Genomic DNA, 288,358 nt, shown 5'->3' on the forward strand with positions numbered 1-288,358 from the left:
TATTTTTCTGTCTTTGTGGGGGTAAGGGAGCACAAAAATGGAGGGACTAAAGGTGAACAAATGCAGCAGTGGTACTCAGTAGAAACTATGTTGAAAATGAACCATACAACTCGTGGGTGAGGATGGGAGGGAAAAACTGGGAAAGAATGAAGGAAGGGGTGACATTGTCCAAAAAGAAATGTACTCATTACCTGAATTATGAAATGGTAACCCCTTTGTACATAATCTTTATAATAACAATGTGATAGATGCATAATCCAAAATATACACAAAGTCATGGAATTCTATACTTTTATAATCCTAGGGTTTAAACTCAAGACCTTGTACTTGTTAGACAGATGGTCTACCACTAAAGCCACACTTCCAGCCCTTTTTGCTTTAATTATTTTACAAATAGGGTCTTGTATTGATGCCTGGGTCAGTTCAGACCACAATATTCCTATTTAAAATTCCCTAGGATGACAGATGTGTACCAACAAGGACAGCTATTAATATATATAATCTCTTGTACAGGCTTCAAAATGTGATGCCCTTGATCTCTACTTTCCCAAGTAGCTAGAATTACAGGCATGAGCTACCACATCTGGCTTTAAACTTTATACTTTTAAAGTTTAACTGCAATGAAAATGATTGCAGTAGTTATTGTGGGAATTATTGTGTGTTGTTGAATTCTTTTCTTTTTTTGTCTGTCATGAGACCTGTACTCTGGGCCTGGGCGCTGTCCCTCAGCTCTTCAGCTCAAGGCTAGCGCTCTACCATTTGAGCTACAGCACCACTTTTGGCTTTTTTCTGCTTATGTGGTGCTGAGGAATTGAACCCAGGGCCTCATGCATGCAAGGCAAGCACTCTACTACTGAGCCACCTTCCCAGCCCTGTTGTTGAATTCTTGTGTTTATTTTATAGGTTAGTATTAATTTTGTTTAGAATTATATATGGATGTGTAGGGTTTGCACTATTCTCCCTTTGGTGTTTCTGGTTTCTAAATATATTAACCTGGACCTGCTGAACTCAAGCTGTGTATCATAAAGCACATTGAATCTTTCCCTTTCTGCCTTCTCCTTCAAAAGCACTTGCCCCCTGTCTCCTATCTAGTGATTAGAATGAAAGTGACAACATAATGAGTATAATAGATAATGATTAAAGGTGATACTTATATTTCATCATTTGCCTTAACCTGAAGGATGTGACTAATGTGGAATTGCAGGCACTATGGTAGGGTCAGAGGGGAGGGAATTTGATTAGTGATGGCATTCCAGTCTTCCTAAAATCATACCAAGTAGATGCCTCCTGTCATTACTCACTCCTGTAAGACTGCATTTAAGGGTGAATCTTGGGAGGGGCCTATGTGGCAGCTCTGACTTTGATTGGTTACTGGCCAGGTAGCACTGTATTCAAAATCCTTTCATTACTGACATGTTCTCATGTTGAAATTGTCATTTGCCTCCCTCCAGCAGATACCTTTAAAATATCTAACATTAAGTCAACACTAGATTGTATTTTATTTTATTTTGTCAGTCATGGGGCCTGAACTCTGGGCTTGGACACTGTCCCTCAGCTCTTCAGCTCAGGGCTAACACCCTAACACTTGAGCCACAATTCCACTTCCTGCTTTTTCTGCTTATATGGTGCTCAGGAATCGAACCCAAGGCCTCATGCGTGCAAGGCAAGCACTCTACTACTAGCCACCTTCCCAGCCCCCAATACTAGATTTAAAAAAAACAAGATAGATCTTGGCCCAGTGCCAGCGGCTCACACCTGTAATGCTACTTACTTGGGAGCTTAAAATTGGCAGGATTGTAGTTTGAGGATATCCTGGGGAAAAGCTTTATGGGATATCATTTCACCTAATAGTTGGGTATGGTGGTACATGCCTTGTCATCCAGCTACATAGGAGGCTGAGATCTACAGGATGATGATTCCAAGCCAGCCTAGGGAAAAATAAAATATTGACAAAACCTATCACAGGAAGAAATAAGCTGAGCATGAGGGTGTATGCCTGTCATCTCAGTTATCACAAGCAATGTAAATAGGACAATTATCATTCCAGATTGTCCCTGGCAAAAAGCAAAAACTTATCTCAAAAATAACGAGAGCTGCCAGGGCACAAGTGACTCACGTCTATATTCCTAGCTACTCCAGAGGCTGAGATCTGAGGATTGTGGTTCAAAGCCAGTCTAGGCAGAAAAGTCTGTGAGACTCCTATCTAATAAACTACCCCCTAAAAGCTGGAAGTGTTGCTCTGGCTCAAATGGTAGAGTAAAAGAAGCTCAGGGAAATCCAAAGCCAAGAGTTAAAGCCCCAGGACTGGCACACAAAAACATAATGAGAGCAAAAATGATAGAACATACTTCAACTGGTAAAGTGCTTGCTTAACAACCACAGAGCCCTGAATTCAAACCCCAGTACTAAAGAGAGAGGGAGTGGGAAGGAAGGAAGGAGGAAGGAAGGATTGATAGGTATTGTCCTATAGGCCTAGGCTGGCTTAAGATTCCCAGTCAATCTCAGGATTTCAAGATGTCTTGAAAGAGGTCTATACTAGTTGATAGCCAAGGTTCATGCCAGGTGTTATGCTAATATGTTCCAAGACTATGAAGTGGTAAAGCATAGGATATATTCTATTTTTAATCTTAATGGTTAGCCTGGAAGTGGGTGAGAAAAGAAGAGCTTCAGCTTTGGAATCAGATGGATTTGGAAGTGAATGCAAGTTTCTATTTCTATTAGCTTTATGAACTTCAGCAAGTTGCTTAACATCTCTGAGCTGAAGTTTCCTTGTCTGTGGAGTTGGGAATAAAAATCTAGTGTGTATGCATCCATAAGGACCTGGGGCTTGAACTCAGGGCTTTGTGTCCTTGCTTGACTTTTTTGCTCAAAGCTAGTGTACTAACACTTGAGCCATACTTCCACTTCTGGCTTTTTGCTCGTTTATTGGATATAAGAATCTCTGATTTGTCTGCTTGGGCCAGTGTCCAACCTTGATCCTGAGCCTCTGGAGTAGTCAGTGGTATGACTCTCCAGTCCCTGACTGGCTTGATAATCATAATCTATCTCACTAAATCATTGTGAGCATTCCAGGAGGTCATGGATGTCAAAAACCTCACACTGTGTTTGGTAAGGATACAATCCCCTAAAAAGTTAATGTCCTCCGCTACTTCCCCCACTTTTTTTGTGCTGGTACTAGGACTGGGGCTTGAACTTGAGAGACTTTACCCAAAGTACAGCCATTCTGGACTTAGACTCCATTTGGAAGGCCTTTACTGAAAGTATCCATTTTGAAGGCCTTTACCAAAAGTATCCACTGTGAAGGCCTTTTCTGAAAGTACCCATTGTAAAGACTTACCAAAAGTAAGAACTCAGGTTCCTGGAAAAACTGCAAAATATCCCAATAACGTTCTGCCCATAACTCCCCTAGCAACAGCCATCAGCTGATGACATGAAAGTACCTAACCTCCAGATGTTCATAAAATAGCATAGTTAACATTCTTGCGGTTTGGCCTGCATACCCTAGCCAATGAGAATGTGATAAGACTTGCTTGCTATGTTAACCAATCATATAACTGCCAAGTTAGGAACCCCCTTACCTTAACCCTATACCCTATAAAAACTCTGCTAAAAGAAATGTCAGGGTTTTCAACTCTGACCCACTGCTTCAGTGACGGTTGTGAGTCCAGGCTCGAGCTTGCAATAAACGACTTACGTGTGCTTGCATCGGAATCGGCTCCTTGGTGGTCTTTGGGGATCCTTATCTGGGCATAATAAATTCAGGGCCTTGTGTTTTTGCTTGGCTTTTTCACTCAAGGCTGGCACTCTACCACTTGAACCACACCTCCAGTTCAGGATTTTTGTTGGTTAATTGGAGAGAGACTTTCATGCTTGGGTTTTTGAACTAGTTTTGAACTAGGACTCTCAGATTGCAGCCTCTTCAGTAGATAGGATTCCAGCTGGGAGCTATGAGCACCCAGCTCTACTCCCTCTCCTTAACTTTAAAAGGATTCTTCATGACCCTCCCAGGAGATCACGCAGAAGCAGGGAGGCACAGGAGAAACATTATTGTAAGGATATTAGAGGGGTCACACCTTCCCGGGAGAGGGAGTACATGGTATCTGCTCCCATCCAAGTCGCGGATCTGTGTCGGGGGAAGTGAGGGCGCAAGTGAGGTAAGGTGCATGCGCGGGTGGGTCTGGCAGAGAGAGAGTGGCCAGCTGTAGGGCAGAAACTCCAGGTCAGGGAGGAGCTCAGGTCTGAGTGGAACTGAGGACCAAAGGTGGGGATAACGCTAACAAACGAGGTTAAGTGCTCACCTTGCCTCAGCAACTGAAACAGTAGAAAAGTGAATCAGAAGTTCTGTTTAGCCCAGAAATTCAGTACCTCTTATTGAGTTGTATGTCTTATCCCAACAGCTCCTATATGGCAGGTTGTTGCGCAGCATGCATATGTCTAGCAGTCTGGGCTGGAAGGAGGGGAATGGGATGTGTGGTCTGACATGTCATTGCAGGTGCTGTGTAGCAGAAGAATGATAGTTGATCCAGCCTGGAAGCAGCAAGCTAATTACATTCCTGGCACAGTTTCCCAAACTGCTATAATCTACTCTAGGTCTTTATGTTCTCTGCAGAAAGGGAAACCACCACGACCTTCCAGCAATGGAAATAATAATCTGTTAAATTTGAAGAGCACTTTATAATTTCAATACATTCAATATACTCATGCCCATTATCCCACTTGATTCTCAATCTAATTAAGTGAGGTAAACAGAGCAGATACTCTCCCCTTTCTGGTAAAGAGAAAATGCAAAGCTTGAAAAGTTTAACAATGCTTTTATCATCAAATTGGGATACACACCTTTGTCTTCTGACCCCCAATTCAGTGTTCTCACCACTGCCTCACATGTGCTGTAGCCTGGATAGGTTGGGACTAAATGGAATACATTTGGGGGGAAAAAAAACTAAATAGAACATTATATTTTGTTATATAACTCCCCAGCTGCTGGGTCTGTTTTAGCAGAAGCTCGAAGAACTGCAGAACAGGGTAGGAGGAATCCAAGTGTGTGGTTGAATTCTCCATTTTGAGATTTGCACATAAGCAACCAAGAATGTGCAGGTCATTGTCCAGGACAGTGTGAGTTTTCAACTCTAAGTATATTGTAGCTTTGCATTATTCCTTATTCACTCCTATGTTTTCAACCGACTCCTCCAACTTACCTCCCAACTTCCTGCTTCCTTCATCTATGACAGGCACACTTGGTGAGACTTCCCTCCCCAACCCTCCCCCGTCTGACTCATCCTTCTACCCCAATGCCTATTTGGTATTTTCCTTGTTTGTGCCTCTCTCTGTTTCATGTTATCCCCATTCACTGGAAGCAATCTGTGCTTCAGAAACAAAATAATATTGTAGAATGTTTGGAAAACAATAACAAAATTTATTATCATTATTACCCTGTACATTTTTATTTCACTTTTTACTTCCCAAACATACCTGAAGTCTGGGAATTCTTTGCTTGCTTCAAACACTCTCCAGCTTATCAGTGAGAATGCCTTTCCTTTTTCCTTCCTAGTGATACTGTGAATTGAACTCAGGGCCTTGTGTTTCCCAGGCAAGAATTCTATATTTGAGCCACATGCCCAGTCCTCTAAATTTTAGTGTTTGTTTTTTAGGTAAGTGTTAGAATGTTTGCTTGTTTTGTTTGTAGTGCTAGGGTTTGAACTCAGGGCCTTGTGTTTGCCAGGCAGGTATTCTACTGCTGGGCCAGACTTCCAGCACTGATTTTAGTTTGTTTTTGAGCTAGGGTCTCATGTTTTTGCCTGAGCTAACCTCTGATTACAATTCTCCTACCTTTACATCCAGGTAGCTGGGATTGCAGGTTTGAGTCACTAGGCCTGGTCAGTGACACAGCCTTGACAAGGGTGTGTATGAGGTGAAAGAGTGTTGGTATTGGAGTCTTTCTCCAGTAGTGAAACATAGTTGCCATTGTACAATCACAGAACTCAGTTTTCAAGCAACAAGGAAAATACCAGAGGCAACAGAAAATTGAACATAGAATAACAAAAGAGATAAGGGAGAGATGGCTGTTGGGTCAAGGTGCCAACCTTAGGATGCTTAAAAAGAATGATTTTACCTGGAAGTGATGGGAATGGAAGACTGTAAGAAATTCTGAGGTGGCTGCAACCAGTGGCTCATGTCTAATCCTAGCTACTCAGGAGATTGAGATCTGAGTATTGTGGTGGGGTTGGGATATAACTCAGTAACAAAGCACTTGCCTAGCAAGTGCAATGTCCTGGATTTGATCCCTAGTACCAAAAAAGAAAAGACAAAATTTGCAGTTTGACCAAAGTCCAAATAAGCCAGGCACTGGTGGTGCACGCCTGTAATCCTAGCTGCTCAGGAGGCTGAGATCTGAGGATCGTGGTTGAAAGCCAGCTCGGGCAGGAAAGTCCATGAGACTCATTTCCAATAAACCACAAGAAAGCTGGAAGTGGCGCTGTGGCTCAAGTGGTAGAGTGCTTGCCTTGAGCTGAAAGGCTGAGGGACAGCACCCGGGCCCAGACTTCAAGCCCCATGATTGACCAAAAAAAGAAAAAAAAAACAAAAGAAAAGAAAGGAAAAAATAATAAAAACCCAAATGAAGGCAGCCTGGGCAGGAAAGTCCATGTAACTTTTATCTCCAACTAACGACCAGATAAAAAAAGCCAGTAGTAGAGCTGTGGCTCAAGTGATATAGTGCTAGCCTTGATTTAAAAAAGAAAAAGAAAAGGCTCAGGGACAATGCCCAAGTCCTGAGTTTAAGCCTCAGGACTGGTACAAAAAATTACATATAAAAATTCTGAGGTAGAGAAGTTTTCAGGAATAATATCCACCTTTTCAGTAAAGCAAGGATGGAGGTTATTTGCTGAGATACTGAGCTGTGTTTTGGTGTTAAGGAAGAGTAGAGATTGCTTGAAGTAACACTTTTGGAAAATGTGGTCAGGGAGACAAGGAATAAGGCTGTAGACTTGTCATAAGGAGTCAAGGCCTATTCTTCCAAACAGAACTGAGTGTCTATTTCCCAGCCTCACTAACAACTACCCTCTTCAGATGGGTATGCATCTTCCTCTTAACACACATCCACACCCAGCCTTTCTCTCTTGCCATCTACTCTTCACTGCACTTACCACTATTTTATTTATGTTGAACTGTTGAACCTGCTAGGATGAGAGCAACATCTAAGGAGTTTCGGAGCCTCTGTATGGGCCTGGGCTTTGTCTCTGACCTTTTTGCTCTAGGCTAGCACTCTACCACTTGAGCTACAGCTCCACATCTGGCTTTTTTGGTATTTTAGTGGAGATAAGTATCTCACAGACTTCCTGCCTGGACTGGCTTTGAACTATGATCCTCAGATCTCAGCTTCAGTTGTGAGTCACCAATGCAGGGTATCATCTTCCTTTTTTATTTCATTCCTATAACCCTGTCTTAATTTAGCCATGCTTAGCTGGTGCTTGAAGTTCCTTAACCACGTTTTCTGACTTTTGTGCTTTTATACATTCTATCTGAAATGTCTTACCTATCCTGTCTACCCAGCAAAATCTCACTCTGAGCCCATATATTGGGTCTTAAACCTCCTCTTTCCAGTTGTCAAGGTAAGTTCACGTCAAAGTATGTGGTCTGATCTATTTTTATTTTTCCTTGCTCTGCTCAGAGAAATAGTTGAGGCAAGCCTATTCATTTATTTTGTTTTGCTGTTTCTTGGGTGAAAATGAGTTGCCCTGGGTTTTAAATGTGATGGTGGACTTTTCTGTCCAGTTTTGATGGTAAAGCAAAAGACAGTCATCACTCTTAAAATACAGATGGATATTCTATTCATTCCAACACCCCCCAAAGCCAAAAACAAACAAATCTCATCCAAAAAAAACCTCATCCTAAAATAACAAAATAGTAAGGATTGTTCCTTCACTGGGCTGTAAGATCACACAGTGTCCCTAGCTCCTGGGAGCTAAGCAAGTAGAATGAGGGAGCGAATGATGGCAGTGGGCTGTGTGGGGACCATCGCAACCTGGAGGGCTCTACCCCATCTGATGAACTGAGCTACTTAACATGTGCCAGGTGATTCAAATGAAACTAGCTTGTAGTAAATGCTCAATAATACTGGAATTATTATTTTAATCATAATATAATTAAATCTTGTCTTGACAGCTGGTAATGATTTAATGTTTTTCTGGCTCAAAGGTAATACTCTCATTTTCACCAAAGCCCTTAGAAACCTTAATGGAAGAAACAAAGGGAAAATAGCTCTTCTACTCTGATGGTTTATAAGGAAAATATTTTGAGGTTTTTTAAAAAATTGTACTCCTCAAGATAAACTCAGTATGGTTATTTTCATGGAAATTAATGTACTATTTTTGTATCTGCAGTCTGAATGCTTTCTCTAAAGATAAAAAAGGAAATGGAAAAAGATTATTTCAAGTGCTTTTTAGTTTTTCATTTTTGGCAGTACTGGGATTTGAACTCTGGGCTTTGGGCTTGCTATCTACTCTATGAGCCACACCTCCAGGCCTCTGTTTCTTATGATCTGGACAAGTCTTACTGCCAGTGAAGTGAGGAACATGTACCTCATCAGGCTCTCTCTCCTTCCTCCCTGTAGATCTTCACAATGTTTTTGTGGGATGTGCTAGTTACTGGTGTCAAGGATGGGCAATGAATCAGGCTCCCCTGTGTTTGGGGTGTATCTGTCATAGTCATTCTATGTCTGTGCCAGCCTGAACAATTTCTCAGAATGTTCCCTCTGGTCTTTCTTCTTAGCCAACTTCCCCCTCAAGTCATTCCAAGTCAATTGTAAAAGACTCCTGGGGCCCTGGGTCTGGATAGTGCCAGGGCTCTTAACTGTAGCCAAATACAGGGTCAGCTCGGTGCTAGGCTAGTTGCTAATAAATGCTCTGTTGATGGAATAGAGATTGAGAAGCTGAATGTGCTTCAAAAAGATCCCATCAGAAACCAAACACCCTTTCTATACATGGGAGCCTTGTTGCTGCTTGGGCCAGATAGGAAGTGCCATTCATGTAGCTCTGAAAACTTGAGAGAAGGGAAGTTGGTTCCAATTTTGCCTTTCTTTTTAAAGACAGTCTGATTTCTCTTCTATTTCTTAAGTGTTGGAATTACAGGAGTATACCACCATGCCCAGTTCCATTTTGCTTGTTTTGAAGAGGAGATCAAGATTTATTTCTACCCATTATTGAAACCAGCAGCTTAAGGTTTTAAGATTTCATATCAAAGAAAACACACTCACATACGTACTAGTTATTTCCTGTGGAAGTTTCACAATAATAGTTATAACGAAAACTTCAGTCATGATAATATTGAACCATGTGACCCCAGCTAACAATAATGTATTATATATTTCAAAAACACAAAAAGAATAGATTTTGAATATTCTGACCATGTAAAAATAACAAATTGGTGAGATAATGATATGTTAATTATCTGGACTGACACTTTCTAAAATATATGCAGATATCAAAATGGCATGTTGTACTCTATAAATATATTATGTGCAATTGTATTTTCCAATTAAAAATAAACATTTCATTTAGAGCTGCCTGAATTCCACTATGAATGTAAAATCATTTTCTATGTATGTAAGATATGAAATGTAAGATCATTTGTTACTGTTTTATGTTAATGTTATTTTCTAATTTTTAACAAAGAGAATGACATTGTACAGTAGCAATAGAGTCTCCTTTTCAATATCATTTAAAAAATTAAGAATACCTTTTTCATTAAAAGATCATAAAAGAAAAAAACTTGAACCCAAAATAAGCCTTAGTCATTTTGGAACTTTATAAACACTAGTCCTAGATTCTCAGGACCAGGAAGCTTTTTCTGTCCTAAGCTGCAGTACTGGCAGAGCATAGAGTTTTCGGTGGATCATCAGATATTTTCTCTCATACATACTCTGTTCTCTGAAATGGAGGGAGTAGAGAAGAATGCTTACCCTGGTTTCAAGTCTTAGTTGATCTGTATATCAACATATATCAACACATATGGATCAAGTAATCTGCTGTATATTGGGCACTCAATAAAGGAATATAAGATTCTCATCCTGATCATGGCTTCTCCCAGGTCTCTCAGGGTGTTTGGAGGTCAAAGCTCTTTTTAAAATCCTTTATTAGCACAAATTAATTTTAAAAAAGAGGTTTCATCAGGATATTTACATACATACAGATAATATATTTGATCAAGTTCACCTCATCTATATTATTATTTTGTTACCCTCTTCCTCCCAATTTTTAACAGTTTTAGAAGGTTTTAGTATACTATTTTTAATGCCTTACCCTCTTCTTTTCTTCTCCTCTCAAAAGAGTTTCTCTTTTACAATCATATCCTGTTATTATTGTTTTTGTTAGCTGAAAAGTCTTTACATAGATGAAAATGATATTTGTCTTTCTGAGCTTGGCTTATCTCATGGGGTTCAAATGTGTATGTAAAGGTGACAATAAGGATAGTAAGGACTGGTCTGGATAAAAGCAGGGTAAATCAGTGAGGGACACACACACACACACACACACACACACACACACACACACACATACACACACACACACACCCTCAAGTCATTCAAGGCCCTTTTCTTTCCTTTATTTATTATGGATTGTTTCCCTCTGTGTAAAGATTAAAAAGAGTTACAGGACTCAGAGGTCACTGGCAGCCTGCTCTAGGTCCATGATTGTACCTTGAGTACCCTTGACAATGGCAGCTGTAGAGCACAATGTTTCATTTTTCAGCACATAAACTGAATCCTGGACTGTACTGAATCCTGGACTGTCTACTGAGGGACCCCTGACAGCTCTGGCTTTCAAGTTGCCTTGAACTCTGTGCTAAATTTGTGGAAGTTGGGGCTCAGGCTCCACACTCAGCTCAGCAACTTATATTGATCCTTGGGGCTCTTTTGTCTTCCTCTCCAGTAACAAATTCTCTCTCCCTCTCCCTCTCTCGGTCTCTCTGTCTCTCTCTGTCTCTCTGTCTCTGTCTCTGTCTCTGTCTGTCTGTCTGTCTCTCTCTCTCTCCCTCCTTCCCAGGCTTCAGATTCCTTTCTATGCTTCTAATGAATTGAAATCTCTGAGAGCAGCTTCGGCTCTGGTAGTTTTATAAAACTGTCTTTGCTCTTTCTGCATTTGCCCAGTCAAGGGTATCTTTGCCCGAGGTCGGAATGATGCTGTTAGTCCCGGTGATGATTGCATAGCAACACAGAGCAGCTTCAGGAGGGGAGGAGGAAGAGGAGGAGGAGGAGGAGAAGGAGGAGAAGGAGGGCAGGGAGGTGGGAGAGACGGAGGGAGAGTGTGCACACAGCAGCTGTCGGCATCCCTGTCTCAGTGACTTCTTTGCTGATTCACAGAAGCAGCCCCTGCCTCCCAGCTTCCAGCTACCGCCTGCTTCTCAGACCTGCCGGAATCAGAAGGTAGGCCACAGAGAAATTATTTTCCAGCCTCGCCCTTGTTCAGCTGGCAGAAGGCAGATGACTGAAGGAGGAGAAGCTCCTGAGGTACCGTGTGAGGGTGCATGTCCGCATGCCTGTCTGCCTGTCTGCTTGCATGTGTGCCTTTGGGGGAAAACTTGCATTAAAAAAATGCTCATAATGAAGTACTCACTGCTTGGATTCATGAAGAAAAAAGGGGGAAAAAGATGCCCAGGAATAAGAATTCAAGCGAATTTGAGTAATGGATTGAAAAATAAATAAGACCATGATTTGTTGCTTCAAGATAAGAGGAATATTATTGATTTTAGGTGCTTAATGCCAGGCTTTTTTATCCAAGGGCAAATAGATTTCCTGGTTAGTGGGAAGGGAAGGTGTGTGAAAAGCATTGGCTAGGAAGGAAGGAGAGAAACACAGGACCTCCCAACAGATATGCTAGATAAATACCTATCCAGCTACCAGACAGGACACATTCTCTCCTGGAGTATACCGGGCTCTGCCTTAAGATCCTGGGGCTGAAAGGCTCATCTCATCTCTACTTCATTTGCTGGCTCCCTTCATGATCCCTGATGCATTTTCCCACTTGTATTCTCCCCTACACCCTGTAACCAGGAGTCATCTTTTCACTCTTGACGATCTAGCTTGGAGTGGTTTGAAAGAGGGCTCACTTCCCTTGGAGTCCAACACCTCATTACCCTCTGCTCTCTCTACCTTTCCCATCCTCAAGTTGTATGCCCCAGTCTGGTGAGTGGGCCTGGGACAGTGGGAGTAGTTGAGGTTCTTCCTTCAGCGTGTGGATAGAAAGGCCTGGTGGATCTAAGCAGGTGGGAGGGCTAAGGTGGGTTTAGGAGGGGCAGAGGAGGAGAGATATTAACAGCTGCTGAGGGTATGGTGCACTCTATCATGTAGAGAACATATTTCTCTACCATTTTCTTTTTGATGGTTTAAAAGAACAAAGACATTTACAAAGTCTACTTCACCTTAGTAACCGATTCTTTCAAAAGAATTCTTGTTTCCAGATTAAAGGCCTTCAAGTAAATTGTCTTTACAAAAGGCCCTGTGGAAACTACAGACTTTAGGAGATTAGGAGATTTTTTACCCTGTAAAGGTGGGGGAGGGGGAGAGGTGTTCCAAAGACTCTTAGAGCCTTCTAAGAAAACTATCCAGCCCCAGTCCTGCAAAAGGAAATGCTTGAAGTTGAAGTAAATGTCCTGTCCCTGAAAGAAGATGGAGCTCTTCCTCCCCTGAGTAGACAGGCCTCTGTGTTAGAGTCCTGCTTCCTGCTTAACTACTGCTGTGGGAAGAAGGGACATGGGACGACTTGTTTCTCCAGACACCTGCCCTAATGATGTAGCTCTGAGTTCCTGCCTGGAAAGCCCTTCACTTTGCTATGGTCTATAGAAAGAGAGTGTGGTTTGAAGCAGCAAACTTAGCAAAAGCTCAATAGCCAGCTGCAGAGAGCACATATGGGAAGCAGCCCTCATAACACAGATGCTCAGTGGTTTCTGGTATTGGATCTGCTACAAGGCCAGCTAGAATAGATTTTTTAATGAAGCCTAAGGACATAGCCTTATAAACTTACTGGGAATACTCAGAGAAACCTCAGCCAGTGGAAATTATGCCATGAAACTATATTCCTCCCTTGGAAAGGATTTGAAACACACTGGCATCTAAAATAGCAAGTAAATCCTTCTAGAACAGCATTTACCAAAGCACTGTTCTACAGAACACTATTCTGGGAGAATGTTAATAGGTTCTGTTTTAAGTGTTGCTATGGGGGGGGGAGGAAGAAGGGAGGGGGAGAGGAAGGGGAAGGAAGAAGTCTGTGGTCCAATAATTTTGTGGAAATAATGTTCCTCTTGGACAGTGACAATGTAAACAAACCATATAAAAGGCCCCATAAAAAACTAATGTGAATTAATCCAAGTAATTTTGTTCAACTTAGTATATAGAAAACTCATTTGACCAGAGAACATTTTACTGTATGGAAAACATTTTAGCATCTTGTAGACATAGTTTGGGGAATTTCTACTAAAGAATCAGTCAGATAACAATAAATCTGGGGAAAATAGTCACACGAAAAAAAATTTAAATAAATCTACCCTGATGATGCTTTTCTTGTGTGTGTGTGCAAGTTCTGGGGCTTGAACTCAGGGCCTGATACAATTTCTTGCTCAAGGCTAGTGCTCACTAAATTAAGCCTCAGCTCCACTTCCAGCTTTTTTGGTATGTAGTTTTAGGTAAGAGTCTCATTGTCTCTCCTGCCCTGGCTGGTTTTGAATCATAATTCTCAGATCTCAGCCTCCTGAGTAGCTAGGATTATAGGCATGAGCCAGCCACATAGCTATCAATGATACATTTTTCAACATGAAAACCCAATTGGTAAATTAGATTGTTCTTCCCATCATGGGCAAGTTTCGGAAATTGTCTCTGAATTCCCAGCTGAGTTTATCCAAGCCCTGGTTCTCCAGCAGGTTACCTCCTATGAAACTAGACCAAGGACAATGAGGCAGATTGAATGAATAATCCTTTAATCTTCAGTACAATATTTGTATTCAAGGCCTTTCTTTTAGAACCTTGTTATATTTTAAAATGATGAGCTTTCATTTTATCATGGGATTTGTTACATTTTGAGAACATCATGAAATATTTTTTACATTTAAAAGGGCATAAAGAATAACAGAGAAAAATCAGAGTTCCTGATGTCCAGGTGAAGAAAGAAAGATCAGTAATAGAGTTGCCAGCCTCTGTCTACCCTCGATAATCAACACTCCCTCCCTATGAAGTAACCACCCTCCTGATTGTGGTATTCATTATTGCCATGCATTTATTCATACTTTACAACATATCCTTATGCCTTTCCACAACATATGCTGCTGCTTCATATGCTTTAAAAGTTTACATCAGTGGTGTATTATATATTTTTCTACAACTAGTTTTTTTCTATATAACATTATATTTATAAAATTGTAACCATATGGTAACATGGGACTCTAATTCACTCAGTTTTCACTGATTTACTTATGAACCTACCACAATCCATTTACCCACTCTGGTACTGATGGACATTTAGAAGTAAAATAGAGAATACCAAACTGGGCACTGGTGACTCACATCTGTAATCCTAGTTATTTAGGAGGTTGAGATCTGAGGACCGTGATTTGAAGACAACCCAGGCAGAAAAGCCCATGAGACTCTTATCTCCAATTAACTACTAGGAAGCCAAAAGTGGTGCTGTGGCTCAAGTGGCAAAACACTAGCCCTGTGTAAAAAATTTCATGGATAACATCCAGACCCTGAGTTCAAGCCCCAGGTCCAACACCAAAACTTAAAAATTAAATTGAGAGAAAGAGAGAGAGAGAGAGAGAGAGAGAGAGAGAGAGAGAGAGAGAGAGAGAGAGAGAGAGAGAGAGAGAGAATATCCCCTCAGTCTGTAAAATTAATGTTTGCTTGGTATCTGTCCAGGCTTTCTTTTTCTGCATGTATACACACAGATTTTTTAAAATATTCTTTCAATATAGGATTTCTACTAGAAATTGTATTCTAACATTTGTTCTGGGTTACCTAATATGTATGTATGTATGTATATACATGTATTTTTGACATTTGCTAAATCAGTGCATATAGGCCGGCCACTTTCTTTTTAGCAGCTATATAACGTTCCACTGTATGAGTGCCTACAGTCCTAGATGATATTTGAATACTCACTAAATGCTAGAAGCTAGGAATGCTTGCCACAAGACCATGGAGCATATCTTTTGATGTTGTTGTTGTTGTTGTTGTTGTTTTGGTTGGTTGTGGGGCTTGAACTCTTGGCCTGGCACTGTCACTGAACTGTTCAGCTTGAGGTGAGCACTGTACCACTTGAGCCACAGCATCACTTCTGGTTTTCTGGTGGTTAATTGGAGATAAGAGTATCATAGACTTTCTTTACCGGAGTTGGCTTTGAACTGTGATCTTCAGATCTCAGCCTCCTGAGTAGCTAGGATGACAGGTGTGAGCCACCAGTGCCCTGCTAAGCATGTCTTTTTGTTATCCTGTTTTATAGACATCAGAGCTGGTGCACAGCAAAGCTAAAGAGCTTTCCAGATCTATGCTATAAGTGGAAGAAGCAGATGCAAGCATGAGCATCCTGGCTCTGCATCTGTGCCCTTAATGACCATGCGACACTGCTTCTCAGATATGGTCCATTGACCAGTCCCCTCTTGGTGGACACTGGAGCTGCTCAAAGATTTGTGCTTTTGTAAACAATACTGCAGTGAGTATTCTTGTCACTTCTGGAAGTCTTTTTCTGTAGTGAAGGTTTCTAATATCCAGTTTTTAGGAGGAAAATGTTCATTCAAAATTAGTTATTGCATGGGCTGGGAATGTGACAGTGGTAGAACGCTTGCCATGCATGCATGAAGCCCTAGGTACCTCAGTACCACATATACAGAAAAACCTGGAATTGGTGCTGTGACTCAGGTGGAAGAGTGCTAGCCTTGAGTAAAAGAAGCTCAGGGACAGTGCCCAGGCTGAGTTCAAGCCCCAGGACTGGCACCAGAATTTTGTTTTTTGTTATTTCTGGGTGTTGGGTGGCTTATGCCTCTAGTCCTAGCAAATCAGGAGGCTGAGATTTGATAATCACGGTTCAAAGTCTAGGCAGAAAATCCATGAGTCTCTTATTCCTAATTAAGCACCAACAAGCTGAAAGTGGAGCTATGGCTCAAATAGTAGAATGACAACCTTGAGTGAATAAAGCTAAGCAAGAACATGAGGCCCTGAGTTAAAGCCTCAGTACTAGCACACAAAGTAAAAATATTTATTGATCTCTAGGCACTGGTCAAGATCAGGGCTCGAATTAAGTAAGTTGGCCAGAATTTTACTTCTCTGATGCACTGGAAAGGTCATCTAAGTGCTTTGCAGGGTTTGCTGGCCTGGTGCTACTGGAGGCCTCAGCCTTCCTGAACCCTGCCTGCTCCTAACTACTGTGTGTTTGCCTGGTAGTGCCATGACTGAGTTTGTGTGCACAGCCAAAGTTCTCCATTTGCTAGAAGGTCAGTGGCTGCAGTGCCTCGGAGGCTGGGTTAGAGTTAACAGGGGCAAAACACGGGCTCTTCAGCATATTCACAGTATAATTGTACAAAGAAGTTAGCCATGGTTTCTGTGCCTCCCATTTTCATTGAACCTTGTAGCTAGCAAAGGACTTTTTAGGCCTCTTGGGATAATGAAACAAGTTAATGCATGTAGACTGCCTAATATACATAGAGCTGAAACATGGTAGGTCTGAACTACCATACTGAAGACCTCCTTTGCATTTTAAAGGAAATGGGGAAGAAGGGAGGAAGTAGCTGTTTTTAAATAGCTTTTTCACAGGGTTTAAACTTTTAGCTGTAGGGGCTGGGAAGGTGGCTCAGTGGTAGAGTGCTTGCCTTGCATGCATGAGGCCCTGGGTTTGATTCCTCAGCACCATATAAGCAGAAAAAAAGCCAGAAGTGGTGCTATGGCTCAAGTAGTAGAGCACTAGCCTTGAGCTGAAGAGCTGAGGGACAGCACCCAGGCCCAGAGTTCAGGCCCCACAACCTACAAAAAAATAGCAGTATAAAAAGATATTCACTTTAAAAAAAAACAAAAACAAACCTCATATTCTGCCATTTATTGGTGTCTCAAGCCTGTAATCCTAGCTATTTAGAAGGCTAAGATATGAAGATATCAGTTCAAAGCTAGACCTGGAAGGAAGGTCTAAAAGACTCTTATTTCCAATTAACCATCAAAAAAGCCAGAGGTGGAGCTGTGGCTCAAGTGGTAGAGCACAAGCCTCTAGTAAAAAACTAAGGAATAGTGCTCAAGCCCTGAGTTCAAACCCTAGTACTTTCCTCCCAAAAGTGCTTTGTTTTTCCTATTGGAGACACAGGGCTTTTATGAGGTGGATAATTCTATTTGTCAACCTTGTCTGTGAGTGTATAAAGACTTGCTTTATTTTAATCCAATATACTTCACATATATGCTTTATGCAGTTTTGGGTTTGTTTGTTTGTTTTGGCCAGTCAGGGAGCCTGAACTCTGGGCCTGGGCACTGTCCCTCAGCTCTTTAGCTCAAGGCTAGTGCTCTACCACTTGAACACAGCACTACTTCTGTCTTTTTCTGCTTATGTGGTGCTGAGGAATCGAACCCAGGGCCTCATGCATGCAAGGCAAGCACTCTACCACTGAGCCACCTTCCCCACCCTATAAATGCATTGCTTATCTTTTGGGGGGAGACTCCAAATGGAAAAGAGACCTTACATTTTTTTTAAAAAAAACTTATTCTTATTTTCATGTAGTTATATAAAAAAGTTGCCTCCCAACAAAGTAGTAAAGTCAATGAATTTTGATCAATGTCACCCCTTTCATCATTCTCCCCCCAATCCTCCCAACCCCATTCCTATCCTCAATTTTCTTAATTTTGTAGAAAATACATTGAATTTTATGACTGCATTCCCTCTTTCCTCTCTTCATTAATGTACTATTCAGTTCCCTTTTTACAGTTGTAACAGGTTATTTTATATATTTCTAAAAGGTATTTTATTGCAAATACAAGCATGCATCTTCATTTGTATACAAATATTAAAAAAAATATAGACTATATTTTTTTCATGTTGCCTTTTAATTTAAAACTATATTTTAGCTAGGCATAGTGTCATGCAGATCTCAAATTCAAGGCCAACCTAGGGAACTTAGCAAGACACTATTCCAAAATAAAAAAGACTGAGGATGTAGCTCAGTGGCACAGCTTAGCACACATGAAGCCCTGGATTCAATAACCAATACAATGTATGTGTGCCCAAACATATTTATCGATAAATATAACAAATGTATGTGTGTGTATATATATATATATATGATGTGCCACACAGACACATAAAAATTTAGTTCTATTTTTCAATTTTTGGAGGTACTGGGCTTTGAAATCAGGACTTTCTGATTGCTAAGTAATTACACTACCACTTGAGCCTGCCCCAAGCCCTTTAGTAATTTTCTGTATAGGGTCTCACGCATGCAAGGCAAGCGCTCTACCACTAAGCCACCTTCCCAGCTCTTCTAGTACTTTGTATTTCTAAAAGCCACAGATGGATATCTAGCAGCATTCCTAAGGGTTATTTCCCTTATTTCTAAAAAGCATTTTCCCTGTAACAAGTGTCAAATCTCTCTCATGTTAGCTCAAACATATCTCTACCATAAATCCAACCTAGTTCCTCCAACTAGGAGTAAACATTTACTCCTCTTTGACTTCTTATAGCATGAATTCTGGGTCCCACATAGAGTATGAATCATTTCTCCCTTAAATTAAATTTCTATGTCTTATTTTCTATATGTTACCATTTGAAAGTCAAGTCTGAATCATCTCTTTTTCCTTAGGGTCTCTGCAAATATAAAGGAAGCCTAGAGAGTTCAGTATGTGCAAGTAAGGAACAGGGAGGGAGCAGAGGAAGCAGGAAGCCCAGTTTCACTTACAGCTCTGCATCTTTATCTAAAATTGGGATGATAATTGTGGCTTTAAGAACCTTGTCACAATGTTCTAAGGATCATGAACAATAGCCCAGCAGATTACAAACACAAGAGAGGGAGTAATAGTGTTTTGACATCTGGCACCCACACACCTTAATCATTAATATTTGACAGATTAGCAACTGAAGGCCTACAGAGGTGAAATTGCTTGAGGTAATGATAGGAGCAAAGTGTGAAAACTGACAATAGTGACCCTGGAACCAAAAGTGTTTATCCTTTTCTGCCTGCCTGTGTTAGGATCTGAAGTTAGGATTTCTCTGACTCCTGTTTTTATCTCATTTTTAACCTGGCATCTTGGTAGTTGAGAAATAAAAAGGAAGGAGGATTACCTATAGAGAAATTGTCTTTCAGAATAGGACAAAAAGTGGTAGTTCATAAAAGAGGAAATCCAACTGGTTAGTAAAATGTGGTGGGGTGAGTTAAATCTTTCTAGTAATTAAAGAAATTCAAAATAATCCTCAAGATGTCATTTTCAGTCACAAAGTTGGCAAATAAAATAGGAATACATACCATTGGCAAGTGTACTGAGATATTGGCACTCATACACTGCTGGTGGTAGTAGAAAGTGATACAATACATTTTTTTTCTGGTCCATTTAGAAGTAGATATCATGATACTGAAATTGGTTCTGTAACTTTAATTCAGGAATTCCCTTTTCTAGGAAATCATTCTAAGCAGAGAATCACAAATATGCAGCAGATTACACTTTGACTTATAAGTCACAAGAACTATTAAAATATCTAATTCTTAAAATATAGTATATCCATTAAGTGGAATACTATACAACAGTGATTATAACTAGCATTTAAAGTTGTAGCAGGTACCCTAACATATACTACTGACTGACACTGTGCTATTGTTTAACTACATGATTAATTTTAATCAGTAGAACAATTCTGTAAACATATTATCATTATTACCTCTATTTTGCAGATGAGGACAATGAGTCTCAGAGAGGTTAAATCATTTCAAACCTTATGCTTAATACATTGAATAATGTAGATTTAACTTTAGGCCTGTTTAATGCCAGAGCCCATTGCTCCATCTACAGTGCCATATGCAGCTGTGATTATGTTTTAGAGGAGTACTCAATGACACTCTAAAATGGCCATCATATCATGGCAAATGAAAGTAGCAAGTTACAAAATAATGGCCTCTGATGGCAATTCTATTTAAAGATTACATTTTTTTCACTGTTCTTCCCTATTATATTTTTTTTACATAAAACGGCTATACCTTCACAGCAGTTAGTAATGGTTTTCTGAGTGGTGACATCATGGGTTAATTTTCTCTTTCTCTCTCTCTGTGTCTCTCTCTCTCTGTGTCTCTCTCTGTCTCTGTCTCTGTCTTTCTCTGTCTTGTTTTGGTGATACTGAGGATTGAAATCATGGCCTTGCATTGGCTAGGAAGGCACTCTACCACTTCAGTCATGCCTTCAGGGGTTTTTTTTGCTTTAGTCATTTTTCAGATACTGTCTTGTGCTTTTGCCCAGGTTCACATCAGACACTGTTCTTGCTATGGCTACCTCTCAAGTATCTAGGGCCACAGATGTGCATCACCATTTCTAGCTTGTTTTTAAAAGGGTCTTATTAACTTTTGCCCAGGGGTGCTACAAACTGCAGTCCTTCTATCACTACCTCCCAAGTAGCTGGGACTACAGGCATGTACCACCACATCCTGTCCTATGAAAAACATACTTTAAGGACTTGAAATATAACTAGGTGGTACAGCACTACAAATAAAAATTTTTGTGCTAATCCTGCAGTTCGAATTCAGGGCTTGAGTGCTGTCCTTGAGTTTTCTTTTTTGCCTCTCTCAAGGCTAGCACTCTACCACTTGATCCATAGTTTCATTTCTGGCTTTTTGGTGGTTAAATGGAGATAAAAGTCTCACAGACTTTTCTGCCCAGGATGGCTTCAAACTGAAATCCTCAGATCTTAGCCTCCTGAGTAGCTAAAATTATAGGCGTGAGCCACCAGTGCCTCGCTAATTTTTGTAAAAAGATATGTCTTATTTGAGATCTAGCATGCATGAGGCCCTGGGTTCCCATCTCCAGCAACACAAAATTTTTCTTAAAAAAATAAGAACACGCATTACATGTACAATCAACAAAAATGAAAATATTTGTGCCAAACAAAATCTGATAGGAATCTACCCAGAATAATGTAAATCCAGATACAGTAAAAACAAACAAACAAACAAAAACCCACTTGCACATCCATGTTCTTTGCCATAGTAGTTGTGATAGCTAAGTTATGGAAACAGCCCAGATATTCTACTACAGATGAGTGGCTCAATATTCAGTGAAATTTTACTCATCTATTACAATGAAGAATATTATTACATTTTCAGGGAAAGGTATGGGCCTAGAAAACAACTATGTTAAGTGAAATAAGCCAGGCTCAAAGGGACAAATGGTGCATATTTTCTCTCATATGTGGAAGCTAGATCTAAACTACAAGCATATACATGATAATGTAGACAGGGTTTTATGCATATACACACAACCTGACTAAAGGTTGGTATGTATACTTAGGGAGGAGTCCAAAGGTGTAGTTCCTCTAAACAACTAAGGGACTGCTTAAAAAATGAGTAACAGTGACAACATGTTTGGAGGAGAAGACAATGGAGGGACACACAAAAGGAGGGAGGATGGGTGAGCAAATGCAGTCATTATGTCATTCAATATACATAAAAATAGAACAACATAACGAGGGTAGGGATAGGAGAGGAGAAATGGGGTAGAACAATGGAAAGAGTAACACTGATCAAGATGCATTGTACTCATGGACTTGTAACCCTTTTGCACAACTACTTAAAAATAAATGAATAAAAAATAAAATCTGAAAGCAAGCCCTGTGTATACTTTGTGTCCATAACACATTCATAAGAAAACTTAAAAAACTGAGTGTTCAGCAAGGTGCTGGTGGCTCAGGCCTATAATCCTAGTTACTCAAGAAGCTGAGATATGAGGATCAAAGTTTGAGCATGCTCAAGCAGGAAAGTCCGTGAGATCATCATCTCCAATTAAGTACCAAAAAAGCCAGAAGTAGAGCTGTGGCTCAAGTGGTAGAGCACTAGCCTTGAGGAAACAAAAGACCCCAGGAACAGTAGCCCTGAGGATGGGCACACATACACACACACACACACACACACACACACACACACACACACACACACACACAATCTGTGTTACCAACATTTTTTACACGTGTGTCTAATTACAGAGCTGCTACCATTTCAGCCATTCTTTGGAGAACTCTGGGCATGTGGAGCTATGTAACTCTGTAATCTCTAGGGATTTTGACTTTATCGAAGTATCTTTCAGAACTCAAATCCTTGAACCCTCATAACCTGTAATAGTCCCCAATTTTTAGCTTGTAGACCCTTGAGGCAAAGGGAAAAGTAGTCGACAAGAGGAGACCTCAGTTCTAAATGTGTGAGTGATGTTCTCACTCTAGCTGTACTCTAAAAGTACAGCTTTCTATTGTAGGAGTGAGTGGGTGAAGTGAGATTTTCTTTTTAATTTTAAGAAAAGGCCTTTATAGCCCAGTACCAATGGCTCACATCTGTAATTTTAGCTACTCAGGAGGCGGAAATCTGAGGATCAAGGTTCAAAGCCAGCCTGAGCAGGTAAGTCCATGAGACTTATCACCAATTAATCACCAAAAAGCATGAACTGAAGGTGTGGCTCAAGTGATAATAGGCCAGCTGTGAGAAGAAAAATATAAAGGGCAGTGCCCAGACCCTGGGCTCAAGACACACACACACACACACACACACACACACACACACACACACACACACAGAGAGAGAGAGAGAGAGAGAGAGAGAAAGGAGAGGGGGGGGGACACTTATACCTGAAATGTTTGGAACTACTGGAACAGAGTCTAAACATGGCTATTAGATCATTAGCATCAAGTGTCAAAGAGTACTAGTTTCTGTCCTTAGGATAAGGCTATATTTTTGCTAGGCTTATTAAAAGAGATTGCTTTATCATTTGTAAGCATCATCTTCATGATGTTTGTATATATTCATTAAACCATCAATTTATTTTATTTTATTTTTAAAAAATTATTTTTACTGGATGCTGGTGGCTCCCGCATGTAATCCTAGCTACTGAGGAGGCTGAGATCTGAGGATCATGGTTCAAAGCCAGCCCAGGCAGAAAAGTCCGTGAGACTCTTATCTCCAAAAAACCACTAGAAAACAGGAAGTGGCACTGTGGCTCAAGTGGTAGAGCGCTCGCCTTGAGCTGAAGAGTGCAGGGATAGCTCCCAAGCCCAGAGTTCAAGCCCCACGACTCACAAAATATATATATATATATTTTGCAAGTCCTAGGGCTTGAACTCGGGGCTTGGCCAGTATCCCTGAGCCTTTCTGTGCTCAAGGCTAGTGATCTACAACTTGAGCCACAGTGCCACTTCCAGCTTTTTCTGAATAATTTATTAGAGATAAGAGTGTCACAGACTCTCCTGCCTAGGCTGGCTTCAAACCATGATCCTCAGATCTCAGCTTCCTAAGTTGCTAAAACTATAGGTATGAGCCACTGGTACTCCTGGCTCATCAATTGTTTTTATACCTCTACGACTTTTGTTGGTAACTTTCTTTCTATTTTTTAAGAACTCCTGATATCTAAAACAGACTATGTCTCCAGCATAGCTTATTATGTAACCCTATTCTGCACCCATTACCATACCAAATTTGTTCCTTCTCCTATTCCTGGTCTTGCTCTTGGCAACATTCTCCAAACAGTTCCCAAATTAGAAACTTGAACTCTTTCATGTCCCTCACCTTCACATCCAATTGATCACTGAGCCTCCTTGATTTTTACCTGTCCAGCATGTTTCAGCACTGAGCTTCCTGCTCCATCCTTGCAACTGCCTATTTCATCAGCTTCTTCGTGGCAGGCAGAGGTCTCTTGCTTTAAATTATTTTTAAATTTTTTAAATTTTATTCTCCTTAAGTATTTGTGCAAAGGGGATTCAATTCAATGTGTCATTTTTTTAGTGCGATGCATCTTTCTAAAACATAAAGGCTAGAATTCTTGGGTTGTCAGTCAAGGAATGGACCAATCTGACCACAGCCTATTTTGCCAGCCTTATCTTCTGTTATGCCTCAAAAGACACCCACTTTGTTCTCTGATCACACTGAGCACACCATGCATTTTCTGTTTGTGCTGTTTGGAATGCTTTGGTTCTGCTTTATGTCTTCTATCTCATGGCAACCCCACTTCCCTTTTGCGACTTATCTCAAGTACATTTCCTCTAGGGAAACTTCTTTTTTTAATATATTTTTTATTGTAAAAATAGTGTACAGAGGGGTTACAGTTACATGAGTAAGGTAATGAGCACATTTCCTATCGAGCATTATTACTTCCTCCTTTGTTTTTCCCCTACCATCCCCTCCCACCCTACCACCCCAACTCTGCCCTCCCTACCCCCCACAAGTTGTAAAGTTTGTTTTCAACATAGTGTCTTGTACATCTCATTGTTACAATGGCTCAACCTGTATCCCTATTTAAGCATTTTGGTTTTTAGGGAAACTTCTTTTTTTGGAGGGGGGGGGTCCGGTCGTGGGGCCTGAACTCTGGGCCTGGACGCTGTCCCTCAGCTCTTCAGCTCAAGGCTAGCACTCTACCATTAGAGCCACAGCACCACTTCCAGCTTTTTTCTTTTTGCTTATGTGGTGCTGAGGAATCGAACCCAGGGCCTCATGCATGCAAGGCAAGCGCTCTACCACTGAGCCACCTTCCAAGCCCTTAGGGAAACTTCTTAATAGAACTAAATAGAATTTACCTTTACCTCATCTGTCTCTTTAATCCATCTCTTCTATTTTTTTATTTTGTGTGAGTACAGGGGCTTGAACTCAGGGCCTGGCTTCTGTCCTTTAACTTTTTATCTCGGCACTGGAAATCTACCATTTGAGCCACAGGTCCACTTCTGGTTTTTTTCTTGTTAATTGGAGTCTCAGAGACTTTCATTCTCAGGTTGACTTCAAACCACAATCCTCGGGGCTGGGAAGTTGGCTCAGTGGTAGAGCGCTTGCCTTGCATGCCTGAGGCCCTGGGTTCGATTCCTCAGTACCACATAAGCAAAAAGAAAAAAACCGGAAGTGATGTTGTGGCTCAAGTGGTAGAGCGCTAGCCTTGAGCTGAAGAGCTGAGGGACAGCACCCAGGCCCAGAGTTCAGGCCCCACGACCGGACCCAAAAAAAAAAAAAAAAAAAAACAAACCACAATCCTCAGATCTCAGCTTCTGAATAACTAGGATTACAGGTATGAGTTATTACCCAGCTAATACTTCTATTTTAATGAAATAACTCTTTATGCTCATTATTTTCTGTTTTCTCATATATGAACTCCTAAGGGGCAGGCCCTATGTTTCCTTTCCTCTATGTGCCACCTAAACTCTGGCCATATAAATATGACTTTTCATGACATGAGCCTTTGCTCAGGTGGGTCAGTCTCTCCCTTTCTCTACATGGTGAGAAAATCTACTCATCTGTCAAGACTCATGTCATATGCAATGTCTCTAAATCTGTGTGCAGTCTCAGAGTTAGCTGTTTCTCATCCCCTCCCCTTGTGGTCCAACCTCAGTGATGGCATTTGCCACATGAGCATTCAATTATAATTATTAGCTTAACTGACACAAATCTCAGATAGTTGATTCATCTTTGTAGATTTAACACAAAACGTAACAAACAATAAATACATCCTTGACCAATAATGAAAGTCTAATTTATGTATGGTGACCTGGAAAGAGCTATTGGGTAGATTAGTAAGCTTTGAGTACTTATTTACATTACTAGTCCATGCACCTGTAGGATGCTGCTGGATTCACTTTTTTTTTTCTTTTTTTAGTACTGAAGGCTTGAACTCAAGGCTTCATGCTTGTTAGTCTGGTATAATACTGCTGAGGTACGTCTCTTTGTTCATGGGTTATCTTTGTGATATACTCTCCCTTCCTGCCTGGGCATGTGACTGAGCCATGAGCTTTGCCTACTTTGGGCTTTGCATCATTGCTAGAATCACAGGCAGCATGCCACTATGTTTAGTTTTCCACCATGCAGACAGATCATCAAAGATTTTTCTGCCTAGGCTAGCCTGACACCATGATCCTTTCAAGGTCAATCTCCTACATAACTTGGGATAATATGTACACACCACTGCATCCAGCTATAGTTTGAGAAAGTGTCTTAAAATTTTCTCCCCAGACTAGCCTCAAACTTTGAATCTCCCAGTTTCAGCCTCCTAATAATTATCTAGAATTAAAGGCATATACCATTGGCACATAGGTTTTTCACAGTCTTGACTCTAAAACTGTCCTTGTTACTTTTCTAGGTGCTTAATGCTCAATAGTCAATCCACTGCCTATCCTCACCGCCCCCCCCATGAGTCTTGGTTCTGATGCAACCTATGGTCATGCAGGGATGCCCTTATACCTTCCCACGATGTCATGAGTGGCGGGCTGCTGACCGCTTCCATCACAGCAGCAGCCTCCGAAGCACCGTCCTCCAGCCTCAGGTAAGAGTAAAAGAAAGACTGGTAGAGAAAGAGAGAACATAGGATGTGTGTGTGCACTTGGAATAGGAAAGTTTCCTAAATTAGCTTGGGAACACTCTGTATTGACATAATTCTTCCCAGATAGCATGGAGCCTAATTCAAATCCATCTCTATTACTCATTGTGTGTATGTGGGGTGGGTCATAGATCAAGGAAAGGCATTGATCCGGGGAATCCAAAGTGCTCACTGGTATGGGGAGGGGGGAGTTCTGGCTATCCTAGCAAACATGATTAGGAAAAAGCATGACCTTCAGTTGCCTTGGATTCCTGTGGCATATCTCATAATCTCTAGGTAGCTCTCTCATGCCATTGGCTCTTCTTCTCAAGTACATAGCCCTCTCTGCTGGTACTTTCCCCAAGACACAGCCAGGACAGCTTGGTCATGGCTAGGTCACAAGGAAGCCTTTTCTAACTCTGAGACATTTCTAGTCCAGAAAACTGTGAGCCTGGCATGAGCCCAGTTACCTCAACACAAGGGATGCTGAAGCCTGGAGCTAGTACCACTTCCCACTCCTGGCCAGTCATACCCTGCCACCCTAGCTGGCTCCACTCAGACCCCTAGAAAGGGTTAGGCAGCTGCTCAAACTATTCCTGTAGGTGGGCCTCAGCATGGAAACAATGTGGAACTGTGGAAAGCCCAGAAGACTCTGTGGGAGATAAATAAGGATGGGAACAGAACTCTTCTTTGGTAAAAACAAAGTGTTTTCCCAAAGTACTGAGGGGTGAGGTTCCAGCTCTGGAATGTTAACCTTTCCCCAGGCAAGGGAGGGAGAAGAGTGGCCATTTCCAGGAGGGGCAATGCCTCTAGTCTTCTGACTTAGGGAAAAGGGCTTCCCTTAGTCCAGCCTAGTGTAGCACAGGCCAGCACCTCTGGCACTGGATCCCTGCATAAGACTACTAGGTTTTATTGTCCCATCTTCCTCCCCTGCAGAAGCCCATAGGGGGATAGGGACATGGCTCAAGGGGTAGAGAGTTTGCCTAATAAATGTGAGACCCTGAGCTCAAATCTTAGTACCACCACCAAAAAAAGAAATGGAAAGAAGAAAGGAAGGAAGGAAGGAAGGAAGGAAGGAAGGAAGGAAGGAAGGAAGGAAGGAAGGAAGGAAAGAAGGAAGGAAGGAAGGAAGGGAAGGAGGGAGGGAGGGAGGGAGGGAGGGAGAGAAGGAGGGAGGTCAAAAAGGGATCCTAGAGATCACCCATTTACCTCTGTGCTTGGTGTCTGAGTGTTATATTTCTCTCAAAGGCAGGGTATAGCACTCCTTTGTTTTTGCAATGGTCATTGATGAACCTTTGGGACCCTGGACTCATGGAGAGTCATCCAATTCAGAAGGATTCTGCTGTACCAGCTTCCTGATGTTGCCATACTATGGCACTGTCCCAGGTGTCCCAGGAGACCTATTGAGTGATTTACTTGAGGATCCTGCTTGTTCCCAAGCTCATCCTCTTGTCAGGCCTTTGGAGAATTTGCTTATCAAAGATTTGTCAAAGTGTCCAAATCCTTTCACTCATCTCAGAGGAGCAGTGGGCCTGGAGGCAGAATGAGTTTTGGGGGGTCTTTCATGGAAAGGAAAAATTAATCATCAGAAGCTACCTTCTGCAGGCTCTACTCAGAATCGTGGAATGTCCAGTCTCACTCCTGTCACCCTTGGCAGCCTGGGAGGGCCATTTTGGCCCTGGTGTGGCAGGCCCAGTTGAGAGAGAGCCGGAATTCCCCAGGAACAAAGCTTTGATTCACCGGCCAGGCCCTGACATAGCCGCCCCCTCCAGATTCCTGGGGGGTCAATAAACAAACAGGGTGACAGCCCCCGCCTCCTGGCCTGGCTCCACTCTGCCTGCCTCCCTTAGTTGCTCAGAGCAGCTCAGGACTGAGCCTGACTGCAGCTCACAAGACCCTGGGTCCGAATTCCTGCTGAGGGTTAATCATGGAGCTGCCGGATCCTGCCATGGACTCCCCAGGCAGCACAGGTAGGGTCAGCTCACAGGGCACAGGGCCTGAATTCTGAGTTTGGTGCCTGGAGCTTGGAGGCTGCCTCCCTTTCCTTTCATGACGTGCCTGTGAGCAGTGGTTTCAATGGGTTGATTGGTTTCCTAAATAGCCTTGGAGAGTCTTTGTGGGGAGGAAGTTACAGTTTAGAAGGAGGAAAGACTGGAGAAATCTCAGTTGCTATAGCCCCACCAGCTTATTTTCATAGGAAGGCCAGTGGGTAAACAGTCAGGCTGGCATGTAGGTCTCCCTAGGCTGATTTAGAGTAGCCAGACTGAGATTTCCAGAATTAATTCCCCTTCCCTCCATCCACTCCTGCCCTGTATGCTAGGCACTATGTCATTGTGCTATCATGTTCCTAGTCCTAGAAATATTCTGACAGGGTCTATCAAGTTCCCAAGTTACACACTATGAAACTGAAAGCCCAAGACAACACATTGTCAGGTTTCATGGCTTGTCCTCTTGGCTATCAGGATCTGGGATGCTCCTTTAGTTCTTTCTCAGACCATGTTTCCCTTCAAAACCAATGCCCCTTTACTAAGATGGGAGGTATAGGGAATTGGAGGGAGGTGGTGTTAAGACCCAGGTCCATTTGGGACATAGGATACCTACCATTAAGGTACTCTGAGCTGGTTTGTTATCTGTCTGAGGTGTTTTTGTTTGTTTGTTTGTTTTTGGAAAGCATGGGGTTTGAACTCAGGGTCTGGGCACTGTTCTTGAGCTTCTTTTGCTCAGGGCTAGCACTCTACGACTTGAGCCACAGTACCACTTCTGGCTTTTTCTGTTTATGTGATACTGAGGAATCGAACCCAGGGCCTCATGCATGCTAGGCAAGCACTCTACCACTAAGCCACATTCTCAGCCCCTCTTTGTGAGTTTTTATGGGGCACCTCCTCAGTGTTAGTTTATAGAAGGTTCAGTTAACTCTGAGAGCCTGAAGTATAACTCTATACCACTATAACTCAGTTTGAAGGCTATAGTTGTTCATGTTTGGGCAGTTCTGATCACCTCCTCTTCCTCCTCCTCCTCTTCCTTTCTTCTCCTCCTCACCTTCTGCTGTTTCTGCTGCTGCTTCTGATTCTCCACCTTTTCTTTCTTTCTTCCTCTTCTTCTTCCTCCTCTTCTTCTCCTTCTTTATGAGATAGGGTCTTACTTTGTAGTTCTGAGTAGCCTAGAGCTCCCAATCCTTCTGCCTCAACATCCTGAGCATCAGGATTGCAGGCATGTGCTATCACCCGTGATCTAACCAGCTTCTTACCTAATGTAATAGCTTCCAGGATTCCCTCTAGGTAGTGGTACTGGTAGAATTAACAGTTGGAGTAATCATTACAGTAGGCAGTATGTCTATGTGACTGACTTTGGCTTGGCAGAGAATAGTGCCATGGAGACTTTCTATATTGCTCCCCATGAACACACACACACACACACACACACACACACACACACACACACACACACACACACACACACACACACACCACATACACACACACCAAGGAGGATTTCTGAACCCTGGTGCCCATCCTCCTTCATTCACTCTTGTCCCACCCATGGCTTGGCACACAACAGGTCATGGCATACAGTGGAAATCACAGAATGTCTGTATTTCTGTCTAGGTTAGAGCTGCTCTTGCTGCCCCTGCACCTCCTTGGGATGGTGCTGGGGATCCCTGCATAAGTCCAAAGCTGCTGAACGGGTCTATTGGTGCCATTGCCCCCCTGGAACCATCAGCCATGAATCTGTGTTGGAATGAAATAAAAAAGAAGTCTCACAATCTCCGGTAAGGCCTGGCCCATAGAAACTGATACCTTAGGGAATGAGACAGTATCAGGCTGTTTTACCTGTTGTGGCTTGTTATACTCCACTCAGTCTATGGATCCTCCTTTCCTTGGCCTCATCACCTACTTCTCCCCATCCTTTTCCTGGCACTAGGGAAAGAACTCTGAGTTAGAAATCATGAAATTTGCTGGACACTGGTGGCTCATGCCTGTAATCCTAGCTACTCAGGAGGCTGAGATCTGAGGATCATGGTTCAAAGCTAGCCCAGGCAGGAATGTCCATGAGACTCTTGTCTCCAATTAACCTCCAGAAAACCAGAAGTGATGCTCAAGTGGTAGAGCCCTCATCTTGAACTGAAGAGCTCAGGGACCACGACCAGGCTCAGAATTCAAGACTCACAATCAACAACAACAACAAAAAAAAATCATGAAATTTATATTTGAGCCTCCATTTTAAATCTTGGGCAAGTTGTTTGACTTCTTAGAATTTTAGCTTCTACTTATTCTATATTTTATGGGAAAAATGAGTGGAGGAATGATGCCTGCCCTCACTGACTCATAGAGTAGCCACAAGGTTTGAAGCAATATTTAGAAACATTTTCTAAATATAAATATGTTGATGAGGAAGTGAGGGTGATGGTGACTCCCCCTCTTTGTCTCCCTGTCTTTTACCTTGATGGGTCTTAGTGTTTGCTTTTCCATGTCTTTATGTCTTCTACTCCCACTCATGGGCTATTAGCTCAGGTAAGTGCAACTCCATAAGATCCTGAAGTCAATCTCTATATGTTATTCGCTTTCCCCTATCCCTATGTGTATGCCTGTCATCTTCTTCTCCACCCTGTACCATCAAAGCCCCTGGCCTATTGTAGGCTTTGGTGGGATGAGGAGTCAGATAAACCTGGGTTCAGATCATAATTCTGCCAGTGACTTAGCTATATGATTGTAGACAAACCATTTAACCTCTCTGGGTGATAGTAATGCCCACTCCAGATCATTGTGAGACAAAGGAGTGGCCCAGGCAGAAGAAAGCAAAGGTAGAGAGTTGTTATTGCCAGATAAGATCTACACACAGCCTTGATCACATTCCAACTACCTACTACTTGTATTTCATATCAAGTTTCATTTAGGGGTCAGGGAAGGAGGACAAAGATGAGTACATGGCATACATTTTCCTTATTGCATAACGCTAGCCAATGCTTTAGTCATCCTTTGGATCCCTCAAGCTGCTTACAGTTGTACACATCCTTGCCCATGTGGAGTACCCAGGATCAACCATCAACCCTGCCCATCCCAAGTACTGCAATCTCTCCTGCTCACACAAGGCTGGGAGCAGCCCCTCCAGAAAAGCAATTTGATGTAACTTAGATTTTTTCCAGGACAAGTGGGGAACCAGACAGCTGTCACCCCTAACGCCTTTCCTCACTTTCCTACCCTTCCTGTCTTACTGCTGAGTGTGCAATGAAAGTAACTGACAACCAGCATATCATTTTAAACCATTTGACTGTGGGATAACTACTTACCTACAGGCCAAAAAGTTGACTTTAATATGGTACTTCACCCAGAGAGACCTCAGGAGCTTCTGTGGGTGGGTAAGAGATGAGTTCAGGCCTCCTTCCATTTCAGCTAGGGCAGCAACTGTTGAAATCATTTTATATGTTAAGGTTCCACATATGTGTTTATTTGGAAAAATATATTTTGCCACTTAAAAAGAAGATTGAACATCATTAGTCTTACGTGTTGTATGCAGCGCTCGCCTAGAGGCCTTCTCAGACCACAGTGGAAAACTCCAGCTCCCGCTCCAAGAGATTATTGACTGGCTCAGCCAAAAGGATGAGGAGTTGTCGGCTCAGCTTCCCCTACAAGGAGATGTATCCTTGGTGCAGCAGGAGAAGGAAACACACGCGGTAGGTTAGAATCATGGAAGCATGTCATGTAACCTCTCAGTGACAAAGGGATCCTTTCCACCATACCCTGACAGTCAGGCCTTCAGTTCTGCTTTGACACCTAAAGCAGAACAAGGTGGCCCACAGCCTTGCTAGTTTGTAGGGAGCACTCTACAGGTCTTTCCATCCTATTTAAAATCTTCCCTTAGCTAGGTGCTGTGGCTTACACCTGTAATCCTAGCTATGCAGGAGGCTGAGATCTGAGGATTGGGGTTTGAAGCTAGCCTAGGAAAATTTTTGTCTGTGAGACTCTTATCTCCAATTAACCAGCAAAAAGCCAGAAGTGGAGGTGGGATGAAGTGGTAGAGCACCAGCCCCAAGCAAAAAAGCCAAGAGAAAATACTCAGCCCCAGTACTGGCACACATGTGCACACACGCATACTCTCTCTCTTTCTCTCTCTCTCTCTTTCTCTCTCTCTCTCTTTCTCTCTTTCTCTTTCTCTCTCTTTCTCTCTTTCTCTCTCTCTCTCTCACACACACACACACACACACACACTTGATTTTTAGTGGAAGAATATGGAAATGACAGTGTAATGTTAAGTAAAATCATGCATATGAATCTCAGTTGGATAAAATGTGTATAGATGTGTGCAGAAGAGAGGCAGCTAGAGCAAAATGGAATGGTAAACATGGTTAATTAACTTCGATGACAAAATTGGAATTATTTTTAATTTAATTTTTCATACTTTTGTTCATTTTTAATGTTTCTATGGTATATATTGCCTCTATAAAACAAATGCAGGATGCAACACCAAATAATATAAAAGAACACATATAATTGCATGGTATGGCATCATTTGCAGTGGTGGGGAACTTTTATACTGCCAAAAGCCTCTTGTATATTTGTTTGCTTGTTCATTTTATTTCATTTTTTTGCCTGTCCTGGGGCTTGAACTTAGGGCCTGGGCGTTGTTCACTTGCCTCTTTGTACTCAAGGGTAGCTCTCTACCACTTGAGCTACAGTGCCACTTGCAGCTTTTTCTGCATAGTTTATTGGAGATAAGAGTCTCACAGACCTTCCTACCTGGACTGGCTTTGAACTGAGAAACTCAGATCTCAGCCTCCCGAGTAACTAGGATTACAGGCATGAGCAACTGGGTGCCTGACTCATTTGCATATTTATAATATCATTAATGGGCTTAGATTTATTGAATTTTGCTTTGGAGAAAAAAACTCTGAAATTTACTGACTGTTTCATACCACTTATAGTTTCTTTGATTTCCTGTACAGGGCCAGGCCAAATGATTTCACAAGCCTTATATGGTCCTCACAACAAACATTCCCTACCCAACCTTGGTGGGAGCAGGCAGTGTATTGAGTGGGTAAAAGGCAGATGTGAATGGGTACACTGTGTGATGATATAAGGTTCAAAAGTAGGCAAAACGAATGGGTGATTTTACAAGTTACTGTTGAAGATATTGAAGCAGGATAGGAAGAGATCTAGGTGGTTGTCTCAGTAGTGCTCCAGAGGTGAAATTTGCTCTATGGAATTCAACAAACTAAACACTTTTTATTTGTATGTTCTATTTATATTTTCAAAAACTACAATCAAAATCTTACTAGAAATTCTCTTATCTGGCTTTTAATTTCTCTAAACACCTTACAGGGAACTGTATGCCTTTTCTAGAAAACAAAGATCACCTCTACATTTCTCTCTCTGTCATGGCCAGACTCATTCCCAGTATTATCTATTCTTGGGCCTGTAGGGAGGGCTATATCACTTCTTTTCCAGGTAACCCCACACTATCTAGTAATTTATTGAGAAGTAAGATTAATTGCAGGATGGAATTAAAAGCAATTGAGACACTTTTTTTTTCTTGTTAACCATCCTGCTAAACTTCACAGGCCTTTATGGAAGAAGTTAAGTCACGGGGCCCTTACATCTACTCTGTGCTGGAGTCAGCTCAGGCCTTTCTGTCCCAGCACCCATTTGAGGAACTAGAGGAGCCTAATTCTGAGAGCAAAGGTAAGTGGTATTCCACTCTTCACCCCTTCCTTTTTAAACTGCTTTTCCCCATACTCATTTTCTCACCTAATGTCTGGTAAGATAGTTTCATTTTATGAATCCAGTTAGGAGGAGCAAGATTCATAATCATAAGAAAAGGCAAAAAGAGCAGAATCTGAAGCAGGGATCATGAGCATGTCACCCAATGCTATATGTGGCTCTTTGGAGGATCACATGTGAGATATTGGTTTTTGTTCGTTTGGATTTTGTTACTTTTTTGATAGTACTGGTATTTGAACTTGGGGCCTCACATTTGTTCAGCTTCGTTGCTTGACTAACACTCTATCACCTGAGACACATCTCTACCTGGATTTTTGCTGGTAAATTGGAGATGGAGTATCATAGCCTTTTTTTTTTTTTTTGCCCTGGCTGGCCTTGAACTGCAATCTTCTAGATCTCAGTTTTTTGAATAGATAGGGTTACAGGCATTACCCGGGATCACCCAGCCATTTTTAAATAAAGTATGAGAATTTTTTTAAAATCAAATGAAATGAACAGATTTATCAAGTAAAAATAGCGGTATGGTTCTTAAAAAAAATATTTTGCTATATTCAAAATAAAGAGATGTGATGATGCAGTTATCAACCAGCAACAAAAAGAATAGCCTTAAAATCTAAAAAGTTAGGTAATTGTGGTCCTTTGATACAGCTCTGGCTTTCTCTTTCACTTAATAAAGGTACCCTGACTAGAATCAAATAAGGTGATAAGGTAGAATCCCTGAAGATTAGTTCTGAGTGGTGGTCTAGCAAGTCCCCTTTTCCAGAGAGAATTCTGAACCCTCTAAAATAGGTGTGAACAAGATGGAAAAGATCCTTCATTGAGCCCTTTGTCAATTCTGTTTACTTTCTCAATTTATTTCTAGGCTCTCAATAGGAGAGCTAGTACTTAATTTGCTGCCCAATAGGCCTCAGGACAAGTTCAAGACAGAACAAGATAATTCCAATTAGCTTAGAGCTTTGGGGCTCTGAATCTTCTTGGAAGTGGAAGTCTAAGGGACAAAGAAGAAACCTAAACCGAGTAGAGTAGAAGAGCTGGGGGTATTAATACCAATCTCTCCTAGACTAAGACTTAATAAAATGTCTCCCTGCTTTGAATATTAAATCAACAGTAGACACTAATGGGCAAATCACATTCCAGGATCATATGAATAGGACTTAGATGATTTGTCTCTCGACTCCTCTTCTAATATGTTGTCATTTTAAAAAAAAATGTAATTGACAGGCTGGGAATGTGGCTTAGTGGTAAGGTGCTTGTCTTGCAAGCATGAAGCCCTGGGTTCAATTCCTCAGTACCACATACACAAAAAAAGCCAGAAGTGGTACTGTGGCTCAAGTCATAGAGTGCTAGCCTTGAGCAAAAAGAAGCTCAGGGACAGTGCCTAGACCCGAAGTCCTAGCCCCAGGACTGGCAAAAAAAAAAATCATTATTGAAAAGTTGATGAGCAGGTTGTTACAGTTACATAACTAAGGTAATGAGTACGTTTGTTTGTTTGTTTTTTTCAGGTAAGGGGTAGGTTTATTCATAATTCTGGCTGGCACCAGGCCATCTTGGCCCTCCACGTGGCTGGGAAAGGCCTGGGAAAGACCTGGGAAAGAGCTGGGAAAAGAGGGCGTCTGGGCCTGGGCTAGGCCTTATCTAGGGTATGAGTGGAAAAAGGTGTGGCCACATCAAATTCAGATGTGACCTCAGTGGATGCAGATGTGACCTCTTCCAGGTGTGCCAGTTGCCTAGGTAATGCAGGTACTGGGTGGAGACTTTGCTGTGAGGAGGGTGGAGCTGCCCATCATCCAGGAGCGGACCTTACATTCCAGCCTTTTAGTAATCATGAAATTGGGCACAGATTCTCTCTGGCTACTTCCTGCTGACAAGGGGTATTGACATTAGGGATAAAAGGCTGGAATTTGGTCCCAGAGAAGGCAGTGAGCAGCAGCTGTCCCTTGCTGGCATGAGTCCTTAGATGAAGTCTGGAGAAATCTCATGAGGCATTGAGGGGCTGGAAAAAATACTAGAGAGCAAATAAATGGCAAGAGGAAGGACTTGGGTCTGAAAATGTTGGTAGAAATGTCCCTAGCTACTTCTGACATCTGGTGACTAGGTAGAGGAGAAGTCAGGTAGCAAAGGCAAGAATATAAATTTCTGTCCGGTTAATAGGTAGACAGGTATAGACATTGGATGGGCAGGCTTCTTGCTTCTATTGACCTCCCAGCTCTGGTTAATTTTGAAAGGGCAGACACAAAGTAGCTGATATGACATCATCTCCTCTTACTCCTCTCCATGATCCCTTGTTCCCCAGACTGGCTGAGTCTAGGTGCTCGTTGCTGGGATGGCTTGTCCCAGTTGGTATTCAAGGAGGTTTGAACTCAAGGCCTGGGCACTATTCCTGAGCACTTCTGCTTAAGGCTAGTGCTCTACCACGTTGAGTTACAGTACCACTTCCAGTGTTTGCCTGGTTAGAGATAAGAGTCTTGAGCCATGCTTCCAGCCTGGCTCTTTGCAGGTTAGTTGGCAGATGGAGTCTGCAAAAGCCCTTTATTATTTCCAATTAAAGCAACAAGGAGATCAAATATAATAGAGCTTACCTGGTCCTTATCAAGAATTGACCAACAAATATTCTGCAATGACAAAACTTGTTAGATGTGATGAGAATTTTACCACAGATAGGCCCAGAATTTTAGAACCATGTAGTCAGTAGTAGAATACACAACACAAACAAAAAAGGCAAAACTCAAAATCTAAAATTTTTGCCAACAATGTGTAGACATCTTTGCTAACAAAACACATCAGATGGTTGGGCCTCACTTATCAAGGCCTGTGAAAAGAGCAACTTGTTAGCAAGGTACCTTAGAATAGATGGATGGAGTGGTAAGCTTGGTGGAAGGTTAAGGGTCAGATGGCGCCAAACCCTTAACCCACCATGTGGCCAAGATGGCAAATTCAAGACAGCAAATTGCTGAAAAAAATGCAAAGAAACCCTGAACAAATAGATCAAGCCTACATTGGCTAGCCTTTGAGAGGGAACCTAGAGGGGGGGTCCCCGGGGCCCAGCCTGCATCTCACTCTTCAGGGCACAAGCCAAAATGTAGAAAAGAGAAAGAGAGAGATAGGGAAAGTTGGACATGACTGGCAGAGAGAGAGCAAAGAGAGCCTGAAAATAAACAGACTTCTGACCATTCACCATTGCAGTGGCAAAAACTGTCTACATCTGAGTATGGCATAAAAATTAGGCGCTCTGGCTTTCCAGGGAGCGCAGGAGGCATTTCAAAGGGGTTTCACAGCTTGGGTGTGGCTTGCAGCACCCCATTAATTGTGTAGGAGAGTCAGTCTGGTGAGTGAAGGAAAGCTGACCAGGCAGAGGCAGCATCCCGACTTCCCCCAGAGCAGTCTAGAGAGAAATGGCCAAGCCCCCAAAACCAAGCATCCTTGGCTTCAGAGGTGACCGGCCTTTCAGCTAAAGGCCATAGGAGCTCTCTGGCATGACATCACGTCTGGACAGAGACTGAGCAACAGAGAGCCGTAGAGTATAGTTTCACTCACCAGAGTAGAGAAGTGATGTGGACGTGGATGTGAAGGCCAGCAATGGCATCGATGCACTGTGTCTGCAACAGACAGAATGGTTCACAAAAGGCCATCAGAACTGTGGGTATTCCTCAGAGCAAAAAGGGAAGAACAAACAAAAAAAGAAAAAAGAGGGGGAAAAAACAGAGAGGAATCCCACCTATCCTGACTTTAAGCCCTTTATCCGAGTCACAGCACCATTTATGTTAGGTTTTTAAAAAGAGGTAGCCGAGTAAGAACAGTACCACGCACGTGGTATTCAGGTAAGGGGTAGGTTTATTCAGTAGACCTGGCACCAGGCCATCTTGGCCCTCCATGTGGCTGGGAAAGGCCTAGGAAAGACCTGGGAAAGAGCTGGGAAAAGAGCAGTACATTTGTTTTTAAACTTGCCATGTTGTTTTTTTTTAATGTAAGGAAATCCACCATAATATAGGATGGAGCAAAACTGTCTCTTGAATGTGGTGGTGGATACATGAACCAACATGTGATAGTACTGCACAGAACTACATATGCATATGAATATACATAAACACCCCCAGAATGAATACAAATAAAACTAGGGGACACTTAATAAAACTAATGGGTTATGTCAATGTCAAACCCTGGGTGGGACATTGTACTACCATTTTACCAATTGTGGGTAAAGGACATATGAGATTTCTGTGCTATCCTTTACAATTGCACATGAACCTAAAACCATGTCAAAATAAATAGTTTGTTTTTGAAAAACTAAATGAGCAATAGGCATTTGCCCATGGAAAATATGTATTTGTATAAGTATGAATATATACACAAGCAAGCACACACATACACACATTTTACAAAGGGGGGGTTCTTTGTCTCTGCCTTTTCCTGGGTCTCCCCTCCCTAGTTAGCCTGACCTGGCTTCCTGACTGCACTTGCAGATACCTCCCCCAGACAGCGGATCCAGAATCTTAGCCGCTTTGTATGGAAGCAGGCAACTGTAGCCAGTGAACTATGGGAGAAGCTGACAGCCCGTTGTGTGGACCAGCACCGCCATATTGAGCACACTCTAGAACAGTTGTTGGAGATCCAAGCAGCAATGGAAGAGTTGAGCACTACTTTGACCCAAGCTGAGGGAGTCAGAGCCACATGGGAGCCCATTGGGGATCTGTTCATTGATTCACTCCCAGAACACATCCAAGCTATTAAGGTATGCAGACCCTCTCCTGGCTACAATCCCCAGTGAGACTTGACAATATTACCCCTGCTGAGACTCCTTTGTTGGCCTGGACTACAATTCAGACTCTCTTGATTTATTTTCTAGATTTGGGACTGGTTTGTATATAGTCCTCGTTGTTCTATTGTCTTCTCTTTTCCTGGTTTTTGGCGATGAGGAGAAGAAGCCATAAACTGTGGCCACCAACATCTTAGTCTAGTTGCCTAGCCAAACACTGCTATTGTGTTGTTGAAGCAAAACTTCTGGATGGAAAGGGAGGAGTTGAGGTGAATGACTAACAGGTCCTCTTTCCCACTCTCTGTCTGTTGTGACACTTGTGTCCTGGTTCTCCAGCTGTTCAAAGAAGAATTCTCCCCTGTGAAGGATGGAGTGAAGTTGGTGAATGATCTGGCCCACCAACTTGCCATTTCTGATGTACACTTGTCAATGGAGAATTCTCGGGCTCTGGAGCAGATTAACATCCGGTGGAAACAACTCCAGGTAGAAGAGTGATTTGGAGTGAGCCATGAGAAAGCTTGGGGGAAACTGCTGAAATGAAACCTACATGGAAAAGCATTAGTACCAAATGTGCAGGCCAGAAACAACTTCTTAATTCCTAGGCCTCAAGGAGTGATGGAACCGAAGAAGTAGAAGGGCTTATCTAGATGTGGACACTCAGGGAAGACAGAAACCAGGGAAGAGTGACTGAAATTAGGGAGGCATTTCCTGGAACTGCTCAAGGAGGGCTAGGAGTAGGATGATGGTGGGAGGAGCTAGAACAGGGAAAAAAAAAACAGCTTATGAGAGCACAGAAAGATCCCAGGGGTACCCACACAGCCCATGTTAAATAGCTGACATGAATCCACAACTTTCCTATCTGTTCTTTTATAGGCATCGGTTGGTGAGAGGCTTAAACAGCTCCAGGATGCTCACCGAGACTTTGGGCCTGGGTCCCAGCACTTCCTATCCTGTATGTGAGCCAAACTGAATTTCACTTAGCAGAACCTTAGCTGCTATTGTTCCCTTGGGGGCAGTAAGGATACAGCAATGTAGTATAGTGATGAAAAGAACAAACTCCTCAGAAATATCCAGGTCTTAGTCACTGTATCTTAATAGCTGTGAAAACTTGAAAAAATAGCATAACTCTATCTCAATTTTCTCATCTGCAAACGGGAATGTTACCTAGCTCAGTAGGCTATAAAAATTAAGTGACATTTTTGTTCAACAATATTTATTGTGGGCCAAGTACTTTTATGAGCTTTGGAGCCATATTAGTAAACAAAACAGACAGAACTGCTTAGACATGGACAGCTTACATTCTAATAGAGGACACCAGATCAGAAACAAATGAATAAAAGATGTATAAGGTCAATTATGGGAGTACTGTGGGGAAAATAAAGACATGAAGGCATGTATAGAGAGTTCTGGATTTAAAAGGAAGAGGTGTTGTAGCGGTCTTCATAGGAGGACAGTTGGGCAGAGAAATATAGGAGGTGAGTATGAACTATGTGGGTCTCCAAGGGAAGAACATTCTAGGCAATGATTCTAGTTCCTTAAAGCAGGAACATGCTGAGGGACAAAGGAAGGCCGTGAGAAAGAGAACAAAGAGACAAGAGCAGGAAGGCCATAACACAGATAATTTTGAGGGTGAAAATAAGAACATTAAGGTTTGTTCCAAGTGGAATAAAGAACATTTGAGAAGATTTGAGGTGAAGGATGACATCATCTATTGTATGCTTCAAGAATAAATTGTTAAATATAAATTGCTGAGGGGAAAGAATGAGAGCAGAGAGACCAGTTAGGAGGCAAATTGCAATAATCTAGATGAGGGATGATGGTGGCCCAGATCAAGGGATTAGCAGTGGAAATGATGAGAATTCACAGAAAAGAAAAATTAGATATGCTTCCCCAAAGCATGAGCATGGTATCTAGCACATTGCTGGAGCTCAATAAATGTTAACAATGGGTAGAATTATTACAATTTAAATAGTAATATGTGGCCATACACATATACTATACTCAGAGCCTCTTCTGAAAGATCATGAAAGATAAAGACATGGGGCTGAAGGGGTATGGGTGTCTAGAGTTCCTCATGAGAGAGAAAAGGGCACTACCATTTCCCTCTGTCCCACAGGGCTGAGAACATTGGTCTAAGGGGAAGGGTTTGGAGTCCCATGAAGAAAGTAAACTTTATATCCACAGAAGCAGCCTGCAGTTTGAATGGATAAAATGGCAGTCTGCTTAGGGAGAAGAATGTTAGGGTGGTCATGGTGATCAAGTATTTTTGCCCATGCCGTAGCCATGTCACTCATATGTCAGGGCATCAGTGGCAACTTCTTCCTTCTCTTCTCTCTAACATCAGGGAGACAAGTATGTTTATTAGAAGTGATAACCCTATCCTCCAGGGCTATTAACAATTGGCAGCAAGGGGCAGATATATCTTTGGGGGACTTATCACCTTTTGGGAAGATAGAATAGGGCAATGGCCAGGAGGCTTGAAGAATATCATTGGCCAACTTTCTTTCTCTTCTTTACTAGCCTCTGTCCAGGTTCCCTGGGAAAGAGCAATTTCACCTAATAAAGTTCCTTACTACATCAAGTAAGTGATTATCAGAATCAGACATGGGTCAATCACCTCCTCACTTGTTTGTCTTTTTGCCAATCATCTCTGTTAGTTCTTGTCCTGGGAATTTCTCCATCCAGTCTCATTTTCCTCCTACTCAGAGCACAAGATTTTACTTGGGTAAGGTGTACTCTTATGCTCTGGAATCTTGAGAGTTCACCTACAGCCTGTTGCATCCAATCTGATTGGTGATTGATGTGTGCATATAGGTGTTGGGTATGAGGATGTTGGTGCTATTGATGATTTTGTTTGTAGTCACCAGGCTCAGACCACATGTTGGGACCATCCCAAGATGACTGAGTTATACCAAACCCTAGGTAAGAATGTGGGGTTTCTGTGTAGGGTGGGGATGTGTACAGCTGTCCTATAATGTCCATCAGTAAAGAGGTGTGGAAAAAGAAAATACATTATAGATACAAAATGGAATACTTCTTAACCTTAAAACACCATTTGTGACAATTGGAATGGGCCTGAACTTAAGAGAAATAAGCTAGACTCAGAAAGAAAAATACCACATAAACCCACTTATATAAGAAACCTAAAATAGTCGACTTCACTGGGTGCTGGTGGCTCATAGCTTTAATCCTAGCCACTCAGAAGGCTGAGATCTGAAGACTGTGGTTCAAAGCCAATCTGGGCAGGACAGTCCATGAGACTCTTATCTCCATTTAACTACCAGAAAACTGGAAGTGTATCAAGTGTTAGAGCACGGGTTTTTAGTTAAAAAAAAAAAAATGCTCAGGGATAGTGCCCACGACCTGAGTTTAAGTCTCAGAACTGGCACAAAAATAAATGAATAAATAAATGCATAAATACATTTGGTCAAATTCATGGACTCTCAGAGTAGAATTGTGGTTGTCAGGCTAAAGAGGAAGAAATGGAGAAATATTCATCAAAGTCTTCAAAGATGGATAAGTCCTACAGTCCTATTGAATAGCATATTGCCTATAGTTAACAATATTATTTTTATATTTACAAATTTAAGAGGGTAGATCTTACACTAAGTGCTCTAATGACCTATACACAAATTATAGAAGATAGGAGGAAACTTGCAGATGATGATAGTTTCATGGTGTTTCAAGACTCACTAAGCTGTATGCATTACATTTGTACAGCTTTTTCTGTGGCAGTCATACTGAAATAAAGTGATTTAAAGAAAAGGACATTTCAGTCAATAAACAAGTGGGGTGGAAGTGAATGCTTAGTCCTTTCTTCCACAATCTTCATTCCTTTCCCCTCTGCATTTTCCTCATGTGCAGGCTGTACATTTTCCCCAGGAACACTTTTTCATCACACTAGGATGCTTGTAAGCGTGAGGACTAATCTCCTTTGAAAGATGCTGTCTAGGGCTGGGAAGGTGGCTCAGTGGTAGAGCGCTTGCCTTGCATGCATCAGGCCCTGGGTTCGATTCCTCAGCACCACAAAAGCAAAAAGAAAAAAGCCGTAAGTGGTGCTGTGGCTCAAGTGGTAAAGCGCTAGCCTTGAGCTGAAGAGCTGAGGGACAGCGCCCAGGCCGAGTTCAGGCCCCACGACCAGAACCCCCCCCCCCCAAAAAAAAGAAAGATGCTGTCTAGATGGCAATGAGTATGAATTTTGGGAGCTTCATCTTTGCCTCCCAAGAGAAACTCATGGCCTGATATAGTGGCTCAAGCCTGTAATCTGAGCTACTTAACAGATGGAAATAGAAAGGATCAGAGTTCAGGGAAAAAGTTAGCAAGACTCCCATCTCAACCAAAAGTCAAGTACAGAGGTATGTACCTGTCTTCATAGATAACCAGAGAGCATAAATAGGAGAATCAGTCTGAGGCTGGCCATAACAAAAACATGAGACCCTACAAAAATACAGCTTCAAGCCAGGCATTGGTGGTTAATGCCTAAAATTCTAGCTACTCAGAAGACGGAGATCTGAGAATCATGGTTCAAAGTCAGTCCAGGCAGAAAAATCTGCAATATTTTTATCTCCTATTAACCAGCAAAAAGCCAGAAGTAGAGGTGTGGCTTAAGTGGTCTAATGTCAGCCTTGAGCAAAAAAAGCTAACTGTGAGTATGAGACCCCAAGTTTAAGCCCCAGTATTACAAAAAAAAAAAAAAACATTACAAGGCAAATTTTGTCCTGGATGCATGTGATTAGTTCACTTTTTGAGGTCATAGATTGTACCATCAGATACAGCAGTGTCTTCATCCATCTTCTGTTGGTAAACACACAGCTTTCTGGTTTGTAGCTCAAAGAATAATATTGTGGAGGAGTTCTTGTACATGTCTTCTGCTTAATGTATTCAAGGGATTCTCTAAGACATGCTTTTGGTCTATAGGTCATAATAACATTTCAGTGGGTTGTAACAAGCTTTTGAAAAACTGAAATATATTGGGAAATATCAATGGGTAACAGATCTTTAGCAAGAGTCAGATTTTGTATTCATTTTACACGTTTATCTTATTAAATCAAGTAATAAACTGCTTTCTGAAATATGTATGTATATATTGGATTATGATAGAAAATGAACTTCCTACAATGAGTCTTCATCAAAAAAATGTAAATTATTGCTGTGGGGTATGTATAGTTTGCTAGGTGGTAGGATATGTGAGAGTTCCATTTTACTAGATAATACCAGGTTGTTTTCCAAGGTGATTATATTAGTTCACACTTCTACTGGCAGCTGTCATTCATGCATATCCTGTTCACACTTGCTATTGTCAGACTTCTATTTTATGCCAAGCTGGTGGGTGAAATATGGTATCTTGTTGTAGTTCTAATTTGCATTTCCATCATCTGAGTGGAACTCTTTCCATTTTTTTGCAGCTGATCTGAACAACATTAAGTTCTCAGCTTACCGCACTGCCATGAAGCTCCGCAGAGTCCAGAAGGCCCTGCGCTGTAGGTGTCCCTTGCAATTTCTGGTGGCTTTTTCTTTTCCTTTAAATTTTATTGTAAAGGTGATGCACAAGAGTGTTACAGTTACATAAGTAAGGTAATAAGTACATTTCTTTTTGAACAATGTATCACCTCCTTCATTTTCTCCCAACTTTTCCACTCCTGTGACTTTTACTCCCATCCTCCTGATCTTTATCTGGATGCTTCTTTTCCCCATTTTCATCCATCTTAGTCAGGAGTGTTGATTGTCTTCATGGGAACTCTCCAAAAATTGAGAATATGCTGGCTGTAGACATATGCTCTTTCCAGGATTCTTCCATTTCCCTCAAGCCACACATTAACCCCATAGGTATCTAACTACTTGTCTCCTTTCCCTTGATCAACATGGAAAATCAATCAACAACTAGGTGCCAGTGGCTCACGTCTATAATCCTAGCTACTCAGGAAGCTGAGATCTGAGGATTGCAGTTTTAAGCCGGTCAGACAGGAGAGTCCAGAAGAGGCTTATCTTCAATTAATCACCAAGACTCGGGAAATGGAGCTGTGGATCAGGTATTAGAGCACCAGCCTTGAGCAACAGAGCCAAACAAGAGTGCAAGGCCTTGAGTTCCAGTCCCAGTACTGATGCACAAAAGGAAAAAAAATGAAAAAGAAAATCAAGGAACTGCTTTGTGACAGGAAATATTCTAGCTTATGGTGTGCCTTAATGAGGTTATTGGATGTTTTTTTTTTTTTGGTCGGTTGTGGGGCTTGAACTCTGGACCTGGGCGCTGTCCCTCAGCTCTTCAGCTCAAGGCGAGCGCTCTACCACTTGAGCTACAGCGCCACTTCTGGTTTTCTGGTGGTTTATTGGAGATAGGAGTCTCACGGTCTCTCTTGCCCGGGCTGGCTTTGAACCGCGATCCTCAGATCTCAGCCTCCTGAGTAGCTAGGATTACAAGCGTGAGCCACCAGCGCCCGGCTGAGGTTATTGGATTTAACAGCAAATATCAGTGTTTTGGGGATCAATGTGGCCATTTCTCAGAGGTACTTTTCATTCAAGCTTCCTGGCCCAAGAATATCTGGCTAGGCTGTTAGCATTGGGGATAATGAAAATGGCCTCTTATACATAACATTTACCCAGCCATATCTGATTCTTCACAAACAATATCTACAAAACCTATTTACAGTTGAAATCTATGTAAACACAGAGTAACTTAAAATGAAGTATGATTCCTTAGGAATCTATGCAATGTGAGAAAATGAGTATTCACTTATCATCATCATCTTGAAACTTGTATCAAAGAACATATGGTTATAGAAATATGTTGGGTCAATTTAGAGGACTTTTTTACTGCCTTCCAATTCCTTGGTAAAGGAAAAACTTTTATTTATTATTATCCTTATGTAGTTGTTCAAAGGGATTTCAAGTAAACATGTCAGTTTGTGAGTACAATGCATCTCAAACAAGGTGACTAGTTTCATCATTCTCCCCCATCTTTCTAGCCCCCATGCATTTCCTCAATTTACCTAGTTCAATTTTCACATATTAACAATTATGCATTTGGCCATATTTTCTCTCTATTCATATGCCTATCCCCCTTTGACCTTACCCCCACCCTGACAATACGTGTTCAAGCTTCCTAGTTTTCATTTTGTTAGACTGTGAGTTAGATGTTCAAAGGAGTTACACCATGAGTTAGTTGTTCAAAGGAGTTACACCATTGGAATACTCCCCTATATATACATTGTACTTTAGTTAACATGTTTGTATATATATGCATCTGACCTTGTATATATGTGCACATATATTTATAATTTAGATCTAACTTCCATATTTGAGAGAAAATATGTCCTGTCCCTCACAGCCTTAGTTCACATAATTTTTTGAGGTTTATCCATTTCTCTGCAAAAGACATAATCTCATTTTTCCATATTTGTAAATGGCCTGAAGATTGATTCAAATTTGGGACTGCTGGTATCTTTATCTCTTGGTCTATTCTCCCAAGAATCTACTTTTGGCTCCATTCTTCCCCTCTCTCATCTCCTTTCCAGTGGATCTAGTAACATTAACTACGGCCCTGGAGATCTTCAATGAACATGATCTGCAAGCCAGTGAACACGTGATGGATGTGGTGGAGGTCATTCACTGCCTGACTGCCTTATACGAGCGGCTGGAGGAGGAGAGAGGCATCCTAGTCAATGTGCCACTATGTGTAGACATGAGTCTCAACTGGCTCCTCAATGTGTTTGATAGGTAGTGACTTTTGGGCCTGGTGATCTCTAAGATAAATTCAATGAGATATTTCCAGTGGTCCTGGTGGGAAGGGGTTGCTGTCATGGTGGACTTAGACCCAACTCAGCATGGGCCACAGATGGCCTGAGTCCTACTGGGGTCAACCTAGTCAAGAAAATTACTGTCAACATGTTAACCCTTTACATATCCTCATGTTCTCATTCTCTTCTTTTTAACCTAGTGGTCGCAGTGGAAAGATGCGGGCATTGTCCTTTAAGACTGGCATTGCATGCCTGTGTGGCACAGAAGTGAAGGAAAAACTTCAGTGTGAGTACAACCAGAGTCTTATGTAGTGTTGTTGGGAGAGGTACTGCAAGGAGGAGAAAGGGTATAAGATAAGCAGAAGGAAGGTCATATGAATTTACAGAGGGGGTACTTGTATACCTTAGACTGCTTCCTGACGCTGGCTATTACAAAAACAAAATACATGATAGACAAAGGCCAAGATGGGCCTAAGGCTGGTTTTTATTGCTGGTGTCACTCTGGGGGTTTTGGTTTCTTCTGATCCAGTTCATCTGTTTAGACTCTGCACTGACTTCCTGGAGATCCTGACTTTCTTCTTCTAGTCCTCATGGCCTATCAGGCATAGCTGTCTTGTATCTGGAGCTCTAGCCATGTCTCACATTCTCTTAGAGATTTCTCCTGTCATTACACAGACACAGTTCAATACTGACCATTTTCCCAGGAGGTAGAAAATGTAGGGGTTTTTGGGGGGCGGGAGAGGGTGGTCACAGGGCTTGAACTCAGAGCCTGGTCACTATCCTTGAGCCCTTTTGCTCAAGGCTAATACTCTACCTATTTGGGCTACAGCACCACTTCTGACTTGGGGATGGTTAATTGGAGATGAGTCTCAAGGATTTTCCTGCTTGGGCTGGCTTTGAACCATGATCCTCAAATCTCAGCCCCTGAGTAGCTAGGATAACAGGCATGAGCCACCAGTACCTAGCCACTTGTGTAGTTTTTAACCTCTGTGGTTTATGATCTGTTTGTTTTCTACTCCTTCCTCCATTGTGCTCAGCACTTTGGACTTTTCTGAAGCAGTATCATTAAGTGTTGAATCCTAAGAGGTATTGACTTCTCTAGTAAATGGAATGAATGCTAGGTTAAATTAGATGAGGTCAAGCTGGGATTGGTGGCTCATTCCTACAATCCTAGCTACTCAGCAGGCTGAGATCTGAGAATCATTGTTCAAAGCTAGCCCAGGCAGGTAAGTCTGTGAGACTCTTATCTCCAATTAACAACCAGAAAACCAGAAGTGGCGCTGTGGCTTAGAGTAGTAGAGCACTAGCCTTGAGAGAAAGAGCTCACACACAGTGCTCAGGCCCAGGGTTCAAGCCTTATGACTGAAAAAATAAAATTAATCCAGACACCAGTGGCTCATGCCTATAATCCTAGCTACTCAGGAAGCTAAGATCTGAAGATTGAGTTCAAAGCCAGCCTGGGCAGGAAAGTCTGTGAGACTCTTATCTCCAATTGACCACCAGAAAACCAGAAGTGGTGCTGTGGCTCAAGTGGTAGAGCATAGCCTTGAGCTGAAGCTCAGGGGCAGTGCTTAGGCCCAGAGTTCAAGCCCCATGACCGACCCCCACAAAAAAAATTAGATATGATCACTTCTGCAAGTACTTCACAGCTTAGAGGAAGAGACAGAAATAAACTAAAATCATTTTTAAGCACTAATGAAACTAATCTAAGTGGCAGATGATAAGTACTACAGTGGTTCACAGAAGAGAGATGACATTGGTCTGGTCTGGTGAAACTTTACACGGAGAGGAACATATTAAGCATGTTTGTAGCAAGGATGTTATTTACTTTGCCTAACATTCCTTTAAGATGGAGTAGGCAGTGATTATTTATATACAGTTTCAGGGAAACTCCCCTTAGATAGCTTGATGGCCAACTCAAGATTCTACATGTAGTTAGCAATGGATTCAGAGCTTGAATGTAGGTTTTTGCCTTTTGCTTCTGTGTATTTTCTAGTCTTTAGGTAAGGTATGAAACAATACCCTCTGAAAGAAATTCGCTAGGGTTGGCCTGGGATTGAGGATGCCTTGAAGAACCAATAGTCTCTATTCAAATACCAACACCATAGTATATTCTGAACACACATGGAGGTCATTTTTAAGATGATCAGATGCTTTGAATTAGCTCCTCTTCTTCAGTTATCCTTGTCAGTTCATCCTTATGTATGGACAACTTAGAGATTACATCAGGATCATTCTATATGAGCCACATGAAGATACCTTCTCCTGAATAGACAGAAGTCTGATGATAGTGCATGTTCAGGGACCCTGGAGCCCGTGGCTCTCATGTTTTTTTAGGAATCTGTTTTCCCAAAGGTGTCGTATTTGTGTCTGGAATTGCTGTTATAGCCAGTGCTCTCTCTCTCTCTCTCTCTCTCTCTCTCTCTCTCTCTCTCTCTCTCTCTCTCTCTTTCTCTCTCTGTCTTTCTCTCCATCACATTCTCTCTTTCATGCTCCTTTTTTTTGTCGGTCATTGGGCTTGAACTCAGGGTCTGAGTGCTTTCCCTGAATTTCTTTGTGCTCAAGGATAGCACTTTACCACTTGAGCCACAGTGCCACTTACAGCTTTTTCTGAATAGTTTATTGGAAGTAAGAGTCTTATGGACTTTTCCACCTGGGCTGGCTTCTAACCGTAATCCTCAGATCTCAGTCTCGTGAGTAGCTAGGATTACAGGTGTGAGCCACTGGCACCTGGCTCATGCTCCTTCTTTATGTTTGCTTTTTTCTCCTGAAACTCAGAGAGTGTCCTTTTTAAAGCTTCTTGGCATCTAGGATGAACCTCTAGATATTTTATGCTTGAAAGCACATAATTGTAATTCCAGATAATCCTCAGCCTGAAGCAGAAAGATTTTAAGTTCAAAGCCAGGCTGGGAAACTTAGTAAACCTATTTCAAACTAAAAATTTAAAAAGTGAATATGTCTATGTAAATCATTTAGTAGTCTTGAGTTAAGTCCCCAGTTGCTTTCATCCTCACAAAAAAAGTCTTTACTTCAGTGGTTGTTTTCTTTCCTGTCTTCCTTTTTTATTCATCCCTCATCTCATTCTCCTGGCATTCTTACATTGGACTGGCCATTTCTTAATTGTGGGCTAGCAGACCTCTTCAGCCAAGTGGCCAACTCTGGCAGCCAGTGTGACCAACGCCACCTTGGTGTCCTGCTTCATGAGGCCATTCAGGTGCCCCGTCAGCTGGGTGAAGTAGCAGCCTTTGGGGGAAGCAATGTGGAGCCCAGTGTCCGAAGTTGCTTTCGTTTTGTGAGTATGAAACTGAACAGGGATGGAGGAAGGGAAGAGAAGGGGAGGAAGGGTGGGAAGAAGGGAAGGAAGAGCCAAATCTATGTTTTGAAGTGCTCAGGGCTAGGAGAATGTGTGGGGATGAAAAGATGGGACTGAGGGCTCTTTGATCTCTAGGGTTGGAGTCCTGCCCTAATAGATACCAGTTTATCTAAGACAGAGCCAAAAGTGGACATCTCTGGAGAACATGCTGACCTAGGCTCTTCTGGTTTCCCTGATTCTTTAAGAAACAAGATAATTCAAGCATCAGTGATTTTCATGGGATTTCTTGTTTCCCTAGAGCACTGGGAAGCCAGTCATTGAAGCTTCCCAGTTCCTGGAGTGGGTCAACTTGGAGCCCCAGTCCATGGTGTGGCTGGCTGTTCTGCATCGCGTCACCATTGCTGAGCAAGTGAAGCATCAAACCAAGTGCTCTATCTGTAGGCAGTGTCCAATTAAAGGGTTCAGGTAGGGAGAACAATACTAGCTGCTATGATAATAATCATAAATAATTCAAGAGACCTATAATTCAGTATAACACATCACTTAATCATTATAATTGAAAAGATACATCTAGCCTGGCGCTGGTGGCTCACGCCTGTAATCCTAGCTACTCAGGAGGCTGAGATCTGAGGATTGCGGTTCAAAGCCAGCCCGGGCAAAAAAGACTGTGAGACTCCTATCTCCAATAAACCACCAGAAAACCGGAAGTGGCGCTGTAGCTCAAGTGGTAGAGCGCTCGCCTTGAGCTGAAGAGCTGAGGGACAGTGCCCAGGCCCAGAGTTCAAGCCCCACGGCCCACCAAAAAAAAAAAAAGAAAAGATACATCTTTTATGTATTAGTATATATTGTAGTACAGAATGTTTAACATTTTACAAAATTGGAAATGCTGTCCATTATGTTTTGGTTATAATCTGAAATACTATAGATTTACAAAAGTACATAGTGGACATCATAAAAATACCAATGTACCAAATGGTGTGTCAGCAAGTGTTCTACAATCGACTCCCTAGAAGGAAAAAAAAAGAAAAGCAAGTTGTAACATTTCTGTAATGGAAACCCTCCCACAAACACACCTGCCCATGTCACATTATCTAGAAATGTTCCTAAGCAGAGATCAGGAAAAGATGCACAGATTTGTAATATTTATAGTGTCTGCACCATAGAGATGCTAGTTGAATATCCCAAAGCCAATAATCAGAAATTTGGGATGTTTAATCAGTAGTCTGTACAAGTTAAAAAATGAAAACTCTAAAATCTGAAGCTCTTCTGTTCTCAAGCATTTCAAATAAAAGGATCCTCAACCTGTAATAAATAGCTTCAAGAAGATAGATAATGATAAAGTAATTAAGAAGAAATGAGTATGGAATATGAACTACCTCTTTCAGATCATTTATTAATTGTGAACATTAATAATTTCAAGTTTTAATAATGACTGTGTTTTATAGCAAATTTAGAAAACTTTTGAAATTTTAACAGCTAGCTCTTGTAAAGTTGCAAGAACTGAGTCCAGCACCCTGAAATGTAAACCCACAACCAAAGTTAAGGGCTATAACAATATTACAGTATATTTGAAGTATCCCTGATTTCATTGCCCAAAAGCAACCATATCCTGAATTTGACTTTCATCCTAAAAAACTCAAAATTTTAGCTTTTTAAAGCACCAGCACACAACTACATACACTCTGCTTTTGTGTGTTTGTGGCGGGGGGGGGGGGGGGGGGGAGATCTTGGGACTTGAACTCAGGACCTGGGCATTGTCCCTGAGCAGTTTTACTCAATGGTAGAGGTCTACCATTTTAGCTACAGCTCTACTTCGGGCTTTTTGGTAGTTCATTGGAAAAGACTCTCATGGATTTTCCTACCTGCGCTTGCTTCAAACCATGATCCTTAGATCTCTGCCTCCTGAATAGCTTGGATTATAGTATGAGCCACCACCAACACTAGCCAATATTCTGCTTTAAATAAGATGAGCAAACAAGGCACTGAGGTGGGATGTGACTTGCCCAAGTTCACACAGCTACTAGTGGTAGCTCCAGGACTAGATATTGGATCATCCAACTCCTCTAAGGCAAGGCATTTTACTCTTCTGTGCTGCTAAGTCTGGGCAATTAGGTAGGCTTTGGAAGTAAATATAAAGGACTCTTCTATACTCTGAAATAATAGAGTTATTATTATTAAAAAAGCCTATGGAAATAACTTTCATCCAACTTAATCACAGGTAATAGAATAAACTGTCTTTGTATTATGTTCTCTGAAGTAGGTGGTGGTACCTTGGGTCATGGAGCCTTGGAGTCATGCTTGTTTAAAAATATATCACAAAGGGATCTTTGCCTTTGCTCCTCTTTCCACCCTTTAAATGATAGGTTGTTCAACACTACTTCCTCACATTTCCCGGGAAAATGAGCTTGTGATTTCATGGAGACCATGGTCTCTAGAATAAGGCTCAGTCACTGCTGTATGTGGGAGGTTGAGAATGTTATGACTCCATGTTCCACCTCCTTCTTACACGTGTATGTATTTGGATATAGAGGGGATGGGTAAGGTTACTATGGCACACTGGGTTATCTTTCCTTCTATGTCTTCTCTCCCCAAGGTACCGGAGTCTGAAGCAATTTAATGTGGATATCTGCCAGACCTGCTTCTTGACAGGCCGGGCCAGCAAAGGCAACAAGCTGCATTACCCCATCATGGAATATTATACACCGGTATGGAGTCTCTGGGCTAGGAGGGAGAAGCAAGCAGATGTCAGGCACTAGGGCTTCACCCAATTTGCTCAGCCTTGATTCTCTGTGTTCTGCTCTCATATAAGAAACATTCTCAAACAGTTCTGGTGATTCACAAGCCTAAGGAATCAAGGTCTCTCTATTCTTCTACCAGAATTCCAAATTAAGGCCACAGTTGGCCCAAAGAACTCTTAAGGTTAATGGAGAATTGAAGGGTTCCCTCATATTCCCAGTTTCTACACAAAATTATAGGTCCTTGAGACCCTCCTGTGAAAAGCACTTCAGGGTATCTTACAAAAAGGAGAAGCTTGCAAGGTGAAAGTTTTATCACAAAAATAAGATTAAGGTAGAGAGAAAGAGAAGGAAATATTTCCTGTTCCTCCTGCAAGAAATATGAGTTAAAGATTCAAAATGGCAGCTGTTAGCTGCTGCCTTTGTCCTTTCTGAGCTGGAGGAATAGATGGTGGTTATACCTTCTAGAAATCCTCAGCCCTTAAGCAATCATTAGGGTGCTACTTATTATTCTAAAATATGGAGATGCCTCTAGGCCTGATAATGAATGAGCTTTAGGGCTTTATTTTCTCAGATGAGCTTACTGTCTTTACCCATTTACAGAGAGGGCAGTTTTAGCTAGCTAGGCCCCTTTTAGGTCTCTTAGACCTTGTAACTTAACATTTAAATAGAGGGAAGCTTAACTGCTTTGTTAGTTGCTTCCTGGTTCCAACTTCTGAGTCGGCCTTTTTCATGCTTATTAAAAATAATGTAATTTCCGGGGCTGGGAAGGTGGCTCAGTGGTAGAGTGCTTGCCTTGCATGCATGAAGCCCTGAGTTCAATTCCTCAGCACTACATAAGCAGAAAAGGCCAGAAGTGGTGCTGTAGCTCAAGTGGTCGAGTGCTAGCCTTGAGCTGAAGAGCTGAGGGATAGCGCCCAGGCTCAGAGTTCAGGCCCATGACTGACAAAAAATAAAGTAATTTCCCTATCTTGGTGGCTCATGCCTATAATGCTAGCTACTCAGGAAACTCTGATCTGAGGATTGAGGTTCAAAGCTAACCCTAGCAGAAAAGTCCACAAGTCACTAGTGCACCAGCCTTGAATGAAAAGCTAAGGAACAGCATTCAAGCCCTAAGTTCAAACACTACTACTGGCACAGAATTTTTTATTTGTTTGTTTGTTTATTGTTGGTAGTGGGGCTAAACTCTGGGCCTGGGCGCTGTCCCTCAGCTCTTCAGCTCAAGGCTAGCGCTCTACCACTTGAGCCACAGAGCCACCTCCAGAAAAATTTAAAAGTACAAATAAAAGTTCTGGGGGTGTGAACTCAAGTGGTGGAGCATATGAGGCTCTGGGTTCAATCTCCAGCACAGAAAGAACAAATGGAAGGAAGGAAGGAAGGAAGGAAGGAAGGAAGGAAGGAAGGAAGGAAGGAAGGAAGGAAGGAAGGAAGGAAGGAAGGGAGGGAGGGAGGGAGGGAGGGAAGGAGGGAGGGACGGAGGGAGGGAGGGAGGGAGGAGGGAGAGAGGGAGGAAGGGAGGTGGGAGGGAGGGAGGGAGAGAAAGAGAAAAAGACAGAAAGGAAGGAAGGAAGGAAGGAAGGAAGGAAGGAAGGAAGGAAGGAAGGAAGGAAGAAAGGAAGGAAGGAAGGAAAAGAAAGAAAAAGAAAGAGAGAAAGGAGGAAGGGAAGGAGGAAGGAAGGAAAGAGAAAGAAAGAAAAATAGAAAGAGGAGGGGAAGGAGGGGAAAAGAAAAAATAGAAAAGAATTAGGCATTAGTGCTCTGATGGATCTGACACAACTTCTCAGAACATCTGGAAGGCAACAAGATGAGTCTCTCTATCCTATCTCACCCCCTAGACCACCTCCAGTGAGAACATGAGGGACTTTGCTATAACCTTAAAGAACAAATTTCGCTCAAAGCATTATTTCAGCAAACATCCTCAGCGAGGTTATCTGCCTGTGCAATCGGTGCTGGAGGCTGACTGCAGTGAGACGTGAGTACCAGGTGGCTGAGTAGGGGCTACAAGCAGGCTCGATGATATGGTGTATGTACTGTGAAGGGGCTGTGTCCTAGGTGAGCTAACAGAGTGTTCCAGGGTAAATCCTATCAGTATCAGGGCAATTCAACTTGGGTGTAGCCTAGACTAGGGCCTGAGAACTAGACCAGAATCTAGTCATGATCTTGTTCCATTAAAACTTGTCCGTCTCCACTATGTGGAAAACAGAAGTGGTGGGGATCATGAGGAAACAGGCTGTGTAGCTGCCCAATTGTTTGATCATCTGTCTTTGCTGCTTTCTTCCAGGCCAGCTTCATCCCCGATGTTGCCACATGCTGACACACACTCTCGCATTGAGCATTTTGCTAGCAGGTACCAGCAGGTTTGGATGTATGATGGGGTGGGGGTGGGATTGTAGGAAGACCACAGGGAGGGTTTTTTTTTTTTTTTTAAATCTGGACAAGGAGATTTGAATAAGGACCAAGGGATGTACACAGTAAGATGAGAATTAGACAGCAAGGCCCAACACTTAGGAGTGATTTCGGTAGCTCCCAAATCTAGTGATTCTATTGTGGGGTTAAGATGCTTGAGATGAAAGCAGTCCTCACATCTAGTTTTCCTTCCTGTTTCTGGTCTTTCCTTCCAGGCTTGCTGAGATGGAAAGTCAAAATTGTTCCTTCTTTAATGACAGCCTGTCCCCAGATGACAGCATGTGAGTTTCCACAGCTGCTATGTTTCCAGAAATAGCTCTTCTTGAGAACCTTCTGCCACTGGTTGAGAAGGGTATATCCCTAGGGGAATGGGAGCCAGGGTGGTGGTTAGGGTCATTGTCTCCTCCCAGGAGGGCGGGCTTCTTCTTAGGCAAAGCATTTAGTAAGATAAGCAGTCTTTCCCTCTATCAACAACCTCCCTGCAATCAGCCCAGGCGTTCTCTGCCAACTTCAAGAAAAGATTGTACCTTCATCTAACTTTCAAAAAGCAGTTATGTTTTTTCTGCTCAAGATACCAAAACCACATCTAGTACCATACCAATTTGACTCAAGTATGGCCAAAAGAAGGCCCGAGGAGGAGCTCTGCATCTCTAGCTTGCACAGATGATCTACAAGCAGGTGCTTGCAGGGAACAATCTGATCCTGACTGGGATCAGATCCTTCTCAGAGGTGGGTAAGGAAAGGAGGGCAGACTAGGAACTGATTTGCTCAGTATATCTCAGGGAGCTGTAGAACTCAGAAGCTGCAGCATTCTGGAAATACTCTCTCATTGCCCAAATTACAGCTGTTGCCACCTTTGAACATTTCCACCCTTCCCCAGTGTGATCCTGTGGCATTTTCCTCTTTATGAGACTTAAAATCCAATTATCTGGCATGAGTCTTCAGTTGAGAGCTGAACCCCTGAGTGGTTTCTCTATTCGATACTTGCCTACTTCCTTTCTTCTCCCCACACCCATGCAGAGATGAGGACCAGTACCTGTTACGACACTCCAGCCCTATCACAGATCGGGAGCCAGCCTTTGGACAGCAGGTTCCATGCAGCATGGCCACAGAAAGCAAGGGGGAACTAGAGAAAATCCTGGCCCACTTAGAAGATGAGAACCGGTAGGTATAGTCTTATTAGTATAACTAGTTACTTATACTCCATGATCCTCCATTTCCTGATCTGTAAAATGGGGATAATGATAATTATTGTGAATTCAAAGTCAACTGTGAAGACCAAACAAGATCAGCCTATAATGTGTTAGCTCAGTGCTTGGCTTATAGTAAAGACTCAATAAATAGTAATGACTCTTATTATAAGAGCCCTTGTAACTCTAGTTTTTCCAAGTACCTACTACATACAAGAATAGAGAATACAGGGCTGGAAAGGTGGCTCAGTGGTAGAGCGCTTGCCTTGCATGCCTGAGGCCCTGGATTCGATTCCTCAGCACCACATAAGCAAAAAGCCGGAAGTGGCGCTGTGGCTCAAGTGGTAGAGAGCTCGCCTTGAGCTGAAGAGCTGAGGGACAGCGCCCAGGCCCAGAGTTCAGGCCCCACGACCAGACCCCCCCCAAAAAAAAAAGCTCAGGGAAAATGTCTATGCCCTAAATTCAAGCTCCATGACCGCAAAAAAAAAAAAAAAAAAAATAGAGAATACAAAAAAATACAAGCAAGGTGCCAGTGGCTGATTGTAGTAATCCTAGCTACTCAGGAGCTGAGGTCTGAGGATCACAGTTCAAAGTCATCCTGGGCAGGAAAGTCTGTGAGACTCTTATCTCCAATTAACCAACAAAAAGCCAGACGTGAAAGTATGGCTCAAGTGGTAGAGCTCTAGTCTTGAGTGAAAAAGCTAAGGAACAGCACCCTGGCCCTGAATCCTAGCCTCTGTACTAGCATAAAAATAGTCTTCTCCTCCTGGTTTCTAAGAACTTTCTGTGCTGGAAGTAGAGAGATACTTATCACACAAAGTATCCCAGAGCACTGTGACATTACATACAACATTTGAGGACTGGAAGAGGGAAAGCGAAGATTACAAGGATGGCATTTATCTCCATATAATAGGGGTGGCAGCAGTCATCTGAGGAAGATTTGAGCCACTTTGAAGGAGGAAGTAGAATCTGCAGCACCTATTAGAACAGCACTCCACAAACATTAGCTGTACACTCAGGGCAATCGGAAAATACAGATTCTGATTGACAGGTAGGGGGCTGAGTTTCTTCATGTCTCACAGGCGGCCAGGAGATGTCCATATCACCAGTACACAGCCCACACATTTTAAGTCTTTCAAACTGTGTTCTTCAGGGGAGGCATGCCCAGGAGGAAGTCTGCAAAGATAAATACAGAAATAGAAAAGTTACCTTTTCAGAACTTCTATAACAATCTGACTTTTCTATGAACATCCAAACCCATAATTACAGGACCTATCATAGTGAATAGGCTACAGGTGATGTTTGCTAGTGGACCTAGTCATACATATTAGAACCACACATATCATTCCACAACTGAGTGGGGGGAAATTTTTGGTTTCTTGCTAAGAACAGTTTGAGAAACTTTGCATTAAAGAGTAGCAGGGAGCTGGGTGCTGGTGGCTCATGGCTGTAATCCTAGCTACTCAGGAGGCTGAGATGTGAGGATCATAGTTCAAAGCCAGCCTGGGCAGAAAAATCCGTGAGATTCTTATCTCCAATTAACCACTAGAAAACCGGAAGTGGTTCAAGTGGTAGAGCCCTCGCCTTGAGCGGAAGAGTGCAGGGACAGTGCCCAAGCTAGAGTTTAAGCCCCACAACTGACAAAAAAAAAAAAGAGTAGCAGGGAGAAGACCCTTAGAAATGTTGGGCAGGCAGTGATTCTATTACAGTGACCCCCACAAAAGAGTCATGTTCCCCAAAGCAGTCTATTCCTTTGGAATCTGTTTCCTTGATGATCCAATGTGTGCCTGCAATGTGGGTCACACAGGAGGTAAATTATAGAGAGAAGAGGCAAAATGAATGGTCTCTTATTTATGTTATGATATCCCTGGAATTTAAATGTCTAGAAAGTGAGTAGGTGAGTCATTGGGCCTAGTGCTTCTTTTATTTGCAGACCATGTTTCTGCCTGATTTGAAGGTCAGAATTAATCCCTGAAGCAGCACATCAAAGCCCCGAGCCATTTCTTATGTGAAATGTCAGCTCTATTTGCACAGAGGTCTCAGAAGAGCAGAGTACATGATACACATGCTGGAGAAGAAGCGGATGTGGCCGTTTAACAACAGCAGGGCTCTGGGTGGGGAATGGGCTGAGGAAGCACAGGGATTGCTTACCCTTGGGAATCATATGTCTTGACTTCTTTGTCCTTCCTTGGCAGGATTCTCCAGGGAGAGCTGAGGCGTCTGAAATGGCAGCATGAGGAGGCGGCTGAGGCCCCTACCCTGGCTGAGGGTTCCACTGAGGCAGCACAGGACCACAACAATGAGGAGCTTCTGGCTGAAGCCAGGATCCTCCGGCAGCACAAGAGCCGCCTGGAGACTCGCATGCAGATCCTGGAGGACCACAACAAGCAGCTAGAATCTCAGCTGCAGCGTTTGAGGGAACTGCTCCTGCAGGTGAGGCTGGAGACTGAAGGATCTGAGCAGTTCTGAACATTGGTATGGAAAGTAGGGTTTGGGAGTGCAGCAAAAAGGAAGAAAAATCAGCTTCTTAGCTATGGCTGTCAAGTGACTTTCTGAAGAGAATGGGGCTGGCAGTTAGGGAGGGAAGTGGAAGAAAGGGCTAATAGGGACATATCCTCAGTTGTTTGTTACCTAATTTCTACACCACTTATGTGTCACTCTCAAGCTACTAAAGGGTTTGGGTCAGAGGGAGGACATCTTTGTTGTGTGTTTGCTGGTGCTGGGGCTTGAACTCAGGACCTGGGCATTGCCCCTTGGCTTTTTTTGCTCAAGGCTGGTACTCAACCACTTGAGCCACAGCTCCACTTAATCTTTTTGCTGGTTAATTGTAGATAAGAGTGTCATAAACTTTTCTGTATAGTCTGGCCTAGAACCACAATCCTTAGTTCTTAGCATCCTGAGTATGTAGAATTATAGGCATGAACCACCAGTGTCTGGCTAGGATGAAAGGAAGGACTCTGAAAGACTCATTTCTTCACAACCCCATTGGAAATTGGTATTGATAGAACAAACTTCAAATGTCATCAAGAACATTAATTTTGCTAGTATAGCAAATATACTAGAAAGAAGCAAGTTGGACATGTTTGGCAAGAGAAAGATTATTACAATAAAGGGATCTCTTGTTACTTTCTGCCTCTTTTTTCTCTGAGAACTAGTGTAGCTCTAGAATCAGACCACCATGGATTTGAATATGGCTCTTCCAGTTAGTTACTATAGGGTGTTAGGAAAATTAACCTCACTCAGATCCAGTTTCTCATCTGTAAAGCTGGAATAATTAAAATACCAACTTCACAGAATTGTGGTCAATATAGTTAACCTCAATTGTTCATTATGAGATAATGAATTCATTATGCCAGAAATACAGTATACTCTTCATAAATGTTACCCTTTATTGTCATTATGTGTAGCAAGCAATAGTACTTCTTGCCCTTTACCTTCTCCCCAGATCTTCCAAAAGATATTTTCTAAATGAATTCCTGGAGAGAGTTCTAGCACATGCTGTTATGTCATGAACCGAAGACCAGGTGTGCAATTCTTTATTTCCAGAGAAAATTGGCTTCTAAATAGTTTATATATAGCTGAAAAGACAGCAAGAGACCTTTAGGTACCCTGCCATCTCTCAAGAACTAGGAACCTTTGACATGTGTTGCTAAAGGAAGAAGTTAATGGTAATTGAATATTTTAAGAAGTTTCCTAAAGGGGGAAGCCACTACTGGGTGCCAAAGCTTCTTAAAGTCTAAAGGTAGAGATGAGCATGAGGTCTCTAAGTTCCCTTCTAAGCTGAAGAGTCTGTCCAAGTAGGGTCAGGAAGGCAAACCCACTTAATCATACCTTACTTCTTGCTAGCCACCCACCGAGTCAGATGGCAATGGCTCTGCAGGCTCGTCCCTAGCTTCCTCTCCACAGCAGTCAGAAAGCAGTCACCGCCGGGAGAAGGGACAGACTACTCCAGACACTGAGGCTGCAGGTATGTTCCCCAGATCCTCCTAGTCCTTTCCTGTCATGGGGTTTTCCTGCCTAGATTTCCTGCCCAAGGTTCTGCTAGGACTGGGACTAGTTGCCCCTCTTGATTTTAAGCTTAGGTTCAGAGATGATTGGTTGATTGACTTATTTGCTCCTATAAACATAGGAGATATTGTGAGTGCCTCCTACATATGCATCATTGCAATGGGAAAATGCACCTGCTTTAGGTTGGCACTTCAGCTGGTAATATCCTACTATGGTGTACTGATTTTACTCAAAGGAGTATCATGTTATTATTTTCCTCAATCTCTCTTTCCTAACTCAGATGATGTGGGATCAAAGAGCCAGGATGTCAGCCTGTGCCTGGAAGACATCATGGAGAAGCTCCGCCATGCCTTCCCCAGTGTACGAAGCTCTGATGTGACTGCCAACACCTTGATGGCCTCTTGATGGAGCAAAATCCCCATCCTTATAGTCCATAGTCCTTCCCTGGTTCTGGTCAAATCCTTCCCTCAGCTTTCACCCAACCTTTCCAGTCCCCACTGGTCCTGCAATAACCAGAGTTATTTGGGCTCCAGACAGCAACAAGGATCTGGTTGTATGTGAGGTGGGTGTGGTGGAGGAGGGGTGGAAGAGAAGGGACAGAGACACATGATTCCTCCAACTCTACAAACGTGTCCTTTCTCAAGTTTGAGACCTGTCCCTTACATTACCTTGCTGTTGCAGCCCAGGTAAATTGCACTTTTCTCATTCAGATGGGGAACAGAGAAATTGCCTTGCAGAACTAAGCAGTGTACAGTGGCTACTACCTTTTTTCTCCATGGGATTATGGACAGAGAGAGTCCTAATGGCTCCAGGGCACCAGTAGTATAAATCCGTAGAGATTGGCCCTAGTAATTCAGAAAAGTGAAAAGGTATCTCTGAGACTCCCCTCCATAGTGCCCTGAAGAAGTCTGGGAAGTGTGTGCTTTGTTACTTCAGCTCCAAGGCATAACCCTAACCCTTAGAATTCTGCCTCCATGTTGTTTCCTCCTCCAGTATTTTCAGTTCCTTCTGCCTTAGTCCCTGGCAGACCTTCTATGAGGCGGAAACAGTTCATTCTGGTTTCTATTTCCACCTTACATTTGGAAGCATTAAAGAAATATTTGTGGGATGAGAATTTTTCCCTGATCTTCCTCTTTCCTCAAGGCTTCAGCATTTCAAGAGACCCGTCCTGAGATTCTCTAGAAACTCAGTCTAACCTATTTAAGTATGTCTTCTAGACTTGGGGGATGGATCAGTGGCAGCTTGCTCAGCAAGGGGATCTTCACCCTGGGGTGCCTGACCCTCTAGGCTGTGACCTTTTTCTGTCTTAGTCTAAATCAGGTGAGGTGGCTGGCGTTACCCCCCAGCTAATCATAAGGCAGTTGCAAATGGCCCTTCTGTCTAGAGATTTCTTCCTAGGAGCCACTGGTCATGAATCAGAAAGCTGGGTGCTTTCTACTCAGATGACAAGGCCTTCTTGTGAATAACTTTGGAAAGTGAACCAATCCTCAAACCGAACTAACTCTTCCTAAGCCACATATATCGTGACTCCTTTATCCAGCAACTGTTCAAAGTAGATAGTAGGGGTGAAAGGATTAGGCTTGGAAACTTGGAACTGAGTCAGAACCCACTTAGGCTGCTTTCTACCAAGAATTATTTCCCCAGAGCCCTGCAGTAGACTTATTTGCCTGAGTTTATATACATACATATCTATTCTACATATCTACTGTACATCAGTGCTCTCTCAGCCTCACTCGCATATTAAATTCTAATACTGCTTGAAGTATTAATGTTCTGCCTTGCTCTTTGTTAGACTCAGCCTCTAGTTGGAAAGAGAGATTAATCATATTGGCTGTTCCCCTAAAAGGCCTCTGCATTGTTATTTGGGCTAAGCTGCCCTCAAGACCAAAGTAACAAGAGCCTTTGGCCACAGGGGAGTTGTAACAGAACAGTCATTCTGTTTTCTTCACTTATTCCAAACTTGTCCCCTTTGACACCCAGACTTGGATGAATTTTTCTGGATACCCGTTAACAATGATTCAGGTGCCAAAATAGAGAAGATCTATGTTCATCCATCCTATTCAAAGCAAAAAAATCTTTGCCATGCTAAGACAAGAATACATCTTCTGGCTCCTTTCAGCTCCTAAAATCTAGCTCAGGGACTTAAGGAAAGCAGTGATTGCCAACATTATCAAAGAGTGACACATTTGGAGTATTGTACTATAATCAGGTAGTAGCCAGTAGGGAAAACTTCTAGGAACCTAGATCAATCTGATCTGGGGAAAGTTGGATAGCCACTTGGGTTCTGAAGCCAAGGAGTCCCTTCACTAAGCCACAGGTTCATAGTGTCAGATCTCATGTCCCAATATCTGCCCCTGTTTGTGAGGTCTCTAGCCATGCATGGTGAGCAGGAGATAGGTAGGCTTATAATACAGAGCCTGAACATCAGTCAGAGTGGGACATCTTTGTAAGAGTGTAGATTCTGGGCAGGAGTAAGCCATTAGAAACTTGTAAATGACAGATATTATGGAACAATCTTTTATCAAGAAAGTTATTTCTTTAACCCCTACCCCACCCAAAAGCTTTGGGGCTACTGAGAGCCTGAGGTAACTTTAATGGGCCAGGCATGGTAGAAAAGACATAGATCTTGTTATGTAGGATTTGGGCTGTAGGTGGATTGAAGCAGCAGGTGAAGAGATGAATTCTCACTAAGGGAGTCAGTGACATTTTGCTATCTTGTGTTTACATGTAATGCCTGAGGTGAGTATACTGTTCAAGGGTCCAGTGACAGATGCTGCTTCATGTTTGGGCAGTCTGCCCGCAGTGAGGCAAATGGATCTGTGGGCATTGTGTATCTACATTGGCGGTGGATTTACCAAAATGCATTGTATGTTGTTAGATATCTATTACGTATCATGTCTCTTAAAGGTGTACTATGTAATGTATGATCCTGTACTGGAAGGTGGTGAATGGAGTTGTTGGGTTGGTAGCCTACTGACTTGTGAAATTAGCCTCAGTGATCAGGAATGTGAATGTTTGCTGGAGTTGTTGTCAAATAGTAGAGAACAGTTCAGACTGACAATTTATTCTAGACAGAATTTGAATCGGCCAAAAAGCCATTGTAAGCCTACCTGTGATTCACATTAAGTGGCAATTGTTTGGGAATGTGGACTGGCTGGAGGATATTAGGCTGTGATAGGATTTCCTAGAAAGTATCCTACTCCAGAACACATATGTCCTTCCTCCAAAATGGAAAAGTTGGATTCAAGATTCTCAAGTGCTCATTTCCTTCTAAACCCTTCTCTATTGAGTTTCTGGTATCCCAGGAACTAGGCTAGTTGACTGTGGAAATAAGGAACCAACAGGTTAAGCAAAATCCAGTTCTGAGATATGATTTCTCACTAGATTTATTTTAAAGAATACCCCTACTGCCTGAGGTGTATGTTTAAAAAGGATTTGAGCTACATGTCTAGCCAGCTTCAGGCTAGATCATTCTTTGAGCTTATATTCTCAATGGAAGCATTGTAGTCTCTGGGAGCCTTTCTGGATAAGCATTCCATCCAATTCCCCTTGACATATTTGACAGATAACAAAGAATATATCTGCCTTAACACAAACAGGGAGATAAACTGAGGGCACTGCTCTAGGGCTGTGGAGACATGGCTCCTCAGCTGGGCAGTTCTATCTTTGGGCCTTCCTGCCAGAACATAGCCCTTGAAAGCAAAGAAATACTTCAGCGACTTCTTACTGTTTTAATACCAGTGGCTGTGTGAGAGCAAAAGGCTCAAAGCTCCACTTCCAGTGTCTATCTTCTGCCACAGCTGCTGTCCTTGGGAGGGGATTTGATAGAACTCCTTGTTGTCCCCAGGGCAGGACTGAGGGCAGACTGAAGCTGCAAAAACTGGTCATAAGGATGAGAATTGGGTAAGGAACTTGGCAAGGATGGGCCAGTGTAGAAAAGATTGGGATGAAGAGGCAGGGCTGGAGCATATTGGTTAACTTTGATTGCCACTCACAGTGGTGCTTTTTTCCTTTATCCTTGAATTCTGCTTTGAAGAATAAATTTGTATTTAGTTACTTTGGTTCTTTTGGTTATTCTGATCTGATATTTTATACAATTTTCTTCTTTGGGGGTGGGAAGAAAGGTTGAATCAAGAAGCGACAGGAACACTGAAAAAACATAAGGCACCAGATTAAGAGCAACACCTATGATATTAAAAAGACATCCTCTTTGGTCCCATGTGCCACTGTTGCTTGGATAGGTAGATCTTCCCCCAAATTAGCTAGTTTTCACCTCATAGAATGAATTCTAGAGAGTAATGGTTCCTACATTGCATCCTTACCAATCTGAATTTTCCCATCAGCTGAATCAATATAAGAAAAATCAGGACATTCCAGTGAGTTTTCATAAAGTTGTATTTATTGAATAAAGAGCTATTCTTTTTAAATTTTATTTTATTGTAAAGATACTGTACAGAGAGGTTACAGTTACATGAGTAAGGTAATGAGACATTTCTTGTTGAGTATTGTTTACCCTCTCCTTTGTTGTTCTCCCACTAAAGATCTATTCTTTATTCTGAGATTTTGGCTATATATGTATTTGTTGTTAAAATGGCCCTATGAATTGATGATATGTGATATCTCTTTAATTTTTTTTTCTAATCCTGAGCTTGAGCTCAGTGCCTGGGCAGTCTACCGATAGAGCCATACATAGCTCTACTTCTGACTTTTTGGTGGTTAATGGGAAATAAGAGGTCTCACAGACTTTCCTGCCTGGGATGGCTTCAAACTGTGATCCTCAGGTCTCAGCCTCTTGAATAACTAGGATTACCAGCACAGCCACTGGTTCTGGTGCCCAGCTTTAAAAAAAATTATTAGACTATACTAATTATACAAGAGATTCACTGTGATCATTCCATAGTACATGATGTCCATAGTATATGATAGTCGATAATACATGATGTACCTTGATAAATTCACACTCTTCTTCCTTATTTTCATCCATAACAATCTTTTATTATAGTTTTTAGTGGATTCATTATGCTATTTCCATATTCATATAACTTCAATTCCCCCATCGCCCTCTACTTTTCCAAGTCCCCATCCCACTAGTTCTTCCCAACAGTCCTCCTATTATATTTAATTATTATTATTAAGGTCTATAGTCTAGATGAAAAACATGATCCCAACACTTTATATGCATTTATGAAAATTGATTTGCATTTTCTTTATGGCTGAGAAAGTTGAATATTTCTTTATATCTGTTTTGGCCATTTGCTCTTCTCTTAAGAACCAGCTGTTTAATTCATTTGCCTACTTAATTAATTGGATTATTTATTATTTTGTCTTTAATTTTTTTAGCTCTTTCTATATTCTGGATATTAATACTTTATGAGATGAATGATTTGTAAAGATTTTCATTCCATTCTGTAGGTTGTCTCGATTCTGGTAAGTATTTTTTTGCTGTACAGAAGCTTCTTTTTTGTCAGTTGTGGAGCTTGAACAGGGCACTGTCCTTGACCTCTTTTGCTCAAGGCTAGTGTTCTATCACTGTAAGCCACAGATCCACTTCCAGTGTTCTGGTGGTTAATTGGAGATAAGAGTCTCATGGACTTTCCTGCCTGGGTGGCTTAGAACCATGATCTCATCCTCCTGAGTAGCTAGGATTACAGGCATGTGCTACGAGCGCCAGGCTCAGAAGCTTAAAAAAAAAAAACAGATTTTTGGGAGGGGCTGGGAAGGTGGCTCAGTGGTAGAGTGCTTGCCTTGCATGTTCGAGGCCCTGGGTTCAATTCCTCAGCACCACATAAGCAAAAAGAAAAAAGCCAGAAATGGCACTGTGGCTCAAGTGGTAGAGAGCTAGTCTTGAGCTGAAGAGCTGAGGGACAGCGCCGAGACCCAGAGTTCAGGCCCCACGACCAGACCTCCCCCCCAAAAAAACAAATGGATTTTTTATTAGCATACATTAGTTGTATGGAGGAGGGTTTCATTGTGAACTTCCATACATGAATACAATGTATCCCATCATATTCTACCACTATCGCCCATTCTATCACTCTTCCTTTCTCTCCCCCATTCTGAAACAAAGTTAACAGATTTTATTGTTACATTTTCATATATACAGATAGAGTTTGCCATTTCATGGCAAAATAAAACCTTTTCTGTCCCTCTTCCCTATCACCAATCTCTCATTTCTCACCAATCCATAGTGGTACTGTCCAGCAGAAATGGCATATCATGTACATGATTTAAAATTTTCTAAATAGTTTAAAAGTAAAAACAGGCAAAAATTTAATAACCAAATGTATCCTTTCAACATGTAATCCATTAATACTAATTAAAACAATTGCTGAGATATTTTAAAGTCTTTTAAAACTACATCTTCAGAATTGTCAGGAAATCTTCTGGTGATAAAACCAGACACCCAAGCCAGATGCCAGTGGCTAATGTCTATAATTTAGCTTCTCAAAAGGTTGAAATCTGAGGATCATTGTTTAAATCCAGCACAGGAAAAAAAAAAAGTCCCTGAAACTCTTATCTCCAATAAAAACTACCAAAAAGCCAAAGTGGAGGTAGAGCACTAGAGCACTAGACTTAAGCACAAGAAGCCCAGAGGTAGAACCCAGGCCTTAGGTTCAAGCCCCAGCACTAACACACACACACGTACACACACAGTGAATGCAAAATTAGTGATCATTTCAGCTCCCTAGGTCCATTGTCTCATTTGCAGCATAACTGATGGAATGACCTGGAGTTGAGTAATTGAGACAACACCAGTGCAGCAGTTTTATGGCTTATACCTAACCCACCTAGCAGAAAGGCCTATACCCTTTGGAAATGTGAGAAACAGATGAGAAATTATTTCATGGTAGCCAGCCTTGATAGGAAGGCAAATGAAGAACCATGTTGTAGTCACCTCTCACAAGATTGCCTTTCTTCTGATTCTGACAAAAGTCAGAATCATTGAGCTATTATAAAAGAAAACTTCATGAAGTATGTGTGCATATCTGTATGCACACCCATGTGTTCAAGTATGGTGGAGAGGAAGCAGCAAAGCTGATGACAAGGGCAGTAGTGAATGTATCCCATGGGATACATTGAGAAGTGGCAACAGAGGGGGCAGAAGGGCACTGAAGACACTCTAACTCCCCCCTCAAGTTGTCAAACTCATCACCCTGCATCTCAGCAGAGCTCTGGCTGCTTTCAGGCTACAATATTGGACAGAGCTCTATGAGAGCTCTTCTACCTTGCTTATTCCTGAATGCCACCTTAGTAAGTTTGGGTTGAATTACCATGTAATAGAATGAGTATGTGGTTGCAATTCCAGTTCTGATATTTGTCTTGGGCTCGTCTAGCATGTGTGAAGCCCTGGAGTTAATCTTCATTATTAACATATTTTTTTCAGAAACTCAGAATGCTAAAAACTTGAGAATAAAGGGAGAGAATTAGAAAGGGAATTTAATATCAGAAGCAGAAGGTGGAAGAAGAGGCAGAGTCGGAAACAAAGCTAAGCCATTTTAGATAAAGCAGAGGGATGGGACAGAAGCATATGTAAAACATGCCCTTATATACAGATTGGGGCAGTGAGGGAAGCATACTAAGAATAAGAATACATTTCTTAGAGCAGTACTTTTTTGTCAGTTAGGACCACATCTGCTTCATGATATGTATTACCACCCTTACTGTGGAAATAGGAGTGTCTAAGAGGTATAGGGTTTGCCCAGGGGAAGTGGCAGAACTGTTCATTCCATCATAAATCAATCCAAATACCAGAGCTGCCATTTGTATCACTCCTCTATATCCTTTGGTTTTCCCCATTCTTTTGAACTTATGCTTCTTCTTTGGAAGGAGATGCACCTTGTCATTTCCTAATCATAAAATGCTGTGGTTTAAATGTGACCCTTAAATTCACATAAAATATCACCTGCAATGTGCTGATCCTAATGGGTGAAACTTAGGAGGGTGTCTAGGGTCACTCAATGAACTTAGTACCCTTATAAGACGCTGGAGGGAGCCTTGTTTGCCTCTCTTCATGGTAAGGTCGCCCAAGATAGCAGTGTCTTTGAAGCAGACATATGCAAATAAGCTGTCTGGCATTCTAGGCTACATTGCATTGGCTGATGCCTTAATTTTGGACTTCCCAAACTCTAGAACTATGAACAATGAACATATTGCTTATAAATTACCCTGCTGTATTTTTGTTACATCAGCCTGAAAGAACCAAGACAGAGCTTTCTCTTGTCTACTTGTGGTATGAGTATGTTTCTTGTTTAAATATGTTTAAGAAGATAACAGCAGCCGGGCACTGGTGGCTCATGTCTATAATCCTAGCTACTCAGGAGGCTGAGATCTGAGGATTGTGGTTTGAAGTCAGCAAAGGTAGAAAAGTCTCTGTGAGACTCATATCTCCAATAAACTACTCAAAAAAGCTGGCACTGGTGCTGTGGTAGAATACTAGCCTTGAGCGCAAAGAGGCTCAGGGACAGCACCCAAGCCCTGGGTTCAAGTCCCAGGATCAGTAAAAGGGAAAAGAAAAGAAAAGAGCAGATCAGAGCAGGATAGCAATTAGGGCCTGGGGATTTAGCTAGTGGCAGAGAACTTCCCTAGCAGGTGCAAAACTTTCCAACATCCCTCCCAAAAGTTGACAGAATTTAAAAGGATTTTTAATTTTTTTATTTTGCTTAAAAACACATCATACAATCATAATAGTGTAACTTTAGAAACACCCCAAAACATCCCAGGGCTTTATAACAAGTTTTCATAGGCATGACAGGCATTTGGATTTTCTTTATATTTTTTTTATTTTTTATATTCTTTATCTTATGCAGGTTAGCTCAAAATAAGAACAGTTCAGAATTTCTTCACTTTGCCCTATTTCTTTAGCTAATGAATAACAACCAGTCACAGTTGGAATTACACAACCGAATACAGATAAACAGCAAGAAGTTATCCCGAATTGGAGAGCAGCTTTTATCTGAACAGAGGCGGGGCACAACCTAGTATAAACTGCAGAGAGACAGGCACTCAAATTGTGGCAGGTCCTAGCCCTTGATAGGAATGGACTGACTTTTTTCCTTTGTTCAGAAACAAAGTGTAGGAAATACTTAAAACAAATAAAAAGATCTTTAAAAATGTTTTAAAAGATACAAACCAGCTGTATGACTTTCTAGGATATACTGTCTGCCACTGATAAACACAGGCAAGAATGATCTGAAAAGCAGTATAGCACAGAGGCAATATATATAAAGTCTCATGGTGGAATGGGATCTTTAAAGCTATTACATTTGTGTACTGTCCTCATCTCCATTACTACGATCTTTGAACATATTATAACTAGCAAAAAATATAAAAGAAACAAATGGAACTGATTGATCATAAGGCAACTGAAGAAACATGCACTGTTTCACCTTGTCTTCAGATTAGATGATGAACTCTTCTCACTTCTTCTGAAAGTACCTCAATTGTTCCTGAAGGAAAAAAAGCTGCAAGCAAGGAAAGCCAGATAAACATGAACAATTCATCTAAAAAGTTGTTTAATTACTTCATTACCTCACAAGAACTAAAAAGAATGATTGTCACTTGACATTCATAAGGTTACCTTTGTTTTACAATGTTCCAAAGAACAGCACCACATCATCCATTTTTTGCACTTAAAAAATAGGGTCTTGTTTTTTTGCCAGAACATATTGGACCTATACCCATAAGACCACAATCCTCTCATTTTATTATACCTATTATAGCGAGAATGAGAAATGGACCTTACCACACACAAATATTGGTTAAGACTGGGCTTTATAAACTTGCTCTTTGGCTGGCCTCAAAGCATAATGCTTCTAACCTTACCCTCCTAAGATCACAGGCAGGAGCCACCATGCCCAGCAAACTGTTTTTTGTTTTTCATGGTATTTGAACTCCGGGCCATGCACAGGCATTGTCCCAGGTAAGCTACACCCCCAGCCCTAAGGTAATTTTTTTTAAGTTTAAATAGATGTGATTCTCCTACTCAAGAACTCTTCAAGGCCAACTTTAGCCCATTTAAGACTAAAAGCCAACTTCCTTATATCCTGCTAAGAACTACTATGCTATGACTTGTGCCTACTTTTTCCAACCTTTTAAGATCATCTCTTCTGTGCTTTAAATATTTGAGTTCTTCAGTGAGACCAAGTTTATTCCCAGTGTGTTACACTAAATATGCTCCACCCACAAGGCTGTTCATCCCACTCTCTGCCTGGCTGTATACTTGAGGTGTAGACTTTAAATATCACTCTCTCTCTCAAGAGGTTTATCATGATCTATTGGTTTAATTCATGAGTCTATTCTAAAAACAATGATGACTTCCTTTTTCTTCACAGTACTTTCTTACAGTTTGTATATTCATATTTGTATGATAACTTGTTTGCTGTCAATCTTTTTTTTTTTTTTTGGGTCCAGTCGTGGGCCTGAACTCTGGGCCTGGGTGCTGTCCCTCAGCTCTTCAGCTCAAGGCTAGCTCTCTACCACTTGAGCCCCAGCGCCACTTCCGGCTTTTTTCTTTCTGCTTATGTGGTGCTGAGGAATCGAACCCAGGGCCTCTGGCATGCAAGGCAAGCACTCTACCACTGAGCCACCTTCCCAGCCCCTTGCTGTCAATCTTTGCAGATAGACTGTTAGCTCTTTACTGAGGACAAGTATTGTATATCACTCCTCACTGTACATTCAGTGCTTTTCTGCTATTCTATTCAGAAGATTTGTCTACCCTTATTCTTGTGAGATGAAAAGCTACAAATGAGACTGGAAGAAGGTTCTTTGCAGCAAATACATTCTTATTTGAAAACATACTTCTCACCTGATTCTGCCTTTCCTTTTCCTGTAACCTAAGCTGCTCCAGCACAGAATGCAAATGAGCCTGGAAAATAAATTGTATAAACAATGAATGCTCTGTGTCAAAGGAAAGGGAACAACTGGATATAGAATTTGTTGAATAATTTGATAAGAAAATTGTCAATCATCTGGGAGCCTGTGCCTCATACCTATAATCTTAGCTACTCAGGAGGCTTAGATCTGAGGATCGTGGTTTGAAGCTAACCCAAGCAGAAAAGTCCCTGTGAGACTCTTATCTCCAAGTGGTAGAGCGTTAGCCTTGAGCATAAAGAGGCTCAATGACAGCGTCCAGGCCCTGAGTGAAAGTACTACCACCAACAAAAATGAATAAAAGTGTCAATCATATGAGTGACTTTTTTAGAAGATTTAGGTCATAAAACCTACCCTATTTTATTTTATATACTCTGCACTAATTCTTTTTTGGTGGTGGTGGTGGTCATGGGGCTTGAACTCTGGGTCTGGAAGCTGATGCTGAGCAATTCAGCTCAAGGTGAGTGCTCTTCCACTTGAGCCACAGCACCACTTCTGGTTTCCTGAGGGTTAATTAGAGATAAGAGTCTCAAAGATTTTTGTGCGGGGCTGGCTTTGAACTGCGATCCTCAGATCTCAGCCTCCTGAGTAGCTATGATTACAAGCATGAGACACCTGAGCCTGGGGCTCTACAATAATTCTTTATTGGAGCCTTCTAAGAGGTTGTTTAGTTTCTTGAATGTACAAGAGCACTCCATTAGGATGACAAGAGTGGAAACACAAAAATGAGATATGAGGATGCTGTCAATACTAGTCAATAAGAGGACTTACCTTTAGGGGTAGGTTATCCACTTTCCTGATGATCGTCTTCTGTCTTTCTGCTTTGTTCTGAATCCTTTGCAGTTTTTTCTCCTTAAAATAAATCTGCTTCTGAAGTTCCAAAACTAACAAAGATAGAGACTTTTATGTAACTTCATATAGCCTAAACTACTGAACAAAGATCCAAATCAGGTTCTGATTAAGAGCTCTTCAAACTTAGTCTTGTACCTTGCATATCAGGAGTTAGTGTTTAGCTCTGCTACCTATCTCATGAAATACCTTTGTCTTTTTCCGCTGACTTACCTAGCTCACAGGTATCTTCTATTCTTTCACACTTCCTGACTTCGAGAATTCTGGCTCGTAGTATCCTTTCTTGATCCTCTTCAAAACCATCATCCTCCTCTTCTTCCACCTCTATGAGTTCATCATCATCATCTCCTTCATCTTTGTTACATTTATCATCATCTTCACTGCTACTGCTAGAATCACTGAACATCTTCCGCAGTCTCTCATATTCTATTGATTTTGAGCAAGAAGTTGAAATTACCTGAAGCTTTGCAAATGATTCCCACCCCAGATAAAATTACTCCTTACCCTCAAATTCACTAGGCAACCAGTAAATTTTATGAATCAATTTTCTAACAGGAAAGTTATTCCCTTCGTGAAACAATGTCAGGAAATACAGAGCAAATATCTCAAGGTATTTAGAGAATCTAAGGGTCCATAGGAAATTTAATACCTAGGATGGAAGGGAAATTAGAATTCCAACTGGAGGACCAATAACAGGCGAGAAAGGTAAAATCATCCTTTTTCTTGATTTATCCTGTGAATCTACAGAGAATCACCTCATACATTGGTTAGCATTTGGCCTACCTGAAGTACCAGTTCTGCTTTTACTAAAATACCTGATAAGCTATAATCCTCCTTATAGTCACCAGTTCCTGGAGATACTGGAGAGTCTGAAAGGCATCTTTGAAATTCTGTTTCCTTGTTTTCCTCATCAGCAACAACTTCCCATCCTAAAAAGAGGAGCAGTCAAGGAACAAGCAGAAGGAAAAGAGAGGGCACAGCTGAAAGGTAAAGGTTCTTCCACTAAAAATGGTATATAATGTAGTTCAAATTTAGGCCACTTTTTTTTGTTAGTGGTAGGGCTCTGGGCCTGGGCACTGTTTCTGAGCTCTTCAGCTCAAGGCTAGCACCCTACCACTTGAGCCACAGCACCTCTCTAGGCCACTTTTATCCATATTCCTACAGTGGCAAAATGCCTTATAATGAATTAAACAAGTAAATGCATTTCCATAACAGGTATTTATATGTTTAGCCTCTTGGGAAGCTGAAATCTGGAGGATCAAGTTTTGAAGCCAGCCCAGGCAGAAAAGTCTGCCAGACTCCATCCCCAATTAATGAGTAAAGTCTAGACTGGAAGCTATGTTAGCTATGAACAAGCAAGTGGAAAAAGCATGAGACCATGATTTCAAGCCCTGGTACTGGTATAAAAAAGTAATATTTCTAAAACTCCTAAGTTCTCTACACATCAAAACTGGCACAAAATAACATAAGTGAAGGCTGAGAATGTCACTCAGTGGTAGAAAGCTTGCTTTAGCAAGGTCCTGAGTTTGATCTTCAGCCTGCAAAAAAAAAAATCCATAAATTTATCATCATATTCATATTGGGTGGAACAGACCATAGGGAAAATATTTGATATAAAGGATACGTATGTTGATGGCTTCAGCATCTGAAAAGAGCAGTCTCTTCACTTCCTTTTCCACTTCTGGAGAGTCAATGAACTGAAGCAGGGTTTGGGAGGAACTACTACTACTGTCATTTAACCCCTTGTTTTTTGGAGAAGTACCCAGTTCCTATAAACCAATGAATTCAATTTAAAATTTAGCCTTTTTAGATACCTATCCAACCACCAGTTTTACTCTGTGTGTGTGTGTGTGTGTGTGTGTGTGTGTGTGTGTGTGTGTGTGTGTGTGTGTGTGTGTGTGTGTGTGTGTGTGTGTGCTCTTGCTCACCAGTACTGGGGCTTGAACTCAGAACTGTACCTTCCTGCTTTACTTTTTGTTTGCTGGTCCTGGGACTTGAACTCGGGGCCTGGACATGGTCCCTGAGCCTCCTTTGTGCCAGCATTCTACTGCTTGAGCCACAGTGCCACTTGTCTTTTTCTGAGTAGTTCATTGGAAATAAGAGTCTCCTGGAGCCAGGCGCTGGTGGCTCACACTTGTAATCCTAGCTACTCAGGAGGCTGAGATCTGAGGATAGCGGTTCAAAGACAGCCCAGGCAAGAAAGTCCGTGAGACTCTTATCTCCAATAAACCACTAGAAAACCAGAAGTGGCACTGTGGCTCAAGCGGTAGAGCACTAGCCCTGAGCTGAAGAGCCCAGGGACAGCACCCAAGCCCAGAGTTCAAGCCCCATGACCGACCAAAAAAAAAGTCTCGTGGATTTTCTGCCCAGGCTGGCTTTGACCCAATGATCCTCAGATCTCAGCCTCCCTAGTAGCTAGGATTACAGGCGTGAGCCTCTAGCACCTAGCCTTAAAATTTCTACTTAACAGGTGCTACTTATGAAAGAATCCTTAAACATGGCTTATTATTTTTGTTCAATAAGCTTATTTTCTCCAATTAAATCATGAGACATTTGATCTTTTTAGTCTGAATCTCAGAGCTACTTCCCTAAATCTTTAATTGGAGAGATATTCCTACAAAAACTGGATCTTAGGTAAGTGTTTTCTCTTGAATCTACTTTTTTTTGGTCAGTTGTGGGGCTTGAACTCTGGGTCTGGGCTCTGTCCCTCAGCTCCTCAGCTCAAAGCTAGCGCTCTACCACTTGAGCCATAGCACCACTTTTGGCTTTTTCTGCTTATGTGGTGCTGAGGAACTGAACCCAGGGCCACCTTCCCAGCCCCTTGAATTTATTTTTAAACAATTGTCTCTACAGCAATCAGTTCATCATTCTACAGATAAAAATTGAGATTATGTAGCTATAAGCCATTGCAAACAACTACTAGTAAAAGTGGACCTTAGCCTCCAAAGAAAGGCTTTGAAAATAAATTAGAGAAAAAAATCAAGACCATTGGCTAAATGATATCTTTTTCTCTGGGAGATTTTGGACACTAAATAACAAATGCACTTCTCAGTGAAAATCCAGGCTATGTATTTTTGACATACACACACCCTGAGCAAGGGCTAGAGGTAAGAAAGAAGGTTTGTAATTCATTTGATTTGTTTAAAACTAGTGAGCTAATAAATAAAACACTAAATTTAAGCAATGCAGTTACATTGTGATTGCTTTACCTCAAAAAAGCTCATTTCTTCTGCTGACTTGGCATCAGGGACCTATGAAATAAACACAGCAAATACTGAAGTTATATTACAATTGGTATAGTTTAGTAATGTTTAAAGATCTCTACAACTATACTAATTTTTATATTTAGTAGGCACCTAATAACAGTATGAAACCAAAGCAACATATTGGCCAGGAAAAAAAACATAATAAAGATGTCAATTTGGTCTATAACTTGAATTACATTAAAATATTCTTATTTTAAATTCCAGCATGTATTTATAGCCATAGACAAGTTAATTCTAAAATTTGTATGGAAAGTAGAAGCTCTAAAATTGCTACAACAATCTTGAAAAAGAAAAATGAAGTAGAAGCAAACAGTTTTCTGCTTTTAAGACCTATCACATCAGTGGAGAGAGTCATACATTGATCAGTGGGACAGAATAAAAAGACCAGAAGCAGACATTCACAGATATACCAAACTGATTTTGGCAGCATTATAAAACAATATATCAGAAGAAGGATAACAAATGATACTAGAGCACTTGGACATGCTCAAGCAGAAAATGAACCTTTAAAACTAATACCTTTTATTTTTGGTGTTGGTACTGGGGCTTGAACTCAGGGCCTGGGCACTACCACTTAGCTTTTTTTTTATTTTTTATTTTTTACTTTTTTGTCGGTCATCGGGCCTGAACTCTGGACCTAGGTGCTGTCCCTCAGCTCTTCAGCTCAAGGCTAGCACTCTACCAGTTGAGCCACAGTACCACTCTGGCTTTTTCTGCTTATGTGGTGCTGAAGAATTGAACCCAGGGCCTCATGCATGCAAGGCAAGCACTCTACCACTGAGCCACTTTCCAGCCCTCACTTAGCTTTTTTGTTCAAGGCTGGCACTCTGCCACTTGAGCCATAGAAACACTCTGACTTTTTAGTGGTTAATTGAAAATAAGAATCTCATGGACTTTCCTGACCAGGCTGGCTTCAAACTGTGATTCTCAAATATCAGCCTCTTGAGTAGCTAGAATTACAGGTGTGAGCCACTGGTTCCCAGAAAAACTCATACTTCATAAAATTTAAGAAGCCAGCTGCAGTCTTAAATATGAAATTAAAACAAAAAATACGTCAAAGAAAATCTTCAGGATCTCCCCAAAGTAAAGTGCTGTTAAACATAACACAAAAGAGAAAGACCCTTAAAAGAAAAAAGTAACAAATTGGACCTCATCAAAACTAAAAACAATGTTCCTTCTAAAAATATCCTATGAAGAGGATAAAAAGGCACTCTACAAACTAGGAAAAAGCATTTGAAAACTATACATTTGACAAAAGACTGATACAGAAAATGAAAAGAATTCTTAAAACCCAACAGTAAAATATCAATTTAGAAAATGGTCAAAAGGCATGAACAGATACTTCACTGAAGTGTATATAAAGATGGACAATAAGCACATTTGATCTTCAATGTCATTTTCAGAGAAATGCACATTAATACAACAATGAGATCACCATAGCCATCAGAATGGCTAAGATTAAAAAATAGTGATAACACCTAATGCTGGTGGAGAACACGGGCCACTCACATACAACTGTCAGGAATATAAAATAGTAGATAAAGAATTCCTACAAAAACAGCATGGCAGGGGCTGGGAAGGTGGCTCAGTGGTAGAGTGCTTGTCTCGCAAGCATGAGGCCCTGAGTTCGATTCCTCAGCACCACATAAGCAGAAAAAGCTGGAAGTGGCGCTGTGGCTCAAGTGGTACAGTGCTAGCCTTGAGCTGAAGAGCTTAGAGACAGCACTCAGGCCCAGAGTTCAGGCCCCATGATCAACCCCCCCAAAAAAAAAAAAAAAAACCAGCATGGCAGTTTTAAAACTAAACATGCAACTATCATATAATTCAGTAATACCTGGGCATTTATCCCAGAGAAATGAAGGCTTTTGTTCGTACAAATACCTGTTTGTATTTTTATTTATACTAGTCAAAAACTGAAAACAGCTCAGATGTCCTTTAATGAGTAGACAGCCAAACAAACTAATAATTTCATACCATGGAATGCTACTTATTAATAAAAAAGCAATATTGACAAATAGAAAAAAGTACTGATAAATACAAAAACTTGCATGGATATAGAGAGAATTTTTCTGAGTGGAGAAAAAGCTACTATCAGATGTTATATACTATATTATTTAATTTATGTGACATTCTAAAAATGGAAAAACTACAGAGATGAAGAATGATTAGGGCTGGGAAGGTGGCTCAGTGGTAGAGTGCTTGCCTTTGAAGCATGAGGCCCTGGGTTCGATTCCTCAGCACCACATAAGCAGAAAAAGCCAGAAGTGGCGCTGTGGCTCAAGTGGTAGAGCGCTAGCCTTGAACTGAAGAGCTGAGAAACAGCTCCCAGGCCCAGAGTTCAGGCCCCACAGCCACTCCCAAAAAAAAAACCATAAAAAAAAAAGATTAGTATGCCAGGTACGAAGAACCAGAGGTGTAAGGTAGGAAGGAAGGAAATATAATTATTTAAGGACAAGACAAGAGATACTGTGGTAATGGAATTGTTTATTGCCTTAACTGAGTATGCGCATATGAATCTACACATGGGATAAAGCTGCCCAGAACTGCCATGTGCCAGTGGCTCACACCTTTATTCTAGTTATTCAGAAGTCCGAGATCAGAGGAGGATGATTTGAAGCCAGCCTAGGCAGAAAGTCCCTAAGACTCTTATCTCCAATTAACCACTGAAAAGCTGAAATGGAGCTGTGGCTCAAGTGGTAGAGTGCCAGCCTTGAGTAGAAAAGCTAGGAGACAGCACCCAGAGCCTGAGTTTAAATCTTAGTACTGGCACATGCATGCGTGTGCCCAAACACACACACACACACACACACAATCTGCACAGAACTATACACATACTTGTGTACACATAAATGAGAAATTTGAATAAGATTGATGACTTTCAACAATGTCAAATACCTGTTTATAATATTGTATTATAGTCTTACAAAATGTTACAATGGGAAACCAAAGAAAAAAGTACATGACATCTCTCTGTCATTTCTTATAATTGCTACAAAATAAAAAATTCAGTAAAGAAAGAAGACTCATAATACTCCCATAGCCTGCCCAAGTTCTTACCAGCCTGAAGTAAGGTTCGGAATATAAACACAGGTCCCAGTTCTCACATTCTAGACATGTTAATTTTAAAGCTAAATCTTATAACCAAAAACTAAAAGCATGAGCTCCAGATCCCTAATTATCCTATAATATCAGACATCAGATATTCACAACTGCTAACATACAGTGTTGGAGTTGTTTACTGAATATATAAACAAATGAACAAATTAACTCCCAACTGACTTCCTGCCTTTACTCCTTAATCAGAATCATCTTCTAATTTACCCGCAGATATACAAATAGCATAAGACTAACCTTTCTTTTGACTTTTCGGAACCTTCTCTTTCTGACATTCTTAAGTGGTGCTGCAACTAAAAGAAACACAACAGTGTGAAAGATATACATGAACAATAGTGGTCAAATATCTCTGAATTTGATAAACAGGTTATGACATAACTCCTTTCATAGCAAGTGTCTGAGAGCCTAATGAAGCAGGCAAAAGGTATTTGATTCACAGGGAATTAGGACTCACTAAATACATGTAGTCACCTAGAATGAACAAGATGAACAAGATTTAGTAACTTACTACCATGTTTCCAGGCATATTTTTTCTTTTTTTCCTCATTATTAGTCCCAGACATGCTATGGTTGGTGGAAGTAACTGCTTCCTCTGGAGACGGCTGGACACCACCATCATTACACACAAGCATCTACATTTCACAAAGAGAAAGAAGTTAACTGTGGTCCTAAATCTTGGATTAATAATAATTACTACCAAAAATCCTGAACCACAAAAAAGAGTGATGCTTGATATTTCCAGGAAGACCAAGTATTATGTGATATGTATTCCTTCTTCTCACCTCTCTCCCTGTTTATCTCTCTTCATTTTCTTCTCTCATCCTCTCCCCTTTCTCTTCTCTTCTAGCAGCATTGTGATAAAAAGCTGATTTTTTTTTTGGGGGGGGGGGGGTCTGGTCGTGGGGCCTGAACTCTGGGCCTGGGCGCTGTCCCTCAGCTCTTCAGCTCAAGACTAGCACTCTACCACTTGAGCCACAGCGCCACTTCTGGCTTTTTTCTTTTTGCTTATGTGGTGGTGAGGAATCAAACCCAGGGCCTCGTGCATGCAAGGCAAGCGCTCTACCACTGAGCCACCTTCCCAGCCCCAAAAAGCTGATTTTTTTTATTTACAGTATTTATTAGTGCAGAAGGAATATGTTGAAAACATATATATTTTAGCATTTTGATTTAGGGAGGAAATCGGAAAGACTAGCAGAGATGATGAATATGGGCCAACTTAAACCTTCAAAGTTAACATACTATATTAGCAGAAAGTTCAGAATAACTAGATGTTGCTCATTTTTTAATTAATTGAATTCACTATAGACGGCAAAAGAGGGTTCTGCAAGTTATTTGGATTAAATAAGGTAGTGAAAACTTAAGCATCAAACATTGAACCAGAATTATGATATTGTATTCCTGCACAAACTATCTAGAAATTAGAAATGGCAGCAGCCATTCATCAAGTAAAAAGGAATACTGAAAGGAAGGAAAATAAAAGGAATTGCTTGAAGGATGTGAGAGCAAGAATGTGGGAACACTAGAGTCCAATGGAAACTATGCCTCATTGCAGTATATTTGACAGTGTGCTTGAAGTATGAAAAATACCAGTGGAAAATCACTGTCCCTGGCTGAATGTATTTTTATGAATGTTTGACCTTTTGCATTAATTACTGTCAAAAGACAGCAGTTCTTGTATGTACTTATCTTAGTGAGGAAATTCCTGTATCCTTTTCCAAAACTGCTTAAGTGCTTCCTGATTTTCTGTCATCTACCCTTGGAATGTAACTGTAACCTCCTTAAGTTTTCCCTGGGAGAATTTGAACCTACAGTAGCAGAGCTTGATGGTAATAACACCAGCTTAGTCATCTCTATCAGTTAAAATCATTCATCTCTCTATGGTGGTAATTGGAATATTATTTAATAAGCAATATTCTGAGATATCACTGCATAGGCATCTCATCATCTGTCGCCGTGGAATCTGTTGTGGAAAGAAGATTTTTAAAAAACCAAAACTTTCCATACCTGGGAAATATCCCCTGTTTGATAAAAGCTTTTCTTATCAAGAGTTTTCAAGCTTCCAATAACACAAGGCAAATCAACCATCTTAGCAGATAGTCGGGCATTTTCTATCTGAACAATCCCATGACGTCCATCAGCTAAAACAAAGTAGAAAAGAAAAAACAACATTTTCTCAATGACTTATTAAGCTCCATAATAATGAAGAGTTAGGATGAGCAGAATAGTTTTTTGGTGAAACCTGCTATTTCTTATGATGACAGAAGTTAGTAACTTCCAGACAAAAGAAGGAAAAGCATTTGGAGCTCTCCCCACCCCACCCCACCCCCAGTTTATGTCACTTGCTCAAAAGTAGTTACAATTTTGTTTTTTAGTTAAATGCGGACAAAACAAGAACTGTTTCATTTTTATGCTGAAAAGAAAACTCCCAACTGGGAGCCAGTAGCCCATGCTTATAATCCTACCTACTTAAGAAGCTGAGATGTGAAGAACACAGAAAACAGCCTGGGCAAAAAATTCTACAAGGCTTTTGTCTCCAATTAAGCACTGAAAAGCTGGAAGTGGATCTGTGTGATTCAAATGGTAGACCACTAGATTTGAGCAAAAAGTCTCAGAGATTGCGCCCTGGCCCTGGATTCAAGCCCCAGGCTCATCATAAAACAAAAACAAAAAAAAAAGAAAAAATAGGGGCTGGGAAGGTGGCTCAGGGGTAGAGCGCTTGCCTTGCATGCACGAGGCCCTGGGTTCGATTCCTCAGCACCACATAAGAAAAAAGAAAAAAGCCGGAAGTGGCGCTGAGGCTCAAGTAGTAGAGCGCTAGCCTTGAGCTGAAGAGCTGAGGGACAGTGCCCAGGCCCAAAGTTCAGGCCCCACGACCGGACCTGCCCCCTCCCCGAAAAAAAAAAAGAAAAAAAGATTTTAAAAAAAAGATTTAAAAAAAGAAAATTCCATTCACTTAAATATGTTCATTTTAACAAACATTCAGTTTTGTCATTGTAGATGTACGTTTTCAAAAGGTTGGATGAGAGAAGGAATGGTCCGGAAATGGTGCTAAATAAGTTTCAAGTTAAAAAAAAAACCCTAGTTAGCTATATAATGATTAAACTCTATCCAACAGCCAGACACACAATGAACTCTGAAGCCTGTCCACATATCACAAACAGGTATATTTTTCAGCACAAGATTATTCAAGAGAATATTATACAAGATAGAATGTTTTGGCAGACATTGTATTTTCCACTTATACTACAGTGCTTATAAGTACAATGTTATTTCTTTTCCCTGTGTATACATTTCATATGCAAGTATTAAGAATGCCCAGGGCTGGGAAGGTGGCTTAGTGGTAGAGCGCTTGCCTAGCATGCATGATACCCTGGGTTCGACTCCTCAGTACCCCATACACATAAAAGGCTGGAACTGGTACTGTGGCTCAAGTGGTAGAGTGCTAGCCTTGAGCAAAAACAGACAGTGCCCAGGCCTTGTGTTCAAGCCCCAGGATTGGCACAAAAAGAATGCTCAGTATTTAACTACAGCAACTCAATTTTAAAATTGAGACTCCTAAGAAGGCAGAAATTGGGAGGATTTCAAGAGCAGCTTAAAGGAAAAAAAAATTAGTGAGACCTCCATTTCAAGAAGGAAGACCGGTATGTGGTTAACATTATATTCATGGTTATGTAGGGAATATAGGTAGAAGGATTATGCTCCAAGGCTAGTCCTAGGCAAAATGCATGAGCTTCTATAACAAGAAACAACTCTTTCCTTGAGAAATATGTTCAGGTCCTCTGTCTATTTTCACTGTTATTTGTTTTCTTGCTATTGAGCTGTTACTTATATATTTTGGGTATTAGCTATTTATCATATATATGATTTGCAAATATAAAAATATTTTAAAAGAAAGTTCTATTCTTTTACAAAGACCAGCATATTTGTCATTCACTTCGACATTCAGAAATCATAAAGAACATAGCTTGAATATAGATTACCAGCTGTATGAGATAACCACAAATGATCCCCAAGATCATCCTTATAAACAGTATGATTACAAGTAGCATAGGTTTTTCTTTCTCCTTTAAAAAAGTGAGTCATTGAGTGAATAAAGTTTCTTTAAACAGTGAATCCTTCAAAACAGAGATCATGTTCTTTTTCATATTTTTAGTATCTAGTACAGTGTCTGACATGTAACAATCTTTTAATAAATTGTTTTTTAATATATTATCTACTTACAATGTAAGTCAATTTTCAGTTTATTCCTCATAGGGACACTTCTGGAATGTATTAGGTTCCTAACAGTACAAGCATGTTCCTAAAAGTAAGGTAAATTGAAAAATCATAATCAATTGCCTAGTTGGGAGCTAGAACAAACATATTAAAGAAACACATTCGTGTCTTAAATAAAACCTTACGCCTCCCAAATGTTAACAACAGTGCTATATACAAGAAATCATACACCATACAAGTAAGGATAAGACCAACTCTAATTTCATGGTTGTCCCAACTACTTCTCACAGCTATGTTACTGAATACATTAACTTTAAATGGAGAAATAGCTTTCTGAAACCATCCTTAACATATGTCCCTCAACTAAATAATGCTTGAATATTGGTCTTAGTAGGGGAAGAGATTTAAACACAATGTTTAGATGAGCTCTGACAGCCTTGCATGGTAATGAATTTGCAGAAGACAGTGCTGGTCTAACTGTGCCTTCTGAGGTGGAAGGTAAAAATTGACAATAATTTTATCTTGGCTGCTCAGGGAATAGGTTGTGTCTGTGATAAGTGAATGGTTTCATCATTATCACAGATGTGCTGCCAGGAAATCAACCTATGGTATAGGTGGTACATACAGAAAGGAAGAAATGCTCCTAGAAGTGTACACACTAGAATTATGGCTATCAACAGAAAATGTTCCCTGTGAAACAAGGTATTTTGTTTTGGATTTTTGTATTTGTCAGTTGTGGGGATTGAACTCGGGGCCCTGAGCACTGTCCCTGAGCTCTTTTGCTCAAGGCTAGCACTGTACCACTTTGAGCCAAATTTCCACTTCCATTTTTCTAATGGTTAACTGGAGATGAGTCTCAAAGACTTTCCTGCCTGTGGCTTTGAGCCACAATTCTCAGATCTCAGCCTCCTGAGTAGCTAGGATATCAGATGTGAGCCATCAGTGTCCAGGTTTATTCTGAATTTCTATGGCTTGAAATACATGTTACTGAATCCAAGCAGAACTACACTTTTGTAAAGGGGATATTGGCTTTGAGATGGAAAGGTTTCTTACCATAGGCAGACGCATTATAAAATGGTTCTCAAGTTCATAGGGAGGTTCGGTCACGCTTTTACCGGTCTCTTGTTTTTGAGATCATGGAAAATAAATTGACAGAAAGTCACTTAAAACTGCTTTTGCTCATTCTGCTGATCACTTCTAGTAGTCACTGGTTAAATTATACAAGACCTTGGCCAAGGTCCAATATCTTATTTGGTTTTAATTGTTCCTAAAGTCATTTATGTTTGCAAAGCAAGTACTTTACCACTTGAAGCACACCTCCAAACCTCTAAAGTCACTTATCTACCTTCTAATAGGCAGTTTTTTTCCAAAGTCAATGCAAAATGTTATGATGTAATAATCTGAAGAATAAAGTAAGCTGTTAGAAACATGAGTTAGCCATCTTAAAAATATTCTTTGACTCTTAAAAAGTAAAAATCAACCATACAGTGATAGCTACTTAAGCAAATTAAATGAACTCTAAGAAAAAGGAAAGATTGAAAACCAAAGGCTGAAAACAACCCTCAAACCACTTGCCAGAACATTATGTATGTTTTGACATAAACAGAGGCTTGTTTTTCTGTACTCCAGTGACCTTTTAGGACAATAGGAACTAATCAGTCCAAGTGATAGCAGACAGTTTTTCATCATACTAGAGCTAGCTTCAAAGGCTCAGAGCTACCTTGGAAAAACAGTCCAGTTCTCTTTCTTTGGTACAGATGGAGGCTTGGACCCAGGCCCTCAAACTCTCCCTTAGCTCTTTCATTCAAGGCTGGTTCTCTACTGCTTGATCCACAGCTCCACTTCCAGCTTTTTGGTGATTAACTGGAGATGAGTCTCATAGACCTTCCTGGTTGGGCTGGCTTTGAACCAAAATATTCAAATCTTAGCTTCCTGAGTAGCTAGGACTACAGGGATGAGCCGGTAGCACCTGGCTATTTATAATCTTTTTTTTCCATCTATTTAATATTTATCTGTAGTAACTTGTATTTTGAGTAGTATAGCCCACACTTGCAAGGAAAATTTTTTACCAAAGTAGAAGAAAACAATGTACATGTATGGAACCTAAGAAAGTTTGTTATGCTCTAAGAACACTATGTACAAAGTTATAAAGTCTAATATCTTAATTTAAAGGCTAAGTTCCAGTTAATTCACAGCTCTAATATTCTATATTAGAAATATACCTTAATTCATATTAACTGGGATGTGAGTTCTGAATCTTAATCTTAATCTTAAAAGCACAGAAATCTTCTCTTAACACATACAAGTGAGTCTGGATCCCGATTGGTATAAAAACATTGGTTATTGTTTAAATCCTTTAGTGGAATTTTAGAAACCTCAGAAACACATAGGAAGAACAGAAGTGTTGCGGGGCACCAATGGCTCATGCCTGGATTCCTAGCTATTCAGGAGGCTGATATCTGAGGAGTGCAGTTCAAAGCCAGCCTGGGAAGCAAAGTCCATGGGATTCTTATCTCCAATAAACCACCAGAAAACCAGAAATGGCACTGTGGCTCCAGTGGTAGAGCACTTGCCTTGAGCTGAAGAGCTGGGACAGTGCCCAGGCCTAGAGTTCAAGCCCCACAACCAACAACAACAACAAAAAAAAAAAGAACAAAAGTGTCAGCAGTGTAAAAGTAGACAACCTTGATGGGGAAAGGTGATGCATTATTTGTGGTAGTACTATTTTGGGCTTATAAAATATATGTTCACACACTAGTATAGTTATAACAATGAAAAGTATATGTAAGAAAGAGGTTCATTAAAATAACGTAAACAAAATACAGAATCTTAGGGCTGTGCACATTGCCTGAAGAGGAGAGAGTAGGGACTACTTAAGATTAGTAGAGACTCAAATTTAAAGAAGGAGTACATCAGTAGTAACTTTTAGATTTCTCAGCAGAGCTAAAACTAGGCATTTCATTCATTTCACTAATTTGGGGGGAAAGTCTTCTTTGTGGAAGAAATAATTTAAGAACTGAAAGGATTTCAAACTAGTCCTTCATAAATCACTTTTATAAGGTCCAGTGGGAGAAAGATTGGAAAGTGAAGTTGAAATGAGTTTTATTTTTAAAATTAGTAACCTACATTTACCTAAGGACTGCATGGTATTTAACAAAATGAGTGCATCCACTTTTCCCCAGAAAGCACTCTGATACCTAATTAACAGGACTTCTCATACACCTTCACTGTTCTCTCAGTAGCTGCATTTCATGTGAGCAGAATCACAAGTGACATAAAGTGGCTGCAGTATGCACAGCCACACGTTCCTTTGCAAGTGCAAGTATCTTGGCTTGTCTCCCTGGCCTCAGCTTGGAAGAGAAGTTTAGTTGTTAGGTTTATTCCATTTCCTTGCAAACCTTCCACAGAACCAATTGCCCTCAATTTTGGCCCCTCTCCCTTCCAGTCATCCATTCCGGCTGCAGCCAGCGGGGTATAGTGTGCATGATATTGAGCTCCCTCCTCCTGAAAAAAAACACCCAGCCAGGTGCCACCAGTGGTTCACACCTGTAATCCTTGCTACCCAGAAGGCTGAGATCTGAGGATCGCCATTCAAAGCTATTCAAGCAGGAAAGTCCACCAGACTACTATCTGCAATTGACCACTAAAAAGCTGGAGTTGGGCTGTGGCTCAAGTCGTAGAGCATAAGCCTTGAGCAAAAAATGCTTAGGGACGGTGTCCAGGCACTGAATTCAAGCCGAAGGACTGGCAAAAGAAAAAACAACCGAAAAAACAACCAACAACAACAACAAACGCTCCGCTGACTAAACAGTCACTGGCATGTGTGCCATTATCTTAAGGGCTGTGGGGCCTCAGGTCCTTCTCAGCAGGGAGGGTTGTGGCCTATGAGCTATGCTTGCACAGGACAGCAACGGATTAGAGCAGCAATATTCCTCGGTCCCTCCGCACACTCCCTACTCAGAGCCAACTGAAAGAAGCCTTCCATGACTCCTGGCCAATCAAAGATGGCGGCAAATCGTTTGCCTCAGAGGAGGCGGGAAAGCTCAAAACAGGCCAAAGGTGTGTAGCATGCGGCGGTCTGAGGGGAGAGGGATGCTTGGAGAGCAAAGCCACCATTTTCTATCCCATCACTTTCTACAACGTGCCAACCATTGGGTCTCCAGAGGGTTTTTCCCACCCAAGAACGGCCTATTTCCTTATTCCTCCAAATCAGTTAGATCAGATGATTCATTTCTTTGCTACAATGCCACTATCACACAAACCCACTATGTAAAATCCTACAATGCAAAAACCTACTACAAAAATATGGCGCCCAGAGTCTTAGTAATCCACTTGAGTCCTCCCAGCCAAGTGGCTGAGGAATGAGTATCCCTCACAGGACATCGATCGAAAATCACTTTAAGCCTTGCATTTTGCCCAGAGGCCACCTCCGCCTGGTAGAATAAAAAAAATAACCACTGACTTTTCCCTGCGGGTCGGCTTGTTGGTTGGCTGGGTGGTTTGTTTAGTGTTTCGCTTGGAGTAGTGTTTTTCTCAGCCTCCACGCTGCTGCTAACCGCATCAGTTGGATCTCCATGTTCCACAGCAACTTCGGGCACTCTGTCCCCTGTTACGTCGGTGCTGCTATCACAAACAGCCTCAGTAGGATGGTTGTCAGGAACTTGGGTTTCTCTGTCCTCAATTCCCATCGAGGTGGAAGGTGTTAAATCACTTTCAGCTACACTGGTTGACTCTCCCTCCCCACTCGCCATGGTCCACGCAAGAATGAAGACTCGTGGTAACGTAAAGTGTTTTCCGGTATATACGTATGAGAGCCTTCTAGAACTTTCAGAAAGAGTTCTAAAAAGTCATTTCATTAAAGGTACAGACATAATAGTACATTCTGTTACCCGGGTGCTTCTAGGCACCTGTAGACAGTGGATTTAAACATAATTATAAGTAATATTTATCTTTTTTTCGGCCATGAGGCTTGAACTACTGGGCCTGAGCGCTGTCCCTCAGCTCTTCACCTCAAGGCAAGTGCTCTACCACTGGAGCCACAGTGCAACTTCCGGTTTTCTGGTGGTTTATTGGAGATAAGAATCCCATGGACTTTGCTTCCCAGGCTGGCTTTGAACTGCACTCCTCAGATCTCAGCCTCCTGAATAGCTAGGGTTACAGATGTGAGCAACCGGGCGCCGATCATAAGGAATATTTCTGAAAGACTAGTGATTATGCAATCATTTCTTCTAGACATATGAATTTTTTCCATTTAATTAAGCTAGATAAGGATCGTTATTTTCTCATTCTGCCATGGATCCACAAATAAAAAATACAGAGCTGGGAAGGTGACTCATTGGTAGAGCGCTTGCTTGCCTTGCATGCCTGACGCCCTGGGTTCGATTCCTCAGCACCACATAAGCAAAAAGAAGCCGGAAGTGCCGCTATGGCTCAAGTGGTAGAGCGCTAGCCTTGAGCTGAAGAGCTGAGGGACAGTGCCCAGGCCCAGAGTTCAGGCCCCACGACCGGACCCCACCCCCCAAAAAACAAAGAAAAAATACACCAAAACATCAGTATTACATATATTGAATATTACAATATTCTTTTTAAGACAGTTTAAAGGTAATAATTGGAAGAACTTTATAAAACATTTCTATTTTAAGGGCATGAGTAATTGTTTTCAACCATATGGACAAATTGAAATATGTAATCAGCCTTCCTTACTGTGACTGTTAGGGACTTTAAAACTAAAGTAGAAAGCCATTTCTAAAACCTAGGCATTTCATGAGCATGTGTCAACCTTTGTCTTAACTTTCTTAATTATCTACATTTATCTTATATGTATTTCTTCTATATGATATATCATAAAGTATATAATTATGTACAATATGCAAAATATTTTGTCATACAATAGTTTATCATGTATATTATTTGTATCTTATAGAAACAGCACTAAATTATCATGGCGTGCCTGTACCATGTCATAAATCTCCTTTCTCTGCCCTTCAAAAAAGTTAAATAAGCAAGTACTGATGACTCATGCCTGTAATCCTACCTACTCAGGAAGCTGAGATCTGAGGATCACAGTTTGAAGTTCTTATTTCCAATGAAGCATCAAAAAGCCAGAAATGGAGCTGTGGTTCCAGTAGTAGCCAACCTTGAGCTTAAAAACTGAGTAACAGTGCCTAAACCATGATTTGAAAAATCCATTATGACATGACATTTTGTTTCTTTTCTTTTTTGGGGGGGGAGGAGCGTCCAGTCGTGGGGCCTGAACTGTGGGCCTGGGCACTGTCCCTCAGCTCTTCAGCTCAAGGCTAGCACTGTACCACTTGAGCCACAATGCCACTTCAAGCTTTTTTTTTTTTCTGCTTATGTGATGCTGAGGAATCGAACCCAGGGCCTCATGGATACAAGGCAAGCACTCAACCACTGAGCCACCTTCCCAGACATTTTAAAAGGTAAAATAAGACAACACTAGAAACTACTCAAAATTTTAAACATCAGTTATAAGTGTTGGATAATTTTATTAAATAATAAAAATGGCTTCAGGAAGCATCCCTTTAAGAATATTGGAGTACAGTAACTTTTCCCTTACAAATCCAATCATCTTGCTGGGAATGTGGTTTAGTAGTAGAGTACTTGCCTAGCATGCATGAGGTCCTGGGTTCAATTCCTCAGTACCACATACACAGAAAAAGCTGGAAGTGTGCTGTGGCTCAATGTGCTAGCCTTGAGCAAAAAGAAGCTCAGGGACAGTGCCTACATCCTTAGTTCAAACCCCAGAACTGGCAAAAAAAATTCAATCATCAAACACAGAAATTATTTATATTGTTTAGTGTATTAGTATTCGTGCATATTTAATTGTGTTTTTCTGTATTAATTGTAAAAGAAAGAGGCTACACAATGCCATTTCTATTATGTACGTTAGATGTTTTGATCCTATTCACTCCTTCTATTGCCCTTCCTTGTTTATTATTGGCTGAGATGGAGTTTCAATAATTTTTTTCTACCTGGCTGCTGCCTTTGAACTGCAATCCTCCCACTCTCAGCCACCAAGGTAGCTGGGATTATAGGTGTGAACCACCATATAGAGCCTTATCGGTTCTTTTGGTGTTTAGTATTATGAGATTTTTCTTAATGTACTCTGGATAGTAATATCCTGTCAAAGGATATTAGTCCTTGCCAGGATTTTCTTTTATTTTGTGGGCTTTCTTCATTCTGTTCACTGTTTCTTTTTGCTGTGCAGAAGCCTTTTAGTTTAATACCATTCTATTAGATTTTTTTTGCTATTATTTCATAAGCTATTGCAGTCCTATATAGAGTCATTGTCTATGCCTATGTCTTTGAAGGTTTTCCCCTAGAAGTTTCAAATTTTCACATCTTAGGTTAGTGTCTATTTTGTGTAAAAGTTTGTACAAAATTGGAGATAGGAATTTATTGAGGCTGAAGTCCTATTTATGCTTCCCATGGAGTTGGGATGATGAGTGCACATTATCATGCCCAGTTATTGGTTGAGATAGGGTCTTGCTAATTTTTGCCAAGGTTTCGAACTTTTAATTTTTGGATCCCCACCTCTTTAGTAGATGAGATTATACATATGTGCAGCCACATCTGGCTTTCTATCCCTTTTACTTCTTTCCTCTTATTGATCTGGACAATTAAGACTATATTCAGTAAGGGGGGTTAAGACATATTGGCTTCCGCTTTCCTCAAATTTTAGAGGAAGTGCTTTCAATTTTCCCACATTTAGTGTAATGATGTCTATAGGTTTATCATTGATAGCCTTTAGTATGTTGATGTAAGATCTAGCAATTCCTAATTTCTTTGGGGCTATTATTATGGAGCGATATTGAATTTTGTCAAAAGCTTTTTTTCTGTATCTATTGAGGTGATCATATGATTCTTGTCCTTTGATTCTATTTTTGACATCTATTGATTTGCACAGGTTGAGCAAGCCATGCATCGCTAGAATTCACTACTAGCTTAGTATAGATATGTGAAAAAATGGGACATGGAGAGATCGTTTTTAATCATTTCTATTTGGGGCTCTAAATGCCTCCTATACTTGGATGTACATATCTTTCCCTAGCTTTGGAAGATTTTTGGCTATAATTTCAATGAGTAAGTTTCCTAATTGAGGTATTTGTTTTCACTATTCAGGGCTCTTTGCTCCATATGAACATTAGGGTGTACTTTTCCTATTTCTGAAAAATGATATTTTGATTTTTTAAAAAATAAAGATTGCTGGGCTGGGAAGGTGGCTCAGTGGTAGAGCACTTGCCTTGCATGCCTGAGGCCCTGGGTTCGATTCCTCAGCACCACATAAGCAAAAGAAAAAAAAAGCTGGAAGTGGTGCTGTGGCTCAAGTGGTAGAGCGCTAGCCTTGAGCTGAAGAGCTGAGGGACAGTGTCCAGGCCCAGAGTTCAGGCCCCACAACCGGACCCAAAAATAAATAAATAAATAAATAAATAAGGATGGGAAGGGGAAAGAAAGGAGGAGGCAATAATACTTGATAAGAAATGTACTCATTATCTTTCCCATGTAATTGTAACCCCTCTGTACAGTATTTTCACAATAATAAAAAAATAAATAAAATAAATAAATAAAAATAAAGATTGCTCTGAATGCCAGTCACTATGAGTAACATATCTATCTAACAACATTTAGTCTTCCAGGTCAGAAACAAATGTCTTTTCATTATTTCTTCTCTCTAATTTCTTTCATAAATGTTTTATTATTTTATATATATATTATTTTATATATTATTATTGGGGGGGGGGGTCCAGTTGTGAGGCCTGAACTCTGGGCCTAGGTGCTGTCCCTCAGCTCTTCAGCTCAAGGCTAGCGCTCTACCACTTGAGCCTCAGCGCCACTTCCAGCTTTTTTCTTTTTGCTTATGTGGTGCTGAGGAATCGAACCCAGGGCCTCATGCATACAAGGCAAGTGCTCTACCACTGAGCTACCTTCCCAGCCCCTGTATATTATTTTATTGAGTTGTAGTCTTAATTTTATTTTTTGTTCATTGTGATTATACAGAAATGCAATTGATTCTTTTTTCTAAGTAGTACCTATTTTACTTTAACTTAATGTTCTCAAATTCAGGAGATACAGTTAGCAAAAAGACACAAGCAGCAAGTATCTATCTCATCATCAGTACTGACTGCTGATAAATGATAAATGAAGTTGAAAAGTCCAGTAAGGGGCTGGGATGTAGCTCAGTGGCAAAGCGCTTGCCTAGCAAGTGCAACATCCTGGGATCGATCCCCAGTACCAAAAAAGAAAAGACAATTGTTTCTAACATATTTATAGGATGATTTCTATGTTGCTTTGTATGTCCCTCGTCCATGGTATAACCGATGTTTTCACTGTATAATTTGTGGAGGTGAAGGGAAAAAACCAAAGCGTTTAACTAGGGATACAGGTGGACTCATTGCAACAATGAGATGTACAAGTCGTTATGTCGAAAAATGAACTTTACAACTTTGATGGGGGGTGGGGGAGGATCGGGTGGGGGAGGAGGGAGTATGGGAAGGGATGGGAAGGGGAAACAAAGAGGAGGAAACAATGCTTGATAAGAAATGTATTCGTTACCTTGCCCTTGTAATTGAAACCCCTCTGTATGGTATTTTCACAATAATAAATAAATAAATAACATTTAAATCTTGAAAGTTAGTTTTTCTTAGAACTAATATTTTGGACTGGAGACATGGTTCAATGATAGAGCACTTGCCTATCAAGCATGAGGCCCTGAGTTTAGATCTAGTATTGCCAAAAATGAATTGATGTTTAGATAATTTTTTAGCAAAAGTATTTTCTCAGTTACGAAGTTATATCTTCTTCTTTAAAAACTGAAAGCAAGGGGCTGAGAAGGTGGCTCAGTGGTAGAGCGCTTGCATTGCATGTATGAGGCCCTGGGTTCGATTCCTCAGCACCACATAAGCAAAAAGAAAAAAGCTGGAAGTGGCGCTGTGACTCAAGTGGTAGAATGCTAGCCTTGAGCTGAAGAGCTGAGGGACAGCGCCCAGGCCCAGAGTTCAGGCCCCACGACCAGACCCCACCCCCCAAAAAAAAACACCTGAAAGCAAAACTAACTTCATTACAGTGTACAATGATAAACTCTAATAACAGAAAATATTTTAAAATAAGTATTCCTGTTCAAACATAAAGTTCATATAATACAGAGACAGTGTGATTTAATTTATAGTGAAGAAGTAGCAGCCATGCATATGACAGGTACTCAATAGTTGTTCAACTGGTCCTAAAACTTACAACATGTTTATTAACACATAAAGCAGAGCTCATCATCTTTATAAAACAGGTTTGCAAAATACTCTGTATTCTGTAACTGATTGTTATCACCTAAGAACACAAAAACAAACCCACACGTCCATCCCCTTCCTTCTTCAAGAACTCATTGAATATTTTTATTTTATACATCAGAAGTCATGCATGTCCAAGTCAAACAAGTTCACCTACTTAATTATATGTGGCCACAAGCAAAGATTGTTGAGGTAAGTTTTCACAAAACTTAATTTACCAATATCTCTATTTTATTAACAATGTGTAATATCTACAATCCATATATTTTTGTGTTTTGGAAGCATTGGTGATTAAATCCAGGTTTCACAAGTAATTGCAAGAATTCTACCACTGAGCTATATAACCCAGCACTTATCTATAATTTTATAAAGAATTCTATTTAAAGCCGGGCGCTGGTGGCTCACACCTGTAATCCTAGCTACTCAGGAGGCTGAGATCTGAGGATCGCGGTTCAAAGCCAGCCCGGGCAGGAGAGACCGTGAGACTTCTATCTCCAATAAACCACCAGAAAACCGGAAGTGGCGCTGTAGCTCAAGTGGTAGAGCGCTCGCCTTGAGCTGAAGAGCCGAGGGACAGCGCCCAGGCCCAGAGTTCAAGCCCCACGACTGACAAAAAAAAAAAAAAAGAATTCCATTTAGATTTTAAATTTATGCACAAATTGTAAATGAGTAAATTTGTAATTTTATTTTTAACAATTTAAACTGTTACTCAAGTCTACTTTAAAATTAAATCAGTACTGTGGATAACAAAATTTTAAATGACCTGTATTAATATTTTAAAATTTAATGATATAAATGTCCTAAAAAGATGTTTTCATATTTCATTATGCAATAAATAGGCCATATTTTTGAGGATTATAATTTTTTTCTGAAATCAACTGTTCCCCCAAATAAAGCACATTTAAAGTAAATATATCAATTTACTTGAGTCATATTTCCAGTTATTTTCTTTTTGACATACTATGCACAAATCCAAGTGAATATGGGACATATACACAGCATACACACACCTCACAAATGACCAGGTAATTCATACAAGGTTTCCAGTTACCACTTACAGACAATAACACAGAGTATTCAAGGAGATGACATTGAGCCAGATGGTGGTGACTCACACCTGTCATCCTACCTACTCAGAAGACTTGAGATTTTACGATAGAGGTTTTTTTTTTTTTTTTTTTTTTGGGTCCAGTCGTGAGGCCTGAACTCTGGGCCAGGACGCCGTCCCTCAGCTCTTCAGCTCAAGGCTAGCGCTCTACCACTTGAGCCACAGCACCACTTCCGGCTTTTTTCTTTTTGCTTATGTGGTGCTGAGGAATCAAACCCAGGGCCTCATGCATGCAAGGCAAGCACTCTACCACTGAGCCACCTTCCCAGCCCCTTACAATAGAGTTTTGAAGCCAGTCAGTAGAAACAAAATCCATGAGACATTTACGTCCAATTAACCAGCAAAATCTTGAACTGGAGATGTGGCTCAAGTAGTAGAGTTCTAGCCTTGAGCAAAAATAAAAGCACATTGAAAGTGAGGAAGCCTCAAGTTCAAGCTCTAACAGTGGCACACATCAAATCAAATAAACCCATGTAGCCTATTGTTTTAAGAGTTTCCCTTATAGGTAAGCAGATTTTTCTGTATAATATTGAACTTAAACTAGAGACATTCTGATCATCTCCAGTTCAAATGCTTTTCAAAAAATTTTTATAGTTATTATACAGGTGTTACAACAAATGCTTTGAAAGAGAATCTAGTTTTAAACTTTCTAATAACATAGGACAAATCTTATATAATGAATTTTGTTTTCAAAATAATGGAAGATCCTTTTGCAAGTTAGTATCTTGAATGCTGATTTTTTTATGAATGGATTTTCCATCATGATTTTGCTAAATTTATTAGCTCTATGTGTGTGTGTTCTAGAATTTTCTGTATATAATACCATGTCATCTGTGAACAGAGGTAATTTTACTTCTTCCTGTCCAATCTGGATATCTCTCCTTTCTTTTTCTTTCCTCATTACTCTAGCCATAGCATCACATGTTGAGTAGAAGCAGCATATTTATTGGTCGTTTCTGATCTTAGTCTACTATTAAGTATGGCCATTGTCATGTTGAAGTTTCCTTCTATTTCTTAATATGTTGAATGATTTTTAAAATCATGATAGTGTTAAATTTTGTCCAGTTTTTTTCAGTATCACTTAATATGCTCCTGTGTTTCCCCTTTCATTCTGTTAACTGCTGTATTATGTTGATTTCCTTATATTAAAACATTCTTGTACTTCCAGAAAAGGTCCCACTTGCCAATGATGTACATTTCAATAACTTTGCTGAATTACATTTGCTAGTATTTTGTTAAAGGCATTTGTGCAAAAACTCATGTGGAATAATGGTCTGTAGTTTCCTTATAATGTCTTTGGTGTTGGGGCATTGCTAGCCTCATAGAATAAGTAAAGAAGTGCTCTCTCAAGGAAAGAGGTGATATTGTCCAAAAAGAAATGTACTCTATCTTACTTATGTAACTATAACTCCTCTATACATCACCTTTATTATAACAATACATTTTAAGTGCTCAATCCTTACATATTTAGGAAGAGTTGGAGGATTGGTATTATTTCCTTAAGTGTTTGGAAGAATTAATCAGTGAGCCCTCTAGTTCATTATTTTGGGGAGGTTTTATTTGGGGAGGTTTTGTGTATGGTATTGGGGTTTGAACTCAGGGCCTCACACTTGTTAGGCAGAAGCTCTACCACTTGAGTTATTGTGCCTCAGCCCTTTTTGCTTTTGTCATTTTCAAATAGGGTTTCAACTTTTGCCTGGGCCAGTCTGGACTGATTCTATTCATGCCTCCCCTGTAGCTGTGATGACAGCCCAACGTTTTCTGGTCTTATAATCTTTTTTCCTGGGCTGGTCACCAACCTCAATTCTCTAAACTAGCTGGGTTACAGGCATGAGACATTAGGCCTGACTAAATTTCCCTCTCAGTTTTCATGCATCCCATGTTTTGTTATGCTGTTTTCACTTTCATTTGTCTTGGGGTATGTTCTGATTTCTTGTATTATTTCTGACCCAATGGTTGAATATGTTGTTTAATTTCCACATATTTGTGAATTTCCTAGTTTCCCTTCTACTTCATGTCTATTTCATGTGGTCAGAAAAGGTAGTCTATATGATTCAGTGTTTAACGTATCTTTATAGCACTAGAGATTGGACTTCAAGCATTGCACATTCTAGATAAGCACTCTACCACTAATCTACATCCCAAACCCAATCTTCTTCATTTATTAAGACTTATTTTGTGATGTAACACGACTTATCCTGGAGAATGCATGCTGAGGGCAGGGCAGGAAGGGTCAGTTACCAGCATCAGCTTTAGACGTTTTCCTCGCTTATTTATGTGTTTGAAGCTGCTGCTGCTCTCAAATAACTTTGGAACCTACAGATTGGGCAGATCCCCAGTTGCTCCAGAAGCCTCCGAATTTGTGCTCCCAAGAGTAGCAAACGACCAAGCTAAAGAAGGGTGATCCTTAAGCTCATTGGAGATTAGAGAAAACAAATAGAGCACTCAGTCCTGGTCTGGAAAGGGAGATCAGAAACAGGCAATCTGCCTGCCTGTCATTGCCTCCAGATCCTGTCCAGGAGTAAACTACCCTGTGAGAGAGGAGATTGGGGAAATAGAGTAATCTGCTGTACCTGAGCTCAAAGTAAGCTCTCAGTCCATTCAACAGCAAGCCACTCAGTCTTCAGTAATCCACAGGCTATTGGACTTGCTCTTCACCACAAAAGCTGGAGCCAACATCTGTACCTCCTGGAGCCCAAGTTCCTTCCTACTTACATTTCTCAGATGGTCCACATCTGTACATTCTCCCTCTGTTACTATTTCTTGTGGCTCTCTCACCCAGTGTGGGAGTGTCCCTGACTTCCTGACTTGTGAGTGTTCCCTGCTTTCAAGCCTCCCGAGCAGCTCAATCTCAAACATTAGATTCCCTCTCATGATTGCACTTGGTGATAGCACTCCAAGTTATAAGGAACAATGTAGTTGATTTCTTCTACAATGCAGCTTCCAAAGGTCTCTGTTAGATAAGATCCTGACTCCTGAATCTAGGACGGAAGTGTGTAAGCTGCCTGGCTTACTCTGTGGTTGTGACTTTGGCTCCCTACAACCACCTAGAGGTGTGGCTCAAGTGATAAAGTATCAACAGTGAGTGAAGAATATGGGTAAGAGCATGAATCCCTGAGTTCAAACCTCAGTACCAACACAGACACACAAAAAGTTTGAGCATTAGGGGCTGGAATGTGACTCAAGTGTTAGAATGTTTGCCCAGCAAATGTAAGCCAAGTTCAAATGCCAGCACAACTAAAAAAAGGAAAAAAGCCTGAGGCTGAATACTCTTTGATTTGTGTAAACATTCAAATGAACTGTTTGAAGATAGCTTTGGATATTTTCAGTACTGCTTTACTCATCCCCATGTTGTACCTTTCCCTTCAGCTGGTATGGCCTGCTTGTTATTCTATTCAAGAAATACTAACATGATCTCAGCAACTTCAGTGATACTATCTGTGGATACTATCTGTGGTTACCTTATATAGCTCTTGGTCTTTATTTCTGTGTCTTTTAAGATATCCATACCTGGAGTCACTTCAGGAAAAGGGTTTGCTAACCTAGCCCAGTCTTTTTGTCCTAACATCTTTAATTCAAATTTTTTTTTGTTGGTCGTGGGGCTTGATCTCTGGGCCTGGGTGCTGTCCCTCAGCTCTTCAGCTCAAGGCAAGCGCTCTACCACTTGAGCCACAGCGCCACTTCCTCTAACATTTTCGAGTCAAATTTTCTACCTCTGAGTATCAGGGCTGAGAGTGCCCGTTTTCTTTTCTTTCTTTTTTTGTCGGTCTTGGGGCTTGAACTCTGGGCTTGGGTTCTGTCCCTCAGCTCTTTAGCTCAAGGCTAGTGCTCTACCACTTGAGCTACGGCGCCACTTCCGGTTTTCTGGTGGTTTATTGGAGACAAGAGTGTCATGGTCTTTCTGCCTGGGCTGGCTTTGAACCATGATCCTCAGATCTCAGCCTCCTGAGTAGCTAGGATTACAGGTGTGAGCCACCAGCACCTGGCTAAGGGAGTGCCAGTTTTTAAATTAAGGTAAGACTGACAAAAACAAAAATCTAGGTCATTGTTTTCTCTCTCTCTCCTCCCCCCCCCATGCTTATCAGATAGGGACAAATGTTAGACCTTTCCTTCCTGATTGTCTTATGCCTAGTAGTGTAACACAGAGCTCAAGCACATTGGGTAGAACTGATAGACCTTCCTTCTCATTGGGTTAGCTGAATGAGTACTATTACTATAGAGCAGACATTTACTTTTATATGTACACGTAATGAGATATTGTTAAACTAGATGATGCTATATTTTTACTACTACTACTACTTCACCAATCATCAAAATTATACTTCTATAATTTAAATTCTATTACATCATGCATCTGCTAAAACCCTTCAAAAGGCACTCCATTTGAAACTCAAAAGTCGTTAAATGGCCTGAGGTACTATACCACTCTTGGACACTACCTCGCCAATACACATACTATTATCATACATTTTCCTCAACCTTATTTCTTTCTTTTCTTCTTAAGTCATTTTTTCAGGGGCACTTCTGATCTTGGGTTGTTCTTCTAATGACCTCATGGTATGCAATTCCCCTTTTGGAGCCTTTGGAGTTACTGTTACTGCTGCCTGAAATGCTCTTCTCCCAGATACTTATAAGAATTTGACATCTTATTCTGCTCTTTCCCAACAGTATTTATTATGACTACTTATGCATGTATTACTTGCCTCCCTTACCTACACTATCTGAAGATCAGGCACTAGTTTTATGCACTGCTTAATTCCTAAAACTGAAAATTGTGTCTATCACAAAGTAGGTACATTTGTTGAATTGCTTTTGTTATGATTTGCAAAATTTTCATTGTGGTACATAAATATATATATTTATTTATTTATATAAATATATATATTTATATATATCTGAGGAAATGTAAATAGGAACTTGAAGCTTCTAGAAACGTGTATTTGCCTACTTTTCATTCAACTGCTCTGACAAGCAGTTCCATGTTAGGTCTATACTTGAGGCTAGTAGTATTTGAAATAAGAGAATCCAGTGAATACAGCCTCTCTTGCAGTGAGGGAGCTGTCAAGACAAGATTCTTTCTCTCCTGTCTTACCACAATGATCTCTCTTGTCAAAAAATGTCAGGGTTCTCCAGAAAGCAGACTGACTACATTTAAGCTTTTGCAATGAGCTCACACTACATATGTAAGTTTCAGATTAAAAAAAACCACCGGGCGCTGGTGGCTCACACCTGTAATCATAGCTACTCAGGAGGCTGAGATCTAAGGATCGCAGTTCAAAGTCAGCCTTATCACCAATAAACCAACAGAAACTGGAAGTGGATCTGTGGCTCAAGTGGTAGGGTGCTAGAGGGACAGTGCCCAGGCCCAGAGTTCAAGCTCCATGACTAACAACAACAACAACAACAACAAAAAAAAAAAATACAAAGCCTCTCAATTACAAAGTTGAGTCTTGTAGAAGCTTTTATTTCACTGATCAAAGAATGAACTAAATTGAATCACTAATGATTAACATCAGGCATGCACCCCTACCTGAAATTGCTGTTAGTTTCTGACCAGCCTAAAGTTTCATAATTTCTTTAGGCACATTTAAAAGCTTTTCATATCCTGATATATGGGGTAAGATACTTTCTTCCTGTGGCAGTCTAGTAATGAGAATTAAGTTCACTGACTCTATTCCTTTATAACTAAAGGTCTCTAGATTCTCAAGCTGCCAATTCTTCTTTGAAACCATATTTCAATATAGGCATTTATTTCAATATAGATATTTAAGTAAATCATAGGGTAGGGAAGAAAGTTAACCTAGAAAGACGAAGTGTACTATATAAACACTCCATCATTTTTCTGGCACTGATGGTCAAACAGTAGATAAAGAGGCCCACAGTTAAGTGCCAAGTTATTATTCTCCCACGGCTGCCTTTTCTTGCACAAAGATCTCCCTCAAATCTGAAATTATTTCACACAAAAGAGATGTGGTCCTACTATCAAATTACAGAAAGCATTTCCACTATCAAAATTATAGAAAGCAGTTAAGGAGACCTTAAGAAAAGCACAGCCCTACATACGGTAATCTGCATCTAATAGTTTTCCATTTGTCAATTTCACATGATTAGCATTAAAAACACAACCAAATACACGTGACCCTCAAGGTCCACCCCCACAAAACATTGGTCTTTGTTCATTGTCAAATGACAAGATGTCCCAAGAGTGAGAAAAGGTGGGTGTCAATCCTCCATAGCCATTTCTTCAATCATTCCCTCAACAGCTCTTCATTTCTTGGACTATCTTCCTTTTCCAAAGAGGTAATGCTGATATCAGTCAGAAAGGCTTTCTGAGAAGACTGGCTTGGATTTCTGGGTCTGTTCCAGTCGATTCAAGATGAATTGGCTCGTATCAATGAAGCGCTCAACGCAGTTCACAAAACAGGCCTCAGCCCGACTGTCCAACTTTGGCCCAGGCTTGTCCATGCACTTCTCCTGCTCAGGACAAAATATAAAATCACAAAAGGAACTTGCAAAGAAAGAAAATACGTAAGAACAGTATCTGATAAGTTACTCTTGCACATTTGGAAGTATACTAGTTGCCAAACAATTTTTTACTGGCTTGTCTTAAATTCTTATAACAACCTTGTGGGAAAGACATTATTTTAAATCCTTGTTTTGGGGAAAATGAGGAAAACTGTGGCAGAGATATCCTTTGCCCAAGATTATAGGGCAAGGGAATTGTGTAGGTCAAGAAAAATGGTAAAAATACAAGATAATTCTCTTTTGTGCTGAATTTGGCCCTAACTGCACAACATTGCAGTACTTGCGTTAAATGCCTTTATATTAACTGAACGAATGAAAGAATTAGAGGATAACTCTTTATAGTAAGGCACCCTAAGTTTTATCAAGGAAATCATTATTTTTTTAAACTTTTTAAACTAGTAAATGGATGCATACAATAGATTTTGAACAAATTGACTCCCTCTACTATGTTCCTATGCCCTCTTCTCCCCTTCCATGTATGTGTATTTATGTATATATGTAACTTCATATATTTATATGTATGTGTATATATATACATACTATATCTAAGTACTTCTGTCATTTTTACCCCCCCCCCTTTTTTTTGCCAGTCCTGGGGACTGATTTCAGGGCCTGGGCACTGTCCCTGAGCTGCTTTTGCTGAAGGCTAGCACACTCTACCACTTGAGCCACAGCACCACTTCCAGCATTTTCTGTATATGCGGTACTGAGGAATTGAACCCAGGGCTTCATGCATGCTATGAAAACACTCTATCACTAGGCCAAATTCCCAGCCCTCTTTACCCCTTTTTTTATCATTTGTTTCACTATGTAGTCCAGGCTGACCTTAAAGTTGCAATGTTCCTTTCTCAGACTGGGATCACAAGCATGCTCCACCACAGCTCCATAAGCCAGAGGGTTTTTTTTTTTTTTTTCTGGGGGAGGGGGGGCTTATGGTCGTGGGGCCTGAACTCTGGGCCTGGGCACTGTCCCTCAGCTCTTCATCTCAAGGCTAGCACTCTACCACTTGATCCACAGCGCCACTTCTGGCTTTTTTCTTTTTTGCTTATGTGGTGCTGAGGAATCGAACCCAGAGTCTCATGCATGCAAGGCAAGCGCTCTACCACTCAGCCACCTTCCCAGCCCAAGCCAGAGGTTTTTGAGTCTTCAAGATGAGTGAAAATTTATGAGTTTTCCTAAAAAGTCCATAGTTCATAGATCCTTAAAGTGGCCCTTGCTGGGCACTGGTGGCTCAGCCTGTAATCCTAGCTACTCAGGAGGCTGAGGTCTGAGGGTGGCAGTTCAAAGCCAGCTGAGGCAGTAAAGTCCATGAGACTCTTATCGCCCATAAATAAAACACCAGAAAACCAGAAGTGGTGCTGAAGAGCTCAGGGACAACACCCAGGCCCAGAGTTCAAGCCCCACAACCAACCAAAAAAATGTAGTCCTTATCCCCACCCTCTCCAAATGTAACAAGTAAGAAATTAAAAAACAAAGAATGAAAACACCTTAGTCAAAGACAGACCTGAATTAATAAGTAAGCATTCTGAAGGATCATAGTCCAGTTTATGAGGAAAGTGACTGTAAAAACGGATGCCTGATTCTAGTTCAAAAGTGGTTTCAATGAATTTCATTCTTGATTCTTTGCTGTAATCGCAAGCCCCCTACTCCAAATACAACAAATTATCTGTCCTCGAAGTTCAATAACTTTGTATGTGAATCGAGTGCAATATGCCCGCCTTGACAACCAGAATACTTTGATCTCCTGCTACAAATGCCTTCTAACATTTTGCCAAAGTCTCCTAGTAGGGCAGACTCGATTCCTCAACCTTCAGATTCGAAATGGCTTGGGACTGCACAACTCAACAAGACAAGTAAATGTGTATGTTGGGAGAAATGCGCCCAACTTTTATTGTCAGTAGGCTCAAGCCACTCATTTTTTTCACTAGAGGGGTTAGATATGGGTAATCAAGGTAACTCCTGAGAGAAATCCAGGAACAGAAGATTCCCAGACTCTCGGGATCTGGGCTTCCTAAAATAAAATTCCAGTACTGGGGGTCGGATTGTTCTTGGTAACCAGCATTAAGCAGCTTCAATCTCAAGTGTCTGGAAGTGCTTGGTAGGATGGCGGCCTAAGGCTCTGAGCTCCAGTTTCTTGCACCAACAAAGCGAGGTCCGGAGTGGAGAGAGTCCTCAGAAAAGTGGAGTCACCCTTCTCCCTTCCTGCTCGGCCTAGGGAGCCTGAGCCATGCCTCCCAGAGAATACTGGTGACTCTACCCTCTTTTTAAATTCCCTGGGGCAAAGGCAGGGGGAACGTGAGGGCACTGCCTAGATCCCAGCCCCAGGATTCTTACCCAACAAAGTTCAGTCATCTGGTGCACCAGCTGCTGGAAGCGCTGCTTCTGCGTCTCCACCTCAATGAAATGCTGTAACTGTGGGTCCACTGCGCCCAGACCTCCCGCGGAAGACGAGGACGAATCCATCCCGGCGCGAACACGCGTGCCGAGAAGAACTCCGCACCAAGTCACCGACCTTCACGTGTCTCAAAGACGGAACCGGAACCACAACCCACGGCCTCAGGGACCGCCCCGTGAGCGCACTGCGTCGGCGCAAGGCTGCCGCCCTAGACCGCTCCGCCATTCCCCAGGCCTGGCGCCATCACCCTGCTCTTCAGACGCGCGGTATCCGTAACCCGCCGCACATTCGTGGCAGAGCCTGGCGTGCGCCTATTGCGCACGCGTGGTCGAGACGTTAACTCCAAAACAAAAGAATAAAGAGAAGGATATTACATTAGACCACGTGTCCCGTTGCGGGAGGGCGGGGCCTGGCTGCTCCGCCCCGGTGCACTTCCAATCCGCCCCCGCCTTTTTACCACTCGGCGGGGGCGTGGGGGGGGCGGATTGCCTAGGCCGGGACTGGCCAAAGGCATTGGTGGCCGTTGGCGGGGAAGGTGGAGGGTGGGAGTGGGATGAGGATGAAGGGGCGCTGGTTGTAGTTCTTTGATAAATTCTTCCACGCAGGGTAGTGAGGCTCTTGATAGTTTACCATTTTCTTTTAATGATACTGCATTTCTATTGTGTGTCAAGCTCACTGTACAGATACTCACTGTATCTGAGAATTCGAGGCAGAACTTAAAAAGAGCAAGACGGGTGAAATGTCGAGGATCCTTTGGTATATGGATACCCAAGGCTTTACAGTTTTCTGCAATACTGAGATAGGATGCTCCAAGGAGGCTACATGATTGAGATGAGACACCTTCACTCTTTACAGTAATTTTATTTTTTCAAAATATCTCTCCCATTTTATGACACTTTCATTTCTGCCAAATTCCAGCCCACCCCTAAGTTCTCATGCTTCCCCAAAGGGCAGTGGGACCCCATACAAGATTATTTACATCCCTCTCTCCCCCCCCCTCAAATGTTCCCATCCTAAATTCAGTCTCAAATGTGCTTCTCTTGGATCTGGGGCCAATACCAAGCACAGAAATCTTCTGATGTTTGTTCAGAAGGAATGAAACAAAACTATTCCTAGATGTACAGGGGCCTTTATGGATTCAGTTGAGAGAACAAAGACCCCTCCCTGATCCTGAAAACCTGTGATTTCCTCAAAGAAAGTGAAATTGGGGTTTAGAGAACAAAGGAGTAGAACGAAGAAGCTTATAGGCTAGTTCAGGATTCTTCATCCATGACATCTAGAATGTTGCTCAGGAGAATTTTGAAAGTGGGACGTTCATCTGCTTTCTAAAACCAAACAAAAAGTAGAGCGTTACAGTGATTAGACTCCAAAATCCAAGGAAAATGTAATTGAAAGTAGCAAATGTTTATTTAAAATATACTATATGCTTAGCAGACTGTTGATTTAAAAAAAAATAGCAGCTTTCCATAAAGTCTTTGTGCCCTTTTCATCTTTAGTAATTCAACTTATTAGTGATTAGAGCAAAACTCAGGTTATTAGTACAATAAGAATCTGAAAACTAAACTGATAAACATTGATTAAAACTAGAGTCAAATTCATTACATAATTGAATATGGTTCTTATTTTGTAGCATCAAGTGAAAATGGATACCAAACAAGTGGCTAGAAGAATAAATGACCTACTAGCTCTGATAAAGTTTAGTTCGGTTTCAAGCAGTTTCAACAATGCCAAAGAATATGAGTGAGGACTTAACATTTCCAAGCCACAAGCCATATAGCTGTCAGGGACCCTAAACACTTGGGACATTTTGTCTGCTTTTCAGACTTAGGCTCTTTCTTATATGTCTGTAATCCCTGAGGTATTTCATGATTGATGGAACATTCATGCCAGAGTGGGTTCAATCTGTTAGAACCAAAAGGACTTCAGTTCTTTAGTCCAGTGAATTGGTGGTTCTTAAACTAGCTGAGTTCACTGGGTGTTAGTGCTTTACACCTAGAATCCTAGCTACTCAGGAGGCTGAGATGTAAGGATCATGGTTCAAAGTTAACCTGTGCAGCAAAGTCCATGAGACTTTTTTTTGTTGGTTTGGGGGGCTTGAACTCTGGGCCTGGGCACTGTCCCTCAGCTCTTCAGCTCAAGGCTAGCACTCTACCACTTGAGCCACAGTGGCACTTCCAGCTTTTTCTGCTTATGTGGTGCTGAGGAATCGAACCCAGGGTCTCATGCATGCAAGGCAAGCACTGAGCCACCACTGAGCCACCTTCTCAGCCCCTCCATGAGACTTTTATCTCCAGTTTAACCACCTAAAAAAACTGGAAGTGGAGCTGTGGCTCAAAGTGGTAGAGTGCTACCCTTGAGCAAACTCAGGGATAGTGCCCAGGCCCTGAGTTCATGACCAAAAAAACAAAAAAAACTAGTTGAGTTTCAGAACTTCCTAGCAACTTTGAAAAGATTTCCAGGATCCATGTTAAATGTACCTAATTAGAAACTGTAGGAAAAATTCCCAGAAATCTATATTTTTAAGAATTCCTCAGGGATTCTCACAGGCACCCAGTTTGGTTACCCACTACTTTAGCTTGTCTAGCATGTACAAGGCCTTAGGTTACATCCCAAGCACTGCCAAAACTGAGAGAGAGACACACAGAGAGAGAGAGACAGAGACAGAGACAGAGAGAAAGACAGAAAGAGACTGAGAGAGACAGAGACAGAGAGACAAGGAGACAGGGAAACAAAGAGACAGAGGAAGAGAGAGAGGGATTGAGATTCAGAGAGATTGCCATTGGAAATCTGTTTTAGCCAGCCAAGTAAGGATGCCATGAACCAGATACTTTTCACCTCAGTAAGAGGGCTTCAGATTCACACAGATGCTGGTTGCTTATTGTTTCTTTTGTCCTATATCTATTGGGGCAGGACTGATAAATATTTACTTCCTGTTAGAGTTCTAGGTTGTCAATTCAAGGTTGCCAAGGCTCTACTGAAAAGTGGGGAAAGCACTTCAGGCAGACCCCAAGGTAAGAGCAGCAAAGCATTTGGCAACAAATGGGAGTCTTTTATTTCCAAAATACCACACCCGTCTCCAAACCCTACAATATACCATATTTAAAAAGACATGAAAGAAGTAAAGGTGTAGGTCAAGTGGTAGAGCATCAACTTTGAGCAAAAAAAGGTAAGCATGGTGTGAGTTCAGAAAGAGAGAGAGAGGAAGGGGAAAGAAGAGAAAGGAGAAAAGAGTGGATGGAGAGAGAGAGGAGGGGAGAGGAGAAGGGAAGATGGCTGGTTCCTGCATTTCTCATAGAGAATGTAAGACAGGAAAAGTTGGCAGCTGGTGAAATGGAAGAAAAAGCTAATAGCTCCCAAAGCAACTCCAAAGCACAACCTTAAGTGACTGGCTGCTTATAGTAGGCCACATGGCTGCACAAGACACCCTCTCCTTAAGGCTGAGTTGGTATAAGGTTCTCCCAATACCATAGTGAAAACTGAGGTAGGCTCAGCCTTAAAGCCCCTGCAATTCAAGAATTGGTGTGCAAGCTAAGTCACAGAATCTGTATTTTATCAGTCTGTAGCTAGCTTGCATGTAGCTATGAAAAGTGGACACTGACCAGCTAAATGAGAAACGCAGTGGAGATAATTTACTAATAAATTAAGGATAATAAATGGAAATAATTTAAGAGGATACAATAAAACACTTACTTCGTGCCAGCAGCTGTACATGATGGTATAGACACTCTCTGAAGCCAGATGAGGCCTGTAGAGACGTAGGCCTTTGGCAATGTGTTCAGCTGTCTCACTGTTAGTAAATCTCTCATACGGCATCTTCCCCAGGGAGTAAATTTCCCACATCAAAACCCCTAGAAGATGAAATAAAAATGGGTAAGTTTGCCATCTTTTGGAGTACTAGAGGTCCTAATCCTTCTAGATCAACTTCAAATATTAGAATCAGCTTTCTGCACATGTCCAGACTTCTTCAATAGTACTGATTACACTGGAGGGCTACACAGTTGCACTAGACAATTAGCTACTCTAGAAGAGAGGCAGCATTTGATTTGTCTTTGTAGTTCACAGAGTCTGGCCAACTGCCTAGTACATGATCAGTATTCAGAAGCCGTTGGATCCTGAATAAATTGTTTCTCTCAATATATTTTAAGTTCTAAGAAGGCAGGGTTAATATCCAGTTTACTGATTTTTGTCCTCAGAAACCCCCTCAAACACTCCCCAAGGAATAGATGGTCTCCCTGTACAGGTTGCATAGTTGGGATTCTCTCATAGCACAATCTTTTTTCTATATAATCTGTATAATCTCCTCCACTTACCAAAAGCCCAAATGTCAGATTTACTGCTGAACTTGCTGTACATAAGGACTTCTGGTGGAGCCCACCGGACTGGAAATTTGGAGCCCACTGAACTGGTGTATTCATCATCCAGGACATACCTGTAAAGGATCCAAGATTTGTTGCCATTAGGATTTGTAGAACTTGATATTTGCTTAAATCTTCTTGGCACACTCAAAAGAGTTCCACAGGCTTTCTCAAAAGTCTTAGCCGATTAGCCAGTGTTTTTTTGTTTTGTTTTGTTTTCCCAAATGTTACCTTTAACAAAATTCCTGTTTTCATTTCTGATTTAAGCTTTCCTGATTGACAATATGGTTACAGGAAGGATAAAGTGAAATGAGATCTAATCAATATTCTTTTCCTTTTTTCTAACACCCTTTGCTTCCTCTGTTTTCCTCTTCCTTCCAATTCTGCAGTTGCCAGTGGGAATTAGATGTAAAGGGAGAGAGGAGAGATTAGGTATATAATAATTAAACAAAAGGATGAAAGACGTGACCTAAGTAATTCAGAACAAGAAAAAGAACAAAAAGATGGTAAGAAATACTAGAATAAGAGCAGAAAAAGGAAATGAAGGGATTAAAACGGTCACACTTCCCCACGTTTATGCTGTTCCAGTTTTAAGGGAAAAAAACTTAAAAAGCACACTCACCTAGACAGGCCAAAGTCAGATACCTTCACAACTCCTCGATCGTTTACCAAACAGTTTCGAGCTGCCTGTAGTACAACAGAAACCAGTGAGACCTTATCCCTGGCACACAGGTTAAAGGAACAGAGCTTCTGCCTACCAGTGGAATGAAACCATCCCCTTCAATTAGAGACACGCTCATATGATAGGAGTCAGTGGATGCCATTGCCAAACACTGATGCATTGCTACCACACAGAAAGCAACCTGCTATGGAAGTCCTAAGTTAAGCACAGAGGAGGTACAGCACAAGTAAATTTACATGAGCAATGAAATACTGAGAGAATTAAGGGAAAAACAGAAAGGCAGTTTGTTTTGTTTTGTGCATGTCTGCCACTGAGAAAAGAGTACTTTGAGCTTTGGCCTGGCTGAAAGAAATGGAAGCACAAAGTCTGATGATTCTGAGAGGAAGGAAGGCAAGGAGTGAATTAGGGATGGTGGGGATTGCAGGAAATAGAAGCACTAAACTGTTCTACAGTAGGTGGCTGCTCCTTAGCACCAGGTGACACAGCATGGTGTATAAGAGTGTGCTCTCAGGGCTGGGAAGGTGGCTCAGTGGTAGAGCGCTTGCCTTGCATGCCTGAGGCCCTGGGTTCGATTCCTCAGCACCACATAAGCAAAAAGAAAAAAGCCAGAAGTGGCGCTGTGGCTCAAGTGGTAGAGTGCTAGCCTTGAGCTGAAGAGCTGAGGGACAGTGCCCAGGCCCAGAGTTCAGGCCCCACGACCGGACCCCCCCCCCCCCAAAAAAAAAGAGTGTGCTCTCAGTTGCTCTAGTTTCAGAGGAATAGAATTTACAGTCACTTTTCCACCACAAATATTTCTCTTTGTTAACTATCATAAAACTTTTTTTTTCAAAATTTAATGTATCTATAGGCCCTCGGTTTGAATCAGATATAACGAAATGGTGACTCCATGCCAAGAGTAGTCTCAATGGGGCATATAGGACTACCCTGATGTTCCTAGTCCAGAATTGCCACTGAAGAACCCAACTGCTTCCTTGTGAGTGGCAGAGTAGGGATGAGTAGCTGCTTTAGCTCTCACCATGTAAGACCTCAGGGAGTTGAGGACTGAGATATCTCATAGACTGGGACAGAGGTAAACTTTTAGTGTTTTTAAGAGAAATCTGGAATGTTGACACCAGCAACTCTCCCCAACAGTGTGAAATATCTCTTTCAACATGAATTCCACCCTGCTTCCCAGCCCTGGATTCCAGGCCAATTCTTCTGAGGTCCCACCAGGTCTCGATGAAGGAACTGCTTTGACTCCAGGTATTCCATGGCTTCACAGACATCCTTGCACATCTCCAGCAGCTGCTGGGTCTGGAATGGGTGGCGCATCTCCCTTAGGTAGTTCAGAAGGCAGCCATTGGCCATGTACTCAGTGATGATAAAGATGGGGCGCTGTTTGGTGCAGACACCGTATAACTGCACCAACTTCTCATGAGAAAGATTCCTACAAGAAAGACAAAAAACTAATCTTTTGGCTCTGCATACCTATTAGTCATAAAGGATAGGGGAGGAAAGGGATTGTCTAAGATACAGTGCTAACATCTTAGAAGCAAGTTTACTTTTCTCCTCACTACAAACTTCCAAAGTGCCTAACATGTAAGTGTGAGCAGGAATTTCCTTCAATGTATGTCACCTTATACCACAATGTTTTCCCAGTAATTCTTAGACTTCAGCAACTGAATCCAGAATTGAGTTTGGAGTGTAACTCACATCATGACCTTGGCCTCTTCAATGAATTCATCTTCAGACATGGAGCCTTCTCTGATCATCTTGATGGCCACATCATATTGGCCTCTCCACTTCCCATACTTTACTACCCCAAACTGTCCAGTCCCAAGCTCCTTTAAGAAGGTCAGGTCCTTTGGATCGATTTCCCATGATCCTAACAACAAAGTTTTGGTGTGATTCTTTGGAGGATATGCTTGTATAATTCATACAATAGATAAGAATCTCTACTAGGGTAGAAATATTAAAAGCAGTAAAGGGAAATTTTTCAAGAATACTGATCCCTGCTTACTCAGGTAAATCTTAGGGGCAGGGGTTACTTGGAGGATTCTGAAAATTTTAGATACAAGTTTGTCATAATGTAAGACGATAGTCTCTTCATGATTAAGTTAACTGTGGTTAATAAACTCAGGGATATCAAATTTTTTATGGAGAATTAAACACCCAACAAATTATGAATTTATGCTTTTGCAGTCCCAGTAGGTGCCACTAGAGGGAGAAAAACCATAAAATAACTTTTGTTTGGCTCTGCCTTGACCTTCCTTGAGGTATAGAACAGTATATCCCAAGGACGTTTCCTAAAGCAAAGTCTACGAAGATGGTCCTTGCAACTGGCCAGCCCACTCTGCCCAAAGAAATAAGCAGTTACCATAGCCAAGGCCTGCAGTGGAAGGAGCATTCTTGTTTTGTTGAGACACTGGATATTTAAGCCTTGATATGAGTCCTAAAACAGAGATGTTACAATGTGGGTACAGTACAGGGAGTGGGATTCTTCACATATTCTCACTTAAAGCCTTAAACTTCAAGTGTGCACCATTTTCATTTACTTTGAATCCCAGAAGATCCTCTATGAATCCACGTTTTTTTTCTGGGAGTTTCTCCCTTCACACGAGTTTTTGGAGACAAAGAGATAATATTAATTGAAATATACTCAATATTGTATATATTTCCACCTCCCAGCAAGAGGTCAGCTCAATTCCTATCTACTTAATGGAGCTTTTGCCCATATATTCATGCCTTCAACAATTTCCCAGTTTTTCAATTGTTCTTAGTCAGTGAATACTTAGAAACTGTCTCTGAACTGTCTGAACTGAGTTAAGAATGTGCTCTTCCACATATACACTAGAACACAAATCACTAATGAATATTTAATGGCTGATTAGTCCCTAGTTTCTTCCATACCTTTCCTTAACACTAAGCATCAATAACCAAATAAAAAGTCTGCTGACCTACAATCACAGCTGTTTACTTTCACAGCTAATTCACAGTGCTTTATGAGTTCACAAAACTTTCTTACATCTCTTTGTCCTGAATTGCTTCTCTTGATGTCTGTAACACTTTTCTCAGTTGCCTTCGGTACTCACCTGCAGAGTTATGTTGATGGTAGTTAATGAGCTCAGGGATAGTGCTGAAAAGGTGCTTCTCAGCCAGATAATACTGGCTCTGAGGTGTGGAACATACAACATAATGGCGTATTACTCCTTTAGGGTCCCTATAGACATGAATGCTTAGTAAATACCTTGGGAACAGGGTTAGCAGGATCCCAAAAGTGGAGCAACATGAGTTTAGAGTTTAAAACACAGAAGGAGTGGGAAGGACATGACATTAAGCAGGTTTTGGGAGGGTTCCTCTGAACTTTCTCCCCAAGGCCTTGGAATAGTGAACTCACCCTGTAGATCTAGCAAACACAGATACAGTGTATTTTCCAGCTTTGCTGGAATCTCTGACAATGAAACCTCCTTCTTTCCCCTGAAACAATAAATAAAGAAGCTGACTATAGAAAAACAGTGCTCATACCTGCATCCCACTTGCATGAATCTGAGAGAAAACAATCATGATTTTACTGCTAAATCTCATGCTCTAGCTGAGGACCTTTGCTTTTAATATTGAAAAGTGTAACTAAAACCCTAGACAAAGGTGGCCATCAGTGGAGAAGCATTACTTGTTGTGCATACAAAATGCTGTTGGTTTGTGGCTTTCCAACTCACCTCTTGCTTTAATAGTTGCTCAGCTTGACTCCGAGTCATGTGTTTGGAATACCACCTGTGGAGGGAGAGTGCTTGAGTGGTTCAAGTGTAAATGGTTCAGATAACCTCTGAGCATCCTGTAGGACTCATCCATGCTTGTGGCTTCATCAAATTCACTCAGACCCTACCAAAAGCCTATCATGCAAATAACATGCTCTATTATCTTCCTAAGCCTATAGTGGGAAAGGCAGGGAGCAAGGTTTTCAGGGAAGAGATTAGAGGCTGGATCCCTCAAGGACAATCCAATTTCATAATGGGGGAGAAAAAGACATCAGTATAAGTCTGGCATTTCTATCCTTCCAAATGTTTCCCATGGGGGTATCAACTCTCTCAAAGAAAGACCCCGAACAACAAATCCATTTATGGCATCAAAGAAAGAGTTGATATTCCCACGCTCTTTCTGGATATGAGACTGTAGAAACCTTTCCAGCACTCAGAAACAGGCTTTTACAATCACAATAATATATAGACTCTAACTTGGGATGGTGACATCATTTGACCCAGTTGACACTAATTTTAATGTGTATCTTGAAATAAAATATATTTATTGAAAATAAAAGCCATATACTATATTTTGTTCCTCTTGGAAGATGGTGCATCAGGAACATAAGCATACTCACTCATACATTTCTATGGAGTCTTCTGCTTCGGTGACATAATTACTAGGGATGTAGCCTTCCTGCCTGTAAAAGAGACAGTATTCTTATGTTGATCATGCAGTACTTCTGTCATCCTCAGAGAGATAGATTCATATACCTGAATTTGGAACCAATTCAAATTTTATATCTATATATGTAAAATAACATACAGGTGTATGCCTCTGACACATAGTTAGGCCAGTGAAGGTTGGAGCTTCTGAATATGTGGCATCAGATGAGGCACTTGAAGGTGACAGAGACCACATATAGATCTGTACCCTAGGAAGCACTTGACAGGAGAGTATATGCACTTCGGTGTGGGAAGAGCAATCAGGGCAGGGAGATTATGCTGCTGCAGGATTTTTTTTTTTTTGCATGTCTGGAGTGAGTAGGGACAGGTTCAGGAAGGACTACATGTGCTTACCCATTTTTATCTCGTGCTCGCCACCAGGGTAGGTTGCTCTCCTCCAGGATAAAATACTCATCACCCTTCCGAAGCTGTAGGTCATTTGCATTCATGGGCATGTAATCATAAAGGGCTACAACCTTTTTCAGCTCATTTGTGGAAATTGGTGCTGCTGTTGGCTCAGGAGGCAATGGCTTTTTCAAGATCTGTGTAGTGAAGAGGGAAAGTAGAGGGGTTGGCTAGTCATCAAGCATTCTCCTCTTTTCTCCCAGCTCTCTGGTTTACTAGAGATATTGTTCTAACTCAAAATCATGCATAGAAGGAGCTTCATTTTGTATTCATTCAACAACCATATTAAGGAATCTGGGACAGATATGAAAATCACCCAAGGAATGTTTTAACTATTTCAAAATTTCTGGAAATGGGACCCAGACATTAGTACTTTGAAAGCTTCCTAGATAAAAACCATGCATGGCCAAGGCCAAGAAACCTATCTGGGATTGAACTAGTATATGGATCTAACAAGTGATTGTGAACTTCAGCTCCTTTTTTGCAATGAGGACTAAGAGTTAGAAACCAGCCTTCATAGTGAGACCTTGCCTAAAAAAAACAAAAACAAAAACAAAAAACAGAAAATGTTAGTGGTTCCATGGATATTCTATGATAAATTCTTCATTTTACTGCATGTCTGGAAACTGTATTAATTTTTTGCTAAAAAGTTCAATATATGATTAGATTCAATGGGTTCCAAGAGGTATCTGATAGCCCTCTATCTTTTCACTGAAGAGGAAGTCATAAGCAGATGGAAAACTCCCCCCTCCTCTCTCTAACAAAGTTCCAGAGAATATTAAGACTGGTGTGTTTCAGGGTTTGTCTGTAAATTTCCATTGAAGCAGTAGCAATATGCAATTTTCCTCTGTACCTGGTCCTCTTCTGGTGTAGGGGGAAGAGGTTTTTTTGTTTTTCGATGAGAACTCCCAGGTTTTAAGCCTGCAAAAAAAGAGAAACGGGTAATGACATAGAATGCATTTTAGGAAAGAGTCCAGAGATAAGTTTGGTTAGGGCAATTGCTGCTGCACATAAAGTCTTTAGGTCTTGGTGCAGGTCACATTGCTCAAAGAGCAGATTACCATTTGTATTTCAGCCTTCACTAGTACTTCTCTTCCAGGCCCATTTCTGCAGCAGCCAGAATGTGTAAATGTTCTGTGTTCCTGAGTTGACAGACACTTGCGAGTGTAATAGAGTCAAATTAGGAATAAAGTGGAGCTGAGTGGTAGGGTGCTTGCCTAGCATGCACCTGATTTACATCCCTAGCATCCCACCAAAAAAAAAAAAAAAAAGAAGAAGAAGAAGAAAGAAATGATATTGAGCAGATTTCTTACTTCCATTCCTGTTCTCCAAAATTTGGCAGCCCATAGCATTTTTAGCTGTCTGAGAGCAGCAGAGATATTGCCCATCGATCCAGAAGCAAGGGTGGAATTTCTGTACCAGGTCACTATTGTACCGGATTACTGTAGCAGGAGAAAAAAAAAAAAGACAGATCACATCTGACATGCAGAAGAATTCATCGTTTGCATGTTTTCCTCTTTGAGGAAGCATGGTGGTAAGCCTCCCCAGCTACCCTGAAGGAATGCAAACCACATAGCAATTGGCTCACATGACTGGCCATTCTGTCTGTGTGTCCTGGCCCCTCACACTTCCTGTGCTGTTGTCATCAGTGGTTTGTCATGATGAGCACCTTCAACTAACATGATAATAATATCTGATGATTTAGAAGCCCAGCAACAGAAATATTATCTATGTTTTCTCAGAAGCCATTATAATCTTTCTGTAAGGGAAAGGCCGAGAGTGCTCGTTTGTTCCAAAGGGGGAAATACAATGTACTCCAAAATCTCATTCTTTTCCTTTTTGGCTGACTGGAGGTTGAACTCAGGGCCTTGTGCTTGCTTGGCTTGCTAGCATCCTGCCACCTGAGACATACCTCTAGACCAGCTTTTTACTGGTTATATTAGAGAGGGAGTTTTGTGGACTTTTCTGCCTAGATTGGCTTTGAACTACAACCCTTAAGACCTCAGCCTCCTGAGTAGCTAGGATTGAAGGCATAAACACTAACACCGTGCATCATTCTATTTGTGTGGTATGTATGTGTATGTGTATGTGTATGTGTATGTGTATGTGTGTGTGTGTGCGTGTGCATGCGCATGCATACACGCACGTGTGGGCCAGTCAAGGGACTTGAACTCAGTACCTGGGCTCTTTTTGCTCAAAGTTGGCACATTATCACCTGAGCCACAGCTCCACTTCTGGCTTTTTTTTCCTTTGGAATTAAATAGAATTAAGAGTCTCATGAACTTTCCTGTCCAGTCTGGCTTCAAACTACAATCTTCAGATCTCAGCCTCCTGAGTTGCTAGGACTAAAGGCGGAAACCACCAGCAGCTGGCTTTCATTTTATTTTTAATATGCCAACTTCCTAGTTCCCAAGAGATCTTTCAAGAATATTTGCCCTGCACTGTTCACAATAGCTAGGATATGGAAACAACCCAGATGTCCCACCACAGATGAATGGATCCAAAAATTGTGGTATCTATACACAATGGAATATTATGCAGCCATTAGAAAGGAAAAAAATAATGGCATTTGCAGGGAAATGGATGGAGCTGGAAGAAATCATGTTGAGTGAGGTAAGCCAAGAGCAAAGAGACAAACGGCACATGGTCTCCCTGATAAGTGGATGTTAAATCCAAAATGTAAGGTGATATGACAAAATTAACAAGGCTTAAGAAACAAAGGATTTCCATTCATTTGGTCAAATCACCACTAAATAAGCCCATGCTGCTGATCACATATATGGTATATATGTGCACACCAGAGGGAAACCAGGAAGAGAACACAGAACTGGAGGGAATCAGGGAAAAACATACATCAGTGGGACCCATCAGCTGCACTGAACATTGATCAAAATGAACTAAGCAACTCAATGGTAGTGATGGGAGGGAGGGAACGAGTGGGAAAGAGGGAACAGCTGATGCTATGCAAAACAAAAGAAATGTACATATCACCCAATGTAGAAGAAATAACTGTATCGCAAAGCTCATAGAACTCATAAATGTTATAGACCACAATAGACAATTTGCCCCATGAAAGTTAGAATGTGTTTGTGACTTTAAGCATCACTATCCCACAATACTGTGAAATTTGGGAAATTATGTAATCACTTAATCACAATAAAGAATTTGAAGAAAAAGAATATTTTCCCTAATGTAAACTTCCAGAAATAGGTTCCCCATGTTTACAGAATAGTTAAGAGAGTTGAGTTAAAGAGCATATGAAGATGAGCCTGCCTTTAAGATCAACATGGTTCCAATCTTCCTTGGACCACTGAGGTAGACTGAGCTCATTGCAAGAGGTAAACATAGCAGCTCCATTTCCCTCACAGTCCTGTGAAGCTCAAAAGATCTCTCAGAAGCCAAAATACTTTGCAAAGAGTGAGATGGAGAAAGGTGGGATCATTATTTATAACCCCAAAATATTACCACAAAGTCAATTAGTAAAGGCTATAATCCCAAAATATTACCACAAAGTCAATTAGTAAAGGTATCCAGGGGATCAAGGTGACAGATAACTAAGAGTTAGCAAAGGAAACTGAAATACATGACAGTGGCAGGCACCAGGGCAAAGATCCAGGCTGGCCTAAAAGCATATATACATATATATATATGTACGATATACATGTATATATGTCTCAAATGCATGTAGATAGATAGATAGATAGATAGATAGCTTGTGCTGGTGGCTCATACATATAATAATAACCTAATTATGAGGTGAAGATTGGTAAGATTCTACATCATAGTCACCACAGGGGAAAGCATGAAACTCCTCATCTCAACTAACATTTGGGTGCTGTGATACACATCTATAATTCCAGCCATGCAAAGGCCGAGATCAGAAGGATTGTCTGGTTTCAAGCCAGCCTGAGCAAAAAAAAAAAAAAAAAATCAAGTTCTTATTTCAACAGAAAAAAAAACTGGATGTGATGGGGTGTACGTGTCATTCCATCTATGATGGAAACCATAAGTAGGAGGATCATGGTCCAGGCTGGCCAGAGCAAAAAGTGAAACCATATCTCAAAAATAACCAGAGCAGGGGCTGGGAAGTTGGTTCAGTGGTAGAGTGCTTGCCTTGCATGCCTGAAGCCTTGGGTTCGATTCCTCAGCACCACATAAGCAAAAAAAAAAAAAAGCCAGAAGTGGTGCTGTGGCTCAAGTGGTAGAGCGCTAGCCTTGAGCTGAAGAGCTGAGGGACAACGCCCAGGCCCAGAGTTCAGGCCCCACAACCGGACCCCCCAAAAAAACTGTAGTTGCACATAACTACATCTTAAAAATAACCAGAGCAAAATGGGCTGTAGTCATGGCTTAAGAAGTAGAGTGTCTGCCTAGCAAGTACAAAGCCCAGAGTTCAAACCAAGTGCCAATTAAAAAAAGAATTAAACCAAAATAAAACATTCCACAATAGAAAACAACTTGAACCATTCGCCGGCTCTGAGGTCTTCACAAGACAGGGATACAAGTGCTTTTTTCTTTCTTGCTATTGTTTTTAATGTACTATGTGATTCTTTTGTTTCTTTTGTATGTTCTTCCCCCATGGTATAACCCGTTTTTACTGGATTTGATGCCGGTGATCTGGATCTTGTATATACATTTTTGTAATTTGGGGAGGGGAAGGGATATAGTGGAATGCTTAAATGAGGATGCAGGCTGACCCATTGTGACGACGAGATGTACATACAGGACACTATGTTGAAAACAAACTTTACAATGTCGGGGTGGGCCAGGCGCTGGTGGATCACGCCTGTAATCCTAGCTAATCAGGAGCCTGAGATCTGAGGATCACAGTTCAAAGCCAGCCCAGGCAGAAAAGTCCGTGCGACTCTTATCTCCAATAAAAAGCACTAGAGGGGCTGGGAAGGTGGCTCAGTGGTAGAGCGCTTGCCTTGCATGCATGAGGCCCTGGGTTCGATTCCTCAGCACCACATAAGCAAAAAGAAAAAAAGCCAGAAGTGGCTCTGTGGCTCAGGTGGTAGAGTGCTAGCCTTGAACTGAAGAGCTGAGGGACAGCACCCAGGCCCAGAGTTCAGGCCCCACAACCGGACCCAAAAAAATTAAAAATAAATAAATAAATAAATAAAAAAAACACTAGAAAACTGGAAGTGGCACTGTGGCTCAAGCGGTAGAGCACTTGACTTGAGCTGAAAAGCGTAGGGACAGTGCCCAGGCCCAGAGTTCAAGCCCCACGACTGACAAAAAATGTTGGGGAGCAGGAGGAGTTGGGGAGGTGGGGAGGGAAGTCATGGTAAAGGGAAAACAAAGGAGGGGGTAACAATGCTCCTACAAAATGTACTCATTACCCTACTCATGTAACTGTAACCCCTTCTATACAACATTTTATATATATATATGGAAACAACTTGAAGCCAGGCAGGGAAGTGCACATCTGTAATCTCAAATCTCAAGAGATGGAGGAGAGAAGTGAGGAGAGGAGGAGAGGGGAGAGGAGGTAAGGAGAAGCAGACAGAAAAGAAGAAAAGAGAACTCAAGTCCTTAAGAGCTGGCTAGCCACATTCTACTCACTCAAGCCCTTGGAGTAGGCTCAGAAGTTCTGATGGTCAGGTATATTTTATAGGTCAATGAACAAAAGTACTATCTTTTTTAAGTGCTATCTCAATATCTTTAAATTTTTTTTATTTTGGGCTGGGAAGGTGGTTCAGTGGTAGAGTGCTTGCCTTGCATGCCTGAGGCCCTGGGTTTGATTCCTCAGCACCACATAAGCAAAAAGAAAAAAGCTGGAAGTGGCGCTGTGGCTCAAGTGGTAGAGCGCTAGCCTTGAGCTGAAGAGCTGAGGGACAGCGCCCAGGCCCAGAGTTCAGGCCGCACGACCGGACCCCCCCAAAAATTTTTTTTAAATTTTAAGTAGTTGTACAAAGGAGTTGCCATTTAACAAGGTAGAATATGAATATAATGATTCTTCATCAATGTCACCCTTTTCATCATTCTCCCTCATTCCTTCCAATTCTACCACTTCCTTCGATTTTCTTAATTTTGTAGAATATGTATTGTTTTTTTGCCAGTCCTGGGGCTTGAACTCAGGGTCTGGGCACTGTCCCTGAGCCTCTTTTGCTCAAAGCTAGCACTCTACCACTTGAACCACAGGGCCACTTCCAGTTTTTTCTGTTTATGTGGAACTAAGCAATTAACCCCAGTGCTTATACATTGAATTTTATGTCTGCATTTCTTCCACTTCCTCTCTTCATTCCTCAACCTCCCCCCCTTCCATTTGATTCCACTCCCCAATTCCTTTCTAAGGAATTACATTGCGGTCTCTTTTTCATCATGGATTTGAAGACTTCTAACCACTCTCCCTTGCCTATCCTCAGCCCGCATATCTTGACCACTAAGAGCAGGGTGATGGGCTCTGTTCAGGCTAGAGGGGGCTCTATTGCCTATAGAAAAATTTATGACAATAATAAAACCAACAAAAGTCTGTCTGCCCTTTATCATTACCAGGCAATGAAAATTTTGAATAATGTTGGCGATAATCTTCCTTGTCAGGACTGATTGATCTCACCACCTTCATCTGCTGCCTACCCCATGTCAGTCTCCTCATCAATGGATCTGAGACCCTCACGTCCTCTGTGCCTATGCAGGCTGGCACCATCAAATGTGCCAACAATACTTCATCACAACTAGCCACTCATAAATTAAGTTATGTAAATACACTAATGAAGGGGGAAAAACTTCCTGTCCTCCCTACCTTCAGAACTCTCATTAAGAACCCTCCCAACATTCCAAAATAATATCTGCCACTTAAGAAATCCCTTGAAGATAACATCTCTTCTTTCATTGGCTAATCCAGAGCTTGTATTTCCAGCTGCTTATAAGTAAATTACAAGAATAGTTCACGTAAGAGAATTTAGGGGAGGCCGGATTACCAGTGCAACAGTGCATTGTCTGGGAAAAACTAATTGTTGACACATATTCTCCAAACACCCAATGGGCTGATCAGTGCTATCCATGTTTATCAGGATAACAGCTAAAATTCTGTTCTGGTATGCAGGAATATTCTTCCCTGGATTGCAATTTTGCTAATGCCATTTTTCCATTCATTTGGGTGAGGTCAGGCTATTAGCATATCTTTGACATTGCAATTAATATAGGCTCTATTAAGCTTCACCAGACAACAATTCAAGAATGAGTATAAGGCTGTGGTATAACTAAATGGTACAGTGTATGAGAGAGGTGCTAGTATCAATCCCCAGCCTAGGGAAAGATCAAATGTAGGTAATATTTGTGGTGATGTAATATAAAAATGCCTGCTACCATGTTCAAGAAAATGGAAGGAGAGTCTGTGGCTAAGTCCTCATCGATATAACCTTTGCATGACATGAGAAAAATATGGCAGCTGTATATGCAGTACCTGATGCCCACTTTGAAAACTAGGGCATAATTCACATATGATAAAATACACAATCTAAATTATATAGTGAGCCACATTTGTCACTCTAGTTTAATCCAGTAAAACAGGAGGCTACTCATGCTCCTCTGATCAAAGAAAGAAATCAGTATTCTAGAGCAGTGATCCATGTTCCAGTGAGGTCTCCTTACCACGATAGCGATTTGCACTTGGTATGTTTTACCCCAGAGGTATAGCATCACTGGAATGTGATTTGATGGTTCTTTGAGTAGCTCACTATTAGCACTGCTAATACCTGGGGCCATCCAAGGTTATTAAGATCTCATCTGTATTTTCCAACATCACGATATTTGTTGGAAGGTATCTGGCTCCTGTGGTCAATCTGGGCAAGTCTGACAAGGCATACATCCATGTGGGACAACTGGGAAAAATATCTTCAGTGAAACAGAATGGGAGAGATTGCTAAGCTGATGTGGGAGGATCAAGAGTCTGAGGCCAGCCAGGGCTACATAATGATACCCTGTGTCAGAGGAGGAGAGGAAAAAGGGGAGGGGAGGAGAAACTGGTAGAGTGTCTAACTAGCAAGGCACTCTAGCCTCTGAATTCAATCCGAGTGCCACCAAAACCAAAACAATAAAAATTCAATGAATGAACATTTTCTTCCTTTCTTCTTTCAGTTGGAAAGACTTTATAACTACAATTTCTTTTTTTGCTTTCAAGGCAGTGAATAGGAAGTATGGTATAACCAACCACCCAGGATGAGAATGTAAATGTTTAAGACAAAGGGCTGTCATGCAATAACCGAGCCATGCAGTTATCAGGCTGCCCTCCTTCCTGTTTCTCTAGGCAGCCTTTCCTGATGTCAACTCAACCAGTTCATTTCTCAGTCACTTGACATGTGGCTATATTTACACACAAATATAAGGCCTGCATCCTGTGCTGTAAGCATTCAGTCAAGTTTATCTTTAAGCACTGTATGATTTCTGCAGTGCAGAAACAATATTCAAGTTTAAGTTAGCACGAAGTGAGGGACACAAAATGGTTCCTTGGAAAATATTTATCCATAATAAAGAGATGTACAATGCTTCCTTATATAGTGATTTACAGTTTTGCACATATTTTCACAATTATTATTCTTCCCTTGATTATTAGAACAACTCTGGAAGTAGTTAGATCAGGCATTATCATTATTTCCATTCAGGAAAAAAAATGAGCCTCAAACAATCTCATTGGAATACTTGCCAGAAGCTACCTACCTTGGAAGTAATATACCAGGCAGCTTGAAATCAAGATATTTTTATTATAATTTGAAGCACTCTTATACATTACCTGTTTAATTTTTGGAACTAGGTATTCCATACATAGGACTCTAACCATTGCATAGTCGTTGAAAAAGGCACTATCTTAACTGGTATATAGGGAAATAGAGGCTCCCCCATAATTACAATATTGCACTGGGTGGTGGTTGCACCTTTTGGTCTAATTTGTATATTTTATTCATATGATGAAATACTAAACTTTATAACTAATATTAAAGCAAAATATGATCTTTCTTTGCTTTCTCATTCCCTCTATCCCCCTTTCCCCTTCCTTCTGTCCTTACTTTTCTTTCTTCTTTTTTTGCCAGTCCTAGGGCTTGAACTCTGGGCCTGGGCACTCTCCCTGAGCTTCTTTTGCTAATGACTAGCACTCTACCACTTGAACCACAGTGTCACTTCTGGCCTTTTCTGTTTATGTGGTACTGAGGAATCAAACCCAGGACTTCATGCATGATAAGCAAGCACTCTACCACTAAGTCACATTCCCAGACTCTTTCTCTTCTTTTACATTCCTTCCATTTATTCATTAGTTCATTCTTCCTCTTTACCTTTCTTCTCTCCCCTCACCCCTCTCTTCTTTCCTTTTTTTGCCTTCTTTACTTCTCTCTCTCTCTCTCTCTCTCTCTCCCTCTCTCTCTTTGTTTCTCTCCCTTATAAAACTATTTTACTTTCCAAATAATTCTCACCATTTTTGAGTTGATGAATCCAACGTTTTCTCAGTTCTTCAGTTGGGGAGAAGACATAGAGAGGCCCCTCATCATATACAACCTGGAGCAGTGGACACAGAATTCTTCAGTTAGGATTTTGGGTGAGTGGAGAGAAAGACATGGACACAATAAATTTAAATATAACTTTATATATGCATTGTAGAAAGCAAAGAAAGGCAGGGTCTTGGGCTGGGAAGGTGGCTCAGTGGTAGAGCACTTGCCTTGCATGGCTGAGGCCCTGGGTTTGATTCCTCAGCACCACATAAGCAGAGAAAAAAAGCCAGAAGTGGCGCTGTGGCTCAAGTGGTAGAGGTTAGCCTTGAGCTGAAGAGCTGAGGGACAGCACCCAGGCCCAGAGTTCAGGCCCACGACTGGACCTCCCACTCCTCCCAAAAAAAGAAAGGCAGAGTCTTCCACTAGCAGTTGTTCAGGAGTTCTGGAACAACCCTAAACTATTCAGGAAAGGAAGATGTTGAGTCTCTTAGCTTTTTTAATACTCTTAGTTCCTCTTTACTGGTGTATATGCTTTGTGTATATGCTTATTCTATAATGTTTCCCTTATCACTCAGCAGAGATGTTTATTTTTTCTCTAGCAAAGGACATTTTGCTATTTTATTATTAAACTTTGAGCTTATATAGAAGGGTATTGAAGTGATGATCTATGTATAACCTATGTCTTGGTTAGTATATATGTTATTCATTTGGATAATATAGAGGCCACTCTTTATAGCTGCCCCACACCAAAATTAGTTAGAACAAACCAAATTTGGAACCACAAATTTACTTTGAGAAATCAAAGTATATATTAGCACTATCACTAAATCAGTCCACTTTTATTTGGAAAATAAAATCAGTCTCACAGACTTTCCTGCCTGGGCTGGCTTCAAACCACAATCCTCAGATCTCAGCCTCCTGAGTAGCTAGGATTACAGGTGTGAGCCACTGGTGCCCACCTCAGTCCACATTTTTTTGAAAATCTGCCCTATACAAGACATGCTACATGTTGTGGAGATGCATGAAATACAAATACCTGGTTTTATCATTCACAAAGTTAAGACACACCGCACAACAAATTCCAAAGTCAAATATAAATTGATTTAAATTAGGTACTGGTCAGCATCATACACTAGCACAAGCAACATCATCTTGTTGAAAGATGGTGGTAGTAAAAATTAGGCTTAAAACATCCTTTACAGCCTTTATAATAGTCAGGAAAGTGAATAAATCCATTTTAGATTTTTCTTCTGTGCTTGTTAGTCTTACTGTGCTCATAAATTCATGGCAGAAAGCCCCCTCCCCTGAGATTTTCCACTTCCTTTTCTGGCTTTCACTGTTGCAGAGGCTGCAATATTCACAACATGTGACCTCCAGAGTTGTCAGTACATAAGCCACACTGAACACTGAATTTTCCTCTTTCCTTTTTATGGCTTTCATTGCATCCACTAAACAGATGCCTATGGGGCTGGTTCTTCAGCTATTTCACATTAGAAGAATTTAGGTTTATGCACGAGACTAAGAGGCTTTCTCCATATGGAACTTCCTAATATCATTCATTCTCCCCTACTCCATCTTTCAACCCACATGATCACCATAGATAAGAGAAGCAGAACCAGAAGGAAGTGAAATGTTCACTCAAAAAGCAAAGTATCTTTCCCAATGTTGTTATGATAAACCAAACATGCCATAATGGAATCAGAATTGTAAAGTTTTTCTCTTCCATGTACTGCAATAGTAAAAAACTATGTTAAATTGGGAGAATTGGAAAGCAAACAATCTTGGCTCTTGTCAGTCTTATTTTTTGGTCCAGCTAAAACCAAGCTCTTGCTCCACAGACCACAATCATCTGCTGGGCAATTACTAGAAGAAGGCTTAAAACTGTAAACCAGTGTGTTTTATTCTGCAGCTCAGAACCATCTCTCAAGGATCTCTCAGCCATTCTCAAGAATGTAACTACCAAAAAGAATATTTGTCTCCAAGAGGCTATGGGAGGAAAGACTCCTAACTTTGATAATCACCAGTCAATAAACACAACAGGCCTAGTCTCATTTACACTAACCGTCCCTTTGTATATTTCACTTCTATGACTCTACTGAGCCACTGTGCTGTCTTTTGTTTTTTAAAAAAAATTACTAATCCTAGATGCCATGGCATTGAACTATATATTAGTCTCCAACTAGCTTTGCTGTAGAAAATGTCTCTTAAATATTGGTTTTGATGTTCGTATTTGCCTGGGCAATTTTCAAGGCCTTCATTATCTCTTTTGCTGAAACCACTAATTTTTTTTGACAGTTGTGGGGCCTGAACTCTAGGCCTGGATGTTGTGCCTCAGCTCTTCAGCTCAAGGCTAGTGCTCTACCACTGAGCCACATTCTCAGTCCTTGAAACCACTAATTCTTGCTTGATATGGTGGTGTACACTTTTGATCAATGTACTTGGGAGTCTGAAGCTGTAGGATTTGAGGCTCAAGGTTAGCCTGGGCTACATAATGAAACCATCTCAGAAAAGCAACAAGAGAAAGCCAGGCATGACAGCCCCTGTCTATAAATCTAGCTACTCCAAGGGTAAGTAGAGATCAGGAAGACATTGGTTCAAGGAGCTCTAGGTAAAATGTTAATGAGACCTTATCTCAACAAATAAATCTAGGTATAGTGATGAATATCTGTAATGCCAGCTACCGGAAGGCATGGGAAGAAGGATCATAGTCTGTGTCCAGTTCCAGACAAAAATTAGAAATCTTATGATGTAAAAGTTAACCAAAAGGGATGTGGCTCAAGTGGTAGAGTACCTGTCTAGCAAGTGTTGGCCTAGAGTTCAATCTCTATCAACAACAAAAAAGGGAGGAAAGAAGGGGAAACTGGGAGAAAGGAGAGAGAGGGGGAGGGAGAGAAAGATTGAGAGAGATGGAGGGGGAGAGAGAGGCTCTTCACTTGGGCCTACAGGTGTCTACTAGGTGACCTTTTGATATCAGGAAGTTGAAATCTCCAACATGTTATCATGCTTGCACTGTCATTTCTTGGACATGTATATCAGCCATAAGGATTGACTATGAATGCACAGACTACCAATTACTTCACTTCAATTACCTTTACCCATGCCTTAAATACCGTGCTTCTTTATTCCATAAATATCCCCAAGCAATGTCAAGGAGGCAGATCTGAGACTTGGGTATCCCACCACTATATTTCAAATTCTGTGCATTGAGACCTAGTAGCCTTCCCTCTGCCTTGAACTCCAACCTGGATAACTTCATTGTAGGGTCCTTTTCAGAACTGATGAGAGAAAATAGCTCACCTGGAAGGGGTAAGGGAACCTTTCAATGATTGAAATTTGCTCCATTTCACTGGACTCTTCACCTCTTCTCTGTAATGAAAGAAGAAAGGGTTATCCTACTGATGCCTTGTTGTTTTCTGAACTTCTTTATTTATTGAAGGCTTTCTACAGCAGATTCAGAAGACTTTGCTGAACATACAGTGTTAATTCCTAGTGGTGACTAACTTCCCACAGCCTGGTAGGGACCATGTACATAGGATCCAGCACTTAAGAATGGCTGCAGACCTTTCAAATTACTAAGAAAAGCAAATTTTCTCAATAATTCATGTTGGGACAAACATTGAACTACTAATATTAGAAGGAGAAGAATGCAATAGATATTTTATACCATATATCAAAGTAAAATCCAATCAAAAACCTAATTTTTATAAAAATGAAAATATGAGCTGGGCACTGATGGCTCATGCCTGTAATCCTAGCTACTCAGGCGGCTGAGATCTGAGGATCATGGTTCAAACCCAGCCCAGGCAGGAAAGTCTGTGAGACTCTCATCTCCAATTAACCATCAGAAAACCAGAAGTGGCACTGTGGCTTAATGGTAGAGTGCTCAGCTTACCATGGGATGAAAAGCTGAGGGACAGCACCTAGGCCCAGAGTTCAAGCCCTATGACTGACCAAAAAAAAAATAATGTGGCTATGAATGATCAAGAGCAAATATAAATGCCCTTATGTGATGTTGTGGGAAGCAAGGGCTTTCTAGTATAATTTTAAAGATCAGAACTATTAAGAACAAGATGAACTAACTAAATTTTAAAACCCTATATGGCAAAGTAAAAAAAAACTATGTTTTATTTAATTTTTTACATTTTAGTTTTTATTTTTTCAAAGAAAAGCAATAAACTGGACAAATATTTTAATATATTACCTTAAGAGCTCTTTGAAACTACTAGACATATAATAAGTATCTTGATAGAAAATTGGGCCACAGATTGGGAATGTGGCTTAGTGGTAGAGTGCTTGCCTAGCATGCATGAAGCCCTGTGTTACATTCCTTATTACAGAAAATGGGCCAAAAAGATTAACTGAAAGTCCACAATTGAAAATACAAGGGCTTGCCTAACAAGCATGAGTTTCTGAGTTCAATCTCCAGTACTGCAAAGAAAGGAAAGGAGGAGAGGAAGTGGGAGAGGGAGAGGGAGAGGGAAAGGAAAAAGAAGAGAGGAGGGGTGGGGAGGGGAGGGGAGGGGAGAAAAGAAGAAAATACATGTGAGCAATGGACACATAATCATCCACCCTTGAGTTAAGGACACTAAAATAAATCAGAATGAAATAGTATTTTACTTCACTGTCAAATTAAGTAAAACCTAAACTATCCAGAATACTGGATAAAGAATATAGAGAAACAAATATTCTCCTACATAGTTTGCAGAAGTATATGAAAATCCAATCTCACTACTAAAAAGCTAAAATAGAATAAAAAATAAAATTCAAAGCACCGAAATTTCATAAATAGAAAAACAAAATTCTACTTCCAACTTCTAAGAAAAGAGTATAAAAAGTATACAAATAAGGTGTGATGGCATATGCATGTAATCTCAGCACTCTGGAGGCAAGGACAGGAGGATCTCATGTTTGCGCTAATACAAGGAAAAATCTTGTCTCAAAAAAAAGTAAAGGAAGGTTACAAAGTAAGATGAATAGTATGGTATGATTGTGGGTTCTAATTATGTACCACATATATGAGTGCAAGTGTATGGATTGCTGTAGATAAAAGCATCTGAAAATCTGTATATACCATCATGCCAATAGTTGTTTTGACTACATAATTACACTATGCATAATTTTTTTATTTTTTAGCTTTTATATATTCTCCAGAATTTCTATAGTGCATTAGTCTTTCGTTTCCCATAGGGTCATCTTGCATTACTATTATGATCAGGAAAAATGAAAAGTTCTGTATTTGAAAACACCAAATCAGCCAGGTACTGTTGGTTCATGCCTATAATCTTAGCTACTCAGGAAGCTGAGATCTGAGGATTGTGGCTCAAAGCCAGCCTAGGCAGGAAAGTCTGTAAGACTCTTATCTCCAATTAACTACTGGAAAACTAGAAGTGGGACTGTGGCTGAAGGTGGTAGAATGCTAGCCTTTAGCAAAAGAGTTCAGGGACAGTGCACAGGCCCTGAGGTCAAGCCCAATGACTGACAAAAAATAAATTAATAATAAAGTATAAAATCAAAAGCCAGTAGGTGTCACACTGGAAAAGCTCCAAGATGTGAAAGAACACACAATGAGATATTAAAGAACCTTATGTGCCATAGCCAGTAGCTCACGCCAGAAATCCTAGTTACTCGGGAAGCTGAGATCTAGAGGATCACAGTTCAAAGCCAGTCTAAGCAGAAAAGTCTGTAAGACTATTTCAATTAACAAGCAAAAAGCTGGAAGTCGAGGTGTAGCTCAAGTGGTAGAGCACTAGCTATGGGGAAGCCTAGGGAGAGTGTAAGGTCTAGTGTTCAAGCCCCAGTACCAACACAACAATAAAACAACAACAACAAAAAAAACAAAAACAAAAAAAAACATCTCATGTGACTCTAGGATCTTGACATAGAGACTTAACTCAAGTGTGAAATTCTGATCTTGGTAACTGAAGGATGAAAACCCACCCACTCTGCTCAGTTTGAAAACCTGATGTGGCAATGATTTGTGATTGGTTATTAAGCATTTCACGTTAAGTGAGTTGTCTGTTCTGCAGCTGGAGGAAAGAAACTGAGACTCAGTATAAATAAGCCATAGTATAATGAAGACATTTATATATTTATATGTGACTGTATTCCTCATTGCACAGCATTACCAGTTTACTTACAGAAAATTGAAAAGTTTCAAGTTTCTCAGAATCTGTAGCCCTCCCTCTCTGACATTAGTCTCTTCTTACCGGAATCTGTCTTTCTGGTGGAGGATTTTTTTCAGGAACCACTGTTTCAACACAAGTGATCTTCTCAACATCTATTGAACCCTTCTTACTGCCTCTTCTCTGAGAAAGAGAATGAGGGGAAAATGGAGACAGATTAAGAACAATTAAACTTTTTATCTAATCATTCATAATGATGAGGATGTCACCATAGTCTATATCTTATCTTTTTTTTTGGGGGGGGGGGGGTCCGGTCGTGGGGCCTGAACTCTGGGCCTGGGTGCTGTTCCTCAGCTCTTCAGCTCAAGGCTAGCGCTCTACCACTTGAGCCACAGCACCACTTCCGGCTTTTTTCTTTTTGCTTATGTGGTGCTGAGGAATCAAACCCAGGACCTCAGGCATGCAAGGCAAGCGCTCTACCACTGAGCCACCTTCCCAGCCCCACCAGTCTATATCAAGACCTATATTGAAAAGGAACAGTCTTCAAGATCCATTAATCTAATCATCTTTAACTACCAAATGGAGGGCAATCTCTGTGGGAAAGTAATGTCAAAATAAATTTTAAAAGGATTTTTTTCCTTGTCAGATGGCATAGATCTTCTCCTATTCTGTAGGCTGTCTTTTTAGCTTAGTGACTATGCCCTTTACTGGGCAGAAAGGTTTTAGCTTGTCCATTCTCTCTCCAATTTGCTGAGCCCCTAGAACTCTTCTCAGAAAGTTCTGCCTACCCACATACTGTAATGTTTCTCCTATCTCCTTCCTCTGGTACTTGCAAGGTTTCAGTTTGAAGTCATTGGTCAATTTTAGATTGATATTAGTACAAGGTGACAGACAGGGATTGGGGTGGGAAAGATGGGGAAGAACAATGGAAGGGGTGACAGGGATCAAAATACATTGTGCTGTGGCTCATGCCTGTAATCTCTACTCTGGAGGCTGAAATCTGAGGATTGTGATGTGAAGCCAGCCTTGTTAGGGAAATCTGTGAGATTCTTATCTCCAATTAACCACTAAAAAGCCAAAAGTGAAGTGTGGCTCAAGAAGTTATTCTACTACTGCAACCTTGAGTGAAAAAGCAAGGGACGGTACCCAGGCCTTGAGTTCAAGCCCAAGTATTGGCAGGCACACACACACACACACACACACACACACACACACACACACACACACACACACACACACACACACACCACAAAGATGCATTGTAGCACTGTAACTCATAAACTGATACAGGTACAACTACTTAAAGGTAATAATCAAAATAATAATAAACCTCATAGGTTAGTGGAGAAGACAGACAGGTTTAAACAAATAAACATACATTTACAATTCTGCAATAAAAATGGTGCTTTCCAACTCTTGGATTTCATTTGCAACAAACATTTAATAAGTACTCACCAATTGCAAGATTCCATGACAAGAATTCCCCCATGGCTTCTTAGCACCTTTGAATTTTTGCCCCAGCACAGCTGTAACAAGTTCTAAACTAGGAAGTATTTTGTTGACTGTAATGTACGTGGGTCTATTCTACTTCTGTCCCTTCCCCTATGATGGACACCTATCTCTTTCTGAAAGGCCTAAAGGCCAAGTCCTTGAAATATTCAGATTCAATCTTCATAGCTGAAAAACTTACCCCACGTTCAAAGTCATACTCATAGTAGGAAAGTTTGTGCACAGTCAGGAGAAAGAGGCGTTTCTTGAAGTTCAAAGGTGATGTTTTCTTTTTTTGCTGGGAGCGTTTCAGAAAGATGCTCTCCAGTATTACTGTGGCCATTGTTTCTTTGTTCTGGAGTTCACACGTGTGCTGTAGATAAGGAAAGTTCTTAAGGTTCCAACACATTGATCCCCATCCTTCCTGGCTCCCCATCAGCCTTGGTATCTATTTCAGTTGAAATAAAAATGTGCAATGCTAGCAATGTTCGAGGTTCAAAGCCAGCCTGAGTAAGAAAGTCCACAAAATTCTTATTGCCAATTAAACCTCAAAAAGCCAGAAGTACAGCTGTGGTTCAGGCTATAAAGTGTCAGATTTGAGTGAAAAAGCTAAGAGGCAACTCTCAGGCTCTGAGTTCAAGCCGTAGAACTTCCACACAAAAAAGAAAGGAAAATGTAAAGTGTTATAATAATGGGACACTTCTGTTCCCATCACTAAAAAAAACTCCAAAAACAAAAAACAAAAACAAAAAAACACAGTTCATTTAGCATTTCAAGCTGGACTCTGGAACACCTATTAGCCTGTAATCCTAGCTACTCAGGAGGCGGAGATCTAAGGATCTCAGATTTTCTCCCCAGGCAGAAAAGTCCAAGAGACTTTTATCACCAATAAACTACTCAGAAAACGCCAGAAGTGGTGCTGTGGCTCAAGAGGTAGAGTGCTAATCTTGAACATAAACAGGCTCAAAGACAGCACCCAGGCCCTGAGCACCCAGGCCCTGAGCACCAGGACCAACAAAAAATAAAAATAGAGTTTTAGTATTATAACATTGTATCTCTTTGTTACACTACAAATGCAAGGGTTTTTACATAGCTAACCTTTTGAGCCTCTTAGCTCTGTATGGGGAGAATTCAGAAAGAGGAAGCTTATTAAGAAGAGTTTAGCATACAAACTGCACTATACCAACCAATTAATATTAATAGCACTTGTGGCTTTTATCGCTGGCTCTTATCTTTGCTATGATCAGGTAAAACACTGTTAAGGACACTACCAGAGTAAAACTCAGTAAGAGATATGGGGGGAGGGTGTGTGTGTGTGTGTGTGTGTGTGTGTGCGCGTGTGTGTGTGTGTGTGCGCGTGCGCGCGCACACACACGCGCGCGCGCACACACACATGCCTGCCAGAACTGGGGTTTGAACTCAGCACCTTGAGTTTGTTTAGCTTTTTCACTCAAGGCTGACATTCTACCAAATAAGCCACACATCCATATACTCATTAATTTGAGATAAGAATCTCGAATTTTTATGCCCAGATTTGACTTCGAACCAGATATCCTCACCTTGTGAGTAGCTAGGATTACAGGTGTGAGCCACTGGTGCCTGGCTTTGGGAAGAGTCTATGAGATCTTAAAACTAATCAACTACTTAGTCAGAATGTCCAAGAAGCAGTATTTTCATTTAATTCTTCTTTAAAATACTACTGAATAGGCCAGCAAGATTCTGGTCATATCCTTTCTCTTTATAGGATGATTGAAACAAAATCCTGTTTCAGTGCCATCTACTTACCAGGCATTTTATGTACTCTGTGTGTGCGTGCACTGATAATCAAGTCCAAAGCTTTGCACATGCTAGACAAGCAGTTTCCCACTAGAAAATATCCCCAGGCTGTCAGGCATTTTATATTCATTATTTTTGACAATGGATGAGAAAAACAAGACTCTTAGAAGCTTCATCCATCTATATAATCTTTGCTATTTCATCATCTATGACCCCTTGCTCTTTCGGGTACAGTTCCTCACCTCCCAGACGGTTTTGTTTTGGTTTGATTTGGCTTTCACCTTCGACAGGGTATAATGCCAGCCACTTTAATACCCTGTCATCCCCCGGATGGCTATCATCAAAGAGAAGTTGACACAGACTTCTATGAATGTTCTGTGAAAGGAAATGGTGAGTACAAAGGATAAGGCAGAATTCAGAACCCAGGGACACTTCTGCCTATTCCTCTAGGCCTCAGGGTGATCTGCCTAAAATGTCAACTGTTCTTTTTCTTTTAAGGAAAACACTTTTCTCAATCTTGCCATCTTTGCTTATATTTTCCTTCTTTAAATCCTCTACAGGAGACTGTCTCACTGATTGATTCCTAGAACACTTTTGCACTTTTTTTTGGGGGGGCGGGGAGTTCCGGTCGTGGGGCCTGAACTCTGGGCCTGGGCGCTGTCCCTCAGCTCTTCAGCTCAAGGCTAGCGCTCTACCACTTGAGCCACAGCGCCACTTCCAGCTTTTTTCTTTTTGTTTATGTGGTGCTGAGGAATCGAACCCAGGGCCTCATGCATGCAAGGCAAGCGCTCTACCACTGAGCCATCTTCCCAGTCCCCACTTTTGCATTTTTTTCAGGATATGTACAGTTAATAAAATAAAATCACAGTATTTGGGTAGAACCTGTATTTCTTTCTTTCCCTCTCTCTCTCTCTCTCTGTCTCCCACTGTCTCTCCCTATCTGTCTCTGTCTCTCTCTCTGTCTCTGTCTGTCTCCCTCTGTGTCTCTGTCTGTCTCTCTTTCTGTCTCTGTCTGTCTCTCTCTGTGTCCGTCTCTGTCTGTCTCTCTCTGTCTCCGTCTGTCTCTGTCTCTCTCTGTCTCTCTTTCTCTCTCTGTCTGTCTCTTTTTCTCTGTCTGTCTCCCTTTCTCTCTCTGTCTCTCTGTCTGTCTCTCTGTCTCTCTGACTCTCTGTCTCTCTCTCTCTCTCGGGTTATTCTTGCTTTCTGAGACTATAAAATTATAAAATTTTGCATCTTTTTTTTAAGTACTTGAGCCTCAAACCAAGTCCTTTTTTTTTTGCTTTTGATATTTTTTAATTGATTCATTTTTTGCCAAAGCAAGTCTGAATTGTGATCCTCCTATTTATGTCTCCTGTGTAGCTGGGATCACAAATGTGTGCCACCATACTGAGCTTATTAGGTGACCAGGAAGCCTCACTACATTTTTCCTGAGCTGTCCGTGAACCAGGACCCTTCCCATCAATACTTACCAACCATCTGGGATTATAGGAAAGAGCCACTACACCAGGCCACAGTATTCTTTTCTTTTTTGAGACACAGTCTCATTTTTTAGCCCAGGCTGGCTTGGAACTCAATATGTAGGCCAGGAAGGCATTAAACACAAGATCCTTATGCCTCAGCCACCTGAGTTCTGGGATTGCAAGTGTGAAGCACTTCATTGGCATACCTTATTGTATACAATAGAATATTTCAATAGCATGAAGATAATATTCCACCTTTGGAATTGCTACTGAGTTCAGAATCCAACATTGTGCCATTATTGCATCAGGGGTCTTTTAGAAATAAAATGCTATCCATTGAGGCAAAATATCCCTGTGTACTATATAATCTTACTTCCCTAACTCCTTAGGGTTTATCAATATCATGAATTTAGTTGTCATACCTAGGCAAGTCTTATGTTATTACTACATATGTAAGTATCCATCAAAGATATGCAGTGTAGTTTACTTGTTTAATTTTTTTCCACTAGTGAGGTTTAAATCATGGCCCTTTTGTTTGTTAGGCAGACATGTTACTGTTGAGCCACCCATCTAGCCCTTTTTTGCATTAGTTGTTTGCAAGATAGGGTCTTGCTTCCTGTCCAGGGACACACATGACCATGATCCACCTATTTTTTACTTCCCATTGTAGCTGAAGTAACATGCCCAGATTCTGTTGATACAGAATCTCCCAGAATTTTTTTTTTTTTTGTCAAGGGCTGGCCTGAAACTGCAACCTTTCTCATCTTAGCCTCCCATAGATATATGATGACAAGCACATGGTAACCATTCCATGCTATCAATTGAAAGGGGGTTTTGCATGTATGTCTGTGGTGGTCTCAAACTGCTTTCTCATCCTCTTGAGCAACTACAGTTATAAACATGAGCAACAGACACCAAGGCTCATGTTAAAAATTTTAAAGTGGTATATATTCCTAGCCTTTTATTCCTTTTATTCTTTTTTGCCAGTCCTGGGCTTGAACTCACGGTCTGGGCACTGTCCCTGAACTTCTTTTGCTCAAGACTAGTACTCTACCACTTGAGCCAAGCACCACTTCCAGCTTTTTCTGTTTATGTGGGACTGAGGAACTGAATCCAGGGCTTCATGCATGCTAGGCAGGCACTCTACCACTAAGCAACAATACCAGTTCCACCTTTTATTCTTTTTTTTGTTGTTGTTGGTTTTGGGGCCTGAACTCTGGGCCTGGGCACTGCCCCTGAGCTCTTCAGGTCAAGGCTAGTGCTCTACCACTTGAGCCACAGAACCACTTCCAGCTTTTTCTACTTACGTGGTGCTGAGGAATCGAACCCAGGGCACTCTACCACTGAGCCACCTTCCCAGCCCCCACCTTTCATTCTTAATGTAATGTTTTATGATTTTTTTAACTTTGGTATCTCTAGTTTGTATGTCTTAATTCACTTTAGACACATAAAATATTCTATCTGAGAAATATAGTCCAATTTGTGCATTCTATTTTTGTGCTTATATATGCTAGTCCTAGAGTTTGAACTCAGGGCCTGGGCACTATACCTGAGCTTTTTTGCTCAAGGCTAGCCCTGGCTAGCCATGGCTCCACTTCCAGCTTTTTGGTGGTTTATTTGAGACAAGAATCTCACAGACTTTACTGCCTGGGCTAGCGTCAAACTATGATCCTCAGATCTCAGCCTTCTGAGTAGTTAGGATTATAGGTGTGAGCCACTGGTGCTTGGCTCCACTCTATTATTGATGGAAATATAAGTTGTTTTTTTAACAAGTTATATACCATGTTTCTATGAATATTCTTTTTTTTTATTTTTATTTTTTTGGGTCCGGTCGTGGGGCCTGAACTCTGGGCCTGGGGCGCTGTCCCTCAGCTCTTCAGCTCAAGGCTAGCACTCTACCACTTGAGCTACAGCGCCACTTCTGGCTTTTTTCTTTTTTCTTATGTGGTGCTGAGGAATCGAACCCAGGGCCTCAGGCATGCAAGGCAAGTGCTCTACCACTGAGCCACTTCCCAACCCCCCCCCCTTTTTTTTTTTGTCAGTCATGGGTCTTCAACTCTGGGCCTGGGTGCTATCCCTACGTTCTTCATTTTTTTTTTTTTTTTGGGTCCGGTTGTGGGGTCTGAACTCTGGGCCTGGGCACTGTCCCTCAGCTCTCAGCTCAAGGCTAGCGCTCTACCACTTGAGCCACAGTGCCACTTCTGGCTTTTTTCTTTTTGCTTATGTGATGCTGAGTAATCGAACCCAGGGCCTCATGCATGCAAGGCAAGCGCTCTACCACTGAGCAACCTTCCCAGCCCCCCCATGTTCTTCTTGCTCAAGACTAGTACTCTATCTTTTTGAGCCACAGTGTCACTTCTGGTTTTCTGGTGGTTAATTGGAGGTAAAGGTCTCACAGACTTTCTTGCCTGGACTGACTTTGAACCCTAATCCTCAGATCTCAGCCTCCTGAGTAGTAGCATGAGCCATCAGTGTTTGGCTTTCCATGAATATTGTTGTACATGTGATCATAGTTTTTACTTTCAGAATGAATTTTCAGTTACTTAGGCAAAGTTGCAGCTTATTTCTTTTATGCACTTTGTATAACACAAAGTTCCTTGTTCTTCTTTCTAGTCCTATCTTTTGATGGTACAGTATGAAATGTGGTAGAATTATCAAATTGCCTTTAGACATAGACTGTAACTTATGTGTTAAATTTGGTCTACCCAAAATCTTTTCAGTCCCCCAAATCACCCCACTGTTCTGAGATTTTTATTGAGAACTCTTTAGAAGCAAAAGTTTTTACAATATCATAACAAAACAGGCTCATACTTTTAAACACAGATACTTGGGAGATAAACAGGAGATTGTGGTTTAAGGCCAACTCAAGCAAAAAATTAGCAAGATCATATCTCAAACAGCAATCTAGAAGTGGTGGGGCAGGCTGTAATCATCAGTTACTCAGGAGACATAGATAAGGGGATCCTAGTTTGAGGCTGGCTCTTGGCAAAATCACAAAACACTGCCTGAAAACTAAAGTAAAACTAAAGTAAAAAAGAAAAGATTAGAGGTGTGGTTCAAGTGGTCGAGAATTTGCCTAGTAAGGGAGAAGCCCTGTGTGCTCCAGTACTACCACCAAAACAAAAACAACATAATCACTGGGCGCTGGTGGCTCATGCCTGTAATCCTAGCTACTCAGGAAGCTGAGATCTGAGGATCAAGGTGGAAAGCCAATCCAGGCAGGAAAAGCCATGAGACTCTTATCTCCAATAAACCACTAGAAAACCGGAAGTGTTACTATGGCTCAAGTGGTAGAGCACTTGCCTTAAGCTGAAGAGCTCTGGGATAACGCCCAGGCCCAGAGTTCAAGTACCATGACTAACACACACACACAAAAATCCATTAACAATTACAGCCATAAAGCAGTCCAATTAATTAAGTTCCCCAAAAGCTCTATTTGGGCTCCACTGAAACCTAATGACTTATAAGCTTCACTGTCAGAGCTATGGGTAACCAAATTGTGAAGAAGACATCCAGCCAAAAACGGTTTTCTGGCTGCATGCTATTAGGAAAATTCTTACCTTCCATTGTCCTTTCCAAAAGATTTAAGGATTCTGGTTCTTTCTGTAGTATTTTATGTGATGTGTATTTTACATTTCTAGTCTGTAATTTTGGAAATGTCTAAGTCTGTATGGCTCATTGTCTCTTCTGCTATGCATAAGAGATAATATATTCTACAATATTACAATTTACAATATTGCAAGACCTAGATCCTCAATCTATCCTCAAGTCTATTGTTGGTAGAAAGACTTTCAGTATTGTGCTTCTGCCCTAAAGGTAACTGCTATGGTTTCCATCCTGTGAACCTCTTTGGTTTTTTTTCAATTTAATTCTTGCTTTCCTTGGTTTAGACATTTATTTTTCCTCTATTATCAAATGACACATATTCAGACTCCCAAGTACAAATGGATCACAAATATGCACCACCATACCCAGCAAGAATTAGTGGTCTCAACAAAACAGATAGTCAAGACCCTGAAAATAGCCTAGGCAACCAGGAAGATCAAAACTCATATCTCAGAGGTGTTATCTACGCAAAGCTAATAGCAGACTAATATGTAGCTTAGTACCATGGTGTCTAGTATGAATAATTACTTGTTTGAACTTTAACTTCTCTTGATTTCAAATTAGGTGAGTTGTTAGACTCTAGTTTAATTTCATTTTATGGAGGCAGGCCAGTGAGACAAGCTTTTCCTCTAGGTACAAATAGCCAATATGGCCCTAAAGGCATCTGGTTAGGACTTTCAAAGGGTGAGGAGGAAAGCATGGGAGTAAAGGTTTATAAAGTTCTCAAACTGTCCTCAGTCACTGCACATAAATCTCCACAGAAACTGAAAGTCACACGTGGCCCAATTGTTTCAGGGTCCTCAGAGAAGTTCTCCCTTCCCCTCCCCCACTGATAGCTCATGCATAACAAAGTAGCTTTGGAGAAAAACAGGTCAAGGTCTCTTCTCTAACTTCTTATTGAGCCCTGCCACACAAAATTCTCACTCTCCCTTGTTCTCAAATCGCAATGCTGAGGAGGGAAAGGTAGCAGGAATAGGACCACTCTTTGGAAAACATCCAAACTCTGGTTTTCAAAAACAGTATCTTCCCCATATACCTGAGTGACTTCCTGGTGTGGTCTAATCCACTGAAAGGAAACTTGAAATTTGTGCAAATGGAAATAACAAATCATAATGATAATGTAAAACTGTACCAACGCTCTAGAAGTAGATGAAAAGTTATACTAGTTCTTCCTATAGGAGGTTACAAAGGATTCCAAACAAAAAGATCAACAGACACAGGCAACAAGAATTTCGACTTTGACACAAGAAAATAGTTTTTGTTAGTCTGAGAATAAAAGAAGTCAAAATAAAGCAGATAGGACAAGCTCTAAGGGATATTGTTTTCAGGGTAACCTTTAAGTTTCCATGAGTATTTGTATTTTGTGGTTTATTTAGTAAGTATTGTTTTGTTTTGTTCAAATAAACAGTGTAGAGGCTGTAGCTCTCTTACTTCAGGAACTTGGAGTGTAAAATTAGGGAATGAACAGAACTAATACACAACTAACAGCAAAGAGATCCCTGAGCATGTGGACCTTTCCCTAGGCTCTTGGCTTTAAGGTTACCCTGTCTCTGAAATGCAAGACATGGATAGGTTTTCAGCTTTGAAAAGCAGCAGGGAAATTAGGATGTCAGGTAGAGATCTGGCAACTCATACAAGAATGAATGTCTTGAGGGGCCAGCAAACCCTTTCATTTTAGTTTAAATGTCATAGCAGTTGCTCTAGGTAGGCCTAGGGGGACACTGGCAGATCTTAGGTTCAATGAAAATAATAAATGCTGTGGAATAGCTCTTACTATTCCCAAGCCCAGTTTTAACTGCTTTACATTTATTTATACATTCATTGTTTGCAATCCCTATGGGAAAGGTACTGGGTAAGTTGGAAGGGGAAAGAGAAATGGGAAAAGAACCAGAGGAGAAAGTGTCAAGAAAAATTAAATGCAAGTCAAAAACTATTTGTTAAATGCTGATTCTGTCAGGGGATATGGTAATTCAAAAAAGGAAGGTATAAAGAAGAGAGGATGCTAGTAGCAAAAGGAAGAGGAAGAACAGAAGGAATAGGGAGAAGAGAAAACAAGGGAGGAGAAATAATAAAGATGTGAAAAGCTAGCCATATACATGATAGGCAGCGGCAAGACAAAAAACCTTCACCACAACCTCAGGAGTTGGACACACTGTCTGGGCTGAGGCAGAGACTGCTTTCTTTTGGCTTAGCCTCTTACCCACTGTTACCACGAGGTTGGCACAGACTCTACACAATCTATTCAATAAGCCAGCTGTGATCCCAGCAATATTTGGCCTGATACCAGGGCAGTTAGCTTACACTGTGGTCTAGCCAGGGTGTTTCCCTACTTCAAATTGCCCTTTGTGACATGTGAGCTTTTACTGTTTTCTCAAATAAGTGACCTTCTAGAATTCCTTCTTCATTGATACAAGTACACATTTTGAGTCTTGAGGCAATATTGGACCAAAGGATATGTCCTCTTGCCACCTGCAGTATTTTTTTCCACAAAGTTGTGCAGAGGTCCCTTTCTAACATTTGCCATATGTTCAGATGATCACCTCAAGCATTTTTTCTCTTCTTGTTCCCCTCAACCCCCTTCTCAGAACAGACCCTTGCGGCCCCTCTGATCACCTACACTGATGACATTCCCATTCCCAGTCATCCTCCTCTGCCAGAAGATAGGCAGCAACAAACATGCTTTCTCCATGCCCTTTGGGGGTGGGGGAGTCCCCCCCCAAAAGTACTTGCTGCTGCTGCCCAGCACCTGTCTTCCCCATACCCACCTCAGTCCTGAATTAATTCAGGTAGCTTTCCAGATGCATTGAATTGACACAACTTGGAAATTCAGACTTGATCTCCGAAGACACCGGCCGTGGGGACATAGTCTTACAATCCAGAGAGGAAGGACAGTCTGAGCAAACCCCACCCTTTCATAGCCACTCAGTTCCCCTTTTTTGTTTCCTGACTTAAACCAATGTCTTTTTTCTTCTTAGCAATATGGTATCTGGTTCCTTGCTGCTGTCCCTATCCACCCCCCACCCCAGCTGTCTCCGCCCTTCATTTGCTTGGGACCTCTCACACAACTATCTTGGGTCTAGTTCTGAAAGAACCTTTCTTTGCATTACTGGAGCCAATGAGACTCTGAACAAAGCTAGGTTGAGCAGACAGGTTGTCAGGCTACCTCCTCTGAGATAAAGAGAGAACATACCTAAGTGGCGGTCAGCATGGTCAGCATAGATAGAAAAAATGTAAGGGAAAGAGGAAAGATGCCCAATCTGCTGGAGTTTGAACTAAAGGATTGCCAAAGGAAAGTTTATTTAGAGTCTCCTATCCACTGAATTGGAGAAGTCTCAGGACTGCACATTTAAACTTGAAGGACAGACAGTACTGATACAGGGACACTGAAGTATACAGCCTGATGGAGGTGGAGGCAAGACTTCCCTTGCTGAGTCATTTTCTAAGAAAGTAATTTTCTACAGATAAAAATGCCAAAATGCAAGCCCACACAGTCGTATGCTTTTCCCTGTTTTCTGTGAATGCTGATTTTCTCCATTTAAGAATCAATCTCAGGATCCAGACATGGTGACACACACCTGTAATTTCACTCAAGAGGCTGAGGCAGAAAGATCGAGAGAGTTCAAGGCCAGTTTTGCACTCATAGTGAGACCTTGTTTTAAAATAAAAGCTGTGGTAGCTCAAACTTATAATGCCAGCTGTTTGATATTAGAAGATTCTCATGTAAAGGCTAGTCTGGGCGAAAAGTTATCTGAGATCCCTATTTCAAACCACAAGCCTGGTGACCTTCCAGCAATGAGGAGGTATAGGTAAGAGGATTTGAGAAGATTGAGGCCTGAGACTGACCATGGGCAAAAATACAAGACTGTATATTTAAAATAACTAAAGCAAAAAAATAAACGAGGAAGGGACCAGCTGGAATGGAGAATGGGAGATGGTAACAGGGATGAATCTGATAGAAGTACACAATACACACATGTATACACACATATGTATGTATATGCATATATGTAGACATATAAACATATATATATATATATTTGAAAAAAGCATGACAAAATCCACTAAAAACTTAAAAAGTAGAGTTAAAAAACAATATAGATAGTAAATTTAATAAAAGTACAGTATATGTGTGTGTGTAAATACCACAGTGAAGTCTCTTTCGATGATTAATTTATGATAATTCTTTATTGGTTGTGGGGCTTGAACTCTGGGCCTGGGCACTGTCTCTGAGCTCTTCAGCTCAAGGCAAGGGCTCTACCACTTGAGCCATGGCACCACTTCTGGTTTTCTGGTGGTTAATGGAGATAAGAGTCTCATGGAGTTTCCTGCCTGGGCTGGCTTTGAACCGAACTCCTCAGATCTCAGCCTCCTGAGTAGCTAGGATTACAGGCGTGAGCCATCAAAGCCCAGCCTAATTTATGATAATTTTTAAAACTGTTTTACTTGAAGTAAAAATAAAAAGGCTTGGAGGCATGGCTCAAGTGCCTAGGAAGTGAAAGGCCAAGTTCAAACCTCAGTACCAAAATGATTTGATCTCAGAGATGAATTTATACTTTCTCTTAATCATGTAAAGCAATAAACCAGACGAGGTATGTTACTTGAAGCCTCAAAGTGTTTTCCACAGCTTCCTAGCCTATGTTCGAGCAGCAATGATCTCCTAAGGATTTTCCAAGAAAATACAACTAGTATCAGCTGCAAATGTAGACAGTGGCAGAGCCCCTTCTGACTGATTTCCTTTTCCACTTGACTTCTGCCTGAAGGTGCTATATCCTAATATAGAAACAAACACAACTCCCAGGGTCCCAGGAGTCTGTCAGATTATTTTTTTTGGTTGGTCACAGGGCTTGAATCCAGGGCCGAGGCTCAGGACCTGGGCTCTTTGGCTCAGGGCTATTGCTCTACCACTTTGAGCCACAGCATCACTTCTGGCTTTCTGGTAGTTAATGACATCGCCCCATTTGTTAGGAAATGGAAAGACTTGGAAAAAAATTATATTAAGTGAAGTAAGCTAGGCCCAAAGAAATATAGGTCCCATGGTTTCCCTTATGAACAATAACTAGTATATGTCTAGGACAAGCAGGAAATTTCAAAAGCTATGTACATATGACCATATAATATGATGTTAAGCGGCCGGGTGCTGGTGGCTCACGCCTGTAATCCTAGCTACTCAGGAGGCTGAGATTTGAGGATCATGGTTCAAAGCCAGCCTGGGCAGGAGAGACCGTGAGACTCCTATCTCCAATAAACCACCAGAAAACCGGAAGTGGCGCTGTAGCTCAAGTGGTAGAGCGCTCACCTTGAGCTGAAGAGCTGAGGGACAGAGCCCAGGCCCAGAGTTCAAGCCCCATGACCGACAAAAAAAAAAATATATGATGTTAAGCGAAATGAACCCCAAGATAGGGACACAAATGTTTTTTTCTTTCTTGTTATTGTTTTTCACATATTTATAATGTATTATGTAATTTTTTGTTTCTTTTGTATGTTCTTCCCCCACGGTATAACCCCTGTTTTCACTGTATTTGATTCTGGTGCCCTGCATCTTGTACATACATTTTTATAATTTGGGGAGGGGAAGGGAAATAACAAAGTGCTTAAATAAGGATACTGGTTGACCCATTGTAACAATGAGATGTACAAGACACTATGTTGAAAACTAACTTTACAACTTTGGGGGTGGGGAAGGAGGGAGGAGTTGCGGGGGTGGGGAGGAAAGGGATGGTAAGGAAAAAACAAAGGAGGAGGTAACAATGCTCGATAGGAAATGTACTCATTACCTTACTCATGTAACTGTAATCACCCTCTGTACAGTATTTTTACAATATATATATATGAGTGTCATGGATTTTCCTGCCCAGGCTAGCTTTGAACTGCAATCCTTGGATCTCAGCCTCCTAAGTAGCTAGCATTACAGGCGTGAGCTTGGCTATCAGAATTTTTAAGGCAATAGTATGTTCATTTAAGAACATTTACATGATAATGGAGTGATTAACTTTCACATTGGCACAAGGCAAATGGGCACCACATATTGTACACATCTCAACCCACTTTAGTGACAAGTTATCTTCTTTCACAAGTTACCTGAAATAGCAGCTCCCATAATTGCATCATCATTGGCCACTGGCATCCACCTTCCTTCCCCTTCTTCAGCCAGATTTTCCTTGTTGCCACATGTCCTACTACCTTCTGAAAGTCCATCTTGAGATGGAGACTGGGAGTTGATAGGGACACAATTGGAAAACTGGACAATGAGGAGGCCAAGGGAAGAAACAAAGTGAACCGAGGCTCTTCTTCACCCTTTGCCCATGACAACTCCTCTAGCACACTCATCCACATCTATAGGACCTTACCTAATGGTGCAAACAAACGACATCATATTATCTCAAAAGATTCCTAATGTAATGTGAGTTCCTGTTTTGGTGCTACCTGTTCAGCATTTCTATTAATGATCCCTGAGGAATACTGAAAAAGAAACCTAGTTAATCTGTGAGTAGTGCAAGGTGTTGCTACACTGGATGACAAAAGCAGGCAATAATGCCCCAAAGATCCTGATCATCTGATGTGAAAAGGCAAATTCGGCAGAATAAGGATGATGTACCATGATTAGGCCCTAACTTTGAACTTCAAATGGCTCTAGATAAAAGTAGGGTAGCAATAACATTTTTTAGGAATGGTTCTGAGAGTTTTGCTTGTACAAATAAAAAGAAATGTCATATCATAACATAGCTGATGGAAAATCCAGTGATTGTTAGGATTTCTTGTAGAAGTAAAACATTTTGACAGAAGATTGTGAATATGCCATACACTCTGTAAGGCCAGGCCACACCTAGAGACCTATTAAGTTCTCAGTGCCTCACTTTAGGATAAACTAATGAGCAAAGGCCCATCCAAAATACAGACCAGCATTGATATACAGATATTTTTTTTTGATCAGTCGTGGGGCTTTAACTCTAGGCCTGGGTATTGTTCCTCAGCTCTTCAGCTCAAGGTAAGCACTCTACCACAGTGCCACTTCCAGCCTTTTCTGCCTATGTGGTGCTGAGGATTTGAACCCAGGGCCTCATGCATGCAAGACAAGCACTCTACCACTGAGCCACCTTCCCAGCCCCCGATATACAGATTTTTAGTTATAAAGATAAATAAGTTTTGGAAATCTAAGGTATAGCACAGTGGCTATAGTTAATAATACTGTACTGTTTAGATGAAATTTGTTAGAACAGATACATGTCCTCATTACAGATACATACAAAACAATAACTTTGAGTGCTGATTGATGTGCTTATAAATTTGACAATGGTAATCACAGAATATTATGAGCACATTATATATGTTGAAGATATTCAGTGTTCTCCATTAAATATTTTGTATTTTAAACAAAATTTCCACATCCTATCATATGGGGAACTCTAGGAATAAAGCTGATTAGATGAAGAGGGACTATATTTATTGTCTTCATATTTCCATGTTACTAACATTAAAAAAAACAGTCTGCCAGGCACCAGTGGCTTATGCCTGTAATCCCGGCTAATCATGAGGTTGAGATTTGAGGATTGTGGTTCAAAGCCAGCTCCAGGAAGAAATATCTGTGAGACTCTTTTCTTTCTTTCTTTTTTTTTTTTTGGGGGGGGGTCCAGTCATGGGCCTGAACTCTGGGCCTAGGCGCTGTCCCTCAGCTCTTCAGCTCAAGGCTAGCGCTCTACCATTTGAGCCACAGCGCCACTTGCGGCTTTTTTGTTTTTGCTTATGTAGTGCTGAGGAATCAAACCCAGGGCCTCGAGCATGCAAGGCAAGCGCTCTACCACTGAGTCAACTTCCCAGCCCCTGTGAGAATCTTATATCCAATAAATTATTCAGAAAAAGCCAGAAGTGGTGCTGTGACTCAAAGTGGTAAGTGCAAGCCTTGAGCACAAAGAGGCTCATGGACAGTGCCCAGGCCCCGAGTTCAAGCCCTAGGGCCAGCTAAATAGATATTCGATATATAAATAAATAAAACACTGAGAAGCTAATGACATGTCTACAATCTAGCTACTTGGAAGGATAAGATTATAGAGGATCTCAGTTTCAGGCCAGGCCAGGCAGAAAAGTCTGCTAGACTTCACAATAATCAGCAAGAACAGAGGGCTGAAGACATGACTCAAATGGTAGAACACCAGCCTAGCAAGCAAGCTAAGCAATGTGAGGTTCTTACTCAAATCCCTGTACCTCTAATGATAACAATAATAATAAGCCTTTAGAAACTTTCTAAAAGTCAGTCAGATTGCTTTAAATGTCTGCAGAGAGAAAAATACAAGGAGACTTCAGGCAGTATTGGGGGAAATTTTATGAAAAGTAAAAGTGCTTTTACAAGCAGCATGTATGGATGTAATTATCTTATTGAAAAGACCATCAAACAACAAAGAGGGTGACCAGAGAGTTGGCTCTAGACTTATGGTTCAGGACTTTAAGTTCCTTATCCTTTAATCCACCTGCTTCTCCTCTTGCCTCTCAATCCAGTTCTCTGTCCTGCAGATGCACCTGCTTCTTCAGTGTAATACAGTGGATAGATGACAAGATCACATTCCAGCTTCAGAAATAACCCTCTAAGTGGTTACTCAAATTCAGAGTTCCTGATGCCTCAGTTTCCTCCCTTAGTAAGCAGGAATGAAATGCTATATACCTCCTGGGTGTTGTCAGGGTTAAAAGAGGTTACATGAAAAGTAGTTAAAAAATACCTAACATAAGTGCTCCATAATTGTTAACTATTATAATTAGCAGGCCACAATAGCAGTGTTGTATATAATAGTAAAGGAACCCAGGCTCTGGAGTCAGATTACTTGGGCCTGCATCTTCAATCCACTAAATACTGGTGACAATAGAACAAGTTTTTTTTTTAACATCCCACAGACTCATTATCTTTGCAGGTGTAATGGGAACAATAGTACCCCCTGTTTCCTAGAATTACTGTGTGGATTGTATGGGACAATTCATTTTTAAGTTCAACATTCTTCAAACTTTCTCAGCTGGATTGTTACTTTACTTATTCCTACTTGCTAGTTAGGGGTTCTATCATCAGAGCTATGTCCCATAGAAGCTGTAATTGGTCCCTAGCACAAGAGGCTCTTTAATATCTCACTGTTTCACTTCCTGAAACTTCTCAGGGCATAGCAGGTACTGAGATTTGAGCTGATACTTTAAAATACAAAACTTTTGTCAGGTATCAGTGGGTCACACCTGTAATCCTCAGGAGACTGAGATCTATTTGAAGCCATCCAAGGCGGACAAATCTAAGAGCCATGACCCAGGCCTTTTTGCTTTTGTTGTTTGTGGGCTTGAACTCTGGGCTTGGGCACTGCCCTGTGCTCTTCAGCTCAAGGCAAGCGCTCTACCGCTTGAGTTTTTTAGTGGTTTATTGGAGATAAGAGTCTCACAACTTTTCTGCCGGGGCTGGCTTTGAACCATGATCCTCAGATCTCAGCCTCCTGAGTAGCTAGGATTACAGTCGTGAGCCACCAATGCCCAGCTTTGTTGTTGTTGTTTAGCCTGCCCCGGACAGTCTCAGACCATGATCCTCCTCATCTCAGCTTCCAAATTAGCTAGGTTTACAGGCATATTCCACCACCTGGTCTCTGTTAGACTGTCTTTTTTTTTTTTTTTTTGGGTCCGGTCGTGGGGCCTGAACTCTGGGTCTGACCGCTGTCCCTCAGCTCTTCAGCTCAAGGCTAGCGCTCTACCATTTGAGCCACAGCGCCACTTCCTGCTTTTTTCTTTTTTTCTTATGTGGTGCTGAGGAATCGAACCCAGGGCCTCATGCATGCAAGGCAAGCGCTCTACCACTGAGCCACATTCCCAGCCCTGTTAGACTGTCTTGAGATCTAATACATGTCTGCTGTTAGGTACACAAGGAATCTCACTCTTGGTCCACATAGCATAAGTGGACAATTTTCTTTTTTCTTCTTTTTGGCCAGTCCTGGAGCTTGGTTGCTGTCCCTGAGCTTCTCTGTCAAGGCTAGTACTCTTACCATTTGAGCCACAGGACCACTGGTGGCTTTTTCTGTATATGTGGTACTGAGGAATCGAACCCAGGGCTTTGTGCATGCTAGGCAAGCACTCTACCACTAAACCATATTCCCAGCCCAAGTGGACAATTTTCTATCATCACATTTCAGAACTAGGAGCAGCCAACTTATTTCTTCAACTAAACAATTTGTTGCTTTGAGCTGGACACTGGTGGCTTATGCCTGTATCCTAATTACTGAGAAGGCTGAGGCTAAGATCAGAGGATCAAGGTTTGAAGTCAGCCCTGGCAGGAAAGTTCATGAGAGACTCATCTCCAACTAAGCACCAAAAAGCCAGAAGTGGATTTGTGGCTCAAGTATCCTTGAGTGTCTAGCTACTCAGGAAGCTGAGATCTGAGGATAGCAGTTCAAAGCCAGCCAGGGCAGGAAAGTCCTTGAGACTCTTATATCCAATAAGCCACTCAGAAAACCGGAAGTCGAGCAGTGGCTCAAGTTCTAGAGCACTAGCTTGAGCTGAAGAGCTGAGGGACAGCGTTCAAGCCCAGTATTCAAACCTCATGACCAACAACAATAACAAGCCCAGGCCCTTAGTTCAAGCTCCAGTACCCATCCAATCCACCCCAACACGTGAATGCATGGTATGCTTAGTGTTGCTTTAGTGCAGATCATTGTTCCTTTTGTTCAAAGGACTCTGTCCATAATTGAACATCCTGATCACACTAGCTTACTGGACCCCTCCTTCTAGCAGAGTGCTTGACACAAAATAGGCATTCAATAAACGCCTGTTTGTTAAGCGTACCAATTAGCCAAGTAAGTGATAGATGAACTGGAGAAAGTTGCTCCCAGCAAGCCTTCACTAAACCAGCAGCTCTTGGAGAAACATAAAAAGATGTTCCCAGGAACCTTGAAGTGGCTCAGTAAAGAAACACACATAGGGAGCCTCTTCCCATGACACAAATATAATCTCTCAGGTATAGGGTGGCCAGAGATCCTGGGAAGAGCATTGCTTCCTTTACTTATCATTACCGTGTAGCAGCAGCCGCCAGTTATGAAATAAGGAAAAGCTGTAAGGCTGGGGGAGGGAGGAAGTAGAGTGAGACGTAACGACTTGGTGGTGGAACACCACCGCCCCCCCCCGACCCCGCCCCGCTCTCCGTTGGATCCTCTGAACCGTCAGATGGCGCTATGCAAGGAACCTTAGACTCTATGGTTGCTCCTTCCGACTCCGGAGGAAGTCCGGCCCGGAAGCTCCTATATACTTCCGTTTCCAGCCCTACCTCTTTCTTTTGGCGCTGCTGCAGGCTTCCTGCCATCATGGTAGGCTCTTGGTTGGGGCTCTGGTAACAATCCATCTTAATCCTCATTCCATCTACCACGGTATTATCGGTCGGTATTGTCCCATTAAGCTGGCCCACTGCATGGCCCCTATGTACCAAAGAAATCCGAAAGTGGTGGGAGGGACCCTGAAAAAAACCGATCTCCGGGGCGCGGAACTGAAGTGGGGTCTGTGAGTCGTGGGTGGGGCTTATAAGGTTTCTTGTTTCCTGGGTTTAAACGGTGGGCGCAGTGTTTGAAGCGAGTGTGGGGAATCTCGGCTACTCTGGAATCGTTGTGCGCTAACAACCCAGTCTTTGTAGTATTCGTCAACTTCAGCTATGTCCAGAAGGGCACCGTATTCCAATAACCGCACGTTTTGAATGTTTACTAGGTTAACGTTCCTAAAACCCGCCGTACTTTTTGTAAGAAGTGTGGCAAGCACCAACCTCACAAAGTAACACAGTACAAGAAGGGCAAGGATTCTCTGTATGCCCAGGGTAAGATGATTCTATGTGATTTGTTTTACTTGCCAGAGGGTGATTGGGAGGGGAGATGACAGGATCTCAACTAGTCTAGGCTGTTCTCAGTTTCCCAGGTGCTGGTATTACTCTGAGCTCAGTGAGTTGATTTTGATGTATGTTCTATACCCGCCCCCTGCTGCCCCCATATTAATGCAAGAGAGCCCAAGATAAAAAAAAAACTACAAGATTTATCCAAGTGTCTGTTGTGATAGGTAGGGGAAAGGATGTCATTGTTAAATTCCCACGTGTTTACAATGTATTCCAGTCACCCCCTTCTGATTGCTCTCCCTCCCCTAGATAGAGTGTCTCAGGCTTCATTTCTGTGTTTACTTCATTGTTTGTGATCTTTGCCACACCATAACAAATAACTTCTGCCCCCTCTTCCCCAGGAAAGCGTCGTTATGACAGGAAGCAGAGTGGCTATGGCGGTCAGACTAAGCCAATTTTCCGGAAAAAAGTTAGTGGTTATTACTAATTGCCATGCTAATTAATTGTAACGATGTTGTATTTGTCATCTGTTGTACTACATGATAGAATTGATCTCAGCAAAGTTAGTCCAGTTGCCTGTAGTGATGTACCTAGTAAGTGGACTTAGAAGTGTTACTTAGCTCTTACTTTGCTCAACAGTACTGAACTGCCTCAGTATTTTAATTTTCTGTTAAGCTTCCAAAGAGGCAAAAAGTGATGGTGCCCTGAGGTGGAAGTAAATCTTGGTCAGTGTTGTCATGTCTGAATCCTCTAACCTTGGTTGCAGTAAAAATTTGTTTTGACCGGCTGAAGGTATAGCTCACTGGTTAAGCTCTTGCTGGCTATCTCCTGGAAGATGCCTGAGGTTCTATCCCAGAACTCCAACAACAAAAAAAAACGTTTAAATTCTTGCTGGGCACTGGTGGCTCATGCCTGTAATCCTAGCTACTCAGGAGGCTGAGATCTGAGGATCACGGTTCAAAGCCAGCCTCTTCAGGAAAGTCCTTGAGACTCTTTTCTCCAATAAACCATTCAGAAAACCGGAAGTGGTGCTGTGGATCAAGTGGTAGAGTACTAGCCTTGAACTTAGAGCTCAGGGAAAATGCCCAGACCCAGAGTTCAAGCCTCACTACCCTCCCAAAAAAAAAAAAGTCTTCCCTTAGAGTAGCCATTTAGTCCTTCCACTGGTTTCCTAAATTCTATATAATGCCTTTGGCTAGGTTTTGGTTTTGTTTGATAGAAGGTCTCACTATGTAGTTGAGGTTTAAGTTTTTTTAGATAGGTTCTGATAACTACAAACTAGCACCAGAACTCTATAAAGAGGTGGGCTTTAAAAGTTGAGGATTAGTGGAGAATGTGTTTTTGAGTAGTCTCATTAAACAATAAATTCAAGGTACAATTGTAGGTAATTTGTGAAAAAAAATTTTTTGCAGGCTAAGACTACAAAGAAGATTGTGCTGAGACTTGAATGTGTTGAGCCCAACTGTAGATCTAAGAGAATGCTAGCTATTAAGAGATGCAAACATTTTGAATTGGGTGGAGATAAAAAGAGAAAGGTATGTTCTTTACAACAACAGCTTTATGCTTTAATTTGGAGCAGTGATGATTTGTACTTGGACATTCTAAAACATGAGTTTTCCTAAGTGCGTGGAACCCAATTTTGTAGTTTTTAAACGTATGGGACTATGTGCATAGTCCTTAAGTTGAAGACATAAAATTGCATGCAAATGGTGATACCTAAAATGATTCAGATTTTTGGTGTGAGCTTTCAAAAGGAAAGAGGACAATAAGCAGACTTGTATGCTGATCCCCTTAAAACTAATGTTCTTGATAGAATGGTGGTACTTTGTAAAACAACTCTTTTCCTATTCTGTTACAGGGGCAAGTGATCCAGTTTTAAGCTCCAACTTTTGTTATGAAGACAATAAAATTGTGAGGTCAAATTCACTTCATTTGGTTGCTTTGGTCTTTTGGGAGGGAATAATCATCAAAATTCTCCTTGGATATGTTTTTCATGTTTCTTAGTACTTCCATTTCATTGGATGTGAATGGCTAAGTTTACATCTAGTGTTTTGATGGGATTCCCTTTGGTGTTAAGCAAAAATGTTAGCCAGATGGCTCACCTGAAATTAGAGTGACTTGGGAATCCAGAGATAGAGGTAGGGCTCAAGTGGCCACTAGTTAAATTCCCAGAACCACAAAATAAAAATAAAAAGCAAATGATGCTGGTTATATGGTTACAGAGACTTAGGTTCCAGGATAATAGCAGAGCAGTAACATCCAAAGAGACTAATAAAAGTTTACTAAAAGGTAAATAATTTCATACTTTTGATACTTAAGGCATCTTATTAACACAGGCCCTGTTCCTTATGTATAATATACTCTATTAGGTATCACATCTTTAGAACACTCCCTTAAGCATTTATCCTATACATCTTACTAGAATTGCAAAGAACATAATTTACTGTGTTAAGCGTCCTAAGAAATTTTAACTACGAATTTTGTGTCCTTTTTAAACATGTCTCAATGTAGTTTAAAATTACACATCCTTTTCCTCTTACCCTACCCTTCTGTTTACTGATGTTTAGATCTTTATTCAGCAACAAAACCTAGTTAAGTCTGTAGTTAGCAATTCTGTTTCTGTCAACTGGATATTGCTTTTATGAAAATTGGTAATTGAAGGTAAAATGGTTTCCACATACTTTTGTGGGTCTTTTGGGGCTTAAGCTCGGAGGAGGCACTGTCCTTGAGCTTTTGTGCACAAACTAGTGCACTGCCATGTGACCCACAGCTTCACTTTTGGCCTTTTGGTAGTTAATTAGGGATAATAAGTCTCATGGACTATTCCTGCCTGGGCTGGCTTTGAATAGCAATCCTCACATCTCAGCTTCCTGAGTAGCTAGGATTACAGGAATGAGCCACCAATGCCTGGCTTCACTTTTGTGTTTTGACTGGGACAGTGGTAGTTCAACACTTAATTCTAGCTATTCAGGAGGCTGAGATCTGAGAATCAAGTTTGTAGCCAGTGAACGCAGACAATTCTATGAAACTAATCTCTAGTTAACTAGCAAAAAGTAGAAATTAAGGTGATGCTCAAGTTGTGGAGCACCACTTGTGAGCAAAATAGCATGAGGCTGGAAGTTAAACATAATTTTGGCTCAGGCACAAAGGTGTGTTTCCATATATGAAGGGAGGACCTTGAAGCTTTGTGTTGAGATTTGTTCAAACTAAGAAAAGCAGGAATCTGTGGCTAGGAATGAGGCTTAGGTTTAGAATGCTTGCCTAGCATGCATAAAGCCCTGGGTTCAATTCCTCCTTACCACATAAACAGAAAAGGCCAGAAGTGATACTGTGGATCAAGTGGTAGAGTGCTGCCCAGACCCTGAATTCAAGTCCCAGGACTGGCAAAAAAAAAAAAAAAAGAAAAGCAGGGATCTAGAATGCCAGGAATTTTCCCTGAAAATTATCTGTGCCTGAGTACCCCAGTTTGGATATTACTACCTCATAGTAGCAATGTGTGAGACAGAACAATTATCTAAAGTGGAGAGGGTATCTTGCATCCTCATGTATCACTATCCTTGGATAAAGTAAAATGACCTACATTTGTTAGGTCTACGTTACAAACCTGAAGATGAGTTTGAAGGTTATTCCCACCTAGCAAATGTTGTTTAGCTGATTCTATTTTTTTAAAACTGGTACTGGGCCTCATCCTTGCTTGGCTGGCTTGCTTGCTGATTTCCTGTGCTACCATTTGAGCCATGCCTCCAGCCCTGCTTTTTGCTGGCTAGTTGGAAATTGAGTCCAGACTTTTCTGCCCAGGCTGGCTTCATACCTTGATCCTCTAGGTCTCAGCCTCCTAAATAGGATTACAAGCTTGAGCCAATGGTGCCTGACATTTTGTTTTCTTTTTCACTAATTCTGAGTCTTCCAAATACCAATTAGGCAGAAGTGTAGTAGCAACAGCTTGGGTTTAAGTCTTGACTTGGTGGATAACCACTTTTAGGGTTGGGATAGTTCAAATAAATCTTAAGCATTTATTATACAGTCTAGCACAAAAGCAATTAAAGTAGAGCTTTTTTAAAATTTATTTATTTTGGTCCAGTCATGAGGCCTGAACTCTGGGCCTGGGCACTGTACCTCAGCTCTTCAGCTCAAGGCTAGCACTCTACCACTTGAGCCACAGCACCACTTCCGGCTTTTTTTCTTTTTGCTTATGTGGTGCTGAGGAATCGAACCCAGGGCCTCATGCATGCAAGGCAAGCCACTGAGCCACCTTCCCAGCCCTCATATTTTTTTAATGAAAGAAAATGTCCTTTTATTCATGATTCCATATCCAGTCAGTCTAAACAATAGTATATTAACTAAGCAAATGAAATAAACACTTAATATCACCAAAGATTAAGACATATATCACAGTGATTTAACAATTATGATTAAACAAAAAATTCAAAAAATCCCCAATTATGCTTGTTAGCAATCTCATTCTAAGTAACTGATACAACAATCAAATAAAAATATAAATTACTCTTGACATGATTCTTAAAACTTTGTATAATATACAGAGACAATATATGCTGACTACAGGAAATCCAAAGACAAATCTAAGAATATATATCAAGGGAAGATATAAAAAAAGCCCAAGATACTTAAAAAGGTAAATACCACAGACTTACCTAGTCTATTTAGCTTTACTCCCAAACTGTTCTTTGGCTTTTAGAAAGTTTTTTTTTAAGTTCTAATTTAGGGAAATTTTATTCAAGGAAGTAGAGCTTTTATAGTGGAAATGCAAAGAAGCAGGCAGGAGGAAATAGACACTGGAAAAAATAGATTTCAAAGTACTAAGCTTTTCAATTTACACTAATAGCTTCTAGCTTTAGCAAAACAGTGCCTGTGGGATTTATTTGTGTTTTGAAACTGGAAGTCCATCCATAGAAGCCGTAATCCTTCTTCATGGGGAGGAGCTGTGTAATGAAGCAACCAGGATTGCAGGCCACGCCTTTACCCAGAGAAACAAGTGATGTTGTGTAAGAAAGAGGTCCACCAATTTCCTTCAGGTTTCTCAGAGCTACAGCCCAGGCTAAGTTTGAGAGAGGTCGTTCCCACACTTCAATGTCTTTTTCCTGAAAACCAACAAGAAAAAAAAAAAAAGAATGTGATTGCTTTGTAACTTGTAGCAAGCTTCCTTGACAAGATACCATTCAATCTTGTCAGATCAAACTCTTGTAGGAAAAAGAAATTGTAAGATAGTTTATTTTGGAAATTCATTCTCTTAGTAGCCATGTTATTACTGATTTTAGCATCAAAATCAAGGGAAAAATAATCTCGAAAATTACTCATGTCTTCATATCTAACAAGTTTAGGTCCAAGACACACTTGGTACTTTACTAGTAATATAAAAAGCTACCACAAAATAAGCTACTACACTTAAGTCATGGTGGTACAAGTCTGCAATCCTAGCACACAGGAGGCAGACAGGATTGTAAATTGGCCACCCAAAATAAACAAGGACTCTCACTGATTGAATTGTAAAGAACACAGGTGTTTTTTAGCTGTTTTCTCCTTAGAGCATTGTTTACCATACCTTTCTGAGGCGATACCCCTGCTTTCCCAAGGGGTCTTGGTTGACAGCAATCACATCCTTATTTTGAAGTAGAGCTTTCGCTTGAGGGCTGATTTGTCTGAGGTCATTAGACATGAATAAAGGAGCTGCCATGATAGCCCAGAGAGCCATCTGAGTTACTTGTTGATCCCAGCTAAGGCCAAAGTTGCCAATCACTAACTGGGGAAAAGAATGAAACCAAATAAGACAAGGTAAAACACTTTAAAGTTGTACACAAGCCATTTTCCAATATTGTCCTGATCTAAGTACTTTCACAAAAAGCTTCCCAGGGACACCAGAAATGTAGCTCAATAGTAGAACATTTGCCTAGCATATGTGAGGTCTAAGGTTCAATCCTCAGTACCACCATCATCACAACAAAAAACTGTCAAATAGGTATACCACAGGGCCTTGAACAGGAGGATGCAGGTCCTTACCATGTCTGGATCATTCCAACCCCCTGGTCCAGCAATATTAACAATTCTGTCCTGATTAGAAGCTGTCCAGTCCAAGATGAGCTTTATACTTTCCCAGGAATCATAAATATCAGCAAAATTTCTCCAGTGATTGCAATACTGTCGGATTTTTTTGTAATTGGGCTGTGAAGAAAAACAAGACTCTTGTTTGCTTTCTAACTTGTGAAATAAAAAGTTAAATTTAAAGGACATCCCAATTAAAGCCTCAACTTTAAAGGTCTCCATGGAGAAATTAATTTTTAAAAAAAAAATACTGTAGGGCTGGGGAGATGGCTCAGTGGTAGAGCGCTTGCCTTGCATGCATGAAGCCCTGGGTTAGATTCCTCAGCACCACATAAGCAAAAAAAAAAGCCGGAAGTGGCGCTGTGGCTCAAGTGGTAGAGCGCTAGCCTTGAGCTGAAGAGCTGAGGGCAGTGCCCAGGCCCAGAGTTCAGGCCCACGACTGGACCCCAAAAAAAAAAAAAAGGAAAAAGAAAATACTGTAAAGGTGATGAACAAGGAGGTTACAGTTACAAAAGTAACATGAGTAGATTTCTTTTTAAACACCATTACCCCTCTCTCATTTTTTCCTGCTTAACCCTCCTTACTTCCCTCCCTCCCAAGTTGTAAAGTTCATTTCCAATATAGTGTCTAGTGAGTATCATTGTTGCATTAGTTCATCCTTTGTCCTGCTGTTTCTGTTATTCCCTTTCCATAGATCAGATAAGCTTATATACAAGACAATGGGTACAGAAATATAATTTTTTTTTTTTGGTTCAGGTCGTGGGGCCTGAACTCTGGGCCTGACCGCTGTCCCTCAGCTCTTCAGCTCAAGGCTAGCGCTCTACCACTTGAGCCACAGCGCCACTTCTGGCTTTTTTCTTTTTGCTTATGTGGTGCTGAGGAATCGAACCCAGGGCCTCATGCATGCAAGGCAAGCGCTCTACCACTGAGTCAACTTCCCAACCCACAGAAATATAAATTTTATAAAGGAATTTCATTGTAAAAAGTTTGCTTCAGTAGTAGACAACATATAAAATCTTAAGATTTTAATACTGTTTTTTTTGTTTTGTTTTGTTTTGTTTTTGAGTCCAGTCGTGGGGCCTGAACTCTGGGCCTGGGTGCTGTCCCTCAGCTCTTCAGCTCAAGGCTAGCACTCTACCACTTGAGCCACAGCACCACTTTGGGCTTTTTTCTTTTTGCTTATGTGGTGCTGAGGAATCGAACCCAGGGCCTCATGCATGCAAGGCAAGCGCTCTACCACTGAGTCAACTTCCCAACCCACAGAAATATAAATTTTATAAAGGAATTTCATTGTAAAAAGTTTGCTTCAGTAGTAGACAACATATAAAATCTTAAGATTTTAATACTGTTTTTTTTGTTTTGTTTTGTTTTGTTTTTGAGTCCAGTCGTGGGGCCTGAACTCTGGGCCTGGGTGCTGTCCCTCAGCTCTTCAGCTCAAGGCTAGCACTCTACCACTTGAGCCACAGCACCACTTTGGGCTTTTTTCTTTTTGCTTATGTGGTGCTGAGGAATCGAACCGAGGGCCTCAGGCATGCAAGGCAAGCGCTCTACCACTGAGCCAACTTCCCAGCCCTTTAATACTGTTTATGCTGGAAATTTCCCAATTGTTATCTAAGTATTAGCATTATGGATTTGTAATATTTTCTTGGAACTTAACTGCATTTTCATACTTTCCTAAAATAAGCATGTATCCCTTTTTAACCAAAATAACTAAAATGACATAAAGCAAAAAATAAGCTGCAAAATGCAACAGTATTTCATCAAACATACAACCTGAATGTTAGGCATATAATTTGTTAACAGAACAAATAAAAGCTTGTGAATAGGTGCAATGTATGAGGTTTAAGATGCTGGGGAATACATGAGACCAACTGCAGATATTTCAAAGAAATAATAGGGTTTTACCCCACAAGTAATTATTTTATACCTGCAATTTACTTGAGATACAATGATAAAATCAAGGTCTCTCACTGATGAAATTGACAGTGTAGTGGGAAAACAAACAATGTTAAGTGAAAGAATAAAGCTGAGTTCAGAGAAGGCAATTAATTTTTTTTTTGGTGGGTCATGGGGCTTGAACTCTGGGCATGGGCACTGTCCCTCAGCTCTTCAGCTCAAGGCTAGCAGTCTACCACTTGAGCCACAGTACTACTTCTGGCTTTTTCTACTTGTATGGTGCTGAGGAATTAAACTCAGGGCCTCATGCATGCAAAGCAAGCATTCTACCGCTGAGCCACCTTCCCAGCCCCAGAGAATGCAATTAAACATATGAATGTGGTAAAGAATGGACAGAAAGCTAGTAAAGTAGTAAGTGAAGATATCTGGTATGATATTGCAATGTTAAAGAGCCAACCAATGCTTTAAAAATCTTGGGGGGAAAAGGTTGCTGGTAGGAAACAAAAAGCAAGTGTAAAAAGATTGATTGATGGTGTTTTTGGATAGAAAAACAGTTTGGTGAGGGAAAGTCATCATTTTTTTTGTGGGTTCATGGGGGCCTAGGCACTGTCCCTGAGCTCTTCAGCTCAAGGCTAGCACTCTACCACTTGAGCCACAGCAGCACTTCCGGCTTTTTTCTGCTTATGTGGTGCTGAGGAATCGAACCTAGGGCCTCATGCATGCGAGGCAAGCACTCTACCACTGAACCAACTTCCCAGCCCCGGAAAGTCATCATTGTAGGACAGACGCTGGAAAATCTATGGGGTTACAGAGAGTAGAAGTAGAGAGACCATGCTATCAGAGTAGTCTGGCTGAGACACTGAGACATGAGTGGCTTGGAAGGTGAGGGTAGAATGCAGCACATATAAAGAAGTGAGTTGATTCAAGATTATATATATGTAAATGAGATGGTAGTTCTAGTAGGATGCTGATATGGGTGATGAATGAAGTAAAGAGAATAATTATTTCTAAAGGTTGCGAACTTACACTATAATTATGACACTGGGGATGGTGAAGATGTGATTGGGTTTTGAAGGGGATTCATCTTTCTTTTCAAGTTCAGAAAATTTGGATAGGGCTCACTAGCTCACCTGATGAAGGGGCCACATATAAAGAGGCCACTCACAGGAGTATACAATGCTTCTGCCAGTCTTGTTCAGGGCCAATGACATGTGCTTATAACCTGCATGAGAAAACAATGGGTAAAATAAGGGAAAGAAAGGAAAATTCCAGCTAGTACTACAAATTTTAAGATGCTGCCTGAAAGTACATCTGTTTGTATTTTAAACCAGTGGCAGGGGCAAGTGTTTGCTCTGTGCTCCAATAGTGTAGTCTGTGTGTGAAACTGTTGGGACTATTCTGTGTAGACAGTGCAGAGGTGATGTGTATATTGAGGAAAAGCAGGAAGAAGGTACTTCTTTCATTCACTGTGTGATATCCTAGACTTTTTTCCTAAATATAATTACTATTCACAATGAATTTGCTGTCCTGTTGAACTAAAAGTTCACAATGTTAGTCATGATTAGGTGTGCATGGATTCCATATAAAGGAATAAACAAACCAAAAGAGAAGAGGTGAGTGATCTGATACATTGACAATAATTAGTTCTTTGACTAGTTCTTAGTCTCAAAGTTTCCCTCTTTGCTTATGGCTAAATCTCTTCAGTGAAACTTACCTTTTGCCAAAAGGTTTATACTGTCACAGTGACAGCCATCAAATTTTAGCAGATCTACTCCCCAGTCAGCAAAGGTCTTGGCATCAATGTCATAGTATCCAAAACTCCCAGGGAAGCCTGCACAGGTTTTATTTCCAACATCTGCATAAATCCCTAGCTTTAGTCCTTTGCTGTGGACCTGAAATGAGATGAAAAAGTCTCCACAATAAAAGGGCAATCAAGAAGTAGCAAAATTCCAGGCTGAGAGCAGAGACAAGTGTGCTTAACTAAGTATTAGGGGCATTTTTCCACAAACACCTTTTGCAGATTAGTTTGTTGGTGGTAAAGAACAAATTCTAAGGTGAGTGCTGATGGCTCATGCTTATAATCCTAGCTACTCAGAAGACAGATCTGAACATCATGGTTTGATGCCAGCCTGGGCAGGGAAGTCCATGAGACTTACCTCCAATGAACTACCAAAAAGCCGGAAATGGAGCTGTGGCTCAAGTGGTAGCATGCTATCCCAGAGCAAAAAAAAGCTCAAAACTAGCCGCCGGGCCCTGAGTTCAAGCCCTGGGGCTGACACACATAAAGAGGAATAAATCACTCAATTCTGTTGAGATAGATCAAACTATATATGTAAGCTACAAGGCAGAACTGAGGAGAAAGCTATCAGCTGTTCTAATGTTCCTTATAAGATGCTAAACAGTATTTTTCCAGGACAGTAATAAATTTATCAAGATTCTTCAACTAAGCTTTCTTTAGGCTTCTCTGAGTTCTCTCAAGTAGGCCTTGACTATGTCCCAGTGAGGTCAACCTCATTTTGAACAAAAATCCTGCCAAGTCTTGGTCACTCTTGATGTCTTCATTAGATCTGTTCTTTTTGTTGTTGTTGGTTGTGGGGGTTGAACTCAGGGCCTAGGTATGGTATGGTCCTTGAGCTTTTCACTGGTTAGTGTTCTACCACTTTGAGCCACAGTGCCACTTATGGTTTTCTGGTGGTTAACTGGAGGTAAAAGTCTCCTGGACTTTCCTGCCCAGCTGCCTTTGAACCGTTGGTCCTCAGGTCTCAGCCTCCTGAGTAGCCAGGATTACAGGCATGAGCCATCGGCGCCCTGCAAAGCCTCATTGCTTTTTGTTGCATTTGGATTTGAGCTTGGCTATTCTGCCTATTACAATAGTACTGTGTAAAACCTGTCTTCATTACATTTAGCTAGTGTTGGGCTCTGATACTCATGAACAATATCCAGAACATTTTACTTCTGTGTTCTAAAATAGCTATCCAATGCTTGTATGAAAATATATGTACATACATAACAAGAACCAAGTTTCTTTTCCTCCTAGAAAAAAAATCAACTGTTTCATCAAAAAACCCTCTTCAAGCTCTTGTTGCTCTTTTCTAGCTCTCTCTGCTTTCTCTCTGCTCTAGCTCTTTCCTCTCTCTTTCCTCTCTTTCCCAGCTCTCTCTCATTCCCAGGCCTTTCCCAGCCACGTGGAGTGCCAACCTTGTCTCGTCCCAGCAGGTCTACTGAATAAACCTACCCCTTACCTGAATACCACGTGCGTGCTGCTGTTCTTACTCGCCTACCTCTTTTTATCGTTTAAAAAAAAAACAAACCCTCTCCAAGATGGACCTTGAGATATTGCAAAACATATATGCTTATGGATGAAAGTTCCACCTGATAAGCTTAACAATTCAATGTTTAACAACCATTCAGTTTTCTAAGTGTCATGAGGACTATTTCTCAACATGCTCTATATGGAATTGCTTACAAACTCCTGAATGAAAAAAAAAATCATCTGTAAACTCACATAATTAGCTAGGCGTTGAATCCCTCCAGGAAATCGCTGAGGGTCTGCCTGAAGTCGGCCTTTTGAATCTCTTTGGGGAGCCATCCAGCAGTCATCTATACATACGTACTCATAACCTGCATCCTTCCAGCCATCAGAGACCATGAGCTCTGCCATCTGCATAAAAAGCTGTTCACTGAAATAGTAATTCCAATAATTATTACAATTCATTAAATGAATACTTAGGTACTCCTTGAGATTTCTTTTTTTTCCCCCTCCTACCAGTACTGGGTCTTGAACTCAGGCCCTGGGCATGAGTTTCAAGGCTTGTACTGTACTTCTTGAGCCACAGCTTCAGTTCTGTTTTTCTGGTGCTTAATTGGAGATTGAGTCTCACAGACTTTCCTGCCTTGGCTGGCTTCAAACCCTGCTTCTTAGATGGCAATCTGAGTAGCTAGGATTACAGGTATGAGCCACCAATGCCTGGTGAGATTGCATAATTTTTAAAATTCTAGTAATAATGTGGTACTCGCCATCAAGACAAGGTAAAAATTAATTGTTCTTCCAATTATTTTCTCACTCCTACTTCCTTAGTACCTCTGCCACCAAAACTCTAAACCAATAGGACAAGAATGTGGCTTGGGGGGGGGGGGGAGGGAAAGGATGGGAAGGGGAAACAAAGGAGGAGGCTACAATGCTTGATAAGAAATGTACTCATTATCTTGCCCATGTAATTGTAACCCCTCTGTACAGTATTTTCACAATAAAAAATAAATAAAAAATTTAAAAAGAATGTGGCTTGGTGGAAGAAAAGCAAATGCCTGTAATCTTAGCTACTTAGGATGCTGAGATCAGAGAATGGCAGTTGAATGCCATAAAAGTCTGTGGGATTCTGCTCAATTAGAGTCCAAAGATATTATTTTGATACATGTCAAATGATCCTTCCCAAAGATTTTACTGTTGCCAACAACAGTGTGTAAGAATACCTATTTCCCTTACAAATGACCTAACACTGGCTTTGTCATATAGGTTTGCCAATCAAGTAAGTATCACTTGCATTTTTTCTGAGGTGCTCAGAATTGAACTTAGGCCATCCTCACATAGCTAGGCAATTGTTCTACCACTGGGCTATATATTTCAGCACCAGTTTTTTACATTTAATTGACTAATTTTCTTTGTGCTAATACCAGGGCTTGAACTCAGCCTTATACACTCATTTTTGTCTGGGGCTCTACTACTTGAGTCACCTCTCCATTCCAGCGTTTTTGTTGTCGGTTGATTTGAAATTATAGCTCTTTCTGCGTCAGATCTCCGAGTTAAAAAAGATATCACCCCAATTTCTAGACAAGGATAGTGAGGATTAGGTATGCTAAGTAGAGCCTCAATTATTTGATGTGTAAAATCTCCCCAGGTCTACCTTCCAGCCTGATTGCCACATTCAAGGACAAAGAGGTGAGGGAGATTTCAGACTCCAATGTTTTTCTAACTCCCTGAACCTAAGGAACTAATGACCCTCAAAAACAAATGACACAAGTCTTAGTCACTTGTCTTTATCCTCTACAGTTGTGTTTGTGCTAGGTTAAATGGAACCAATAGAACAAATGATATATGAAGAAAATCTAGCACTATTAGACACCCTCCCCAGGAATCATACCACACACGCACAGTTCCAAGACTGCACCTCAGTTTGTTTGTTTTTGGTTTTCTGTCAGTCCCAGAGCCTCTTGATGCTCAAGGCTAGCGCTCTTGAGCCACAGCGCCACTTCCGGCTTTTTCCCGGTAGTTAATTAGAGAGAAGAGTGTCTCGGACTTTTCTGCCCTCGACCGACTTCGAAAATAGATCCGCAGACCTCAGCCTCCTGAATAGTTAAGTGTTGCAGGCGTAAGCCACCGGCGCCTGGTAAGGATTTTTTTCAAAGCAACAGTAAGGGAGCTCTCCTTCAGACTCAGATGTTCCCGTTGAGACTCTCCAAACACACTCAGACAAACACATGGAAAAGCGAGAGGAAGTAACCACCCAATATCTGATACCTGATGCAGGAATCAGGCTCTTCCTGGCAGTCCAGGTTGCACATGAACCGCTCCCAGTGCAGCCAGCCCATGGTAGGAGTCCTCGCCAATCCATTGTCCAGTGCCCTGACCCCAAGGACATCCCAGAAAACTAGGGCGAAAAAGAAAAGGGCAAGAACAGAACCCAGTCGCTGACTGCTGCTGAACTTCATAGCCACCAAGAGTATTCAGGACAGACTTCAGCGGGCAACCTGAGTTTTAAGTTTTCCCTAATGGGCAGACCAATCACTGACGAGTAATTAAACAAATACGTCATTGTTTCTCAGGCAACTGGGAGGTTAACTCCAGAAGTAGACCAATGATCAGTCACGTAAGACGTATTTCACCAACCAATCACGATCTTCTTTTTTTATCATATTGGCCCGCCCCATTTCAATACCGGAAGAAGTGCGGCAACTTCGCGATCCCGAGTTTAAGCGGAAAGCTGCTCACGTGACCGAGATCTCACATGACGTAGGTGCTCACGTGAACAATCGCTTACGTGAGCAGAAGTAGTTCTGGTCGTCGTCAACCGTCTCGCTATAACCGTTTGAGGGAAGAAAGAGGAAAATTACCCGTTTCGTGAGAGGTTGGTGTGTGTGTGTGAACTGAGGATCCGGGGATGGTGATGCTAAAGACCAAAGCGAGGTTCGGGGGACGCCTCCGCCTTTTTCGTTCCCCGCTTTCCCCTCCCCCCCCGTCCCCCCTCCCCCCGCTCCACAGTGCTGGGAAACCGCCTTAGCTGCGTCTGGTGGGGAAATGGTGGGCCGTCGAGACTGAGTGTGTGTTTGTTTATTTTTGTGTCTGGGCTCCTCTCAGAGGGCCCCAATAGGGACCGAAGGTGAAAAACGTTTGAAAACTACTTACCTGAATTAAGGAAAACATCGAGACCATTGGTGGTCCATCCATTCAAGCACTCTTATCTACTGCTTACTTGTCGCGGGAGCCCCCAGGTAAATTATATCAGTAGTCACATCTACTTAAGTGCTGCGTGCCTGACCGAGGTGTCCAGTTAACGTTTTTTGTTTTTGTTTTTTGGCTTGGGTATTTGAATAACGTTTGTTTTTCTGCTTATAACAGCAGCTTACATGTTAAATTTTGGTCATCTGAAAAATACCAAAATAACGGTATAAATTTAAAGATGAACGTAATTCATAATTAAAATTTATGTCGTTAGAGTTTTTTTAAGTGTATGTAAAACACACGCAATAAGTACACAAATTTTTAACTTACAAATGGGATCCTGGCTCCTATTTTAAGCAACAGAGCCTTGGTGGCCTTCCCAGAAGATGTAGTCTGCTCCTAATAGGGGCTTCTAGCATAAGGGCTGGGCTGTTGAGGCAGAGCGCTGCAGAAGTCACCGTCGTCATCATTCTGGGATGTTCTGCACTGTGATTTAGGATGGTTTGTAGGAAATGTTAACCACTACAGATGCAGGCACATAATAGGCAATTCATAAATACTGGAATTGTGTCCTCAATGTGCTTTTCTGTATGGTCATTAGTATACGTTTTACCATCTTTCCAAGAAGCCCAGAATTACTAGACCATATCAGAAAAGCATCGACATATAAAATCTGAGGATTTTTATAAAGTTGCAATTCCAAATCCCAGAAACTAAACATTTTTTAAAGTAAAAACATTTTTTTCTTTCAGTAAAAAAAAGGCACAAAAATTTTTTGAAAAAAATTGAAAAAGCAATATACCTACCATTTAATTACTGTTAGCATTTGATGTATTTTTCTAATTGTTATTTTTTGTTGGTTGTGAGGCCTTGAACTCAGGGCCTGGATGCTGTCCCTGAGCTCTTTTGCTCAAGGCTAGCGCTCTACCACTTTGAACCACAGCTCCACCTCCAGTTTTGGGGTGGTTAATTGGAGATAATGAGTCTCACAGGGACTTTTCAACCCAGGCTGGCTTTGAACTGTGATCTTCAGATCTCAATATTGAGTAGCTAGGATTACAGGCGTGAGCCACTGGTGCCTGGCTTTGTTATTCTTAATTGTAATTTTTAATTTTTATTTGTTAATTTTTAATTTTTTTGTTATTTTTTTCAATGCAATGAACTTAAAGAACTAAAATTAGGATAAGAAGGGAAAATCTCACTTTATTCTCCCTATCTCACTTTCTTCATAAGAAAAAAGTAAATCTGGGCTCTAGGAAGGTGGCTCAGTGGTAGAGTGCTTGTCTCGCATGCATAAGGCCCTGCTGAGTTCGATTCCTCAGCACCACATAAACAGAAAAGCTGGAAGTGGCACTGTGGCTCATGTGGTAGAGCACCAGCCTTGAGCTGAAGAGCTGAGGGATAGCATCTAGGCCCAGAGTTCAAGTCCCATGACCAACAAAAAAAAACAAGAAAGTAAATTTCCAGATCTTCTGTTTACACATTTATGTACATATAGGCATGTTTATATTTTGCCATAAGTAGTATACTGTGCATATTTTTTCATTTAATGTATTTCAAAATGTTTCTAGGTCAGAAAAGTAAGTGTGTGTGTGTGTGTGTGTGTGTGTGTGTCCTGGGACTTTAACTTGGGGCCTGGCTGCTGTCATCAAGCATTTTTGCTCAGGGCTAGTTGCTCTACCACTTGAACCACAGCTCCATTTCTGGCTTTTGGGTAGTTCAAGGACTTTCTGCTTGGGCTGGCTATGAACCGCGATCTTCAAATCTCAGCCTCCTGAGTAGCTAGGATTACAGGCATGAGCCACCAGTGCTGGGCTTTGATTGTTTTTTTTTTTTTAAATGACTATATAGCATGCTGTTTTAAGGATAAAATATAATTCATTTAGCTATTTCTCTTTAAATGTCTATTTAGATTTCTAAGTTGCATCTGACATTACAATGGCTACATTGAATATTTGTAAGTTTTTTTTCTGTACATCTGTTTTCCTAAAATTATTTTAGCAGGCCAGAGAGTAAACATTTGTTTTTAAACATAGTTACAAGAATAAAGTAGTGGTGATCTTAGGACACTTAAGATTTTGTAACTTTATCCTTAATAAAATATCATTCATAGAAGATATAGCTTTGTAAATCTTAGTCTGAATCTCATATCTCCTTAAGGTACATACCCTGAAGTAGATTTACTGTTGAAACATGTGGTAGATATTACCAAATTACTTTCTAGAATAGTATGAATAGTGTTAACTTATTGTCACTACTTAATTTCTGCTATCATGGTGGTTGTAAAATAGGGATTGTTTCTAACTATTGATAAGGTCTGAACATTTTTCAGACTTCTCTCTTGTATCCTTGTATACATTTATTCACCACTTTTGTCAAGTCCTGTGATTCTACCTTTTTTTGGTGCTGGTCCTTGGCCTTGAACTCAGGGCCTGGGTGCTGTTCCTGAGTTTCTTTTGCTCAAGGGTAGCATCCTATCACTTCAGTTAGAGCTCTAATTCCAGCCTTTTGGGGGAGGGGGAGGGTAATTTATTGGAGGATAGTCTTTTGGACTTTCCTGCATGGACTGGCTTTGAACCATGATCCTCAGCTCTCAGCCACCTGAGTATCTAGGATTACACTTGTTTTGTCCTGGTCCTGAAGCTTGAACTTGGCCTGGGTACTGTCTCTGAGCTTTTGTCAAGGCTAGCACTCTATTTATTTATTTTGGTCGGTCGTGGTCTAGGTCTGGGTGCTGTCTCTGAACTCTTCAGCTCAAGGCTAGTGTTCTACCACTTGAGCCACAGTGCCACTTCCCACCTTTTCTGTTTATGTGGTGCTAAAGAACCAAACCCAGGGCCTCATGCTTGCAAGGCAAGCACTCTACCGCTGAACTACCTTCCCAGCCTCAGCACTCTTACTTCTTGAGCCATAGCTCCACTACTTGCTTTTTTGGGGGGGTAGGGGGATTCGATCGTGGGGCCTGAACTCTGGGCCTGTGCTCTGTCCCTCAGCTCTAGGCTAGCACTCTACCACTTGAGCCACAGTGCCACTTCTGGCTTTTTTCTTTTTGCTTATGTGGTGCTGAGGAATTGAACCCAGGGCTCATGCATGCAAGGCAAGCACTCTACCACTGAGCCACCTTCCCAGCCCACTACTGGCTTTTTTTGTAATTTATTGGAGATAAGAGTCTTACTGACTTTCCTGCCTGGGTTGGCTTTGAACTGCTGAGTTTCTTAGATCTCAGCCTCCTGAGTAGCTAGGATTACAAGGTGAGCCACTGGTACCTGGCAGATTCTATTTTTTTTAATATATGTAGATCCCATTTTCCTTCCCTTTTTTTTTTTTTAGCTGTTGTAGTGAATCCCTTAATCATCTCTAAGAAATCATTCTAACTAATCTAAATCTAGCTCACTCTACCTAGACCCCCTTCTGTTTGAGTGTCACACAGTTGCCTGGGTGATTTGTCTGGAAGTGTTGCGGTGACATCATTGCTGTTTAAAATCTATACAAGGCCCTTAGCAGTTGTAAATTAAATAGAGCCTTCAAGATCTGTTCTCCCTCTTGCCAGCCTTATCTCTTTTTTTGCTTTATCCCATTTTATGCTTGTCAGAATTTTAAGTTTTTAGGTATTCCTGGACAGGTTTGTTTCACTTTACCATTTTGCCTGCCTCCAACTGATTAAATTGCCCAATTAGTCCATCTTTTGTTCTATCTTAATACCCTGCACAGATTTTTTTGCCATCAGTTGTAATGTATGTTCGCCTTCATATATTTGGTGAAGATATAGAGCACCCCCGTACGCTCATAAAACCTTTCAGCATTTATTGATTCTTTCTGCCATGGCTAGGACTTGGCACCTAAAACCTCTCAATATTCAAGTTCCCAATAATGTCTTTTTCCATTTATCATTTAGGCCTTAATAGTTCTCTTGATTTATTGATTATGCATTGTGAGTGTGTGTGTGTGTGTGTGTGTGTGTGTGTGTGTGTGTGTGTGTTTGCGTTTGCACTAGCTCTGGGGCTTGAACTCAGGGCCTGGTCACTGTCCCTGAGCTTCTTTAGCTCAAGGCTAGCAATCTACCACTTGAGCCACAGCACCACTCCTGGCCTTTTCTGTTAATGTGGTACTGAGGAATTGAACCCAGGGCTTCATGCATGCTATGCAGCAAGCACTCTACCACTAAGCCACATTCCCAGCCCATATTTATGCAGGTTATATGAGGTTATATTATGAGGTTATAAACAGATTTTTCATGGGTACTATAGGAGTTGTATATGCTTTCCAATTATATTAGATTATACTTTTGATATAAGGAAGTTCTTCATTTTTCTTTTGCCAGTAATGGGGCTTGAACTCATGGCCTGGGCACTGTCCCTGAGCTTCATTTCACTCCAGGCTAGCACTCTACCACTTAAAGCCACAGTGCCACTTCTGGCATTTTTTTCTGTTTGTGTGGTACTAAGGAATCAAACCCAAGGCTTCATGCATACTAGTCAAGCACTTCACCACTAAGCCCCATTACCAGCCTCCTTCATTTTTATGTTAATGGGTAAAGTTATGTTTCATTAGTTGAATGTTCACTGGTCTTTTTTTCTGGTATTGAGAATTGAACTCTGAGCTTAGTAGCCGTCACCTTTTTGCTCAAGGCTGGTACTTTGCCACTTGAGCCACAGCTCCACATCTGAGGGGTTTTTGTGGTTAACTAGAGATAAGAGTCCCATGGACTTTCCTGCCTGGGTTGGCTTTAAACCATGATTCTCAGATTTCAGCCTCCTGAGTTACTAGTATTATTTGCATAAGCCACTGGCACTTGGGTGTTCATTGGCTTTTAATGTTACTTTTTGTTTTTCACTTTCTATCTATGATGCTAATACATTTTCAATACAGAAAACTGAATAAAAATGTCCAAAATGGAAAAAAGTTCTCTGAAACTAGATGTTCCCATAATCTTTTTTTTTTTTTGGTCCGGTCATGGGGCCTGAACTCTGGGCCTGGGCGCTGTCCCTCAGCTCTTCAGCTCAAGGCTAGTGCTCTACCACTTGAGCCACAGCGCCACTTCCGGCTTTTTTCTTTTTGCTTATGTGGTGCTGAGGAATCGAACCCAGGGCCTCAGGCATGCAAGGCAAGCGCTCTACCACTGAGCCACCTTCCCAGCCCCGTTCCCATAATCTTACTACTCAGAAATATATACATAATAGGTATGGAGTAAATAATTATTGAATGAATGGGTTATTCGGTACAAGTTTGTGTGGATTTTTTAATGCTACCAATGTGATTGAATTTCATAGTTTGCTTTTTTCTTTTACTATATTGTGCGTATTTTTCCATAACAAGTCTTTTTATTTTTTAAAGCCACATTGGCATTGTTATTGAGCCGAGCTTGCTGTTAAGAATCCCAGCAGTCACCATGATGCTGAGCACAGAAGGCAGGGAGGGGTTCGTGGTGAAGGTCAGGGGCCTACCCTGGTCCTGCTCAGCGGATGAAGTGATGCGCTTCTTCTCTGATTGCAAAATCCAGAATGGCACATCAGGCATTCGTTTCATCTACACCAGAGAAGGCAGACCAAGTGGCGAAGCATTTGTTGAACTTGAATCGGAAGATGAAGTGAAACTGGCTTTGAAGAAGGACAGAGAAACAATGGGACACAGATATGTTGAAGTATTCAAATCCAACAGTGTTGAAATGGATTGGGTCTTGAAGCATACGGGTCCAAATAGTCCTGATACTGCTAATGATGGCTTTGTCCGGCTTAGAGGACTCCCATTTGGCTGTAGCAAAGAAGAGATTGTTCAGTTCTTTTCAGGGTTGGAAATTGTGCCAAATGGGATGACACTGCCGGTGGACTTTCAGGGGCGGAGCACAGGGGAGGCCTTTGTGCAATTTGCTTCACAGGAGATAGCTGAAAAAGCCTTAAAGAAACACAAGGAACGAATAGGGCACAGGTACATTGAAATCTTCAAGAGTAGCAGAGCCGAAGTCCGAACCCACTATGATCCCCCTCGAAAGCTCATGGCTATGCAACGTCCAGGTCCTTATGATAGGCCAGGGACTGGCAGAGGGTATAATAGCATTGGTAGAGGAGCTGGGTTTGAAAGGATGAGGCGGGGTGCATATGGTGGAGGCTATGGAGGTTATGATGACTATAGTAGCTATAATGACGGGTATGGCTTTGGGTCTGATAGATTTGGAAGAGACCTCAATTACTGTTTCTCAGGAATGTCTGATCATAGATATGGAGATGGTGGATCCAGTTTCCAGAGTACCACAGGGCATTGCGTACACATGAGGGGGTTACCTTACAGAGCCACTGAAAATGATATTTATAATTTTTTCTCACCTCTTAATCCTATGAGAGTACACATCGAAATTGGTCCCGATGGTAGAGTCACCGGTGAGGCTGATGTTGAATTTGCTACCCATGAAGATGCTGTGGCAGCTATGGCAAAAGATAAAGCAAATATGCAACATAGATATGTGGAGCTCTTCCTGAATTCTACTGCAGGAACAAGTGGAGGAGCTTATGATCACAGTTATGTAGAACTCTTCTTGAATTCTACAGCAGGGGCAAGTAGTGGTGCTTATGGTAGCCAAATGATGGGAGGAATGGGCTTGTCCAACCAGTCTAGTTATGGAGGTCCTGCTAGCCAGCAGCTGAGTGGTGGTTATGGAGGTGGCTATGGTGGTCAGAGCAGTATGAGTGGGTATGACCAAGTTTTGCAGGAAAACTCCAGTGACTATCAGTCAAACCTCGCTTAGGTGGAGAAGGAGCACTGAACAGCTACTACAGGGATAAGATAAAAGCTGTGCATTTATATAAGTCAGATAGAAAGGGAGGGATGTCTAGTATATCCAGTATGATTGGTACATGGGAAATGCAGTTGATTACTTGGTTACCTTTCTTTTTCTTTCTTCCTTCCTTCCTTTCATTTTTTTCCTTTTTTAAAAAAAACAAAGTTTAAGTTCAATAGTTTTGCATTACAAGCTTGTGGTTTATGCTTACTGTAAAGTGGAAGTAAAGATTGTCTAAAACTTTAAGGTCAGTAATTCTGAACACTGAAACATTCACCTAGGACATAATAACAAAGTTCAGTATTGACCATAACTGTTAAAAACAACTTTCAGCTTTCCTCAAGTTAGTTATGTTGTAGGACTGTACCTAAGCAGTAAGCATATTTAGGTTAAAGCAATTTCACTTCGTTAAATGTTGCTCTTATACCACAGTACATTGAAAACTTCAGATGCATGTTGAGAAACATGCTCTTCTTTAAAACTCAAATATAGGAGCTGTGTCTACGATTCAAAGTGAAAACATTTGGCATGTTTGTTAATTCTAGCTTTTTGGTTTAATATCTTGTAAGGCACGTGAGTGTGCATTTTTCCTTTTGTTTTTTTAAGACCTGGGATAATTTCGAGATGAAATATCAATACTTTATAAGTTTGGTCATGTCATTTGTATGAAAATCTGAGGCTTTGATTTAAATCTTACCTTGTATTGTGATTTCCATTTAGGTGTATTGTACTAAGTGAAACTTGTTAAATAAACCTTCCTTTTAAAAACTGGAAAAATAATCTTTGTAGTGTTATTTTTTTTAAAAAAATTCTGTGTGTGGGCACACTATAGTTGACTTTTAATTACCTTGCTATTCTTATGTATGTCATTTTTTTTTTTTTGGGGGGTCCGGTCGTGGGGCCTGAACTCTGGGCCTGAGCGGTATCCCTCAGCTCTTCAGCTCAAGGCTAGCGCTCTACCACTTGAGCCACAGCGCCACTTCTGGCTTATGTGGTGCTGAGGAATCGAACCCAGGGCTTCAGGCATGCAAGGCAAGTGCTCTACCACTGAGCCACCTTCTCAGCCCATGTATGTCATTTCTAAGACATATTCCTAGAAGTACAATTACTAAGTTAAAAATACATTTTTTTGGCCAGTCTTGGGGATTGAACTCAGGACCTGGGTGCTATCCCTGAGGCTTTCAGTGCTCAAAGCTAGCGCTCTACCACTTGAGCCACAGCACCACTTCTGAGTAGTTTATTTGTGATGAGAGTCTCACAGACTTTCTTGCCTGGTTGACTTTGAACCACGATCCTCAGATCTTACTGAGTAGCTAGGATTACAGGCATGAGCCACCAGCACCTTGTATTATATGCATTTTTAAGCCTTTTGATTTGTTATACCAGAAAGATCTTGGTACTTTTGTTCTTTTACTGGAAATGTGTATTTATTTTTCCCTTATATCTTTGTGTGTGTGTATGTGCGCGCGCGCTGGTCCTGGGGCTTTTTGTTGAAAAATTGGAGATGAGTCTCATGGACTTTTCCTGCCCTGGCTGACTTCAAACTCAACCCTCAGATCTCAGCCTCCTAAATAGCTAGACCTGTATGTATGAGCCACTGGCATCCAGCTTACACATTATTTATTGATTTTTGCCAGTTTATTAGTTAAAAGTGATATTCTAGCTGGGTGCCGGTGGCCTACACCTGTAATCCTAGCTGTTCAGGCTGCTGAGATCTGAGGATTGCGGTTCAAAGCTAGCCCATGCAGGAAATTCAGTGAGGCTATTTCCAATTAACCACTAGAAAACCAGAAGTGGCACAGTGGCTTGAAGTGGTAGAGCTCTAGCCTTAAACGAAAAGGCTCAGGGACAGTGAGTGTCCAGGCCCTCAGTTCAAGCCCCATGACCACCACCACCACCAACCCCCAACCTCCGATATTGTTGTTTTTCATTTTCCTTTCATTAAGATTGAATAATTTTTCTGTTTCAAAATTATTTCCACAGGACTCAGGAAGACACTGTACGTTATAAGACAATATTCTTCCAAAGCCAAAGAACTGTTCTTTTTGTGTATGTGTGTGTTCCAGTACTGGGGCATAAACACAAAATCAGGGTACTCCTTTAGCTTTTTTTTTTTTGCCAGTCCTGGAGCTTGAACTCAGGGCCTGGGCACTATCCCTGAGCTGCTTTTGCTCAACTTGGCTAGCACTCTACCACTTGAGCCGTAGGGCCATTTCTGGCCTTTTCTGTTTATATGGTACTGAGTAATTGAACCCAGGGCTTCATGCATGCTAAGCAAGCACTCTACCACTAAGCCACATTCCCAGCCCTCTCCTTAGCTTTTAAGGTTATGGCTGGTGCTCTACCACTTGAGCCACTCTGCCAAAATCCAAAGAAGTAAAAAGCAAATCTTTTCATGTACCATAAAGAAGATTCTACTTGCTTTGATTTAGAAATAATTCAGTTTCATAAATTCATTAATAGGGCCTTTAACACAGGGTTTTCAAAAGTATCTCTAAAGCTTGTGAACCCATGTTTCCCAAACTGCATCAGTATCATAGAGCTTTTTTTGGGGGGGGGGGTCCGGTTGTGGGGCCTGAACTCTGGGCCTGGGCACTGTCCCTCAGCTCTTCAGCTCAAGCTCTACCACTTGAGCCACAGCACCACTTCTGGCTTTTTTCTTTTTGTTTATGTGGTGCTGAGGAATGGAACCCAGGGCCTCAGGCATGCAAGGCAAGTGCTCTACCATTGAGCCACCTTCCCAGCCCCAGCACAGAGCTTATTAAAAGATTGGTTGCTAGGCCCTGTGTTTCAAATTTTGATTCATTCAACAATGGTGCTTAACGAAGTGTAAATACTGTTGTCTTAGAGTTCTTCAATAGTAAAGGTATAACCATGAAAGTAATTTAAGATACAACTTCCTTTATATCTCATTGTCTTTCATTTCCTGTCATAAGCAATTTGGAATTGCTTTTCAAGTATAAGCCCTAATGTGAGTATTTACGTGCAAATGAAGACTAAGCACCAATTGAAACCAGAGTTTTGGATCCCAGGCCCAGACTACTGGAATGTGGCCATTTGCTCCTTATATGCAAACAAAAGACACAGAGAATCATGTCATGGGAAGATAGTACTTCAGTATACCTTTAGCCTTCATGTAGGTCCATTGTTTCGGGTTAAATAGGGAGGATTGGTGGCAGGAGGTGATAAAGTGAAAACATTCCCAGGTCACAGGTGTGTTCAGAGGTGTTCAGGGGTGGCCAGCCATAGGTGACATCAACAGTCTTGCAGTCCATTGCCTCAGGAAAGGTCAGGAAGGACCTTGTTACAATAAGAGTCCTTGATGTCTTGCAAGTGGTCTGGTTTCTTTGTCCACTCCATCTTGACTTCCAAGATAACTGCATAGTGATCACAAGAAAGAATGGATCAAGACCAGGGGCACAGATAAAAAGTGGAAGAGGCTGGTATCCTAGCATTTATACTGCTCATAGTCAATTTGTGGGCCCAGGTAAAGAATCAATGTTTCTCAGCAAGAGCGTGTTTTAAATATCCTTCACACTATGGCACCTCCGTATGAGGTTATCTTGTTTGTGCTTCTGTCACATTGTTAACCAGTTTCAGGTCTAGATGACCTTAAGTCTTGGATGCACTCAAATCAGTATAAGTTACACCTGAACTTCTATAAATCCCTGTAGATCTGATTACCCTGGAATTGGATTGTTATCTTTATTCCTAAGGATGCAGAGAAATACCCTGAGATAGGGGGCACATGCCATTTGATAGTTCCTGATCCCAATCAGGGATATTTTTTAATAGGACATTCTTTCTAGAAAAACAAAGTCCAGTGAAAGAAATTAGAGATTAATTAGACTCTGAAGCCTTTAAGCTAGTCATTACCTTGCCATCCCAGCCTTTCAGGAGGCCTTTCTCAGAGGGTAAACTTCATACTAATAGGAATGAAGATTCTCCAGTTGGCCACAAGATGTCACCAAATACCAAGAAAGAATAGGCTACATCCTGGGATAAAGGGCATTTGCTTCTTTGCTAGTAGTTCAGAAAAAGGTCAATGTCCCCCATGAGCCGGCAATCCCACTTTTAGGAATTTACTCAAACGATCACAAACAAGGCCATACTAAAGCTACCAGCACAACTATGTTTATCGCAGCAGCATTCATCATAGCTAAGATACGGAACCAACCCAGATGCCCCTCAGTAGATGAATGGATCAAGAAAATGTGGATATATATATATATATATATATATATATATATATATGCACAATGGAATTCTATGCCTCCATCAGAAAGAATGACACTGCCCTATTTGTTAGGAAATAGAAAGACTTGAAAAAAAATTTTTTTTTTTGGGGGTCCGGTAGTGGGGCCTGAACTCTGGGCCTGGGTGCTGTCCCTCAGCTCTTCAGCTCAAGGCTAGCGCTCTACCACTTGAGCCACAGCACCACTTCCGGCTTTTTTCTTTTTGCTTATGTGGTGCTGAGGAATCGAACCCAGGGCCTCGAGCATGCAAGGCAAGTGCTCTACCACTGAGCCACCTTCCCAGCCCCTTGAAAAAAATATTAAGTGAAGTAAGCCATACCCAAAGAAACATAGGTCCCATGGTTTCCCTTATTTGCAATAACTAGTATATGTCTAGGATAAGTAGAAGAGGTCAAAAGCTATGTGCATATGACCATGTAAGCTGGGTGCTAAGCAAAATGAACCCCAAAATAGGGACAGAAGAGATTTTCTCTTTCTTGCTGTTCTTTTTAAGGTACTTATAAAGTACTATGTGATTTTTTTGTTTCTTTTGTATGTTCTTCCCCCATGGTATAACCCCTGATGTCAGTGTATTTAATTCTGGTGTCCTGCATCTTGTATATACATTTTTCTAATTTGGAGAGGGTAAGGGAAATAACAAAATGCTGAAATAAGGATACAAGATGACCCATTGTAACAATGAGATGTATAAGACACTATGTTGAAAATGAACTTTACAACTTTGGAGAGGAGGAGGAGTTGGGGAGGTGAGGAGGAAAGGGATGGTAGGAAAACAAAGGAGGGAGTAACAATGCTCCATAGGAAATGGACTCATTACCCTGCTCATCTAACTGTAACCCCTCTGTACAGTATCTTTACAAAAAAAAAAACACATTAAAAGGCACTAAAACTTTTTTTTTTAAAAAAAGAAAAGGGTAGATGAGGGAAAGTCAGTGGTCAGCACTAGGAGTGTGCTAGAGCACAGCAGTACTGATCAAGGCAACAGTATAGATCCTTGGTTATGCCAATGTGCACATTATGGGCCCACCACTAGTTATCATGACACAAATCTGAAGCCACCCCAGAAGTATTATAGAAGGTAAAGTGGGCAGCTCACCAACCCCCCCCCCCCAACTATTGAGTCAAGAAACTCATTTTGGATTGTATAAGGTCCTAAGCAGGATCACGTAGAAAATTGGCAGCTACAATAATCATGGCCCAAGATGGACTCCACTAATGGCTTGTGCCAATGTCTCTCTGTGGTTCCCGCATCAGAAGGAACTATATAACCTGAGGCCTCTTTGGGGAATGCATTATCTCCCAGATGTACTAATTTAGGAACTGGGAGTGGGGTCTAAGCAAGCTACATGTGTGTGGTTTGTGTATGTGTCCAGTACTGGGCTTGAACTTGGGACCTCATGCCCTCTTTTGTCCCAAGGCTGGTGCTCTACCACTTGAGCCACCCCTCTAGTTCTGGCTTTGGCTGGAGAATTGAGATAAGAGTCTCTGGGGTTTGTCTGCCCAGGCTAACGCACCAGGATCCTCAGATCTCAGCTTCCTGAAGTACTAGGATTGCCGGCATGAGCCACAAGCATCTGGCCAAACTGTTTTAAAAAAGGATTTCAGACAGATCTGCTACAGTGAAGCACTGGCTTATGCAATGGACTCTGCTATGTACCCAGTCATTTATTCCTGCATTCATTCATTTACGCCTAAAGGGGGTAACCAACACAGACAACCCTATGTGTAAGTATGCCACATGTTCTTGTGACTCATACCCTAGCAACTGATAAAAATATGTATTGTAAGTTTCATTTATAAACTAAATGCTTTTTCCATTAGGAAGAATCCCTAGCACTATCAATAAAAAGGAAGATTTTCATGGGGCTAGGAAGGTGGCTCAGTGGCAGAGTGCTTGCATGAGGCCCTGAGTTCGATTCCTCAGCACCACATAAAGAGAAAAATCTGTAATTGGTGCTATGGCTCAAGTGGTAGAGCACTAGTCTTGAGCTGAAAAGCTGAGGGACAGCATCCATGCCCAGAGTTCAAGCCCCATGATCGACCAAAAAAAAAAAATTCCCCAAGATGAGCTGTTGCAAAACAACTGTTGATAGAATGAAATTCCACTTGCTGTGTCTAATATCAGGTGGCAAATGTCACGAGGACCCTTTCACAACCAATTCAGTTCTGTGAGGGCCAAGAAGGTTTGGCCATGGAGTGACCAGGTTAGTGGGTATTGGACCATACAGAGATGATGGGTCAGATTGTGCCAGTTTCAGAACCTGTGTGTGGGTCCCATCTGCCTCAGCAGTGATCAGCACACACTATGCACAAAGCACACGGTAGCTCAGGCCCTCTGACAGAGGCTTCTACTAGAAGAGATGGGCATTGAGAGGCAACATCTGAGATTTACCCTGACATCCTCGCTAGAATTTTTCTTTCTTGTTTTTAACCTATAACTAATGCTATATCAGCAACTTATATGGACATCTACTTGGACATTATGAGGTCCTTTTTCTTCCTCCCTCATTCTCCTTTCTGCTTCCTGTGCCCTTCCTTTTAGAGATCCTGTTTCTTCTCCACATGATGTCAATGGCAATAAAAACCAGATCCACTTTAAAGATGCAGGATGCTGGGTGGGTGTAGGAAATGGTCTCTAGGGAAGGAAAGAGAAAGAGGTTACTGGAGTCTGTGCCTGATGGCTTAAGAGCAGCTGTTTGCTGGACCCTATGGGGTGATACTGGCAGTGACCAGAGCTGGAACCGGCTCCTCTCTTGCTCCCTATTTGGCCCTCTCTTTGCTACTGCTAGGCCACAAGGAAGCAAGAAAAGAGAAGACAGGGAAAAGGGGAGGCGGGGGTTTCAGGAGAGTGTAAAGGGCTCAGTAAGAATCCCTCCCTTCTCCCTCCCCCTCGCTCTCTTTCGGATTTCCCGAGGCTCTCTAACAAGCCAGGTCGTCAGCACTTTTGTTTCCGGGAGAGGAACTGGAAAAAGTCTGCTGGAAAATGGCGGCTGAGGCCTGGCTAGGGCTAGTGGGGGTTGCAGAAGCAAATGGGAGGGTTCGCTCAGGCATGGTGAATGGCAGATGGTGGAGCTCAAGAGAAAGAGGCATGGTTGTCCGCGCGGCCGCCAGGAGGCAGATGGTTGCTTTGGTTATCCGCTGCCAGGCATCTGGAAAGACAGGGTTACTTTGAGTGCCCTCTCAGTCCTCCTTCTTTCCTGTGGACCCACTGGGTGGGAAGGGAAAGGGTAAATCGAGTCATGGAATAGGCAAAACGAAAGAAGGACCCAGGACCCCTCATGCCCTGCCTGTGACTCCTGGAAGGGGTTCTCTAGAGCTGGTGAGGGTGGCTGGAAGTTTTCCTTCATGTAGAGCACAAAATTGCCTGGATCTGCTGAGAGGGGACACCATACTTTATAGCCTGGGCAGATGTGCAGCTCTGTCCTGAGCTCATCTCTTCACATGGCACATAGTGGGCACTTGATTATATGTTTATTTTCAGTTGAGTGTTGATTCAATCCTTCTGATTAATGTTTTTCCTTCTGTTCTAGAAACTCTCATTTCCTCCTAGATCAAGGACAAATAACTCACCAACTGTCACAACATGATACTGGAGCTTTTAAAAGTTCAGAAGACATGTTGTTTTATTTCTTTATCATATTACTTTTTCTTTTATGTTTCTCTGTAGCAATGCCTTTTAATATTTTACCTCTTTGAACCTCTCCTCCTTAGTTCACATTTTGTCTGAAATAGGATCTTGCTGTGTAACCCAGACTGGCTTTCAACTCCCCATCCTCCTGCCTCAGCTTCCCAAGTGCTGAGATTACAGGAGTGTGTCACAAAACCTGGTATACCACGAGTAGTACACACTAATTTTTCTTCAGTGAAACCTTTTGAGCAAGTAATCATAACTGAAGAGTGAGTATACATCATTCTCAAATGATTGCACATGTGGTATGTTTTTCTTCCCTAGTATTGGGGTTTGATCTCAGGGCCTCATATTGCTAAGCAGGCACAAGCCACACTCGCTGTACTTTTTTTTTTAGGTGATGTTTTTCTGTTGGGTTTTTCCTCTGAATAGTCTTGTGTTTTTACCATAGCCACCCTGGACTGAAATCTTCCTGTTTACATTTCTTATATAGCTGAGACATAGCTATATGCCACCACACCTGGCTTGTTTATTGAGATGGGGGGGGGTCTTGCTACTTTTTGCCCTGGATAGCCTGAAACCATCTAGCTACGTAACTGAAGTAGCTAAGATTATGATATGAGACAGGGTTTCATTATTGTAGCTCATACAACTTTTGAAGTTGCTTTGTAAGTAGCCCAGGCTGGCCTTAAATTAGACATCCTCCTGCCTGAGCCCTTTGAATGCTGAGAGTATAGGCTGTGCCCATATGCCTGGCTCACAAGTGATAGTTTTGATTTTTTGCTTATCCACCGTTCGTGACCTTCCCCCCCCCCCACTTTTTGGTCAATCTGGCTATGACAGCAAGGGATTTAGGCAAATGTGATGACATCCAGAAACATCTATAGGTGAGATGGAAGAGTGATTGCAAATGGACATGAAGCTCTTTTAGAGATAATGAAAATGTCCTAGTTAGGCACTGGTGACACACACCTCTAATCCTAGCTACACAGTAAGCTGAGATCTGAGGATTGCCATTCAAACCCAGCCCAAATAGAAAAAAGCCAGAAGTGGAGATGTGGCTTAAGTGTAAAGCACCATCCTTGAGTGAAAAAGCTAATGGACAATGCCCAGGCTCTGAGTTCAGACACCAGGTACTGGCCCCAAATAAAACAATAAAATAGGGCTGGGAAGGTGGCTCAGTGGTAGAGCGCTTGCCTTGCATGACTGAGGCCCTGGGTTCGATTCCTCAGCACTACATAAGAAAAAAGAAAAAAGCCGGAAGTGGCGCTGTGGCTCAAGTGGTAGAGCGCTAGCCTTGAGCTGAAGAGCTGAGGGACAGTGCTCAGGCCCAGAGTTCAGGCCCCACGACCGGACCCAAAAAAAACCAATAAAATATACTAAGCTTAGGTTGTGGTAATGATTTGTACAATAAACTTTAAAAAGACTAATGAAGTTATACATTAAAGGAGTGAACTTCGCGAAATATAAATTATTCCTCAAATAAACTTTGGTAAAATGCCTATGGAGTAATAAGAATAGTGGGAATATGATCTATTTTGTTGGAAGACTAGCAGAAAATGTAAGAGAATGATAAACACACTAGCCTAAGGAAGTGATAAATATCCCTTCCTTCCTTTGGAAGTGTCCCTCCTTTAGAAGGCTCTTTCAAACTCTCTTTTTTGTACTAGGCTTCTTCTTTTTCCTTTTTCTTGGCTTTCTCATCTCAGACATAGCAGGTGAGTGAAAGGGACTGAAAGATTTGTATGGCTCAACTTTAAGAGGCAATTGGAAGAGCAGCATGCTGGGAGTTGAGGCTATTCCAATATGGAGGGTCAGGAAAGACCGAACCTTAGAAGCCAGTGTAAGCTATTTTTTCTGTATCCTAAATCCCTTTAATGCATATGGAGTGGGCTAAAAAGTTAGATTAGTCTTTTGAAAATAGTACCCTGTGGGAGAGAGTGAAGGAAAAGGTGAAATTGTACACAAAGAAATGTACTCATTATCTGACTGTAATTCCTCTGTACATCACTTTTATAATAATGAAAAATTAAAAAAAAATTACCCTGAGTATAGTATGGGCCAAGCATGGGAAAGAGTAAGACTATATTGGGGAATCTCATTAGAAACTATTGCAACAATATACAGTAAAGGTGATGGCAACTTAGTTTAGGGTAGTTGTAGCTTAGACAGAAGGGATAAGTATGTTCTAAAGTTACTTAGGAGATCAGGTCCATAGGACTTGGAAATGGACTGTAGGCAAGGGAATTGTGAAATTCATAGTTGGTCATTGTCTCAGAAACTGAGACTGTGTACTGCCTAGGCAGAAGTTTAGTTTGGGCCATACGGGGGTTTGGAGCCTTGTGCTTGTTAGGCAGGCTCTCTGCCACCTTTGCCCCCAGCTCTTTTTGCTTTTGTTACTTCTATTTAATTGGCTTATGTTATATAGGGGAAGATTTTATTGTTATTTCCACATGTTTTGCACTATATTTCATTCTGTTTCACCATTTTTTTTTAATATTTTGAATAAATTCTCAATTTTTACATGGAAGATTTCAGTCCTCACATTTATGCTTCTTGAGTGGCTAGGATTATATGTATGAGCTAATATGCTAATATGTTCTGGAGGTTAGCATTTTGCATCTGGTCAGCCAGTCTTTTATGGTGCTTTCTTTACATATTTCATCCTCTAATAGGGAGACAAAAGGTGGAAAAGCTAAGAGAGAGCCATTGGGGGAACTCTAGGTTACTCCCTTTGGGAACAGAATGTGACAAAGTAATTCAGGTTGGACTGGAGCAAATTTACAGTCCTTACAACTCCTCCGCTTAAGTGCTGGGATTACAGGTATGAATCACCATGCCTGGCTAAAATAGCTCTTTTTACATTTAATCCCTATGAGGGCAAAGCCATCATGGCCTAATCACTTCTTTTGCAAAAGTTAATTACTATTATTTTAATTGTACATATGTATGTACCATCTGGTGTGGCACTTTAATACATGTGTACTGATCAAATCAAGGCAATTCATGTTTCCATGTCTTGATTACTCTATGTTTGGAGCCTTCAAGCTCCTTTTCTCTAGTTATTCACAACATATACAATAGGCTATTGTAAACTACATTCACCCCACTGTGCTACAGAACCCTATCACCTATTATTTTGATCTCTTTGTGCCTTGGTACTTGCCTAATCATCTCCTAAAGGTTCTACTTGGTGCTATTATAATGGCAACTAAATTTCAATATGTTAGTATGCTTTATTCCTATTTCCTGACACACTGCTCCTAAAACCCTTGGATATTCTTGAGTACAATATGTGTCTTTTGAATGCTAATGAGGTAACTGTTATCTGAGACCCTTTAATAGCTTGAGGATTGGGAGAATCTTGTTATCAGAAAGACCTAGGAATGGTCAGAATGTTGGATCTTCCAACTCCAACATTAGCCTGTGGTGGTGGTGGGGGGGGGTGTATAAAGTTAAATAGATCACCAATGGCCAGTGATAAGGAGTCATACCTATATAATGAAGCCTTCATGAACTTCCTAAGGACAGAGCTCAGAAGTGCTGCCAGACAAACACATGTAGGCTCCTAGAGGCTGGTGTACCTGGAGAGGGCATGAAGGCTCTACATGTCCTCCCTCATGTCTTACCCCATGCCTTTCTTCCACCTGACTGGTTGTATCTTTCATAATATCTTTTATAATAACCCAGTGAACACAAGGGTTTCACTGAACTCTGTGAGTCAATCTAGCAAAGCAATTGAATCCAAAGAGAAGATTGTAGAAACACTGATTCATAGCTAGTTGGTCCCAAGTACAGGTCACAAGCTGTCATCCTAATTGGAAGGTGACACTATTGTGAATCTTCAGTCTGGTGGGTTCCAATGCTATTTCCAAGTCAGGTAGAGCCAGAGTTGTAGAGAACACTCAAGCATTGTATGCTGCAAAATTGATTGCTTGATATGGGCATCAATAGCCCATACTTGTGGGATCACAAAAGTTCTCTGTTGAGAGAGAATAAGAAAAATAACACTTTGGCATTTCTGATATATTTTATGAGAGAGAGAATAAGAAAAATAACACTTTGGCATTTCTGATATATTTTATGAGGAGAGTGAGGCGTCAAGGATGACAAGTATTTCTGGCTTATGCAACTGTTTTGGATACGGAAAGATACACTAAATACCAACTTCAGGGAAGAAGAGTGTGAGTTTATGGCTAGGGATGTAGCTCAGCATTAGAAAACTTGCCTAGCATGTGCGAGGACCTAGAACCTAGGTCCAATGCTCAATACTACAAAAAAGTGAGCTTGATCTTACATATATTATATTGGAGGTGCCTCTGAGAATATTCAATAGAAGCTATATTACATACTTGACTGGACACATCTAGAGCTCAGAAAAGGAATCTAGAAGTATAAATTATGAGCTTATATGTATTCAGGTGGTAATTAGAACCATGGTATCTAAGTTAGATAGTATCAGAGTAAAAATGTAGATAGGAAAAAGCTCAAGAAACTCCAGTATTATGGGAAGATCTACCTACAAAGGAGATAGGGAAAAGAGCAGAGAGAGTTAAAAGAATGTTAGGAGAGAAGTTGGACATTGGTAGCTAATGCCTTAGATACTCAGGAGGCTGAAATGAGGATCACAGTTCAAAGCTAGTCAGGCAAAAATGTCTGAGACTCTTACCTCCAATTAACCATGAAAAAGCCAGAAATGGAACTGTGGCTCAAGTGATAGAGGGCTGGCTTTGAGAGAAAAGGCTGAGGGAGAGCAAAAGGTCCTGTTCAAAACCCAGTACCAGCACCCCTCAAAAATGTTAGGAGGGACTTGGATCATTGGAGCCAAAGAAAGTGATCAAAAAGTAGGGGGTAAGCCAGGCACCAGTGACTCACGCCTGTAATCCTAGCTGCTCAGGATGCTGAGATTGCAGTTTAAAACAGCCCTAGCAGGAAAGTTTGTGAGACTTATCTCCAATAAACTACCAAAAAAAACCCCAGAAAATGGAACTGTGGTTCAAGTGGTAGAGTGCTAGCTTTGAGCAAATGAAGCCCAGGGACAGCACTCAGGCCCTGAGTTCAAGCCCCAGGACTGGCGCACGCACGCACGCGCGCACACACACACACACACACACACACACACACACACACACACACACACACACACACACACACACATATATACACACACACATAGTAGGGAGTAAATTACCAAGTGTCCCTTGGTAGTTAGAGGAAAAATAAAATATTAGCTGGCAAATATGTGTTACACTTGGAAATATGGAAGGCATTAGTGAACTTTGCCAAATCCATTTTTAACGAGTAATGAGATTGAAATCTGGATTGACGTTTGGTTAGCAGACAGAGGCAGCAGGCAATGGAAAAAATGAACACAGATGAACATTAGAAGTAGCTTTGTATTAGGGTATGGAAAAGTCAGCGTGGTAATAGGAGAACAAGTAGCAAGAATGAGCCTTTTTACTTTTTAAAATTTTATATATGCACACTGTTAAAGGTAATTTTTCCAATATGTCACAATAATACAGTGGCAATAACAACGAAAGCAGTAACATCTCTTCTTGTTAGATGCTTATTGAAACTTGTGTTTGTTCTAAGTATTATTCATTTTAATCTTTACTATTGCTATGATTTAAATATTCCATTACCCCCACTTTATTGGTGATCAAATTAAGTCTTTTAGAATTTATTTTCCAAATTTACACAACTCTTTAGCATTTAGTCTAGGTTTCTGGACACAAAGTCTGTGGTAGTAATTTTTCTTATCCAAACCCTCAGTTTACTAAATATGTTCTGAAACATTATGTGGAAATGTCATTAAAGAAAACAACATAGTTCTTGTAGCTACTATTTACAGAATTGCATCTCAGATGACATTTTAACTCAGCCTTTCAATAGTACATACTTCTTGCAATTTTTCCTTTTTAATAGATTTCTCTTCTCAGTTTACATTTGTGTTAGCAATTCTGAGCTAATACATTAACATTTCTGTCTCAGACCGAACTCTCTTACCTACCTTCCTTCCTTCCTTCCTTCCTCTTTCTTTCTTTCTTTCCTTCTTTCCTTCCTTCCTTCCTTCATTTCTTTCTTTCTTTCTTTCTTTTTTTCCCTCCCTCCCTCCCTTCCTTCCTTCCTTCCTTCCTTCCTTTCTCCATTCCTCTCTCTCTCTCTCTCAGATTTTATACCCCAACAAATCCCTGAAGCTATTGATACATGGTTGTGAAAAAATACATGCTATAACACAAAGATAACAAAAATGCAAATTCAATAAATATAAGCAGCAAACATCAACAACTTGAAGGTATACTTGCTGTGATAAATTGTTCCCAGATACTAAATAAGTATCTGAATAAATGTAAGAATAAGAATGAGACTTTTTAATAGGGAGACTTTTTTTTATCTGAATAAGTAATAAGTATATAATAATAAGTGTATATAATAAGTATATATAATAAGTGTAAGGATAAGTAATAAGACTTTTTATCTGAATGAGACTTTTTATTTATTTATTTATTTAGTGAACATACTGTACAGAGGGGTTACAATTACATGGGCAGGATAATGCATACATTTCTTATCAAGCATTGCAGCCTCCTCCTTTGTTTACTCTTCACATCCCTTCCCAGCCTTCCCCCTTCCCCCCCCACACCAATGTTGTAAAGCTCGTTTTCGACATGACAACTTGTACTTCTCATTGTTGCAACAGGTCCACCTGTATCCTTAAACGACTTGTTTTTCCCCATCTCCTCCACAAGTTATACTGACATCAAATATAGTGAAAGCAGGGGTTATACTGTGGGGGAGGTGAATGAGACTTTTTAATAGGGAAAAATTTTGTGGATGTGTGAAGTTTACAACTGTGTTTCAAATAAATGTACAGAAGATTATAATCCTAGCAACTCAGGAGGTTGAGATCTGAGGATCATGGTTCAAAGCCAGCCTGGGCAGGAAAACCTGTGAAACTCTTATCTGTAATTAACCACCAGAAAACCAGCCATGGCACTGTGACTCACAGTAGTAGAGTGCTAGCCTTGAGCAAAAGAGTTCAGGGACAGACCCCAGGCCCTGAGTTCAAGCCCCATGACCGACGAAAATAAGTATGGAATAGAGGGAATTATAGTGTCCTTTGCTAAGAAAGTACAGATGGAATAGTAGGCCCAGACTTTGATTGCTTAATTGAAAGACTGCTGATTGTATTGATAAGGATATTTGCAGCTGTGGCAGGTTTATGCTTGGTCTTAGAAAGATGAGAAAGAGACCCTTCTCCATCATTCTTCATGTTCATCATTCTTTTTTTTTGGGGGGGGGTCCAGTCGTGGGGCTGAACTCTGGGCCTGGGCGCTGTCCCTCAGCTCTTCAGCTCAAGGCTAGCGCTCTACCACTTGAGCCACACCGCCACTTCCGGCTTTTTTTTCTTTTTGCTTATGTGGTGCTGAGGAATTGAACCCAGGGCCTCAGGCATGCAAGGCAAGCACTCTACCACTGAACCACCTTCCCAGCCCCTCTTCATCATTCTTTATTTTGTAAATGGGTATGTGGTTGCAGACATGAGGAGAGAATAAAGCGGAGGGGTTAGAAGTTTCAAGCAAATGGAGGTTCAGTGAGAACAGGTTGTAGGTTGACCTGGAAAATATAGAAAGATTTTGGATAATATTGATAGCCTATTTCAGATTACACACCAAACTCTCTTACCTTTCTTTTTTCTTTTTCTCTTTCTTTCTTTCTTTTTCTTTCTTTCTTTCTCTCTCTCTCCCTTCCTTCCTTCTTTCCTCCCTCCCTCCCTCCCTCCCTTCCTTCTTTCCTTCCTTCCTTCCTTCCTTCCTTCCTCTCTCTTTCTTTCTCTTTTCTTTTCTTTTTCTTTCTTTCTCTCTTCCTTCCTTTCCTCCCTCTCCCCTTTCCTTCCCTCCTTTTTTTTGTGTGTTAGTACTGATGATTGAACTCAGAATTTGAGCTTTCACTTGGCTTTTTCTACTCACTGCTCACAGCTGGCATCCTACCACCTAAATTCTGGTTTTTTTTTTTTTTTTTTTTTTTTTTGCTGGTTAATTGGAGATTAACCAGAGGTTTTACATACCTGAGAAGGCTTTTGATCTCAATTCTCAGATCTTAGCCTCCTTAATAGCTAGAGTATTATAGGCATGAGCCACTGGTGCCCAGCTCTAAGTGTTTTTTCCATGTGGTCCAGTGATTTTATCTCATTTAATCTTCAAAGAAGCACCTTGAGGTAGATGTTATTATCATTATTACCTCCTTTTTACAACAAACATTTGTGTTTTTTTAAGTCAAAAAGAGCTAGGTTTGCAGCCAGCTATCAAATCCAGATTATCTGGCTCCAAACAAATTATCTCAACCATTGCACTGAATTACAGTAGAAAAAGAGGTCCTAGTCATATTTTATCATTATTAAATATAGATATACATAGTTGAGTTTAATGAATGCACTGTATTTTGTTGTGTGAAAGTAGCACATATTATGATGTGACTTAATCCTTTTTCTCCTAATATGCTTAAGCTGGTTGGAATAAACTGTGTTGTGTGTTTCTCTGTACTTTGTGCTGTGGAGTAAGAAAGCTCAGGAAGGCTGGAAGTTGTTGACAAGGGGCTCTGTCTTATATAAGCCTCACAGTATATTGGGCTCTGACTCTTTCATAGAGAGCATCTCCATGGATTTGTAAATTGATTTTATGCTTGACAGTCTGCTCAGTTAATTTTCCAGAAAGTCTCTAGCTATGATGCTGCATTCTCAAGTTAGCAATAATCAACGTTAAATCCCAGAAAGAAGAGAGCTTACTTAAGCCCTAGGTTGTAGGAAATTAATTTCCTTCCTTTCACTTTGTTGCATTTTCCAGTTTTCTATAGAGTGACTGCTCATTTTGTGGGGGAAAATTGAGTTAACTAAAAGGTGGCAGGCTAGGCAGGAAACAGAGGGCTAAGACTGAGTTCTTTCAAATGCACAAAAGCTAAACATATGTATACTCTATAACAACAATTTCATCCCTAGGCATGTAACCAAGAAAAAGGAAAATTTATGAGATATATATAAATACTTGTACACATATGTTCTTAACTCTGTTCATAATTGCCCCAGACTAGAAATAACCCAAAAGTACATAAATAAATGGGAGGATAAACAAACTGTGGCACATGCATAGAGTGTGATATTACTTAACAATAAAAAGGAATATGCACCAATATGGACAAGTCTCTAAACAATTGTGCTGTGTGAAAGAAGTCAGATTAAGAAAAGGAGTATAGCAAAGTGAATCAAGAGAATCCCAAGTTCAAAGTCATTCTGGGATACATAAGTATATCCTAGCTGTAAATAATTTATTATGTTTTTTTCTTATTATTTTACTTATATAATATTCTAGGAAATGAAAAATAATATATATATATTTACAATATACAGACCAGTACAAGTTACCAACAAAGGTGAGGATTACCTGAGAAGAAGCATGAGGGAGCCTTACGATGTGTTGGAAATGTTCTCTATCTTTGTCTGATTCCACTGGCATATACACAGATCAAATTTGTCAAGTTAGGCCAGGTGCTGGTGGCTCACGCCTATAATCCTAGCTACTCAGGAGACTGAGATCTGAGGATCCCTGTTCAAAGCCAGCCCAGACAGGAAACTCCATGAGACTCTTATCTCCAATAAACCACTAGAAAACTGGAAGTGGTGCTGTGGCTCAAGCGGTAGAGCGCTCACCTGGAGCTGAAGAGCAGAGGGACAGCGGCCAAGCCCAGAGTTCAAGCCCCAAGACTGACAAAAAAAAAAAAAGTGTCAAGCTGTAGGGTTTTTCTTTGTGTTAGTACTGAGATTGAACTGAGAGCCTGGGCACTATCCTTTAACATTTTCTCTCAAATCTGGTGCTTTACCACTGTCACCACTTGCTTTTACATTCAAGCCTAGTGCTCTACTGTTGAAGACACATCTCCACGTCTGGCCTTTTGTTGGTTAATTGGAGATAAGAGTCTCATAGACTTTCTGTACCAGCTGACTTTGAACCTGGATCCTCAGATCTCAGGCTCCTGAGTAGCTAAGATTATAGGAGTTAGCCACCAGGGCCTAGCCAGTTGGCTGGGTTTCATAAAGTGCTTAGGGTGGTTCTGCTACAGTAGACCACTGGCTTCTGCATGAGCTCTGTTATGTATCCAGTCATGTATTCCTCTTCTCATTTATCTAAGCCTGAATGGGGTAACCAACTGAGACAATCCTATGTTAAGTATGCCACATGTTCTTGTGATTCATACCCCAGCAACTGATAAGAAAACGTGTTGCAACATAACCTGTCTGTATATAACCTTTATGATAACAATAAAAATATTTTAGAAATGTGTTGCAAGGTTCATTCATAAACTAAATGCCTTTTCCATTAGGGAGAATCAGTAAAAAGGAAGATTTCCCCAAGATTGGCCTCCAGAACTGTTGCAAAAGAGCTGCTATTGGAATGAAATTCCACTTGTCTGTGTCTAATATCAGGTAGAGAATGTCACAAGAGCCCTTTCACAATCAGTTCAGCCCGGTGAGGGCCAAGCAGACATGGCCATGGGGTGACAAGATTAGTGGGTATTGGACCCCACAGAGGAGATGAAGGGTTACGTGCCAGTTTTGGAACCTATGTGTGGGCCCCATCTGCCTCAGCAGTGATCAGCACACACTATGCACAGAGCACACATAGCTCAGGCCCTCTGACTGAAGTCAAGCTTCTACAAGAAGAGATGGGCACCAGGCACTGGTGGCTCATGCCTGTAAGCCTACTCAGGAGGCTGAGATCTGAGGATCGTGCTTCAAAGTCAGCCCAGGCAGGAAAGTCCATGAGACTCTTACCTCCAATAAACCACCAGAAAACTGGAAGTGGTGCTGTGGCTCAACTGTTAGAGCACTAGCCTTGAGCTGAAAAGCTGAGGAACAGCACCCAGGTCCAGAGTTCAAGCCCCACGACCGACAAAAAATTTAAAAAAAAATAGATGAAGAGATGGGCATTGGAAGACAACATCTGAGAACTCTTATGACTTCCACACTGTTTTCTGAACCTTTTACCTATAGTAAACTATGAAGTGTTGAAACAGGCACAGATAGGAATCTTAATTCTAGGGTTACTATTATTAATCTCCTTCCCTAATGACAGGCTTTGTTTCTGAGCTGTGCTCCTTGTGTCTAGCTCTGTTTTCCTTCTAGTATAATTCTCTTACAGGAGACACCCTATGACCTGAGAATAGTTCTGTATCAGAATTCACCACCCCTTCTTCAGATATGTTCTAACTCAAGCAGTGGACATAGCTTACTTGAGTCATTTCCTGGAGACTCTAATACAAATGGAATTTCATAAATTCATTTCAATTCCTCCAGGGAAGTCTGACAATCAACACTCTCCTCAGCTGTCTCCAAATTTAGGAATCATGAGAATCTCCCAGAAGACTCCCACTACACTCACAAGTGGACCTATTCAAGCCTTTTCTTGCAGTCTTTCAAGTCTGCCCAGTCTCAACTATGTTCCTGAGCGTAGGTGTATGAGTCATTCTCCAAAGGGACACAGATCCATGGTTACAAGGATTTCTGACTACAGTAATGACAGACACCTTGGTTATTCATCAGTAAATGACTTCCTGAATTTACAGACTGCCAGCCTTCCCTGTGCCAAGCCCCTTCATTCTTCATGTACCTTCTTATCTCCTGGGTACACTTAACTGAAGTCTCCATGTTTGTCATTTCCAGAGGCTTTAGATTTTTTTTTGCCAGTCCTAGGGCTTGAACTCAGGGCTGGGCACTGTCCCTGAGCTTCTTTTGCTCAAGATTACCACTTCAGCCATAATTCCAGTTCCAGCTTTTTCTGTTTATGTGGTACTGAGGAATTGAACCTAGGGCTTCATGCATGCTAGGCAAGCACTCTACCACTAAGTCACATTCCCAGCCCAGGCTTTAGCTTTTTGTGTAAAGCTTCTGAAACTCAGGGAAAGATGACGGGTATGTTGTAAGAATAAGCTTTAGCTCAATTGACCAAAGGGCAGATCCTCACTGTAGGCAGAGCCCACCAGAGAGAACAACCAGTCCACACTGCCATCTTTCTTTCTGTTAAAAGCCTCCCACCATAGGGCTCAGCGGTGGAGTGCTTGTCTTGTGCACATGAGGCCCTGGGTTTGACTCCTTAGCACCACATACACAGAAAAAGCCGGAAGTGGTGCTGTGGGCTCAAGTGGTAGAGTGCTAGCTTTGAGCAAAAAGCAGCTTAGGGCCAGTGGCCAGGCCCTGAGTTCAGTCTCCAGGACTGGCAAAAAAAAAAAAAGCCTTCCACCCCCACCCCTACCTCTTTTCCTCCCTCCAGACTAGAGCACACCAGATTAGAAGTCAAATTCAATCTCTATCCTTTTGTGATAGTTTTGAATAAAATCTTCCTCACATGTGTCAGAATAAATTCTCTCTTTTCTTAGTATTATTGACATATAATTCACAAATAAAAAGGTATTGATCCAAGCTGCCAGGTGATGGTATGATATATGTATATGGTATTAAATTATTTCCAGAAGAAATCAACACATGTACCTTCTCAAATAGTAACCATTTTGTATACAACATGTGATGAGAATACATAAGATCTACTTTCTTAGCAAATGTCAAGTATACCATACTTTATTATTACAGCATGCTATGCATTAGGCCCTCAAGAACATATTTATGTTAGTTGTATTCACCTATCTTATAACTAATACTTTGTATCCTTTTATTAATATCTCATTTCCTCCATTTCCCAGTGCCTAGCAATTACCTTTTAACTTTCATATGTTCACCTTTTCAAAATCACAGTGAGGTCATGTAGTGTGTACTTTTGGGGGCCCAGCTTATTTTATTTAGCATAATGTCTTCCAGGCAATTACAAATGATAGTATTTCCTTTTTTGGAGGAGATGGTGGAGCAGTGGATTCTGGGAATCAAACACAAAGCATTCCTTGCACATGCTCAGCATACAGTCTACTACGACTTTACAATCCCAATCCAATAGTTTCTTCTTCTTAAGGATTACTAATCTTTTTTTAAAAAATTTATTGTAAAGACACTGTACAGAGGGGTTATAGTTACATGTGTAAGGGGGAAGAACATACAAAAGAAACAAAAAATCACATAGTACATTAAAGACAACAGCGACAAAGAAAAAACCCTCTTGTGTCCCTGTCTTGGGGTTCATTTTGCTTAGCATCATCTTATATGGTCATATGGACATAGCTTTTGACCTTTTCTGCTTGTCTGGTAAGATTTTCCTAGACGTATACTAGTTATTGCAAATAAGGGAAACCCATGAGACCTATGTTTCCTTGGGTCTGGCTTACTTTACTTAATATGATTTTTTCCAAGTCTTTCCATTTCCTAACAAATTGGGCAATGTCATTCTTTCTTTCTTTTGGGGGGGAGGTCTGGTTGTGGGGCCTGAACTCTGAGCCTGGGCGCTGTCCCTCAGCTCTTCAGCTCAAGGCTAGCACTCTACCACTTGAGCCACAGTGCCACTTCCGGCTTTTTCCTTTTTCCTTATGTAGTGCTGAGGAATCGAACCCAGGGCCTCATGCATTCAAGGCAAGCGCTCTACCACTGAGCCACCTTCCTAGCCCCCAATCTCATTCTTTCTGATGGAAGCATAGAATTCCATTGTGTGTGTGTGTGTGTGTGTACATTTTCTTGATCCATTTATCTACTGAGGGGCATCTGGGTTAGTTCCATATCTTAGCTATGGTGAATAATGCTGTGATAAACATAGTTGTGCTGGTAGCCTTAGTATCACCTTGTTTGTGATCGTTTGGGTAAATGCCCAAAAGTGGGATTGCTGGGTCATAGGGGAGCTCTATGTGGAGTCTTGAGGAACCTCCATACTGCTTTCCAAAGTGGTTGAACAAGTTTACACTCCCACCAACAATGCAGTAGGGTTCCCTTTTAGCCACATCCCCTCCAGCATCTCTTGTTATTAGATTTCTTGATTATAGCCATTTTAACTTGGGGTGATGTGGAATTTCAATGTTGTTTTGATTTGCATTTCTTTTATGGCTAGAGAAGTTGAACATTTCTTCATGTGTCTATTGGCCATTCCTATTTCCTCTTCAGAGAAGTCTCTCTTTAAGTCTTTAGACCACTTATTAATTGGGCAGTTGATTCTTTGAGGATTTGTTGTTGGGAGATTTAATTTTTTGACTCCTAAGTGTTTCTGGGTCTTTTTTTTTGGGGGGGGGGTCCGGTCATGGGGCCTGAACTCTGGGCCTGAGCGCTGTCCCTCAGCTCTTCAGCTCAAGGATAGTGCTCTACCACTTGAGCCACAGTGCCACTTCTGGCTTTTTGCTTTTTGCTTATGTGGTGCTGAGGAATCGAACCCAGGGCCTCATGCATGCAAGGCAAGCGCTCTACCACTGAGCCACCTTCTCAGCCCCGTTTCTGGGTCTTTATTAAGAAAATTTTGGCCTGTGCCAAGGAGTCGTAGAGTTTCTCTTATTCCTTCCTGTAATGTTTTCAGGGTGTCTGCTTTGACTTCGAGGTCTTTGATCCATTTGGAGTTGATTCTGGTGCAGGGTGATATAAAAGGATCTAGCTTTAGATTTCTTTTTTTTTTTGGTCAGTCATGATGCTTGAACTCTGGTCCTGAGTGCTGTCCCTGGACTCTTCAGCTCAAGGCAAGTGTTCTACCACGTGAGCCACAGCGTCACGTCCAGTTTTCTAGTGGTTTTTATTGGAGATAAGAGTCTCATGGACTTTCCTGCCCAGGCTGGCTTTGAACCATGATCCTCAGATCTCAGCCTCCTGAGTAGCTAGGATTACAGGCGTGAGCCACCAGTGCCCGGCTAGCTTTAGATTTCTACAGGTGTTTTTACCAATTTTGCCAGTACCATTTACTGAAGAGGCTATCTTTCTTCCATTCTAATTTTTTTAGCTCTCTTGTAGAAGATTAGGTGGCTATGGGTCTGTGGGTTCATTTCTGGGTCTTCAGTTCTATTCCATTAGTCCTCAGGTCTGTTCTTGTGCCAGTACCAAGCTGTTTTGATGACTATGGCTCGGTAGTAAGGTTTGAAATTTGGTATTGATATTCCTCCAGCAGTATTCTTTCTGCTAAGGATTGTTTTTGCTATTCGGGGACTTTCATTGTTCCTTTTGAATTTTTGGATTGCTTTTTCTATTCATTGAAGAATGAGATAGGGATATTGATCAATATTGCATTGAATTTGTAGATAGCTTTTGGCAGTATTGTCATTTTCATGATGTTAATCCTCCCAATTCAGGATCACAGGAAGTTTTTTCACTTCTTTAGTTCTGCTTTAATTTCCCTTTTCACGTTTTTGACTTTTTTTGGGGGGGGGGTCTGATCGTGGGACCTGAACTCTGAGCCTGGGTGCTGTCCCTCAGCTCTTCAGCTCAAGGCTAGTGCTCTACCACTTAACCACAGTGCCACTTCCAGCTTTTTTCTTTTTGCTTATGTGGTGCTAAGGAATCGAACCCAGGGCTTCATGCATGCAAAGCAAGCGCTCTACCACTGAGCCACCTTCCCAGCCCCCTTTTCACGTTTTTAAAGTTTTCATTATAGAGGTCCTTCAATTCTTTAATTAGCTCCTAGGTATTTTATTTTTGGTGGGGCTATTACAAATGGAGTTTCTTTCCTGATTTCAGCCATACTGTTCTAGTTATTGGCATACAGAAAAGCCATTGATTTTTGAGGGTTAATTTTATACCCTGCTACGTTGCCAAAGTTTTGGGTCAGCTCAAGTAACTTGGGAGTGGAGTCCATGAGGTTCTTTAAATACAAGATCATGTCATCTGCAAAGAGGGAGAGTTTTACTTCATCTTTCCCTATTTGGATCCCCTTTCTGTTTGCATCTTGTCTTATTGCTTTATCTAGGCACTCTAACACTAAATTGAGGAGCAGTGGAGAACGTGGACATCCTTGTCTTGTTCCTGAATTTAGAGGAATTGGCTTTAGCTTTTCACCCTTAAGTATAGTGCTGGCTGTAGGTTTATAATACACAGCCATTATTATATTGAGGAATGTTCCATGGATTCCTAGTTTCTCCAGAGTTTTCATCATAAAGGGGTGTTTTATTTTGTCAAATGCTTTTTCTGCATCTATTGAGATAATCATGAAGTTCTTATCTTAAGGATTACTAATCTTTTATCATGTAGATATATCACCTTTCTTTTACCCATTCATATGTCAATGGACATTTAAATTGTTTCCATATTTTGGCTGTCTGGAATAGTGCTGCAATTAATATCTCTTAACAGCTCACAGCTGCTGAAATCAGTTTCCCTGAAGCTTGCTCTGTAATCATTACCCAGACATTCTTGGAGGCATTCCACTCCAAAAGGATATACTCCTTGTCTTGGCTTTCTCATCTCTTTCCATTCCCAAACATCTCAGAAAAATATTGCTGTTGGAAGACAAATAAAAGGCAAACATTACGTATGTGACCAGGTTTATTTGAGATTCAGGTTAGCAATTAAGATTCTAGAAAACAATCCAGGCTTGGTGGTACATGCCTGTATTTCCAGCATTTATGAGGGTAAGATGGTAGGATCACAAGTTTCCTGAACTATATATAACAAGATTCTGTATATAAAAAATATTGTAGGGGGGAGATGGGAAGGTATGGGAAAGGGAAACAAAGGAGGAGGCAACAATGCTTGATAAGAAATGTATTCATTACCTTGCCAATGTAATTGAAACCCCTCTGTACAGTATTTTCACAATAAAAAAAAATAAAAAATAAAGGTTGTAGCAAATAAACATGGTGTAAAATAATCACAATTAGTAAGATCTTGGAAGTAGAAAGAGATAAAAAATTTCATTTTAAATAATTGGATAAGTATTGACATTCTCATATCAGAGTACCCCTATCCCCACTTCATCCAGTAGTATGTGTCAGGCTAAATTTTCTGGCATTATCTGTAGAGTACTGAGCTGACAGACACCATGGATTACAACCATGTCTCCAGTCCTATCTTCCAAGAGGTCTGTGCTGTCAGTAAAAAATATCTTGCCTGTCTCATTCTTCAAAAGACTTCTCAGCTGGGAATGTGGATCAATATTTGTGTACTTTTCAATCAAGTGTGAGGACCAGGATTTGTTCCCTTGCACTGAAAAGGAGACAAAGAGAGAGAAAGAGAGGGGGGAGGGAGGGAGGGAGGGAAAGGGAAGGAAGGAGGGAGAGGGAGGGAAGGAAGGAGAAGGGAGGGAGGGAGAGAAGAGGAGAGACAGACAGACAGATAGACACAGACAGAAACAGAGACAGAGAGACATACAGAGATAGAGACAGACAGACAGACAGACAGAGCACTGAACTTTCCATGGGCCAAGGAAGAATAATAGCTGTGTTCTTGGCCTTTACACACAATATTACCAAATAATCAGCTCCATGAAGAAGTACTGTTAACGTCTTTTAGGGGGGAAGAAATCAGGTCTCAAGGGAGTCATAACAGCTTTGTCTTTGGCAAAAACCCCAGATTGCTGGAGATTATGAAACTGCAGTTTTGGAGTGATTAGCAATGTGTTATGTAGACACTCTCGACACTCCCCTTTATATGGTGAAGGGCAAATAAGGAGCTTCATTATATAGCACAACCATGCCACAGGAAGGCAATACTTTATCTTCAACCATTTTTAGTGGTGTAGACATAACATTAGGTTTAAATAGAGAATTGGGCAAGAGTGAAAGGTACACATAAACAATTTCAGTCACAGATGTGTTCAGGTGGCAGATGGCCTGGCTGTTCGCTGTCTCTGCATTTGTTAGATGGGGACTGGCTCAGCATTATTTCAGTCCTTATTCCTGAAAAGTGTTCTCTGAGAAGTTATTACCTATCACTAGTCCTGAGAAGCTATAAATAGGTTATCATGGGTCCTGTCCAAGGTGACTGGAAGATGAATGACTTAGAACAAGGAAAAAAAAATTTAATAGATGTGTGGATGACTACCATTTAGTTAATTTGTGGGCCAAACTAAGGAGTCCCTGCTGTACAGCAAAAGCCATTTCAAGACACCTTTTTGCTGTTGCTGTTGGTGATAGTGGTGGGGCGTGAACTCTGGGCCTGGTCCCTGAGCTCTTCAGGTCAAAGTTAACGCTGTACCACTTGAGCCACAGTGCTACTTCTGGTTTTCTGGTGGTTAATTGGAGATAGGAGTCTCATAGACTTTCCTGCCTGGGCTGGCATTGAACCACAATCCTCAGATCTCAGCCACCTGACTATTGAGGATTACAGACATGAGCTACTGGCATCCGGACCAAGACTCTTATTAGAATTTTAGAGGGATGGAGGAGATGAAATTTTGCTTTTGGATAGAAGAACTCAATGAACGAGCTTGAATATATATTGAAGTTATGTAGATAGGGCTTATTATTACGTAGCCTCATCAGTAGCATTGACAGGAATTTGCCCCTCCTCACAGGTACTATTTTCAGATTTCCCTTTTTCATCTATTTTGTAGAAGGAGGATGGATGGAAGTAGAAGATGAGAAAGTGAGTTCTAGGTGTCTGCTTGGAGAAGTGGTCTCTTTTGTGCTGAGCAGATAAGAGGATTCCAGGTAGAAGGAACAGGAGGTGTGATTGGCTTCAGGTGACATCAAAGTGGTGCTTTGACAGTAAGTTATTAGAGACAGGGGCTGGGAAGGTGGTTTGGTGGTAGAGTGCTTGCCTTGCATGCATGAGGCCCTGGGTTCGATTCCTCAGCACCACATAAGCAGAAAAAGCTGGAAGTGGGGCTGACGCTCATGTGGTAGCACCCAGGCCCAGAGTTCAGGCCCTACGGCTGACCCCCCCCCCCCCAAAAAAAAAAAGTTATTAGAGACTGTAGTAAGTAGTGGAAGTAAACAGCGATAAATTTCCCCATAGGCAGATATTTAATTGTATGGATTTAATTATACTTCCTTTTCTGACTTTTCCATTGTTTTTCCCAAACCATTTCCACCAAACAAAACAATAGTGCATTTATGTCCATGGTAGCTTTAACTTTTTAGGGCGATGTAAATTTTAAAGCACTGCAGATAAGTCCTTCTTCCTCTTCTTGCTGTTATGGGCTTTTCCAAATATATAGAAGTAAAATGGTAACAATTTACCTATTCTTACCAAACAACTTCAACCATTATTAATTCAGCCACTTCTATTTAATTCCTCTAGATAATAGAGCCTTAGAAATCCATAACTTCTATGTCATTATTATTCATAAAACAATCATCTTTTAATATTATCAAACCTACACTCAGTGCTCTAATTTTCTTCTGATTTATCTTATATACTTTGTTTAAAACAGGTTTCAAATAAGATTCACTTCATATTTCACTGCTACTTCTCTTAACTCTTTCTTGTTGATTCCTTGCTCCTCTGTTTTGAATGTTGTGACACCAGTTTCTTTGTGGGGGAAAAAAAACCAGGTTGTTTATTCTGTAAAATTTCCCACAAAATTTCCATTTTCTTGGTTGGGTTCCTCTAATGTTGATTAGCATAATCTTTTGTTTTCCTGTAAACTGGTAGATCTAGATGCTTGTTCTGATTTCAGGAGAGATTATTTTCCTGTGCCCCTCCTGAGGCTTGAATTTAGGGCTTGAAGGTTTTGCTTAAAGCTAGCACTCTACCATTTGAGCCACAGCTCCATTTCTGGCTTTTCTGTGATGGTTACTTGGAGATAAGAGTCTCATAGACTTTCCCTGCATGGACTGGCTTTGAGCTGCAATCCTCAGATCTCAGCTTCCTGATTAGCTAGGATTACAATTGTGAACCACTGGCACCTAGACTCAGAATAGATTTTTGAGAAGAATTTTTCATTCCACAGAAAGGTACATGACAAGTTACATAATATATGGCCGAATCTCTGAATCTCTCTTTGTGATGTTAGCAACCCTAATGGAAATTTCCTAGATGTATTGTTCCATTAGGGTTTGTAAGTTTTATAATTTTGTCTTCTTTTTTTACTTGGGAATGTCTATATAATTCTCAAAAACTATTCATTTGGTCACTGTGAGAGGCAGTTTGGATTCCTTTATCTTTGTCCTCTGAAGTAGCAATGCAATTTGGGAGGAGTCATGAACTCATGGAATTTTGATATATTTAATGTACTTCAATCCATGAGTTCAATGCAGTTATTATTCCTTTTTTGTGCCTCTCCTGGGGCTTGAACTTAGAGCCTGGGTTCTTTCCCTGAGCTTTTCGCTTCAAGGCCAGCATTCTACCTCTTGAGCCTTAGCTCCACTTCTGGCTTTCTGTTGGCTAATTGGAAATAACAGTCTCATCGACTTTCCTGCCAGGCTAGCTTTGAACTGCAATTCTCAGCCTTCTGAGTAGTTTGGATTTCAGGCGTGAGCCACTGGTGCCTGGCTGCAGTTATTATTCTTAATGATGTTCAGATTGGTTGTTGGGACCCCTTTCAAATTGTCTCCAAAATACTTTTTTCTTTCTTTCTCTTCTTCTTCTTCTTCTTCTTCTTCTTCTTCTTCTTCTTCTTCTTCTTCTTCTTCTTCTTCTTCTTCTTCTTCTTCTTCTTCTTCTTCTTCTCCTTCTCCTTCTCCTTCTCCTTCTCCTTCTCCTTCTCCTTCTCCTTCTCCTTCTTCCCCTTCTTCCTCTTCTTCTCCTTCTTCCCCTTCTTCCCCTTCCTCCCCTTCCTCCCCTTCCTCCTCTTCTCCTTCTTCTCCTTCTTCTCCTTCTTCTTCCTCTTCTTCCTCTTCTTCTTTCTCTTCTTCCTCTTCTTCCTCTTCTTCCTCTTCCTCTTCTTCTTCCTCTTCTTCCTCTTCTTCCTCTTCTTCCTCTTCCTCTTCTTCTTCCTCTTCTTCCTCTTCTTCCTCTTCTTCCTCTTCTTCTTCCTCTTCTTCTTCCTCTTCTTCTTCCTCTTCTTCTTCCTCTTCTTCCTCTTCCTCTTCCTCTTCCTCTTCTTCTTCCTCTTCCTCTTCTTCTTCTTCTTCCTCTTCTTCTTCCTCTTCTTCTTCTTCCTCTTCTTCTTCCTCTTCTTCCTCTTCCTCTTCCTCTTCCTCTTCTTCTTCCTCTTCCTCTTCTTCTTCCTCTTCCTCTTCCTCTTCCTCTTCCTCTTCTTCCTCTTCTTCTTCCTCTTCTTCTTCCTCTTCTTCTTCTTCCTCTTCCTCTTCCTCTTCCTCTTCCTCTTCCTCTTCCTCTTCCTCTTCCTCTTCTTCTTCTTCTTCTTCTTCTTCTTCTTCTTCTTCTTCTTCTTCTTCTTCTTCTTCTTCTTCTTCTTCTTCTTCTTCTTCTTCTTCTTCTTCTTCTTTCTGTTGGTCATGGTGCTTAAACTCTGGGCCTGGGCTCTGTCCCTCAGCTCTTCAACTCAAGGCTACTGTTCTACCACTTGAGCCAGAGCGCCACTTCCAGCTTTTTCTGTTTATGTGGTGCTGAGGAAGCAAACCCAGTGCTTCATGCATGCCAGGCAAGCACTCTACTACTGAGCCACCTTCCCAGCCCCAAAATGCTCTTGGAGACAGGGTCTTAATATGATTCTCAGGCTGATCTAAATCTATGAGATCAGTGATCTTTGTGTCTCAGTTTTCAGAGTGGCTGGGACTACAGTTGCACACCACTATGCTTTTGACATATCCTCAATAGTCTTTGGTAGCTTTCTTCCTTTTTGGTATGGTCATTAATAAAAATAACATGAATAAATAATCTAGAATATTTATTACAATATAACCACATGGTTGAGATTCTAAATGATCATTTAGTTATACTTCATATAACAGGATATAAAAACTAGCTTCACTTCCACTCGATAGAGTATTATATTGGTATAAAGTTAGTCAAAGCTTTCTTTAATTCGGTATCTCATCAGTTTCTGTTTTTACAGAAAAACATATGACCAGCACCTGATTTTTACCTCCAAAACAAATAATTCACAATTATCTGATGCATTTTAAAAAGTAGAATTAGGTAGGATTTCTTCTTTCTTACACATTTGCATTTTCAAAATAACTGAGGAAAGATATTGCTTCACATTGTAGGAGGGCCCACTAGTGAGATTTGATATAAATATACCAATTACACTGGACTTCTTTCTATCAGGCTGCATTAGAGCTGTCTGTCGTTTTCTTTTCCTACAGTCTTCAGTGTATTGTTTAGCCACATCACTGGGTTTCCATTTTTCTCCTCCTTTTCCTTGTGTTTGCACTGAAAGATAATCTTTGTTCCTGTTGCCTTTTAAAAGCTTTTGGCTTAGTTTCAACTTTATTGGAGCAGTTTCAGATCTCTTGGCCTCCTTGTTTACTGCCTCTTTAGCTGAATTAACTTCCTTCTTAGAAATCTTGGCAGAGCCTAAGGAAGAATGAAATAATGTCCTTTGCAGTAAAATGGATGAAACTGGAGATAATTATTTTAAGTGAAATAAGCCAGACTCAGAAAGACAAATATCACATCTTTTCTCTCATATGCAGAATCTAGACCAAGAAGAGAAAGACAAAATAATGGTATGAATATAATGCAGTGTTAGGAACTGTTTGGGTATAGAAAACAGTGGGAGATTGAGAAGAGAATGTAAAAAGGGGGGGAGGTAAATACGATCAGAATTCTTTAAAACACATGTACAAAAATAAAAATAGTTAAGCTGGCAGTGATAGTATGTAGAATACAAATTCTTCCTTTTTAGCATCTTCATAATACTTCATTTAGTGGTTATATTGCATTTAATAGATATTTACTTTATGATACTTTGTTTAGGTATTTTAAAATTCTGCTACTACATGTACAGGTACTATAAATAATCTAGTACATATATCATAATGTATTATTGCCAGTTCTTTTTGTGTGTGTGGTGGTCATGGGGCTTGAACTCAGGGCCTTTGTACTGTCCTGAGCTTTTGTGCTCAAGGCTAGCACTCTACCACTGAGGCATGCCTCCACTTACAGCTTTTTTTGTGATTAATTGGAGGTAAGAGTCTCATGGACTTTCCTGCTCAGGTGGCTTCAAATTGTGATCCTCAGATCTCAGTCTCCTAAGTATCTAGGATGTGAGCCATCAGTGCATAGCTGCTAGTGTGTCATTGGGATGGCCAAGAAGTGGGATCCTTGGGTAAAAGTGTTATTGTGCCTTATGTAACTTGAGGGTAGTGACAGGAGGGGGAAAATGGAGAAGAATGAAGGATGAAAAGGTGCTATTTCACATCCCCACTATCAAAACATGAGAGTGCTCATTCACGACTTTACCAAGACACAATGTGGTCAAACTTTTGAATTTGTGCTAATCTGGTAAATTAAATTCCAGTTTAGTGGAGTTTTTTTCATTAAAAGGGTTTGAGCTCAGGGTTTCATGCTTGCTAGATAGGTGCTGTACATTTGAGCTGTGCCTCCAGCCAAAATTTAGGGGGGTTTTGTTTTTTCTTTTGTTTTTTTTGGGGGGGTTGTGGGGGTCCGGTTGTGGGGCCTGAACTCTGGGCCTGGGTACTGTCCCTCAGCTCTTCAGCTCAAGGCTAGCGCTCTACCACTTGCGTCACAGCGCCACTTCTGGCTTTTTTTCTTTTTGCTTATGTGGTGGTGAGAAATCGAGCCCAGGGCCTCATGTATGCAAGGCAAGCGCTCTACCACTGAGCCACCTTCCCAGCCCCAAAATTTAGTTTTAATATGTATTCCTTTTAATATGAATAAGGTTGAAATTTTTAATTTTATGTATTTTTTATTTTTGTTTACTTTTTTTCTGGTCCTGTAGTTTTAACTCAGTGCGTGGGCACTGTCTCTGTGCTTTTGTGTACAAAGTTAGTGCTCCCACAGCTCTACTTTAGTTTTTTTTTGTGGTTGATTGGAGATAAAATTCTCATGGACATTCCTGCCCTGGCTGGCTCTGTGGCTCTGGACCATGATCCTCAGATCTCAGCACCCCCCCTTCCCCAGGGTGCTAAGATTACAGATGAGAACCATCAGTACCTGGTGAAAAATTTTATTTTTGGAGCATTTTTATAAATTTTTCTGGGTACTATCTTGACAAACGGTGGATATGTTTCAATCTATTGTATTCTTTTTAAATGTTCAACAACCTATTTGAAACTGGGCACTGATAGCTCATGCCTGTAATGCTAACAACTCAGGAGGCTGAGAATTTGGGTTCAAAGCCAGCCTGCACAGACAAACCCAAGAGACTCTCATCTCCAATTCACTAGCATTAGCCAAAAATAGAGGTGTAAATCAAGTGTAGAGCACCAACCTTGAGTGAAAAAGCTAAGGGACTTCACCCAAGCCCTGAGTTCATGCCCCAGTACTGACGCACACAAAAAAGGGAGAACTATATTTGACCAGTGGAAACCTGTTCATTTTTTTTTCTCTGTGTCATTTTATTTTATTTTTTGGTGTGCTGGTAGTATCTTGAACTCCGGATCTCATGCTCTCACTTAGCTTTTCCCACTCATGACTGGTGCTTTACCACTTGAACTATATCTCCAATCCAGTCCCAGATTTTTACTGGTTAAGTGGAGATAAGAATCTCTCAGATTTGTTAGCCTGGGCTGGCTCCAAGGATTCTCAGATCTAAGCCTTCTGAGTAGCTAGGATTACAGGTGTGACTCAGAATTAGTGATTTTTAAAAGCAAGTGATATTAGAAAGTTAAAGTTTTCTCTCAACTTCACTTGGGTGCAGTGGGAGAACTTGTCACCTCCACTGAGAAGACTGAGGCTCAGGAGAGAGGATAACATATAAAACTCTGAACAGTCCTTAATAGATTGGAGCAGAGGTTCTCAAACTTCAGCATGTATCATCTGTAGGAAATGTAAACATTAATTTCCAGGTCTTGCTCCTAGGGTTTCTGATTGAGTCCATCTGGGCACAACCCAATGATATGCATTTCTTTCTTTCTTTTTTTTTTTTTGTCAGTCATGGGGCTTGAACTCTGGGCCTGGGCTGTCCCTCAGCTCTTCAGCTCAAAGCAAGCACTCTACCACTTGAGCCACAGTGCCACTTCCGGTTTTCTGAGATAAGAGTCTCATGGACTTTCCTGCCCGGGCTGGCTTGGAACCATGATCCTCAGATCTCAGCCTCCTGAGTAGCTAGGATTACAGGCGAGAGCCACGGGAGCCTGGCATGCATTTCTACTAAGTTCTCATGTGACCTTGCTGCTGCTAGTCCAGGGGCCACAGGTTAAGAATCACTGATATAGGGGCTGGGAAGGTGGCTCAGTGGTAGAGCGCTTGCCTTGCATGCATGAGGCCCTGGGTTTGATTCCTGAGCACCACATAAGCAAAAAGAAAAAAGCCAGAAGTGGCACTGTGGCTCAAGTGGTAGAGTGCTAGCCTTGAGCTGAAGAGCTGAGGGACAGCGCCCATGCCCAGAGTTTAGGCCCCATGACCGGACCCAAAAAAAAAAAAAAAAAAAAGAATCACTGATATAGACAATAAACTAATGAAAACAGAATGTATCCTTTACAAACTATCTGGAGGAACACAATGAGATGAGAGGTCTGGTGGAAGTACATGGCCTGGGGTCAATCAAAGGAGTCACCATGTGTAGCATATCCTATCCAGGCTCATAACCTAGGTCATATACTCAGACATTATAGTGTAAGGGAACTAGCCCTTGGTCTTAGAACAGCTTCTGTGGACATTCATGATTTCATCATGTCTCTACTTGGTCAAGGCTTAGGGATAAGGGATTAGGCTCATGGCTCTCAATACCTCCATTAATGTTAACAGCTATAAATGACTTATTATTGACTTATTTCATATCAAGGTACAGGAAGTTAGAAGTGGATAAGTAAATCAGGAAAACTGCTGGCTTAGTACTGAAACCTGAGATCATGCTAAAGCTTTTGCCTGTGTCTGGAGTCTCCAGGGTTCTGATGGGTGATGGTTGTATTCCTTGATTTTTATGTGTGTGTGCCAAATTGGGACTTGAACTCAGGGCCTAGGCGCTGTTCCTTAACATTTTAATTCAAGACTGATGCTCTCCTACTTGAGTCATGACCCCAGTTCCAGATTTTTGGTGATTAATTGAAGATCAGATACTCTCAGACTTTCTTGCCTGCCTGGCTTTGAATTTTGATCCTTAGATCACAGCCTTCTGTGTAGCTAGGATTACAGGCATATAATTACATCATAAAAATTTTAAAATTATCACGTATGACAAAAAATCAAAAAACCGGGCTGGGAAGGTGGCTCAGTGGTAGAGCGCTTGCCTTGCATACATGAGGCCCTGGGTTCCATTCCTCAGCACCACATAAGCAAAAAGAAAAAAGCCGGAAGTGGCGCTGTGGCTCAAGTGGTAGAGCACTAGCCTTGAGCTGAAGAGCTGAGAGACAGCGCCCAGGCCCAGAGTTCAGGCCCCACGACCGGACCCAAAAAAAAAAAAATTAAAAAACCTGTCTGAGATGATTGCAGAAAATATTGGCAAATTATACATGGTCAATTCTCAAAATAAACGAAGCATTTCTAGTAACCAATACACAAAGGTGAATAGAGCTCTAAGATTCCCTGCTAGTTAATATTCATGTACTTGGGTAGTCCTTACTCTTGGGTGTGGGCTATGATTTAGAAGAGGCTAATTATAGCAGTTTCTTGTGTCCTAGAAGCTTTGAATACTCTCAACTCCCCAGGCACTGGCATGGGATGCTCCCAGGTGATTGCACAATTTCTGCTATAATAAATAGTATGATTTACTTATAAAATATTAATATCATCAGATTTGCTACCATAATCATTTTTAAGTAGCATTAAGGATATTCAAGCTGGGTTGGAGATTTGCTCAGTGGTAAAGGGCTTGTCTAACATGGACAAGGTCCTGGTTTCAAACATCAGTACTGCAAAAAAAGAATATTTTCATACTGCTATGCAACCATCACCACCAATCCTCTCCAGAACTATTAATTTTATTATTACATATTTAAAAGCCATATCACTTTAATATCAATTAAAATAAAATTTAGTTTAAATTAAATAGATCAAAGTATTTAAAAATTACATACTATATAAGCTAGGGAAACGAGTAGAATATTTTCAAACTACATGAGATTCATATTTGCAAGTGGACTTGAGTAAGGTTAGTTTATGACATAGATGAGTAAATGATGCTAACAAAAGTTCACTTAAAGAGCTAAAGCGCAATCTTCTTTTGGTGGAAGTGGGGAAGGAGCAGCTACTGGGGCTTGAACACAGGCCTTCCAGGTCTTTCCTTTGGCTTTTTTTCCCTCAAGGGTGCTCCTGTATCTCATAAGCCTCAGCTCCAGCCATACTACACCTCTAGCCATGCTTCCTTTCTTTTGTCTTTGTTTTTTGTTTTTGTTTTTTGGTTGGCTGTGGGGCTTGAACTCAGGGCCTGCATGCTGTTCTTGAGCTCTTTGTGTTTTCTGGTTGTTAATTGGAGTAAGAGTCTCATAGATTTTCCTGTCTGGGAAGGCTTGAACCATAATCTTCAGATTTTGGTCTCCTGAGTAGCTATGTGTGTGTAATTTTGAATACTATATATAAATATATACTTCACAGTTATGTAGCTATTTTTCCTTATATTTAAATTATGTTCACAGAAGCATATCTGGACAAGATATCTGTCTATTTTCAGTGAATCTTTGGAGTCAGGAAGTGCAGTTTGGGCAAATGGAGTAGAAAGAATAAATTCAATTTACCCATATATACCTTTTTGGACTCGTTTAAAAATTTAAAATCACAAAAAATCTATTAAGACAAAATTTGTTTAAAAAATATGTAACCCAATTCACAAAAAATATGTACACAATATGTTTTAGAAAATGTGTATAAAATACTGGCTTGCTGGAGAAAAGTACTGATCAAGGTAACTGTTTTGGCAGTTTATCTGTGGGTGAATGTGCTTCTATGTCTCAAATTGTGTCTTGAATCATCATACTCTCACACAAGCAGTATTTCCTTCAGCTCAGGCAGGAAATGGCTGTGTCGTGTTAGGCTTAGAGATCACAGAATATCCTTTTCCCCACCAGAGGATTGAAGCTAGCAGTGTTAAATTCTAGAAAGATCCAGCTGATGTCAGAAGTCCAAGCCCCTCCTTTACTCCCCGTCCCCTTATGAAGGAAACCTCCTTTAGGGAGCCTTTCAGAACTGCAATCCTAATTCTGATCACCAGGTGGCATCTGCTTCTATTTTCTTTCTCTTTAATGAAAAGGCATATACGTTTTAGAAAATGCATTATTTGGTTTTTTAAAAAAACCATTATCTTTAAATTTGCCTATGAAAAGGCAAATGATGATTCAAGGACTGTGTTGCTTCTTTGTTTTTTGAGGTGTTGGGAATCCAGCCTAGAGCTTTTTGCCTGTTAGATTGGAGCTATACTATCAGGCTACATTTCCAGTCACACATGGTGTTTGTATTTTTTTTAAATTTTTCTCTTGCATAGGATCTTACTATTTAGTCTAAGCTTGTCTTTAACTGGTTATCCTCCTGCTTCAACCTCCCAAGTGCTGGGAGTACAAGCATCTACCACCAACCACAGCAGCCATTTTTAAATATATAAAAAGACTAAAAATGTATTTCTTCAGTTATTTTTTAAAAAATTCCTCCTCTTCTCTCTTTTCTTCTTCCTCTCCCTCTTCCTGACTTCCTTTTTTCCCTGTCAAGGTTGGCTAATCTGGAGAAAGAGCATGTGGATCAAGCCCCTCTAGTACCATACCTTTGAATAGCTTGCCAACCCTTATTATTATTATTTAGTGTAAAGGTGATGTACAGAGAGTTACAGTAACCTAAGTCAGGCAATGATTACATTTCTTTTTGAACAATGTCACCCATGTCCCTTGTTTCTCCCACCTTTATATATTTTTTTAATGCTGTGATGTCCTAAATTGTTATATGCCCAAGAATGGAGGGAGAATAGATAATAGAAAAGGCTAGTTTTTTGTAAGTTCAAATGGCATCATTAAAGAAACAGAAAAAATGCTCCACATTCCTCTCCTATATGCAGATTCCTCATCAAGGCTGCAATGCATTCTGTTTTTAGAACTAACCAAACAAAAAGTAGCAAAAATCCATTTATGGACTAACCCTCAATTTCAGGACTGTTAACTTCACTTTGTTCCTTCTTTATCTTTAGTCAGCCTAGGTTCAATGTGAGTGAACTAGTTTTTTGTTTTTATCCTCAAAGCTTATCGTAAAAGACCCAGGCCCTTAGGTCTAGTGGACTTTATTTTAAGCGTTAATTGGGCATGCTGCTAGTGGCTTAGGAAATTTGTCCAAGGAGCAGTCCTTTGCCTTTTGGCTAGCATCTGTACATTTCAAAACACACCCTTTCTTTCCAGAGACATCTTGGTATGAAAGATTTACTACCTTCTTTACTGTTGTGTCCACACTTTAGTGAAGCTTTCCTAAAGAAAATTATATGGTTCAAACACACCAGATACCCTATTCCTGACATGGCTTTCCAACCCATAGTTTCACAGAGCAGTTTCTCTGAAGCTGGCTCTGTTATCATTATATAAATATCCTCTGAGGATGTCTTCTACTTGATTAGGGAAAGACAAACTTTTCTCACAGCTTGCATTTAAGGCTCTGTAACCAATAGCTCCAGATTACATTTGTAGCCCTGTCTCCTAGGTGCCCTCCTTACTTGGATAACTGCACTATAGGCTGTTTTCTCAAGGGACTTGTATGTTCCTTGTGTAACTCTTTAGCAGGCTATGGACCAAATGGACAACCTTAGCCCTTGCATGATAACTGATCAAAACCTTAAAGGAGGTTGATCTTCCTCATTTTAAAGATGTGGAGACACTGGGGTTATAGAAGTAAGTGAGGTAGTGACAGCTTAATAATGACAGTGAGCAGTATTTTGGTGCTTAAAAAGAAGAATTGATAACATAATCTACTATGTACAGTATTTATTTTTCTGACATGTAAATGATAGTGTTTATTGTAGAATACCTAGAATATACAGGAAAATAAAAACAGTATAGGAAGAAACAGCCACAACCCCACAAGAAAAACTCATCCCTTTCTGGAATTTATGGACTTCTAGCGGTAGAAGGACAAATTATACTTTAAGGGAAGAGAGGTAGACTAAGACAGGGTAAAATATTTCCAAGCTCCATCTTACTCTGGCTTCCATAGGTACAAGCTCCCAATTTTATCATATTGCTTCTCATTTTAGATGATAGATTTACAGGGATCCAGATATCATTTGTTTGGAATAATGCACATATATCCTGAAATGACACATGTATGTGGGTACCAGTTCATGAAATTCTCTTACCAAAGTAATTTTCATTTCTTTATGCTAAAAGAAAAGACAAAGACCAACATCACTTGATCTCCAAGGAAGTGATAGAAAAAGCACAGGCTTTGGAATCACATGTTAGGGTGGAAAATTCAGGTAAGCGATCTAATATTTATTTATGAGTACTCTTTATAGGCAGGCAGGATAGTAAAAATAAATTAGATTGGAGAACTGCCTAGAATGAATTTTTGGAGAAATGTCTAGAATGAATTTTTGTAATCTGTACGGTAACCACCACCTGAATGGAGATAGAATGTATAAATAACAATGTAACTGGGGGAATGGAAGTGTAAAAGTAACATTAGAGCAGCTCAAAATATGACAGGAGAAAGAAGAAAAAGCAACATAGAACAAGCAAAGAAAATGGTAGATTTAAACCCAGGTATATGTGGCTATATTATGAAAATGGATTAAACATTCCAATTAAAAGACAAAACTTTTCAGACTAGATTTAAGAAAATAACTATGCTGCTTAGAAAAGATCATTTTTTTTGTTACTGTGGTTTGAACTTAGGGCCTTGTGATTGCTAGGCAGACACTCTATCACTTGAGCCGCACCCCAATCTCTTTTTGCTTATACTCGAATTTTTATTCCATGATCAGGCGTGGAGTATAGCCCTCCTATTTAGGCTTCCCTGATAGCTGGCATGACAAGTGTGTGCCACAATGCTCAGAGTTCTTTTGGTTGAGATAGGACCTCGAAATTTTTTGCCCCAGTGTACTTCAAACTACCATCCTTTTGACAGCTGCTTTTTCAGCTATTAATAGTTATAGGCATGAGCCAGGCCTGGCTAAGATCCACTTTTTTCATGTGTGCCAATCCTGGTGCTGGAACTCAGAGCCTGGGACCTGTTCTTGGGCTTTTGGGCTCAAGGCTTTGGCTCTACCACTTGAACTTTTTTGGTGGATAATTGTAAATTAGACTTCTATGGATTTTTTTCCCAAGCTGGCTTTGAACTGTGATCTTCAGGTCTCAGCCTCCTGAGTAGTAGGATTACAGTCATGAAACACCAGTGCCCAGTAGAGATCCACTTTTTGTTTTGGTGCCAGTCCTGAAGCTTGATTTCAGGGCCTAAGTGCTGTTCTGAGCTTCTGTGCTCAGGGCTAGTGCTCTACCACTCGAGCCATACTCCACTTCTAGATTTTTGATGGTTAATTGGAGATAAGAGTCTCATTAGCTTTCCTGCCTGGGCTGTCTTTGAACCATGATCCTAAGATCTCAGCCTCCTAAGTAGCTAGGATTTACAAGCATGAGCCACCAGTGCCCGGTGGAGATCCACTATTAATGTAAAGCTCCAGAACACCGAAAGTAAAAGAATGAAGCAAGACATTTCTTGCAAATATCAACAAAAAATTTGATATCACTACATTAATATCAGATAAACTAAATTTTAAAATGAAGCAAGAATAAAGACAAAAAGGTATTTCATAATAATAAAAATACCAGGAAATTAAAATAACTAAAAAACTTGAAATTTTTTATTGAAAAGTAATGAGCAGGAGGTTTGCAGTTACATAAGTAAGGTAGAGAGTACATTTGTATTTAATCATTGTTACCTCATCCCTCATTATCTCCCACTTATGCTCCCTATTCCCCTCCCCACTAAGATGTAAGGTTCATATCCAGCACACTGTCAAGTGAGTATCAGTGTTGCACTGGTTCATCCTTTGTTATGCTGTTTCTGTGATTCGCTTCCCTTCCACATATTGAATAATCTTATATACAAGACACAAGGTACAGAAAACTAGGAGAAATGTAAAAGAAAAAAAAAAGGAAGAATAAGGCAAAAAACTACACACAGGGCATAATAAGAACCTGTTGTTTCCATATATTGGAGTTCATGTTGATACACTTCATTATAGATTGTCTTATGCACTAAGCAATTGGGTTATTGAGATCCCCTGTTAAGAATATCATGGACATTCAGGAGGCTGAGATCTGAGGATCACGGTTTAAAGCCAGCCTCAGCAGGAAAGTCTGTGAGACTCTTATCTCCAATAAATCTCTAGAAAACCAGAAGTGGCACTGTGGCTCAAGTGGGAGAGCTCTTGCCTTGGGCCAAAGAGCACAGGGACAGCGCCCAAACCCAGAGTTCAAGCCCCACGACCAACCAAAACAAAAAGGATATCATAGACATATTCTAGTTTTTACAAATGAGGGAAATCATTCAACCTACTTTTCTTTGGGTCTGGCTTACTTCACTCAATATAATTTTTTCCAAGTCTTTCCATGTCCTTATGAATGGGGCAATGTCATTCTTTCTTTTTTTTGGGGGGGGGGTCTGGTCGTGGGGCCTGAACTCTGGACCTGGGCGCTGTCCCTCAGCTCTTCAGTTCAAGGGTAGCGCTCTACCACTTGAGCCACAGAGCCACTTCCGGCTTTTTTCTTTTTGCTTATGTGGTGCTGAGGAATTGAACCCAGGGCCTCAGGCATGCAAGGCAAGCGCTCTACCACTGAGCCACCTTCCCAGCCCCAATGTCATTCTTTCTGATGGAAGCATAGAAGAGTATCATGTATATATACCATATCTTCCTAATCAGTTCATCTGCTGAGGGGTATCTGGATTAGTTCCATATCTTACATATGGTAAATAATGCTTCAATGAACATGGTTGTAGTGGTAGCATTAGTATGGCCTTGTTTGTGGCCATTTGGGTAAAGGTCCAGGAGTGGGATTGCTGGATCATAGGGGAACTACATTTTTAGTCTTTTGAGGAACCTCTATATTGCTTTCCAGAGTGGTTGGACAAATTTGTGCTCCCACTATCAGTGTAGTAGCGTTCCCCTTTGACCACATCCCAGCCAGCATATGTTGTTATTGGTTTTCTTGATATGGCCATTCTGTCTGGTATAAGGTGGAAGATCAATGTTGTTTTGATTTGCATTTCTTTTATATTCAAAGATATTGAGCATTGTTTCATGTGTCTCTTGGCTGTTTTTATTTCCTCTTCAGAGAAGTCTCTCCTAAAGTCTTTTGGCCACTTTTTAATGGGGTGGTTGTTTCTTTGGGGGTTTATCTTTGGGGAATTTAATTTCTTGAGTTGTAGGTATATTTTGGATATGAGGCCCTTATGTGTTATATGGCTAGTGAAGACCTCCTCCCAGTCTGTGGGATTTTTATATATCTTTCTATCTATGTCTTTTCCTGTGCAGAAGCTCTGCAGTTTCATGCAATCCCATCTATCCATCCTTTCTTTGATTTGTTGTGTTTCTTGGTCTCTATTAAGAAAGTTTCAGTCTGTGCCAAGTTTCTCCTATTCCTTCCTGTAATATTTTCAGGACATCTGCTTTTACCTCGAGGTCTTTGATCTATTTGGAATTGATTCTGGTGCAGGCTTTAGTTTTCTACACATGTTTAGCCAATTCTGCCAGCACCATTTGTTGAAGAGACTTTCTTCCATTCTATTTGTTTTGGCTCCCTTGTCAAAGATTAGGTGGCTATAGGTCTGTGGGTTCATTTCTGGGTCTGTTGTTCCATTCCATTGGTTCTCATGCCTGTTCTTGTGCCAGTACCAAGCTGTTTATTTATTACTATGGCTTTCTAATAGAGTTTGAAGTTTGGCATTGATAGTCCTCCAGCACTGTTCTTCCTGCTAAGGATTGTTTTTTACTATTCAGAGTCTTTTATTGTTCCATATGTATTTTTGGATTGCTTTTATTTCATAGAGAAAGAAGTTGGGATATTGATGGGTATTACATTGAATTTGTATATAGTCTTTGGCAATATTGCCATTTTCACAATGCTAATCTTTCCAATCCTGGAGCATGGAAGGTTTTTCCAATTCCTTAGATCTGCTTTGATTTTCTTTTTTAGATTTTTGAAGTTTTCATTGTAGAGGTCCTTCATTTCTTTGGTTAAGTTGATTCCTAGGTAGTTTTTTTTTTTTTGAGGCTATTGCAAAAGGAGTTGCTTCCTAATTTCAGCCTTTCCCTTCTCATTGTTGCATTGAGAAAAGCTGCTGATTTTTGTTGATTAATTTTATACCCTGCTAGTTTGCCGAAGTTTTAGATCAGCTTAAGTAACTTGGGAGTAGAGTCTATGAAATTCTCTAAATATAGGATCATGTCAGCTGCAGAGAGGAAGTTTTACTTTTTTCCCTATTTGGATCCCTTTCATGTTTGCCTCTTGCCTTATTGCTCTAGCTAGGAATTCTAATACTATATTGAAGAGGACTGGGGAGAGTGGACAGCCTTGTCTTGTTCCTTATATGTGTACATATTCACTTGAATAAAAAAAATTTCTGGTGCTGGGAAGGTGGCTCAGCGGTAGCGTGTTTGCATAGCATGCATGAAGCCCTGGGTTTGATTCCTCAGTACCACATACATAGAAAAAGCCAGAAGTGGGGCTGTGGCTCAGGTGGTAGACCTAGCCTGGAGCAAAAGAAGCTCAGGGACAGGCCCAGGCCCTGAATTCAAGACCCAGGACTGACAAAAAAGAAAAAAAAAGAAAAAAAATTCTAAATTAACTTCTTACCTATTTTTACCTGAAAATAATATATATTGGTTTTTTTTGTTTTATTTTTTGGGGGAGGGGTCCGGTCGTGGGGCCTGAACTCTGGGCCTGGGTGCTGTCCCTCAGCTCTTCAGCTCAAGGCTAGCACTCTACCACTTGAGCCACAGCACCACTTCTGGCATTTTTCTTTTTGTTTATGTGGTGCTGAGGAATCGAACCCAGGGCGTCAGGCATGCAAGGCAAGCGCTCTACCACTGAGCCACCGTCCCAGCCCAATAATATATATTGTTAAGTTCTTTTTATTTTCAGTCTGGGGTTAAACTTGGGGCCTCATGCTTATACTCTGTAACTTGTGACATGCCTCCCGATATTTTGCTTTAGTTTAGATAAGATCTCAGGCTTTTGCCCTGTCATCTCTGTATCACAATCCTCCTACCTCTTCCTTGTAGGGAGCAGGGATATAGATGTACACAACCAAGCATGGTGGTAAATATATCTATGAAGAAAACATTAAAAAATATAGTTCTGTTATACTTCTTAGAGGCTGAATTGTAGTCTACAATTCAGAAACCAATCCACAATTTCTTTAACTTCTATCAGATATCAAGTGGTTTAGAATCAGAATTGTGATCAACATTGTGATGAACATTCTTGAACATACACACTTGTGCCTTTGCCTTATATATTTTTTGGAATTGTTTTCTAGAAGTTAAGTTATTAGATTAAAAGACATACCTATTTTAATAAATTTGTAATATGTATTTTCATATTGCTACTTAAAAATTGTACCAGTGGTGTCTTTAACTCTATTTCTTATGTGAAGTCCTTTCCCCCGTTTCTCATTAATTAATCATAATATGCGAAAATATGTCCTTGCTAAAACTTTCACCTTATGACTCTTTTTTGTGAGCTTACTTGAAAGGGTTTTCATGAGTGAATCTCGAGGACTTGTGATTTTTTTGCATGGAAGCTAGGATGTGTAAGAAACCTCCTTATCTATTATCCAGTGACAAGAGGAGAAGCACATGCCTGAGGATTTAAGGCTGAGAAAGATCATGAAGAAGGTCACAAATCTATTTATGTCTGGTGTTACAATTTTCCCAGCAATTTCAGAAAACTGTTCTTCTGAGTGTTTGCAAGGAAGGAGTGAGCTATGACAAGAAACATTCTGCCCTGCAGCCATTGTCTGAGAAGAGCTAAAAGATAAAAAGAGCAAATGGTGGGCATTATGAAAGAAAGAGCAGAGCCAAGTGGGGCTCCAGGTACTCTTCTAGGAACCCCAACGAAGGCAAAGTGTGATGTAACACTAAAATGCCATCTTGAATGAACTGTATGAAAGCTTGTGACAATTTTTTGTACAAGTACAAAATGAATTCTTTTTATTTATTTATTTTTTGTTTTTTCTATAGAGAGCTGGGAAAGAGAAGAGAGCTGGGAAAGAGAAGAGAGCTGGGAAAGAGAAGAGAGAGCTGGGAAAAGAGAGCTGGGAAGGAGCTGGGAAAGAGAACTGGGAGAAAGAGCTGGGAAAGAGAGAAAGCTGGGAAAGAGATAGTTGGGAAAGAGCATGAATTCTTTTTAGAACAGGCATCAACTTAAATAGAATTACCATATATGACATTTTTACAACTTGTAACAATCAGCTGGAGGGAATCATTATTAAAACCTCCCAGCCAGGCACCTTTGTAGTTCATGCCTGTAATCCTAGCTACTTAGGAAGATGAGATTTGAGTTTGAAGCCAGTCCAAGTAGACAAATCTTCTCAGACTTTTATCTCCAATTAACCAGCAAAAAAGCAGGAAGTAGGAGCATGCTCCAGTGATAAAGCCTCAATCCTTGAGCAAAACAGCCAAAACAAAGCATGAGTACTTGAGTTCAAGACTTTAGTACCAGAACAATAAAATGTGGTTGTGTCATTTTGGAAGGAGGAGGAATGGGTCTGAGGTAAAGAAAATGCCTCCAAGTTCACGACCTTGAGTTTAATCTCCAGAACCACTTCCAAAACAACGAAAGAAAAGAAAGGAAAACAAAATGGTTGTGTCATTTTAAACCCTGATGGCACCAGGTGTGGGTGGCTCATACTTCTCCTAGCTACTCAAGAGGATCTTGTTTGAAGCCAGCCTGGGCTGGCTTATCTCCAGTTAACCACCAAAAAGCCTTAAATGGAGCTGCTGCTTAAATGGTAGAATGCCAACTTTGAGCAAAAAAGCTGAAGTTCAGTGTCCAGGCCCTCAGCTCAAACCCTAATATTGGTGCATGTGCATGTACACACACAAACACACACAAATTCAGAGAGACAGTATTAAATGGGGAAAGAGAGTACTTAATAAGAATATAATATATAATAATATTGTTATATAATACTATAATATAATAATATATAATGAGAATATAACCTATAGTCTTGTAAGTAATTTAACAACATAACTTCAACATAGGCAGTGTAAAATATTATATATAGTCACCTGTTGTGTACAAAGAGATTAGTTCCATCAATTTGGGTATCTGTGGATGCTTAAGTCATTATATAGAATTACATAGTATTTGTATATAACCTATGTACATAGTTCTGTGTAGTTTAAATCATCTGCAGTTTACTTATGTACCTAATACAATGAAAATGCTATGTACATCATTATGCTGAACAGATTAGGGAATAATAACACAAAAATGTCTATATTTGTTCAGTACATACACAATTTTCCCCCAAATATTTTCTGAGATTAGTTGAATCTATGGATGGGGAACCCACGGATATAAAAGACCATGTATGTATATAATGAAAAAATATATACAGTCATTTATTGAAAAGCTTAACTTATTTCTCCCAGCAATCTGTTCATTAGCAAGTTTGCAGAGGATTTGACAAGTCTCTGTAATGATAAACCACTTTGTACACAACAGAAAATAATATTATTTTCAAATATACTTGGTTTAAAAATTATGCCTTTGCTTTTGTTTTGTCTTTTGGGGGGGGTGGAGAAGGGAGCACAAGAATGGAGAGAGAAACGGTGAACAAATGCAGTCATGGTATTCAATATACACTATGTAAAAACATGAATTATGCAACTTAAGGGCAGGGACAGGAGGGGGAAAGTAAAGGAAGGAGTGACATTGTCCAAAAAGCATTGTAGTCAATAACTGACTTAAGTAATGGTAAGTCCTTTGTTCAACTCCTTAAAAATAACAATTAATTTTTTTAAAAAAACAATGCCTATATTTAAGGACATGTTTATTCAATAATTAAATGTCAACAATTTCTAAGAAAAAGTAAAACTAATAATCATTAGAATCATATGTTCCTGATAGCATTAGGTACTGAAAATGTGGTATAAATAATAAACAATTCCCGTTTCTAAAAAGCTAACATCTTAGAAAAAGGAATCAAATGATGCATAAACAAGTGATACATTCTGTAAAGAAAATAAACTGGATGATGCCATAAAGACTGGAAAGACATTTTTATTTTTGAGATAAAGTTTTGCTTTATGGCATTGTCTGAGCTTGAACTCTTGTGTAGCCCAGACTGTCCTTAAAATGATGATTCATCTCCTAAACAAGTGCCAGCATGTGTGGCTTTGCAGAGATATTTTAAGTTATATTACTAAGAAAAGCCTTAAAGAGAATATGATACAATATGATAAAATAAAAATAGGCATTAATATAAATAAACCACACAATAAAAGTGGGTCTTTTAAATAAGAATCATACAACACAAAGCAGGAAAAAGAAACAAAAAGCAAAATTGTAAGAAAATATGAAAACTAGTGTTAGCAAGTAATGAAACATATCATAATCAGCTATGATTATACAAACTAAAAACAAAACCATATTTATCAGTTAAAATAAATGGATAAAGAAAAAAGAAAAAAAGGTAAAGATAAACTAAAAAATTACCAGTTCACACTGTGTAGATGAGAATAAAAACGTGAACTTCAGATATAAGACTTCAGGGAAATTGAAATTTCGGACAAAATGAATCATATATTTACAAATTTAAAGTAATCACAATTGTCATTTGCATATAAATAGATGGAAATGGAGATAATCTTGTTAATCGAAGTAAATCTGGTTCAGGAAGACAAAGGACACGTGTTTTCTCTCAAATGTGGATGCCAGACCTAAAAGATAAACATACACATAAACACCCCAGGACCACACAGGAGGACACAGATACACACACAGACACAGACACAGACACAGACACACACACACACACACACACACACACACACACACACACACACACACACACACACACACATGTGTTTCTAATTGTGGGAGTGTTTGAGTAAATTAAAGGGATGGAGATAAGAAAAGAGAACGGTAAGGGGTGAATAATATCTAAATGCATTGTATCTGTGATTGAAAATGTAAAAAAAAAAAACCACCTCCTCACTGAAAACTGTTAAATAGGAGGAGGTAGGGGGGATGGGGAAAGTAAGTGAAGTGGTCAATCTGAATAAAATTCTGTATATGTATATGGAAACAACAAGATGAACCTCCTTAAACAATTAACACACACTTATGAATGAATGACAGGGATGTAAAATAGGCCTTTTCTGGGGCATAGATACTAATGGAAGGGGGGACCATGAATGGAGAGGATAAAGGAGTGCGAATACGTTATGCACATGTTTGAAAATGGAAGAGTGAAGCTTGTTGAGCATGATTTGGAAAGGGAGGAGATGTGACAGAGTGATAGATGAGGTGAGTCGGATCAAGGTATATTGTATTCATATGTGGGCATGTCAAAAAAAAGCCCCTCTATTTAACCAATTAATGCTAACAAAAATGTTAAAAACCTGGCTCAAGAAGTAAAACACCTAAATATATTAATAACTAACAAAGACTATCAAAAATAGTCAAATATGGATTGCTTTAAAACAAAAAGACAAAAATGCAGTTACCATGCTCAGGCTATTTTGTTAAGAGAGCTTTTCCATCTTGCAAAGAGTCAAGAATTTTTCTTTTATGTAAGCTATCTTCAGAACATAGAAAACCGTCCAGCTTAATTATAATACAAAATTAATATAATTCTAATAGCCCAAACTAGAAAAAGGTAGTATACAAAAACAAAACTAGAAGCAGAGTTTTTTCAATGACCACTTAGGAAATTATGAAATCAAACATTTATATATTGACATTATTTTTAAAAATTAACTACATGAGGTTTACTACAATAATTCAAGTGTTGCTATACTTGAACGCTTTTACTATAATCCAAAGTATTAAAATTATATTAAAATATGATCATATTGCATTTGTGGCATGGCCCAAGTGGTAGAGCATCTGCCTAGCGTTCAAACTCCAGTACTGCCAAAAAGAAGTGTGATCATCACAATGTATAATATACAATCATTTGTTGAATTTGAACTTCAATTCCTGATAACAACTCTTAGCATGCTAGGAAGAGAAGACATTGACAAAAGAGAAGACTTGACAAAAGGCTGTGCAGGAGATGCAGAACAGAAATATACTTGATCATGAGCCATTAAGAGCATTCTCATTATAATCAAGAGTAATATTAACTGTGAGGATGTCTGTAATCAGTTATACTATTCAACATTATTCTGGAATTCTTGCTCTGTGCAACGAGACAAAAAGAAGAAATGAACAATATAAAGCATTTAAAAGGCTGTATTTGAACACAGTATGGCAAGTAAAATACTGAAAAGGAAAAATACTAAATTATCACTTATAGATACTTGTTTGTGGAAAAAAAATCAGAGAAAAACTGACAAACTTTTAGATCAGATAATAAAGGTGTTTAGACTGGCTTGATAAAAAATCAATATCAAGAAAATATACCTTTATCTTACACTAACAATAAACAGCAGATACCTAAAGCACTGGATGCCCAACTCCTTTATATAAAATTATATTCACATATAATCTGCATACATATTCTGGTTTACTTTAAATCATCTCTAGATTAGTTAATATACCATAATTCCCATGTAAGCAGCGGTTATATTGCATTGTTTAGAAATTAAAGTAAAAAAAAAATCTAAGCATGTTCTACGCACATTTTTTCTTTTCTGTATGATAAATAATTTAATTACAAAAATAATCATTGCTACCTATAAACTTACCAAATGAAATTAAAACACATAAGCATGTCAAATCTTTATCAGAATAACCAGACCCATGAACCTACCAAATATACCAGATCAGTGATTTATGCAACTCCATTACCTTAATCATCTTAAAGGAGGGACACTTCACAGTGACACAATTTTTTCCTACATATAATCTCTCTAAGTTTGGTTGAATTCATAGATGTGTGATCCATGGATATGGAGGGCTGACTGCGTATCTACATTCTTAACAAAGACGGTTTAGACTTAAAGAATACACCATGTTCTAGACAGTTTGAATGTTGTCTGAAAGTTTAGCTATTTCATAGTGATAGGATCTGATAGATGTTTTGTCTTTTATCCTGGCATTTATTGCATTGCACTGCTTTTTAATAATACACAATAATATTTTTAATAAAAGCAGTGTAGTTATTTTTCTAAAAAATGAATGATTGTACAAAAAGTCACAATACACAATATTAATAAAAATATTAATAAAAATATTAATAAAAACTGAAGTATCTGGGAATATAGCTGATAAGAAATGTGTTAAATTTATATAAATAAAACTACACAGTGCTCCTAAAGGACACAGAAAGGGATATGAATAAATTTTTAGGTAATCACTGTATCACTGAGACACATCCCAGTCCACGAATAAATTTTAGACATATTGTATGACTCTAGACAAAAATAATTTATTACTAAGATTTTAATTATTACAATGTTAATGTATAAATTCAATAAAATACTAATGAAACATCCAATAGAATTTTTAATGGAACATTTTTATTTTTGTTTCTTTTATTTTGGTGATTGTGGGGCCTGAACTCTGGACCTGGGCACTGTCCCTCAGCTCTTCAGCTGAAAGCTAGCGCTCTACCACTTGAGCCTCAGCCCCGCTTCCGGCTTTTTTCTGCTTATGTGGTGCTGAGGAATCAAACCCAGGGCCTCATGCATGCAAGGCAAGCACTCTACCACGGAGACACCTTCCCAGCACCTTTAATGGAACATTTTTACTGTTATTCAGTTTCTTATAATTTGGATATTAACCCCTTGTCAGATATATAATTTGCAAATATTTTCTCACATTCTGAAGGCTATCCGTTTAATATATTGACTGGTTCCTTTGCTGTGCAAATGCTTTTTATTTTTAAATCCAACTTGTTTGTTTTTGCCTTTTCCATACTGATATTATACAGCATTCTTCATGTTTTCTTTTCAAAATTTCCTAATTTCAGGCTTTACATAGAAGCTTTTAATCTATTTGAGTTGATTTTATATATGTGAGAGATAACCAATTTCTTTCTTCATGAGAATATCAAGATTTCTCAGTACCATTTGTTTAAGAAACTTTTCTATTTTCTATTTTTTTTTTTTTTTTTTTGTCGGTCGTGGGGCTTGAACTCTGGGCCTGGGCGCTGTCCCTCAGCTCTTCAGCTCAAGGTGAGCACTCTACCACTTGAGCTACAGCGACACTTCCAGTTTTCTAGTGGTTTATTGGAGATAAGAGTTTCACGAACTTTCTTCCCCAGGCTGGCTTTGAACTGCGATCCTCAGATCTCAGCCTCCTGAGTAGCTAGGATTGCAGATGTGAGCCACTGGCACCCGGCTGAAACTTTTCTATTTTCTAAATTTTTTTTTTCAGGCAGAAAAGAGTTTATTAGGGGGAGAGCAAACTGCAGGCCACACAAGATGGAGGCACATGGAGACAGAAGGGAAGGGAAAGAGAAAAAGAGCTCTTTTCTAAATTTTTGAATTGTTATAAGCCAGGTAAAGAGTTCAATTCTTTTTGGACAATGTCACTCTTTCCCTTGCTCTCTACTAGATTTTCCCCTCCCATCCATCCACAAGTTGTTCAGTTCATTTTCAATGTAGTGTCTAGTGAGTACCCTGCTGCATTTATTTACCCCTTATCCCTCCATTTCTGTGCCTCCCCTTACCTTCCCAAAGACTGATAAACAAAGCAAAGAGAAACCAACAAAAACCTCTCATATTCCCATTTCCTAGAGCTCATTTTGATAGACATTATTTGGTATGATTAGATGCACATAGGCACTATGGCTTTGTGTTCCTCTCCTGAAACTTTTCCCTTTTATGTAACCCTGGCACTTTTGTGAAAAATCAGTTGGTTATTATGGATTGATTTCTGTGTACTCTATTCTTTTGCATTAGTTTACATGTCTGTTTTTATGCCAAATACTTTAGCATTAAAGTGCCAAATACTTTAATGTCACTTTGGTTACTACAGTTGTGTAGTATATTTAAACTGAGTATAATATCTCCAGTTTTGTTATTTTTGTTCAAGATTGCTTTGGCTATTCAGGATCTTTTGTGGCTCCAATGGGCAAAAGACCTGAATAGACATTTCTACAGAGAAGTCACACAAATGGCCAACATGAATATGAAAAAAGCTGAACTTCACTACCAGGAAAATGGGAGTCAAAACCAGAAAATATACCTCATCCTAGTTAGAATGGCTTTTAACACCTCTCCCCAAAAAAAGAAAAGAAAAGGAAAAGAAGAATTAGATACATTGTTGGTGGGAATGCAAATTGGTACATCTATTATGGAAAACATTATAGAGGTTCCTCAAAAAACTAAAAATAGAACTACCATATGATTCATCAATCCAACTACAGAGTATATGTAAAAAAGAAATGGAATGTTGCTGGGCACCAATTGCTCATGTCTGTAATGCTAGCTACTCAGGAGGCTGATATTTGAGGATTGTGGTTCAAAGCTAGCCCAGTCAGTAAAGTCCATGAAACTCTTATCTCCAATAAACTGCTCAGAAAAAGCCAGAAGTGGCACTGTGGCTCAAGTGGTAGTGAAGTAAAGAGGCCAGGTCTGGCCGGCGCCATACTGGCCACATGGTGGATGGTAGGGTCTGGCATCTTGTCTTCATGCTGGGGTAAGGGACCCGCCCCCAATCACTTGCCTCTCAGGTGTGCCTGGACCCCAGGAGGCAGGGGCAGGCACTTGGCTGATAGGTTACTGAATCTGTCAGTCCCAGTGCCTGGGACTGGGAATTTCCTGAGGATCTGCCCCCTGCGCCAACCTATTTAGGCCAGGACCAGCCTAGTCACCGGACTCTATGGCATGTGTGTCTCTGTGATGGTGTCCTATGTCCTGTCTCCTGGCTTGTCTCCAGTCATCATGGAGTCCCAATTCAACTCTCATTGGATCTGAGTTGGCTTGTTGGTATTGTTTTTGTTATTTCTTTTCTCTTTAGCATGTTCCCTAGCTGTGTTATGTGTATTTGCGTGCTACAGGCCTTTGTAACAACTGGTGGCCTCCAGCCTGTTAATTGTATAATAAAGACACCACTATTCTATATTTTTTTTTATTTTTTTGGGGGGTCCGGTCGTGGGGCCTGAACTCTGGGCCTGGACGCTGTCCCTCAGCTCTTCAGCTCAAGGCTAGCACTCTACCACTTGAGCCACAGCGCCACTTCCATCTTTTTTCTTTTTGCTTATGTGGTGCTGAGGAATCGAACCCAGGACCTCATGCATGCAAGGCTTTACCACTGAGCCACCTTCCCAGCCCTATTCTATATTTTTAAATGTGGCTTCTGGGATGATTTACCTTATAACAGTAGAGCGCTAGCATTGAGCTCATAGAGGCTCAGAACCAGAGCCCAGTCCCTGAGTTCAAGCCCAGGACCAGCAATTTAAAAAAGAAAAAAAAAAAGAATAGAATGTCAAAGAACCTTTTATGTTTACTGAAACACTCACTATTCGTAATAACCAAGATAGCAAATAAACTTGAATGCCTACCAGTGGATAATGGATAAAAATAAAGTACATATATGCAGGGATTATTTATTATTCAATGCTTAAATGATGAAATTCTGTCATTTGTGACAACATAGACCAACCTAGAGAATATTAAGTGAAAGAAACCAGACAAAGGAAAACAACTGCCACATAATCTCACTCATACACAGAATCTAAAAAGTAGATCTGGTCAAAGTTGAGAACCAAGCAGTGCTCATCAGAGGCTGAGGAAAACAGAAAGGAGAGGAAATGGATGAAGTTCAGTCAAGGGATACAATGCTAGTAGAAATGAATTCTAGAAGTCCTATACAAGAAAGAGACTAAGTTAACAATTATTCGGAATGAGGATAGTGAAGTTAAAATAGTGCTGGGTTTGAGTTTTGTAGTAGAATATATCCTTGTGGAATTTGGAAGTAATTATGGAAAATAAACAGCAAAAAACAAAATATCCCAACTGGCTTTCTGTCAGGATACATACACTTAATTCTTCCTTTTATTAGTTTTATTATATAAATCTAACATTTTATTTAGTTTTTCTCTCATTGATGGCTATTTTGTGTTGCTTTGGTTGTTTTTAACCTTGAAAAGAACAGCAAGAACTATCCCAGTATATTGTAGTATATTCTAGTATCTTTGTGAAAATCTTTAATTTATGTAGTTTAGCTGAAAATCAAGGAATAGAATTCCTGGATTAAAGATTTATGAAATAGGGCCAGGAATGTGGTTTAGTGGTAGAGTGCTTGCCTAGCATGCATAAAGCCCTGGGTTTGATTCCTCAGTACCACATAGACAGAAAAAGCTGGAAGTGGCACTGTGGCTCTAATGGTAGATTCCTAGCCTTGAGAAAAAAAGAAGCTCAGGGACAGTGCTCAGGCCCTGAGTGCAAGCCCCAGGACAGGGGAAAAAATATGAGATATTATACTTATCATTTAAAAGATTATTTTTTACTAAATTGTTCTATATAAGAAAAAAATCAGAATATCTGCTTCTAGAAAAGTGTGGAAATGTCCGTTTTCCCACATTTCAATAAATATCCTTAAATTTCAACAAACTTGTAGCTGACTCAATAAGGAACAGGTGTTTCATTTGCATTTCTTTAAAGTTGAGCATCTTTTCACATTTTAGTCTGTGATTTGGGTCATTTGTGTGTTCTTTTTTCTGTGAACAATTCTGTTCATGTTTGGCACATTTTTCTACTGTTATTTTATTAATGATTTTTAAAGAATTTTTAAACTACAAAATAGTAAGGTTTATGATTTCTCTTTTTTAACACTGCTATGGAATTAACAATGAAATCTTTTTCTTTTGTAGAGAAAGTAAATTGGAGGTCTGAAAAGTCTTTTAGAATGGTTGGAAGGCATTGTGGGCTCTCTGGCTCACCTCCGGAAAGGGCCTCCTCCACATTGGGGCCCCTCACAGGGGGGCCTCCAGCTGGGGTGTCATATTTCTACACTCTAAGAAAGAGGCTTCCTGGAGGATGTATATTTAGAGTATGACGCGCCAGGGGGGCACAGGTGGGTGTCTGGGGGCTAACTTCTGGTATTTCATTCCTGATTCTGTGATCATACTGACAGGTTTATGTGGGTGGAAGGTGGGGAGGGGAAAGGCCTCTTTTCTTAGTGACTATTTGGGATCCTGTACTTTCAACTTCTGTGGGGGGGGGGGGACAGAGAAACAGAGAGAGATGATGGGGGTTTTACAGCATTTCAGTCATGCACAGACCCTTATCCTCATTGCCCCTGGAAAATGCTGAACACTCTCTACTGCTATGGTGACAGATGAATGGCAGATACCATCAGTGGCATGATGGAATGAAATGTCCACCTGTTATGTCTTTTTTTCATCCATGGGACAGCAGTTGGTCCTTTTATGGGTGTGTTGAGACTGATTTGATTACATGCCAATGTAAAATCTAAATAAAGAAGCCCATGCATGGAAAATGTGTTCATCTTTGAAGTCATTAGATTTTAAGTCATTGGGTTCCTCAAGAGTTTGGGTGGCTTAATGCCATCATCCTAGGTCATCTCTGAAGTTCTGTGACATCTGACAGGAGACAGTAAATTCTGCTAGAAGTGTAGAGTTATAAATTTTGTAAAATTACCAAGTTTAGAAATCTAAACGTCTTTCCAAAGATTAATTTACAGATCACATTGAAAAACATATTGGCTTTGTTTAGGATGCATTTAAATGCAACTATTGGTGGGCACAGGTAGCTCATACCTGTAATGCTAGCTACTCAAGAGGCTGAGAGGTAAGATTAAAGCCAGACTAGGAGGAAAGTCCGTGAGACTTTTATCTCCAATTAACCATTCAAAGTCCAGAAGTGGAGTGTGGCGCAAATAGTAGAGTGCCTTGAGCACAAAAGCTCAGAGATAGTGCTTAGGATCTGAGTTGAAGCCCAGGACCAGAACAAATAAATACAACTCCAATAATTACTTGTCCACCGTGAATGCTCTGAAATGTTTTGGATCAACTAGCAAACATATTTCTTAAGTGGCATACAATAGTGTGAACAAATGAATGAGTCTTTTTGTTAATTTTATAATTTGAATTTATTTCGAAAGAAAATGACTTTACTGCATTTCCCCATTTCTAATAAACCAATGTTAACAGAAAAAAAGAGGCATATAAAAAATAAAGTGAAGTCTGTATTTGCTTTCCTCCTTCCCCAGCCATTTGGTTTTGTCTGTTCTAAGGCAGGCAGGTTGGAGAGAGGGCGGGTGGGAAGCATTGCTTTTGTAGCCTGAGAGGAAAAGAAAAGATTCCTCAAGGATGCAAAAAGACTACAGCCCAGGCTTGAGTGTGGGTGTTGGGCCGGGGGGGGGGGGGGGGGGGGGGAGGGGAGGGGAGTGGGGGAGGGGAGGGAGATACGGACCTTCCCTGGTAACCAGACACCGGTAAACTCCAACCACAAGATGGTGATGCCACTTGTGGGCTCTCAGATTGGAGAGGATCGAGATGAGTGACAGGGCGGGGCGTGTTGGGGCATGGCGCACAGACGGGAGGAGGGGTATGTTGGCTTGTGGAAGGGGGTCTTGTTGACTGCTTGCCTACCGGTGGGGGGTTGTGAGGAGGAGGGCGAACGATGACGCGCGGCCCTCACGTGACCCAGAGCTGCAGAGCGACGCAGCCTTGGGTGCAGTCGTCACTCGCGTCTGGCTAGCAGCTCCCCGCCGCCCAGCGCACGGCGGGCTGGCATCGGGCCCGGGGAAAGCGGAGCAGGTAAGGCCCGGGGGCCCGCGCTCCAAGGCCCGGCTCCCTGCAGCTTTGCCGATCGGGAGGCTGTACTAGGAGGGATTGTGGGGATGTGTATGCTGGATTGGGCTCAAGGAGCCTTCGTCTCTGATTCTCCCAAGCCCCCTACCCAGCTAAATCTGTTCAGGGGAACCATGGGCTTTGACAAGGCAGCTGCTGGAGTGTCTCTCAGACAGAAATAGCAGATTGAGGTGTTCATCCTCTCGAAGCGTATTAACTGACCGCACATGTCCTCTGGCGTCCTGCTCATTTCAGAGAAGGGACGTGCCACGGTGGCGTTTGCAAAGAAAATGGTGGGCCTTAGTGACTGGACAGCGGGGTTGGTAGGGGTGGTGTCTCTGAAGGCGGGGGAGGGACGTTTGACAAGCAGATTTCTGAATCTGGAAAAATGAGAATTAGGATCTGTGGCCTGGGAGCTGGCCTAAGCACTCAGTGCCTTTACTCTCTCTTGTCTTTTGGACAATAGTTTGATGTGGCACTGTTTGTGGTGAGGCGAGGGAGGAAGAGAAAACCGCACGGAATCTATGGAGGTTAGTGTGTGAACCGTTCAAATTCTGCACGAATTTTATTACACTCTTAGGTGCTGCTGAATGATTGGGATGCAGGGTGGGGCTACCTGGGGAACTTCCTCTACTGCTTTTTCTTACCAAGCTTTGTAATTTAAATCATGCACCAAAGCCCAATTTAAAAAATAAACTTATATCAATTTATTCATTCCTATTTGAGGTACCACTGACAAAATACAAATTGTATCAAAGAAAATTACTATTATTTTTCAGCCTTGTGGGGGGCAGAGAGAGAGATAATGAATTAGAAGAAGTAAAAGCCCTCCACACATGACATCTTTTTTTCTGGAGATGCCTACAGATGTGTTTCAGGGGAAGCAGATGGCAGTAAGCTATCATTCTGGAGTCTTGGAATCTGAGGGCTTCCATCTTTTCATCACCCTCCAGTTTCCTAGCTACCCATGGCTACCTGGCCATCTTGGTGAAGGAAATGGTGGACTTTGAGAGCTGGGGAATCCTAGAGCCCTACAGGTGGTTTTGAAATAATTCACCTTATTTCCCCCCTTTTTATTTTTTCCTATCTCTGTTTTCTCCTCTACCCATTTCAGTGCTGGGGAAATTCTAAACTCTGCCTGCTAAAAAAATGGGTCTATAAACCCAGAAAGGTTTATATCTGAATGAGGATTTATGTGTTTAGATACTAGGATGTCACACTCAACATTCACCCTTCCTCCTTTTCTCTGTCTATTTCTAGGTCTTCACATAAGCTTGCAGTAGGGCTGTTTGCCACTGGAAATAAGGGAAAGAGGGCAAGACCAGCCTGGAACTATAGAGGTTGGTGTTAAAATGGGCTATGCCTGGAGTGACAAGAGAGGGTAGGCTAAGCAGGTGGCTGAGACTTGATTTCAGGGCAGGAAATGGTAGGGATATTTTGGTGAGAGTATACTAGGGTATGACTGATGAAGTATTGCAAGATGAGATATATTAATAAATTGGAAATGGACCCTGACAAGGCAAATATTGGGGTCAGTAATTTCGGTGCTTATTTTATTAAGGACTTAATCTCCTTTGCCTCCTGGCTTTTTACTTTTCCACAGATTTGCCTGAATGCCTCCTTGAGAGCTTGATATCACTGAAAACAAAGAAATAAGGAGGAAATTGCCTCTGATCATTAAAGACTGGTGAGTGGGGACTGCCCGGGTATGCTTGTAAGAGTAGGTTAGTGGAGTCCATTATGCATTTGGTAAAGGCCAGTGACCAGTCTGGAGGACCCTCAACCTTTCTCTTTCCCAGCTACCTTTCTCAGTATCCCTGACACCCCAAAATCCTCACTTTAATTCTGGTAAAGGAAAAAGGGTGGCAACACCTGGAGGATTGGGTGGACTGGAGTAAACAGGTAGTTTGCTCATAATAGTTCCATTAAGAATAAACTCTCCACTCCTATCTCTTGCTTCCTTTGTCTCCCTATCCCTAGGTCCAAAGATCTTAGGAATCTATATATCTACTTTAAGGTGTATCACCACACAAGAGAAGGAAAGAAGAAAGAACTTTCTTGGATTGTTACAGGTTGGTATGACAATGGGAACCTGTGGGAATGGTGACCAGAGTAAGTCTGGCAAAATGTAGGTCTGAAGGCTTCTCTGCCTCTTCTATTCATCATTAGCCTTCCTACCATCTTTCCTGCTGTTCATTTGGAGTATGGAAGTACCCTGATGGAAAATTGCTGGGCATTGGGGAAAGTGGAAAAGGTGAATGAAGGAATGGGAAGTTTGCGAATCATCCTCTTCTCCCAACCACATAACTTTCACCCTTTCTTGTTCCTCTGTGTATCTATCTGTATGGTGTGGTAGAATTAGATGAGAAATTTTAGTTCATTTCCTTCCTCCACTTCTAGGTCTACCTCCAGTGGCAGCTGTAGTGGCCTTTGAGTGGCTGAAGACCAGCACCCTCACAGGCCTACACCCAGATCTATCACCCTCTTTCCCCAGCCCAAGTGAGCCCCCTTGTACTTTGTTCGTGCCTTCTGCAGGGGTAATTACATGGGCCGTGTACAGGAAGTGGGCTGGGCAACTGCAGGACTGGTGATTTGGGCTGGCACCTGCTACTACATTTACAGATTAACAAAGGGAAGAGCTCAGAGTGTGAGGAGACCTGCCAGAAATGGGTCCCAAGTCAAGATGGAGACTGTGGTTGGGGTACAGAGCCAGACCTTGGCCAAGGATGAAGCCATGGCTGGGTCAGAGATTGAGATTAGACCCAAGGCCGAAACTGGAGCAGGAAGTGGGCCCAGAGCTGAAGTAGAGACTAAGGTCACTGTTATAGCCAGACCTAAAGCCAGCTCTCAGGCCAAGTCAATGACTGAGGCAGAGAGAGAGATTCAATCTGAGGCCAACTCAGTGTCTGGAACATTGGTGGAGACTGAGGCAGTGTCTTTGACTGAGGTCAAAGCCCAGGAAGTGGCCATGAAAGAGGCAGTGACGCAAACTGATACTGAGGCTAAGGGAGTAGGCAAGAAAGAGGCAGTGACCCAGACCAAGGCAAAAGCTTGGGCACTGGTTGCTAAAGCAGAGGCCAAGAAAGAAGCAATGACCCAGACGAAAGCTGAAGCTCGTACATTGGCTGAAAAAGAGACAGAGATTAATCGAGTGATGGTAACACAGAGTGAGGTCTTGACAGTGACCAGGGAAGTGGTCAAAATCGAGACCATGAACAAGACTGCAATTGTGGCTGAAACCAAGTCAAGATCCCTGGAAGAGTCTGTGAGTGTGGTTAAGACTCAGCCTAATGCTAGGCCTGGTGTCACATTTGATGCTAAGGAAAATCCCAATAACATGACCAGGGCAGTGGCTGGATTGGATGTGAAGTACAGTGTACAGTCTCAGGCTGTACCTAAGATCCAAAATGATGGCATGTCTGTTGCTGAGGTTGATACGGGGAGTAATGTTCATGCCATGTGTAAGGCAGAGGCAGGAGCAAGCACAAGAACCTGTATAATACAACCTCAGACTGTGGCAAAGAAACAGACTTTGGAAACATCTGGCACCAGGCCTAATGACAAAGGAAATACCAATGGCATAGCTAAGGCAATGACTGGACCTGACATAAGAGCTGCTGCCCAGTCTCAAGGTGTAATTGGTGCTCAGGTTGCAGCAATGCCTAATGCCTGGGTTAAAGGTAGAGGCAATTCTAATGTCATGGCTACAGCAGAGGCCAGGACAAATCTGAGAGTCAATTCACATGCTGAGGCCTTGCCTGATACCAGGGATAACACCAGAAGCAATTCCAATGTCATGGCTAAGGCAGGGGCTGGGATAGACATATTGTCTTGTACTTGGCCTCAGCCTGTGACCAATGTTCTGGATGATGCCTTGCTTGACAACACAATCAAGGCTAAGGACAATGTCAGTGCCATGTCTAAAGAAGGCACTCAGGCTTTGGGCCAGAGCCCTAGTGAAGCCTTACCTAACACTAAAGCTAAGGCTAAGGGCAAAGCCAAAGCCAAGTGTAAGACAGTGGCTGGAACAGACATAAAACCCTGTGTCCAGCCTCAGCCTGGGGCCAAGACTCAAGCCGAGGCCTTGTCTGATTCCAGGGTTGATGGTAGAGTTGATTCTAATGCTATTTCTAGAATCGGGGCTAAGGCAGACCAGAGGGCCTATGGTCATCCCCAAGCTATGAGCAGCTCTCAGAATGAGGCCTTGTCTGGTACCAGGAATAAGGTTAAGAGCAATCTTAATGCTTTGCCTAAGACAGAGGCAGAGGCAGCTACAACAAGCTCTGCCTATCACCAGATTGTGGTCACTTCTAAGAGTGACATCTTGACTGGAGCCAAGAGTAAAGTTAGGGGCAATCGCAATGCTGTGCCCAAGTCAGGAGCTGGGCCAGAATCAGGGGGCTCTGTCCAGCCCCAGATTCTACCCAATTCTCAGGGTGAGGCCTTATCTGGTGCCAAAAATAAGGTTAAGGGTAATGCTATGGTTAAGTCAGAGCCTGGGGTGGGTACAACAGGCTCTACCTATTCCCAGGCTATGGCCATTTCCCAGGGCACAGCTTTGACTGGTGCAAAGTCGAAGGTCAAGGGCAATTCCAATGCTTTGTCTAAGTCAGAATCTGGGGCAGGAATGGTCACTGCTCATCCTAAAGCTGTGACCAAGTCCCAGAGTGAGACATTATCTGGTGCCAAGAGTAAGATCAGAGGAAATTCCAATGCTATGTCTAAAGTAGAGCCTGGAACAGAGACAATGGACTCTAACAAACCTCAGGCTATGACCACTTCCCATGGTGAGAACTTGCTTGGTGCCAGAAATAAGGTCAGGGGCAATACCAATGCTGTGCCTAAGTCAGAGGCTGGGGCAGGTATGGTGGGCTCTACTCAGCCTCACGCTGGGGCCAGTACCCAGGCTGGGATCTTGCTTGGTGCCAGAAATAAAGTCAGGGCCAATCCCAATGTTGTGCCTAAAGCAGGATCCAGGTCAGGCACAAGAGGCTCTGCTCAGTCTCAAGCTGTGGCCAGTTCCCAGGATGAGGCCTTACTTGGGGCAAGGGACAAAGCTCCGTCCAATTCTGTAGCAGCTGCCACAGCAGAAAATGTAGCTTATGCAAGGCCTGAGGCTGAGGTTGTGCCCACTTCTGAAAGTGAGAGTGGGACAGGTGCACAGATGTGTGGGAGGACTCAACCTAACATTCATGACTACTACTGGAATGGGATTGGTGTTGAAGATTGGATTGCTGCTGAACGGTGGATTAAATTTAGGTTTCAGACCATTGATGGAGACTGGGAGAACAGTGTATCTTGGGCTGATGAAGAGAATGAAGCCAGTATTGGGTCCTGGAGTGGGACTGGTGATAAAACTGGTGTTGTTAGTTCCTGGGCTGTGGCTTGTGATGAGACCAGTATTAAGTCTTGGACTGGAGCCAGAACTGAAAATGAGGTTCCTCTTGGGTCCTGGGTGGGAGCTGGAGACCAGGCTAGTGGAGGGCTCTGGGCTGGTGCTCAAGCTACTGAGGGGGCATGGGCTGGGGACAGAACCAGTGGAGTTTCCTGGCCTGGGGCTGTGAATCAGGCCAGTGGGGGCACTTGGGTTGTTTCTGGGAATCAGGCAATTACAGGGCCCTGGGCTGTGAGTCAAGTTAGTGATGGGTCTTGGCCTGGAGTTCAAGCCACTGGAGTGTCTTGGGTTCTGGACCAGGCTACTGGGACTTGGACTGTGGCAGAGAACCAGGCTGCTGCAGTGTCCTGGACTGGAGCTGGAAATATAGTTAGTATTGGGTACTGGACTGGAGCTGTGGACCAGACTACTGGAGCAGCCTGGGTGGGGGTTAGTGATCAGTCTTGTGGTGAGACCAAACCCAGATATGAGGATCAAGCTGGCCAAAAAGTATCCTGGGATGGCACTAGTGGCCAGGCCAGTGGAGGGTCTAGGTTGGGACCTGAGGACCAGTCAAGTGGAAGGTCTTGGACTGGAACTGTAGACCAAGCCAGTGGAGGGTCCTTACTTGGAAGTGTAAACCAGTCTAGTAGTGGATCCTGGGCTGGCACTGGGGACCAGGCTAGTGGAGGACCTATGTCAGGGTCTGCAGACCAGGCCAGTGGTGGGTCCTGGGCTGGAACTAGAAACCTAGCTGGAGGAGGATCATGGACTGGGACTAGTGATCAGTCTGATGGTGGATCAAAGTCTAGTTTTGAGAATCTGGACAGCAATGGAGGGACTTGGACTGGAGCTAGTGGCCAAGCTGATGGAGTACCCAAGTCTGGAACTGAGAATCAGTCTAATGGAAGATCCTGGGCAGATTCTGGTGGTCAAATCAGTGGAGGGTTCTTGTCTGTGGGCCAGGTCAATGGAGAGTCCCAGGCTGGGTCTGGTGACCTGGCTAGTGGTGGAACAAAGCCATTATTTGAGAACCAGTCCAGTGGAGGAAGATGCTGGACTGATGCTGGGAACCAGTCTGGTAGAGAATCTGGGCTGGGAACCAGGGACCAGTCCAGTGGAAATTCTTGGCATGGCACTGGAAACCAGGGCAGTGGATGGTTCTGTGCTTATACAGGGAATCAGACCAGTGGAGGAGGGTCTTGGAGTGGGTCTGGTGGTCACGGTGTTGGAGGGTCCACTCCAGGGCCCATAAACCAGTCTAGTGGGTCCTGGGTTGCCACTGGAAATCAGATCAGTGGAGGGGCCTGGATTGGGCCCGGAGATCAGGCTGGTAGCTCTTCCAAACCTGGATTTGATGGTCAGGCCATTGGAGGTGGGTTCTGGTCTGGTGCTGGGGACCAGGCTAGTGGAGTGTCCAGGCCAAGGGAGGATCAGTCCAGTGCAGGAGTTTCCTGGGGTGCAACTGGTGGCCATGTCATTGGATTGAGTAGACCATGCCCCACAGACCAGTCAAGTGGTGGGTCCTGGACTACCGTTGGGAGTCAGGTCAGTGGAGGGCCCTGGGTTGGGCATGGAGAACAGACTGGTGGCTGTTCCAAACCTGGATTTGATGGTCAGGCCTGCAGAGGCGGTTCCTGGACTGGTGTTGGGAACCAGACTAGTGAAGAATCCTGGGTTGGGCCTAGGTCTGGCAATGAAGCCTGTGGAGCTTCTAGACTGAGCCATGAGGACCAGGCCAGTGGAAGATTCTTAGTCAGTGCTGAGGTAGAGGCTAATGAAGGATTCTGGTTTGGGCCTGGAAGTGAAGCCTTTGTAGGGGCTTGGTGCTGGACAGGGCAAAACTCTACTATTGTTCCCATGCCTGTTGGTAAGAATGGAGCCACTATTCAATCCACATCAGGGACTGAGCAAGTGACCAGCATTAGTTCTGGGTTGGGTGATGAGAACAAGGCCACTACTGGGTCTTGGATAAGATCTTCAGGGGCAGCTTATATGGGTGCTTGTTTGGGGGCTGCAGCAGCTCAGGCTGGAACTAAAACTGTGATTGAAGCTGGAACTGTGGCTGCATCTAAGGCTGGAGCTGAGGCTGTGGCTCAGGCTAAGGTTGAAGCTGTGACAGAGGCTGAAGTGGCAGAGGCTGGGGCTGAAGTTACAGCTGTTGCTGAGACTGAGATTGTAGCTGAGGCTGCAGTAGAGGCTGGACCTGAGGCTGCAGCTAAGGCTGGGGTTGAGGCTGAGACTGTGACCAGGATGGGGTCTTGGTCCTGGAATTCAGATCTGAGTACTATTAGGTCTAGATTTGAAACCAAGGAAGAGGCTGGCACTAAGGCCCGGTTGGGATCTTGGTTCTGGAATGTACAAGAGGCTGGTGCTGAGGCTAGGATGGGATCTTGGCCCTTGGTTGGAGAAAAGACCCCTAAAGGGTTTAGGCCTGGAGCTAAGGAAGAGGCTGGTATTGACACCAGGAAGGAATCTTGTCTCTGGGATGTGGATTTGAGTGCTAAGAGATCTAGGCTTGAGATTGAAGAACAATCTGGTACTGAGGCCAGGATGGAATGTTGTTTCTGCGATATGCACTTGGCCATTAAAAAACCTAGGCTTGAGATTGAGGAACCGGCTTGTACTATGTCCAGCATGGGATCTTGTCTATGGGATGTGGATTTGGCCATTAAAAAACCCAGGCTTGACACTGAGGAAAAGGCTGGCACTGAGGCCAAGATGGGATCTTGGTCCTTAGATAGACTTGTGACCACTACAGGATGTAAGTTTGGAGCTGAAGGAGGAACTGGTGCTGCTAGGATGGGATCTTGTCTCTGGGATGTGGATTTGACCACCAAAGACTCTAGGCGTGAAACTAAGGAAGAGACTAGAGCCGAGGCTAGGAAGGGATCTTGTCTTTGGGATGTGGATTTGACCTCTAAGGGGTCTAGGCTTGAGCCTGAGCAAGAGGCTGGTGCTGAGGCCAGGCCAGGATCTTGTCTCTGGGATGTGGATTTAACCTCCAAAAGTTCTGGACTTGGGGCTGAGGAACAGGCTGGTGCTAAGGCAAGGAAAGGATCTTGTCTCTGGGATGTGGATTTGACCACTAAAGAGTCTAGGCCTGAGACTGCGGAAGAGGCTGGTGCTGAAAATAGGACGGGATCTCGTCTCTGGGATGTAGATATGACCAATAAAGGGTCTGGACTTGTGAGTGAGGAAGTCGCTGGTGCAGAGGCCAGGATGGGATCTTGTCTCTGGGATGTAGATCTGACCACCAAAGGGTCTAGGCTTGAGACTGAAGAAGAGGCTGGTGCTGAGACCAAGGTGGGATCTTGTCTCTGGGATGTAGATATGGCCAATAAAGGTTCTGGTCTTGGGTCTGAGAAAGAGTTTGATGCTGAGGCCAAAATGGGATCTCGTCTTTGGGATGTGGATTTGACCACTAAAAATTCTAGTGTTGATACTGAGGAAGAGGCTGGTGCTGAGGCCAAGACAGGATCTTGTCTTTGGGATGTAGACATGACCAATAAAGGTTCTAAGTGTGGGACTGAGGAAGTGGCTGATACTGAGGCCAGGATGGGATCTTGTCTCTGGGATGTAGATCTGACCACCAAAGGGTCTAGGCCTGTTGTTGAGGAAGAAGCTGGTGCTGAGGCCAGGATGGGGTCTTGTCTCTGGGATATGGATTTGAGCACCAAAGGGTCTACGTTGGGATCTGAGAAGGAGGCTGGAGCTGAGGCTAGTATGGGGTCTTGTCTCTGGGATGCAGATCTGACCACCAAAGGGCCTAGGTTTGGAGCCGAGAAAGAGACTAGAGCTGAGACCAGGACAGGGTCTTGTCTCTGGGATGTAGATTTGACCACCAAAGAGTCCTGTCTTGGGGCTGAGGAACAAGCTGGTGCTGAAGCTAGGATGGGATCTTGTCTCTGGGATGAAGATTTGACCACTAAAGAGTCTAGGCTTGGGGCTGAGAAACAGTCTGGATTAGGATTTTGGATGAGGATGGCTAGGAATGTAGATGAGGATGAGCTAAGTGGAACATCCAGCCCTGATATTGAAGAGATCAGTTTAAGGTCTTTGTTTTGGGCTGACGGTGAAAACAGCAATGAGCTCAGCTCCAAGAGTGAAAAAGATGTCAATTCTGAATCTTGGACTGGAGATAAGGACAGCATTAAAGAACAGTTTGAGGCTGGTTATGGAGTAGATATAACTTCTTGGTTCTGCACTGGTAATGAAAACAGAAGTGAAAACAAATCTACAGCTAAGGATAAAGCCAAGTCAGCTGAGTCAAGAGGCACATATCCATCCATGGTTCCTGGGGCAGGAATGGGATTATGGGATGGAGCCATGGTCTGTTCACAAGCAAAGTTTCTACAACAAACTGAGGCCACCTTTCTAGGTAAACATGAGTGCAAAAAACAGATGAAGCATGGGGATAAAACGCGGGCCTGGTCCTGCCGCTGTAAACGTGAAACCAATATAGATCCACAAGATCTTGAAAAACTGATTTGCATGATCGAGATGACTGAAGATCCTTCTGTTCATGAGATAGCCAACAATGCTCTGTATAACAATGTTGATTATCCTTATTCTCACGACATTGTTCGCAATGTAGGTGGAATCTCAGTTATTGAGAGTTTGTTGAGTAATCCTTATCCCAGTGTTAGACAGAAGGCTTTAAATGCACTGAATAACATCTCAGTGGCTGCTGAAAACCACAGAAAGGTTAAAACATACTTAAGCCAAGTATGTGAAGATACTGTCACCTATCCATTGAATTCCAATGTGCAGGTGGCTGGACTGAGATTAATAAGGCATCTGACTATTACTAGTGAATATCAGCATATGGTTACAAATTATATTTCAGAATTTCTTCGTTTGTTAACTGTTGGAAGTGGAGAAACTAAAGACCATGTTTTGGGAATGCTTGTGAATTTCTCTAAAAATCCATCGATGACAAAAGATTTGCTCATTGCCAATGCACCAACAGCCCTTATTAACATTTTCAGTAAGAAGGAGACAAAAGAGAACATTCTTAATGCTCTTTCACTATTTGAAAATATAAATCACCATTTTAAAAGAAGAGCAAAAGTATTTACCCAGGACAAGTTCAGTAAAAATTCTCTTTATTTCCTATTCCAACGACCTAAAGCCTGTGCCAAGAAACTTCGAGCCTTAGCAGCAGAATGCAGTGATCCAGAGGTGAAAGAAAAAGTTGAGATATTAATAAATAAACTCTGATTGGCTGTATATTCCCAAATTTGAGTAACGTTTTGGTTTTGTAGTCTGGAAGCAATACACATTGTAAATTTCATTGTAAAACTGATGTGACTATGAGGGTCTATAGCTGGACCATTTTTATGAACAACAAATGAATTCAAACTTGTACTGGAAATATATGTGTAAATTTTTATCTTGTCTGGCTTGAGATATTTTTAGTATGCTTCATGAGCAGAAACTGAACTGATTCTTCATAAGTAAGGTAATTTTAGTCCTTTGTGTGGACTTATGTTTATACATTTGAGACTTTATTTTTATGTCATCAATAAAGTTGTGTGTTTTAAGCAGAAAAAAAAGACATTGTCTTTGTCTTTTGGATTTATGATCTGTTTGGAAAGATAAGACATGTGGGAACAGAAAGTAACAAAATCAGGAGCCTGCGGTCACTCATGGGTCAAGTAGATGCTTTCCATCAGTGCTGAGAGGCAGCAGAAGCTGCTGTATACAACAGTGCACAGGAGAAGTTTTACAGAGGAAGGGGAATTTAAGTAAGCAAGGTTTGAGAATAATATACAAAAGATCAAAAGGACACCTAAGGAGGGAGGAGGTGCAGTATAAGAAAGACATAGAGATGGGAAGCATGCTCTGTAGAAGAGGCTGGCTGGCTGCCTGCAATGGAAAGTTTCGGGAGACAAGTAAGGATATAGAATTGGCAAGTTGATATGAATTCTATCCATGGACCATTCCTTATTGCTATAATAGGTTATATGATTGTTGTGCCATCTACCCTAGGAAGACAACAAGGAATTTTATAACTAGAGGAATGACAGGGTGAAAGGAAAACAATATAATTCGTTTATGTGCAGAATGGGTCTAAGTTAGGGCAAGGACAATAAAGGTGACTGAAGATTGGAAAAGCAGCTAGGAAGTTACTACCATAATCAAGAAAAAGATGATTAAGGCATGAAATTTCACTAGTGGTCACAGGGATGGTAATGGTTGGATGGGATCAAGAGATTCTTGAATGAATTGGCGCTTTAGGACATACAGAGATGGCCAATTTTATTTTAGGATCCTGAGAACCTTGAACATATTTTCTTTTCTGGCCAACTCTGGTATCTTTGTAAAAGAATGAGAGAGTTGTTTTGAAATAAGAAGGAAACATTGATGAAAGAAGAATCCATTTTAGTACTTGTATCACATTTTTGTAAGGTGATTGGGGGTGGGGCTTTTATGAAACCATTGATAGTGCTGTTAGGATCCATAAAGGAAAAAGTCCACTCCTTGCCTACTTCATAGTTTTGGTAAGGGATTAGGGGAGGAGAACTCAAACTGAGCACACAAAGTACAAGGCCCATTGAAACATGTTTCACAAGTCTTCAAGATGCTCATGCCTTTACCCAATAATTCTACTTGTAGAAATCTGTTCTTGTGAACTAATTAAACAATAGACTTGTAAAAAGCTGCAAATCTTCAAATTGTATAGAAGGATGCCAATGTACAAATGACCCATGACTGAGAATAGGCAATTGCTTAAATAAATTAAGGTATATTTGTACATCGAAATATTCTGCAGCCACTTAACATGTCGATGGACATCTGTATTTATTATGCAAAAATCGAGAATATAAATTTAAGTAGAAAAATAGGCTGTAAAAGCATGTAATATATTTGTATAAATTTATTTGGCAGTACTTGGCTTTGCACACAAATTTTTATTGCAAAAGAATACTATAGTAGATTCTGCCAACTGCTTCCCTGATCTCTCATCAGGAATAGAGAACTTGTTTAATTTGCTACAAGTGCTTCTGGTGATAGCTCTCAACTGTCACCTCTTCAGAAATTGCTTCAGTTGAAGACAGCTACCTCCTCCAAGGTCATACTCTCTCTTCCAGTTATGTCCAGTTATGGATGGCCATAACCTTCTTGTCCCAAACTGGGACAACTTAACTTCTCCCTCTGTCCAATCCTGCTTCCTTCTTTTCCCTTCCACAGGTGTTTCTCTCAAAGGGTATTCCCTAATAAAAGCCCTTCATGCTGATCTCTGTTTCTGAGTCTCCTCCTTGGAAAGCCAACCTGCAAGAATCGGTACAAGAAGCTGTTCAAGAAACAAACATTCTGATGAAATTTTGGAGATGGATCACCTGCTGACCAGTTGTCAATGAGCATCCAATCATTGGTGGTAGGTGGAGTAGGTAGGCTCATGGAATGAGGTGGCAGAGAACTCATTAAGAGCCTTTGCTGGTGGTGTAGTGGGGTGGCATACTTGTGGCAGATTGAATGCATTGTCTAACGTCATATATAGAACTTACGAGAAATACATGGGACATATCAAAGGTAAGGAAGACCAGAAAATTTGAGTAGTTATTGCTAAGCTTGATTAACCTCTATAAAAAGTAATAAAAAAGGTAGTAATCAACTAGTAAAAGCTACATTTGAAAACCTGAGGCATTTGTTTAAAGAATATAAAGAGGCTTTCATTTTTTTTTCATGTAGAGAAGAGAAATCCAAGGAGCAGACAAGATATATTGCTTCAAAGAAAGTTAAAATCTTAACCAAGACAAATCTTCTGTGCCAAGGATCTCTTGATTTATATTCCTGAAAACCTTCCATTCCTAGATTCTCCTGAAAAATGTTTTACTCCTCTTTCTCCTGAAACATAACATGGATTTCCCTTGGAAGCTGTCTTTACCTCCTATCCTGGCCATTGGGTCTGTATCTAGGAGACAGTATAACATACGAGTATAACATAGCTGGAAACATACTGGCTATAATAAGAAACAAAAGAATAGATTGGCAAAGTGCTACAGGTGTTGAGGGAGCTGCAATTTAAGTAGCTTGATTTTGAGGGGCTAGAATATAAAATGAGGTACAGGAACATGGAATCCATTTGAGAGTGCTTTCCCAGGGTACAAGATTTAACATCCTGACAAAGATTCCGTCAGATGACGTGAACTCACTATGAGAATGATTCCTCAAAGTATGGGGAAAAATACCCCACCCCATAAAATGAGGCTGTGGTGACAAATGGTAAAAGCAGAGAATGATAGAATGAATATATTATGTACATCAGAAAGTCCTCTAGAAGACTGTATGCTATAAAAGATCCCCAAGGACATACTATTTACCAAAGCTGTGAGGAATGTGCTGGTAGAGGAGCAACAGGATCGCTAAGAAGTTCAATGATGGTGTTCCTCTGTAGGCTAGTGCTTGAAGTAGTAATTGAGGATGTTATAGAAGGAGGATTCATGTTAGAAATGGTGATGAGGGCCTAAACAATAAAGATAGGATGGCTGTACTTAATTTCAGAAGTGATGTGGATACAAATACACCACAGGGTCAGCATGTTAAGTGGAGAGGTCTAACTTTCAAATACCTACAGAGATGACTAATAGAACATAGTGTATCAGGTGTATGGATAGTTAAAAGCTGTTAATAATGCATAGACAACCTAATATGCACAATGCCCTGGAAAAAAATAGGCAGTTAACAATCTGCAATTAACCCATGCACTCAAAAGATACCAAAAGTGGTTGGTTAGGAGTCTGCAGAAAGTTGTAATCCCTTGCCCAGTGTCTGGTCTCAAATCAGTTTTTGATTCGAAGAACACTGAAGGAGTGTTTGGGTACTTAAGAGGAAGTACTCCCACAATGTATAGTGGTGCATTCTCTAGTCCTTCCATGGATTCAGGAAACTGTATGCCAAGTCATGGGGCTTGAACTCAGGGCCTGGGTGCTGTCCCTGAGCCTCTTTGTGCTCAATGCTAGTGCTCTACTACTTGAGCCACAATGCCACTTCTGGCTTTTTCTCAGTAGTTTATTGAAGATAAGAGTTTTACAGACTTTCTTGCCTGGGCTGGCTCCAACCCATGATCCTCAGATCTCATCCTCCTGAGTACATGGTATTACAGGCATGAGCTGCTGGTGCCTGATTTAACCCAAATTTTTGAGGACAGATTGACACTAGTTCTAAACTGATAATGATACTCAGGGATCTAAAATGTCATCATGGCTACCCAGGTCTAAATGAGGTTATGGGAGCCAGGTATTATCCTGTTTCAGATTTGGCTCACAGTGAATCTACTGGGTCCACAGCCCCATCAAGTTGTTATTTTTCTAGTCTCTAAATGTGTAAATATGCCTAGTCGTTTCTTGTAGTACCATTGTAGTTGGCCTGTGCAATCAGAACTATTTGTAGATGAGAAAGCTAAATGAATTCTTCTGAAACTACACTACCTATTCCTTGGTCAAGATAGTGAATGAAATCATATAACATCCTGGGGAGAGGGTGGTAGAAATTAGTGCTACCTTGAAAACAGAGAATGTAAAGATATGGTCTCATATTTTTATTTAGTTCATCAGTTTAGCCTGGAAAATGTAGGTAGTGCTGGTGGTTAATAGCACACTATTGCAATAGCCATGCCAGATATAGTATCTTTGTTAAAGCAGATTAGTATTGCCTTATGTACTTAGTATTCAGCTCTTTTGTGCTTGTTTTCCTATTCTTATCAGAATGGAACATCAGAAAAATTTCACATTCATATAGAATGGGCAGCAGTGTGCACTTAAAGTTTTGCTTCAAAGCTCTATTAACTCTTATTTCTTCTATTATAATACAGTCTGGAGAATCTGGACCATGTAAACATGCTTTACAAGGAATAACACATTGGATACCTTGGTAAGACACAAACAGTACAGAGGAAGGGAGGCAAACCCTACAAAGATCTAGAGGATGGCCACATTAAGTGGCTTGAATGATGCGGGGAATGTCATGGATCCCTTCTAAAATAAAGGTCAAACTAATAAAGACAGATACTTAATGCCTGATAGGCCTCTTTGGGCTCTAGAAGCAGTGTATTTAACTTAGTTTTCGACTCATATACTTGGTGACACACAAACTTGTCCCTTTGAGTGGGCCCTAGAGCAGAACAACACTCTATGGTCCAACTTCAAGTAGCCTTGGTAAGATTGAGCAGGTCCAGAAACCAGGGAGAAGTTTTACATAGAGGATCAAACACAAGCAGTACTGGAGAGCACAGCAATGGCACGATCACGTAGAGAAGATCTTCCATGACATTCATCACTGCTGAACCAGTGTCTTTCCCTCATTTTGCACTTATAATCTTATGGAGGATTCTTTTTGTGATAGGCTGACTGAGGAAGGCTTAGTATATAGGTACCAGAAAAGGTAATGATTCTAGCTTTAGAGGTGTGTATAGTGACCAGGAAAGATAATTTGAGTCACATCATCAGGATATCATCTTCTCAATATGGCCAAACACAGTAGTCATCTATCTGTTCCTGATTCTTTCTGTATTTCTGATCCATTATGAAAGATTGTTCTCTAGGTCAAATGTATAGCTAATATCCCATGGTCTCTCTCATCATCATAATAGAAATTTCTTAGTCTTTTATGTTGGATCTTGATTTTCCTGAATTCTAGGCCTTTTTTTTTTTTTTTTTGTCGGTAGTGGGGCTTGAACTCTGGGCCTGGGCGTTGTCCCTTAGCTCTTCAGCTCAAGGCGAGCGCTCTACCACTTGAGCTACAGCGCCACTTCCGGTTTTCTGGTGGTTTATTGGAGATAGGAGTCTCACGGTCTCTCCTGCCCGGGCTGGCTTTGAACCGCGATCTTCAGATCTCAGCCTCCTGAGTAGCTAGGATTACAGGTGTGAGCCACCAGCGCCCGGCTAGGCCTTCTTGTGTCTCAATTTATAGCCTCATTGTGATAGAGTACACCTAGGTTTCTGAGACATGGTGTATAGGATGCAAATGCTTTTACTTTTGCATGCCTGAAAATGCATTTATTCAACACTCACAATTACTTCCCTAAAGAAGGTATGTCATCATATTTGGAGTTAGAGATTCAACATATGAATTGGGGGGTGCATAATTCAGTTCATAGCAGCTTTCAATGAAAAAATGACAATATCCTTACATTTATTTTCTACTCCCAGAAATAATCAGTATTGACTTAAAAAAAATGGATTATTTTAGTATCACATATCTGGGTGTGAATAATACCCTTATATTGTTCTCTCTGTCTCTGTCTCTCTCTATTTGTCTCTTCTTCCCTCTTCACCCCTTTCCCTCCTCCCCTGGGCTAGTACTGGGGTGTGAACACTCTGACTTAGCTTTTTCACTCAATGCTGATGCTCTACCACTTGAGCCACACTTTGACTTCTGGCCTTTTTCTATTTAAAAAGACGTAAGAATCTTTTGAACTTATCTGTCTGAACTGGCTTCAGATTTTGATCTTTAGATCTCAACCTCCTGTGTAACTAGGAATATAGATACGAGTTACCAGTATCTGACCGTATATGGCTGTTACTTTTTTTTCTTTATTTTTTGTGGGGTGTGGGCTTGAACTTGGTGCCTGGGCAGTGTCCCTGAGATTTTTGCTACCATTTGAGCCACAGCTCCACCTCTTGCTTTTAGCTGATTAATTGGAAATAACATTCTCATGAACTTTCCTGCCTGCGCTGGCTTAGAACCTCAGTCCTCAGATCTCAGCCACCTATGTAGCTAGAATGAGACATGAGTCACCAGCACCTGGCTATTCTTGAGTTTTAGCCACAGATTTTTTTCTTTGGGACATAAAAGTTTATCTGTTTATTTCAGTCCCATTCCTATCTACTCTCACACATTTCCAGATATTTTTTCTCAATTGTTATATTCCTATTTTGGTTATATTAGCAATATTCTTTTTTTTTTTTGTCGGTCATGGGGCTTGAACTCTGGGCCTGGGCGATGTCCCTCAGCTCTTCAGCTCAAGGCGAGCGCTCTTCCACTTGAGCTACAGCGCCACTTCCGGTTTTCTGGTGGTTTATTGGAGATAAGAGTCTCACGGTCTCTCCTGCCCGGGCTGGCTTTGAACCACGATCCTCAGATCTCAGCCTCCTGAGTAGCTAGGATTACAGGCGTGAGCCACCAGTGCCCGGCTCAATATTCTTTTTACTATATGTGCTATTAGCTGTTGAATCATTAAGTACAATAAAGACATTAGATTAGGCTGGGAAGGTGGCTCAGTGGCAGAGCGCTTGCCTTGCAATGCATGAGGCCCTGGGTTCGATTCCCCAGCACCACATAAGCAAAAAGAAAAAAGTCGGAAGTGGCGCTGTGGCTCAAGTGGTAGAGCGCTAGCCTTGAGCTGAAGAGCTGAGGGACAGCGCCCAGGCCCAGAGTTCAAGCCCCACAACCGCCAAAAAAAAAAAAAAAATTAGATATTCTAACATTGTAATATTCTTGACAAAGTTCTTCTTAGGAATCTTCTAATCTGGTCAATACTGGACCAAAGCAATACATATTTAAGATTTTTTTTCACAACAATCCTGGTGATTCTCCTTGCCTGCTGTTGTGTCTGACCCATGGTTTTTTGTATATCACATTCCCCCTCTTTCTTGGCTTATGCTCTGTTTTGCCAGAGCATATCTTCTAGTAGCTTCTTGAAAAAGTGCATATACAAAACAAACTTTTTTCACTTTGTGTTAATGTTAATAACAAAATAGCATAAGAATAGAAGCCTAGTCTTTCATTTATATTGCAAAACAAGCTAGCCAAAGTGAAGGTGGTATATAATGTCTTACTTATTGTTTCTGTGACCTTTCATCAACCAGATTTTTGTCTTTCAAGTAAGGCAGAGGTACACGACACTGGCAAAAACAATAAAAGGTAAACAAAAATAGTATGCAAGTAAGAGATAACCCAAATAAAAAATCGTGTCAGAAAACAATAGCCACTTATTAGATTAGAGCAAAAGGAGAAAGCTACTTCTTCTTTTTTTTTTTTTTTTAATTTTTTTTTTTTGGGTCCGGTCGTGGGGCCTGAACTCTGGGCCTGGGTGCTGTCCCTCAGCTCTTCAGCTCAAGGCTAGCGCTCTACCACTTGTGCCACAGTGCCATTTCCGGCTTTTTTCTTTTTGCTTATGTGGTGCTGGAGAATCGAACCCAGGGCCTCAGGCATGCAAGGCAAGTGCTCTACCACTGAGCCACCTTCCCAGCCCAAGAAAGCTACTTCTAAACCCTAATCATAATGTTTGTTCCACTTTACCATGGTAATTTCACAACATCATTCTTCATTTCTGAAATGATAAAATTCCTGTCAAAAAAGGGAAATAGGGCCAGGTGTTGGTGGCTCACAACTATAATCCTAGCTACTCAAGAGGGTGAGGATTATACTTCAAAGCCAGGCAGGAAAATTTGTGAGACTCTTATCTCCAATTAAGTACCACAAAAGCTAGAAGTGGAGCTATGGCTCAAGTGATATAGCACTAGTCCAGGCCCTGAGTTCAAGCTGTAAGACTAGAACAGACAAACAAACAAGCAAACAATAACAACAAAAGAAATGAGAACCAGGCACAGTGGTTTAAGTCTATAATCCTAGATGCTTATGAGGTAGAAATCAGGGGATCATTATGTAGACCATGCTGGGTAAAAACATTTGAAAAACTCCATCTCAACCAATGGCTGGATGTCACAGTGGATGCCTGTTATCCTAAGCTACAGGGGAAACAAAATGGCTGAGTGCAGTGGCATGTCCTTGTCATTCCAGCAACAGAAAGAAGCACAAATGTGAGTATCAGAGTTTATTCTAGTCTATCTATCTCAAAAATGCCAGTTCTAAAAAGATTGGCAAAGTGGTTCAAGTGATAGAGCACCCCAGTATATCCAAACACAAAAGCAACAAAAGAAAGGGTGTTGGGGCTGGGAATGTGGTTCAATGGTAAAGTGCTTAGCTAGCATGCATGAAACCCTGGGTTTGATTCCTCAGTACCACATAAACAGAAAAGACCAGAAGTGGTGCTGTGGCTCAAATGGTAGAGTGTTAGTCTTGAGCAAAAGGAGCTCAGGGACAGTGCCCAGGTCCTGAGTTCAAGCCCCAGGACTGGCAAAAAAAAAAGGGGTACTGGTGAAAGTCACTTCATTTATTCTAATAAATTACCTTTCTCATTTTTATAAACATGTCTATCATCACAACACTGAGAAATAATACCTAAGACTAGAGATGTGGCTTATGAAACAAATTAAAAAGAAAAATATAAGAAATTAGAACCAATAAGATGGAAAAAACACTCACTGAAAATCTGTATTAATAAAAAATTCAGAAACAAAATTCTACTAGTACAAACTATCCTGATTGGTTTGATGGACAGATTGGATCAAATGTCACCATACTTCCATAAATAGATTTTCTTTATTCATTTGAAGTTGCACATGAATATACTCTCAGTACTATAGGACCCAAATAGTTACTGCAGCATCTATAAATACAAATAAATAAAAATATTTTACTTTGGGAACTGAATATGTTGGGAATCCCGTGTAATCCAACCAACATGGTTGTTTGATGTACAGTCTGTGTAAATATAAATATTCTTTGTATTATAAGGCTTTGACCTTCCAGTTTCTTCACCAACATTACTATTCAGCATATTTTGTGAACCTTCAAATTCCACAGTTCAAATTACTGACTCATAAAAGGCAGCATCCTTCAGAATTATATGAGATCAGCTAATCATCCAGAAATATACAAACACCTTCTGTTCATTTCATAAGGATGGAACTTTTTCATGGTCTCCATCATCAACTAGTAAGTCATCAGAAAGGCTTCTTTTGTTTTATTTTCTTTTATATTTATTTATTTCATTGAACTTAGGGCCTTGTACTTGCTAGGCAACCAGTCTAACACTTGAGCTATGCCTCCAGTCCTCAGAGCAAACTTTTGAGACCTTTCAAGTATGCAGACATCATTGTTCTTTTCCAATGTTTGGTTACTAGCTTGGCTGAAGATGGATTTTTTTTGTCGGTCATGGGGCTTGAACTCTGGGCCTGGGCACTGTCCCTGAGCTCTTCAGCTCAAGGTGAGCGCTCTGCCACTTGAACCACAATGCTACTTCTGATGTTCTGGTGGTTAATTGGAGATAAGCATCTCATGGACTTTCTTGCCTGGGCCGGCTTTGAACCATGATCCTCAGATCTCAGTCTCTTGAGTAACTAGGATTACAGGCATGAGCCACCAGCACCCAGCTGAAGATGGAATTTTGAATTGCAAAGTCTCTAATTTTATTTTGTAGTGTTTAGAAGTCGAACTTTACTCTGGTTATTTTAAATTAGGTAATATATTTGAATGGTTCAAATAATAAAAAATGCAATGAAAACTATTCTTACTGCTACATCTTTTTCCTACTAAGAACTCCTTTCCTCCAAATGACCATTCTTATTGTCTTCTTTGTTCTTCTAGGATTTCTTTTTGCATATGTAAGTAAATAGAAATATAAAAATTCTTACTTTACTTTGTATATAAAAGATAATATGTATACACATATATACTCTTTTTTTTTTTATTTGGGTCCGGTCGTGGGGCCTGAACTCTGGGCCTGGGCGCTGTCCCTCAGCTCTTCAGCTCAAGGCTAGCGCTCTACCACTTGAGCCACAGCGCCTCTTCTGGCTTTTTTCTTTTTGCTTATGTGGTGCTGAGGAATCAAACCCAGGGCCTCATGCATGCAAGGCAAGTGCTCTACCTCTGAGCCACCTTTCCAGCCCCACATATATACTCTTAAGGTCTTCCATTGATTGGATGAAGTCCACTCATCCAATGGATGGTAACGTAATTAAACTAAACAGAATTCAATATTAATATTTATACAATACCTTCATGGCAATATGTAACCTAGCATTTGGCCAATCATGTGAGCATTATAACCTAGCCAAGTTGACACATAAAATTAGCTATCACAGTCTATTCTCTTGTCTACTTGACACTCACACATATCACCCTAAACCATACTTAAGCTTCAATTAAAGTCAGTAACAAGCAATGTGTTCATCTAAGATGACACAGATATCTTGGGAACAATTGAAAATGATCCAGAGAAAGATGCAAAATCCTTGGGTAATCTTTACACTTTTCTTTGATGAATTGTAAAGGCTAGTACATCTTACGTTATATGACAAAGAATTACAGAAGGGAACAAAATGGTAGAGTGCTATCCTTGAGCAAAATGAGCTCAGAGACAGTGCCCAGGCCCTGAGTTCAAGCCCAGGACCGACAAAAAAGTGGCAGCTTAGTTTTCTTGATATCTTGATGGTCAGTGGCTAGGTTGCCAGTCTACTAAGGCCCAGTAATAATCCGTTTCTTTAACAAAAAGTAGTTATTTACAGATAATGGCAGGACTTTTTCTCCAAAATCCTATGGGTCTGCACTGTGGCTCACTGTATAAGGGCCTGCCAGAGTCTTCAAATAGCATCTCTATTTGCCACTGGCACTCCAATCAGTATTAGATCTTCTAGATCATAACACAGCAGCTTGCACGGCAGCTTGGACCTGTTGCAGAGCTTTTGTTGTTTTCGACTGAACTCAAAACGAGCAGCTTTTTGGATTATTTCATAAATGCGACAGAGTAACACATTCAAATAAGAAATGTGTTGCCTCTAAAATCCAAAAAAACCTCACTGGACATAATGTCTCTATTTTAGTTGAAGGAGGGGCCAGAGGCAATAACTTATATGCCTGCCACCTTAGGATGAATAGCTTATCATGTTCCATGCCACTGTAGTACTAGTATTTTACTGAGGTGGAAGGCACCTAAATTGTTTTTTAGCCTCTCCATGACATGCAAGTACATTGTCAATAAATCTAAACAGTTGCTATTTCTTCCCCCTTTCATCCAATCAGCATAATATCATCAATGTAATGGAGAAGTATGGTAAATTTTATGAGTATTATACTATGACATATAGCTGTGCAAAGTGATATACTCCTAAAGAATAGTGAAGGTGTATCCCTGTTCTTACCAGTTGAAAGCAGACAGCTTCTAGTATTCTTTACAAACAATTGTTGAGGAAAAATAGCATTTGCCAGATCAATAACTGCCTACGAGATTCCAGGGTATGCATTAGTTTGCCCAAGCAATCAGAACACATCTGAAGCAGCAGAGGCAGTTGCAATATCCTCTTGATTGAATGGGAGAAATAGTGGAAATCAAGCCATTGATGGTGGCACTAATCTCCAAGGCCCTCTAGGAAAGTGATAATTGACTGTCTTTTCCTATTCTTAGAGGCAGTTCTACTAGCTAGTACTTGGCCTTTCCAGCCATAATAGCCCTTGTGTTGCAAACCAATAGAGGTACCTGCTTGTGTATTCCAATCATGTATTATTACGGGGAAATAACCACAGAGTTGGGTAGGAACACATTGTAAGATACATCTAAACAAAAACTTCATAAACTTCCTGACTTTCATAGGCTCCTTCATATAACTGGTGAACCACAATGATATTTGGGGTCATGTGAAATTAGCGTCTGTTCAGAGCCAGTGTTCAGCCACCTCTGCAAGGTCTGTTCAGTTCCTCTTTCTCAATTTGTAATTGGCAAAAGGACATATGTCCCTTTGGAAAAGGGTAGGAGAAGGATTACCAGGATACATTTTTGGCAGTGTCACAGTGTCTTTCCTGAAGTAGATCTACCCTTTATTTCATTCAAAAATTTCGGGTTTTGAAGTGGCTCAAGACTGTCAGGTGCCTGTGGGTCAAGCCTGTAAATCCTAGGAACTCAGGAAGCTGAGACCTGAGGATTGCAGTTCGAAGTCATCCCAGGCAGAGAAGTCCACATGAGACTTTTGTCTCCAATTAAGCACTCAAAAACTGGAAGTGGTGCTGTGGCTCAAATAGTGGAGTACTAGTCTGGAGCACAAACAAGCTCAGGGACAGTGCCCAAGGCCCGAGTTCAAGTCCCATAACTGACCCCCCAAAATGGCTCAAGATGAGGAGTTGACAGAGAAACTATGACTCTACTTTCATGATTTTTCTTTTTGTCGGTTGTAGGGCTTGAACTCAGGGCGCTGTCCCTGAGCTTTGTTGCTCAAGGCCAGCACTCTACCACTGTGAGCCATCGCACTACTTCCAGCTTTCTGGTGGTTATTTGGAGATCAGAGTCTCATGCACTTTCCTCCCCAGGCTGGCTTCGAATGGTGATCTTCAGATCTTAGCCTCATGAGTCACTAGGATTACAGGTGTGAGCCATGGGCTCCTGGCTTGTTTTTATGATTTATGTTAGACTTTTACCCACTTGTCCTAAATAAAATTTATAAAAATCAAGTGAAATATTAGTAGCCTGCTCTTTTCTTTCTCCTCTAGGGACAACTACATCAACTAGGCATTGCCACAAATCTGCGTATCAGATTGCTCTGTATTTAAGTCAAGGAGTAACAATGAATTTAACAATTGTTGGGGAAGACCACTAAGCCATCAATACTAAAAGAACCTTAATTATAAATGTGATTAAAATAAAACAACCAAAGAACTTCAAGACATTAGATTAAATTTAATAGCATAAAAGATTAAGTAAAGTACATCACTATTCAGGGTTTATAGAAAATATAAGAGAATTTTAAGATATTTAAATTTTTGTTCTCAGAGAAACCTGAAAGGATACCATACACATAAACCAAGAACAGCCTGTTTTTGAAAAGAGAAACCGGGCAACCAAAATGAGTTCTTGAAAACTAAAAACTATGATTGGTTAAAAAACTTCATCAGAAGGGCTGAAGAACCTATTGCACATATATGAAGTTGGAATTGGATCTTTGGGGGACTTAGTAGTAAATGCTCCCTAAATTTTAAAAAGATTGTGAACATATAATTCTGCACATAACTTGTCTATGATGTGTAATAAGAATATTCTGTGAACTTTAATGCAAATGTAAAGATAGACTTTTTAAGCCAGGACCTATTGGAACTTGGAAGGCTGAGATCCAAAGGATTGCAGTTTGAGGTCAAGGATTGCAGTTTGAGGTCAGCCTGGGTATACACATTCTCAACCAAAAGCTGGTGGCTGAGATAGGGAGTATTACAGTTCAAAACCAGTCCAGGCATAAAAATCCACAAGATTTAAAAAAAAGGGGGGGGGCTTGGAGGCATCGCTCAGATGGTAGAACTCTAGTCAATGAGTTGAAAGCGTCAGGTACCAAGTTTGAGTTTGGTCTTGGACCAAAAAAAAAAAAAGCCATAAAACTCCATTTTAATAGAAGACCAGCATAATGGAGTATGCCTGTAACCCCACCTATGAGAAATCTAAAATAAGCAGATTTAAGCTCAGGTCTGTGGTTGTGCTTCAGGTAACTTGAGAGGATTGATGAGATGGAGAGAATGATAGAAAGAGTGGCATTGTACTCAGTCTGACATATTGAATTGAACCCCTTCGGATAACTACTTAAAGATATTTATTGATTAATTGATTGACTGATTTTTTTGTTGGTCATGGGGTCTGAACTCTGGGCCTGAGTGTTGTCTCTGAGCTCTTCAGCTCAAGGCTAGTGCTCTACCACTTGAGCCACAGTGCCACTTCTGGCTTTTTCTGCTTATGTGGTGCTGAGGAATCGAACCAAGGGCCTCATGCCTGCAAGGCAAGCACTCTACCACTGAGCCACTTTTCCAGCCCAAAGATATTTTTTAAAAAAACTTACCAAAGGCTTGAGGCATGGTGCAGCAGAAGAGTTCCTGCCTATTAAGTGCAAGGCCTTGAGTTCAAATCCCAGGAATTCCTAAAATTATAGTGACAGATTATGATAATATAGTAATACAATTGAAATCAAAGATGATATAAGCACATCTGGAAGTAGAATTAGGATATGATTAAAAGCATAGCACATTAAAGTTTGTATCTTACTTGAGGTAATGAACAATTACAGTGGTTAAATTAATGCATATTTGTATATGCATATTTTATAAAAATTACTTATAGGTAGTAGTTGAATCACACCACATTGTCAAATTCCCAAGTGACTAAGGGGAAGAACATGTCAGAAACACCCCAAAAGGTGCATTAGACAATGAGGAATAAGAGAAAATCAAAAATAAGAAAGCAGGAATAAGATAAAACAGAAGTAATCACAAAAGTATAGGTGATCAAATTCCCCTATTAAAGACTTAAGTGGACACTAATGACTTATGCTTGTACTCTTAGTTATTGGGAGGCTGAAATAGGGAGTACTGTATTTTTAGGTAAGCCCAAGCAGACAGAAAAGTTCTGGAGACCCCTTCTTACTGATAGTTGTGTGTGTTGGTATGTGACAATCAACCTGCAACAATGGAAAGCCTTAAATAGGCAAATAGTGGTCCAGGAACATGCCTGTGCAGGAAAATCGACACTATCTTAAAGGATAACCAGAGAGGCTGGTTGCCAGTGGCTCACGCCTGTAATCCTAACTACTCAGGAGACTGAGATATGAGGATCATGGTTCAAAGCCAGCCCAGGCAGGAAAGTCCTTGAGAGTTTTATCTCCAATTAACCACCTGAAAACCGGAAGTGGCGCAGTGGCTCTAGTGGCCTTGAGCTGAAGAGTTCAGGGACAGCGCCCAGGCCCAGAGTTGTTGTTTTTAATGTACTATGTGATTTTTTTCTTAGTTTCTTTCATATGTTAGTTCTTCTATATATCTCTGTTGTCACTGTATTTGATTTTGGTACCTTGCATCTTGTATATACATTTATCTAATTTGGGAAAAGGAAGGGGAATAACAAAATGCTGGAACAAGGACACAGGATAACTCATTGCAACAATGATATCCACAAGACAGTATGTTGGAAATGAACTTTACAACTTTATTGGGGGAAAAGTGGGGAAGGTAGGGGAGGGAAGGGATAGTGAGAGAAAAGCAAAGGAGGGGGTAAAAATATCCAAAAAGAAATGAACTCATTACCTTACTGATATAACTGTAACCTCTCTTTACAAGAAAATAAAATTTAAAAGAAAAGAATAACCAGATACAAAAGGGCTGGAAATGTGGCTCAATATTAGAGAGCCTGACTAGCAAGCAATGAAGCCCTGAGTTGAAATCTCAGAACTGCCCATATATGTATAATATATTAAAAATGTTATTTTTAAGATTTATATCAAAAACAGACACAGAAAGATAGAAAATAAAGTAGAAAATATATAAGGCACACACATTTAAGTAATTAGGAGTGGTAAGATTACCAGAACAGTGAAATTCAAAACAAAATGGTTTATATGGCAGAAATAAAGTTGTATATATGTGTATTTTCTGGTACTGGACTTTGATGAGTGTCTACTTGCTTGGCTAGTGCTCTACCACTTCAGACATGTTTCCAGCTCTGCTGAACAGGGGTTATGTAGTGAGATTAAGGAGGGGTGGGGGAGAGAGAATTACTGAGGATGATGTATATGCATTTATAGGCAAGTTTTAACTTTTAAGGTTTTTTTTTCAATTTATCTATGAATCTGTCAGAATGTGACAGGAGCTATAGTTCCTTTCTCTGCTAAAATGGACATATGTATTTAAACCACTTTAACACAAATTCTGCTGGTCCACAGTGCTGACCAGGTAAGTATGCCTACTCTAGTTTAAATGTGATCAGTGGTTTTTAGTGAGGTTTAGTTCTTGAGACTAGGCATCCATTTGACTGGGCATATATCCACACCATGGTCAATATGGACTGGCAGGCAGTGATTGTGCAACAAGGTTAGTCCTGGGTTCTCTGGTCTGAAGGAGGCCAGAGATGAGAGGCCCAGCAAGCTGCATTTCTCAGGTCAAGCAGTGATACAGTGTTAAGAACAACATGAATAAGGAGAGAAAGGCAAAGAGGAACAAAATTCCTATGCATTTCAGAATTACCTTTGGGGGAATATGGGGGAAGATCTGTTTAGGGCCCAAAGAATGTACTCAGGTGGGTCACATTAATGAAGGTCAACCATGCATATATTTTTTGATTGAGCAACAAACAGATGTGTGGAAATAAGGAATAAGAAGCTCTGGAATGTGGGAGGGATGTGAGGGCAGCACATTCCCACTTGGTGACAGAGTTGAGAGCATTAGAGTAGCTCTTCCTCCCTGGCCCTCAGCTGCCTCAGCCTTAGTAGACTGGAATCTACGTTAGGAGCAGGTGTTCACAGCAGTTATCAAATCTTGATATTCACACAGCAGTCAACCAGGACTCTGGTTACTTCAATACAAGTTTTGTTTAATCAAATTAAGGCTGGATTTTATTGTTTGTATTTTATTGAATTGTAAGTCGAGCCAAAAGTAGATAAAGTAAATAAATATTTTGTGTAATATGGCTGTTTGGACAACTGACCATTTCTTTGTGCATAGATTCATAGATCGTATAACAAATTCTAGTTTTCAATTTTAAAATGAGTTAGTTATATTTCTACTGGCTGTAACCAGTAGAAACATTTTTTTTAATGTAACACGTACATATGATGAAGTTAATGAGACCCATTGGTTTTCTTCTTCCCCCTTAAATTCTCCACTTAAATAAAAATATGATTTTATCTCTTTGGTGCAAAAACAAAGTATTACCGATTTCAAAATATGGAGAAAAAAAGATTAGGAAAGATAATCCCACAATTTATCTCCTCTTCTGAAATCCTGCTCCCCATATGGTATAGGGATGGATATAGGAAACAAGGAGCTTTTATAGTTGAAGAGGGTGGGGACGGTGAAGGGAAAAGCAGTTAGATGGGAGTAAAAGACACAACATTGTCTCTGGAAGAAGAGGAGCCAAAAACCAGTGGGTGTGAGAGTGTTCATTAAAGAAAAGCAAATTCCGACTACAAGGAGAAGCTCCTTCTTGGGCCCCTGGAATTGGCAAAAAGGAAAATGGGTGGCAGGATCAGATGGGCAGAGAAGGAAGGGGGAGTGTCAGCCCCAGTGACACTGCTGTGGGAGTGGCAATTGGGGTCTTGATCTCATGGGTGACGTGGTAATCACGTGAGCCGGATCCGACTTACGCAAAAATCCTTCTAATTCCTGGTCTTGGCTTGGTCTAGTTGCCCTCCCTGTATTACCGCTCAGAGAGCTAGCGGTCAGGCCTGCTGCCAGGGAAGCAGCAGCAGCCCGAGGAGGAAGAAAAGGAGGGGGAAGAAGAAGAGGAGGCGGAGGCGGAGGAAGAAGAACCTGACACTGCATCCCCCCCCCCCTCCGCCCCCAGCAGGTTTGCGTGTGAATGGGAGCTGCCTGGGACTCTAGCGACACTAACTGCTTTTTCCACACCCTTGCGCTGTCCCTGGCCTTTTCTAGAACAAACAAACAAACAAACAAAAAAAGGTGGGCATTGGAAGGCTGGATTCCAGGGGAAACCCCGACAAGGAGGGGGGCGGATCTTTGCATGCCAGATCTTTGACTCAAGAAAGGGAAGGTACTAGAATTGGTGTCTTGTGGGGTGATCCAGCTACTAACCCAGAATCTTAAAGCTCTGAGATTTTCTGTCATCCCGCGTTTCTTTCAGAAGGGAGCTCGTGCTGTCATAGCAAAGAAATAATCTACCCTGAATTCCTACAGGTCAGTGTGCTACTGAGATTGTGGTGGCAATCTCAGAAATATGACATAACTCTGATCCTTTATTGACTCTCCCAGCAGTCTTCTTGCCATTAATTTGGGGGAGGGAGCAGGGAAAGGGATGTGACCTTTCTTAAAAGAAAAATGGTTATCATTGGGGATGGATTCTGTTGGGGAGTACAGAAAAGGACGTTTGATTTTCTTTCACTCCTTGGGTTTTCTATATGTGCTTGACTGTCCTCTCCTCTCCTTTCTGGTGTGGATCCTAAGGGGTGTGGTTTTTTCTGGGAAAATGGCTGAACCTTAGGGATAAGGGTGCAGTGTGTATGGGGGGGGTGCAGTACTGCAGGAGGGCTGGTGTCAGTGGATCCAGAGAGATGGGGTAGGATGAGAGATGAAAAAGTGAAATATTCTGACAACCAGAACTCCCAATTTGGATAAGCTGCCAGAGGGGTTTTCCAAAGAGTTCAGTGTCAGCTAAGCCATTCCTCTCTGCTGTGTCACCTTTGTGTGGATAGTGTTCCTGAAGACAAGATCAGAGAGGGGGAAATTATCCAGAACCAAGTAGGTCAGTGTGAGTGGGATGGCACTGTTTAGAGACCCCTAGGATGAAGGGTGATGGTGACTGTCAACTCTTGTGGGCCTGTGTATTTCCTCTACATACACCTCTTTTCCTCTTCTCTACACCTGGGGTAATGGAGCTTGCAAAAGAAAGTGCTCTGCAGATTCAAGACAGGGAAAGAAGTGGTTGGGGTGGAAAAATGGCAGAAAACTCTGGGTGCAGTGGGGAAGATGCTACTCCAAATCAAGAGGGTACAGTGTGGTTGGTATTGGCCCATCTACCAAGTACACTGAGTTTGTCAGTCTTCAGGTTCGGTGAAGGCTGAAACTGAGATGAGAGAGGAAGGAAACTGATAAAATTCTTGGTGGAGAGGAGAGAGGTTGTCCTGGTACCTTTAAGATAGTGGGCATAGAGGAAGCAAGGGAAAGTGTGAGATCTTTATGCATTTTGAATCTATCTTGTTTCAAGATACTACTTTCACCAATATCCATTTTGTTTCAAGGAAAAAGATGTGACCTCATCTTTGGAGAAAGTGATTAACAGGGAGTTGAGTGGGGAGTAGGAGAAGAGGATAAGTGAACAAGGAGGGATAAGGAGATAATGAACTTCACAAATCACATCTCTGTGAGGTGGGGAGGGTAACAGGTGAGAAACACTGCAATAAGGGACAAGGGCCAGAGGGTTTAGAGGATGAATTTGTGGCCTTTTCTGGGTGAGATCCATCAGTTCTCTGATCTCTGAACAACCTCTTCCTCATTCCCTTTTCTTCAGGTCCTTTGGAGGCTAGAAAGAAAAGGGAGAAGCTGCGTGGGTCTCTGCTGGTATATGTGAGAGTGCCACTGCCCCAGGACATCGGGAAGGGTATGTATTGGTCATAGGGAACTTATAAAAGACTTCAAAGTTAGCAGCCTTGGGTGGGTTGGTGGAACGTGATGTTGGAGAGGCTGGATGAGAGAGAAAATTTCCAAAATTAGCTTCCCTGTGGAGGAAAGGAATCAAGGATCTGGACACAACCCCCCCCCCCCCCAGTCTTTGACAATATCCTCTATACAATTTGTGGGCAAGTATTTCAATCTGTCTGCATGCAAAGGCATCAAAGCAGAAGTCCAGTGCCAGAAATCTCATTTTCTCCCCCCAGGTCTTACTGCATTTGTTCTTGCAACTGTGTCTGCCTGTGGCACCTGAAGACTCTGCCTCCTGAACTCCCCTGTGCTGAGCCTGAGCAAGCTGGCTCTGTGCCTAGGTTAAGGGATTCACTGAAGCTATCCCATGGGACGCACCCGGGAAGCTGGCTGCGTGGCAGCTGGCATGGTTATTGGGGCTGGTGCTTGCTACTGTGTGTATAGATTGACATGGAAAAAAGATGAGGATGAGAAAATCTGGGATGATGATGACTACAACGAGAATGATGAGGACGACGTGGATGACGACAAATCTAGTGACACAACAAAAATGGAGACTGAGAAGGGAGCTAAAATTAATGTTGCAGTGGGGGGCAGAGCCAAACCTCAGGATGACTCAAAAGCCAAGGCCCAGGTGGGGTCAGGATTCAAGAGCAGTCCAGGTGTAAAGAAGGATGCCCACGTAGAACCTCAGAGTGGAGGTGGCCTAGAGGCTAAGGCCAAGGCCCTTTTTAGCACCCTGAAGGAACAGGCAAGTGTGAAGGGAGGCAGAGGTAACAGAGTTGGTACAATCTCTGGAAACAGAACCCTTGCACCAAGTTTGCCCTGCCCAGGAGGCAGGGGTGGAAGCTGCCACCCCACCAGGAATGGAGCTAGGAATGGGAGTAGGGGACGTGGCAAGTCCAAGGGGAAGGCCCGTAGCAAGAGCACCAAGACTCAAGCTACATCATGGCCTGTCCGTAAAGGAAAATTTAATTTTCCCTATAAAATTGATGATATTCTGAGTGCTCCTGACCTTCAAAAGGTCCTTAATATCCTGGAAAGAACAAATGATCCTTTTATTCAAGAAGTCGCCTTGGTCACGCTGGGTAACAATGCAGCATATTCATTTAACCAAAATGCCATACGTGAGTTGGGTGGTGTCCCAATTATCGCTAAATTGATAAAAACGAAAGACCCCATTATTAGGGAAAAGACATACAATGCCCTTAATAACTTGAGTGTGAATGCTGAAAATCAGGGCAAGATTAAGACATACATCAGTCAAGTATGTGATGATACCATGATTTGTCGCTTGGACTCAGCTGTACAGATGGCTGGATTAAGACTGTTAACCAACATGACTGTGACCAATCATTATCAACATTTGCTTTCTTATTCTTTTCCAGACTTTTTTGCTTTGTTATTCCTGGGAAATCACTTCACCAAGATACAAATTATGAAGTTAATTATAAATTTCACTGAAAATCCAGCCATGACAAGAGAGCTAGTCAGTTGTAAAGTACCATCAGAATTGATTTCACTTTTTAATAAAGAATGGGATAGAGAGATTCTGCTTAATATCCTTACCCTTTTTGAAAATATAAATGACAACATAAAAAGTGAAGGCCTTGCATCATCCAGGAAAGAATTCAGCAGAAGTTCACTGTTTTTCTTATTTAAAGAATCTGGAGTATGTGTTAAGAAAATAAAAGCATTAGCAAATCACAATGATTTGGTGGTGAAAGTCAAAGTCCTGAAAGTACTAACCAAACTCTAATTTGTGATCTGTCCCAAATGACATTTATGTGATTTTTTTTTAGTTTGCACATAGAAGCAGTATATTTTATAAATTTTTTGGTTTTCAATGCGCTTATATGGCAAAGAGATCCTTTAAGCTGCCATTTTGGAACAATGAATTTCACATGATCAACAGTGATTGATGTTCTATTGAGACTGGATCATTTAAGGATGTCAAATGAGTATTAGAGCTTGTAGAAAGAAAACTGTTGTCAATTTCATCTTGCTATTTAGATTGAAGTATTAGTATTCATTATTTAAGCTGGTGGTCATAATCACCTTTGTCTATGTATAATCATAATTATAATAATAAATAAGCTATAATTTTGTATTGTTTACACTTGTTAATCTAAGACATGTATTTTATCAATAAAGTTTTGTGTTTAAGGCAACATTACAAAAACAGTCTTTGTCTTTGGGATTATTATCTGATTGGAAAGATAAGATATGTGGGAACAAAAGTAACAATTGGGAGACTTCAGGAGATTTCGGTCACTCACAGGTCAAGCAGATGCAATCCATTCATGCTAAGTGGCAGCAGAAACTATTGTATACAACAGTGCACAGGGGAAGTTTTACAGAGGAGGGAACATTGAAGTAAGCTCATTTGAGATTAATATACAAAAGATCAAAAGGGCCTCCAGTGATGGAGGAGGAGTGGTGGAAGAAAGGCTTCATGGTGGGAATCCAGCTCTGGCAAGGAGGTTGGTCTGCCTGGAACATAAAGGAGAAAGCTGTCAGAATCAGAAAGATGTTGCTTGTGTCAAAATTAACAAGAAAGTAAATGCAGCTGAGAGGTTATAAAAGAATGGTTCTTATGCCTGACCCACAAGTATGCAGAGAAGCCACTGAAATATTATACAAGTATTTAGACACAAACATCTGCCCAGTAACTGTCTGTTCAACCTCAAATTGATGTTACTTTCATTGTGGCCATAGATTATAATTTCAAGATACCAGATTTAATCCTTCTCATTTTTTCTTTAAAAGCCTCTCCTTGCCTCAATCCCTTTGGACACACCCTCAGTTTACTCTGATATGCATGTTCCCATCATAATTTGTTGTTGCTGCTGCTACTACTACTACTACTACCACTGCTACTACTACTACTACTACTAATTTTTCTTTGGATAATCTTGCTCTATTTTTTTAAAAATTTAGATTGATAAGAATAACCTGGATTTTGGAAATGTACTGAGACAGGAATGCAATTGTATTGGTCTGTGTAGCCTACAGGACCAAATTACACACTGCTATTCCAATATTTTCACAAGGGAGGTTGTCACTGTCGATCATTGTGGGAAGGACAGAGTCATAGTACTGTGGTTGTGACTTTTAAGACAAGGAGGAGGTAGTGTTCTCTTTCTAGAGATTATATTAAGAACATAGATGGTATCCTGCTATTTTGGTTATGTTCTCAATCTAACAGTTTAGGGTCTATTTCTATCCAAATAAGTTAAGAGGAAAGGCTTTTGTTGATATGAAGTGAAGGTCAGGTCTGGCCAGCACCATATTGGCCACATGGTGGATTGTAAAGTCTGGCATCTTGTCTTCATGCTGGGGGAAGAAAACCCCCTGCTCATCACCTGCCTCCCAGGTAATGCATTTGCTCAGATCCCTGGAGGCAGGGGCAGGCACTTGGCTGATAGGTTACTGAATCTGTCAGTCCAGTGCCTGGGAATGAGAATTTCCTGTGGATCTGCCCCACTGCGCTGACCTATTTAGGCCCAGACCAATCTAACCACCATTACACCATGCCATGTGTGTCGCCCTGATTGTGTCCTGTGTCCTGTCTCCTGGCTCGTCTCCAGTCATCATAGTGTCCCAATCCAGCTCTCCAGTGAAGCTGAATTGGCTTGTTGGGATTGTTTTTATTTCTTTCCTCTTTAGCATGTTTCTTAGCTGTGTTATGTATATTTGCATGCTGCAGGCCTTTGTAACAACAGGCAGCCTGTGGCCTGTTAACTGTATAATAAAGACTCCAATATTCTATATTTAAAATGTGGCTTCTAGGAGATTCACCTTACAACAGACACTGTGGTCTAAACTCCTGACTTGTGTTTGCTAGGTAGATGCTATTAACACTGGAGCTGTGCCCCCAACCTTCAAAGGTAATTTTATAATGTTGAATGTCCATTGCTGATGGATTGCTACCCGAAGTATAATGTTTAAAAGCTCAGGAAACAGTTTTATTAAATCATATTTTATTTGCCTTTTTCTCAAAAGATTCAAAGTGTGAGTTAGGCAAATTGATATAGTTCTGGTAAATTTTATGTGTATGGCTCACTTTGGTTTGGCTAAGCTCCCTTGGGAATCATTTTTAAATAGTGATTGTGACTATTTTCAATGTTAGCTTTTTACATTAATTTTACGTTGTATCCCTGTCCTGAATGAAGGTTTTCTCTGTTGGGACTGTGGCCTTAACTGACCTTTAGCCAAAAGCTGCCTGAGTCTTTGTGGGGACTCCAGACTGCCCTGCCTGAGGGCATGGTAGAAGCAGGAGGATATTTCCTTCTCAGAGTGATAGATCCATGATTCACTTCTCCTCTGGGGCCTTGTTAGGCCTGTGTTCAGGCTTGGACATGTGTGTGTTTGAGGAGAGTGGCAAGAGGGAGAGGGGAGGGGAGGGAAGGGAAGGGAAGGAAAGGAAATCCTATTGCAGGGGCAGCTTGATCCTGAAAGGCTCACACAAATGTAATTTAGTACTTCAGTGAGAGTGGGCAAAGTGTCATTCTCTGGCCCTGTTGACTATTAACATCCAAAAAAGTGGAAGAGGAGATATAAGCATCTTAGGCATAGAGCCTCCTTCTGAGGCTTGCAGGGAGCATAAGCAAGTCATCCAGTAGAGTGGGACACCATTGGGAAGATAAAAACCAGAATGATAATTTATGTTACTGTAAGAAATAGAATTATCAAATAGATCAGATTCTTAGAGATTGCTGCTCAGCATGTTCTCTCCCTAAGGTCAATCTAGATAAGAATCCAAATGATCACTGAAGATTTTTTAATGTTTAGAGGATTTGGTCAACTCAAAGAGCTGCTGTTGCTATTGCTGTAGGAATGCCTGGAGGATGTCTTACTCATTTAGCTTTATTCAAAGTTTTTCCTTTATAAGTAAATAATACAGGGGAAGCTTCTCCTTTATGGCTTCTACTTTTTTGATCATCTTGAGGAACCTCTAGATTGTAAATCTCTGTTAAATGCAATTATGGTACATTACAAGGAGACTTCCATTCTCAGCATATCTTCCCAGACAGCATATTTTGTGGAAGGACTTTTATATTCATCAGGCTTGATTATTTATGCTATTATTCTCCATATTATAGAAACACCATTTTTTATATTTGCTTTTTTTTTGTCAGTCATGGGGCTTGAACTCTGGGCTGCTCTTCAGCTTAAGGCAAGCGCTCTACTACTTGAGCCACCGCGCCACTTCCGGTTTTCTGGTGGTGGTTAATTGGAAATAAGAGTCTCATGGACTTTCCTGCTGGGGCTGGCTTTGAACTATGGTCCTCAGATCTTAGCCTCCTGAGTAGCTAGGATTACAGGTGTGAGCCACCAACATCCAGCTGTTTGCTATTTTTGAAGTATGCACTGAGCTACTATTGTTAAAGTCCTATCCTTTACTCTAGAGCTCATTTTATTTAAAATTCATAGTTTGGGTGGTTGCTTAGGTCAAGACTAGAAATTGGATCAGGGGCAAAAGCTTTCCTAGTGATACCTTAGTGTGATGTATACCACTAGGAAACAAGAGTTTGGAGAAAGGAAAAGATGGAAAATGAACACAATAGGATGGACACAATTTTTCAACAAAAGCACAATTGATTATCTTGGGTGATATTTTCAGCAAGACCTTAAAAATATTTCCTTATTGTAACAACCTAAGTGGAAGAGAGGGAAAAGATCTATAACATTCTCTCTCTCTCTTCCTCCCTCCTTCCTCCCTCCTTCCTTTCCTCCCTCCTTCCCTCCCTCCTTCCCTCCCTCCTTCCCTCCCTCCATCCCTCCCTCCCTCTCTCCCTCCTTCCCTCCCTCCCTTCCTTCCTTCCTTCCTTCCTTCCTTCCTTCCTTCCTTCCTTCCTTCCTTCCTTCCTTCCTTCCTTCCTCCCGCCCTCTGTCCCTCCCTCTGTCTTTCCTTCCTTCTTTTCTTCCTTCCTTTTTCTCTTGGAAGTACTAGGGATCAAAATCTGGGCTCACACACGCTATATATGCAGTCTACCACTGAATTGCACCCCCAATCCTCTGTCAGCTCTCTTGAGCAGCTAGCTGGTCTCCCATTAGTGAAAGTGAACTCCTATGTACTTCTATGTATCTGATCTGATGAATTTGTAGCTGCAATAACCATTCTTTGTTACATGACACTATACTAGTTGATTCTTCAAGTTGTAGCTGGAACTATGGTGAAACTGCCCTGGATTTTTATGAATACGCTAACTGAATGTGAAGACTTTTGTATGGCCAGGAAATATGGCAGTAAAAGAGGACCCAGGATAGGGGGCAGAGACAAGTGGATCTGTAACATCCCTTTACAGTTAGGAAAGGTTGTGATAGTAATAACTATGTTGTATTAGGAAGGGTACTAAAACTTCACTAAGTAGGATACATTAAACTTTGGGCTATGAAAAATTTGCAGTTTGTCAAAGTTTTTCTGGACAAAAGTGATCAGTCTGCAGCTGAAGTCCTATGTCTTTTGTCTCAGGAAACATGACACTAAATAAGGTAATTAGTACATTTGAATATTTTAAAATCTGCTGGCTAGATGTGGCTCAATTGGAAGACCACCTGTCTAGTAAGTCCCTGAGTTCAAGCCCTAGTACTGTCTAAACCAAAAGGAATTAAATGACTTCAAAATAATTGGCACACATAAAATTTGTTGACTAATCCATTCTTCAAGATACAGATTATCATCTATGTCTTGCAACTAAGGAAGAGCAGATATTGATGTCCTATAAAATACACTATTGAATTTTGTATCTTTTTTATTTTGTTGGTCATGGAGCTTGAACTCTGAGCCTGACTGCTGTCCCTCAGCTCTTCAGCTCAAGCCTAGCACTCTACAACTTGAGCCACTGTGCCACTTCGGGTTTTCTGAGTGGTTTATTGAGATAAGAGTCTCACAGACTTTCCTGACCGGGCTGGCTTTGAACCACGAACCTCAGATTTCAGCCTCCTGAGTAGCTAGGATTATAGGCGTGAGCCAATGGAGCCCAGCTGTATCTTTTTTTTTTTTAATCATCAAATATTTATAGTAGAGTCATATAGCTTGATTTTTTTACTTTTCACTTACACTTGACTTTCACCTTATCTCGATAAAAAGAGATGTATCATTATTTCCTTCAATTTGGATCTATACCCCACAATGGGATTTCTGGGTCTATTTATTTACTTATTTATTTACAAAATCCACATACTGTTTTCCAAAGAGGTAATACTAATTTATATTGCTTCCAACAGTGTCCAAGCATTTCTTTTCTTCCACATCCTCATCAACACTTTCATATATTCAATAATAAATATTTTAACAGATGTTTATGAAATCACATTGTGGTTTAGATTTTCATTTTATGTAATGATATTGAGCATTTCTGTATATCTATTAGTCATTTGTCTTCTTTTGACCAATATCTCTTCAGGTTTTGGCTGATTTTTACTTGGGCTATTTATTTCCTTGCTACTCAATTGTTTGAGTTTCCTATATATGTTGTATATTAAATACTTACATAAATGTTATTGTCAAATATTTTCTCCCATTCTGTATCTTGCCTTTTCACATTGTTGTTTCTTGTGCTTTGCTGAAGATTTTTTGTTAGCCCAATAAGCTCCCTTCCTGTAGCTTAGCATGTTCCTTCCCCCTTCCACAGCTTGGCATGCTCCCTTCCTAGGCAACACTAGGCCCATTTAGTAAAGGCAGTAAATAATCAGCCTCCAGCCCCTTTGCCTTGAGATGGCACTTCCAACCTCCTTCTCTGAGGCAGCTACTACCATATAAGGCAGCAAGAGCCCCTTAGAGTGACCTTCTGGTCTGGGCAGCTGCAGGGTCCCTTATCTACTACTTGGGCAGCAACCATAAATCCTAGTCTGCCATGATAAAGCCCCTGGTCCACACGTCTACACCAGGGTCTCCACCTCCTAGTCCCTTCTGGCCACTCCTAGTATCAGTAGGTTATATAGGTCACTTCAGACAATAGCCAGTGCTTCTTCTCACTCCTGTCTTGTGAGAAGGGGTTTTTCCAGCCTCTTTGCTGGCAATAAACTTTTCTTTGTTCTTTGTACCTGGAGTCTGCATAGTTTTCTGGCAAAAGTCTAATAACCTAACATTTTTAGTTTGATATAATCCCATCTATCCTTCTTTTCCAGTCATGGGATTTGAACTCTGGGCCTTCCTGGATGCTGTCCTTGAGCTTTTCAGTTCAAGGCAGGTGCTTTACCACTTGAGCCACAGTGCCACTTCTGGGTTTCTGGTGGTTACTTGGAGATAAGAGTCTCACAGACTTTCCTGCCCGGGATGGCTTTGAATGGCCATCCTCAGATTTCAGCCTTCTGAGTAGCTAGGATTACAAGCGTGAGCCACCAGCACCCAGCACCCAGCTCCATCTATCTTTTCTTCTTCTTCTTCTTCTTCTTCTTCTTCTTCTTCTTCTTCTTCTTCTTCTTCTTCTTCTTCTTCTTCTTCTTCTTCTTCTTCCTCTTCCTCTTCCTCTTCCTCTTCCTCTTCCTCTTCCTCCTCTTCTTCTTCTTCTTCTTCTTCTTCTTCTTCTTCTTCTTCTTCTTCTTCTTCTTCTTCTTCTTCTTCTTCTTCTTCTTCTTGTCTGTGCTTTGAGGATCATATTTTTATCTTATTTCATTTTTTTCCATTGGTTTATCCCTGGCAATCACTATCTTTGATTCTCTCCATCTTGTATATACACTTACCTTATTTGGGGAAGGGAAGGGAAATAACAAAATGCTGAAAGAAGGACAAAGGATGGCCCATTGTAACAAAGATACTCACAAGACACTATGTAAGAAATGAACCTTATAACTGCGGGGGGGGGGGTGGAGGAGAGGGGGAGGGAGGGGGTAATGGGAGAACAACAAAGGAGTGGGTAATAATGTTGACAAGAAATGTACTTATTACCTTACTCATATAACTGTAACCCCTCTGTACAGCTTCTTTACAATACAATAAAATAATAAAAAATATACGTTAAGGAAAAACAACTCCTTTCCTAAAGCAAAAATACGGAATTTGCCAATTTTCTTCTGACAGTTTACAGTTTCAGGTCTTACATTTAAGTCTTTAATCCATTTAAACTTGACTTTTGTATATGACAGGAGTTGAGGGTCTAATTTCATTCTTCAGTGGATAGCCAGCCAATTTTCCTAGAATCATCTATTAAAAGACTATTCTTTCCCCATTGTATGTTCTGGTAACTTTGTTGAAAATCAATTGACCATAAATGTGTGGATTCATTTCTAGGCTCTCTGTTCTATTCCACTCAATTGTTTGTCTCTTTATGCCAATACAAAGCTCTTTAGATCACTGTAACTTTCAGTACATTTTGAGGTCAGATGATGAGATGCTTCCTGTTTTGTTCTTTTTACTCAAGACCATTTTGGCTACTTGAGGTCTTTCGTTGTTTCCTTTGAATTTTAGGGTTTCTTCATTTCTTTGAAGAATTGTTTTGGAATTTTTACAAGTATTGCATTGAATCTGTAAATAACTTCTAGTAGTCTGGGACATGTTAATTTCTCTACTCTACAAACATAAGGTGTCTTTCTATTTATTTGTGTCATTTTCAATTTCTTCCATCTTTTTTTTTTTGTCAGTCGTGGGGTTTGAACTCTGGGCTTGGGTGCTGTACCTCAGTTCTTCAGCTCAAGGCTAGCACTCTACCACTTGAGTCACAGTGCCACTTCTAGCTTTTTTCTGCTTATGTGGTGCTGAGGAACCAAACCCAGGACCTCATGCATGCAAGGCAAGCACTCTACCACTGAGCCACCATCCCAGCCCCTTTTCCATCATTTTTTTAAGTTAAAATATTCATTGCAAATACAGCAGTGGTACTCACTAGACACTATGTTGAAAATGAACTACACCATTTGTGGGTGGGAATGGGAGGGTAAAACTGGAAAAAAGAGAGGGAAGGGGTGACATTGCCCAAAAGAAATATACTCTTAACTGACTTTTGTAAGTGTAACCCTTCTGTACAACACCTTTCTACTAACAATAAAAAATTTAAAGATGATTATTGCAGGAGAATGATACAGGAAGATTTTATAAAGTGCAAGAATCACAGAAAGATATACCAACATGTGTGCAGTGGCTAAGACTGCCTATTGGTCCTGGGCTGTGAACTTAATCCTCTAGGAATCATTTCTGCCTCATTTATTGTCTTTTTCTTCCCAATTTCAAGTAGACATATGTTAAGTATTGTTTTATTCTGTCTCTTGTTCATTCCTGTGTCTTTGTGATCTATTTTGGATAATCTTCCTCTGATCTACTGTCCTGTTCAGTATTGTCAACATGTTTATCCCCCTTCTCTTCAGGACAATGGTTTTCATTTACTTTATCTCCCATGTCGCCAACTCACTACTGACACCTTTTGGTAAACTTTGATTTAAGTACACTTCATACATAGAAATGTGCACCAATATTTAGTGTTCAACTCAACACATTTTCCCCAGTAATCAAAAAAGGAGCCATTGCTGACATGCTGGAAGCTCTCTAAATGCCCCATCTAGTTTCTGATGCATCCCAGCGGTAACCATTATTCTCACTTCCAACAACATAGATTCATTTCAGGGAGTTTTAAAAAAAATTTAAATACACAGAATCACGCAGTATTATTATTTTTATTACTATTGTGAAGCTAATCCACATTGTCACACACGTAGTGCTCATTGTCACTATGAATATAAATCTATGAATATACTGTATTTTCTCTCTTTTTTGTATTAGTCCTGGGGCTTGAACTCAGGGCCTGGGCCCTGTCCCTGAGCTTTTTTGCTCAGTCTTGAGCCATAGCTTCACTTGGAGCTTTGTTGTTGTTGGTGATGATTAATTGGCGATAAGCATCACATGAACTTTCCTATCCGGGTTGGCTTTGAATTGCAAACCTCTGATGTCAGTCTCGTAGGTAGCTAGGATTACAGTCATGAGCCACTGGTACCCAGCTTGAATGAATATGGTGTATTTTGATGTTTGATTCTACTATTGATGGAACTGCTCTGGTTATGTGTAGGATGATATAAGAGTGAAAACTGCCTGGGAATTGTTAGGGTCAAGGATAAGACAGACCCAACTTCTCTACCCCCCCCCACCTAAGCCAATATTTCATTTTAGTTTTCAAAATGAAGGGGTTGGGGGGGGGAGGGAGCTAAGGAGTTGGAAATACTTGAGTCCTAAACTAGCAGCAGGTAGCCTATTGCCTACTACCCTGCACCAAATGTGAGTTTCTTCTCTGTCTCTAGAGAGCAGCACAACCCAAAAAAAAGAAAGAGGAAAGGCTATTTGTGCTCCTTTGAGGAAGTTTCATAAACTTCACAAGAGGGTGGTAGGGACAAGTACTAACTAAACCAGAACACATTCTTTCCTCCCTTCCAGTTCCTAGAAAACTCATAATCCAAGTCCTGGCTCTAGGTAAGTATTGTCAATATCCCAAGGCAGAATGAAGGATGAGATGGGATAGAGCAAAATAAAAAAAGGACATTCATGAAGTAGAGATAGGGTGATAAAGTGGCTGGAAGACAATGTGAATGGTGTGCTCAGACCATGGTACATTTTTACAAATGAATTGGGCGGGGGGGGGGGGGGCGCGGGGGGGAAGGGCTCATGAGCATCATGTCCCAGTGCAACTACCAATATCCATTCTCTCTCTGTGTCTGTCTACAGGTAGACACAAACTTAGGAAATGGAGATGGGAAATTGCTCCATACACTGTGACTACTTGGAGAAAGGGGCAGGATAGGTGTCAGAGACAGAGTACAGAGTCTGGAGGAAACTCAGCTTTTCCCAACCTTTGTTGTTCCCTTTTGCTTCAGTGGTGGAAAAGGACAGGTGCTATACCTCAGGAAAAATTGTGGCAATGGCCTTGCCTTAAGGAGAGAAATGTCAGAGGAAGGACTTTTAAAAACTAAGAGCCTACATCAGGAAAGAGGTATGGATGCACACTGTATCCTGTGTGCTAACAAGTTCCTTTGGGAGACTCATTAAAATTTCAAGTACTTTCATAGCAGCTAGGGCCAAGGTGAGTGCCAGAAAGATAGCTTGTGTCCAGGGGGAAAAAATGTCTAACGATGTGATCCTAAGTAAATAACTTTAAAAATATTTCTGTTGGCATCATTTAATTGTATGAGGGATTTTCATTTTGTTACACCCATATATGCATAAAATATACCTTGGTGACACTCTGCTCTGCTATTCTTGCTCATCCCCATTCCACCTTCCCAAACACATCTCAATAGATACCTTTGTTCTATTTGCACACATATACAAAAAGCTTTTTGACCACATTTACCTTCTTTCAACCTCCCCACTCATCCTTGACAGGACCAATTTTCATTCTTGTCCTCCTGTCCTTTTATAATAATAAATCTTGGTTCAAATAAAAGAAAAATATAGTTTATGAAAATAAGCTGTAAGGGCTGGGAAGGTGGTTCAATGGTAGAGCGCTTGCCTTGCATGCATGAGGCCCTGGTTTCGATTCCTCAGCACCACATAAGCAAAAAAATCCAGAAGTGGCGCTGTGGCTCAACTGATAGAGTGCTAGCCTTGAGCTGAAGAGCTGGGGGACAGCACCCAGGCCCAGAGTTGAGGTCCCATGACAAACAACAACAACAAAAAAAAGGAAAGAAAATGAGTTGTAATATAATCCTGATTATAAACTACAAGTTATCAATGTTCTGAGAACTGATTTTTATGGTTGACAAACCAAATATACAAGAAAGAATGATGACTTCCTCTTTCTAGGCATTCAGCAACTCACAGATTAGACTTCTACATTAAGAATATGCAAAAAATGAAGTATTAAAGAAATGTGCAGATAGCTCCTAAAAGTTGCTACACCACTGATCAGAACAAAGTTAGGTAAGAAAGAAGTAGAAGGGTAAGTTGAAAGAAATAAGGAAAAGTAAGGGTTTTGCTGTGCAGTTAAGGCACGCACCCCTGTATGTGCGCACATGCAAGTATGCACACACATATGCGCGCACACAGGAAGAGGATTTCCACACTATCCCAATAAATGAGAATCACCTTTCCTCCAAAAGAAGTATTAACATTTTTGGAATACTGAAGGCTTTATCATTTTCAGTTGGTTTTTTTATTATTTCTATTTTTTTAAGTTTTTATCAATACTGGGTTTTGATCTCCACAGCCTTGTGATTACACCTCTTATTCACTTTGCTGTCATTCCACCACTTGAGCTACACCACTACTGTGGCTTGTTTCTCTGTTAAAAGAAGATGGAGTCACCCAGGCTTTTCTGCTCCTGCTGGCTTCAAACCACCATCACCAAATAGTAGCCAGGATTACAAGTGTAAGCCACTATCACCCAGCTTTTCCATTGTATACTTGACCTTAGGAACTGTCTGTTTATTCAGGTGAAGATCAGCTGCCTTGTGTGTGTGTGTGTGTCCTTTCTACCCCACCTCCCACTGTACCTTGGGTGGGATCCAGGAATGGGACAGTGGATCCCTCCATCAACTCCCCATAGGGATGTGGCTGCTACTGCAGTTGGAAAGAGTGCCTGGTACAGCTTGCCATGGCCAGTCCATCACAGACCCCCCCCCATGCTGTTGTTTCAGCTCCTGGTACTTCTGGGATGCAGGGGTGCCTGTGTGTATGAAATCAGGAGTTAATGGGTTTTTCAACTTTTCCTTCCTTGGCCGCCCCAGCATTTCCAGATGTTTCCCAATGACACTTAGCTTTTCCCCATACGCCTGCCTCCACAAAACCACTTGAAGTGCATGCTTGTGGTGTGTGGAGCATAGGTCCCCTTTCTGAAAGCAATGGTAAAACTATAAACACTCTTGATTTCCTTGGGCTGTGTTTCTGCTGTGTCTGGTGCCCTCTGCTGGTGCGATCTCTGCAATGCTGCTGTGATCACCAGGCCTGGGCAGCAGTGCTCTCTCTGCATAGTGCCCTGACTTCTGCCTGCTTCCATCACAAAGAACACAAATTTGTATTCCTTCTCCTTTCTTCTGGGGTTTGTGTTCTAGATGAGCTAAGCTCTTTCTTAAAGTGTGTGCCCCATGCTGTCCAGTGGGCTTGGGAGACTGCCAGGACCAACTCTGGAAAGTCATTCAGCCTCTAATGGGGCTGCCGCCAGTCCCAGGTCGTGAGGCTTTTTTTTTTTTTTTTGCCAGTAATGGGGCCTGAACTCTGGGTCTGGGCACTGTCCCTCAGCTCTTCAGCTCAAGGCTAGCGCTCTACCACTGGAGCCACAGTGCCACTTCCGGCTTTTTCTGTTTATGTGGTGCTGAGGAATCGAACCCAGGGCCTCATGCTTGCAAGGCAAGCACTCTACCGCTGAGCTACCTTCCCAGCCCATCATGAGGCTTTTAACGGCCAGAGTGACTATGGTTATTGGCACACCATAACTCACCCCATAATGGTCAAGTCTCTGTGACTTCCTGGGAGTCCTTTGAGATCCCTTTCTTGTTTCATACCCTCTGTTAAAAGGTGTGAGAACCCTTTCTTGTTTCCCAACCTCTGCTAAAGGGATTCTATTTCTCCCAAATTAGCTCTTGCTTGACTGAGTGATAGATTTGTCTAGCCTGACTACCTACAGACAGCTCAGACACCTGCTTTTCGAAGCCCAGCTTGCTGATGCTGTCTCCAGTGACACTTCACTGCTCAACCTCTTTAGCTCATTAAAAGTCTAAGGCTGCACTCCTTTCTCCCATCTATGATCTAATTTAGCCTGTGCCTTCTGCCTACCTGAATACTACTGCATTGCAAATTCTCCTTTGTATACAGAGGATTGGTGGTCCCCTGGCACATGGCACTATGGGACCTTAGCTGTCCATTAAGCAAGGAAGGAGACCTCAGAGCTGTCCTTCCCATCTCCTTAGAAGCTATGTCACAGGGAGCCACCTGACATTAAAATTGGCTTGGCTGCATGATTTTGGCCTGTTGCATTGGTTGTGCATTGGCTGGCAGTGCCCTTCTGAAAGATGGCACTCCCTATGAGTGAGTGCAAAGCATCCTTATCTCCACTTTATTCCTTGACTGGTTGTTGGGTTGCCAGGTAGGAGCTGAGTCCTCTGGCTTCTGCCCCTTAGTACCTCCAAAGGAGCTTCACTAGGCTTGGAGCACTCCGGGCTTCATCAAGGCACCAAATGGTTCTTTGCACTGGCACCCCATCCCACAGGATCCCCAAACCACCGAATACAAAACTGACCTTTGTGCAGCAACTGCAAGAGTCTCTCTGGACTTTCTCACAGCAAACATTGGACAAGGACACCCTTGCTGGGCTTGCTGCCCTACTATTGGGGGAGGTATCTGCCTTGTAATTGCTACTCCAGGCTGAGCTGTTTCTCCTCTAAGTCTCCAACCACAGTTGCAGTCTGCCCCCAAACTTTACAAAAGGCTTTAGTTTTACTGCCTTTTCGTTGGTGGCTGAAAGTACTAACATCCACAACTCCTGTGTCCTATCTAAGGTGCCTCCTCTCCTGGGATTGTGTGGTTTGAAACTCCACCACTCACCTTACACAGAAGCAGGCAAAAATGGGACATCCAGCTTCGCTAGGCTTATAAAGTCTCAAACCCCACATCCTCACAGGGGCCCATGTGTGCCACATTCAAGACAATTTCCACCCAAATTCAGCCACCTGTAAGTGTTACCCATAGACAACCACATGCCTCACCAATCAATCTGTGTGCCTTACTACGACTCAGGTAGAAAGGGGGCAGCTATGGGTAAGATTTGCTTCTGTCTCTCTTCCAGAGGACAAAATAATGCTATTCCAGAGTGCAGCAGAATCTTGCAATTGGTACATTGCCAACTGCCTGGTACAGAGGCTGCCTGCATCTCTCGCAATGTGCCACCTCCTTGTCACTTTGCTCATACCTTTCTTTCATCCTGGAGGCTCATGTTCCTGGACTGCCTCTGTTTTGGTGAGTGATGTAGTATGGCCTTTGCCACTCTTTGGTTACTGAAAAGGACTCCTTTCAGGTTTTGTCATGACGCTTCTGGGAATTTACTTTTGAGAAAGCTGAGCCATTGAGATGCTATCTACTTACTTTTCCCAGATGAATAAATAATTGCCCAGCAGTACTAGTTGAGCATTCATTTCTCCTGCTAGTGTGTTTGACCCACAGTGACAGCTTCCTGTCATTGTTTTAGTTTAGTTTGGTTTAGTTCAGTTTAGTTTAGGTTTTAGGTCTTACTAGGTAGAACAGGTGGGACTAGAACTCCCTGTATTGCCCTGGCTGGCCTCAAACTTGCAATCCTCTTTCCTCTACTACCTCAACTCTGGGAATACAAGCTGTCATTGCCACCTGCCTTTTGACATTGAAATCCTTGAAGCATGCCCCTTTCTCCCAGGAACTTCTAATTGACTTGAGGAGCCTCAGCCCACTACAGCCCAAAGCAAGTGATATGTGTGCTAGTGATGAGGGTTTCTTTGATGACTGTGAGCAGATCTCTGCCATAGGAACTTTTCCAACATGTTTTAGCCCTTGGGAAGTTTAGTGACCCTTACCTTGTTGACTTAAGTACCTCAGTAAACTGGGCACTAGCCTTTTTTCTCTAGCAAATTACCATGTTTGTTTTCTCTCTGACTCCTTTTATTATGCTCATGCTGGGATTTGAGCTCAGAACTTCACACTTGCTAGGCAGGAGCCCTGCTCCTTGAACCATGCCTTCAGTCCCTTTTGCTCTGCTTAATTTTGAGATAAGGTTTTGTTTTTGTTTTTGTTTTTTTGTCAGTTGTGGGGCTTGAACTCTGGGCTTGGGCACTGTCCCTCAGCTCTTCAGCTCAAGGCAAGTGCTCTACTGTTTGAGCCACAGTGCCACTTCTGGTTTTTTAGTGGTTTATTGGAGATAAGAGTCTCATGGACTTTCCTTGCCCTGCCTGGCTTTGAACCATGATCTTCAGATCTCAGCCTCCTGAGTAGCTAGAATTACAGGCCTGAGCCACCGGCACCCGGCAAGATAGGGTTTTGTTTTTCTCCTGGCTAGCCTGGATGTCAGTCTTCCTGTTTACATTTCCTGCCATAGCTGAAATGATAGATGCACCTTATTGCCTGGGCCATGATCCTCTTGATTTCAGCCTCCTAATCTCAGCTTCTGGAATAGTGAGTAGTTCATGCATGAGCTACTGACATTAGGTTTCTTTCTGCCTTAAGTAGACAAACAGTTTATAAATTATGACAGTTTTCTCTTTCTGTTCAATAGTTCATAGTTCATTCCTTTACTTATCTCACTGCTGTCAAGAGCCTCTAGAATAACAGTACAGATGATACAGTGCATATTTGTCTTCTTTCTTATTTTAATGTTCTATATCTCAGCAAAAGTTTGATATTTGCTGGAGGTTTCTGAGTAAATAATATGTCATGTATTTAGATAATAGGATTTATAAAGCAGTAAAAAAAATGAGTGAAATAGATTTCTGTATGTCAGCCTAGGCAATTCTCACAAACCTAATGTTGTGTGGAATAATTGTCTTGCAGAAAGATACAGAATAATGCCATTTATATAATTTTGAACATCTGAGATGGTGTTATATATTATTTTGGATGCATGTATTTCTTACAAAATCAAAAATTGGGCTTGAAGGATGTGCATTAATCCTGCAATCTCCATTGCCTCTGAGAGGAAGTGGAGGAAAATATGAAAAAGATTACAAATAACTGTGACGAAGTATTAATATGTGTTAATTATCCGCAATAAAGTAATCAGTATTCAGTATTGATCTTTTTTATATTATCTGCATTATCCTTTTTCAATAAAAAGATAAGTGTAGTGTATGCCCAATATAAACAATAAAAATTCTCAAACTTAACCATATCCTCATTTTAGAATAATAAGCATTAAAAACTTACCCTAAAAACTTCTCTGGGTATGGAAAAAGTCACCTACAAATCATTTAATATTTGCATTAGTCTTTATGAGCTGGGTTCTATTATTTTTTTAAATACTTTTGGTTGAGGTAAAAACTGTTATAAAATTTGTAGTCTTAGCCATTTCTAAGATTACAGTTCAGCAGTATTCATCATATTCCCATTCCTGTTGTACAATCTATCTCATAACTTCTTTGTAAGGTTTTAGGTGAGAAAAGGACCACGCAGAGAGGAATAAAAAAGAAAGTATATTGGAGTACACTCCTGGGCAAACTCCCTGGTCGGAATCAGAGAAGTCGTGCTGAGTTTGGTTGTAGCAGAGCTTTTTTTTTTGCGAGTCTTGGGCCTGAACTCTGGGCCTGGGCGCTGTCCCTCAGCTCTTCAGCTCAAGGTTAGCGCTCTACCACTTGAGCCACAGCGCCACTTCTGTTTATGTGGTGCTGAGGAATCAAACCCAGGGCCTCATGCATGCAAGGCAAGCACTCTACCACTGAGCCACCTTCCCAGCCCCATAGCAGAGCTTTTATAGGCAGGGTAATAGCAGAATTGTAGTGAGCGGGGACTTGTAGCACATAGCTTGTTTTGCCCGTTTCAATGGTTTTAGACCAGTGTACTGGAAGAATGTTTGACTCAGATGGTGTTTTTGATAGGGACCTGGTCTTTCTTGGCAGCAGCCTGTTTTACCCCAGTGGCCTGATATTTTTCCTGGCTGCTTACTTCATCCAGTGGCCTGACATACTGGCATCTTTGGTTTGGAAATGGGACGACGACGACTGTCATCTGGCTATTTCCTGCTGAGGAGGGGCATAGTGGAGCTGTATGCTGGTTGTCTAGGACACTGGAGGGGCAGATGGCAAGTGAGTGTATGGGTGGAGGAGAAGCAGATGATTAACTGTCCCTCTGGTCATTTCTTGAATGTGGTTCTGAATAAACCTTAGGAGGCATGGGACAAATAAAAAGAAAAAACAGATTAAAATGAGCAGTCCCACTAAGGGCAACAACCACCTGGCCAATGGATTTTGAAACCAGGCCAGGTCCAGCTCTCTTGCAGGACAGCATGTGAGTCCCTCACACAATTTCTTTAGGACTTTGATGTTTTCCTCAACCAGCCTGGACTCACTGAGGTAATAGCAACATTCCTCTTTTAAGAATAAACAGGTTACAATTTTGCTGCTGTAAGAAGGTTTAAGGCCCTGCTGTTTTGAAGGGCAACCTATGCTAGGGAGGTAAGTTGGCGTTGGAGGGAGGCCAGAGAGGTTAAGGTGGAGAGTAGGGCCACCTGATTTGTCTGAAAATAGGAGCCAACTCACCTCACCCTTTGTAAGTAAGGTCAGTTGAGGAACAATAGAAACTAGTATGCAAGGTGTAATTGTTGTACTGTTTAAGCATTGAACCAAGGTTCCATATCAGTACACCAATACTGACTATGTAGCTAACTTAAAACTGCCCATTTTTTCCTTTGGTTTGTGGAACTGAGTTATTTTAGAACTGCCTCAAGACACCGCTTGGGTGCAGAAGTTTGCTAGATTTTAAGGATAAGAGCAGGGCTGGGTCTCATTCCTCAACCTCCATTGCACTTATTAGGCATTTAAGAAATCCCGTTGATGGTGGCTGGGAGGAAAGGCCATCAACTCCCATGACCGAAACCTGATCAGGAATTAAGGGGTCTGAGTAGGAAAGGAGGACCGAATAGGTATCCCCCATATCTCCAAAAAAGAAATGGCCTTACCCGCTACCTGGATCATTACCTTAGGCTCGACGAGGGTGATCCGGGTCAGTGAAGCAGGGTGTCCTCAGTCTTCAGCAGCCAGGCAAAGGACCAATGGTGGCAAGTCAAAGGGAGGAAGGGCTGTATCTCTGCTACTAGGTGCAAAGGGGCAGTTGTCTTTCCAGTGTCCCTTTTGATTACACAGCTGACATGGCTTTAGGGGAGGATGGGGTTTAGGGCAAGTCTTTGCCCAGTGCCCTTGCTGGCCTCACTGGAAGCAGAAGCAAGATCCCTTCCTTCCAGAGCCACTCAGTGTACAGGGCCTTAGGGCAGCGACCAGGGCATGGGCTTGGTAGGCCACCTTTTGGCAAGAGCAGGCTTCCCTATCAGCCTTTTCCTTTTCCTCACGGGCATGAAAAACTTGAAAGGCCATGTTCATCAGGTCACAGATAGGGGTTTGAGGGCTGTTCTCTGCCTTCCTGAGTTTAGTTTTTATATCTGGAGCAGACAGAGATAAAGTGAGAGGCCAAAAAACTAGTCCTATCCAGGGAGGCGGGGTCCATGAGGGTATATTTAGTTAAGGCCTCACTAAGTCTAGCTAAGAAGGCGGCGGGTTTTTCATCTCGGAGCTGAGTCATTTACCACAATTTATCAAAGTTAACAACCTTGTAGGAGGCTGCCTGTAACTAGCCAAGAGGCACTGCATCATTTTGTCCCTCCGCAAATGGCTAACCTTGCCTGCCTGTGTGTTGGTCTGGTATTCCCAGTCCTGTCTGGGGACCGTCTTGGCTCCCACAGGCATGGTGGCATCTTTAAGGTAGATTTCATCCCCGTGAGTCTGAGAAGCCTGATAGCCTCTCTCACGCTTCTCCATGGTAAGAGAGGAGGGACGTATAACAGGGAGATCATGCCAGGTGAGATATTAGACCATTGGCCCAGTGGGATTAGATGGCACATAGGGTGGTGGAGGTACCACAGGTGGGGAGGATAACTGAGAGTCAAGAGCATCAGGAGGGGAAGAGGGAGGCGAGAGCTTTTGGAGGGACCTTGCTGCATGAGCAAGACTTGAGATTGAGGGCAGAAGAAACAGAAGGAGGGACAGGAGCTTAAATAGAAGAGTCCCTGGACGTAAGAAATTTCAGCTGACTTTACCGTCTGCTCACAGAAATTAGAGATTAGTCAATATGTTAAAATTGAAAGCCCCATTTTTAGGCTAGCACTACTGACTATTGAGCTGGTACATAAGCCATTCCTGGTTACAGAGGAAGATCAGTCTTTTCAGTCTAAGGTCAGGTCTAAGTCCTAGAGATTTGAGGTTAGCCAATAAACAACCCAAAGGAGTGTGTGGGTCCGGTTTGGAATTTTGGTTTCCCATGTTGCCCAGGCATCCTGGAGTAAAACTAAGGATGAAGAAGGCAATCCCATCTCAGCCCAAGGGTTACCGAGGAAGCAGTGGCTATGGAGAAGACCAGGCATCCCTGGTTATTCTCAGTGCCAGGCCCAGCAGCCAGAGGGAGATTTGGACATGAGCTCGCGACCTTTACAGACAGAGAGATACGAGTTCCCGGAGAGCAGGCCAGGGCAACCTGGGAGAGTAGGTGGGGACCCAGTCTGAATATAGTGGATGTTCAGAGGGCCAGGCTGAGGTCCTGGTCCCATGAAGGAGGGTGAATGAGGGGGGGGGGGAGAGAGAGAGAGAGAGAGAAGGAGGGAGGGAGGGAGGGAGAGCAAGCACAGAGGTAGAGGTCTCAGCTGGGTTTATATGCATGACCAATAATATCCCAAGCCACTTGGCGGTCATCCATGGGTTATGCACTACTTATGGGGGCAGAGGCCACAAGGTCTGTCAATTGGCTGTTTAGCCCAAAGTAAGCTCCAGCAGGCTCCATTCTGTATTCCTGATGGAGGTGGCCCCAGGAAAAGGAAAAGAGGAAAAGAGAGATCAAGAAGGAGCAATGCCTATCCGTCGGTTGCCCAAAGGCAAAATGAAGCACTACCACCTTCCTGGGTTTCAGCACCAGATGGAAGGTTTTAGGCAAGAAAAGGACCAAGCAGTGAGGAATAAAAATAGTGACAGGAAAGTTTATTGGGGTACACTCCCAGGCAAACTCCCTGGTTGGGATCAGAGAGGTCGTGCTGAGTTTGGTTGTAGCAGAGCTTTTACAGGTGGGTTAAAAGTATTGGAGTGGCCCCCCAATATTGGGGTCCATGATCAAAGGAATGAGACTGAAACAAAGAGAGTCAGACAAAGCTATATTTCACACCAAGCATCTAGAAACAGACTGACTGGTCAGGGCCGCCTCAGCAGAGAGCGAACCCCGCTCATAAAAGTTAGCATGGGCTAACTTTTGTGGGGAACAGGCCATGAAGTTAGGCTGGGCACATGCAGGTGGCCAATATCATTGCAACACTCACACAAAATTGCAGTTATGTCAGGCCACACACAGGTGACCAATGAGGTTACAACTTATCCCTAAGCAGTTGTTTAGGCTAGCCTACCACTTTGGTCAATTTTGGTGCATGGATTTGGGGGAGAGGTGGGGTTTGCATTCCTTGGGGGGGGGGGTTACATATATGCTTGTTACTGACTTGTCCTCTAGGCTCTGCTATCCAAGACTTGCAATCCACATTTTTCCTAAACTTGCAAACAAGATGGATGTTTAACCAGGGTGGAGTCACATAGGCTCACTGGGTCCTAACATTAAGATTGGGTCCCAACATCCCCCCCTTATCTTTGAAAATGAGTCAATCCCTTGACTCTACTGCCAATTCTATATTCTCTTGTTGTAGGGGGCTATATTGACTGCAGGACCAGCATTTTTATTGCTCCAATTTCAAGACATACTCATACCATTCGCTACATACTTAAACTTTCTGGGGTTTGTCTTCTCTTTTTCAGTCTGATACAAACATTTTAAGAGCCGGGCGCTGGTGGCTCACGCCTGTAATCCTAGCTACTCAGGAGGCTGAGATCTGAGGATCGCGGTTCAAAGCCAGCCCGGGCAGGAGAGACCGTGAGACTCCTATCTCCAATAAACCACCAGAAAACTGGAAGTGGCGCTGTAGCTCAAGTGGTAGAGCGCTGGCCTTGAGCTGAAGAGATGAAGGACAGCGTCCAGGCCCAGAGTTCAAGCCCCACGGCCGAACAAAAAAAAAAAAAATTTTTTTTAAGACAATCCATACTTTTCAAATCCTTTCTTATCCAGGTATTTTTTTCCACTAATTCCTTTCCCAAGGCTTTCTTTACTACCCTCTTCTTTCCCTGAGTTTCTTTGTGGCTTGAATTTAAAACTGTCTAATTTTTCCTTTGGCTTGTGGAACCAAGCCTACTGAGGTGGAGAAGCTTGCTAGATTTTAAGGCTAAGAGCAGGGCTGGGTCTCATTCCTCTTACTACCTCCATTGATAAAAATCTAAGGAGATGTAAGGTGTATAGTTTCCTAGGCTCACACAGGGGCTAGTCTGGTGGGGTTAATGCTCTTTAACATACACCAGGAGGGAGCAGGTTATTACCATACCAGAGCCAAACTAGGCTAAGACTATAGAGTGGATTTCCAGTTCCTTTGCCCTGAAGTGCCTAAGGCAAGCCAGTGATGTCCTTGTCCCCAATATCCACTGTGGGAGTAGAGAGGGTTACTGGATATCACCAAAAGAATGTCCCACAAGATCTTAGCTTTAGCAGACTCAAAGCAGTTCTCCACCAGGAAGCAGGCTCAGGTGATGGGATCAGGCAGGAGTTCAGTCTTCTTTTTCCATGATGGAGATAGTCTGGGTGACGATGTAGATTTCCTCCAGGTGATTGTCAGGCTGTCGTTGAACTTTACCCATTAGAGTGTGCAGTAGCAGCAGCAGGGTCTCTCAGTGGCTCCAAGGGACTGTCACACCTTGTGTTGGGCTGCAAATTCCTACACAGACTGGTTAAGGATACATGACATAGTCTTGGCAGGCTGTGGCCCCAGGACAATTTACCAAGACAACAACTTTTTACTAACCAGATATTTTTATAAATAGACACAGAAGGCTTGGTCTTTTAACCATCTCCGACAGATGCAGTCTCCACACTTGCACACCTGTTATCACTATTCTTTATGCCTTAAAAAATATATACATATATATGTATATTACATATATATATGTAATATTACATATATATATGTATATTACATATATATATATATATATATATATGTAATCTATTTTGCTTTGTTTTTCCAAAACTGACTCTGGACTCTTGATCTTAAAAGGGGGTTGATGGGCGGAGGTCCATCTTCTGTAACTTCTTCAAGCTGACTTCAGGAGCCTATAACCTTAGCCTATTTTATAAAGAGGGTACCAGGGTTAGATGTCAATAAGAACAATATTTTAACTTTTGACAAATGCACAGACTTTTTCTCCTGAACAGATAAATTTTATGTAGCTGGTGTCAGCTCAAAAGTTACTGCCAATTAGGGCTTTTGATACATACAGGTGTTGGGATTTAAATTATCCCCCACATTTTACCTTAGCTTTTTATGACTATCACAGAGGACTGGCAAGTTCCTATCCTTTTAGCCATGCTTACAATCTATCTTCCATGACCTCCTGGCTCAGACCAAATTTTGAAGGGCCATGCACAAATGACTCTAGGATCTGACATTATTCTGCCATTCAGGCGTGGCTTACTGCCTCTGGATGATCCACCATTGCTTTTGTCCCAGGAGTATCTTCTCCATGCTGGGATAAATGCCTCATTGGCATTTCCTTTGGTTGGTCACTGGACTTGAACTCTGTCAGCTCTCCAGCTCAAGGCTAGCACTCTGCCACTTTGAGTCCCAAAGCAACTCTGCTTGCTCTTTAAGCACTCTGCTGGCTGATTAGAGGTGACAGTCTCACAGGGACCTTTTTCTGCCCGGGTTGGCTTCGAACCAGTTTGCAGATCAATGAGTCTTATAAAAGGCCACTTTACTCCAATTAAAAGCAACAAGGTGGTCAACATAGAAGTAGCTTTTAAACATGCTCTTACCTGAAACATATTAAAAGCCAAAGTTACATCTGACAAACTTGCAAGAATCCTCACTCCTTTTTGTGACCTGCTAGGAACTGTTACAAAAAAACCTCTAAGACCAAACTGAAATAGCAATTAAGCAATTATTTTGGTCATCCTAATTTATCTTTTTTTTTGCACTTTGAGACAAATGTTAAGCACAATTTTACTTTTAAACTTTATATCCAGAAATCCATTCCTAATTTTTAAGCCTCTTATTAATTTGTTTTAATATTTTATAATTTAGATTTCAGTTGCACTTTGAAAAATCCCTTGAACTCTCGGGGCTAGTGTCATTCATTGCCTCTTGGCTGCTTGTTTTAAAACAGATATACATTAAAACTTTTGAACTCAAATGACAATTTTTCCTTAATGCAAGAATGACAATCACCATCACTATACCAAGAATCTAGATTTAACATCTTTATGCCTTAAAAAAATATCCAATTGCAGAATATCTTTGAGAGCAAATCACGTTATACAGATAAATCTTGTTAACCCTTTTTAAAGGCCTTTTTAATTTTAATACATTCAAAGGGCAGTTCTAGCAATACCAATCAGATCATCACAGCACTCATTTGTACCATCATGTTTCCAGTATCTATATGCAAGGAAAAGGGACAAGACAAAAATGGGCCACTTGGGGGCTAGGAAGGTGGCTCAGTGGTAGAGTGCTTACCTTGCATGCATGAGGCCCTGGGTTTGATTCCTCAGTACCACATAAGCAAAAAGAAAAAAGCCGGAAGTGGCGCTGTGGCTCAAGTGGTAGAGTGCTAGCCTTGAGCTAAAGAGCTGATGGACAGCACCCAGGCCCAGAGTTCAGGCTCTATGACCGGACCCCCCCCCCCCCAAAAAAAATGGGCCACTTGGAATAGGCCCACACCCAATTCAACTCTTTAGGGTTAGATGAACTGCCTTTGTGCCAGCTTGCCCTCTTATACTCTTGTTGGCCTTTTCCCAGGGTGGGTTGTTCCTCTTCATCCCCAGTATCCTGTTCCTCATCTTCCTTTTCCTCCTCTTCTGATTCATCCTCCCCCCCTCTGAGGCCCTATCGGTCTGGTTCCGAGTTACTGGAAAGGCGAGAACTGATTGATGGCGTGATTTAACCTTAATTTTATCAGGCGGTTTTGGCGTATCTGCCAAGGCCAGTGTGCGGAGTTCATAATCAAGGGACCGCAGTTCTTTTAAAAGTTGAAGGTGTTCTCGCCTATGTTGAAGGGTCTCGCATAAAGGGGCCAGGTTAGGTAAAGCGGGGAGAGAAAAAACATCTGGATCTGGAGGGGCAGTGGGCCCTTGAAGGGCCGGGCCACAAAAGGAAGGGGGTGCATAGGAGGGATGAGGAATATTTGAGGTAGAGGGTTTAGTCTGAGGTAGGGGGTGACTGAGTAAGGGGGGCCGAGAGGCATGTTAGAGAACCTCCTCTCCCGTTTTTACAAGTTTTAAAATTCCACTATCAAATAGAGAACATTTTAAAATGTCATTAATCAAATTCCAATAGGAAAAGGTGGTAGCAGGAACCTTTTCTGAACCAAAGATTTCATAATAATCTGCTAAACAATCTCCTACTCTTTGCCATCTTTTTGCATCTATGATTCCTTCAAAGGAGAACCAAGGACACAAGTCCTCTATGAATGAGAAAAATAATTCTAAATCCTTTTTCTTAACCCGCGTTCCCCATGTCTTGAAGGTCTCCTTGAGGTCTGACAGAAATAGATCATGTGATTGCTTGTCCCATGGTGGGTCACTCACCTTGCGTCATCCTCACTATCCTCCTGGATCTGTCTCTCGGCGGGGTCTGTCGAGGCGATCTCGGACTGTACTTGGCCAAGTTTTCCTGGAGGACGGCGTTCCTTCCTTAGTCAGAGGCTCGTGCCCCACATTGGGCGCCAGTTGTCCCGACCCGCAGGACTTCAACCAGGGCAGTGAACCTAACCGAGAAGGAATGAAGGGACAAGAGACACGAAGAAGGACAGCAAGACAAGGATTCTGATCAAGCTGCCAATTTTTATTTTTCACACAGGGGTATTTATATGCTTAGAATAAGGAAGCTTTTTCATTGGCCTTAGCAGCTGCAGGATGTTTGCTTAGGGCAGTGTGAAAAGGTGGTCCTTAGCAGCTACCTGGTGTTTGTTTGGGGCAGGATGAAAGGACCGGATTCTATAAACAGCCTCCAGATGTTCCAGCGAGATAGTCAAGCTTAGGGCTCCCGACACTCATCAAAATAAACAAGACAGACAAGAGGCCACAAAGACAAAATCAGGTCTCAGTGAACGGGGCAACATCTCACCATCATTTACAAGTGGAATCAAATCCATTTTATCAGGGAACTCTAACCCCTTCTACTCACCTCCAGAGGATTTTTCTTTTAGATTCCTGCAAACATTGACCCAGGGTCCTTCCAAGACGAAGGAGAGTTCCCAGTCATATTGGGGCAAGGGAAAGAAGTTCTTAGTGGCCGTCCCCTCAGACTGGCAGGTTCTCCCCCAAGCTCAGACACCCTGGGCCAAGGCCTGAGGCTAAGATCTTGCTGGGGCCACTTGCAGGTGGTCAGTGGCAGTTTCATACAAAAGCAGAACTAGCAGTTTTTTCTGGAAGTCTTTAAAATGAAGGACAAGGTCTAGGGGTAGCACAGATTCCTTACTACCTTGCTGCCCCATTTCTTCAAACACGACAAACAACACAGCAGATGCCACAAAGACAAGACAAAGACAGACCCAGCAGCTCCTTCTCCTCAGCAGGAAATTAAGTGGAAGAACAACCAAGATGCAATCCCAACTCAGAAATGCAATCTGCCGCTGGTGGGGCCTTGGGGGACTAGAACCCCCTTGGTCCCCTGACCATCTCAGGGGACTCATACCTCTTCCTGGTGATGAACAGATGGAGGGATGGGATGTCTCCACATCCACTCTGGCCCTGGGGAGCAATACTGCGTCCAGTTTCTCCTCAGTACCCCCCCCCCCCCCCGGAGCTATGCAAACGCAGAACAGTACAGGGGACTCAATCCCCCTCTTACCCCTGGAGGTTTTTCTCAGAAATTCTGCTGTTGGCTCAGTCCTTGTCATTTGTTCCTATATGAGCCCCCAAGATATTGGGGTGGTCCCCCAATATTGGGGTCTGTGATAAAAGGAACGAGACTGAAACAAAGAGAAAGTTAGACAAAGCTATATTTCACACCAAGCATCTAGAAACAGACTGACTGGTCAGGGACACCTCGGCAGAGAGCGAACCCCACTCAGCTTCACGGGCTAACTATTATAGGGAATAAGCCATGGAGTTAGGCTGGCCACATGCAGGTGGCCAATAGCATTGCAACACTCGCACAAAATTGCACAGTTATGTCGGGCCACACACAGGTGACCAATAAGGTTACAACTTATCCCTAAGCAGTTGTTTAAACTAGCCTACCACTTTGGCATGTGGGTTTGGGGGGGGGTTGTTTTCCTTGGTGGTGGGGGGGGGTGTTACATATATGCTCGGTACTGATGTGTCCACCTGGCCTCTAGGCTCTGTTATCAGAGACTTGCAATCCACATTTCCCCTAAACTTGTAAACAACAAGACAGATGTTTAACCAGGGTGGAGTCACATAGGTTCACTGGGTCCTAACAGTAAGATTGGGTCCCTACAAAAAGCAGAATTATAGTGAGCGGGAACTTGTAGCATGTAGCTTGTTTTGCTGGTTTGAACATTTCTAGGTCAGTGCACTGGAACAATAGTTGACTCAGATGGCGTTTTTGATAGGGACCTGGTCTATCTTGGCAGCAGCCTGCTTTACCCCAGTGGCCTAATATTTTTCCCAGCTTCTTACTTCCTGCAGCAGCCTGACATTTTTCATTGGGCAAGACTGAAATTCTCTACCCATTAAACAACTGAATTCCTCCCTCCCCATCCCTTGTCAACCACCATTCTACTTTCTGTTTTGGTGAATTTACTATTCTATATCCATTACTCTTGATGTGCCATATCAGTGTGTAAATGCTTTTTTGTAGAGGCTTGTGAATGCTAGGTAAGTGCTCTGGCACTTAAACTATATCCAACCCAATCTGAATGTACTTAATATCACTAAACTATCTACCCTAACTGTAAACTCCAGTGTACACATCCTTTTAAATCTTTTGGAAGAAAGGTTAGGTGATACCACAAAACTAACAGGACTTAAGAAACAAAGAACTCCCGCTCATCTGGTTGAACCACTACTAAATATCCTCATGCTGCTGATCACAAATATGGTATATAACATGTGAACACTGTTATATATTACAGACTGTGGTAGACAATTTGCTCCAGGGAAGTTAGAATGAACTTGTGACTTTGAAATTATGTAATCATTTAATCACAATCAAAAAAAAAAAGAACCTCGGGGAAGGGAGGGAGGGAGGGGATGGTAGGGGGAAAACAATGGAGGGGGTAACAATGTTCAAGAGGAAGTGTACTCATAACCTCACTCATGTAACTGTAACCCTCTGTATAGTAGCTTTACAATAAAAAAAAAAAAATAAAAGAATCCATTACTGAAAAAAAAATAAATAAATAAAATAAATCTTTTGGAAGATACCTTCCTATGGACACACTATCAAGCCATTATCTGATGACAATGAAGATGTTTTCACATAACTGAGGTTCAATAGTTCAGCTTATGCAAAACATTTGCGATCCTGAGTTCTATATCCATCACAAAGAAGAAAAAGAGTAAGCAAGCAAGCAAGCAATGCTTTCAGGACTGAAAACAATGAGAAAGTTTATCTGTTTTTTATTTTTTACAGAACTCAGGTTTAAACTTGTGGCCTTGCAATCATTAGGCAGGCACTCTACCACCTGAGCCACAATTTTAGCCCAATAAACTACGTTTTGTAGACCTATGGAAAGATTTTAATATACTCTAAGAAAATGAGATGTTAGGGCTGGGATGGTGGCTCAGTGGTAGAGTGCTTGCCTCACATGCATGAGGCACTGGGTTCGATTCCTCAGCACCACATAAGCAGAAAAAGCCGGAAGGGGCGCTGTGGTTCCAGTGGTAGAGCGCTAGCCTTGAGCTAAAGAGCTGAGGGACAACGCCCAGGCCCAGAGTTCAGGCCCCATGACCAGCAAAAAAAAAAAGAGAGATGTTAATCAAGTCTAAGGTAATTATAGAACCTGGTAAATAATGCTCTCAACTGACAAAAGCAATAAAGGCTACTTTTAAGATGTCCAAACCTTAATTACCCAGATCAAAGTGGGAAGGATGACATAAGACTTCAGGTAGGTAATGGGTGAATTTATGAATAGCAGAAGACTTGGTAAAATGAATTGAGAGGGTAGAAAATGAGAGACTAGAAAAACTAGAAAATCAGATGAAAGCAAATAAGTAAAAAAAAAAAAAAAACAATTAGAAAAGCCTCTAAGAAAAGATTATAAGGGGCTGGGAAGGTGGCTCAGTGGTAGAGCGCTTGCCTTGCATGCCTGAGGCCCTGGGTTCGATTCCTCAGCACCACATAAGCAAAAAGAAAAAAGCCGGAAGTGACGCTGTGGCTCAAGTGGTAGAATGCTAGCCTTGAGCTGAAGAGCTGAGGGACAGCACCCAGGCCCACAGTTCAGGCCCCACGACCGGACCCCAAAAAAAAAAAAAAGAAAAGATTATAACATGGTCCCCAATTAACTATATCTCCTGGTCTTCATGCCATTATCTAGTCTCTCCCCCCCACTCCCACCATGGTCTTGGACCTGTCTATGTCATTTGTTCTGCCCAGTTTAAATATTAGCAAACACAACCCAAGAAGAGACTTGAACTGTTTATTTTCATTAAGGCTTGTATTCTTTCTGCTTTGACACTGAAGCTAATCTGTACCAGAGGTGACTGTTTCAACTGAGGATCACAAGAAAGAGTTCCTAGATAAATATTACAACTCCAAATTCAATTTGCATTTCAGTTGAATAGAAAATAAAATTTTTGTATGTAAAAATATACATATATATTCTAAATGTTTTATGAATATAAACTTACATAGATAAATTTCTTTGTGTTTATAAAGAGTATATATGTATCCTTTTTGGGGGGATTGGTCGTTGGGCTTGAACTCTGGGCTTGGGTGCTGTCCCTCAGCTCTTCATCTCAAGGCTAGCACTCTACCACTTGAGCTACAGCGCCACTTGCAGTTTTTCTGGTGTTTTGTTTTGTTTGTGTTTTTGTTTTTTTTGTCTATCGTGGGGCCTGAATTCTGGGCCTGAGCGCTGTGCCTGCACACTTCAGCTCAAAGCAAGCACTCTACCACTTGAGCCACAGCGCCACTTCAGGTTTTCTAGTGGTTTATTGGAGATAAGAGTCTCAGGGACTTTAATGTCCGGGATGGCTTTAAACGGCAATCCTCAGATCTCAGCCTCCTGTGTAGCTAGGATTACAGACGTGAGCCACCGGCGCCCAGCTTATATGTATCCTTATGCATAAAAATATTCATTGCACCACGTGCCAGTGGCTCACATCTGTAATCCTAACTACTCAGAAAGCTGAGACCTGAGGATTCCAGTTCAAAGTCGGACTGGACAGGAAAGCCTGTGGCACTTTTATCTCCAATTAACTACCAAAAAGAAACAAAAGTGGAGCTGTGGCTCAAGTGGTAGAATTCTAACCTTGAGTACTAAATTCCAGCCCCAGGACCAGTACACACACACACACACACACACACACACACACACACACACACACACACACACACACACACACACACACACACACACACTCTAGTTGCCCCCTCAGGCAAGACTAGCAGAACAATCAGCTTGTCGAGAGCCCTGCAGGGAGTCTCTCTGCATGATAAGCTTGACTATCTCGCTGGAACATCTCTCAAGGCTATTTACAGAATCTGGTCTTTGCATCCTGCCCCAAACAAAGACCAGGTAGCTGCTATTGACCACCTTTTCACATTGCCCTAAGCAAGCATCCTGCAGCTGCTACGCCCAATGAAAAAGCTTCCTTATTCTAAGCATATAAATATCCCTGTGTGAAAAATAAAATTTGGCAGCTTGATCAGAATCCTTGTCTTGCTGTCCTTCTTCGTGTCTCTTGTCCCTTCATTCCTTCTCGGTTAGGTTCACTGCCCTGGTTGAAGTCCTGCGGGTCGGGACATCAGCTAAGTAAACTGATAGTACAAATTACTGATTCACAAAGTAAAAAGCAATTTAGATGTTTAAAGCTACTGAGTTTTAGTGTAGTTTTGTGCAGCAACAGATAACATTGATATAGTTAATTTATAGCTTGGACCTATACCATATCCCAAAACAATAAATAAGTAGAACCTGGCTGCATGGCTCCCAGGACAGTCTGAAATGGCCAAATAGTTCTAAGAGCAACCTTCCCAGAACCCAAGAAAAGTTTAGCTTGAACTGGTAAAAGTTCCTGAGGGACAAAATCACTAAAGTGGTAGTACCATTCTTGTGCCCAGATAAGGATCCCCAAAGACCACCAAAGAGTGGATTCCAATGCAAGCACACGAGAGTCGTTTATTGCAAGCTCGAGTCTGGACTCACGACTGTCACCAACACAGTGGATCTAGATCGAGTGCCGACCCTTCATCTAGCAGGATTTTTATAGGGTTTTCAGGGACTTCTTTGCGTTATTGCAACACTTAACAAATCATATCACACTGCGGAAAAATCATAAAATAATTCTAAAAGATGATTAGTGTAACCAGTGGCAGGATCCAACCAGGTACTGGGGATTGGCTGGTTCATGTGGTTGATGCTCTTCGAATTGATTGGCTGGAGCAGATGGACCAAGTGGTCCTTATCCTGTTATCCGCTCATTAGCTGTGGTTAGCGGAATTTTCCATAAAGGGGGTTGTTCCTGGAATTTGGGCTCAAGGGGATAAAGGGGAGTTGCTGATTTCCTGGAATATCAAGGAGAGTTGCTGATTTCCTGGAATTTCAAGGGGAGTTATTGACACAGTTAAAATTACTATATTTTGTTCAGGCTTCACACCACTATCCAAAGGTATAGCTTCATGGAGTTCTAAAATCAAGGGGATCTTGCTTTTCAAATGGAGAGAGTGCACTGAGTTTTCTGCTTTATTTATCCATGTACATGTAGCTGAGTTCCAGCTAACACTCACGTTCTGATATCAAACAACCAACTTTCCCATGAATTTTTTTTTTT

General features: G+C 41.3%; 9 protein-coding genes across 12 annotated transcripts; 5 read left to right on the top strand and 4 right to left on the bottom strand.

Moving 5' to 3' along the window:
• Window positions 1-11,245: 11,245 nt before the first annotated feature.
• On the top strand, window positions 11,246-62,351 carry Drp2 (dystrophin related protein 2). The gene is made up of 23 exons (XM_042667390.1): window positions 11,246-11,419; window positions 26,303-26,485; window positions 30,124-30,287; window positions 32,033-32,189; window positions 34,074-34,194; window positions 38,694-38,962; window positions 39,323-39,469; window positions 39,860-39,938; window positions 41,507-41,567; window positions 41,847-41,908; window positions 44,392-44,466; window positions 46,498-46,699; window positions 46,920-47,005; window positions 49,854-50,011; window positions 50,331-50,497; window positions 52,626-52,737; window positions 54,603-54,739; window positions 55,049-55,114; window positions 55,389-55,454; window positions 56,194-56,337; window positions 58,559-58,796; window positions 60,210-60,330; window positions 60,652-62,351. Exons 2-23 carry the CDS (start codon window positions 26,369-26,371, stop codon window positions 60,774-60,776), a joined length of 2,874 nt encoding a protein of 957 aa, XP_042523324.1. The 5' UTR covers window positions 11,246-11,419; window positions 26,303-26,368; the 3' UTR covers window positions 60,777-62,351.
• Window positions 62,352-69,631: 7,280 nt separating this feature from the next.
• On the bottom strand, window positions 69,632-87,435 carry Taf7l (TATA-box binding protein associated factor 7 like). The gene is made up of 13 exons (XM_042667391.1): window positions 87,147-87,435; window positions 83,738-83,805; window positions 82,691-82,769; window positions 80,474-80,607; window positions 78,978-79,101; window positions 78,707-78,762; window positions 75,299-75,340; window positions 73,714-73,858; window positions 72,905-73,018; window positions 72,303-72,515; window positions 72,012-72,124; window positions 71,176-71,235; window positions 69,632-69,832 (listed from the first exon to the last, which is right to left on the bottom strand). Exons 1-13 carry the CDS (start codon window positions 87,433-87,435, stop codon window positions 69,788-69,790), a joined length of 1,482 nt encoding a protein of 493 aa, XP_042523325.1. The 3' UTR covers window positions 69,632-69,787.
• Window positions 87,436-99,528: 12,093 nt separating this feature from the next.
• On the bottom strand, window positions 99,529-103,179 carry Timm8a (translocase of inner mitochondrial membrane 8A). The gene is made up of 2 exons (XM_042667387.1): window positions 102,953-103,179; window positions 99,529-100,567 (listed from the first exon to the last, which is right to left on the bottom strand). Exons 1-2 carry the CDS (start codon window positions 103,079-103,081, stop codon window positions 100,406-100,408), a joined length of 291 nt encoding a protein of 96 aa, XP_042523321.1. The 5' UTR covers window positions 103,082-103,179; the 3' UTR covers window positions 99,529-100,405.
• Window positions 103,180-103,854: 675 nt separating this feature from the next.
• On the bottom strand, window positions 103,855-139,728 carry Btk (Bruton tyrosine kinase). 3 transcript variants are annotated; one of them, XM_042667393.1, is made up of 20 exons: window positions 139,537-139,728; window positions 131,948-132,080; window positions 130,132-130,302; window positions 128,526-128,624; window positions 125,617-125,685; window positions 122,305-122,386; window positions 114,211-114,339; window positions 113,751-113,818; window positions 112,847-113,034; window positions 112,405-112,467; window positions 111,746-111,800; window positions 111,427-111,506; window positions 111,122-111,249; window positions 110,407-110,481; window positions 109,743-109,914; window positions 109,260-109,476; window positions 107,991-108,055; window positions 107,324-107,442; window positions 106,704-106,861; window positions 103,855-104,338 (listed from the first exon to the last, which is right to left on the bottom strand). In XM_042667393.1, the coding sequence occupies exons 3-20, from the start codon at window positions 130,270-130,272 to the stop codon at window positions 104,267-104,269; spliced, it is 1,980 nt and encodes a 659-aa protein (XP_042523327.1). In that variant the 5' UTR covers window positions 130,273-130,302; window positions 131,948-132,080; window positions 139,537-139,728; the 3' UTR covers window positions 103,855-104,266. The 3 variants fall into 3 exon arrangements, with proteins under 3 accessions (XP_042523327.1, XP_042523328.1, XP_042523326.1); XM_042667394.1 differs by lacking the exon at window positions 131,948-132,080 and having other exon boundaries at window positions 130,132-130,299; XM_042667392.1 differs by lacking the exon at window positions 131,948-132,080.
• Window positions 139,729-148,000: 8,272 nt separating this feature from the next.
• On the top strand, window positions 148,001-150,520 carry Rpl36a (ribosomal protein L36a). The gene is made up of 5 exons (XM_042667397.1): window positions 148,001-148,080; window positions 148,472-148,577; window positions 148,991-149,058; window positions 150,002-150,124; window positions 150,448-150,520. The coding sequence occupies exons 1-5, from the start codon at window positions 148,078-148,080 to the stop codon at window positions 150,466-150,468; spliced, it is 321 nt and encodes a 106-aa protein (XP_042523331.1). The 5' UTR covers window positions 148,001-148,077; the 3' UTR covers window positions 150,469-150,520.
• Window positions 150,521-152,838: 2,318 nt separating this feature from the next.
• On the bottom strand, window positions 152,839-162,293 carry Gla (galactosidase alpha). The gene is made up of 7 exons (XM_042667396.1): window positions 162,058-162,293; window positions 160,048-160,222; window positions 158,257-158,434; window positions 157,673-157,764; window positions 154,605-154,766; window positions 154,150-154,347; window positions 152,839-153,688 (listed from the first exon to the last, which is right to left on the bottom strand). Exons 1-7 carry the CDS (start codon window positions 162,246-162,248, stop codon window positions 153,416-153,418), a joined length of 1,269 nt encoding a protein of 422 aa, XP_042523330.1. The 5' UTR covers window positions 162,249-162,293; the 3' UTR covers window positions 152,839-153,415.
• A 260-nt stretch (window positions 162,294-162,553) lies between these two features.
• Window positions 162,554-170,530, top strand: Hnrnph2 (heterogeneous nuclear ribonucleoprotein H2). Its single transcript, XM_042667395.1, has 3 exons — window positions 162,554-162,664; window positions 162,895-163,028; window positions 168,313-170,530. Exon 3 carries the CDS (start codon window positions 168,368-168,370, stop codon window positions 169,715-169,717), a length of 1,350 nt encoding a protein of 449 aa, XP_042523329.1. The 5' UTR covers window positions 162,554-162,664; window positions 162,895-163,028; window positions 168,313-168,367; the 3' UTR covers window positions 169,718-170,530.
• Window positions 170,531-225,212: 54,682 nt separating this feature from the next.
• Window positions 225,213-236,265, top strand: Armcx4 (armadillo repeat containing X-linked 4). The gene is made up of 6 exons (XM_042667404.1): window positions 225,213-225,317; window positions 225,817-225,880; window positions 226,611-226,690; window positions 226,954-227,037; window positions 227,331-227,422; window positions 227,751-236,265. Exon 6 carries the CDS (start codon window positions 227,896-227,898, stop codon window positions 235,945-235,947), a length of 8,052 nt encoding a protein of 2,683 aa, XP_042523338.1. The 5' UTR covers window positions 225,213-225,317; window positions 225,817-225,880; window positions 226,611-226,690; window positions 226,954-227,037; window positions 227,331-227,422; window positions 227,751-227,895; the 3' UTR covers window positions 235,948-236,265.
• A 17,857-nt stretch (window positions 236,266-254,122) lies between these two features.
• Window positions 254,123-257,843, top strand: Armcx1 (armadillo repeat containing X-linked 1). 2 transcript variants are annotated; one of them, XM_042667400.1, is made up of 3 exons: window positions 254,123-254,220; window positions 255,551-255,650; window positions 255,918-257,843. In XM_042667400.1, exon 3 carries the CDS (start codon window positions 256,049-256,051, stop codon window positions 257,438-257,440), a length of 1,392 nt encoding a protein of 463 aa, XP_042523334.1. In that variant the 5' UTR covers window positions 254,123-254,220; window positions 255,551-255,650; window positions 255,918-256,048; the 3' UTR covers window positions 257,441-257,843. The 2 variants fall into 2 exon arrangements, with proteins under 2 accessions (XP_042523334.1, XP_042523333.1); XM_042667399.1 differs by having other exon boundaries at window positions 255,551-255,640.
• The last annotated feature ends 30,515 nt before the right edge of the window (window positions 257,844-288,358 follow it).

The sequence above is a fragment of the Dipodomys spectabilis genome, unplaced genomic scaffold, assembly GCF_019054845.1.
Source record: "Dipodomys spectabilis isolate Male_0828 unplaced genomic scaffold, ASM1905484v1 ptg000399l, whole genome shotgun sequence".
NCBI classification, from domain to species: Eukaryota; Metazoa; Chordata; class Mammalia; order Rodentia; family Heteromyidae; genus Dipodomys; species Dipodomys spectabilis.

Excerpts from the sequence above, each read along its gene's own strand:
- Hnrnph2 (XM_042667395.1), top strand. The coding sequence starts at position 168,368 with ATGATGCTGAGCACAGAAGGCAGGGAGGGGTTCGTGGTGAAGGTCAGG.
- Timm8a (XM_042667387.1), bottom strand. The coding sequence starts at position 103,081 with ATGGATTCGTCCTCGTCTTCCGCGGGAGGTCTGGGCGCAGTGGACCCA. Across the intron at positions 100,568-102,952 it reads AGATGACTGAACTTTGTTGG|GAGAAGTGCATGGACAAGCC; the intron begins GTAAGAATCCTG and ends TGTCCTGAGCAG.
- Rpl36a (XM_042667397.1), top strand. Across the intron at positions 148,578-148,990 it reads GGATTCTCTGTATGCCCAGG|GAAAGCGTCGTTATGACAGG; the intron begins GTAAGATGATTC and ends CCTCTTCCCCAG. Across the intron at positions 149,059-150,001 it reads AGCCAATTTTCCGGAAAAAA|GCTAAGACTACAAAGAAGAT; the intron begins GTTAGTGGTTAT and ends AATTTTTTGCAG.
- Armcx4 (XM_042667404.1), top strand. The coding sequence starts at position 227,896 with ATGGGCCGTGTACAGGAAGTGGGCTGGGCAACTGCAGGACTGGTGATT.
- Drp2 (XM_042667390.1), top strand. The coding sequence starts at position 26,369 with ATGCAACCTATGGTCATGCAGGGATGCCCTTATACCTTCCCACGATGT. Across the intron at positions 55,455-56,193 it reads CTGTCCCCAGATGACAGCAT|AGATGAGGACCAGTACCTGT; the intron begins GTGAGTTTCCAC and ends ACACCCATGCAG. Across the intron at positions 56,338-58,558 it reads CACTTAGAAGATGAGAACCG|GATTCTCCAGGGAGAGCTGA; the intron begins GTAGGTATAGTC and ends CTTCCTTGGCAG.
- Gla (XM_042667396.1), bottom strand. The coding sequence starts at position 162,248 with ATGAAGTTCAGCAGCAGTCAGCGACTGGGTTCTGTTCTTGCCCTTTTC. Across the intron at positions 158,435-160,047 it reads TTCAACGCCTAGCTAATTAT|GTCCACAGCAAAGGACTAAA; the intron begins GTGAGTTTACAG and ends ATCTCATTTCAG. Across the intron at positions 157,765-158,256 it reads TATAAACCTTTTGGCAAAAG|GTTATAAGCACATGTCATTG; the intron begins GTAAGTTTCACT and ends TTTCTCATGCAG.
- Taf7l (XM_042667391.1), bottom strand. The coding sequence starts at position 87,435 with ATGGCGAGTGGGGAGGGAGAGTCAACCAGTGTAGCTGAAAGTGATTTA. Across the intron at positions 75,341-78,706 it reads TCCGAAAAGTCAAAAGAAAG|GTCCCTGATGCCAAGTCAGC; the intron begins GTTAGTCTTATG and ends TTTATTTCATAG. Across the intron at positions 73,859-75,298 it reads AAGAAATGAGCTTTTTTGAG|GAACTGGGTACTTCTCCAAA; the intron begins GTAAAGCAATCA and ends ATTGGTTTATAG.
- Armcx1 (XM_042667400.1), top strand. The coding sequence starts at position 256,049 with ATGGGACGCACCCGGGAAGCTGGCTGCGTGGCAGCTGGCATGGTTATT.
- Btk (XM_042667394.1), bottom strand. The coding sequence starts at position 130,272 with ATGGCCACAGTAATACTGGAGAGCATCTTTCTGAAACGCTCCCAGCAA. Across the intron at positions 113,035-113,750 it reads CTACACCAGAAGAGGACCAG|ATCTTGAAAAAGCCATTGCC; the intron begins GTACAGAGGAAA and ends TTCACTACACAG. Across the intron at positions 107,443-107,990 it reads TCTGACTTTGGCCTGTCTAG|GTATGTCCTGGATGATGAAT; the intron begins GTGAGTGTGCTT and ends GATCCTTTACAG.